At 39.7% G+C, this 288358-nt stretch overlaps 1 protein-coding gene across 1 annotated transcript; it reads left to right on the top strand.

Annotated features, from left to right (window-relative positions):
- Positions 1-140584: 140584 nt before the first annotated feature.
- LOC149164312 (Chaperone DnaJ-domain superfamily protein) lies at positions 140585-287817 on the top strand. Its single transcript, XM_089432039.1, has 5 exons — positions 140585-140998; positions 142964-143040; positions 176908-177045; positions 212675-212812; positions 287244-287817. Exons 1-5 carry the CDS (start codon positions 140752-140754, stop codon positions 287451-287453), a joined length of 810 nt encoding a protein of 269 aa, XP_089288165.1. The 5' UTR covers positions 140585-140751; the 3' UTR covers positions 287454-287817.
- The last annotated feature ends 541 nt before the right edge of the window (positions 287818-288358 follow it).

Below are 288358 nucleotides of genomic sequence, written 5' to 3'. Positions count from 1 at the left end.
ATGCTTCAATTGACGGCAGTCCTGCATAATGGAATACATTTCTTTGCCGTAAGTGGGGTACTTTCGGACTGTGTCTAAAAGTGTCTCACTGTGGTAAGCAACTGGATGCCCATGCTGAGTGAGAACTACACCAATAGCACAATCAGAGGCATCTGTCTCAATCTCAAATGGTTGTTGTAGGTCTGGTAATGTGAGCACTGGTGTAGAACAACGTGATTCTTCAACTCAGAGAATGCTTGCTATTGGGTTTCAGACCAAAAAAACTTTTCTTTTGCTCTGCCCTTGGTGACTTGACATAAAGGCCAAGTGATATGAGAGAACCCCAACACGAACGTATGGTAGAAGTCGGAAAGACCCAAAAAGCTACGGAGCTCTATTAGAGTGGTTGACGCTGACCAATCCGGAATGACTTGTATCTTGGATGGGACCACATGTACACCCTGCTAATCAATTATGTAGCCAGATAATGAGCCCGGGTCAGGACAAAGGTGCATTTCTCCAAGTTATCACACAACTTCTGTTGTCGCAGGGTTTGAAGGACCTGTCGAATATGGTGGACGTGCTCATCCCAACTCTCGCTGAAGCTCAAGATGTCATCTAAATACACCAGCACGAATACTTTGGCGAAGGGTAGAAACATGTCGTCCATCAGTGTCATGAAGGTTGTAGGGGTGTTTGTCAATCCGAATGACATGACCAACCATTCAAAAAGGCCCTCCTTGTATTTGAAAGTAGTCTTCCACACATTAGAGGGTTTGATAGGCATCTGGTGATAACCTGACTTCAAGTCAATATTGCTGAAATATTTGGCCCCCTTGAGCTAGTCAAGAAGGTCATCAATCTGCAGGATTGGGTACCTATTCCAGAAAATGATCTTGTTTAACGCCCGGTAGTCAATATAGAGCCTCTAGGTCCCATTCTTCTTCTGTACCAATACAATCAGTCTCCCACAGGGTGATGAGCTTGGCCTGATGTGCCCTTTCTGCAATAGTTCCTAAATCTGCCTCCTGATCTCATCATTCTTTAGAACAAAGCGGTTATAGATCAGCCCAATGGGCAGCGGCGCGCCCAGGTTCAGATCGATGGAGTGCTTGACCTGACAGTGTAGAGGTACCCTTGTAGGTGAGGCGAAAATATCCTTGTACTCCTCCACAACCTTGTCCATATGTTGCTGCTGTGTAGAGGAGCCCTGCCTAGAAGTGGTGGCAAGAATCTTTTTCTTGCCCTGAGGGCGAATCATAAGGAAAACAATTTTTCTGGTATGGGAAATGATCTTACTGCATTGCTTTGCAGTGATCAAAGAGATGGCAGTAGGTAGGGCTACCTCCGATATCCTGTATAACTTATTAGCCAAGGAAATAATCACAGAGTTAGGTCTAGACTCATATACATCATGTCGCTTCCAAAAGTATGGTTGTTATAATAATACATCACAAACTTCAATAGGGGCAACATCACACAATACCTCATCCGTGAAGGGCTTGATGTTGTAGGAAAGGCAACACTATTGGCTGACGAGAAGATCTCGTCCTTGGTGAAGCCGCCCGGTGATGTACGACTGTGGATGTGTTGTAGTCTTTAGGAACTACCGCTTCACGAACTCTGTTGAAATGAGGTTCTTTTGGCTCCTGCTATCGACAATGAACTGCAACGGAGAACCCTTCACTCACATTTGTGAGTGGAAGAGGCATTCCCCCTCCTCAGGATCATCAGGCTCAATCTTCTGGATCTTGGCGTTCGCCACGGTGGCACTAGGCTCTGCATAAATGATCTCATTCCCTTTGTCAGTTCCCTTATTGGGTTCTGATTCAGACTTGGAACATGTGTCTGATTCAGAAGCCTTGAGCTCGACCACCAGTGACTGCTTGGCCTGACACTCACTTGTATTATGAGTGGAGCTCTTATGGAACTCACACCATTTTCCCGTGTCCTTCTTTGTGTTTGTCGTGTTGTTCTTTGCTTGCGGCTTCGACAAGTTGTCTTGGGTAGCCTGCCTTGTCTTGGTCCTTTGTTATGTGGTTTGGGGGTGCCTTTTCCTTGCTTTGGGTTCATAGATCCAAAGTCCTACTTCTTCTGTTTAAACTTTTTCTCAATCTTGATAGCGTACCGGTACGCTGTGTCTAGCGAGGAAATGTCCAAGAACTCCATCTCATCCTGGATGTACTTATGTAGACAGTCGCGGTACTTGAGCACCAAACATCGCTCAGTATCCTTGATACCCATCTTCGTGCTAAGGGTATGGAAAATATTTGTGAACTCCGACACATCTTGGTCCCTTCCCTGTCGTAGCGTGGTCCACTTTATGTATTTATCTTCATAGCTCCTGACAGGGTAATATTGTTCCTCTATGGCATCTCGGAAAGAATCCCAAGTGGGTGCGGTTAAAAACAATAGGTTTTCCACCAGCCCTTGACATGTGGGGCGACTGAAAACAACGAGGGTTCACTTTCGTCCTTTTGTTCACTATAGGTTTCCCATTAGTCCTTGACGTGTGGGGCGGTTCCCGCTTGGAAAAGTCATGAACTGAAAAATATCCTTTGAATAGATTTAACCATTTATCTACGACGTCTGCATCTATCATGCCTTCAAATATGGGAATATCGAAGTTAACTTGTACCTTGAAAGGAGTGGCGCCTCCAGAGTCGCTGCTGGATGAAGATGCATCTCCTGTGGGTAGCCATTGAAGGATCTGGGAAAAGTTATCCATCATCGCGTCCCTTTGTTGCTCGAGGGATTCCTCGAGCAACATTTTGAAAGGATCTTGTGCCCCCTCGTCTTTGTTTCTTCCACCATGGGAGGTCATCGGGTTTTGCGAGGCTAATCTCAGAACCATTCATTTAGATCGAGCCCTAACTCCTTCTACCCTGACCTCGTTGGGGACATGCAAAGAAAAACAGAGAAAGAGCAGACTGCTCTGATACCACTGATACGAACTTAAACAAGAACACAACAACTTAAAAATATAATCATAAATACAGAGATGCAACAAAAAAGCACTTAATTTCATTAATAGAAAAATATTGAACTATGCTTACAAACAGAGTGGAAATAAGATAGATCTGGTGATGGTAGCTTATCTATGAGAAGAGATGTGGTGGCTACATGCCTCTGAACTGTGTTACAATGAGGCTCAAAGGCCTATTTATTATTGAGAAACAATAGAAAACCCTAAAGATTCAAAAACCTAACCCTAGGAGATGAAGCGCCAAAATTGTGGGCCCCGTTTGGGTAAGTCGGTACATCAACTTCCCAGGGTCTAAATTTGGCGTACATTCTTTGTTTGGATATCATAACACCTTGTTTCGAAGATTTCAAAGAGAAGGCTAAAAACAAATAACATAGCTGATTTGGAATGGTTTCAGTCTCTTCATTTTTCCTAAAAACGTCGTTTAGGGCCTCAAAGGGCTCTGGAAGTAAAAGACTTGAAAAACTGGCAAAAATAGTAAACTGTGCTGCAATTAAGGAAACCGAAAAATTGAAAGAGACAATGTTGGGGCTCCAAGTGGAATTGGCGGGTGGCCACCAATATCCACCCAGATCATTCCTCCCCCCTTAGGAGGCAATGGTCCCCATTGCGTTGAGTGCCTCCATGAGATGGGGAAACTTCTGCTTAACTTGGTCCCCGGTGAGCCACTTGTCTTGGTAAAGGAGTTGGCCATCTTTGACAACCCGATATAGTTGGATCTTCTGTTGACGAGTGTTATTGATTTGTGTGTCCATGCAGTTTGGGTTTAGCTCTGTTGGTGTGAGATGTTCTGCAACCTCGGATGTGTGCAACAATGGTGGAAAGTATGGCTGAAAGCAGTCCACATTGAACACTAGGTGCAGACCAAGGAATGGTGAAATGCTAAGCTCGAAGGCATTGTCTCCTACAACCCTTGTGATGGTGTATGGCCCATATCGGAGTGGGCAAAACTTGCGGTGGGGTCGAGTGAGGTGCTCCTTCTGCAAATGTAGCCAAACTATGTTGCCCACCTGGAACTTGTGCGACATCCGATGCTGATCATGGCAATGCTTGTACTTAGCATTGGCTCTTTGCAATATATCATGGACCTATTGGCAGATGTATTGAATGTACTCAATGAAGTTGTTAGCTTTGTCAGCTTCGGACTAGACATGAGCCAAATCTTCCTGAGTCGCTGCAAATGGTATGGCCTCATCGATGGGACGTAATCGCTGAAATCCCAACCCTACCTAAAAGGGGTTGTGGCATGTTGAGTCATGGAGAGCTCTGTTGTAGTTGTTGGATATAGGGGAGGCTTTCATCCCATGTGTGTGGATGCTTTGAGTTGTAGATGCATAGAATGTGTACAATCATCCTGTTGACAAGCTCTGTTTGGTCATCAGTTTGGGGATGGAAAGCCGTGGACTTAGTAAGTTTTGTATCAATCATCGACCAGAGACCTGACCAAAATGCACTCAGTGTTGGGTGTGGAGCCTGATTATCTTCTTTATTCATAGATATCACTGCATTGGACCCAGTTCGTAATGTGGCGGCATTGCTGCTCCAGGCTCTCTGAAAATCCAGTGTTTCATGATAGGTCCAAGCACATCGATATTTGACACTATCATCTCAGAGACTGTGTAGCGAGGAGGATCATGTTGCCGCAGTATATTTCGACAGAGGATCAAGATGCTGACATTTTGACAAAGGCATTGTCAAAGTGTAAATTCAAGTTCCATAGAGACAGGATTGGGGTGGCAGATAATCCCTTTCTTGTTGAGAGGGAGTGTTGAAATGTGGCAAGAAGAATATTCCAATTTTAATTTGTCCTTGAATTAAAATTCGAATTTAGTCTCACCAGCTGCTTGAAAAATAATTAATTAATTCATTATAGATTAATTAGTTGGAGAAATTCAAGTTAGAAGTCTTTCTGAAGTCATGCAACAATTATCCCTTAAATTAAGAAGATTATCCCTTAATTAAGGAGATAAGGATGAGTTATATTTGAGTTGTAATTAGTTAGCTTAGTTTACTGAGTTAAGTCCAGTTAAATTAGTTCCAAACTGTTTGAGGAACTAATTGTGAGTTCAGTCAATTAATGCATGCATGCATCCAACTAGTGTACTCGAGATAACTGAAGATTCCCTCATCAGTAACTCATGCATGTCTATTCAGAGAAAGACCCAGTTGAGATTAAAGACAGGGACATTGTACTATCAGTTGCATGAATTTTCCTATAAGGAAAACTCATGCATGCAGAAGGAATTCATTCCTTGAGGATTGCACAGTTTTACAGGGTGTGAGATCAGTGTGAGTGATCAGTGTTACACTTGGTAACAGTAGGATCACCCAGGAAAAACTGCACTAGGAAATAGGAGCTTGGAGGGCAGTGTGGAAGACTTATGAGAAGTCTATTTTGCCTGTGAGCATCTGAGAGGATTGTACTGAGAGCTGGCTAGCTGTGAGAGCTAAAGCTTTGTGTAATTCTGAGATATTTCCAACTTGTATGATAATACAAATAGTGGGGTTTTAAGCTAAGGCTTTCCCTTGAGTATTCTTCTATGTTTCATGTGCATTGATTCTTCTTCTGGTTATATGTGTTCCACTTGATCTTGCTCAAATCTATTAAGCTTCTGCAAGTTTGATTGTAGAAGTAGATTAAAGTATTTTTATTTAGTTATATTGCATTATCAAGTTAATCTACAGTCAGAATTTCTACATGGTATCAGAGCAAAGGTTATCGGAGCTGTGAACAATATACTAAGAAGAGAATTCGAAGTTTGAAGTTTGGAGTTGCAGGTACAAATCGAATTCATCTCATAATTCAGGTTGGTCAATGGCGTTCTATGGCTTGAGACTCGAGTATGCCTTGGAAGGCAGCTCGAATTACATAACATGGAGAGATAGAATGGAAGCTGTCTTAGAAGACAATGGTTTGAAATATTTCATTAATCAAGAAATCCCAAAGCCAGCTGTAGCTAATGCACAAGAATTGGCTGAGTGGAAGAAGTGTGTGGCGAAGGCGAGACAGATAATCTTGGAGGGAGTTCGAGACCATATTGTCTCGAGTCTCCATGGGAAGGATACTCCATTTTCAATGTGGAAGACATTGAAGGACCTCTACTAGAACAATAGTGATCAAAGGAAATTGGCGCTGAAGGATAAGCTTCGGAAAATCAAGATGGAGAAGGGCAATATTATTTCCACATATCTTAATAAGCTCACCACTTGCAGATATGAGCTTGGTAGTGTGGGAATAACTACTGCCGATGATGGTATGGTGCGCCTCGCTCTCCTCGGCCTTCCAAAGAGCTGGAATAGCTACCAGGACTCTGTGAATGGAAGGGAGAAACTGCCGGATTGGGAACGACAGTGGTCAGATCTGATGCAGGAGGAGATCAGGAGGAGTACACGAGATGGTTCTTCATCCAAGAATGATGATGAAGAAAATCTTGCCTTAGCAAGTAAGGCAAGGAAAGGGAAGGGGAAGGCTTCCCATTCCAAATCGAATTCTTCTCGTGGAGGGAAGAAGGTTGACAAGTCTAAAGTGAGGTGCTTTAATTGTCACGAGATGGGACATTATGCAACTAATTTCCCATCAAAGAAGTCCAAGAAGGGATGCTCGAAAGGATCTGAAGGTGAGACATTAGCCTCTCAGTTCGAAATGGACTTTACCCTCATTGCATGCATGGTGTCATCGATGGTGAGTTGTGTTTGGTATCTTAATAGTGGAGCCTCATTCCACATGACCGACGATAAAATTTTATTCAGTACCTTGGAGGAGAAAGACCTCAAGATGCGCATAGAGATGGGTGACAATGGAAAGTACATTGTTTCAGGAGTGGGCATAGTTGCTTTTAAGAGGGAGCATGGAGCTCCTCTCACCTTGACAAATGTGAAGTATGTGCTTGGACTGAAGAAGAACTTGGTATCGGTCGCGATGTTGGAGGACAAAGGCTACGATGTTGTCTTCAATAAAGGAAAGGCATTCCTAAGCCACATAGCCACGGGTCAGACCAAGAGGATTGGTATTCGGGTGAAGAATCTCTATAAACTAGAGGTAGATGATTGTGTAGCATTGAGTTCAAAAGCAAAATTGGTGCAAAGCCAAGACATTGGCGACTTGTGGCATAGGCGGTTGGGCCATTTTCATCATGGGGCCTTGAAGATAATGCAACAGATATCTACAGGACTTCCCAAAGGTAAACTTGAGCAAGTTGACACATGCAAAGGTTGTACCTTGGGAAAGTACGCCAAGTCTTCCTTTCATGATCGAGACAGTCGAGCAGAAGCGATCTTAGAGCGAGTTCATACTAATTTGTGTGGACCATTCTTGATGGCATCCACTGTGAAGCAAAGGTATTATGTGATTTTCATTGATGATTTTTCTCGTAAATGCTGGATTTATTTCATGCAAAAGAAGGACCAAACCTTCTCAAAGTTTTGTGAGTTCAAAGCTTTGGTCGAGAAAGAGTCAGGGAAGAAGATCAAGGCCTTAAGAAGTGATAACGGTGGAGAATATGTCTCTCAAGAGTTTAAGGACTTCTGTGCAGCGGAAGGAATTAAACGTTTGTTGACAGCACCTCATAACCCACAACAGAATGGGGTGGTCGAAAGGAAGAACATAACGATTGTAGGGGTAGCTTGGGCAATGCTACATAACCAAGGCCTACCACTTCATTTGTGGGTTGAGGCATGCAACACAGAGGTTTATTTGCAGAATAGAAGCTCGCATCTCATACTTGGGATGAAGACATCAAAGGAAGCTTTCTCCGGTAAGAGACCAGATGTGGGTCACTTCAAGACCTTTGGCTCATCGATATATTGCCATGTGACAAAGGATGCACGGAAGAAGCTTGAGCCGACAACAGAGTTGGGGATACTTGTGCGGTACACTGATACACCCCACAACTAGTGGGTGTATCTGCCTACCATTCGGAGGACAGTGATTCATAGAGATCTCAAGTTTGACGAGCAGAAGGCCATGCGAGTTTCCCTTGAGAGGGAGCTCCAACTAGAGGCTATGGAGGAACTTTTGGTTCCTAAGGAGGAGGAGCCTCAAACTGATGCGGAGCAGCCCTGTTGTAGGGAAAAGTATCCGACTCGGATGACCCTATCCCACTCTAAGGGTGACAGTTCCTTAGCAACAACTGTAAAACAAACTACTTAAGGTTTACTTCTTTATGAAAGCAAAAGAGAATGGAGAAAGCACTAACCGTTGCCTTGCGCTTAATGTCGAATCCAAACTCTTCTCTTTGGCCGCTTGCTCCTAGCTCTTTGTTCTTCTGCTCGCCCAGCTACGATGAGATCCTGCAAAATAACAAAGAAGGAAACTACAAGAGGCATGCAATCATAACTGGTTCATGGATTAGTGTAAACCAAACATGCAATCATCACAATATATAATTGAAACAAGAGCACATAGAAGAACCTCAATAGCTTTTATTAATGAAGAAATAAAGGTTCTGAGAGTATTACAACCATTGAAGGCTCCAACCCAGCAACACCTCCCAGCAGAAAGAATTGCTCTTCTTCACCTCTCTCAAACAATCACCCAATAATTCAATAGTGAAACCAACAGCATATCATTACTTTGCACAAAATTCCAGCCTCCTGAGCTCATAGGAGAGAGCTCAATATATAGATGAATTGAGAAAGGATGAGTCAGCTTGCAACTGATGTGTAGCTGCCTTGTGTCCTCTCTCTCTTCAGTTAATCTTTAGTTGATCTTCAGTTCTTGAGTCCACTTGGAGAACTTTGCTTCCACTTGGAGAAACAGAGCCTCTGACTCATCACAAGGCGAAATACCTGATCCAAGTGTCATTTTTGGAAGATTCCAAAGCAATGACTCACTGTGCCACTTGTCCCTTTTCGCTCAGCGCAGGTGGCGTTTGTCCCACTTGCTTTGCAACGCAGGTACACCATGGAGCGACTGAGTTTCAGCGCAGAAACCTAGTGGAGCACCTGCTTTGATTCCAGGATTGCTTGTTTTTGAGTGTTTTCAGGTGGAGAACTGATCTGAGAGCTGTTGGTTTGCTGACCTTGTTCCTCTAGGGGTAGGAACATCATGTTTAGGGAACTTTGGATCCCTTGGATTATTGACAATTCATGCTTGTTGCTGTAAGGCACAAAATTGTCTATAACAGATGCCCCCTAAAGTATGAGGTCGTTTATCGGGTGAAATGCTTTATTGAGAGGATCCGAAGTTCATTCAATCTGCTGAGAAGTGTCCTGTAATAAGATACAATACAATACATTATTTTTCATACATTTTTCATGATCTAGCTGAGGCGGGCATTCCCATGCTCAGCTTTATAAATACATTTTGGTACATAGAACAGACGATCGTCTGATTGTAGACTGATAATTCTCTGCTGAAATTATCATCCTTTGAGAAGGATGATCATCTGCCGTAATGGTGTACATATCAAATGTCTTTATGTCCTGAATATATATCGCAGCCCGGATGGATGAAACTAGATCCGGGGTCTTCAATCTCTTCCGATCTTCACTCGATGTACAAGTCGATCCATGTGAGAATTTCTTGAAGTCGAACATGGAAAGACATCGCTTGATTACCGGTCAATGATGTAAACCGTTAACAAGCGCGAGAGGAGTCACCGATAAGGATGATGACCCTCAAGGTACGGCAGTACAATCCACATGGTGGGAATAAAAGACTTGGCGTCGACCACCATGCAAAATCTTCTGGTCGAAGGTCATTGATGTATACCTGTCGCCGGAAGTGAGAAACTTGCCATTGAGGCATGCAAGCTTCAAAGTACTGAGGGGGGTGTTCCTAGATCAACTCCTTGGATAATGAGCTGATGTCGACAAGGAGCGATCCGTCAAAAGAGGGCCTTAATGAATCCCACATCAGTGACACGAAACGGAGCTAGTGATTGTGATGAGGTGAAAACAAACTGTGATGTATGATTCAGGGTGGCGGTCATGAAGTGGATGAAGGATAATGTATGGCAGTGGGTGGAACACGGTTGACTCTTTACAGAACCACATCTCTTGAACATATAACGACACTGATGTGATGGATTGGTAGCATTACCCCAATTGTGGATGGTGTGGCGAAGACCATGGTTATGAGACCGGTGAATGAAACAACCCAACCCGATGTGATACGGAGGACAAAGTGTCATGTTCAAGAGCGACTTGCTACCATTAATGCTGTGAGGTTCTCCCAATTTTTCCCCAGTCATTGCTGACCAGTACCTCTTTATTTTTGTCAAGCTTGAGGAGGATAACATATGCTTGTTCTATAACCTGCCCTTCGGGCAAGCCCATCGCTATGTTTTAACGAGCCTAGCGATAGGGAAACTCGTTCTCGTCTAAAGACAAGTTTGTCGCTATTTAATCATTTTAACGAGTCTAACGACAAAGAAAACTCGGTCCTTTTCATTTTTAGAGAGTCTGAAAAGGTACGAAAAGTTAACTCCAAAATTCCTTTTTCGTCTTCTAATCCCTTAAGTCCGAAAAAGTATAAAACAATACAGAAGGGATGAATTTTCGATTGCTTTAACGAGCCGAACAAACAAGCGCTCGATCTTTTTGTGCAATAATCCCTCAGGTCCAAAAAGATTAAAATCTAGAGGAGGGATAGCTCTTCCGGTCGTTTAACGAGCTGGAAGGCCAAAACTCGGCAAACTTTTCATATTTTACGAGTCAGAAGAAAAGAGCTCAAAGAAGACTCGTCTTTTGAGGAACGAGTGATAAACAGGGATAGCAGCAGATTCCAGGTACAGGTTGGAATATTCCAATCACGGCAGTGTCACAAGGATGGCTAAGTGAAATCACTCTTCGCAGCTGTTCCTCAAAATGGGTAAACAAACATATGGAGATGAACGATTGGCCAAATGAACGGATGGAGGTGAGACTGCAAGAACACGACCAAGGGCTTTAATATGGCAGTCAAAGGTTACATTTACCAAGGTTATTTACCGAGATGGGTTCGTTTTTTAACGAGCTTGAACACTGCTCAACCTTATGTTTATTTTTTAACGAGCATGAACTATGCGCTAAAACTGCTCAGTTCTTGCGTTTATTTTTTAACGAGCATGAACATTGCTAAAACTGCTCGATTATACCAGTCTTAATACAAGGAATGCTTTAGGTGAGGTAATCTTATTTAAGGAGCGATACCTCACTAATTACTCCAATTTGGCAGGTTTTAACTTTTGCCCTTCATCCTTTCTTTATGCAAGCTGGAAACGGCTAATCCTACGAGTTTAACAGGTTAGACCTACAGGTTTAAAGGGAGGACCTAAAAATTTAAAAAAATAAATAGTCGTCCCGTGCTTGCACTCCAAAAGGTTTGCATGCCCCCAGGTATAAAGTATAATTTCGAGATTCTGTCCTCTTACTTATTATCCGAAAAATGGTTTTGTTTGCTGCCGCAAACTAAACTCTCTTTTCGGCGATGTCTATCATTAGGTTGCTAAGGATGGTGACTACTTGTTGCAGCAATTTCCTCTCTTTCTTTGAAGACTGCCCCTACTTCTCTTTTTAAAACATATTGTTTTAATGGGTGAGGCTTGACATTCAAAGATGGTGCCTTCTTGCTGCCACAAATAGATCCCCTCCTTAGGAGAGCCCACTTCTTTAGACAAAGGGAGCGATTCTTCCGCTTCAACATAACTTTGACAAAAGAATTTTATCCTAAAACAACCCTCTCTTCCTTTTTTGGACGGGGTACGGACTAGTCCATTCTTCTGCGGAAATTAACTTTATACCTAAGGTTTTCTCTGCCCGAGGCAGGCCAGGGTGCATGCCCCCTGGGTCCCCATTCTTTTCTTCTCGAATTACTCGCATTCATCGGGAAGTAGAACCGGGGGCGGTGGCATTCCTTGAGTGAATAAACCGTTAAGGGATGGTATTTGACTATTTGCAATGCGTGATCCTGGAAATGAAAGTTGGTCTACGAGCTTGACCATTCTTCCTTCGTGCGGAAAACACATGACTCTAAAGAGCGAGGACACTATTGCCTCCATGCAATATATATAGTCTCTTCCAAGGAGTAAGTTATATGCCAAGGGTCCCTGGACGACCATGATGTTCATATGAACTGTCTTCCCTTTCAATGTAACTGGAACATTGGGGAGAATCCCTAACGGGTGACTGGTTCCTTTATCAAAACCTGATAGATTTCTCATCTCAGGTAAAAGCGCCGGGCAACCCAGTGCTTTCCAAGCAACAGAGGAAAGGATACTCACAGATGCCCCTTCATCAATGATAGTTCCAGCCATCACCATTCTGTAGATTTGGACTATGATTCTGAATGGGATACTGGCTGGTAACCGGGGTCTGCCTAGTTGATTCCAATCAAAGGATACAACTAGGTTGCTTGGTGGTGGGACCGAATATACGGCGGATACGACCCTGACGATGTTCCTTCCTGCGATAAAGGAATGGGCGCATTGCCCTGATGCTCATCAGAGTCCGTGTTGATGAAAAGAATATGGACGGTGTCATCCTTATCCTCTTCAGTGAGGGTGTCATTTGAAGATGGGTCTTCAATGACGGGGTCATTGGAGGATGAAACCTCCGAAGGAAGAACGGGGTCGACTGCCGTTTTGACCTTTAGACTTTCGTCTGTTCTGGATTCAGTAGGTTCATTTTCAATGACCGACACTTCAGCTGACCACTTGAGCGGGTCAGCTGGATTTTCAACTACTGAGGGATTAGGCGCGAGTTTTTGGTATCCAGGAGGAAGTCGTAACGGTGAAACCAGACGATCTTCCAAAACTCTCTTTGCTTCATCTAAGAATGGACATTTGTGGATGGCGTGATCGCCTTCACACAATATACAGGGTGATCTTGGTCTCCCTCTTCGTCCTTCACTCTCGCTAGTTGACGGACTGCAATCAACATGACTACCAGAGGTTGATGCTACCGGATTGTGCAACCTTGGGGACCAGTCCCTTAGTATCCGGGGAATACAGGGACAATCACGATGGAAGTGGGCCCCTTTGCAAATGACACATGGCGATTTAGGCCCGGTCGGTGCAGTGTGTGGGTTTTTGTCAGCTGTCTTTTGCTTGCCCCCAGTCGCCTTCGCCATAGGCCCCTTCTGCTTCTTTTCTCTTTTCTTCTTTTCCTTCTTCTCCATGGGAGGCTGACTTTTGCCGGCTCTACCTTGTGAAGATGAAGGATCAGAGGAAGAATTGTAAGAAGTGGAAGGCTGGTGGGTAGCTCTAGACTGTTCTGACTGTTGATTCGACTGCTCAGGATTAGTGGCGATCTGGACTACATTAGTTGAAAAGAGCCATACAGGTAGGCCGATTGTCAAACCTGGAAGTGACAATGTTGCCATATGAGGCGCACCAACATCTCCCCAAGAGGAGAAGGGATTTGGACTTCCACCAAGGTTACTTCCTTGGTTGGTGGGCTCCATACTTTTCAACTGAAAGATCAACGTGGGAATAACAGGTGATTATGTTCCGCTTAAAATAAATTTTATTAACGACGCTTTTAGACACAAACTTGCTTTTTCATGTTTTAAGAGTCGAGAAAAAGCTAAAGATGACTCTAGTCGCCTTCGATGTTTTAACGAGCCCGAAGTGACAAATGCTCGGATGGACTTTTTCAGTTATAGAGTTTGAAAAAGGCCAAAAGAAACTTCTCTGGAGATCTAGGCAGAGGGTGTGCCAAACTTTTCGCGAAACCACAGAATACGTTTTACGGTACGGGTGGTCGATCTTCGTGAATGCTGTGTTCACTGCATCGCGATCAGTAGGGCGGCCGACACGGCTTCCTATGGATAAAGGATAATTGCCTATAGGGGTCTCCCAATATATACGCGACGGTACGTGGGAGCACAAGTCCGTATTAGTGCCACCGACTCTCAGGAGGAATCACCCACCTTCGTAGAGATCGACAGTCACTATGTTTAACGACGCCGGAACACGTCTCTACCTAGACCTCTATGTGTTTGCGTTATGTTACAAAGCGTTGTTATGTAAATTGGATTTATTTTAATGTTGATCTTGCTTATCAGTTTGCCTTTAAGGATCACCACGAGATGTATATAACAAATTCCTGAATGCAGTCTAAGATGAGAAGCAAACTTTTCAATCTTTCAACTTTGAAAACCTTAACTACTGAGGGAAAAGAAAGGCAAATCTTTTCACACAGATCATAGAGCACACACTAAAATGCAAATCTTTCCTAAATCGTCAAGCACACAGTCAAATGCAAAATGCACAATGCATGTATTTTCTTTTCCCTTTCTTAATGTGGATGGATTACAAAAAGAAAGTGGTTATATAACTTTGATTTCGATTTAAAGCGAAAGTAAACAAGTTTGTCCAAAATCAAAAGACACCTTAAGATTCACTTGCTTAATCACTGGAAATACATGAAATCAAACCATACTAACGAAAGTAAAATGACTAATCAGCTATGGACAGCAAACAAGCTAACTCTTTAGACCAGCAAAATGCCTAACACAGGTTCAGATCTAAGAGGCCAAAAGCATGACTAACTTACTTTTCGTTATGGGAAATTGTAAATGAGTAAGAAATACAAAGAACAAGTACAATTTCGTTATATAACAGAGGCAGAATGATGGCAAGTAATAATTGTTTCAAAACAGGGACAAGACTGACACCTAGCAGCAAAACTAAGTGAAAACAGACAAGAGAAAGGAGGAAACCCCAAATGCACTAGGCAAATTTGGGCCAACGCAGGCTCTGCACAGCCAAACTGGCTCTCAGCGCAGGTAGCCCCTTCGGGACCTGCGTTGCAAAGCAGGTAGCCTGTGTACTACCTGCTTTGGAAAACGAGAATTGCGTTTTCACAGTTTCAGGGTCATAATTTTCTCAAAAATGCACGGTTTTTGCTCAAATCAGAAGCAATCAGTCAAGCACACTCAAAGGGATGATTAGGAAGGTGCAAAGCTATCACTAAGAGCTTACAAGGATCCTTGTAGATCAGCTCTTCAAATCATGAATTTGCTCAGAAAATGAGCAAGAGTAGCTGCCCTCTACTTCGCTTTTGATATAGTCAAAAGCTTTTCGATTTGGTACTCTTTTGTTCAGGAAATGAATAGCAAAATACTACAAACACAATCAAACGGATACGATCCCCAGCGGAGTCGCCAGTTTGTTGTAGGGAAAAGTATCCGACTCGGATGACCCTATCCCACTCTAAGGGTGACAGTTCCTTAGCAACAACTGTAAAACAAACTACTTAAGGTTTACTTCTTTATGAAAGCAAAAGAGAATGGAGAAAGCACTAACCGTTGCCTTGCGCTTAATGTCGAATCCAAACTCTTCTCTTTGGCCGCTTGCTCCTAGCTCTTTGTTCTTCTGCTCGCCCAGCTACGATGAGATCCTGCAAAATAACAAAGAAGGAAACTACAAGAGGCATGCAATCATAACTGGTTCATGGATTAGTGTAAACCAAACATGCAATCATCACAATATATAATTGAAACAAGAGCACATAGAAGAACCTCAATAGCTTTTATTAATGAAGAAATAAAGGTTCTGAGAGTATTACAACCATTGAAGGCTCCAACCCAGCGACACCTCCCAGCAGAAAGAATTGCTCTTCTTCACCTCTCTCAAACAATCACCCAATAACTCAATAGTGAAACCAACAGCATATCATTACTTTGCACAAAATTCCAGCCTCCTGAGCTCATAGGAGAGAGCTCAATATATAGATGAATTGAGAAAGGATGAGTCAGCTTGCAACTGATGTGTAGCTGCCTTGTGTCCTCTCTCTCTTCAGTTAATCTTTAGTTGATCTTCAGTTCTTGAGTCCACTTGGAGAACTTTGCTTCCACTTGGAGAAACAGAGCCTCTGACTCATCACAAGGCGAAATACCTGATCCAAGTGTCATTTTTGGAAGATTCCAAAGCAATGACTCACTGTGCCACTTGTCCCTTTTCGCTCAGCGCAGGTGGCCTTTGTCCCACTTGCTTTGCAACGCAGGTACACTATGGAGCAACTGAGTTTCAGCGCAAAAACCTAGTGGAGCACCTGCTTTGATTCCAGGATTGCTTGTTTTTGAGTGTTTTCAGGTGGAGAACTGATCTGAGAGCTGTTGGTTTGCTGACCTTGTTCCTCTAGGGGTAGGAACATCATGTTTAGGGAACTTTGGATCCCTTGGATTATTGACAATTCATGCTTGTTGCTGTAAGGCACAAAATTGTCTATAACAAGCCCCATGCAGAGGATCCAAGAGTGGAGACATCCACTCAAGCAGAATCTTCTAGAGATGGATGGAAGTGCACAAGAGAAGCTGACAGATTGTTGTCAGATGCGAGAGAGAATGTTGGAGAACCATCTTCTCAACGCAGACAGAGGAGGTCACCTGAGAGGTACACTAGATACATGGCCCTTGTTGGGGAATGTGTTGAGACCGAGCCGTCTTCCTTTGAGGAAGTAGTGCAACAACTGATTTGGGTTGATGCTATGGTGGAGGAGTATGACTCCATAGTTCGTAACATTGTTTGGGATGTGGTTCCAAGACCGGAGAACAAGTCAATTGTGAGTTCCCGTTGGCTTTACAAGGTAAAGCAAGCTACTGATGGTAGTGTGGAGAAACATAAGGCAAGATTTGTTACCCGTGGTTTCTCACAGGTCGAGGGGATTGACTATGATGATACTTTTGCTCCTGTCGCAAGGTACTCATCTATCAGATCGATGTTGGCACTATCAGCACAAATGGGTTGGAAGATCCATCAAATGGATGTGAAGACTGCATTCCTCAATGGCAAGATTGAGGAAGAGGTGTACATAGAGCAGCCGAAAGGTTTTGAGACCTTCGATCGTGAGTCGCATGTGTGCCGACTCAAGAGAGCTTTGTATGGGCTGAAGCAAGCACCTCGTGCTTGGTACACCAAGATAGACAACTACTTCACCGGGTTGGGCTTCACAAAGAGTGAAGCGGATGCGAACCTGTACCACATCATGGTGAAAGGTAAGCAGTTGATCATTGTACTTTATGTTGATGATCTCAATTTGACAGGTGATGATTAGTTGATCATGTCTTTCAAGGAGGACCTTGCAAGAGAATTCGAGATGAAAGACATGGGTCTCATGCATTACTTCCTTGGCATGGAAGTGTGGTAGAAGGATGGGGAGTTGTTTGTGTCTCAGGGCAAGTATTTCAACGAGATACTCAGGAGATTCCACATGGAGAAGTGCAAGCCCATGGAAACTCCTCTAGCAGGTAACTGGAGGAAGGAGGATGCTACTTCAGGAGAAGTATTAGAGGCTACTGTGTATAGGCAGCTTGTGGGTTCACTGATGTACTTAGTCAACACACGACTAGATTTGTGCTATCCGGTGAACTAGCTGAGTCAAGCAATGGTTCAGCCTACCAAGATGTTTTGGAAGGCGACAAAGCATGTATTGAGATACCTCAGGGGCACATCTCAGTATGGATTATGGTACAGACGGACAGAGGGAGTGAAGCTACAGGGCTTCACAGATGCAGATTGGGCAAGGAGTCCATCAGATCAGAAGAGCACATCAGGAGGGATTTTCAACCTTGGGTCAGCTGCAGTTTCTTGGTACAACAGGAAACAGAGGTCGGTTGCACTCAGCTCGGCAGAGGCTGAATACATGGCTGCAAGTCAGGCAACATGTGAGGCCATCCAGATGAAGAAAATTCTAGTTGGTTTGTTTGATCAGAGGATGGATCCAACTGTGATCTATTGTGATAATCAGAGTTGTATCAAACTCTCTGAGAATCCAGTATTTCATGATAGGTCTAAGCACATCGATATTCGGTACCATCATCTCAGAGACTGTGTAGAGAGGAGGATCATGTTGTTGCAGTATATTTCGATAGAGGATCAAGATGCTGACATTTTGACAAAGGCATTGTCAAAGTGTAAATTTGAGTTCCATAGAGACAGGGTCGGGGTGGCAAATAATCCCTTTCTTGTTGAGAGGGAGTGTTGAAATGTGGCAACAAGAATATTCCAATTTTAATTTGTCCTTGAATTAAAATTCAAATTTACTCTCACCAGCTGCTTGAAAAATAAATAATTAATTCATTATGGACTAATTAGTTAGAGAAATTCAAGTTAGAAGTCTTTCTGAAGTCATGCAACAGTTATCCCTTAAATTAAGGAGATAAGGATGAGTTGTAATTAGTTAGCTCAGTTTACTGAGTTAAGTCCAGTTAAATTAGTTCCAAACTGTTTGAGGAACTAATTGTGAGTTCAGTCAGTTAATGAATGCATGCATCCAACTGGTGTACTCCAGATAACTGAAGATTCTCTCATCAGTAACTCATGCATGTCTATTCAGAGAAAGACCCAGTTGAGATTATAGACAGGGACATTGTAATATCAGCTGCATGAATTTTCCTATAAGGAAAACTCATGCATGCATAAGGAATTCATTCCTTGAGGATTGCACAGTTTTACAGGGTGTGAGATTAGTGTGAGTGATCAATGTTACACTTGGTAACAATAGGATCACCCAAGAAAAACTGCATTGGGAAATAGGAGCTTGGAGGGCAATGTGGAAGACTTATGAGAAGTCTATTTTGCCTGTGAGCATTAGAGATGATTGTACTAGGGCAGTGTGGAAGAATTATGAGAAGTCTATTTTGCCTGTGAGCATCATAGAGGATTGTATTGAGCACTGGCTAGCTGTGAGAGCTAAAGCTTTGTGTAATTCTGAGATATTTCCAACTTGTATGATAATACAGATAGTGGGCTTTTTAGCTGAGGCTTTCCTCTGAGTATTCTTCTGTGTTTCATGTGCATTGATTCTTCTTCTAGTTATATGTGTTCCGCTTGATCTTGCTCAAATCTATTAAGCTTCCGCAAGTTTGATTGTAGAAGTAGGTTAAAGTGTTTTGCTTAGTTATATTGCATTATTAGGTTAATCTACAGTTAGAATTTCTACAGGAGGTCAAGTGCTTGGGGAATTCAACTTACTTACTGAACGAGGAAAACTAGACAGTTTGGAAAACCATTGAAGGATGGTTGTTGAGCTTTAAATACTCTAGAATGGTGTGTTGCAGAGATGCTTGTTGTAAAGCTATTAATTGTAGGAAAGGGTGAAAAGTCCATGTTGGTTTGGGAAAACACAACTAGGAAACCTGGACGCAAGGCAGGAAAGAAGAGGGGTAAGAGCAACATTAGAGAAGGAATAAGAAAGGGAATAAACTCTCATGCACAAGCGGACCATGCCAAGGAGAAGAGAAGGAAAAAATCCCATGGACAAGAAAACAGAGGGGGAGTAGCAAAAAAAGGGGCAACACAAAGTGTGATGTGTGCACAACAAGAAAAGAGTAGAGGGAGATTGATTAGAAGAAACAATAGCAAATTATAGTGATGTTATTCCTGGTAAACAACAACAAGTTCAAGTGTTAGGATAAGTCTGAATTCTCCCTTTACTCTCAAGGTGCCATCATCCTTTAGTGAAGCAATATGAGCACTATAGGAGTTCTCCTTCAGGTGAGGGTAAATCTCTGGACACCTCAGGGGGCTGGAGGGTGGAGATGGCGTTCTATATATTCCATTAACAACCTGGGGTAGAGGTTTAGCCCTTAGATTCTTGGTAAAGGAAACTTTGGAGGTCTCCATTGCTTGTGATTTAACAGTGGGTTTTGGATTCCCTTAATTGGGTGGAACTATTATGTTGCATGCTGCCAGGGTGGAGGTGAGACCTCTGGACTCCTTGGAGTATGTGGGTGTGTTTCTGGATGGTTAGAGAGAGTGGAGGTTGTAAGTCTAAGGAATCCCTGAACTTGGTCGATTGTTATTAATTAGTATAAGGGTTGAGGTAGAAGATCTTTGAATTTCCTGTTTAATGTTGGTCATCGTTGTTAGACAAAGTGTGGAGGCAACAAGCCTCTGTATTTCTTGAATGCAACTTACTATCGAGTAGTTGGTGGGTGGAGGTAGGAGGACCTCAAGAGTCCTTGTTTCAATTGATAGATGTTGATTATTCCCTTGAGCAAGACCACCTCAGTCCCTTAGGATATAGCTTAGGGTTGACAATTGCAATTAGCTTAGCTACAACCGTTTATGGTTGGGTGGAGAGTTGAAGTCCTGAACTTAGTCGCCCATCAACTGTATTAATTTAAGATAAGTTCTTATGTGTAACCTTGTATGATCTCATGGTTGATTGTTATGATTCTAAGTTGGTTACTTGCTTGTTTAGACAATTTATGTATGTTATGGGTATATTGTTATATGTGATGGGATGTTATAATATTTTGTCAATTGATATGAATGATCTGTAATTCCTTAAGTGAAAATTGTATAATGAAGTCAAACAGGGGCAAGGAGGACTTACCTTTGTAGTGTCAGAATAACACTAGTACAAGAATGACTAAGAAGGTCAATGACCCTTTAGTGGGTAATTTCCTGTTGTATATTCCTTTATGGAATGATGGAGAGCTATGAGAGATGCAAGGTCTCTGGTTTTTGAGCTTATTGGGTCAGTTAAGGGAGTCAAATTCCTTGGTTGACAACTTTGTTAGTTATTTGGGTTTTGGAGAAAAATCCTCTTGTTATTGACCTTTTTTTATTATTATATAGTTTTATGAGTTCTTGTGGGGCCTTTTAAGTTCCTTTAGTTTTAAGGATGATTGGTGTATCCATTTCCTTTAGGAACCCCAAAAAATCCCCATCGAAGTTGCCTCAAAATCTGACCTCTGGAAGTAATTAGAATGTTGTGGAATTCAATGAAAATCGCCTAAGCCATAGTAGGTCAGGAGCTAAGACCCTACTAGGTTGGAGGTAGGGAGGTTGGGATGGTCGTTAGGGAAAGTGGTCCATTGGGGAAGTTGACCCCGACTAGGTTGGAGGTCTTGAGGTCGAGCAATCACTTAAGGAATTGGTCCATCCGGGAAGTTGACCCTGACTAAGTCGTAGGTTGGGAGGTCGGGGTCGGGTTAGCTTAGAAGTTTTTCAATTCGAGTAGAGGCCAACTTGACCCAATGGTGGGCCCTTTAATCTTTGAGGCCAATAGTAGACTACCATGTGGCAACTTGCTAATGTGGCCAAGGGGAGTGGAGCCCAGTTCTCTCGATCTGTAGGTAGGATTGGGGTGAAGTTATATGTCATCGGATTCGTTTCGATGAGACGAACACAATGGTGATGATAGTTTTGGGTTTAGAGGAGTTCTACGAAAGTTGAAAATTTTATACCCCATCATCATAACAATATTTTAAGGGCCAAGTATTGAGAGTGACAACCTGTTGGTCATGGGTTTGAGTAAGAGGTGTTATTACAATGTTGAACTACTTGGTGTTACCAATTTGAGACCAACTCCCACCATTTTAGAATTGACATAGGGTCTAAGATTCAATGTGGAGGAGTATTGGAGGATGTTATTATTTCAATAGATTCTTGGCAGTACCTAGTAGATTTTGTAGTGTTACAACCTAAGATACACCTAGGGGGAAATCCTATGATTTTAGGTATACCATGGTTGGCCACTGTAGATGCCTTTATTGGATGTAGGTCTGGGTGCAGGCCCATCTCTGATGGTAACACTACCAAGGATCTTGTTCTTTACTGTCCAGCTAAACCAAGTTCGGAATTTGCGAATCCTTTATGGTTTGAGTTTGAACCAGAGGAAGTTGAAACACGTCCACTAATCACTGTAGGAAAAGATTTACATTTTAAAAATGATATTGACGACAACATTATTAAAAGCTTCATTAATGACCCTTGTGTTCTTACACCATCAACATATTGTTTGTTAAGTTATGTGATAGAAAAAGCTAGTGAGGAAGAGACCTTTGATAATCCTTCTATAGAATAAATACCTACGGTCCCTAGTCTTTACGGTGTTCAAGTGTAGATAGAGCCTGGGAAGACCTTAAATATTAATCTTGATTTATTCCCTGCACAAAAAGAGAGATTAGTTTAGTTACTAAGAAAGAATAAATAATCCTTTTCATGGGATTATAAGGACATGAAGGGTATCCATCCTACTTTGTGCACTCATAATATCTATCTAAATGAAGGATCTCGATGTACTCGAAAATCTCAACGTAGAATGAATCCAACCTTGAAGAGTGTTGTCAAGGAGGAACTTCAAAACCCTTTTAATGAAAATTTCATCTATCTGATTTTTTATAGTAAATGGGTATCTCCACTTCTTATTGTCCCTAAGAAAAATGGAAAATGGATAAATTGTGTTCACTACAGGGAGCTTAACAAATCCACTCAAAAGGACCATTTCACATTACCTTTTATTGATCAGGTCATAGATGCCTTGTCCTGTAAAAAGTTTTTCTCTTTTCTGGATGGATTTAGTGGCTATAATCAGATTTAGATCATCCCTGAGGATTAGGATAATACTACCTTCACTTGCCCCTAGGGAGAATTTGCCTATAGGGTCCTACCTTTTGGACTTTGTAATGCACTTGTAACCTTCTATAAAGCAGTGCTAGGAATCTTTTCTGATATGATCAACGACTATCTGGAAATATTTATGGATGACTTTACACCTTATGGGGATGAGTTTGATGAAGCCTTGCACAACCTTGAAAATGTACTTGAGAATTGTATACAGACCCACCTCTATCTCAGTACTGAGAAGTGTCACATGATGATGAATGAAGGTATTGTTTTAGGTCACTATCTCTCTACTACATGTATACAAGTTGATCCAACAAAAGTTGAGGTAATTTTAAGAATTCCCACTCCTAAAATGCAGAAGAAGGTAAACATATTTTTAGGGTAGGCATGTTATTACAAACGATTTATAGAAAATTTTACTAAGATTGAATTTCCATTTCTTTCCGTATTAACAAAGGATAAAGATTTTATATTGACTGACAAGTGTAATAGAACTTTTGCAGAATCGAAAAAGTGTGTAACAACTCACATTTTACGAGGACTTAACTAGAGTTTGTCGTTTCCCATCTCCATTGATGATTCTGATGCAACCATTGGGGATCTACTAGGACAACAAGAGGAAAATAAACCTTACGCCATCTATGATATCAACAAGAACTTGACCCTTGCAGAGGTAAATTATACGGTGATAGAAAAATAGTTTCGTGTTGTTATTCATGAAATCAACAAATTTAGGAATTACATTACTGGTTACCAAACTTTTGTGCATAATGACCACTCAACGATCTGATTTCTAATGAACAAACTAGTTACTAATGCCAGGGTTACTAGGTGGCTATTATTACTCCAAGAATTTGATATTACTATTGTAGATAAACTTAGGAAAGATGATGTTGTTGCATATTTTCTTTCTAGATTGACTAATGTTACAAATAATTTACTTGTTGAGGACTCTTTCCCAGATGAGTGTCTTTTTATAGTATCCACTTATTCACCTTGGTATGTAGACATTGCCAATTACCTTGCTATAAGAAATCTTCCCCATCATCTTTCTCCTAGAGAAGTAAAAAAATGGTTCAACAAAATGCCCGGTACTTTTGGTTGGATAAGGTTTGTGAGGGAGGATGATATCCATGATATTCTCAAGGCTTTTCATGATGAACCCCATGGAGGACATTTTGTCTATAGGAGAATAGGTCATAAGGTTCTTCATATGGGATATTTTTGGCCTGTTGTGTTCCAAGATGCAAGGAAGTATGCGCAGGGATGTGATAGTTGCCAGAGAATGGACCACCCTACTCAATCAGATGAAATGTCGTTACAACCTAAATTGGTGATGGAACTTATATTTTGTGGGACCTATTAATTCCCCATCTCAGCAGAATACTTATATTTTGGTATGCAAAAACTACATCACCATGTGGGTGGAGGCAAGAGCACTCATTAGCGAAATTGAGTGTGTTGTTTAAGAATTTTTATTTGAACAAATTTTTGCTTAGTATGGATTGCCAAGGGAGATAGTTAAACATGGAGGAGCACAATTTACTTCTTGGCTAATACATGGCATTGTCATAAAGTATAAGATTCATCACCAAGTCACTTCACCTTACCATCCATAGGAAATGGTCAAGTGGAAAGTACCAATAAGGTGCTTGAAGCTATTCTCACAAAGACTGTGGCAAACCACCAAAGGGACTTGGTTGAAAGACTCCCAGAAGTGTTATGGGTTTATAGAACTACTTGGAGGAACACTACAATATTCTCTCCTTATGAATTTGCATTTGGTAAGAGTCCCATCTTTCCCATTGAATTTGAGATAAAAACATTCATAACTACTTTGGAGGTGAATTTATACTTGATTTCAACTTAGAAATGTTGACTCGATCAATTGAATGAATTATATGAAAAACGTTTGGCTGTTATGCAACAAACAAATATCATCCAACAACAATGTGCCAAGTGGCATGATAAATTTATTAAGAAGAAGGTGTTTCAAAAGGGTGATTGGGCTCTATTATATGATTCTAGATTTAAATATTTCAAAGGGAAGTTTCACATGAGGTGGCTAAGTCCTTATGAGGTAGAAATAATCTTTGACAATGGGATTGTGAAATTGAAAACCATTGATGGATCTCAGATATCTTTATATCATAAGCCTACTTTTAAGGATTCATTTTTCAACATTATCTCAGATGGAGATTCAAAGCTTGAAGTTGTTGGAGCAAGGGAAACTTTTCCTGTGCTGCCAACCACTTAGTCTTTTCATTATTAAAAAAAGAAAAAGAAAAAGGAAAAAAATAAGAAAAAAGGGGAAATAAAAATAAAAATGTCTAATGGTGAAAACCCCTTTGGGGCACCATTGGATGAATGTGGTGGATGAAAACTAGCTTGCTAGCGGTCAACACATCTAATTCTTCTGTAACAACATTACGATATCTTCTCTTCTTTGTTAGTAAATGATTTACTATTTAAATTTGTTGTTGTTATAGACTCAATAATCATCAATTATCACGAGTTTCTACACTTATCACAACCTTGCATTCAACAACTTCTACTGACACAATTCTGTAGAGTTTTTTTATACAACTTTGTACAATGCAAGCCACTCCTACAAATTCACACTATTCTGCTGATACAAATCATGGACATTCTCATTTGTTAACCATCACAAGATGACATATGTGTTTTTGCACTTTCATGGTTGACAACTATAGCCTTGTGTTGATACACCTGATTTTGCTGACGCACAAGTCTCTATTACCACATCATTAAAATGGACGAATTCACTAATGGACATTGTTGATAAGTCATTATCATTTGTACAATTTCCATGTCAGCATAATGGTAAGTCGATGGCAAGTACACTTTTTGTCATTTACTTACATTTCTGGATTTAAGGTTGACATGACCCTCTGTCACATATATTGAGAATGGTTGTTATCATTAAGTTGGGGGGGGGGGGGGGTGGATCATATATATCGTATGATGCACCATACCACTATCCAAAATTACTAACTATCGATTAGAAATTGTATTAATAACTATCAACCATTGTTACTCTTGCAAACTCAATGTGACTACCCTAAACTATTTCCAATAGCTGTTAATTATGGCATAAAGCCAAAAATCATCGAAAGGGTAAACATTTCCAATTCTAGAAGAGCAACATTCTCCAATCTAATGAACATTTGCATGAACTAAGTGTTAACCTTATAACATCCTTCTGAGAAGTCATGGGAGGAGCAGAAGTTTTCCATGAACCCGATTCTATTGATGCTCTGTTCCACCATCAGGAGGCCCTAGAAATATTTTAGAATGCAGGCTGTTTGGACTATTTCGAGAAGTTGCAAGGATTTAAAGAGAAAATTGTTTTAGAATTTGCTCAAGATTTGAATGAGAAGGGCTCTGTAGTTAGAGGAGTTAGGCTTGTTGTTACATAAGAAGTAGTTGTAAGGGTGATGGTTCTGCCTCAGATGGGAACACAATGGTTTTGCCAGAAAATAGCAGTCCCAATAACGAAAGGCACATTCTTGCAACAAGGTGAGGAGGTAAGGCATAAGGGAGGAGGGGTTGACAGGACATCTCTTCCTCATCCTTGGGACGATGTAGCCCGTTTTATTCAGAAATTTATAACCTGTGAAGGCCATTTTGAGATTGTATTTCACTATGATTTTTAGCTGCTACCACATTTGTGCAATGAACTAAAAATCAATTTTCCATTTTAGTTGTTAAAATCATTACAACATATATCATAAGTTGTATGTATGGCGAAGCATCCTGAAACCTGCCTAACCAAACATGGGATGAGCAAATTGATTATAACTGACTTACTGCAATAGTAAGGAAGCACGTGGACCAAACTACTAGTAGAGTTGCATGTACAAACCCCTGAGGAGGAAAGGAGTGAAGACAAGGAACAAGAGGAATGTGTTGAAACTTAACCAAAAGTAAGGGTAGTTACACCTCTTAGGCCTTGACAACAAGGCCTCTGAAGTAGGTGTTTTGTAAGGACCACTTTTAACACACCTGCTAGAGGAAAGAGGGCTTGTATCAAAGGACTAATGGATGTATCTAGTGGAAAATTTGAAAGTGTTGGGGATGCCCTGTTGAAGGAGAGGCACCTGAGAAAGAGACACCTAAAGAAGTACTTGAAAAAGAGAAATAAATTCCTCTACAAATGAAAATAGGGAAGAGGTAGCTGAAAAATACATTGGGGGATAAAAACCCTAAGAAAAGAGTATGAGTGATTGTTACACCATCAACTGCCTCAATGCTTGAAGTCCATGTTGCTACAATAGAATCAAAGGAACTAGACAAACAACCAAGTGAAGGAAAGAAAAAATAAGTGACACAGGAGCAGGAAAACATTCCTTCACGAGGCAAGCTTGAAATTGATCCTCTCACTCAACAAATTAACGAATTAAAGTAAAAAATGAAAATATGAAGAAACAACTTGCCATACTCAAAGATAAATTTCAATTTAACAAATAAATAGGGTTGGAAACCCTAGCAAAGGTCACAGAAATGGTTTCACCCATTGACACAATTGAAAAACTATGCATGGGTTGTAGACAAATTCTTAAGGAGGCAAGTTGTGAGGGGCCAACCACTCTCTTGGTTGGAATCCAAGTGGAAAAATAGGATCTGGAGTTCCAAAACACTAATCCATATGCACCTGCTAATGTTGTTATTTTTACACAAGAAGCAATAGTTGAAGCAGAGCGGGCCCGGGAAAGTCATTTTATTGTGCCACAAAAACTTGTTGATGATGTTGCTTCTCCACAAGAACTAGTAGTTGAAAAGAGAATACCGATATAAACCAAACTGTTGGCCCACAAGAACTTATGAATGATGTTGTTGACACACAATAACTAATAGTTGAGATAACACAACAAAAGGAGAAGGAAAATGAAGAATTATTGTTGGAATTAGAGAAATTTCAAGGTAAAAAATGGGCATCAAAACAAAAATGTACAACATAAATCAACTTTATAAGAACCAATATGATTCAATATGATGATGTCAACCATGGGGGATGATTCATCATTTTTGGAGTAAAAAGGTGAAAAAAAAAAAAAAAAAAAAAAAAAAAAACTTTTTTCAACTCGTATTTTCAACTTATCTCCTTACGATTTTACTCAAATTTTGAGTGGGAGCATCATTGGATGCATAATCTAATTTTTCATCCAAGGAGTACCCAACTTGCATACTTTCATTTGACCCTTCTACATGAAAAATGTGAAATACATGAAAAAACGTTATTGCAATCATGCTTTTTCATGTATTCCACATTTTTTGTGTACTAGGGTCCATCAAAAGTATTCAACATGGGTACTCCTTAGACGAAAAATTAAATTCCGCATCCAATGAGTGCTCTTTCTCGAAATTTGAGTAAAATCATAAGGAGATAAGTTGAAAATACGAGTTGAAAAAGTAGTTTTTTATTTTTTCCCTCCAAAACTTGATGAGGTAATCTAATATTATTTTGTTATTTCCACCATTATTTTATAATATTCCTTAGGAGACCCATTTTAGACTTCGAAATTTCTCTAATGGAGCTGCTGAGTCAGCTACTATAATAACATCCAAAACAACTCAATTAGAATATGAAGAGCCGTTGAAATCAATATTTTTTCTTGAACAACTAGATAAATGGGAGAGGTTGGAAATTTTATTGAAAAGTGAGGTTATCCCTCTCAGTAAACACAAGGAGATTGCCAACAATATTTAAAGGACTTGGGCTAAAAATTTGCTGGTTCAGGATTTGGTAAAGATTAAAGAAGAAAGCAAGCAAGTAATACTATGGGTAGGAGAATTGCAGGAAAAAGTAAGGTTGTTACGGTAAGAGAAGGAGCAAATGTATGACCTTGCAAAAAATGCACCAAGTTGTAGAACCCCTTCTCATTCCTACCTTATGTATTTGTAAGAAAAAAAAAATCCTCTTCCAATTAACACTAATCAAAGAGCAACGACCATAAGTATTAAGGGAAGTTTAAGTTTTTATGGAGACTTTCCAAAAGACCATTTTTTTTCAGAGCAACATCTATTATGTGAGTTGTATCTACATGATCATGTTTGTTTTGGAGTGAGGACTTTTAATAGTACACCCTATGTTGGAGATGTTTAGTTAAGGGCCTTCATGCCATTTATGCAGAATTAGGTCAAATGGAAGGTCACCTGTAATATTGTAACAAAAAATGAGGAAGTTCTGAATTTTTTTTATCTGAGATGAGCTAGGGCCCGCTCAAACAGTTTATGTGTCATATAATAAGATGTGGCAATATCTAGACACTAAAAACATGTTGATGGAATTCAGGAACAAATTCTTAGAATGTTGTTCTAGGAGTATCAAGGTGCTGAAACAAAACAAATTGGAAAGAAGCAGGCTTAGATGGGAAGCCTATAGGGAGGAATTGAGGAATGAGGTGTAGAAATTTTGAATAATTTAACACATATTCAACAAAGATTATCTTGATCATGTACTATTGCGGAATACATACACAATACATAAGCTCCTCTATGTTGATCATCAATTTAGCAGCATCAATAACAATAAAACATCAAGAGCATTCACACATTAACACAATATGTAACCTGGGGAAAGCATCTCGCTAAAAACCCCAACTATCTGTATATTAATGATTGAGACCATGTAACATTACAAAGTACAATGCTTATCACAAGCAATCCAGTACCAGCTCCACCTGTTACACACAATACAGCTTAGATCTGATCTCCAAATCTATTCCACTGCTTGCCTGCCTCCACTGCTCAATACCTGCTCAAGAATGAATGAGAATGGTTTACCAAACTCGTATTTCACCTCCAAAGAATCACTCACACTGTGTAAGACGTGAGCAGAGGCTATAATACTGGGCAAATACATGAGCAAACTCATTGGCATACTCAATCCCTTGATTGTGCAAATCCTCATGCACAACTATAGTCACAACTGATAACAATCTGATCCTCTAACGCCTGTCCCTATTGAACTGAACATGCACTGACATGAAACTGAGTTAACTGGTGTATTCTATAGTTGTATTATGAGTTAATAATTAGTTTAACAACTCATCATTAGTCTATTTGCAGTTAGACTAACTACAACTAGTTTAACCATGTCAAACTGAACACAACTCCATCAACTCCACAATCAACTCCACCAAACTCAACTTATTGAGTTCTAACTGAAGTCATGCATGCAACAACTCAACTGACTCATAAGAAAAGCGTACTTCATTCTGACAGCTGCATGGGCCACATCTGTAGCTCAAACTGAAGTGCTCCAAGAGAATAAGATCAAGTTTATAGTCCAAATATTATTATGAGACAATAATATTTGACTTTTCTATTTTGGACAGCCAGTCTAAAAATAGACTTTGATCACTCCTGCTATGGTCACTCCTACTGTGATCACTCCTGCTGTGGTCACTCCTGCTGTGATCATCCCTGCTGTGGTCACTCCTGCTGTGATCATCCCTGCTGGGATCCAAAAATAGAACTTGCGCCATAATTTGCTTGCGGGCCCACTTAGTGAAGGCGACTCTTTTCATTAAGCTCCATCATCTTGTTGCAATCTCAACACTCCCTCTCGACAAGATATGGATTATTAGCAACCCCTATCCTGCCTCAGTGGTATTTGAATTTTCTCCTGATGAGAGCCTTCGTCAGAATATCAGCATCCTGATCCTCCGTTGGAATGTATGAAAGCAACATGATCCTCCGCTGCACACAATCTCTGATATTATGGTATCTGATGTCCTTGCTGCCATATACTCGGCCTCTTGAGCTCCCTGCCCAATCTGCATCCTCCTGTCTGTACCAAGATCCATATCCCGATGTGCCTCTCAAGTAGCGCAATACATGCTTGCCCGCCTTCCAGAAGAGCTTGGTAGGCTTAACCATAGCTTGTGAAAGCTGGTTAACTGCATAGCATATATCGGGTCGTGTATTGACCAAATACATCAGCGAACCCACCAACTGTCGATAAACAGTGGCATCCACTTCTTCTCCCGAAGTGGCATCCTCCTTCCTCCAACCTCCAGGAAGAGGAGTATCAACAGCCTTGTAGCCATGGATGTTGAACTTCTCCAGTATCTCCCGAGCATACTTGCCCTGAGAAACAAACAATCCACCACTACGCTGCCATATTTCCAATCCTAGGAAATAGTGAAGGAGGCCCAAGTCCTTCATCTCAAACTCTGTAGCAAGATCCTTCTTGCATGACAGTATCAACAACTCATCACCCGTTAGAATCAAATCATCAACATACAATACAATGATAAGCAACTTACCCTCCACCACAATTTGGTATAGGTTAGGATCCGCCTCGCTCTTGGAGAATCCAAGTCCTGTGAAATAGTTGTCTATCCGTGTGTACCAAGCACGTGGTGCTTGCTTCAACCCATACAGCGCTCTCTTGAGCCTGCACACATGCGACTCGCTCCTGAAGACCTCAAAGCCTTCGGGCTGCTCAATGTACACCTCCTCTTCAATGACTCCGTTGAGGAACGCAGTCTTCACATCCATTTGATGAATGTGCCATCCCATCTGCACTGAGAAAGCAAGAATCGTCCGTATGGAAGAATACCTTGTGACAGGTGCAAAGGTCTCCTCATAATCGATCCCCTCTATCTGTGAAAAGCCTCGGGCAACAAATCTTGCCTTGTACTTCTCCACACTCCCGTCAGCTGCCTGCTTAACTTTGTAGATCCATCTTGAACCCACCACTGATTTCCCTTCCGGTCTAGGAACAATCTCCCATGCATTGTTTCTGACAATAGAATCATACTCTTCCACCATGGCGTCTACCCATGCGGGATCCTCCATAGCTTCCTCGAAAGAGGATGGCTCAGTCACAACACACTTGCTCATAAGAGCCATGTATCCAGTGTATTGATCAGGTGACTGTCTCTGCCTGCGTTGGGCTGTAGGTGGTCCTACCACTTTCTCTGCATCTTGAGCCAGTCGCTCAGCTTCTGTCAAGCGCTTTCGCCCTCTGATGGTTGGCGCTGCATGAGTGGTATCTTCCACTCCATGAACCTCGTCCTGTGGCTGATCCACATCCTGAAGCTCATCCTTAGGAACTAATAGCTCCTCATCTTCATGCAAGTGTAGCTCCCTCTCAAGCGAACACTTCATGGCTTTCTCCTCCTGAAATTTTATATCTCGTCGCACAACAGTTTTACCACTGTCTGGAAAATACACATGATAGTTGTGGGGCATATCAGTGTACCCCACAAATATCCCAACCTCTGCGGTCAGCTCCAACTTCTTCCTGGCATCCTTCGTCACATGCATGTAAACGTTAGCACCAAAAATCCTCAAATGAGAAAGATCAGGCTTCTTACCAGAATAAGCCTCCTCGGGTGTACTCATGCCAAGTATCCTATGAGGACAATGGTTCTGCACATAAACTGTTGTATTGCATGCTTCCGCCCACAAGTGAAGGGGTAGGCCCTGATCATGCAACATTGCCCGTGCAACACCCACAATCGTTCTGTTCTTCTGCTCAGCTACCTCGTTCTGCTATGGGTTATGGGGAGCTATGAGCTCTCTACGAATCCCTTCTGCCTTGCAGAAATCCTTGAACTCATCCGAGATGTATTCACCACCATTATCGCTCCTAAGAGCCTTCACCTTCTTCCCCGACTCCTTCTCGACCAGTGCTTTGAATTCACAGAACTTTGAATATGTCTCGCTCTTCTTCTGCATGAAGAAGATCCAACACTTACGAGAGAAATCATCAACAAAAATCACATAATACCTGTGTTTTGTTGTCGAAGCAACTGAGAAAGGTCCACACACGTCTGTGTGAATTCTCTCAAGGATCGTCGTGGCGCGACTATCCTTCTCGTGAAAGGTGGCTTTCACAAACTTCCCCAAAGTACACCCCTTGCACTGATCTGACTGCGCAAGTGTGCCTTTAGGAAGCCCTGTAGTGATCCGCTGCAGTATCTTCAAGGCTCCATGGTGAAGGTGACCCAATCTCCTATGCCACAACTCGCCATCATCCCGGCTCACCAATCCTTCTGCCTTGCCTGCCATTGCTGCGCATCCATCTACATGCAACTGATAAAGGTTCCTCACTCGAACCCCTATCTTCCGGGTCTCACCAGTTGTCTTGCTGCGCAGGAAAGCCTTTCCCTCGCTGAAAACAACATCATACCCCTTGTCTTCCAACATCGCCACTGAGATAAGATTCTTCTTCAATCCTGGAACATGCATGACTTCCTTCAATACGAAGGGTTTACCAGACTCCCTCTCAAAGGAAATGGTACCGATACCGGTCACACTGTATCTAACATCATCGCCCATCTCGATGTGCACTCCAAGATCTTTGTCCTCCAGATCAGAGAACAAATCTCTATCTCCCGTCATGTGAAAAGACGCACCACTGTCCAAGAACCACACCGATCCCATCACACTTGAAACCAAGCATGAGATCAATGAAAAATCAAGCTCAAAATGTGAGGCTAGAGCCTCTCCTGCTGAAGATCCAGCAGCCTGCTTGTTCTTCTTCTTCTGCGAACAATTAGTGGCATAGTGTCCGTGCTGGTGACAGTGAAAACACTTCACCTTGGACATATCCTGCTTCTTGCCTTTCGCACCAGACTGAGAAGCTTTCTTGCTCTTCCCTTTCTTTGCTTTGGCAGCCAAAGCGCAATTATCTTCATCAGCTCCCTTTGACGAAGATCCGTCCCTGGTACTTTGCCTGATCTCCTCCTGCACAAGATCTGACCATAGTCTTTCCCATCCTGGCAATTTCTCCCGACCATTGACAGAGTCCTGATAGGAATGCCAACTCTTCGGAAGACCAAGGAGAGCCAAGCTCACCAAGTCCTCATCATTGACAGTAACCCCCACACTTCCCAGCTCATCTCGACACTGAGTGAACTTCGTGAGATACTTGGGCATACTGTCACCCTTCTCGCATTTGATGTTTCTGAGTTTATCTTTGAGCGCTAGCTTCCTTTGATCGCTCTTGCTTTGGAATAAATATGTTAAAGCCTTCCACATCAGATATGGAGAAGTCTTTCCATGTAGGCTGGACACAATGTGATCCTTCACGCCCTCCAACAGAATCCTTCGACATTTTGCGGTCTTCTTTTGCCAAACTTCTGCTTCAGCAGCATCAGTGGGCTTTGGGACATCCGTCTCTATGAACTCCTTCAGCCCGTTATCATCCAATACTGCCTCCATCCTGTCCTTCCATGCAATGTAGTTTGAGCTGCCCTCAAGAGCATACTCCAATCGCAATCCGTTGAAAGACATTGCTGCGTTGCCACCAAGAAAACACTGCTGCAAATTCGAATTTCCACCAGCTCCAACTCAACCGCCTCGGATCTAAGATTCGTGAGAACACAATATTTCTCGTACAAAGATTGACTGTATGGGCATTCACCAGATATCTCACCTTCCAAAGGAAGGATGAATCCAGAGGCTACCTGGCCCGATTACAGACTTTGCCTGAAGAAATAGAATGTAAACACTTCCTGAATAGTAGATCTGATGATCAACTGCTCCGATACCATGTAGAAATTTTGAATAATTTAACACATATTCAACAGAGATTATCCTGATCATGTACTATTGCGAAATACATACACAATACATAAGCTCCTCTACGTTGATCATCAATTTAGCAGCATTAATAACAATAAAACATCAAGAGCATTCACACATTAACACAGTATGTAACCCAGGGAAAGCATCTCGCTAAAAACCCCAACTATCTGTATATTAAAGATTGAGACCATGTAACATTACAAAGTACAATGCTTATCACAAGCAATCCAGTACCAGCTCCACCTGTTACACACAATACAGCTTAGATCTGATCTCCAAATCTATTCCACTGCTTGCCTGCCTCCACTGCTCAATACCTGCTCAAGAATGAATGAGAATGGTTTACCAAACTCGTATTTCACCTCCAAAGAATCACTCACACTGTGTAAGACGTGAGCAGAGGCTATAATACTGGGTAAATACATGAGCAAACTCATTGGCATACTCAATCCCTTGATTGTGCAAATCCTCATGCACAACTATAGTCACAACTGATAGCAATCTGATCCTCTAACACCTGTCCCTGTTGAACTGAACATGCACTGACATGCAACTGAGTTAACTGATGTATTCTATAGTTGTATTATGAGTTAATAATTAGTTTAACAACTCATCATTAGTCTATTTGCAGTTAGACTAACTACAACTAGTTTAACCAAGTCAAACTGAACACAACTCCATCAACTCCACAATCAACTCCACCAAACTCAACTGATTGAGTTCTAATTGAAGTCATGCATGCAACAACTCAACTGACTCATAAGAAAAGCGTACTTCCTTCTGACAGCTGCATGGGCCACATCTGTAGCTCAAACTAAAGTGCTCCAAGAGAATAAGATCAAGTTTATAGTCCAAATATTATTATGAGACAATAATATTTGACTTTTCTATTTTGGACAGCCAGTCTAAAAATAGACTTTGATCACTCCTGCTGTGATCACTCCTGCTGTGGTCACTCCTACTGTGATCACTCCTGCTGTGTTCACTCCTGCTATGATCATCCATGTTGTGGTCACTCCTGCTGTGATCATCCCTGCTGGGATCCAAAATAAGAACTTGCGCCATAATTTGCCTGTGGGCCCACTTAGTGAAGGTGACTCTTTTCACTAAGCTCCATCATCTTGTTGCAATCTCAACATGAGGACCCTTACTGTTTCTAAAACATTTTACATGCACTTTCTAGGGTACCTCAATATGTAGAGTGTACAAGGAAAAGTGGGCCTAGTTGGTATGAACTCAGGTTCATGTTTCCACTTATTTGGCTTCTAGTTTATTAATATCAACACCCATATAAAATAGATGATGGATTGTGGGAAGTGGAATTGTTTGTCTCCCAAAGATATAGAGCATTAGCTAAAGATACAACATGGGCATATGATTTTTCGAATTTCCATTCACAACATATCGGAAATTAGTTACAAAGATTTGTATGAGGGCATATAGATGCTTAAGTTGGGGGGAGATGTTGGGACGTAGAATTGGCATCCTTTTGTACCCATTTTTTCTATATTTTCCTACCATTTTGACTTTAAAATCCATTCCTTGTCACTACATTAATCATTATTAACCCAAGTATGTTCCATTTTTGCATGTCATCCTTATTATCTAGTTTTGATTGTAATTTAACATAAAAGCTAATTGTTTAGGCTATTTTATTAATGAAATTACGAACGGTTGTTTTAGGTGGCCTAGCTTGTTGAGATGTTTCTATCGAACAATATCTCCCCAGTTCTACCTCACTAAAGATGGAACAAAGACTCTGTTGATGTTGCTATTACAACACTGAGGTTAATCTGGATACCCTTTTTTTCTATAATTAACAACGAAGACTGATTTAGATAGAAACCCAGTCAGATTCAATTTGACTATTGAAAGGATATATTTATGGACAACACAGGCTTAGTTGAAACAATTATGATTTCCAATTGATAGATAATTATAATTTAGAAAATATGTTATAACTTTGTTTCAATTAAGACAATTTGCTATAAGAATTTTTTTGTATAATGTCGATTTGGATCACATGAGAATCGATAGATTCTCATGATGATCCCACTTTTCGAAAATAGGAATGTAATGTGAAATTAGAAAAGAATGCATTGTCTTCCTACAACACATGCATAGAAAAATATCAAAGGACGGAGTACTGACACTATAATCCTATACCGCAACTTTCATTAATGCAAATCCTTAGCATTCGTGGTTCCACATATCTTTCCTGATTAGCTTGTGTGTTGTGTAATTCAACAACTCTTGCTAAGGAGGAAGGGCCCTCCTTCTTAGCAGGGATAACTGGTTACAGAGGCATTGTAGCAATACATTTATTTTCTCCCAATTGTGTTTTATGTGTGATTTATTGTTACTGTTACATATTTTATTCATGCATTGAGTAGTTGCAAAATTGTAGCCTCTATCATTATGTAATAACATAGGTCCTAGACGAATCCCTTCATTAGGTGTGATGGTTATTTGATTACTGTTATAATTTCTTGGTTTGTTTATTTAATTGAATGGGTGTTTCAATAATCATTGAGTGTTAGATCGTTTCTAGGAGTGTTGTTTCCTTTGAATAAGAGTGATCATGTGACAAAGTGTGATTTATTCTGCAATGTGTATTTCTTTTCTTACTGGAGTGTGAGCTAGGTTTGGAGTGTAACAACAAGTGTGTTGGAATGCTGAGAGTGATACTTACAAAGATTGGTTGTGATATTTCATTAGCTCTAGTTTCCATTTGTTCCTCCATATATTTTGCACAATATCCTTGAAACAAAAATCCTACCTAGATTGAGGATTTATGTGTGAGTCAGATTGGATGTTTTGAATTAAAAGGACGATTGATCCGCCCAACACAATATGCTACTGCTACAATAAATTCAGCTTTTGATGTGAATGGAGAGATTGAATATTTCTTCTTAATCAACCATGATACTAGAGAGTTTCCTTTAAAGAATGATCCTCCAAATTACTTTCTTGTCATTAATACTTCCTACCCAATTTGCATCTATATATGTTGTTAGAGTGAAGTTCTTACTTCTTGAATACCACAAGCCAAATTCCAATGTGTCCTTCATATATTTGAATGTTATTTTTTCTATTTGCACATGTGTTTCCTTTGGTACAAACTAAAATCTTGCAACCAATCCTACTGCTTGCATGATGTTTGATCTTGATGCTGTCACATATAGTAGGCTACCAATCATTGACATGTATAGTGTTTGATTTGCTTTTGTGGATTCATCATCATTTCTCATTTACATCCTATGATATTCATGGGTGTATTGATAGGTGCATAATCTTCCATTCTGAATTTGTTAAACATCTCCTTAATGTATCCGGTCTAAGAAATGAATATTCCTTTGTTGAATTGAGAAATATGCAAACCTAGAAAATATGGAAATTCTCCAAGCAAGGACATCTCAAATTCTTTTTGCATTTTTCTGCAAAATTTTGGCTCATTCTGTTACCATTACTTCCAAAAATGATATCAGCCACATAAACCACAATGAGGAACTAATTTTCATTTTCTATTTTGATGAAAATAATGTAGTATGCAACTCCTCTTTTTAAACCTTGTTGTTGGTAGTATTTTTCAAGCCTTGAATACCAAGCTTTGGGAGGTTGCTTTAGTCCATAAAATGCTTTCTTCAATATACATACATAATCTTCATTTTTGTTAGAAAATTATATATTATAGAGCAATGAAACACATAAAATATTGTAGAAACACAAACACAGAAAACACATAAAACAAGAGAGACACATATATACGTGGTTCCCATCCCTTGGGGGGAGGCGGAGTACAATTTTTATTTTATTTTATTTTTTTATTTTTTTATTTTTTAAGTGTCGCTCAAATGCGTATGGGCTACGTCCACGGAGAAACAACCGGTCCTTCCTTTATATTATCTAGCAAAATGAAGAGATACAACCTACAACAAATTTGTCGTAATTTCCTCTTCGCTCTCACACAATCTCCTCTTTCTTTCTCGCTCAGAATACACATACACATACATACAATTCCCTCATATAGTTCATGGGGTTGCCTTCTAGGGAAAAAAACCATAAATTAAACATAGCTTCTACTGTAAGAAGATCTGCCTAATGAACGACTTAGATTGATTATGGAATTACAATATTTTACAAGGCAAATTCACATCTATTTTTAGCTTGGGGGTGCTGCCCCAAACCTCGCCCCCTTGGACCCCCCTAATGGCGATTAAACGGGCAGCGTTGCTGCCCCGTTAGGAATTGGGGTCCAACGCGGTGATACGTCTGAATAAAGAAGATAATAATGCTCCACAACCAACAATTTTATGATAATTAAAATCCTTTTGGCTATTCAATATATATTTCTTCTTCTCGATTTACATTTTGAAAGGCCGACTTGACATCCATATGATAGAGTTTGAAGTTCTGAAACATGCAAATGCCAAATACATTCTAATTGCTTCTAATCTTGCAACTAGAGAAAATGTTTCTTGAAAGTTAATACCCTTAATTTGAGCATACCCTTTACAAACCAATACTTAATTATTTCTTACTATTGATCCATTTGCATTCAATTTTTTTTGAAGACCCATTTCGTTCCAGTGACATTCTTGTCTTTTAGTCTAGGAACAAGTTCCCATGTCTCATTCTTCTCAAACCGATTCATTTTTTCTTCCATAGCATTAACCCAATCCTTATCTTCATTGGTTTGTGTAAAGTTCTTGGGACCTATTTTGGATAACAAATAAAGGCTTTCTTGTCTTGGTGTACTTACCAATCCTCTTCTAATCTAGAATCCTATATCTATATCACCAAAAATATGATGTTTTGGATGATACATTTGGATAAGTCTGGATGGTTTCTTTGGATATTGATGTTCTATTTATTGTTGTTCTTTATTTTCTTCTTCCTCTTCATCTTCCTTTTCTCATTCTCTATAGATTGTCTCCTTTGGATTTTTAATTGTTCGTGGCTTTTCTTTTTGAGGTATTGCCTCATCCTCACTTAAATCAATACTTTCTACCACCTTGTATAATATTTTTTTGTAACATTTGTAGGCCTTGCTTCCATATGCTTAGCCAAGAAAGATACCTTCATTTGTTTTGGAATCAAACTTTCCTCAATTATATTCATTTATCTTTATATAGCACTTGCTCCCAAATACTTTGAAACATTTGACTATATCTAGTCTATCTTTCCATAATTCATAATGTGCCTTGCTAATGTTCAGTCTAATTTTTTCTCTATTCAAAATATACACTACTGTGTTGAATGCTTCTGCGTAAAAGGTGTCTAGTAGTTGCTCCTATTGAAGCAATTGCTATGGTGCTCACCATAAGGTATTTTAAAAAAATTGAGCAAATGGAAGAGGGCAAACGGCCTAAGGTTGTTTTAATAACATATTTTGCAAAAGAAGGAAGACTTGGATGCGGAAAAATAACAAATGGTTTTAAAAATGGGGTTGTTGTTTTTTGAGCATGTGTCCCACAAACAATAAAAATATATAAACTTTTGTTATGGATAAGTTTCACAAACATACTTAGGAGAAGGAGCTAGGGAGAAAGAAGAAGTACTATATTAAAGAGTTTAATCCCACTCATAATCATCAACAAAAAGCATACATATGGGGCCCATATTTCTTGGAGAGCTAAAATTCTTATTGCTCAATTAAGGACTAATTCTCATCAACTCCGATGTAAAACAAGGAGTTGGAAAAGGCCAAAAGAGCTGTGGGAGGAAAGAGTATGTATTTTTTTTCTCTTCCGGAAAAGTGGAAACAGAAAAACATTCCATTTTAGAATGTGAGGCCTTCAAAGACAACAAGGAAAGTTATGCTTATATCTTGGGAGCTAGCTCTTGGGATAATCTACTCAGCGAGAGGTTTGTCTAGAAGTTGGGAGAGTTTATTGTGAGACTTCAAAGGAAAAGGGTCGAATACAAGAACGACATGGAGAAGCAATTTGTCCCATAGTCTATTTTTAGCCTCGTGGACGTTAAAATAATTTCATTCATTCATTCGTTCAATACGATTGGAGTGGTGTTGGATTGTAGAATTGTCGTGGAACCGTAAGCCTTGAATGGGGCCATTTGCAATGAGGGCCAAGGGCATTCGAGTTGGTAACGTCATGGATGAGATCACATGCAGAGCGACTGAGCCATAAGTTTATGGTTTGAGTTGTAAGCCACGAAAGCAAAAGTATCGTTGATGTGGAGATAACTCGACTTGTACGCAGCGTGGAGGTAGACCCGGGGAGGATGTCGTGTCAACGTTTAGCCTAGAACCATGTCGATGAAGCGAGAACCAAGATTGGGTCAAGGGGGGCTCGTTAATTGGCTTGCAAGTTGTGACCTGAAGGCAAGATCAATCGTCATATGGGCATTATTTCAGTTGTTACATCTCTCGGGCAACAAATTCGCACTAATGTTCATGCAAGTTTCAGACATGAACATACCTTCGTTGTAAGAATTTGCATGAAGAGTGTCCTATTTGGGCTCGAAAGACAATGTGGAAAAATAGAAAAGGACTTTGTGACACTGCAACATTTGGCTAACTCTCTATCCTTCTTACTTATCTTGGTTACACCTTTTTGTTGATGATGTTCCGACAGAAAATACTATCCTTGCGTAAGGAAATATTTGTGTCAAACAATTATATTCATTTCTATTCTAGAAACCTTACGTCTTCACTCAGTTTTTTTTATGTTTCGGGGTTTTCCATGCTTATCCAATTAAGTAGAGAAGGAGAATGGGGGAATCTAAACGAGCAAACCAAAATCATAGGTCTTATATGCTTCTCTGAAGAAACAACCTCTTTTTCTCTCAATAAGTCGAGATCCCTCTTCCACCCATGAAATGAATAAGTGTCTATGCACATTCCTCTATAAAACACATAAATAAAGGCGAAAGAAGAGAAAGGCTTCCTACGCACAGAGGTGAAGCAAGCAATTCCACCGGGGTACTATCAACACTCATTGGCAGCGGAGCAATGTTTGTGTTCCTGTAGTGACTTCATCGAGGTATTTTCCAAGCCTACCGACAGTGGAGCAACACCAGATGAAAAAAATACTCTGAAAATCTAAAGCTCGTGAACTATACTACTCTTCTCTGATTCGAAACATTGTGATATCATTGATCTTATGTTTTTGTTTAACCAAGAAGGGACATAGGTGACTACGCTTATTCATGAGGTAAGTGAAGAGACCAGATTGACCTGCATGATGAATCAATACTCCCCAAAGAACTAGACCCTGCATAAAAGAATTAACCTAGATCGAGAAGTTGCAGTTCTACCAGTGTGTCACCAAATGTTATCTTTGCGACAAATACCCTCCAAAATTTTGCCAATACTTGAATTTTGGAGCCTACTATGGTTCTTGCGATCAGTCGTTCTATAGTCACTTCTTGGTCGGTCAATGCTTTGTTCAGTCTTTGAGCTTTCTCTTGGATCGTAAGTGTCGAGAGTCACCTTCTCACACATGCTTAGTCTGTAAAACATTCATGAAATAATTCCTTAATGCAAGCTTGAACAGACATGGTACATTCCATTAAGACAATGCATGTGCAATGTTCAACCCATGTCGGCAACAAGTGCACACGTCATTGACAGTTCCTCACTTTGTTTGTGATCGTACTTATTTTTCGGCGAGTTTTTTCAACTATCGCTTTTTGCGCACTTTCATCTTTGCAAGTGCGATTTCATGCTTATGACTATCATTTTTGCTTGAATTCACTTTAATTAGTTTCATTTTCATGTTATCTTCACTCTGACATGTGTCGCTTTCATTGTCGTTCACATATCGCAAGTATCCTTTGCACTTTTATTTTCATATAGTAAATGTCTTATTTTGGCCTATGGAGTGTCGCACAACACACGAAAGCTAGTTTGGTGTGTTTCAAGGGGTAATATTTGCGTTAATGAGTTGTACTCACCTTGTAAACATGTATCACACCCATTTCCAAAGTTTTAAGCATTGTCGCACAAGTGTCTTCGTGGTTGTCGCAAAATGTATCTTTGGTGTCACACTCGTTGATTATCCACCGCAAACTCCAGTGTTAATACTACGTGACATGGCATTAATCTCCAAGCGATGATTTATTACGTGACATTAATTTCCAAGCTTTAATATTACGCGGCATTTACTTCAAAGAGTTAATATTAAGCGACATGGCATGGTTTGTATTAACGATTATTTATAACTCCAGAGGACAACAAATACATACATACATGTCTTGGCATTAGACACGATGAATGATGTCGACAAAAGCATAGCGATTTGGGAGTGTCTTGCATAAGAAGGCTGGAGCTAACCAGCCATATATTGGGTATTTAATGCCCTCAGAGCAGCACGCCACTTAGCCCGATAACACGGGAGTGGGCAAATATTATTTAATGCTGAATTTGCCCGCTCCCGTGTTATCGCGTTAAGTCGCGTGCTGCTCTGAGGGCATTAAATACCCAATATATGGCTGGTTAGCTCCTTCCGCATAAGAACGGGTTCTGGATACTTTTGTCAGTTGCAGCTTCTCCCTTCTACCGAGATAGGTTATTTTACATTGTAAATCATCTCTACGTTCTGGATATGGAAGAAATCAAAAACCTGATATCTATTGGAAATATATTTGTATGTTGTTCAACACCTGGAAATACGATGTTATTCAACGTTTGGTACCTCTTTTGCAATCTATATATATTCATTAACATTTCTAAGCTAATAATATATGATTGATACCAATAATGACCGATATATAATGGTATATATGTTGGTATATATTAACGCCAATCAAACATAATATTAACTCTCTGATATACTATGTTGTTGGTATATTAACGCCAATCAAACATAATATTAACTCTATGATATATGATGTTGTTGGTATATATTATCGCCAAGCAATTATAATACCACACCACTATAATATTAGCGTTGCATCTCCACGCTCAGTTGGAATTGATGCTTTGACGTTGTTGAGAACTATACCTGTGGTGACTCCCATAACATGGAAACCCAAGAAGAAGACGTGGAAGGTCTTCTCATTGCTCGATTGTTTCCAATGAAATCGTTGGCCTGACCTTTACAACCCTAACAATCTTTGTTGGCGTCCATAAATTGAATAGAAAAAGGCAAAATTTCTTTTTCTGAGCCTGAAAAGATTGGATAGAGTCTGACTATGGAATAAATTGACTTTTTCGATCACCAATTTATATTGTTCTCCATTTCCTGGGGTTTGAAATGCGTTCAGTGAATTTTGATACTTATGCAGTGTTGAGTTAAATATGCAACATTCCGTGAATTTTGATACATATTCAACGTTGAGTTAAATATGCAGAGTTCAGTGATACGTGTTGAGTTAAATATTTTAACATGCATGGAATAGTTTAACATTATATATTTTGACCAACGCCCAGACTCCATTTCATTATTGGGGGAGCTAATGAATTACTTTATTATAAGTAATTACTGAACTGTCTAATGCCTGAAGAAGTGGGTTTTGTTCGATTTCTTTTGTGATACATGCCTAGAGAAGAGCATGTGTTATTATCCTAGGCATTGTCGAGCTATAATAGTGCTACTCACAAGGCCTATAATCCATGGTTATTACACATTGCTTGGTGGTTCTATTTCTAAATTTGTGATGCATATAGCGCTCATGTGGTTCAACATCATATATCATTTACCAGCTTGGCATATAAAGACATTTCAAATACATATTCCCATATAAGGCTTATCTCAGACTTGAAGATTTCTATAGCACTCAGATGGCATTCATGGTGTATATATTCAATTATGGCTAACAACTTACTAATTAGGATTTTATGCCTTATCATGCACAAACACTGAAGAAGGTTTTTTAATGATTTTATAGTAGAAACTCTACAATTACAAAATTATAGATTGTGCAACAACCCTTGTCATTGATTTCAAAGGGGGGCATAGCCAAAGATATGGAGACATAAGAAGAGGTAATCTTCATGATCAGCAATAGAAGAGATTGTAATCAATACTAAAGGGGGAGAATGTTGATAATATTGGCATTAATGTCATTGATCACATTGGTGTTAAACTATGTTGAATGTTGAATTGATGATAATTTATACTTGAATGCAAAAGGTTGGAAGTGATGTGAAGTGAAAATGCTGAAAATTAAATGTGAAGGCTGAAAATGGTTAAAGTGGAACATAAAATATTGAGACAAAAGCTGAAAATATATATTCTTTCATTGTACATAAGAAAGAATGGATTCACAAACATTAAAACAAACATGAATCTAGACAAAAATGCATTTTCTCTTCTCCTTAATATCACAAAATGTTTCTATCGTCACAACTTTGGGCACAAGTCATATGAATGTCAGCTTAAAGACAATATATTAACATCTCAGAATAATTATAGAACAAATGGATGCATGCAATGGAGAAAGAAGGAAGAAGAAAAGAAATTTGACAAGTGTGACCTAGTTCTGTAAGCTCAAGATCAAAACAATAAATGGTACGTGGACAGTGGTTGCTCTAGACTTATGCGGGAGATAAAATCAAGTTTGTTTCCTTGGATGAAAATAAAACTGGAAATGTCACATTCAGCAATGATGAAGCAGGAAGAATTAGAGGAAAGGGTATAGTCAGTATGAATAATGGAAGAGGAAAGGCTTAGGATGTACTATTTGTAGATGGTCTAAAACATAATTTGTTGAGTGTAAGTTAGATGTGTGACAAAGGTTGTGATGTTCTCTTTAGAGCTCAAGACTGTGAAATCATGTCAACATCTACAGGGAAGATTATGGCTAAAGGAATTCGAATGGAGAATAATGTATATATTTTGAAGGAAGAGAGCAAAGAATGCTACATTAGAAAATAAGATGAATCCTGGATATGGCATAGGAGATTGGGGAATCTCAATTTTGATCACATCATTAGACTTAGTAAGAAGAGAGAAGTTAGAGATCTACCAACAATAAAGAAGCCTCAAAACACTATCTGCAAGTCATGTCAAATGGGTAAACAACACGAACATCATTCAAAGTCAAAGATAAACTATCAAGTAGTAAGCCTTTACAGCTACTTCACATGGATTTGTGTAGGCCTTCCAGAACAGAAGCACCAGGAGGAGAAAAATATTTCATGTTGATAATTGATGACTATTCGAGATTGACATGGGTGGCATTCCTTAGAAATAAGTCAGAAGCATTTGAGAAGTTCAAAATATTCAAGGCACTGGCAGAAAACCAAACAAGGTGCAAGATAAAGTGCATAAGGTCAGACAGAGGAGGTGAATTTACATCATATGAGCTTTCAAACCTATGTAATGAATTTCGCATAAAATGACAGTATTTTATTGCAGACACAATGCAACATAATGGATTTGTAGAGAGACAAAAACATAATGGAGTTGTAGAGAGACAAAAACATAATGGAGTTGTAGAGAGACAAAACAGATATGTTTAGAAAATGGCCATAGCCGTGATGCAAGAAAGAAACATTCCTCAAACCTATTGGGAAGAAGTGATGCATACAACAATACATATTCTCAATAAAGCACATCTTAGAACAAACTGTGATAAGACACCTTATGAGTTGTTGCACGAGAAAATAGCATTAATCAAGCATTTTAAAGTATTTAGGAGTAAATCCTATATCAAAACTAATGATCAAAATCTAGGAAAGTTTGATTCTTGATCAGATGAAGGAACATTTTTGGGATATTCATCAAAATTTAAGGGATATAGGTGTTATAATCATCGGTTGCAAGATTGTGGAATGCATAGACGTAAAGTTTGATGAAGAGCTATCTGATAAGAACAAAAGCACGGGTTTTATTAATCCTCCAGATAGTCTCCATCATGACAATAAAGAGAATGAAGTACAAGATGAAGACTTAGAAGATACATAGGCTAATTCAAAAGAACCCTCGAGACACACACAAAATAATCATCCTGAAAATCAAATTATTGGATATAAAAGTGGAGTACAAACAAGGAGGCAACTAGCAGAAAAATATGGGCGAGTTTATATTGCTATGTTGTCATAGATAGAACCAAAGAAATTTTATGAGGCAAGTAAAGACAAAATTTGGATAGATGTTATGAACGAGGAGTTAGACCAAATTGAGAATAACAAGAGTTGGGAACTAACACCAATACCTATCGGAAAGAATGTCATTGGCACAAAATGGGTATTCAAAAATAAGATGAATGAATAGGTTCAAATTGTTAGAAAAAAATCCAAACTATTGTATAAGGGTTACTCACAAGTGGAAGCTCTTGATTATGAAGAGAATTTTGCACCGGTTGCGAGATTGGAGGCAATCAAGATGTCTTTGGCTTTTACGTGCTACAATGATTTCAAAGTATACCAAATGGACATGAAGTCAGATTTCCTAAATGGTGATCTTGAGGAAGAAGTCTAGATGGAACAACTTGAAGGTTTTTCATTATCAAATAAGCCTAACTATGTTTGTAGGTTAAAGAAAGAACTATATGGTCTTAAACAAGCACCACGGAAGTGGTACTCTACACGAGACAAGTACCTTCAAAAACAAGGTTTCAAGTGAGAAGGAGATGATAGTAATATGTACATAAAGGCTGATGGAGATGAATTATTGGTTGTGGTTGCGTATGTGGATGATATTATGTTTGGCAGAAACAAATATCATTTAGAGAAATGGTTTTATGAAGAGATGAAGTCCGAGTTTGAAATGTCAATGATTGGAGAACTTACCTTTTCCCTAGCAATCTAAATCCTACAAAATTCTGGAGGCATATTCATTTCTCAAGAGAAATACGTAAGAGATATGTTGAAAAAGTTCCAAATGGAAGACTGTAAACTTGTCTTAACCCCCATGGAAACTGGATGCAAGCTATATGCAGATGATGAATCGCCTAATGTGGATCGAAAGCTTTAAAGTTCCATGATAGGAATCTTGTTATACTTAACAACCTCTAGACTAGATATAGCGTTAGCAGTTGGATTAATGGCAAGATACTAGTCAACACCTAAAAAAGACATCTATTAGCAACAAAGAGGATATTCAGATATTTGAAAGGGACTACAGACTATGGACTATGGTATCCAAAAGGTAAGGACTTTACATTGACAACATACACAAATACGGATTGGGGTAGTTATGCGGATGACAGAAAAAGTACAAGTGGTGGTGCATTCTACCTAGGAGAGTCTTTGGTTTCATGGTTAAGCAAGAAACAGTCATCAGTTTCTCTATCTGCTGCAGAAGTTGAATACATAAAAGTTGCAGATTGTTATACACAAGTGTTGTGGATGAAATAGACACTACATGATATGAAGGTAAATTTTAGTGAACCTATATCTATCAAATGTGATAATACAAGTGCAATAAGAATTTCTAAAAATACTATGCTTCATTCAAAGACTAAACATATACCTATAAAGTACCACTTTATCAGAGAACAAGTGGCTAAGAAAACAATGAAGATGGAGTACATACCCTCAAAAGAACAAATAGCAGATATATTTACAAATCCTCTTGCTAGAGAACCATTTGAGTATCTGAGAGACAAGCTAGGGATAGTTCCTACAGGTGCTTCTCACTGATGTGACTTCAAAAGGAGAATCTAAAACTTGAAATTGAATGCACCATCTAAGGGGGAGACTACAGGAGCAGGAAGAAGTAAAGAAGAGGAACATGAAGCATATGATTTTGTCAAGAATTTGAAGTAGTTAAGAAGAAACAAGAACAAAGGCATCATCAAATTGTGAGATCAAGTCATCTTCTTCATGAGCAAGCAACATCAATCAGGTGCACCATTCAAAAGTTCAGTGTTTAATGCAATTTTTTATAGAAAAATGTACACATGTATATATCTTGTATATAAGCGTGTAAATAAATGTTTTCAAATGAACATTTACATATCTAGACAAAGCATGTTGGCATCATCATAATTTTCTCAAAATTCTTCATCTTCTGATGAATCTAATTGTTTATATGGAATGCATCGATGTACATTATGATGATTCCTATATTTAACTGACAATTGGTCTATAAAGTAACCAAATATATGAGACCTCTGAAACTATATGAAAGAAAAAGCATTGACATCAAAATCTAAAGAAGCAGATTTATACATCTATATGTTTGGTTACTAGTCGCCCTCATCATGAAGCATCATGAGGTCATCATCTGAACCATATTTCTTGTAAGTTCTATCTGAAAATCCATAATAGATAAACTGGTAATCAAATACAATATTGGCACAAAGGATCGGCGTATGCCTATACTCTCTGATATTGTAAAAGCTGCAACTAGAAAAAACCTATAAGTGATTAAAGCTAGCAGGTGACTAAGCTACATTACTACAGTTCATTGCATCACTAGGATTTCTCTAAATCCTTTAGTGTTATAGTATAAGCACAAAGCTTTGTATACTATATTCTTTACCAAACCTCTCAAACGAAAATCGTGAGTGCTTGAAGAAGTAAAATGGATTTATCATCAAAAGAAGAAATCTCTTAAAGTGCTTTAGCAACGCAGTTGAACAAAATACATCTTGTTTATTAAATGAAGATCCACAATCTCATAAGGATTTGAGCATGGATTCAATTCATCATGAACTTAATATTGTTCTGAAACAAAAATCTCAAAGAGGCATTTTCTGGGTATGAGGATAGCATCAAAAATAATAATAATTTGAACCTATTTTAATACGTAATCTATTTGCAAAAGGAATTACATCCTATGTAGAAGTCACTCCACATATTTTTCGAAGAAAATGGGGATCATTAGTCACATAGCAAGCACCTACAGCCATTTTGAAGAAAATGAGACTTTGCAATATCAAATATTCTGGGAGAAAATTTCTATTAAACGAAAATATTGAAGAATATAATTCATAAGATCGACTTTCAAATCTATTGTGTGCAAACTATAGTCCTTTAGTCAAAAAGGAGATACATATCTATATATATATAGATACATATCTATATATAGATATAGATACATATCTATATATATATAGATACATATCTATATATATATATAGATACATATCTATATATATATATAGATACATATATATATATATAGATACATATCTATATATATATATACATATATATATATATAGATACATATCTATATCTATATATATATACATATCTATATATATATATATATCTATATCTATATATATATACATATCTATATATATATATATATATATATATACATATCTATATATATATATATATACATATCTATATATATATATAGATATAGATGATATGTATATATATATATATATATATATATATATATATATATATATATATATATATATATATAGATATATATCTAAAGTTGATTCAGATCCACTCTGTGTGAATTGTTCACAAGAGAAGACCAAGAGAGAAACCAAACAACTTAAAAAAAAAATGATGTTGAGTTCAAAGAGAATGGTGCGCTCATAGTAACTCTTATCTATAATAACAAGGTATGAATGCCAATAGAGAAAGGAACGGAAGGCAGAATTGTTACGCAGTAATTTGTCACTGTCTCCCTGTAAGTCTCCCTACTATGTCATGAATTCAAATCAATCATGCTCATGCTCTCTAATTTGGCCAAATGACCCACTTTGCCAAAGTTTTTGCTATCAGCGCGCCTTTTGGCAAAATAACCGTGTTGATGGGCGCTCCATAACAGACCGAATGCGCTGTCAGCGCGGAAGCACACGTGTTTTCCGCGCTGATCAAATTTCATGAGCCAGCGCATTTGTTATTCATATCTGATCGCGCTGACATGACCTTCTTTGTTATTCAGCTGCGATGTCAGCGCTCTAGTGCAGTTATGGACCCGCGCTGATCCTGTTTGGGCGAGTTTGTTCTAACAGCCGGCCTTCCAGATGACTCTAGACCTGGTTGTTGGCCTTGTAAATGTCGCCCTACCTTCTATGGCATGTTTGTTTCGTCATTTGAGCCACCTTCCTTGGAGATAAGCTCATCCTCCCACCATTCATGGAGACTCCTTCTCCTATTTAAGCCTCTACCATTGCCATGAGCAGCTAGTTTTTTAGTTTGGAGTTTTGGATAGTGTGGAATTCATAGTGCTTAGACTACTGCTAGTAGGTAGTTGGTGTGACAAGTGTGGATTTGCTAGAGGAAGCTTGTGAGTATTGCTTGTGTGAGAGAGAGCTTTGTTTTGGGAGAATCTACCTCCAAGGGTGAATGCTTATGAGACTTGCTGGCTGGACCCTCTAGAGAAGGACTCAGCGTCAGAACATTGGTTGTACCTTTCTCTGTTATTGATTAATAATAGATGACTACTGTTATGGTTCCATTCTCATTTGTCTTTGTAATGGTTAATGTGAATTACATCCTTTCTGACTGATGTATAATTGCTTTTATTAGATTTCACGCTTGTGTTTGTCTTTCTCTTCGTGTGTGCAGGTATCTATTCACGGAGATTGTGGAGGATCGTGACCGGCCAGAGCGAAGGAGCGAGAGCGGCATCTCTTCATCAAACAATAGCGTTGGAATACAAGTAGGTGTTCATTGCCTCTCCTTTATTTGCAATTAGGAACTTGCACAGTAGCATTGATTGATTGTTGCTAGACCCATTCTGGGCTAGTAGGGATCGCCTTTATCCGTAGAGGGGATTTACCTCTCCAACAATTTGGCGACTCCGCTGGGGAGCTGGCCGTTGCCTCTTTTTGTTCATTCTTGTTTTTGAGTTTGATTGTTACTCTCTTTTCAAAGATTGGGGATTAGTTCTCTGCTTTTAGACTTCCTGGTTCAGTCTGGGAGGTGTCTAAATTGTTTAAAGAGTTATTGCCTTGGTTTGGGAGCTTTTGGCTTGATTCTGCCTGTTTTTTTGGCCTCAGCGCGGTTTATATCAAAACAGTCGCGCTGACAGCGTATAGTTGTTTCTTTGACTTCGTGGTCATCGCGTAATTACGCAACTGTTTCTTTGACTTGGTATGCTTTTTACCCGCGCTGACCTTGGGTTGGTAGCTTAATTCCCGCGACGACTCCTGAAATCGGATCAGCGTGGGTGGTCTGTGTAAAAGTTGCGCTGACATCTCGGGTGGTCTGTGTAAAAATTGCGCTGACATTGTGATCACATTGTGATCATCTCGGGTGGTCTGTGTAAAAATTGCGCTGATTCCTGAAAAGTTGTTTTTATAACTTTATCTCCTGAATTCATCAATCTTTCTTATCCCCTATTGTTTCTTGTCCCTCATTAGCTTGTTTTGATTGCTTTTGGTTAAGGGACGCTCTCTCTTTGATTTCATTCGAGTGAGTCTTGTGTTTTTTAGACCATGTGACCTAGCCCTTTAGAAGTTTCATCAAGAAACCATTTGCTCAGGTTACTTGTCTATTCAAGGTTCATCCACAACCTTCTTATTGATTTGCTTGAGGCTTTTTCACTGCTTATTGCTGGTTGATTTTTAGTGTCGATTATTGAACCACTTTTTATGTTGATTCGATTTCTTCACTGCCAAGCATAGATCACAATTGTTTGGATCGATCAGTTCACACTTGCTTGTTTGTCTTCTTGAATTCACAAAAAAAATTTGCATTCATTTAGCATACGAAAGTGAAAATGCATTTGCATTACGAACTTTCATGTTTGAGAAATTGAAAAGCAAAATTTAAATCTTTCATTAGTAGTATCGATGCATCGTGAGATTAGTGTATTGGTGCATTTTGCCATTGGAAAAGAAATCAAACTAATATCTTTTGCATTCAATAGTTAATGGGAAAAAGAGCATTTTGTTGATTTGTGTTCTCAAAAGAAAAAGTTTCATTTCTTTGCCATTAGCTGCATTAGATTGTTTGATTGATTGAGTTCATTTTGTTTGGTCGAAAACTCTTAACCCTCTCATAGTTAGGATTCATCGAACGAAATGGTATTCTTTGGCATGTAGTTTGCATCTGGAGAATTGCGAAAGTTTTCATATGGTAGGACCTGAAACCGAAACTTAATTCAAGATCAACCATAAAATAAACTGAATAAACCTAAAAACGCATTGGAACTTAACGCAAACATCTAGAGGTCTAGGTTAGAGACGTGTTCCGGCGTCTTTAAACATAGTCACTATTGTTTCACATTACGGTTGGGTGATTCCTCCTTCTGTGACTCGATAGTGGTCTAACACGGACTGTGCTCCCACGTACCGTCGCGTATATAGGGAGACCCCACTAGGCTTTTATCCTTGATCCATAGGAAGCCGAGTCTACCGCCTTGCGAGCCGTAACGCACCGAACACAGCATTCGGGAAGATTGACTGCAGTACGGAAAGTCCTTGGTTCTCATACGATTGCCAAGGTGTATAAGCAGTTTTACGGATTGCTTGGTAAACCCTTTGCCTAGAGTCTCCAGAGTAGTCACTTTTGATCCTTTTCGGACTCCCTAAAAGAAAAGGTGCCAGTGAGCGTCTTGTCACTTCGTGCTCATTAAACATTCGAAGGAGACTAGAGTCATCTTTTCGTCCTTTTCTCGACTCTTGAAACATGAAAAGGTCAAGTTTAGTTCCTGTGTCTTAAAAATTTATTTGGCCACGATTAACGTTACCTGGTTAGATCTTGTGTGCGTTAGCTTGAGTAGGCTTCTTTTTGTTTGCCATGGCAACTTTTCCGAGGTTCACCAACCCAAGTTCCCCTCCTGATGGGAATCCTGGTCATTTCCCTCCTCTCGGGAATGTTGGTGCTCCTTATATGGCGACGTTATCCCTTCCAGGGTTAACTGTCGAGTTGCCTGTTTGGTTGTTTTCAACCTCTTTGGTCCCTACCGTATCGGCTGCTAGTCCATCAGTCCCTCCACCTGAACAACATCATGTTGATCCTAAGGTGGATCTCTCCCCTTCAACGCCTACTTCTACGTCTTCCTCTTGTACTTCGCCTGGTGAAAGTCTCGATTCGAATAACCAGGTGGCTAAGAAGAAGAAGAAGAAGACGAAGAAGAAGAAGGCTCCCAAGGGAGAGGCTAGAAGTACAACTCTTACTCCGAGTACACATGGAGTCGGGCCACCTTCTGCTCCTCCGCGGAAGGTCAAGTTTCCTTGTCGATTATGCAAGGAGGACCATCTTCTTCGCGATTGTCCTGGCATTCCCAGGGTACTAGAAGTATGGTCTCGCGATGCGGCCCGCCCCTCATCGTCCACTGAGGCTCACGGCGATGTTCCCCTATCGGCTCACAAAGGTAAGGGAAAAGGGAAGATTCAGATCCCCTGTAGACTTTGTGAAGGCAATCATCCCCTTCACCTTTGTCCACTCATGGACAAAGCCTCCAGTGTCTTGGAAAGTCTCCCAGCTCCCTCACCCCAACTCCCCGTTGGATATCAACGTCTTTCTGCAACTGCAGATCATCCGCCTTCCGACAATGAGATTGGTTCACATTCTTCTCTTGTCCAGGCCCCTCTTCCTGAACCCGGCTGTGCCCAGCCTGTTCCAGACCAACCATTGGTCGGAAAGAGTGTCGACTCGAGTCCGCCGCTCGCTCACTCTGTTTCGGAAGAGAACCACGCCCATGTTCTTCTCGTCTCTTCAGATTCTCCAGAGTCCCGAAATGACTCTCCTAACCCAGCTGCTCCCGAAGGTTCTCCTTCGGTTCCTTTAGCACATGGGGGCAATCATACGATTCCCCCACCAAGTAGTCTGGTCGCTTCCTTTGATTGGAATCGCCTGATCGCCGGTCGCCTTCCATCCCATATGCCTTTCCAGATCACAGTACATGCCTGTGCTAAGGCAGTACCCGGCACTGTTTTGGATGAAGGGGCGTCTGTCAGTCTTATGACGTACACTACTTGGCAAGCCTTAGGTTCCCCGCAGCTTGGGCCAGTCACTCAGAATCTGTTGGCGTTCGACGGAGGAGCCTGCCCATCTCTAGGAGTTCTCCCGAATTTCCCTATTACTTTGGGAGGAAAAACCGTCTATATAGACGTCTTGGTTACCCAAGGTGTTTTAGACTTTAGTCTTCTCCTTGGTCGCGACAATGTTTACGCCATGGGGGCCCTCGTTTCTTCGCTTTTCCGTGTGGTTTGCTTTCCACACGATGGAAGAATTGTGACTATCGATCAATTGTCGTTCGTTAGTCCCCCAATGCCTCCTGCGCAGTTGTCGTCCCCTCCTAGTTTTTATCCACCAGTTGTATCTACCCCACCGCAGATCAACTACGTGGCCACCTATCCCGTTCCTACATCCGGTGATGACGCCGTCGTGCATAGTGTCCTGGGGGCATTGGGCCCAGACTTCCAAGATGTTTCCCTTCCACCGGGAGTGGCACTCTTGGAAGCCCCGACTTCTTGTTCATTATGATGAAGTTTGGGTGGAGCATAGTTCACTTTCCTATGTCAAGCTCCCTAAAAAATGAAATTGGGTCTGGGTGGAGCATAGTTCCTTTCCGGTGTCAAGCTCCTTAAAAAATGAAACTAGGCTTGGTCGGAGCATAGTTTCTTTCCTGTGTCAAGCTCGTTAAAAAATGAAACTGGATCAGTCCCGAGGATAGTTCTGATCTTGTGTCGACCTCGTTAAAAAACGAAACAAGGAGTCGAGCATAGTTCCTGATCTTGTGTCAAGCTCATTAAAAGATGAAACAAGGGTTACGAGGATAGTTCTTTTACTGTGTCAACCTCATTAAAAAATGAAACAACGCCTTTTCCCAATTGAGTCTTTGATTAAGATCTCGTGAAATCCAAGTCGAGTCTTTCCAAGCTCTCAAAGGCGAATCTTCATTCCATCCACTGTGTTGAATGCAATGAAGCTTGGGGGGCATGTACCTTATTTTGCGTCATTATGCTGGGGGCATGCGAACTCATAACAAGCATAGTTTTTCGTTTCAAGCTTGTGTAAACATGAAACCAAACCCAAGCAAAGTTCTCCATGGTTCAAGCTTGTGTAAAAATGAACCCATACTCGATTTACATCTCGTGATTGCCATTTTTATCCGTTGAATTCTGCTAGATGAGCCTTGGTTGTTTCGTTCCATTGCTACCATCTCTTTGGCCGATCATATGCTCTCACTTGGTTGTTTATCCTTTCCTGAGGAACCGCAGCGATGAGTGGCTTTATTAGCCCGCCTCTTGACCATTACATGTTTTGAGCAGTTCCACCATTGCCGGAACCAGTTGCTACCCTTTATACCACTCGTTCCTCTAGGACGAGTCGCCTTTAAGCTCTTTTCTGACCCGTAAAATATGAAAAGATTGCCGAGTATTTTTCCCTTTTTGACTCGTTAAAGAGAAGAAAAATGGAGGTCTGCTTTCAGCTCTTTTCTGACCGTTTAAAGACGAAAAGAGTGTCGAGTCCCCCTCTCGACTCATTAAAGAAATGAGAGGCGGTCGCCTTTAAAGCTCTTTTTTCGACCGTTTAAAGACGAAAAGATTGCCGAGTTATTCCTCTTGACTCGTTAAACATGAATAAGAGGCGGTCGTCTTTAAACTCTTTTCCGACCCTGTAAAGACGAAAAGATCGTCGGGCCCTTGTCATTTCAGGCCCGTTAACGGTTACGAAATGACGTGGTTTCGATCGCTTTTTTACTTTTTCAGGTCGAAATCACTACTCATGAAAAGTACTCCTCGATCGTAATGGTCGGGCGGTTCTTTCGAGCATTGTTTTATACTTTTTCGGGCTCGAGAGACACAACTTTACGAAAAAGGACCCCCCTGGAGTTTTCTTTTCCGCTGTCTTTTCAGACTCTCTAAACAAGAAAAGACGCCGAGTTCTTCCTTTGTCAGGCTCGTTAAAACTTAATGACATTGGACATCGTCAAAATGACGCCTTCCCAAGCATATGCTATCCCCGTCAAGCTTGTCCTCCAAAAATAATCGGGGTACCTGCCAGAAATGGTGGGGAAAATGAAACTATGATGATGGTCGTGTCGGCAGTATGTTGCTCTTGAACATGGCACTCGTCTGCATTCGTGTCTGGGTGGGGATTTCTCATCTTGTTTTACACTAGCCTCTGTGGGTTTGGGTTATCCTATTTGACCTTTCATCTTCTCATTGCCTTGTCACCATGACCTCTGCTCATTTGATGTCAGATACTGCCAAATCCACTATCGTGCCGCCAATATGTTCAAGAGAAGTTGACCTCTGCAAGAAACCTACAACCTCTTTCTGGTACCTCACACAAAATATCTTATCCTTCTCTGTCTCGTGTCGATGATGTGGGAAGCATTATGGCCCACCTTCGATCAAGGTTACTTCCTGTCGACATCAGCTCATTATCCAGGAAAGTGACCTAGAGACTCCCTTCAGGTGCTTTGGAGCCTGCATGCCCCAATGGCAGGATCTTCGTGTTCGACGCGAGGTTTTCATCATTGGCCTCCGATCGAATGATTCTGCGGGTGTTTGACACCAGCTCATTGATTCACACGCTGCGGATTGTACCTATAAGTACCTTGAGGACCATTGTCATTATTGGTGGTACCTCTCGCGTCTGTTAATAGTTTTCACTATTGGCTGGTAATCAGACGATGTTCACGCATGTTCGACTTCAGCTCATGTATTCACATGCTTGGACTTGTACTTTGTTCGGGTTGGGATGGAGCGCAAGACCCTGGTTTTTGTCTGTTGCGAACCAGGCTGCGATTTTGTGGATTGTTATTACATGACTCATTGATGGATGGCTGCGCCCATACCTGAGTCTTTGGGATGGCTGCGACCATACTTTTTTATCATCATGGTCTCTTCAGCTGGGTGGCTGCGTCCATACCACAGACCTTCTTCGTATGTCTTTTGGATGGCTGCGCCCATGCCTAGACTACATGTAATCGAGATATCAGTTGTACATACGTGCAGGCTGGTGGTGTTCCGGTTCAGCAGTTTTGTAAAGCATTTCACCCCTCCCACTCTCTCGGGCTTCATGATTTAAGGGGCATCTGTTACGCAGTAATTTGTCACTGTCTCCCTGTAAGTCTCCCTACTATGTCATGAATTCAAATCAATCATGCTCATGCTCTCTAATCTGGCCAAATGACCCACTTTGCCAAAGTTTTTGCTATCAGCGCGCCTTTTGGCCAAATAACCGCGTTGATGGGCGCTCCATAACAGACCGAATGCGTTGTCAGCGCGGAAGCACACGTGTTTTCCGCGCTGATCAAATTTCATGAGCCGGCGCATTTGTTATTCATATCTGATCATGCTGACATGACCTTCTTTGTTATTCAGCGGCGATGTCAGCGCTCCAGTGCAGTTATGGACCCGCGCTGATCCTGTTTGGGCGAGTTTGTTCTAACAGCCAGCCTTCCAGATGACTCTAGACCTGGTTGTTGGCCTTGTAAATGTCGCCCTACCTTCTATGGCATGTTTGTTTCGTCATTTGAGCCACCTTCCTTGGAGATAAGCTCCCACCATTCATGGAGACTCCTTCTCCTATTTAAGCCTCTACCATTGCCATGAGCAGCTAGTTTTTTAGTTTGGAGTTTTGGATAGTGTGGAATTCATAGTGCTTAGACTGCTGCTAGTAGGTAGTTGGTGTGACAAGTGTGGATTTGCTAGAGGAAGCTTAAGGAAGGTTGTGAGTATTGCTTGTGTGAGAGAGAGCTTTGTTTTGGGAGAATCTACCTCCAAGGGTGAATGCTTATGAGACTTGTTGGCTGGACCCTCTAGAGAAGGACTCAGCGTCAGAACTTTGGTTGTACCTTTCTCTGTTATTGATTAATAATAGATGACTACTGTTATGGTTCCATTCTCATTTGTCTTTGTAATGGTTAATGTGAATTACATCCTTTCTGACTGATGTATAATTGCTTTTATTAGATTTCACGCTTGTGTTTGTCTTTCTCTTCGTGTGTGCAGGTATCTATTCACGGAGATTGTGGAGGATCGTGACCGGCCAGAGCGAAGGAGCGAGAGCGACATCTCTTCATCAAACAATAGCGTTGGAATCCAAGTAGGTGTTCATTGCCTCTCTTTTATTTGCAATTAGGAACTTGCACAGTAGCATTGATTGATTGTTGCTAGACCCATTCTGGGCTAGTAGGGATCGCCTCTATCCGTAGAGGGGATTTACCTCTCCAACAAGAATATCATCAATGTGGTCAGTAATATAATTATATCTATTCAAAATTTGACTGAAGTATAATTATATCTATTCAAAATTTGACTGAAGTAGGAATGGAAGGCAAGCGATAGAATGTTAGATAAAGAATATTGACAGCCTCAACAACCTTAGCCGTATGTTATTCTGGGAGATAGTCAATTATAATATAATGCATTATCTATATTATGAGCTCTCAATCACCTTAAAGGTCGAAGAGGAAACATAGAGGAAGGAATATTGTTAACATATGATTGTTTGCAGTTCTTACAGCATAGGACTTAGCCGTTGTAGCAAATACATCAATTGGTATTGACGTTCAATTGGTATATATATAATCTTCAAATGTGCGATGATATATATTTAATGCTATGGTATGGGGATATATATATATATATATAACCCCATGTGGTAATGATATGGTATTATGATTGGCTTTATTATATATAGTCGGGTGCTATGACAAGACTCTCACATGGAGTATTATGGCACAGTATGGTCAGCATTTGTTGCATTATGGCACAGCATGGCAGCGTTCGATGTCGACAAAAGCATAACGATTTGGGAGTGCCTTGCATAAGGATACTTTTATCAATAGTAACTTTTCCCTTCTACTTGGTTATTTTACATCGTAAATCATCTCTGCGTTCTGGATATCGAAGAAATCAAAGCCTAATCTCTATTGGTAATTTATTGTACGTTGTTCAACACCTAGAAATATGATGTTATTCAACGTTTGGTAATATATATGATCGTTATCACAGCATGTACCTCTTGTTCAATCTATATATATTCATTAATATTTCTAAGCTGATAATATATGAGTGATACCAATAATGATCGATATAATGGTATATATTAACGCCAAGAAAACGTCATATTAACTCTCTGATATATGATGTTGTTGGTATATGTTAACGCCAAGCAATTATAATACCACACCACAGTAATATTAGCGTTGCATCTCCACAATATTAATGTTGATACCTCATTAACATTGTGTTGGAATTGAGGCTTTGACGTTGTTGGAAACCATGTAACGCTTATCTATAGTGACTCCAATAACATGGAAACCCAAGAAGAAGAAGCCGAAGGTATTCTCGTTGCTTGACTTGTTAGAATATTAATTTTTACTTTTCTCAGTTATAATTTTCTATATAAAGAGTTTGTTCTTATTCTATAGGAGTGGTTTCTTTAGTTTGGTGTGTGGTTGAAATATTCTCTCAACCAACAGATTGTGTATCCAAGATAGTTTCTCTATCTTGAAACAACACTTTTTTTATATATGTAATCTCATATTTGATTAATAAAATACAAATTCTTTTATGGAATTTTAACATGGTATCAGAGCCCCCAAGGGCATGGCCCTCCTAGGCTTGGCTCGTCTTGGGCTGAGGGAAATGTGCAGAGGAAAATAAAAAGTGAAAATATATTTTGTTTTAGTTTTTTTAAGTTTGTCCATCCTCTTTTTTTTTGAAGACACTGCAGCAATGCTCAACAGAGTGTGGAAAAATTATAGGATCTAGTCGTAGGGCGTGGAGAGTAGTTGTGATTTGTTGACAACGGTGGTGTTGGAGCAATCTGTGATTTCTTTTGAGGGATCTGCGTTTTTTTTAGGCAAGAGCTGTGTGGGAGTTTGATCCCCAAATTGCATCTGATCTCAGGTACAGATCTGTGTATCCAGTCGTGGAGACTGTTGTGCTCTATTGTGTGAGTTTCACCTCAGTGGAGAGCCGAGACAATGAATCTTGGTGTGGCTACCGATTTGAGAGCCTGTGACTGATTTTGTGAATTAAATCAATTGACGGTGGAGAGCCAATTGTGGCACACTGAGTATTGCTTGTACGTTGGAGAACCACCTGCGTGGAGCCGGCCAACCAGTTAAATTCCCATGGCTTTACTTTCAGAGTCTCAGTGGCGGTCTATCCTATTACAGTTAACTCGAGAAGCATGGTAAGCAGTCAATTGGTTGTGCTAATTGGTGACGGAGGAGCCACCAGTGTCCTTCTGTGTGGGAGAGAAGGCTTTAGCTCACTAATTCTATGTGCTGGCCTCACATACTTTGGTGTTATCGCTGGAGTTTCTACCTCCTGAATGTTGGGCTCCCGTCAATGCATCTAGTGTCCCCCCATAAAGAAATAGCTGCAAACTTGATAGGCTCTCTTCACCCTCATCGCCTGTTTATATTGAAATAGTTTTATTCCATGTCTTAATCCATCACTTGAATGTATCATAGGAACCAAACTCGAGACCAGCATAAGGAACAATTTCAACCAAGGTCGGTGATAATCCAGCATATAATCCTCGGATGCCTCTAGTTCTTGGAATTTCTAGAAAGGTGGACCGCAATTTTGGATAGATCTTTGGCTCACACTATGATTCATACTCTGATGCTAATACTATGCGTTGAAGGTCAAATGGAAACGATCCAAGATTTGTCGTAGATCGAGGGCCACAAGACAGAAAGGATACCAAGGAGGAGTTGATGATGTTGCAACAACAGATCTGAAAGGTTATATGCTACCAACACTTGTGGAATTTTTTTTAGATGAGTTGTCCACGTGAGATAAGAAGATAGTTGAGGTTGAGGAAAATATGCTGATTGACGGTCACAAGTTGAAAATATTGCATTGGTTGAAATCTATGAAGGCCGTGTGGTGTGCTTTATAATACTGAACTCGTGGATATTGGCTTTTACCTTAATGCATAAAAGCATGGTTATCTTTATATCATCGCTTGTGCTTATAGTATTATTTGGTATGGTATTTTTTTTTTATATGGGTAAAGGTGAATTAGTCTTGGAAATTTGTATACATATTGAGATTCGCGACCTCAATATGAAGTCATTTTGTTAGAATTCACGACTCTAATGGATGACAGCTAAAACATGGAGATCCAAGACCAATATGCCGAAGTTAAAAATGAGGGTGTCAAAGAATCAAAAGTACAAAGCTGATGATATTCATGTGGGAAAGCAGTGGCGTGTTCGAGCATATAAATGGTATGGTGTATCCAAGCTGACTAGAAAATGATTCAAATGGGTTTGAAAGTTTATTTTTGTTTGTAGAATAGACTTAATATTATGTTGTATTATGAGCCACACATTTTATTAGTAAGCAAGTCTAGGATGTTTTGTAGTGGTCTTTATAATGTATGTACCTAGTAACTCCAAAAGTTGGAGTTGTGTTGTAAGCCTTGTAAGGCACGTGTATCCCCATATAGTTAGTGGTAACCTAAAAACCACTTTGTATTTACAGTGCTAGTTTGTGGTAAGCTAGAAACCACATGTAAGAGTGAAGTGGGACAGAGATTCTTGTTGGCATGGTTTAGGGTTAGCCGAGAAAACCCTTTGCCTGGTTGAGTCGGGTCTTTGGTGTGCCCTAGTGGCAGGTTTATGGCCCAGAGTGGTTGGAGTGCCCTAGTGGCAGCTTTGTAGCCCAGAGTCGCTGGAGTGCCCTAGTGGCAAGGTTGTGGCCCAAAGTGGCTGGAGTGCCTTCATGGCTGAGTTGAGCCTTCATGGCTATGTTGAGCCTTGGTGGTATGGTTGAGGGTGATCCGATAAAACCCAGAACATGGTTATGGGTAATCCGATAAAACCCATGATGGTATTGGAGGGGGATTTATAGGCACAGGTACATTTATGCAGTTATAATGGTTGACAGAACCATGTATGCGAAGGACATCCTACAAGACTGGCGGTTGGCACCCATGCATTCCGTTGGATGGTTGCTCCTTTATATGGACATCAACATATTCTTTTATGTTTGACCACAACTACACTTTTCATATTGATATTGAGACAAATACTCACTAAGGGGGTGTGTTGGAATATTAATTCATACTTGTCTCAGTTATAACTTTCTATGTAAATAGATTGTTCCTATTCTATAGGAGTGGTTTCCTTAGTTTGGTATGTGGTTGAGATATTCTCTCAACCAACTGATTGTGTGTCCAAGATAGTTTCCCTATCTTGAGACAACAATTCTTGTAAAATACAGATTCCTTTATGGAATTTTAACATGACTGCTCCAACAAAATCGTTGGCCTGATCTTTACAACCCTAACAAGCTTTGTTGGAATCGATAGAGCTTTGGTTCACATGGTTGCATAAATTGAATAGAGCAATGCATAGTTTCTATTTCCAGGCCTGAAAAGATTGGATAGATTCTGATTAGTGGAATAAGTTGCCTTTTTCGATCACCAATTGAAAGTGTTCTCCATTTCCTGGGGTTTGAAATGTGTTCAATGAATTTTGATACATATGCAGCGTTGAGTTAAATATGCATCGTTCGGTGAATTTTGATACATATGCAGCATTGAGTTAAATATTTTAACATGCATTGAATAGTTTAACATTATATATTTTGACCAACGCCCAGACTCCATTTCATTATTGGGGGAGCTAGTGAATTACTTTATTATAAGTAACTATTAAACAGTCTAATGCCTAAAGAAGTGGGTTATGTTCGATTTCTTTTGTGACCCATGCCTAGAGAAGAGCATGTGTTATTCTCCTAGGCTTTTTCGAGCTAGAATAACACTACTTACAAGGCCTATAATCCATGGTTATTACACATTGCTTGGTGGTTTTATTTCTACACAAATTTGATGCATTTAGCGCTCATATGGTTCATCATCATATATTATTGACCAGCTTGGCGAATATCAAAGACATTTCAAAGACATGTTCCCATATATAAAAGGCATATCAAAGACTTAAATATTGCTCCAACACTCATATGGAATTCATGGTGTATATATTCAATTATGGAGAACAACTTATTAATTAGGGTTTTATGCCCTATCATGCACAAATACTAAAGAAGGTTTTTTAAATGATTTTATAACAGGAACTCTATAACTACAAAATTCTACATTGTGCAACAACCCTTGTCATTGAGGTCAAAGGGGGAGGTAGGCAGAGATATGGAGACATAAGAAGAGGTAATCTTCATGAGAAGCAGTAGAAGAGATTGCCATCAATGCCAAAGGGGGAGAATGTTGGTAATATTGGAATTGATGTCATTGATCAAATTGGTGTTAAACTATGTTGAATTTTGAATTGCTGATAATTTATGCTTGAATGCAAAAGGTTGAAAGTGATATGAAGTGCAAAGGCTGAAAATTAAATGCAAAGGCTGGATATGGTTAAGGTGGAACATAAAATATTGAGACAAAAGTTGAAAAATATATGATTTCATTGTATAGAAGAATGTAGATAATATAATTCTGATTAGTCTCTTTGTAATCATTACTGATTGAGCAGTTTTATTTCAACTCTATTTTATATTACAAATTTTCTTTTAGAGTTCAAAATGAAGAGATAATCTTATGAGTAGTTTTTGGAAGTCCAAGAGATAATGCTTCATTTCATATTCCTGCAAAGAATACAAACATCCAAGATGGCTTGCTTATAAAATATACAAAGTGGAATGGAAATATAACTTTTTGAAGTGAAGAAGTCTGCATAAGAAGATTGATGAGCAGCAGCATAAGAGGCACAAAGTTGAAAAGGAGAAGCAGTTCAATCGTAGACTTGACAGCGAAATTGTATATAAGGTAACCAACATTTGTGACTTGATGTTGTTATTGAGAGATTTATGTCCCTTTCTATATTGTAGCATGATAAAGAACAGGTTGTATCCAGTTGAAGTAGGAGCCTCCTGTGGGTTGTAGCCTGTAGAAAATTTGTGGGAGTAGGAGATTCCTTTGAGGTTGGAGCCTACAAAAAAATGATTTAATAAGGAGTAGTAGCTTTCCTTCACATCACTTTCTGCCTAAAATTCGTGGTTTTCTCCCTTCAGGGTTTTCACTTATATCTGGTGGCTTCATGTGTTGGTTCTTGAATGTTGTGTGAATGTTCTTGAATTCTTCATAAATATATTTGCAAATTTAACTCTCTGACACCTACATAAACCATTAGTTAGATAAAAAGAAAGTTAAGTTGAGAAAAAGTAAAGATTTTAAATTACTGATTCAACCCCCCCCCCCAGTAATTTTCAATCATAAATATCACATGATTGACGAGTCCTACATTGTTTACATTTTAGGAGCTAGTGAAGGGATAATTCGACTTCTTTTTCATTTTAAGAGAGCTTGAAAAATAAATAAAAAGGACCATAAGGTCCTTTTTCATAAATTTATTCTCTTAAGGCCGAAAAAGTATAAAATAATACAAGAGAGAACTCTTTTAGTCATGACTGACTAAACTATTCCTTTTTCATAAATAATTTACTCAGTCCGGAAAAGGGTTAAACTTATAATAGGTAAAATTTTCTTCAAACACTTTTACGAGTGTGAACGAAACAATCTTACTCAGCTACCTTTTCATATTTAGAAAGTTGAAAAAGGGCTTAAAGATAACTCTAGGGGGTTCATTTTTCTTACAGTTTTAATGAGACTGAAAAAAGTGATAAAAGTATACTCATGTCATTATGTTAAATTTCAACATTTCAACCTATTATCTGCACACTGAAGCCAAAAAATCATCATATTTGCTCGAAAAATGGATAAAAGGGTTTAATTTTGATTAATTTGGCAAAAATGATAATTTAAAATAACTTAATTTCCTATAAAAAGCTAAAAAGTCATTTCCTTTTAACCATTTGAATTTTTACCCAGTGCAAAGCTAGAAAATCCATTTTTACCCTCAATCTTTTGGAGCATATTGTGACCAAACCAATGGATGATTACATGCATTGTTTCTTCCAGGTAAGAGATCTCTCTCTTCTCCCCATTTTCACAGTTCCATTTTTTGTTTTTAACAGTTAAATTTATGGATTCGAGCTTGTTAAGAAACCTAGGTCGCGTCATAGAATCATCACGGTTTTTCTCTTTGGACTAGTGGTGGTCGTGGATCTGAAGAGAAATCCCATGATGACAATGTTCTATTTTCAAAAATAGGCACAATGGGAAAAAAACACACAAATTTTTTTAAACTTCTCATGAAATCACTTCAATTTTTCTAAATAATTATGATCTAATATTCCCCCTTTGCTTTCAACATGTTTTTAGTCCATTATGGTGGTTGAATGGAGAGACAGAGAAAATAAAGCTCAAGATTTCATAGCAGTGAATGATCCAAACACCATGCTAGCACTTAGGCGATGTGGATTGGCCAAGTTTTTCTTAACTCTTGGCATGAGAGATCAACCGAAACTCTTATATTTCTTAGTAAGGGCATGGAATGTCAATGAGAAACATTTTAAAATTATTTCTCATACCCTTACAAATGAAATAGAAGACATTTATTTTCTGACTGGGTTGTCAAGAAGAGGAGCTATGATTTTTTTATTTGGCCATCAAGGTAGTGGTGAATCCACAGAGTATTATGTTACTAAGTATTGTGTCAGAGGATCTCATAAAACAAGTAGTGAAAATATAGACATAAAAGATGTTTAGTATCTCCCATTAAAATTTACCATGTCTACCATTATTTGAGTTGTTGGAACTACATCTCCTCATGTGGCCACAAAATCTTAGATGCAATATGCCATCAAATGCATGGATCCAAAAGTGTTTAATTGGTGTGGGGGAATTTTAATAAACATGAAAGAGTAGTTGAAAGGGTGCAAGGTAGGTTTGTTGAAACAGTTTGGATATGGCTCTATTTTGGTATCTTTAATCTTGTAAAGGGTACCACTGTTTCAGTCTCAGAGGGCATATGTGGACCTTCCTACGCTAAGAGATCCACATATGAGGAGATGGGTTGATCTAATGGCACGCCATGGTGGTGGAAAAATGATGGCATTCGCTCCCTCTTTCTTTAGATGGCTTCGTTGGTAGATCATCATGATCAAGGACTATCCTTATGCTAGCACCTATTTCTCAAGAGATCCAGATCTAGTCCTTCCACCAAGAATGCAGTGAGACAAATCAAGTAAAAAGATTTATTTTTGTTATAAAAAAAAACGGTGTATCAAGGCTGAAATTTGATTATTATGCAGATGTTGAACCTGTCAGGCCAGTCGATGCCCCCTACTCAAAGGTGGGGCCAACAACAGGTAGATATTGGCGAACATAACTTAGAGATTGTTGATACACTTGCAGAGATGGAGTGGAACCTAGAGCGACTCATCCATTGTATTCCAAACTCTGGGGTTGATGGCATACCACTTTGCTACCCAAAGCATACAGTGGGTATGCCTTCACAACTAGGCGAGTTACTTAGGAATTTTTTCAGGGCCACAGTTTGCTATCACGAGCATCATGCCTAGGGTTTAGGCATTTAGGTTGTTCTTTTTGTTTTGATGTTATTGACATGATTAAGGCTTGATATCTTTATGTGTCTTGAACACATTTTTATGTATGAACTCTTTTGTGAACTTATCTATGGAGATCTATATATTTTTATCTGGGTTATTTACCTTTTATAGTGTATGCATATTATGGTTATTATAAATTGCGCAAATTTTGATCTAATACATAGTTAGCTAATGAACCTGTTAATGTAATTAGATGTATTGGAATGTTTCAATATTCAATGTAATCAAAATTTATTTCCAAGAGATGAACTCTTAAAAACATTCTTAATGTTGATGGACTTTTGACGAAATCAACCCTACTCAAATGTATAAGTATGAGTTGAGTCTCAATTCTAACAACCAACTAATGAATACCAAAAGTGATGGCATCGGATAATAGTTCAATTACCACACTATACTCCATGATGTTGTTAGTTGTACGACCCAAACATATCCCATGTAGACTCACTAACTCATCATTAGGAGTAAATATTTCCCAAGCAACATATGAAAGGTTTCGAGTATTATGGCTAGCACCATCGACAAATCCAATATAAGGTAAAGAGTAGGTAAACATTTGCAAATCAAGTGCAACACAAGATAAGCAACATAGATGAAAGTTGTTCACAAAAAGAAAATGTAAAACCCCAAAAACTATAGTACAATAATGTACGAAGTGCCCATGAAAAACCTAAGTAGTACTTTTTTAGATAAATCCCATTTCTAGGCTCATACAAAGGAATCCCATCATAATCTACTAGCTCATAGGCACCTTTTGCAAGTGTGTTCTTTACAATGTAAGGGTCATGGCACATAGGCTCGAATTTTTCGTCTCCTATCTTTTCGTGTTTTTGATCATATATCAAGACAAAGTCACCTTCAAAAAGGACTTGATCATTAACGCTTTTGTCAAAATGTACCTTAATACATTTCTTATGAGCCTCATTAGCCATAGTGGCATCTTGATGAGTCAAATATACATGTACTAAGTAAAAAAATCCTCTTCCTCGACAGAAGTAGTAGGGAGTAATTTGATAGCTAGTTTAAGTGACAAAATTTTGGACTCAATAGGTAACACAACTTCCATACCGTATACAAGTTGAAAGGGTGTAAATCTTCTTGTTGTTTTTGTTGAGGTACGGTATGCCCATAAGGTCAAAAAAAAAACATAATGTGCCAAGTCCTTTTATGAATTCCTATCGTTCGTTGAAGCATAATGGTCAAAACTTTGATTACAACTTCTAATTTGCCATTAGAGTGTGGATAATAGGAAGTTGAGCTATCATGGCATAAGCCCAACTTGGCATTTAGCTCTGACATCATAAAGTTTTGAAAGTGGGTTACCTGGTCGGGGACAATGGCTTGCAAGACATTGAATCTAGGGATTATGTGGTTGAATACGAATAGAGCAACAATTTCACTATTACTCTTAAATGTGGGCATCACCTTGATCCATTTTTTAAAATAACCAACTACAATGATAATATACCCATTCTCCGTGGTCGAGTGATCATTACATGTCATGAAATCAATGCCCCATTTTACAAAGGGACTGACAATAACTACAGGATGAAGAGGAGAAGGAGGCATGCACATTTTACGATTGTATATTTGACAAGCATGACATTTTTGGACTGCTAAAATATAGCCTTTAAACAAAGAAGGCCAAAAATATCCAACACGTAATATTTTTGGGCAGTAGCATATCCTAACATATGACCACCACATGCTCTATAGTGACAGACATTCAAAACTTTTTTAGTTGCTTCATGTGTTAATCATTGTCTAAAAAATGAATCAGCACCACGACAATAAAGAGTATCGCTATTAATGGTATATTGTTGGGACTGGTGTCGAATTCAACGTCGTTCAATATGAGATAATTCTAGCCAAAAAGTATGAGTCTAAAGATAAATGATGATCTCTCCATATTATGGATCTAATGAACTGATAAGAAACATATATTCATCTAGAACATATTCCTCTTCCACCGTTTGTGTGTTAGTATAGGGAAGGCCACATATTGGTTCAACAATAACAAGTGATTTTTGGGATTTAATGAATTCCAAATCAAATTCCTACAAAATCACAATCCATTTGGAATACTTTCCCCTAATTAGTTTTTGAGTAAGAATATATATCATGGTGTTACAATCAGAAACCACTTGGTTTTGCATAAAAAAATGTAATGATGAAATATTTGGACAGCTTGAACAACCGCCAAAGCCAATTTCTCCACATGCAAGTACTTGATTTCAGAAGTGGTAAGGTTCCTACTGAGATAGTAAATTACATGTTCATCATTCGAATCATCTTCCCGAACCAATACCATACCAATAGTATTGTCTGAGATTGCTAAATACAAGAAGTAGTTCCGATGATAATCAGGGGGATGCAATAAGGGCGTATTAGTCAACAGATGTTTTAGAGCATCAAAATATTTTTTATTAATATCATCACAGATGAAAGGGATCCCTTTTTTTAACAGTTGGGTAAAACCCTTGGTAAGCTCAGCGCAGTTCAGAATGAAACAATGTAAAAAGTTTGATTTTCCTTGCAAACTTTGGAGTCACGCGAAAGAGTGAAGAAACCACTACAAACATGGTGTAAGTCCAACTTAAACCTAGTAAAAGGTTATAGTCATGTTGCACATCGACAACCTCTACTTCGACAGTAATTGTTTGACCCATGAGTAATGCATTTAAAATGTTGTAGGGTTTGAATCATCTTCCATCAAACACTTTTAAAGTAGTAGGTGATTAATTAATTGAAGGAGAGCCCATGGCTTTCCAATAAGATATATACCTAATGCACATAGAGGGTCCCTCGTCTATAACAGTATGAAAAAAATTATGTTGCGTACAACAACTTGAATTTGAAATGCAAGTTGATGCAGGAGTATAGGTACATGATTCTCAAGAGAAAAGACTATAAGGTTTGAATCATGTGGATCAATTCCACCTATAAACAATACCAATGATTTCCATTGCATTGGAAAAGTATGAATCACTTCGAGGGTTGTAATCGTTGAAGGGGCATGAGCTAAGTCTCCAACAATATTATAATTTGGAGCCGCTCTAGAATGTGGACTATAAGACGACCTACGAATGAAACCTTTAGGAAGGGGTCAAATAATTGCTTCATGAGTTGATCGCTCAATCTGTAGAGGAACACAAAGAGGTGGAACTAATGTGGAAGGTTGATCTGTACCACTTCCATTCAAAGGATTTGGAGAACCATAGTATTTAGCTCTTGTAGTCACCATTACTATCTCTTCACAAATCATCATGATGTCAACAGAGTTATGGGAAGAATAAGTATGATTTTGTTCGACCATTTTTGTCTCCTAATAGGGGAAATGGCATGTTAAAACAATAGGTGTGGAAGAACCTTTAAGAAATTTATTAAGCTCAACACAATGTAGACATTTTTTGGTATAATGATCCTCATTACAAATGAGACAAGGATACCATGATTTTTGTTTCTCATCAAGAGATTAGGTCTTTCTTGGTTTTTCCTGTTGAGAGGCATTTTGTTTTTCTTTTCCTTGGGCCTTATTTTTACCTATAGGTTGCTAATATTTACCAGTAATGATGACTAAATTATGTTAATCTTAGAAGTTTTAACAAGAGCAATAGTAACATGAGTTGAATTTTGAATAGTAACAGTAGGAGTATACTTAAGATTGGAATGACTGGAAGGTTTAATCACAAATTGTTGACTGAAAGAACCAACCACACCATTAGCAATGTGATATTATGTAGAAGCTAATGGAATGATGTTAGATGGTCGAGGAGAAATTGGATTTTTATCATATAACGTGCCATATTGTGAATAAACCAGATTTAAATATTAGGAACAAGCAATAACCTTCTCCTCAATAATAACTCCATCTTTGGAAATATCTTCCATAATAGTAGGAAGTAATGATTTTACAAACGATTCCACTAGTAACTGATTTAGAATATAGCCTTTTACTAAACAACGACAACGTCTCTAGTCATGTATATGATCATAAATATCTGTGGAGTTTTACTATCGTAAGGAAGTTAAAAGTTTGCTTCGAGTTTCATATCAGATTGGTAGTTGAAAATGGTGTTGCCAAAGAGTTGAAGTTACCAAAGGATGCTCATGGTAATTCAATATACCACTTAGCTACATGACTAGTGAGAATCCTCTAGAAAATAATAAGATGAATGAAGTCATCATTTATGGAGTTAGATGAACACCATAAATGATAAGTCATCACATGATTCGATGGGTCTTCCCTAGTTTTACCATTGAACTTTAGTATGCCACTTGGTAACTTTGCAGGAATATGAAGCCATAAAGGATGATGGTAAATTGAATCATTGGTAAACCATGTAAAATCTAGTAAAGTATAAAAGAATGGTAGCGTCCAGATAAAGTCAGGTTGAGGATACTAATAACCTTATGGATAAAGTCAAACTGTTGGAGGAGGATACCTAGGATATCCTAGAATAGGTTGTGCCATAGGAATTTTCATTCTGCCAGGATAAGTCGGAGGAGGAAATCTAAGGTAACCTGGACCAGTTTTTGCCGTAAGTGGAACTCCTTGGAAGGGTTGACCAGTTTTCATTTAAGGATAACCTTGAAATGGAATTTGGGGTACACCTTGGACAGGTTTCCCAATCATTATTTGAGGTGTAGCTTACATAGATCAACTAGTAGGAATCTGGGGTGCAACCTGAATAGGTTGACTAGAAGGGATCTGAGATGTAGGCTGTATAGGTTGACCAGAAGTGATATGTGGTATACCTTGAATAGGTTGACGAGAGGGAATCTGAGGCATACAACCATAAGCAAGATTCCAAGGAGTACTATCCATTTCAGGGAATGGGGCACCAGTAAAATATTGAGTTCTAGTAGGTTGCGGAAAACTTGCCTAAGGTGTTTAACCAGAAGGTGGGTAATATCTAACTAAAGCTTGCCCCCCGAGTGGAGAATATGTCCCAACAAGAGGTTCCCCCTGTGGTAAAATAAGGAGCATAAGAGGATTCCCACCAATAAGATAAGATCCTATGGGGGATTGTTGCAGAAACACTAGACCAGATAATAAATTGAATTTTTAATCTAATCCTGGTTGAACCCCAGGTACAGAAGTTTGGGAAGAAAACTCTATTTGGGCAAGTTTACTAACATTTCTTAAGGATGAACTAGATGGAATTCCTAAAGACAAAGTGGAAACTTCAGGAAAGGAAGGACGAGTACATCTCCTAAAAATACGCCACTAAGTGACTAATACCCAGTACGTACAGAAGATCTAACATAAACATAGGACTCAAGAGGTTCAGTAAACATAGAAGCCACACTTGACTAAATAGGTCCACTAACGAGAGCGGATGAAGTTTGAATTTCTAATGTAGACTCATTCATGGTTGGACTCGATATAAAAGAAGAAGGATTGTGTAAAAAGGGAATTCTTTTATTGAATTGAGGCTTCTGTGATCCATATTAAGTTTATGAGAGATTTTTTGGCGTAAATCATAAGATATTTCATTTGTCGATGTGTTTCGAACCAACTAGTGTGGTTCATCGTCAGGACAAGTTGAATGAGCAAATCAGGCTTTGCATGTTAAATAGATAGAGCATAAACTCTAACGGCTGTATTCCTTGACCAGGTAACGGCTATATTGACAATGGATAGATTTGACTGGTTAGTTAGGACAGGATTAGGGGTATAACCATTATTTAATTAAAAAAGGAACTTTGGTTAGTTAAATTCTTATTAAAACAATATTAAATGGGCCCTTTTTAACCACTTATAATAAATATATATTAAAAACAAATTATAACCTAAATTAATTTACAATAATAGTTAGTTATCAAAGTTATTATATCTAAATATTAGAGTAATTAATAGTTAGTTATAAAAATTATTAAATATATAAATATAAATATCTAGATATATTTTTATTCAAATATAAGTCAAAGGGACTGTTCCATATACTAATAAATATTAAATTAATTATAAACTAAATTAATTTTAAATAATATATATTTATAGAAGTTAAACAAATATATAATAGAGTAATTTAAGGTTATGATAACAGAGTAATTTAATTATAATTATGATAGTATATCTATCTATCTATATATATATATATATATATATATATATATTATAAAATAAATTAATTTAAAATTAATAGTAAGTTATCCAAGTTATTAAATATAAATATTAGAGTTCCCGGATGCGGGTGCACAGGTCAGATGATCGGAGGATGGCGGCGGAAGCAGTCGGCGCGTGGAGTACGCCTCGTGCCACCTGGTTCCACCTGCAGATGGCATTCAATTCTCTGCCAAGTTCATTCAAAGCCGAGCTCTCTTGGTTTGACATTCCCCACAGGTTCTCTGGCATTAAACCGATGGCGCATAGCCATCCCAGATTTGTTCCCTCCTCTCGCATTTTCGGCTTCCACGCAGATGCAGAGCTCTGTCCGGTGGAGGTTTCAGGTATCCAAGGTATTCAGGCTCGTGATACTCCTTCTGTTAAGATTCTACTGGAACGCCTCTGCCCCTTCAGCATTCTCCTCCCCTGTAAGCTCTCCAGCTCTCCTAATTCTCTGATATTCAAGTCAATTCTCCCCCTTCTCGTTGATCCTGTTCAGCCCAGTTCTGTTGTCTGCTCTATTCTCCATCCTCTGGGCATAATGACCATCCTGAGACAGAGAATGGGTTGCCGTAGAGGAGGCATTCGTGGTCGGCCCCTGCACCATGCCTCTACCTCCTCCAAGGATACCACTACTGAAAGTCCGCCTGTTCGTGGTTGTGGTCGTGGTCGTGGCCGTGGCAGGGGACAACGGGCTGCAATTTCGAATCCTCATCATTCTCATGAGCACTCGGCCCGCTTTCAAATCCCTTGCAGGCTTAGCAACCACTCCTTCATCGCTACTGTCATGATTCAGCTCAGTGAAGGCGTCGCAGATGTGGCTGCTGCTACTACGCATGAAACTTCAGAGCAGAAGATGAATGATATGCCAAGCACATCTCAGAATCATCGCCAGCAGTCTCAGGTACCTAAAAATTCTTCTCTCCTGGCTCAGCCGGCTATGGCGCACTCAAATCCTCCGGATGATGGGCATCAGCCATATGATAAGGGCCTTTCCTCTGACGAGGATGACCTCTCCAGTTATGGTTGCCGAATTGTGGAAGAATCGCCCTCCTATGCTCACGATACCTGATCTGGATGTCGTCATCTTTTGGAATCATAGTGTCTGGTCAAAGAACATGCTTACTGGTTTTCTGTCTCTGTTTAATGGTCCACTGTCTATGTAAACAGTTCGCGTCAATAGTTTTACTTATGTTCAGCAGTTTTGGAACCTCAGTCAGTATGCGTTTTGTAATGACAGTTTGGGTTTAGTCTCAGGCAGTCTGGTTTTTAGTTTTTCAAATCCTTCAGGCGAGACAGCCAATATCCTGGCTAGACCTCAAGAGGCTGCCGCCTCTTTGTAAAATTTTTGTATCATTAATAGAAATAGTCTGATTCAAAAAAAAAAAATAATAATAATAATTCTAAATATTAGAGTAGCTAGTTATAAAAGTTATAAATATTAGGGTAATATATAAATAGTAAGTTATAATTTAAGTTAAAGGGATAATTTATACATTTATAATTTCAAAAATATATTAAGATAAATTAATTATAATTCAATGGTTATTTATAAAAGTTAGTTAAATATATAAATATTAGAGTAATTTAAGGGTTAGAAAGAAAATTTTAATATTTAAAATTAAAGGTTAAAATTATCAAAGATTAATTTCAAGCTTATTTTCTTTAAGTTATTAGCATAAATAAGTGCTACACCGGGGGGGAAAATCTAAAAAGACAACAATAAAAAACAAAACAAAGGGAAGGGAAGGCAGGAAGACCACGACTAGGAGGAGAGGATTGGGACCCAGCAACTACTGATCTTCCAGCCATTCTCTCTATTGAGATTGTTTTGCCTTTTTTCAATCTCAAGTGCTTCCCTAAATTTCCGGTGATGGAATTGGGACACTCTAGCAATCACACTAGCCTCCTCGATGCAAACATAATGATTGGTTTTCTCCACATGCTCTGCTAAAGCAGAAGACTTGGCTCTTATATGCTTAAGGACAGCTGCGTGCTCACTAATCCTTTGATTAATGGAGCGACTAGTCTCACCAATATAGGGAGTCCCACAAGAACAAGGAATAATATAAACCCCTTTCATGTCCTTAGGGTCAATAGGATCCTTCACAAATCTGAGGGACTTACGAATGGTATTGAGAGGTCTAAAGGTCGAGGGGACATTATGCTTCTTAAGAATCCTCGCAATCCTATCCGTAGTCCCCTAAACAAACGAAAGATGGACACCGGGAATCCTCTCCCTCTTATCTCTTTTAGCTACCGAATTCTTAACTGCTTTGAGGAAAGCCTTCTGTCCCAAGTGCCTACTATAACCCAAGTGTGTCTTGGAGGGTTAAGTAGAGCTCGGTACCAAGGGCCTTGTTTTAAAGGATATATTGGTAGTTGAATAATATGAGGTTCATTAACTCCCGTGATAGGAGGGTTAACAAGACCAATTTCTTGAGTAATCTCCTCTATATTAAATAGACCAGGTGGAAGGTAATCTACTTTGTCACGTGAAAGCATAGTTTCTTGGGTCATAACCAGTAAAGGGGTATATATCAGACTTAATGAAGGGGAGACATAAATTTCTGAAGTTACTAACTCGGTAATTTCTGGTTCCTTGGATAAAAGTACCTATGCTTCCATAGTTTTGTGTTCAATTACTTTAGGTTCTAGATTTTCAACCATTTCAGTTTCTACTTCTTCGATTTGCAATGTCTCAGATGATTATGTGCTTTCAAGTTTTGTAATTTTTGATGTTCCAGGTTTTTTATATTTTGGTTTTTTTTTTCTTTCTGATTTAACAATTTTTAATTTACTAGGAGTATATTCAAGGGGTAAACCCTACATTCTACGAGAATGATGAGGTAAACGTGCCACAATGAATTTTATTAAGAATTTTAACAATTCAAATTCACACTTCACACCTATGGTCTCGCTAAAAAAGTAAAACAAACAAAGTAACACATGTCAATATATCTGAGTCAAACCATGCAAGCAAACTTTTCACATTGAAATCACTAGTTGGTGATGAAATCCAATGTCGCAGAGATCAATGTGAAAAGTGGCTATAGATAGAGTGGGTGGAATAGTTACCTTGACAACCTGCTTAATGGTAATGACATGGTGCAAGTAACTTCACATAAACCATCTTGAGTGAAGTACCCTCCAAGAAGGCCAAAGTGAGTATAGCCAATGTTTGTTCTGGGTACAACAGGGACTCCCCCCGCCATCACCTTGGGTAAAATCCCTAAGATTATGGTCACTAAGGTTACCATGTACAACAACATAACCTGGGGGTACAATCGTAGTATGAATATACACGCAAGGGTAGAGTAACAAAGCTCAATCCCCTTGAAAGATCCATCAAAATGAGGTAGTCCTTTCAAGTGATCCCAAAGTACCTTTTGGTACCATTTGTAATACATGTAGGTTGTGCTACCGTAACCAATGAAGTAGAGTCGATTACTTCACTAGGTATGATATGACCTCGTGCTTGACTCCCGTGTAAGGGGAGATTCCCGGAGACAAACTATAGAAAATGGATTTCTCTCCCTATCACACGCTTTTATGTTTGTTTGCAGCGTTGGAATGTTAATTTTCAAACCTATTCCAAAACCCTACAACTGATCTAATGTAGGTGTGACACGATAGAAATGTAAAAAGATGTCTAATTGGTTTTATTAGCATCACTTTTAAGTCTTTGTTTATTCAATAGGTAATGGAGGTGAAGTCGATGGTATTATGACTGAACCATAACTTCATGTAGTGAATATGAATATGTAATCTTTTCAATTCAATGAATTCCTATTTAAAGGAAGGAGAAGTTTTCATTCAATTCCCCAAAAGCTCATATTCCAATCAAATCTCTTTGAAACCAAACAATCAATTTAAAAACACACTTCTTTCAAAAGACAATACACATCCTACAATGCAAGAATCAATATTTTATTTTTCGTAAATAAGATAAAACACGCAACAACTTGATGGATTCAATTTATCAAACAAATCAATTCAAGCAACTTTCTTCTTGTGAAAATTAATGTTTTGTAAAAGTAAAGAAAACTTTCAACCAAAATATATTAATAACAAGACTGAAAAATTTCATTGAACTTACAGAAATAACAAGCAAGTCTGAGTATTCAAGTTAGAAAAATCAAATGTTCTTCCCATGGATCAATAAAACCAATCAAAGTAATATAAAAATAATAATCTTCACAAGAAGTTTGTCAAAACAAAGCCAAATCCAAAAATTTTGACTTATAAGACACTATAACAGATCAAAAATCACCCTAATGAACATATTCAAACTCATAGAGAACAAACCCTGAGAAAAATCAAATTTTCAATAGAGCGTCGCAGACATACAGTAGGCACCAAAGCGATATTCACAACTATTAGGCAAAAAATCACAATGTGAACACATTGACTCTCAAAGAGAGATGCGACAAGCGAGGAAACTGAGAAAAAATAATGAAAATTTTCCAAAAACTTAAAGGATATAGGGATTTAAAGTCAAGTAAGGTTCGCGAGAGACTTAGAAACAATTGGTATTAATAAAAGAAGGTAAACTGAAGAGAATCTCACTCCGCAGTGGAGTCACTAATTTGTTTGGCAAAAAAACCTTATCCTACTAAGAAGACAGATCTCCCTAGACTCAGAAACTAAGTCTGGAAACAAATAGACAAGAAAATGAAAACATTCCCTAATTTATCATTAAATCATAAATGTAAGTGGGATGCATAACTCATACCTTTTTCTGAAATTCTCGACGATTATCCTTGTCATTGTCCTTTGTCGCTTTAGTCTCGTCCTCAATGCTCCAAGAAGAGACCTGCATAGACATAAATAAACAAATGATCAACGCATATAATACATCAATGATTCAATCATAAACTATATAAATGATCAAGGAATTTTACAACAAACATAATGACAAATGAGTGTGGGAAAGAAACATATATTTGTATTAAAAATGAAGGAAAGGAGAATTACAACTAGGCCTTGATGTTGAAAGTCTCCTTCCAATGATCTTCAATCTAAACCCTTGCAATCAAAAGGTATCTAATGGATACTTGGACAACATGTAAGTATAGTTCAAAATTCATAAATGGCAACCCATTCCTCTTTGAGTGCACTGCGCTTATAGGGAAAGAGTGGAATTTGAGATCTATTAAGGAAGGGGTGAGATCCATAATGGAAGGAAAGAGATCTAGGATAGGAGGATATTGAGCCCAATATCCACCGCTTTGAAATAGATACCATTCGTGAGGCTTCTAGAATGGAAGCTTCTTTTAACCTTTTTTATTTTTACTCATTTAAGAATATTATCGCACCTTTAACAAAGGCAAACTGTGATGACATTGCTTTGTGTTTACTTTGTAGCATGTGACATTGTAGGTTGTGAACTGAGGATCCGTAATGATCTCCAAGATTAGGGTTTCTAAAGTATTTAATCCAAGATTCTTATACTTCATGGAGAGGTTCTTTTTCCATCCTTCTTGGGGATTCATGACACCTGTTCATCAGATAGTGAAAGATCCATATTTCGCATCATTTGCATGGATGTGACAAATTGATGTAGTCAACATGAGAACATCTAAATAATCATTATGAATACCTCCCTAGTTAAGAGGGAGAGTTGAATTGTATAACTATGGTTGGTCTTCATAATGTATGTTTGATTCATTATGAAGCATATTTTAAATGCTTAAAGTCAAAAGAAAAATCTTTTTGTGTCAAATCCCATTGGACTTTCAAAAGAAAGAAATTCGAATTTTTAAAATTAAAAGTTTTGGCTCCAAATGGTTTCTTCGGCCTTCTCAAATAGTCAAGTTGACTCCATCAAGGTATGCATCCATTTGGCATAAGGAAAAACTCTATAAAGGGCCAATTCATTACTTATTTAACCAAATAAGGAGCTCGCATCTCTAGAGGTATCTTCATAGATCTGGGGCAATGTATGGCATATTTTTTAGGCAACACATGGAATATTTTTTCGCAGCACATGGAATTATTACGAAGCAATGTATGGCATAATTCTTAGTCTAACGAAGTTCCTTTGAGGTCAACAGGACTCATTAGAGGCTAATGAAGATTATTTGAGGTATATCAGGGACAACAAAGAGGTGTGACTGAGGTAATCTTGTGAGAATGGAGAAAACATTTTTGAGGCAGATCTACATGATCATCTTTGTGGGTAGATCATGACTTGACTAGCACGAGGGACTATGGACCAAGTGTGACCTAGTTGTTGACTTAGATGTGTCTTCATTGGATTGAAGAATTATCAATTGAAAGGGTTGTTGGGTTTTCCCCATGAGGGTTTTCCCAGGGTAAACTTCTTGTGTTTTTGTGTGGATATATCTTTATGATCTTATTGTATTCATATTTTATATGGTTGATGTATTCTTGTGTAACATGTAATGTTAATGAGAATGTGAAAATATCAAAAATAATTATCAGTACGAAAAACCATGTAAGAATCAACATATGAATATAGAGAGAGATCCATGCTAATGGGAGGAAGACTAGCTTGTGTGCCTTTTATAGGAGCTAGAAGACGTGGATGAAGTAGGAATTATAGGAAATTTAATGCCTATGGTTTTGGAGATTTGACAAAGCGATGTGTGGATGTGGTTGGTGTAGGCATTGGACTATGCAACTCTTCTCACAGCGCCAGCTCTTGCACTTTACAGGTTTCAAAGATGGCAGGATAATAGGTTTTTGACAAACCATTTCCTATCTCCTACTCTATGATGTTCCTCCATCTCCGGCGTCAACGCTACATCTAATATGCTCTGGGATATCAAGATCAAATAATTATTTGGTATCCCAACCAAGGATTGTTGGGTGGGTTCCCTCTCCCTCAACCTCTTCCACTGTGACAAGAAATACCTCTTTATCTAACCATGGCACCTGTCAAAAGGTCTATGAAGCTTGTAGAAGGAGTTGGGATGACAATGGTTATGGGAGATATGAAAAGCTAGTTTTTGTGCTGGGTAGAATGTAGATTGAAAAGAATGAAGGAAGTGACTCAACAGAAAAGAGGGATGGTGATGTTCATTCATTGAGACAGGTAGGATGACAGAAGGGAGATCATTGGGTATGTGCGAGTGAGTTGAAGGAGATGGGCAATAAATACTCGAGGAAAAAATGTTTGGAGAGAGGCATTTATGCGAAGCTTCCAGATGGAGGAGGGAATCATGACAAGGGTCATTGGTGTCTGACCTGAGTTAAATGAGGCTTATTCAACTTTTTGACACCCAAATTTGGGTATAGTTACTTTATTAGTTATTATAAAGTAAAAAATAATATTAATGTTAGGGTTAATATAAAGTAAATATTAATGAAATACGCTCATGAATAAAATCTTGAAGGCAAGAATTTCCCATGCTCTAGAGTTTAAATCAGCCTTTAATTGCAATAAATTTTGAATCCTCATGACCCTCCTCGAAGCTAGAGCGAGGATTAAATTTCTATAAGAGAACAAACCATCCATATATGGATCTGCATGCATGGAGAAGGAAGGTGCATGTCAAGCACGCGTACAACCAGTCAACTCCACCTTAATGACTATTACATACGCCATTTGATATGAAGTCATCCGTCGTAGAGAGATGGGACATAAATTTTAGCCAAGGGGGTTAACTTAATATTGTATTCTTGTTGCACACAATTATCTAGCTTTTTATTAAGTGAGCAAGAGAATTCACATAGATATAGCTTCATGAAATAATTTTCATTCTTGGAAGCCCATTAATCACTAAATTTGTTGCTTCAAGGAGGCACACTTGATTTTCTTGTGCATCCGTTGTTGAATTATGGCGTCTCAAAATGTGGAAATAAGAATTATATAAGAAAAACAATCCATAAGGTTGGTGATCCTGCTCAGAAGGAGGTTAAGATAGTTGTTTTGAGGAGAGGATCCCTTGAGGAGATGTTGAATAATGAAGAGAGATTCTCAACTTATCATAATTTCTGACACATCCCTCTCCTAGGCTAATTGGAGGCCAATAAAGAGTCCATACATTTTTTCTAGGTTGTTTGTCCTTTGTCCTAATCCCCATGCATATTTGGACTTCTTGTTTTCTGTTGGGACCTAAAATAATCCCTCACCCTCCTATAACCCTATATTACTATTTTTATAGTATTATATAATTATTCATTAATTATTGATATAAAAATATAATTGTAATAAAAACATAGTCAATAATAATTCATAATTATTTTACTTTTATCACTAAATCATTGCACCGAGAGGGGCTCTCCAGTAGATTATGCAAGAGATGTTGTAATGTCTTATCATGTAAACATTTTGACTTGGTCAAATTACATTAAAAAAAATGTGTAACATGAAAACTAAAAAAACAATAAAAATAACCCTACATGAAAACATTTTTACTCGTTTAAAATAAAATAAAAATAATAATAAAAATAACATCAAAATAAAAATAATTTCATATTCACCGATGGTATTGACCCATTATATTCATGTGTAATATAACCTATTTAAAGGGGGGAATTAATCCAACCTAGATTTGATCCCTCTCAGAGCTTGGTAGATCCAGAGTTAAGATGGATCTAGATTGGTAATAGCCAATCCATATTCATGAATCTATGGATCTAGACTAGTACTAGCCAATCCATATTCATGAATCTTCAATCTATATGTTTATTTATATAAACCAACCTAGATCCATCTTAACTCTAGGGATCAAATCTTTTATTTTATTTTATTTGTATGTAATTTGACCCAGTCAAAATGTTTTATTGATAATTATAATGATTGATTATTTTATTATAATTATAATCATTGATTGTTTTATTATAATGGCAATTTTGATTTTACCTTCTTCTTTTTCGATGGTAATAGGAAATATTAGTCCCTCAAAGCGTAGTGTCACCATGAGGAAGAAGCTCGATACCCGCATTCCTGCAGTAGGGGCTGCCTCTGACATATTCTACATTATTGCCTTCTAAAGACCTTCCTACCATACCCCATTGCACAGAAATGTGTGGTGTATACACATCAAATTGTTGTCCCACATGACCTCACATGAACACAGCGCGAAAATGGCTGACATTACACTGTTGGAGTTTCACGATCCTCAACCACGCAGCTTTATCATTTTCAAGAGTGGATCTTAGTCCTCAAGGAGCCGAGAGGTCCGTGTAATATTCCATTTTATCCTGCACTTATTGTTTATCCAATGTTGCGATATGAAATTTCAGCGATAAGAGGTCGAAAATCGGGTGCTGAATTTTCAGATGAAGCTGTAATTTTTACCTCGAGTGTAGAACAGGAAAGCGACGGAAAGTGTCTGAGGTTTGAGAATATTTGGATGGAAAATACATTCAAACATGACAATGGGACAAGAAATTTCAGAACCTATGGAGACAAATGATTTAGGACAAGTGAAATTTTCCTCATCCGCCAAAGCTGGGAAGTGGGTTTGGGTCGATTCCAAACAATATAGGGGAATTTTAAAATGAATAATATCCTATCTAAAATGGGAATAGACAAGGAAAAAATAGTCTCAAAGGGAAAGTACTCGAGCCCTTCGCAATAAGCAATCAAACAAGTCCCCTCTACAAGAATGTGGCAATAAGAAGTCCAAAGGAAATTCATTGATGATTCTACCTTCTATAGTCCCACATCCTCTCGCCTAGTCATCTGATCTTTATGTGAAAGAATTGTTAAATGAAAAACAAAGGGTTGAGTTTTTAGAAGCTAAAGGGCAGTAAATAGATCATAAAATTCATATAATAACAGTTGAGAACAAGGCTTTAGCAGAAAGTAATAAAGTTTTGAAAGAACAACTGGCATTACTACAAGAAGCTCTCCTGATAGGGAAGACAAAATGGCAACACATTAAGGTGGATGTGAAAAACATAAAGAAATATGTATTGGAAAGTACATAGCTGGTGAATGCAAAATCATCCCAGGATAAAGGGAAAACAATTTCCCAAATAGACAACCATGAAGAAAAAGAAAGAGAAGAAAGGAAAGGAGATTCCACCAAAGTTTCCAAAACTTGGGCTCAAGTTATTAGCAATTCTGCTAATAAGGAAGGAGAAACAAACATTTGGGTTGACAACATGCAAGATAGAGAAGGTGGGGAAAGACAAAATAAGTAGCAAACATAATTATTAAAGGGGTGAAAGACTATGGGAAAAACGAATGTACTCTTGACCTTGCAAGATACTTCTTGAAAGACAAGTTGTTATGGCAAGGACAAATATGCCAAGCATGGAGGGTGGGTAAGTTTAACAGTGAGAGATCCAGGCCCATAAAAGTCATCATACCTAGCTTGCATGATAAAGATATCATTCTAAGAAAGAAGCATCTCTTAAGGGGTTCCCGCTTTTTTCTAGAAGAAGATTTAACTGTAAGACAACAGGAGGAAAGGAGGGAGGAACTATTAAAAGTCATGGAAGCAAGAAATGAAGGTAAGCGAGCATGGATTTATAAAGGTAAAGTTGTGATAGCGCGATTTGGACCTCCTTCCAAAACAGAGCAACAAGATGGTAATAAAGAAGAGGCAATGAACTCTTCAACAGGAAATCGGGAAGCAAGGTCAGTATGGGAAAGCAGGGACAAAGAATCAAATGTGAGTCTTGCATGTCAAAATAAATAACAATCAATCCATACCCAGGTTTCCTTAAGATTAGTTTTTTGGAACTACAAAGGTTACCCATGGAGACGAGGACCTCGGTTAGGGCCTATTGCGGAAGATAGAGACATAATTTTCCTCATAGAAACACATGAGCATGAAGGGTGCAAGACACCCCTGCTTGAAGGATACTGGAAGATGGCAGTATGGAATAAGGAAGCAAGGAATGGAAAAGGGCACGGGGGTATCATGGTTTAGGTGAGGGAGAAAGAAGGTCGTCTCATTCAGTTAGAAAAAGAACACTCAAATAAACAATTCATTTGGTTTAAAATATCAGAAAATGGAAATCAAATCAGAATTGCAGCATGTTATTTTGCACTGCAAGTTTCAAAAATCTACAAAGTTAGAGGGCATGACCGAAAAGATCTCTTTGCAGCCTTAAAATCAGATATTGCAACATATTCTCAGCTAGGTGAATTCCTTATAGTGGATGATTTCAATGCTACGACTACAAGTGAGAAAGCTATCATTATTTAATGTAAAGAAGATTGCGGCCCTATTTGGCTTACAAAAGAGAGTAATCATCAATGGGAAATAATTTCAAAGGACAAGGGTTGTAATCTCTTTGGTGAAAAATTGCTTACTCTATGTAGGGCCTTTGATTTAGTCATTTGTAAAGGCTTGACTAGATGGGAAAAATCCAGTAATTTCACTTGCAATACTTACAATGGAGCAAGTGTAGTAGATTATGTAATTTTCTCGCATGGTTTGTGTGAGAAAATGGAGGAAGTTTTGATTGGATATCAGATTTGGGACTTAAAATCAGATTTCAAGCCAATTTATTTAAGTTTCTCTTGGATTGGAAAGAAATAATTAGAGTCAAAGATTCAGCATGTCCAACAAAATCTCCCAAAGGGCAGAATCCTCTTGACTGTGTAAAATTGTAATACCTTCGAAATGATGCTAGAGAGGCTCTTCAAGAAGAAGAAAATCACAATTGATGACCTTCATATTCATGAATTAATACATTTAATTCAATGTGCACTTGTAGAGTGCAAAAGATAAAAAATTAAGAAGTCTGAAACAAATTGCTTTCTGGTTAATGCTTGGTTTGACGAGGAATGCAAAAGGCAAGGAGAATGTGGAAAGAGTTAAACAAGGATAACATAAATCTCAAAGCGTACAAGCAGTTATTAAATAAGGACAAGGCCAATTTCATGGTTTCAAGGAGGGAAGAACTAATCTTCCTTGGGAAAAATAATCCCAAATTATTTTGGAAGGAGCTCCAACCGAGAAAGATACAAATTGGAAATAGTATTACAGCTTCTAAATGGTTTGACTATGCAAGACAACTCTATGAGCAGGATCCAAAGTTTGAACCTCCCCCCTTGTTCAACATTGATACTGAACTCTTCACAATGCAAGAGGTAGAGATGGGTATCAAGAAGTTGGGTGTTGGAAAAGCAAAAAACTTAGTTGAACTCCAAGAAGAATATCTAAAGTGGGGCTCAAATATTCTTGCACCTCACATTACAAAAAATTTCAACAACATCATACAACGGGGGCTCCCCACAAATTGGACAACTAGTCTGGAAATACCTCTTTTCAAGAGCAGTGACGTCAATAATCCCTCAAATTATAGGACCATAATGATAAACCCTTTCTTTGAAAATCTATTTGGAAGCATGCTAGAAAATAAAATTAGCAAGTGGACAAATGAAAGATATAAGCGTGCTAAAGGGCAAGAAGGTTTTGGACGTAAACATTCCACAGTTGATCATTGTATAACTTTAAGGCACATCATTGAAAAAGTTTGGGAGAAAAAGGAAGAAGTCTTTTGTTTCTTTGTTGATTTTAGAAAAGCATTTGACATGGTTCGTAGAGATAAGATTTGGCCCAAAATGGAGGCATTTGGGGTTCCTAAACATTTGAGAGTAGTTGTGCATAGGCTATATCGAGAGGTGAAAGTCAAAATTAGAACTTCAGCAAGAATTTCTAAAAGTTTTAGAAGCGATATCGAGGTCGAGCTAGGTTGCCCATTGTCTCCTACCCTTTTTGGTTTATATATCGACAAGATTGAGGAGTGGCTAAATTCGCAAGGGGATGATGGTATCTATTTGTGCAAGTTTGTGATAAGGCTTATTTTGTATGCAAATGACCTTATTATAATTGCTAAATCAGCTCTTGGTTTGCAAGAGCGCTTACTATCCCTTGAGAATTTTTGTAGAAGTGTGTGGATGCAAGTTAATATCAGTAAAACGAAAGTTGTGGTTTTCTCTAAAAAAAGAAAACGTAACCAGCATAAGTTCTACTTTGAAGGCAACATTCTGGAAGAAGTTGTGGATTACAAATACCTCGTAATTGACTTCAACAAAAATCTAAGTTGGGATGGTTGTAGAAAGAAAAGAACTTTGGGGGGTTGGAAAGCATTTTATGCTTTTCAAAATAGGTGTAGAGAGGCAGAGTTATGGGACTGGAAAATCACTCAAACTCTTTTTGGGCTTCTAGTAATTCTGGTGATTCTCTATGGTTGTGAACTATGGACCAGCAGTACATCCGACATGCAGTGGAAACAAATTGAGAAAATTCATAAGCGTTTGATTACAAACAAATTCAAGATTAAAAGTGCAGTTCCTTATGCTATCTTGTTAAGTGAAACAGGGGTTGCTCCTATTGAAGCAATTGTTATGGTGCAATTCATAAGGTATTTAAAAAAATTTGAGCAAATGGAAGAGGGTAGATGGCCTAAGGTTGTCTTTAATGACATATTGTGGAACAGAAAAAACACTTGGATGCAACAAAATAACAAATGGATTAGTAAATGGGGTATTTGCTTGAACACGTGTCCCATAAACATCGAAGAGATAAAAGATTTTGTTATGGATAAGTTCCACAAGCGTACTTGGGATAAGGGGCTAGGAAGAAAGAAAAAGTACTATATTGAAGTGTTTAATCCCACTCATAGTCATCAACCAAAAGCATACATAGAGGCCAATATCTCTTGGAGATACAAAATTATTATTGCTCAATTAAGGACTAATTCTCATCAACTCCATTGTGAAACAGGGCGCTAGAAAAGGCCAAAAGAAGTGTTGGAGGAAAGAGTATGCATTTTTTGTTCTTCTTAAAAAGTGGAAACAAAAAATCATTTAATTTTAGAATGAGGCCTTCAAAGACAACAGGGAAAGTTATGCAGATATGTTGGCAGCTAGCTCATGGGATAATCTATTTAGTGAGAGGTTTGGCGAGAAGATGGGAGCATTTATTGTGAGGCTTCATAGAAAAAGGGTCGAATACATCAAGTAGATGAAGAAGCAATCTGTCCCATAGGTTATCTTTATCCTCGTGGGCGTTAAAATAATTTTCTTTCTTTTCTTTCTTTATTATTATTATGTTATTTTGACATAATCAAAATGTTTACAAGATATCACATCACATTACAATATCTCTACCATACTTGATTAGAGAGTCTTTCAACATAATAAACACCACCCTAGATCCATCTTAACTTCGGATCTACCAAGCGTCGAGAGGGATCAAATATTTTTGCATCTCAAGGGATTTAATCCCTCTCAGCTCTTGGTAGATCTGGGGTTAAGATGGATTTAGGGTGGTTTAATTCCCCCCTTTTAAATAGGCTATATTCCACATGAATACCATGGGTTCTCATAAAATTGGAGCTTAAAAAGTCAAGTTTACATTAACTACCTAACAAAAATTAATAAAAAAATAACAATAACGTAATTTTTTTAATTTTAACATAGGGTTATTTTTATTTTCATTTCAAATTTATCTTAACTACCCAACAAAAATTGATTAAAAAAATAATAACGTAGAGAATTTTTATTTTAACACAGAGTTATTTTTATTTTATTTTATTTTATTTTATTTTGACCAAGTCAAAACGTTTACATGACATTACAAAATCTCTTGCATACTAGGGTGGAGAGCGCCTCTCAGCGCAATAAACTAGAAAATAATTTTGCAAGAATAAACCGAAAAAAACATAAAGATCATTTTAAATAAACATTTTGACTAAGTCAAATTACATTAAAAAAAGCGCAATAAACTAGAAAATAATTTTGCAAGAATAAACCAAAAAAAACATAAAGATCATTTTAAATAAACATTTTGACTAAGTCAAATTACATTAAAAAAAGTGTAACGTAATTTAATGTAAACATTTTAACTCAGTGAAAATAAAATAAAAATAAAAATAACCTTACATGAAAACATTTTTACTCTATCAAAATAAAATAAAAATAATAAAAAATAGCATTAAAACAAAAATAACTTCATGGTATTCATTGATAGTATTAGCCCATTGTATTCATGTGGAATATAGCTTATTTAAAGGGGGAAATTAAATAAGCCTAGATTTGATCCCTCTTCGTGCTTGGTGATCCGCAGTTAAGATGGATCTAGGCTCGTAATAGTCAATCCATATTCATGAATCTTCAATCTATATGCTTATTTACATAAACTAGCCTAAACCCATCTTAACTCTAGGGATCAAATCTCTTATTTTATTTTATTTTTATGTAATTTGACCCATTCAAAATGTTTATTTAAAATGAAATTTTATGTTTTTTAAGTTTATTCTTGCGAAATTAGATCAAAATTATTATGTTTTTTTTTTTTTTCCGGGGAAAATAGAGTTCGTAATTTCTATTAAAAAGAAGATAATAGAGATTACATGTTGTAGATGCCAAAGCATATGCCGTAGTGTGGTAAATACCACTTACAATACCAATACTTCTGGGAAGTATGCAGATACAGCCCTCAGACAGGGCCTCCAGAAACAAGGCGAGTAAAGCCCACAAGGGGTAACCAGAAACTGGGTATGTATCCCCAAGAGGAGTATACGCCTACCCAAAATGCTAAAATAAACAGTAAATAAACATTAGCTCAGAAACCGGGTATGCAAACCCCAACAGGAGTAAACTCCTACCCTAAACAAGCTAATACAAACAGTAAATAAACGATAGCTCCAGTGGGATGTGCAGAAATGATGCAACCAGAGGGAAGAGGCACGAAATGGGGCCATACCCCCATCCCCTCAACTCTCCACCAAAAACCCGCAAAAATCCACACATCTATCCAGTGAAGCCAGAAAGGAAGCCAATCATAGACAGCCCTAGAAGAGCGGCACGAATCGTTGCAGATCCCTCAACACTCTCCAAAGCTGCAATGGAAGGCAAGCAGAGGACCCAAAAAATGAACCCAGCAACAGCAATGGAGCCCGAACAGGTCCCAATATGCAGAGTCGGGTCGATACGGGGGCAGAGGCGGCTAGGGCAGCCACCTCGCCCCCATGAAGGAGTCAGGCCCGAAGCACAAGACCCCACACAGCACCGCCGCACACTAGAAAAGAGCCAATAACCCCCGCCGGTACCGCCAAAGCAAAGGGCTGTTGATGCGCTGAGCTGCACGAAGAATAGAAGCCGCCGCCGCGCAGATGAAACCGACCGCTGAGAAACACCGCAGGTAGCAGGCCACGAGACCCCCGGAACCGACGAAACCACCCGCAGCTGCAACGAAGGTCAGGTGATGGAAGCCCGGAGGGCGACCAGATCCCCCACCCGCGGAAGGTCCTGCCGCCGCAGGCTCAGGCAGCAACCAGGGCCAAAGGAAGAAACCCTATGGTTCGCCGCGCGCTCCCCACTTCAACATCCTGTTTAAGATCAAAATTATTATGTTATTTTTATCTAATCAAAATTTTTATAGGACAATCCATCATCTTTATCTCTCAACACAATAAACATAAACTAGAAAATAATTTTTCAAGAATAAACTTTAAAAACATAAATATCATTTTAAATAAATATTTTGACTTGGTCAAATTACATTAAAAAGTATGTAAAGTAATGTAATGTAAACATTTTAACTCCAGAAAATAAAATAAAAATAAAAATAACCCTACATGAAAACATTTTTACTTGGTGAAAATAAAATAAAAAATAACATTAAAATAAAAATAACTTTATGGTATTGATATTTATAATGATTCATTATTTTATTATTATTATGATATTTTGACTAGATCAAAATGTTTACAGGACAATACATTACATTACAATACATCTCTAACATACTCGATTGGAGAATGCCTCTCAACACAATAAATATAAACTATGTCGTACCTCCTCTATTTTTCATAAAATTGTTGTACTGCATTGGTTTTTGGTTCATGAGCTCAAAGATGAACATTTTGGTTCATGAGGATCTTGGTTTATCGTATTTGGAGCATTGGATAAAAAGGTGATCAAACATGGGTCTCCCCCACATTAAATTTAAAGTGGTTAAACAGTGATTATTTGTCTGGCGGATCCTCATCAATCCCAGAGCGACCTCAACACAAAAGGATCTCCGGCGGGGTAAGAAGCACGGTTGTTAAGCCAATGCTTTCCCCACGAAATTCAGAGTCAATAAAGTGAATCTTGTAAATCAACAGTTGTGATTAATTCCGAGGGGTTCAAGCCTTGTCTCCAAGCCCCCCCAAGCATCCCGTCTGTTATAGGCCATTTTTTCGCATCTAGTCAATAGGCCTACAAACTGGATCAATCCACATCCATGAACATGTTATCATCATCCCTACATAAATCCCTAAGCGTGACTCTTCCAAATACCTAAGTTTCTAGGTCTGACTACTTCATTTCAATGCTTTTAAGGCCCAGCGCACCCTACCCATTTAAGGACCTGCATTCAGCAGCAAGTTGTCCCTTGCTAGGGGTGCGTTGATTCTAGAAATTCAAGAAAATTAAAAAGAATCCTGAAGCTTCCTCTTCCAAAAGCTTTTGGGAGTTATTTTAACCATTTACCTTGGATAAGAACTTTGAATGCTATATGATCTTACCTTGGAGATTTCACCTCTTATCCCTTGAGCTCATCCTCCCATCATAAGTGGATCTCAAGCCCAGATTGGTAAATGGATAAAAGTTCCTAAACTACCATCCCTCTCCTATAAATTTACAAACATCTACAACATCAAGGTTGGCTTTTGAAGACTAATCATTCCCTCATGTTGTTGCCTTGAATGGAAGAGAGTCGTCATCTTTATGCATTAGGGTGACATTGAGTTGTGCTTTGTGACAAGGAAGGACAAGTAAACTTGGGGATATCTCTATAACATTAGCTAATTTTCTTGTTTGTAAACTTTCTCCAATTCATATTAATACAAAGAGTGTATCATTTTCCTATATGTGTTATGTTATGTTTACATTCATGTATTTCAATGCCTTGTTGATCCATTGAATAGAGTAATAGGATAATGCTACATAGATGTCATAGATTTTTGGCTTGTGTTGATTGTATGTGCATGTTTTAATTATAGCAGTCGAAGCTACAATTGGAGTTTACAATCCAAGAGGAGAGAAAATATTGTGACGAATTCCATGTAAACCTCTTTCCATTCTTCAATTTCTCTAAGGGAAATTTTATATTCTTTGCTTTCAGTTGTTCTAGACCAATCCACTAGGTCTAGGGAAGATAATTCTATCCATAGTCGTAAATTTTGCATAACAAATTGGTGACTCCACTAGGGATCGTTTCATTCCCTTAGTGGTTTCCTTGTCCCTAGTACTTGTTTCACCTCTTAAACAAACCTTCATTACCTCACTTAGTTCTAAATTAACCCTAGGAAGACATTTCATTCAAATTCATTTGATTTTTTGTGTCAGAACTTGGCCTTATCTTGATCAGCGCTCCCCTCGGTCTGGAGATAGAGTGTTCCAGTGCTCCCTAGCCTTCTCTGCACCTACGTTGCAGAGCACAGGTGCCCTTTCAACACCCATGCTAACCCCTGTTTGATGGCAAAAAAATCATTTTTGTGATTTGCTCTTTAATTAGCTTTGTTCCAATTGGCTCTCCTCATGTCCCTAAGTGTGTCTTGGTCTCTCAGAAGCCTTCATCTTGTTTTCTTTTGGTTTTGATCACCTTTGATAAGAATTTGTTTAGATTTTTCTATGTTATTGTCAAATAGGTCATTAGAAAATTGGTTAATTGATCTTTGATTGCTTGAAAGAATTGGTGTTTCAGTCATTGTTCTAAATAGTTTCTTTTATCACTGATTAGGCAAGCATCTTAATTTTCATCTGAAAATTAAGTGGAATTGAAAAGAAGAATCTTATGCATTTTGCATTGCATTTAGGTTTTTTGTGTGAATTGGAATTGGAACAGCTACATTAGGGGAATTGATTTAACAAACTTGTTTGTTGCGTCTTTTTTATTGCATCATTCTTTGTTCTCTTCCCTCCTGTACAAAGATTTTCTTTGAAATAAAGTTTCATTTCATCATGCTAGATTTCATTTTTTAGGATATTCAGGTGAAATTTGTGGTGATCCTTGAAAAATGAAACTTAATTCAATATAAACTTTAAAATTTATTGAATCAATCTTAAGGAGAATTTGAAACATTAACGAAAACATCTACAGATCTAGGCTAGAGATGTGTTCCAGTGTCTATAAACATAGGATCTATCGGTTTTTGCTAGTGTTGCATTCTGGGGGTGATATCATGTTCCATGTACGTAATTGTATCAGATCGTTCTCCACATACCTCTACACCTATTACTTCAAGGCCTTCTTCTTCTCTTCCTTTATCTCAGACCCAACCACAAACTGTATATATTGGCCCTAGCGGTGAACCACTGTCACCTGGTCTTATGGGTATTAAAGAGATTCCATGGGAAGAGCCTCAACCCTCCTCTCCTATTCGAGTAGGGGATCATTTTTATCATGCCCATACTTTTCTTTCTCCTCATACTCCATCACAAGCTCCTTTGTTTGGTTATTTTCCTTTCAACTCACCTTTAAGTTTACATCGACAACCCTCTTTGGGAGAGTTAACCATGATTGAATTTGTTATGGTTTCTTAGCATGTATCTACTACCATGACTAAGGAAACCCATGTTGCAACTTCATCCATGTTTGTAACATCACCAGGGACACATTTATATGGTGGCTCGTCAGTCCCACCTGGTTACCAATCTTTGTTTAGCACCTTTTCTAGCACAGCATTCAGTCCATGAATCTCTCCCATGTCATCTACATCTAGAATTCCATTTGACACTTCTTTGATGAGCACTACACAGTCTACTCCTCCTCCTCCATCTACTCCTACAGTTCAACAGTAGGCTAGTTCTTATGTTAGTGGGTATGGACACCTACAACAACCCAATCCACCTCCTATTAGGAAACCTCCTCTTGGAGGGAAGTTACCTCCATATGGGGCGGGGGGAACCTGTTTTAGGGATATTTCCATCTCCTCAAGTTAGTGCTCAGCCTCATAAGAGTCCTCCACATTCAGAAATGGCTACTAATGTTTGGAAACCTACCCCGCTTGTACAACATGGTTTCGTTGTGGCTTCATCTTTAATCTATTAACTTATTCCACCTACATCTCATATTGATGTTCAACAACCTATATCTCTACCTGTTCAAGCTCAAGTGAATGTAAGCCAACCTTTACAAGTTGCGTCTTTTGCTCAACCTATTCCACTGGTATCTGGTGCTTCACAATCCATGTATACCAAGCCTTTTCAAGGTAACTCACAATCATAACTGATTGGTCAGACCATTCCTCAAATGGGTCAGAATGTATATGGTATGGCGCAGGCACAACCTAACCAACCTTATGTTGGGATGATGCAAAATCCCACAGGGAAACAATATCAACCGTATCAAGGTATACCTCAAATGCCTTATGGTCAACAAATCCAAACCTAGTTGTTTCAACCTTTACAAGGTTATCCTGGAGCTAGGCAGCAAGGTTATGTGTATTCTGGTTATCAAAATCATCCTTATTCTAGAACATATATACGTGTTTCTCAAGCCATCCCATCTTACCCAGGATATCCTCCACTGTACCTCAATTAGAAGTTTCCATTTGTAGCAATTCTCAAATTTTCGGATCTGACCAAGCTGACCAATGATCCCATTTCTCATTCTCCTTGGCGGTTGGTTATTCCCACAAAATTGCCCAGTGATATCCCTAAATTCAATGGAATTCTTGGAGAAGACCCATCCACACATGTGGTGATTTATTACTTTTGGTGTTCTTCGAACTCTCTCAATGATGGCTTTGTTCATTTGCGTCTTTTCTAGTAGACACTCACCAGTACAATAGCAAAATGGTATATTGAACTACCAAGAGATTCGTTCAATAATTTTAGTACCTTGGCTACCACATTCCTAACACATTTCTAGCTACCCATTTGGTATGAGACTGGAACTAGACTTTTAACCAATTCCAAACAAACTGATTCCACTCACATTTCGGATCACATTCATGAGTGGTGATGTCGTCATCGTTTGGTTAAAACTTTTGATACTGACCAAATTTTAGTTGAATGGTTCATTAAGTCTTTGTTGCCATCCATCATAGAAGACATCGCTAAAGGCAGATTTGTGACCGAAAAGCAAGTAATTTCTCATTCCCAATATCTATACCCAATTTGGCATGCTTTATGACAAAATACCAAATGCTCTGCGACCTTCCAATATTGTTCCTCAACCTCCTAGTAAAGAATCACATGTCATTGATGGCGTGATTGGTTCTTCCAGCCAGCAGTCAATGAGTAAACCATCTGGTTTGACTCTTGTTGTGGATGCTCAAAGCCCTTCTTCCACCACTCCTGCGACTTCTACTTCCAAGATCAATTTCGTTCAATCCTCCAAAGGTAAATCTCAGCAACCAAGAACTAAGAAGAAAGGAAAAGGTAAAAAGAAGAAATATAATCCTCCGCAGAATAAACAAAATGATCATTCTTATGAAGAAAAGAGGAAACCTTATTATGCATGTTTGATTTGTAATGAGGATCATTTTACTCACGATATTCCACATCGGGTGGAAGTGAATCATTACCTTAAATCATCTGCTACACTGATCCATTTCCAAAGCAGAAGATGAATATGGTTGCCCAGGATCCCACTTCCTCTAACATAGTTTTGATGCTTTCCTCCGCTATGCCAAAAAATGATGTTATGGTGGCCACCCGATGTAAATACTCTGAAGGATAAACAAAATTATTAGTCTTCTGAATAAAATATGAAACCTTATTACACATGTTTCATTGTAACAAGGAGCATTTTAATCACGATTTTCCACACTGGGCGGAAGTGAATCATTACCTTAAATAATCCACTATACCCGTTGTGTTGACAGATCCATTTCCAAATCAGGAGATGAATATGGTTGCCCTGGATCTCGCTTCCTCTAACATAGTTTTGATGCTTTCCTCTGCTATGCGAAAAAATGATGTTATGGTGGCCACCTGAAGTAAATACTACATAATGTGAATCACTCAAATGGTCAGGCTACTGATCAACCTAACAGTTCAACTGCATCTCCATCGGATCCTACTCCAAATGCCATACCTACTGAGTTAATGATTAAGCCTCCCAAGGGCGTTATCCACAAAACTTCTTTCAACTCTCATGCGAGAACCACTAAGAATTATAACATATTTAAGGATCTGGCTCAATCTCCTTCATCTATGTCACCTCTCGAGGTGTTGCAAAATTGTCCCACCCAAAATAAGGCTTTTCTTTTTGCAATTGGATGTATTGATCCTTCAGATACCAACCTAGTAGTTTTTAACCATGAGAAATACACACCTCGACTTCCAGCTCAATTAGCTTTCATGATCTAAGTTGTCGTTCACGATAATAATATCCATCATTCCATTGTAGATGAGGGAGCCTCAACCTATATTATGCCTTTGTATTACTGGAAGGCCATTGGTTCTCCCCAATTAAGTTACTTATCGACCACTAAAGGCTTTTGATGGAAGAAGCTACAAACCTTGTGGAATTTTGAATTCACTACTAGTATTAGATGGCATGACTATATCCATAGAGGTCGAAGTTATTGACGGACCACTATATTACAATCTTCTATTGGGTCGTACGTGGATTTATGCCATGGTTGCAATTGTTTCGACATATTTCAGAATGATTGTTTTTCCTCACAAAGGTGGTATAGTAGTCATTGATCAACTCACTTTCTTTTCCATTGATTCTTAGGTTACTAGAAGTGTCCCTCTCGTGGGGCAAAACCCCTCAACCATATCAGCATGTCAGGGTTGGACTGCTTAAAGATTCCTCTCTCATGGGAACATTTTCGCCTACTCCTCCTTCACTTCCCAACAACTCTCCTTCAGTTCCCCATATCAATATGATATCTTATTGTACTACCCTAGCTGATCCTTGGATAGTACCAGATGAATCTAATATCGACAGATTTGGTGACCATATGTTGCTCAGTCCCATTGAGCTCGACTATGAAGCCATTTATTCATTCTATTCAGATCATTCTGATCCCTCCTCTTTGAACAATTGGGTTGATCATTCCTTAGATTATTGTGCATCCTTTGATCCTTTCTCTTATACATTTTCTACTAATGAGAGCATCATGGAGATCATGATATCGAATGATGCGCCCTAGGATGATCATCACCATTGTTCCTACTTGTCAGATTCCTACAAGGATAATCTTAGAGAACTCTATCAACCCAATATCGTCGAGATGTCTAAAAATTTCGTATCCATTCATGATGTCGATTCTGAGAAGAAATTGTTGAATATTGAAGAGAGTATCCCTCTCGATATTTTAATCAAACCCGACATTGTCGAGAATCTACATTGTTATCACTAGGCTAGACAGGCTGGGTTGTGACAACCTCCAACCAAGCATAACTATTTCAAACCAACTTTTAACTGGAAGTTAGCCCTTCCAGTCTGAGAGGGCTCTCTCAAAATACCTATAATATTTTCAGTATAAAACTCAAAATTTCATAAGGCTAACTCTGTACTTTTCATGTGATTTTGTAGGTGAAAGAGTGTGATGACAACCACCATTGGGCATGGAGTCAATTAAAGAAAATCAATTACAAACAACATTGTTTTCATGGAATTTGAGGCAATTTTGGCTTTAAAATGGTGTGAAATAAAACTTTTACAGTAAAACACAACAAATGAAGGAAGTTGGAGCATGTAACATGAATTCCAAGTAATCAAATTGCTATGAAACTGATAACAACATACAAAACATGGAAAAAAATATATGAGCCAAAACAGAATCTTAGGTGAAAAAGACAGTCTGCTGCAAATGTATATTAACTGAAGAAAAAGGTTTATAAAGATGGTCCTCTCACATCATCCATCATCCCCTTCAAAGTGAAAAAGTTACACATACATAGAGTGAGATCTCCATTACAATAATCTGCCACCTGTGCTAGACTCGATACATAGCTAAGAGACCATATTTTAATTGAATTACAAAACATAGAGCCTTTATAGGGATATTTCTATTTTAACATAATTTGAATACAAATAGGGGTCTCCTATCATTTATGAGATCAACAAATTATGTTAGTGACCCTCATCAAATTCAAACAACTATTGATATGTTGGAGTGCTGAGCTTTTGCCACATGGATGCTGACCTGTTTGACCTGTTAACCTGTCTTCCTAAAAAATAGGAATCCATTGCATGATGATGTGGACACTCAAATGACATGTATTCTATCTAATGCCTTGTTGTTTAATTCCTAATCAAAACTTATAATTCAGAAAAAAAAAAAAAAAAAAAAAAAAAAAAAAAAAAAAAAAAAAAAAAAAAACAAACAAACAAACAAACAAACAAACAAACAAACAAAACAAAACAAAACAAAAACAAAACAAAACAAAACAGAGTTGGACAGTTCTGTAGCAAACTTTTGTAGCAAATTTCAAAAAACATCTTTCTGCTAGCTATTTGACCTTTCTAACAGTGTTGAAGTCTTAATTGATGTTTATTAGCTAAACACATGCCATTTACACTCCCTTAGCTGAGGTTTAAACTTGCTTTTTCCTCCATGAAAAGCTACAGCAATTTCGTAGCAAATATTCACCTTCAATATGGGGAGTTGCTACGAAACTGTCAACTTTCTGAGATTTTGCCTTTTCATGATTTCTTCCACCTCCATGTCATTTCTAATAGCCTGTACAAGCCTGTATACTACTAAAATTATTGGTTAAACATATCATAGGAAAAAATTAAGGATGTTACCATTTTCAAGGGGTGGCATCTATTTCAGCAAAAATCTTGAGACCTTTCTTTAAAAGCTCAGCTTTGATCATTTCAATTTGAGTCTCTAAGGCTTTGACTTGTCCCTACAATCTTTTCCTGTCTGCTTGCAACCAGTTGTTCCTTTTGTACATATGTTTCAACATTCTGTGCAAAGGTAGAGTCCCCTTTAGCATCTTTTTTATTTTTCTTGCAGAGTCACTGTAGAACTTTATATGCTTTAACATTTCCCTTTGCTTCTCCTTAAACTCAAGTTTAGCATTAATGACTTCTTGTCTAGCCTCTCTTAATTGTTCTTGCAGAACCTCTATTTCACTTTTTTCTTGTATAGGCTCCTTGCCTTTCCTTTTCTTTGATGGCTTTGTCTTTTTTAAGGACAACTCAAGCATCTTTTCAATTGGTTTTTGTGGTCTTGTGACAGACTTCCTAGGTTTGAACCAGATTCTTCTTGTGTAAAATTTAATTTCTTGGCCCTCTTTCTCTTCTTTTTAGTTTCAATCTTGGTCACTTCTATAAGCTGCTCAATTGGGCTTTCTTCAATCTCAATGGCCTCTAGGATATCAATCAGCTTACCCTTCCCTTTCCTCTGCCTTCTAGTCATCCTCCTCTCAGTGCTTGAAGAAGTTTTTACTGCTGCCACAGGTTCTATCACAGGTTCTGTTTCAGGCTCAACTACAGGCTCTGCCTCAGGTTGCTTCTCCTCCCTAGGGGTTATGGATTGGGACTTTGGAGTTTTCCTAGGGGTGGCAGTATCTAACTCATATCCACTTAAAAATAGAAAGGTGAGCCAATCTATGTTCAACCTATTTAACTCTTCTACAACCAGCAATTTAATAAGACCATGATGGAAAATAGAGGTATTACTGGCATCAGGCTTGGCTTGGACCTTGTCAGCCATTTTTCCCAAACTTCTATATAGATAAAAAGGAATATCTAAGGGTTGTTTACCTGTGAAGTGCAGTAGCAATTTGAAATGGTATTGGTAGACCATGTTGAACCTGCCTTCACATGTGAAGTACTTCTGAATGACCATCAGGAGTTTAGAATAATGTTCTTTGAGGCAAGTTCTGGAGATGCCTGTAGTCATATCAATCCATTTGTTCTCTTCCTTAAGAAACTCATCACAATTCAGCAGCTGAAACTTCTGCACCTTAAACCATATTTCTCCAGGCCTATGGATTTCTCTAGCACAAGCAATGGTGTAAGGGGACATGTTGGGATGAGGTCCCCTGGGTTAGTTTGGGGTTAAGATAACTAAAGTTTTGGTACAGTTTTGTAAATAATGTAAAGTTTCAGCGATTTGTGGATGAGGAGCGTGTAGATGAATAAGAGTCAAAGGGGCTTAGCCCCTTGTTTTATGTAAATTTTTGAGTCAGTTTTGAGATTCACCCATGGTCCGCTGACCATGGCATTGTATGAAAAATCTATAAATAGTGAGCCTTAGCAAAGGGGGGATAGACATAGACAGTGAAGAAAAGAAGACAAAGGAAGATAGAGAATTGGGTCTAGGACAGGAGCTAACGAAGGAAGGCTCTACTTCTTGCACTTAGATGGGTAAAGAAAGGCTCCTCAGCTAAGTCTACAGAGGCCTAGGTAGAGTTTGCAGCTGAGTGCGCAGACCCCTGCAGCTGTGTGTGCAGGGCAGTTTGAGTCTGTAACCTTGAATTGAAGATCAATAAAGACAGTTTTCTGAAGAATTCTTGAGTATTATGTTTATCTTTGTTAATGTTATATATTGTTGATGAATGATTTGTTTATGAAATATTGATTGAATGTTACACGATTCTCTTGAATAACTCTTAATAATGTACACAATGAATGTTTAAATACTTTCGCAGAGACTTTGGTGATTTCTCTTATGTTTACTAATGACTTAAGTAAATCTGTGTGAACACTAATTTAGAACTGCTCTTTGATGCGTGTAAGTAGGTGAATTGATTGTTAGAGGCCTGCAAGGACTAATCGTAGACCTTTGCGAAGGTCTGTAGGCTATTTTAACTAAGTTGCAGCAATTTGCCCTAAGAGTGTATCGATCTGCACGAAGGCAAATCTAATGTGTTGGGAGACATCACACTAGTCTCTCGATGTAGAAACTTGGTTCTTGCATCCCCCCATACTGCTTCTGGTGAGACTACATCCTTCACTACGCGAGTTGTTGCTGAAAGGGCCAGTACTGTAGGGTTTTGTTGGTTGGTGTAGCTAACTCTGAACCTGGGTCTGGACCCCCTTAAGCCAACAAATAGTTCCATTTCTACAATCGGGATCTTCTTGAAAGAGATGTGTGATGTCGCATCATTGGAATCCGACCAAAAAAGAAATTGAAAAATGGGTGGATCGGAAGATTCACGAGTTCGCAGCACAGGAAAACAGGAATCTGCTCCTGTTGAAGGAAGAGTGTTTGAACAGGTATCTATATACAGAGATACATGAGATCTTATTCTGCACTTTCCCCATTGAACTGTATGAATGGTTAGCTAAATTGACAGATAATCAAGGAAGGTGGAAGCTCGATAGTCCTATAGTGTGGAATCCAGAATTACTGCAACGATTAGAAGCTTCTAAAGATGAAATCGCGCGGGTTGTCAGTCATTGGCTCGATTGAATTCTGGGAGGATTTGTTATAGAATTTGCAGTTGATACCTCCGTTAGCTATAACGAAGCGGAGCAACAATTTTTCAAAGGATCACAAGGTAAGCATTTAAGATCATTGAATACTTGGATTAAAATGTTGTTATGTGAAAAACGGGTGATGCCATTAACTTGATGTTCAGAGCTACACAAAGCGGACGGTTCTTTAGAATTCGTGAAGGATCAAGACCAGAATATAGTCCATTTATTGGACCTCCTCCAATGACGAAAAAGGGGCGGGGTAGAGTACGCCTCGAAGAGTTGTTCAGCTAATCACTTAGGGGATTCCTCGAGCCAATCATCCTTCCACTCCACCTCCACCTTCACCTCCACCGCATACACCTTCACCCACACCTCCACCTCCACCACCACCATTCAACATGGTGAACACAATGAAGATGTCGATATTCAAGGGTATAGGGAGTGAAGATGTAGAGAAGTTCTTGTTTGTTTCGAACGTTGTACAGATAGCACAACATATTACTAATGACAATATAAAGAAGGCACAATTGGTTACCACTTTGCAGGATCGCGCACTAACCTGGTACATTAAGTATTATTATGATAATCCTCTTGCAACGCTAGCAGAGACTAAGGCAGCTTTAAACAAAGAGTTTAGTAAGCCTAAGTCTGACTCACAGTCAGTAATTGGATTTAAAGAAATCATGATGAGGGTCGATGAGATGCCCTGGGAATTTGATCAGAGGTTGAAGTGTCAGATCAGAGAAGCTAACATGCAGATCATAGATAGCCAGCATCGTGAATGGTTTATCACATCGCTTTTGCCCCACTTGAGAATTTCTCTGTCACAACAGAAGATAGAAACACAAGTAGAAGCCCTGTAAATCACAATGAGGCTGCATGCATCACCTATTCAAGATTGAACCTAGGAGTACAACAGTTCCACTCACAATTAGCTAGCTTACACCTAGAATTACAGAGTTTGAAAAAAGACAAGGAGACTAAACTAGAAGTGCACACAGAAGTCTAGTGTTTGAAGTGCAAGAGCCATGGGCATGATAAATACCATTGTCTAGTGTACGCGAATTATATTACAAGAGGGGGGTCAATTCCCTTGAAGCCAGAAGCTCCAGCAGGGCCGAGCGTGGGCGTTGTGCTATGGTGTAGTATTTTTCAAGTTGTGGGACAACATGCGACAGATAATTTCTATTTACTTCAAAAGTTCATCTAGACACCCGAACAGTTGTTCTATAACTTTTTCAAATTTGTGTGCCACGATGAGCGCCATTGTCGAAGCTATGATGTGATGATGGAAAGGACACCTACATACCGAATGCAAGCAGAAACTCAACCTCCAGAGCAGGGCGTCGAAGGAGCGCGCAGAGGTTATCAGGGTCGAGGATGGGGCCAAGGAGGAGGAGGACCTGGTAGAGGCCACAGTTAGATTATCTGCTACAACTGCGGACATCCAGGACACTACGTGCTAGAGTGCCAGAACCCTACACACCCATCATGTCAATATTGCAGACAATTTTACCATACTATAGAAGAATGCCCAGTACTAATAGCTAAAATACAAGAGAATAAAACACAGCCTCAGCAGCCTATGCAGAATCTATAAATGATGAGGGTTCAGCCTCGCGAAGAAGATCAAAGCATTAACATTGTGCTAAGAAGTGGAATAAAAACTGGCGCTGATAAGGGTAAACAACCTGAAGAAGAAGGATGGGTCTGCAAAGCACTGGAGAAAGAAGTCGGCTTTGATCTAGATCATGCTAAGGAAACATTTATGGAAGCCAAGAAGAGCTTTGCTGAGGCCTCCACCTCAGGGAGCCAGGACAAGACACAAGATATTAGTGTGCCTGCAGAAGTTTATCCCTTTGTACTCACTACGTTTTTGGAGACCTGCATGAAACTGTTGTGTGATAGCAAGGTCATGGAATTCCTACAATAAATGTGCCAGCAAAGAGAAGGTCCCTGATGGACACCGAGTGGTTAGAAAAATTGGTAAACATAAGGCACAAACAGGGGGCGAGATGAGGCTCACCGTGCAGATAGGTGATTATGAGATGGACCGGGTCATTTTGGATCTGGGGTCCGATGCGAATGTATTACCAAAATAAACATGGGAAAGGATGGGGAGACCTGCGCTGCAGTGGTCTCCGACTCATCTTAGAATGGTGAACCAATAGAAAATCATCCCCATGGGACAGTTATATGGAGTAATAGTCGATATAGAAGGTTTGAGCGTGATGGCCGACCTTAAGGTTATAGAAATCGTTGACGACAGTAACCCCTAACCCGTGCTCTTGGGGATTGATTGGGATATTGACATGAATGAGGTCATTAATTTGAAGAAAAGAACAATGTCGTTTCAAACGAAGTCGTTGCAAGTTATAGTGCCACTATATCTTGTAGAAGGGGCACGCTATACTGAACTAGTCTGCGATTATGAAAAAGTGACGATGAACAGGATCAGATTTACAAGATAATGACATGGGATGATGACTGGATCAATCTGACGTTAGATGGACGGATTGCATGGGACCGGGAGAGTTCCTGCACCTCTGATTCAGACGAAGAGTTGGAGCGTTGACAAAATCAATTGCATGAAGTGTCTACATTGTGATGCAATATGATGATGAAGTCGTTGTGTTGTGTTTCGTCAGAGGTAACGAAATTACCCTATTACGATGGTTTAACTGATGTAGATCTGTTTTTGGATGAATTTGAATGTGAAGTCCCTAAGTATCACTGCTTCAAAGCATTAGAGTTGGCATTACGCGCTATGCCTGCATGATGGTGGGGTATGCATAAGGATAGTTTTGCTTGATGGCGAGATTGTCGAAGAATGGTGAAGTTATGGTTTGGGCGTGTTAACACGAGAATGACTGAAAAGTATAATGGAAGGGATGATTCGCGCAATCACCTAGTGAAATGGAATAAATCATGGGAAACAGAGCCGCCGCCAGAGTGGGTACACATATTTTTCCATGCTTTGGATACAATTCCCATGAACTGGTATCTCGAACGAAGCTCCGCCATGGCACCGCGGAATGGGATGTATTGAAGGAAGGGTTCTTATTGACCTTCAACTTTGAAGACGGATTCACAAATTTCATCTATCCAATATCAGACAATCAGTGGATTTCACCCCTAGTAATCGTTCCAAAGAAAAATGGGAAATGGAGAGTATGTATTGATTATAGGGAATTAAATAAAACAACATTAAAAGACCATTTTCCACTCCCTTTCATTGATCAAGTCTTGGACACGTTAGTAGGGAAAAAGTATTTTTCATTTTTGGACGGTCTTAGTGGATATAATCATATTCAACTAGCACCTGAAGATCAAGTTAAAACCAAATTTACCTATCCATGGGGAACTTATGCTTACCGGGTACTCCCCTTTGGACTATGCAATGCTCTAGCAACATTCCAAAGAGCAGTCCTCGGAATTTTCTCTAATCTTATTCATGATTATGTGGAAGTGTATATGTATGATTTCAAAGTTTATGGAGATTCTTTTAAGGAAGCACTTGAACATTTAGAAAAACTTCTAATAAGATGTAAAGAAACAAATATTTCATTAAGTCATGAAAAATGTTGTATGATGTTTAATGAAGGAATTGTTTTAGGTCACCATATTTCAGGAGATGGAATTAAGGTAGACTCATCTAAATTTGAGGTCATTTCTAAATTATCAGTGCCAAACTATCAACAAGATGTTAGGAGTTTTCTTGGTTTTACTGGATATTATAGAAGATTTATAGAAAACTTCACAAAAATTTCATCTCCACTCTTTAAACTACTTACCAAAGACTGTGAATTCAGTGGGGATTATGATTATCAAGCTGCCTTTGAAACTTTGAAAAAGAAAATTTCTGAAGCACCTATCTTAAAAGGACCTAATTGGAAATTGTCTTTCCATATATCAACTGATGCTTCAGATACAACCTTAGGAGTTGTGTTAGGGAAAAAATACCTTACTCCTTATGCAATTTATTACACCAATAAAAATTTAAATCCAACAGAGTTAAATTATATTGTAACTGAGAAGGAGTTTTTAGTTGTAGTTCATGCCATTAACAAATTCAGAGATTATATAACTGGCTATGAAACTTTCATTTCACACAGACCATTTTGTTGTTAGATACCTAATGAATAAACTAATCACTAATGGAAGAATAACAAGATGGCTCTAACTGTTACAAGAATTCAACATCACCATTCTAGATAGGCCCGAAAAATAGAATACAATTGCTGACTTTTTATCTAGAATTCATAATGGTAATAATGATCACCCTATGGAGGACAAATTTCCTGATGAATATCTTTTTGCAGTATCGACTAAATCACCTTGGTATGCAGATATTGCTAACTATTTAGCTACAGGGAAAATACTGTTTCATTTCTCTCCTAGAGAAAAGAGGAGGATAGTTCACAACAACACATCTTATTCATCGATAAACGAAGAATTATACAAAATAGGACCAGATCTCATCATCAGAAGATGTGTTCGAGAGGATGAGATACTGGAAATACTTAAAGCATTCCATGATGAACCATGTGGAAGACATTTTTCTCATAAAAGAAATGCTTATAAGGTCCTACTTTTAGGATATTATTGGCCTTCCATTTTCAAGGATACCAAGGAATATGTTAAAAGATGTGACAATTGTCAGAGAATGGGAAAACCTACTCTTTCAAATGAAATGCCATTGCAGCCTCAGGTACTCATTGAACCATTTGAAAAATGGGCACTAGATTTTTTTGGTCCAATCAATCCACCTTCAAAGCAAAAAAGGTATGTTCTGGTATGTACTCATTCTGTCACTAAATAGGTAGAAGCTAAAGCACTTCCTTTTGCTACTGAAAATGTTGTAGTTTCATTTCTTTTTGAAGATATTTTCACTCGTTTTGGTGTTCCAAGAGAAATTGTAACAGATCAAGGAACACAATTTACATCCAGATTAGTGCGGAAGCTTGTGGAGCAGTACAAAATCAAGCATCGGAAGTCCACTCCATACCATCCACAAGCTAATTGACAAGTTGAGTCTACAAACAAGTGATTGAAGCAATTCTTACTAAGATTGTACACTTACATAGGAAGGACTAGGCAGAAAAGCTTCTAGAATCTTTATGGGCTTATAGAACTACATGGAGAAGTACTACAGTACATACTCCCCATGAACTTGTTTATGGGAAGAAGGTCTTACTTTCAATAGAGTTCCATATCCATACCTATAAAACAGCAGTCCAGTTGGATCTTGACTTATTAGAAGCACAAAATCAAAGGATGGGACAACTCAATGAGCTTGATGAAATAAGACAAGAAGCCTTCCAGAAAACCAGCCTAGTTCAGCAATAGAGATCCAGATGGCATGACAAGTACATTAAAGAAAGGAAATTTCATCCAGGAGATTGGGCATTACTCTTTGATTCAAAGTTCAAAAACTTCCAAGGGAAATTCCAAACTCACTGGCTTAGACCTTATGAAGTTGAAAATTTCTTTGACAATGGTGCAGTTAGAATCAGGACTATTGATGAAGAGAAGATTCCTCTTTTAGTAAATGGACATCGACTTAGACTTTATTAGAAGTGATTGACAGAAGAAGAATTTGTCAAAAATTTCCAAGACAATTCAGAATTGAAGATGCCTGAGAAGAATTCTTCTTCTTTTCCACCTTAGAAATTTTATTTTTCTCTATCATATATATATATATAAATTATATTAAAAAAAAAATGTATAAACATGAAAACCAACTTTTGTTGGCACCTTAAATTTTCTCTCTTTACCATTTCTTCAAAAAGAAAATTAATTTTTCCTAAGCATCCCTTTCTTTTAAAAGAAAAAACTCTCAGCTACAAAATTAGTGACTTTTGCCTTCAATTCATCGAGGCTTCTTCCAATAGCTTCCTTGATTGAAAAGATTTTCAATCCCTTGATCTTCTTTATGTCATCACATCATCATCTCATGGATTCCATGAGTTGGAGTTCCTATTGAAACACTTGCTTCATCTCTGGATTAGTGAACCCTATGATGAGGATTCCATTAGAGAATTTTGAGGATCTTGTATATCCCCAAATGGTTGATGTTTCCTTTTTGACTCGATGTATGATGAGCCTTAGACGACTCCTTTCTTTCCTTCAATGTCCACTGAGGTTCCCGAGAGCTATATATCCTACATGTTCCCTGCCATGGATTTTTTTCCTTCATGGTCCCTATGGAGATGTTGTTTGCTCTTGTTTCTAATGCTTCCATAATGCCATGATGTATCTTATTATCATTGTCATATCTTATAACACAAGATCTAGGAGCTTATGATAGGACCTTTTTGTGAGGGATACTATCTTACTCATAGGAGATATGTGTTACTCCCTCTTTCCTTGGCCCTTTTCTTTAGCTTCCTCCATATTTCAGTGATATGAGCTTCCAAAATCTTTCTATAGCATTGAATCTTAAATATACTTATTTTGTCTTGCTTGAGGGCCAGCCTTGCCTTCCTTTTCTGCACATGGTTGAGTTATTTTAACCTTCAATATTTTTTGCCATCAACTTGTCCTTCTCTATCTGGCATAGAGACCACAAGTTGTTGAATGAGGTAACCTTCTTGTTCATGGACATTTTTTACCTTGATTGTTAGTGCATTATGGTTATCTTTCTTTCTAGGTCTTATAGATGGAAGATATCCTACATCCTTTCATACCCTTTACTTTCATGTAGATCAAGTTTCATGTGACCTTCTTCATTGCACCTTAAGAGAATGAGTTTATCATCTACATCAGTTTGATGTCTTCAATTTTGCTATGTGAGGGAATCTTTCATAAATATCCCTTTTCATAAATTCAGAGGACACCTTTTGATGACTTCAACTACTTAGATGACTATGTGTATTCTCCTTCTTCATGCAAGGAATCTTGATAACCCATCCAGTTCATATATGTCCTTGCAATCATGACCTCATTTAACCAAACTTGAATATAGAATAAAAAGATACTTACTTGTCATGTGAAGATGAAATCTTCACCTTGATGCTTTCTTGAGTGATCTCCTTCAATGAGAGTCTTGCTTGAGTTTCCTGGTATAATAGAGTTCGAGAACCTTTCTTGAAACTTCCTTGTATTGTTCAACACTAAGCACTACTGCCTTTTATGATATGTTGATATTATTTGATTCCTTGACTGTGAGGGTATGGAATTGAAATCAAGAATTTTGAGAGCACTGTCATGATGTCCACCTGAGATGTGGCATTGTGTTCTCCTTATGAAGTGATATTGTTGTAATGTATGTTGTGACTGCATATCTTTGTAACCTTGTTGCAATGCTCCTTGCTGGAGTAGAACCTTTCTTGAGTTGAATAACATGAGCAAATATCTTTGTGGCCTCCAAGCATTGTTCAATACTAATCATAGAAACTGCTTAAGTCATTAGGATTGTTGTGGTATGACATGGGTTGTAATGACACCCAAATTTTGAGGCTAGCACCGAGACTGTGAAAGGCATTGTATTTTCCTTTTGTTGTAGTGTAGACTAGGACTGCTCCTTGGATTTTCGACCTTCTCTAAGATGATAATCTTTGATTTTGAGTTATTTTGCTTTATACTCATATTGATAAGGTTCTTGGTGACCTTTTTGATGATGAATGTGGAGAAAAGGTTCTTTGTTGATGTAGACTGCTTGTTGTAGACTTGGTCCTTTATTCTTGACAAAACGCTCAACCTTACTTTGATGCCCTTCTTGAGGATTTATCCTTGTATGTCTCTTTTGCTGCCCTTCCTTTGACTTTTGCACCTTAGCTCTGATACCGCGTTGAAGAATATAGGGAAATCAATATTAGTAGGATTCTTCTAGACTTGATAATAATTTTTGAAGTGCTTTTACAATTTTTCTTAGCTTGATCTTCTTCTTATTATTAGCGTGTGTATTTGCTTCATAAAACTTCTACCAAAACAAAGAGACAATAACACAAGACGTTTGGCTTTTTGCCAGGGCCAAAACCTCTCCCTCTTGGAGAGGAAAACCCACACAATATTTATTCTTATAGAGATTCCAATTGATGAACACCAAGACCTTGACTCTTGACCTATTATGCCACTCCAAGACCAAGACACCAATCCTCTTCTTTGTTACTGTTGATTTCTTCATCATCATTGTTGCTTCACCGAGGTAACCATTGCTGCAACACAGATGTTATTACAGTTGCACCATTCCTGCCTCTTCACGTATATCCTTGTTGCTCCTTTACTGAGATCGAGATCATGATCGTGTTAAGTATGCCGAGAGTGCATTATTGTGTGATCACCGAGCTTCTTCTTGTCACAAATATGTAGAGACAAAATGTATCATAGTGGGATCACTGTGATCCTTCTTATTACTATGTCAAGACTGTGACTCCATTCAGTATGCCGAGACAATGATATCATCACTATGAAATCATTTCACCATAATTATGTTGAGGTTGTGTGTACTACTGTGTGATCCTGAGATCATCTCCATCACTGAGATCATGATTGTGTCTTCTTCTTGTACTAATACCTTGTGACTATGTTCTCCTTGCATCGAGAGATTTATTATCATATTTATACGGAGACTGATACCACCGAGAAGGTTACATTGTCCACCAAAATATTCATTGATATCCGAGATCCTATACTCATTGTTCCACCCGAAAATTGCAGAGGTATGTCTGAAAATCTCAGACAAGTCTGAGTTTTTGCACTGTTGTTTTGCGGATACCCTAGTTGGGTATTTATAGTGGTTCATCCTCCATAATTAGCCGACATGATAGTGTGAAGAGGTGTTCCCGTTGATGCAAGCCGACATGACTGTGTTTGTACATCATTTATCTTGCGGACTTCTTTGATGAAGAATGGTGCTTGTCTTGTAGGGATTCTTGACACTAGGTTGACCTATGTACATTACATAAATGCTCATAAAGAGCTCTTTAACATAATATTGACTCTTTGAATTTCCTAGAATATGGAATGAGCAAGAAACTCATTCATATAATTTTATAAAAATAATATTTATTTTTCTTGACAAGTACAAAGATCTAAATTACATTGAAAAATACGGAACCTAGTTACACTGTTCTTCAACAGGATGCCCCCTTTGCAACTATTGCAAAGAGAAAGAAAAGACCAGCAAGACCAAATAAAACCTCCCTTGTATTTGGAAGATGATCCTGGTGAAGTTATTGAAGAGGCTCTTGAAGCTCAGGAGAATCAATACTCAAATCTATTAGAAGAAGAGAATGAGACAGAAGCACAGGGAGGAGAGGAGGATGATCAGAGTGTGAATTTGGGTGAAGAAGAGATAAATGCTTACTGTAAGTAGTTTGTTGATTTCATGCAAGTAGGATTTCATAGGAGGTATGATTTGAGGTCCAGAAAAAATATCTCAGATACAAGTCCAAAATGAAGAAACCGTCCAACCTGTCCCCTCCAAACAAAATGATATGGGGAAAAACCTGTCAGCCCTAATCTACCAACCAAAGGAGAAACCTCCCACCCCATTCATTCTGAGCCTGCATATGAAAATATAGAGCCAATGCCAATACAAACCAAACCAGTGCATCAAGAAATTAAGGAGATAGTAGACCAAGTAAAATTGGAGAAGAATCCTTATGATTTTAGTTTGCAAAAAGAACTAGAAAAAGTGAAGATATTTGTACTTTTAGTTGAGTTGTTGAACAACCTACCTATAAGAGGAAAATCTCTTAATTCATGGATGTATCTCATGTCACCTCATCACAACATAGTTTAAAATTGTAGGAAGAGAGACATGTACTCATGTTTGGCCCACATGTGGAGGAGCAGGACCTTTCCACCTCTCGATTTTATGTCACATTAACGATTCATGATTTGTTGCTACATAATTGTATGCTTCATTCAAGAGCTTCCCGTAATTTAGTGCCTTTGTCTATCATGGAAAAATTAGGCTTGCAAATAATAAATTCATATAAGGACTTGTACTCCTTTGATTCCAAAAGAGTGAAATGACTTTGGATGATCAAGGATTTGGTGATAAATTTGCCTCAAATTCATGTGAAGAGTCTAGTAATGGATATTGTGGTTGCAAACATTCCTGCAAGATTTGAAACACTCCTTTACAAATCATGAGGAATGAAACTTGGAGGGTACATCAAACTTACAGATTCAACTATTTCAGTGTTTGGTGGAGAGGAGCATAGGTTATACTGGGAATCCAAATTTGTAAAAATTGTCACTAAGGCAGATAATTCCAATAATTCTTCAGTTCATGGCCAAGAAAAAATAAATTCATGTATATTGTTAGAAGTGGATAATGAATTTATGGAAGATACCCAAGTGGAGATTTCCTCACAAGTGAATAAGAAAATGAAAGTTGGTTGTGTTTGGAAGTTATATTTTGATGGAGCCTACTCCAAGGAAGGAAATGGAGCAGGAGTGTTGTTGATATCCCCTGAAGGTAACCTCATTCCTCTCTCATATAAGTTGGAATTTGACACTACAAATAACATTGTTGAACATGAAGCATTGTTGATGGGCCTACGAGCAGTGATAGATATGAAAATTCAATGTTCGATAGCTTTCGGAGATTTTGAACTTATTATAAAACAAATTAGAAATCAATTCCAAACTAAGCACCCAAGGTTAAAATATTACAGAAATGAAGTATGGGACTTGATTGGAAATTTCTTCTTGGATTTTAATATTCAGTTTTTGCCTAAAGAGCAAAACGCAATGGACGATTCCTTAGCGACAACAACCAACACCTTCAAGCCACCACAAAATCCATTGCTCAGGTATGAAGTAAAAGTTAGGCATAAACCTTCAATACTAGATAATGTAAAATATCGGCAAGTATTTGAGGATGCTTATAAGATTAAAAAGTTTATGGAGGTGATAAGAGAATTTTCCAATTATGCGATTGACTAGGAAGATGAAGATATGGATGAAATTGAAGCAACTGAACAACAAGTGCCTTGGGAAGAAACTATAGCTGGGATAAAATTTTGCCATTAAAGGGAAATATAATCCCAAAGGGACTGGTTCCATTGGAAAAATTGTTTGATACTAATAATGCGGCAGTGAAACCAGCCAAGAATGAGTATGAGGAAGATACAAAAGATTACAACATTGGCATGGAGCAACAACCTAAATTGGTTAAGCTAGCCAAAGGGATCCAAAAAGCATACAAATTGAGGTATGTGGACTTGTTCAAGGAGCATGTTGATGTTTTTTCGTGGTCCTACGATGATTTGAAAATCTATGATTCTAGTATTATTCTGCATAAAATTTCTCTGAATCTAAGAATCAAACCTTATGTTGAAGCCCCGAAAATCACGTCTACAACAAGGGGGATACCCACCCGGTCCGGACCTTGGTTAGCAGCTTCTTTTCCATTTGGGATGGTGGGTCCGACTTGGGATAATGGGACCAGTTTCCCAATTTGTGTGTGTGTCTAGAAAATTGATATTTCCTTTCTAATAATTTCCAAGTAAAATGCTTTTATTCTAAATCTAATTTAACAACATGCAATTGTATTCTAATGAATAGAAATATCTAATTCTAAAACTAACCTAGGATTTAATCTTTCAATTATGCGATCTAAAATAGTTTCTAATAGTAATTGGTAATAAATATCATTCAATTGCTATGAGAAAAGAATTCAATAAAGATGAACCGCTTCATATAAAAAGTTAGCCAAAACAATTGTGAAAAGCATATCGCATAATAAGTCATTCATATATTAAGCATAAATAGAATAGCCATCACCATACAAAAGTGCCAAATGATAACTCAAACATTCAAGCATTCATACATAAATAACTGAACATAAATATCACTTAAACACATAAGCAGAACCATTAAAAGATAAAAGTACCATTAATAACAAGTTCTACTCATGAGCTTTAGCAATAATGATTTATCTCTTCTTAATTCAACATCTACTAAGAGTACAAAAGTGCAATTTCAATAGCAGATATTAAACACAGATATCAATAAATCTTGTTCCATTCATTCATCAAAACCTCCTCTGAGGGTGCAGAAGTGCATGTTCTCAGGAAACGTTTTTGATAAATTTCAGGACCCTTCTCTAAATCCATGAGAAGGGTTGAAACACTACTAGCTAAATTCTAAAAATAGTTTATTACAAAAAAATAAGAGGAGGTTTAAATGACCGTCCTCATCTAAGGAAAAAATAAAACTAAAACTAAAACTGAATCTGTAAATTACTATCTATGTATATGCTCTCTGTGGTCGTAAGCATTCAGCATCGGCTTGAGGAGAGTTGGTTGGCTGACCTTTGACTTTAGTTGCCCTACAAAAACAGAATCGGCAAGTGCTGGCGCTATCTTCTCGGCAAAATTAGTGAGGCATTTGAGAGTCATTCATTGACTGTGTGGTTTAACCAAGTACTACCAGTAAGAATCCCAATTCAACTTGGTTAACCTCTTGATGGACTCTGCTCTTTCTTCAGCCTTTTGCCTCCAGCTGGTCTATAGATATTGTTCATTTGGGAGAAATTTACATAGCACTTAAGGATATCCCTGATAAATACCATTGTTTTTAGAGCTCGAGTTTTGATTTTAGCCTTTAGCACTTTTTCCTACAATTTTCCGGGCTTTCAGACAACTGAACGCGCTAATCGCGCATTAAAAACTGCCTCCGTTTCTCGATTCGGGCTTCCCTGGTGCCAATTTTTGCCTCTTGCACGTTTTTGTTAGATGACTTCAGAAATCAGAGCTTCTCCTTCTTTTCCCATTATACTCTGAACATTGCTACATATATCTTTCTGCTTTTCGCTCCTGCAATTTTACGAACAAGGAAAGGGTAATGATAAGAAATAAGGTGACGGGAAAGCTTTAAATGTCGAAATCATATAAAATATACCACCCTACGTGAACTGACCTCTTGATCAGATTGAAACCTTATCTCATTAATGATCATCAACTAACTTATTAAATTAACATTAATGCGCATAACTTGACATCGGATTACGAAAAAATTCTTGAACGATGTGCCTTGCAGATCTACGATAAAGTGATTTTGTGATTTGCTTCGCAATATTGCAGATCGCAATATTGTAGATCGCAATATTGTAGATCGCAATATCGCAAATAGCAATATCACTAATCCGTTGTGTTTTGACAATCATCCATTACCATGTGTTTCTGCGAAATGCGATTTGCGAGACGCGTTATCGCATATCGCCGGTTTTGAAGTATTTCACCTTAAGTGATATTTGAGGCATATGAAAACTGCGACGCGCGATGAGTTTCTTCGGTGTGCGATCTCGCATCGCGATTTCGCAATCTTAGGAGTTTGCTTATATGGTGTCATCCATTACCTTTTTGCGATGCGATGCTTTATCATTGAGAGAAAGATTTTGTTCGAACTCATCATAAAACTTAAGTCCTTTTGGATTTTTGCGGGTATTCTCCTAAGTTTATGATAGTAAGATTTATTCAAAAAGGGAATACAAGTTCTAATTTATTTTTATTTTCTAGATGAAGGGTCCCCACTTATTTAGTATTGGTAATAAAACTAAAATAAGAAGGGGGGTTGTTGGCCACAACACCTTACAAACAAAAACTCAGGTTGTAGAAATTATGGTGTAGATTTGCAACCGTTCATGAAATTTTAATCAAAATCACAAGACACAAACCTACTCTACTGCTCTGCGAAATTCAATTCACAATTTATAACATCAATCACAAACATGCAATGAGAAATAACACACATGCACACAATATTTTTTCCAGGGGAAACTAATTTGCTAAAAACCCCTTTGCCTACTTACATTAATATGATGAATATAGATGTATTACAATTGATAGCTCAATCTTAGCTCAACCTGCAATTGAATAACCTATCTCTCCGCTCACTAAGAAGCTCTCACCCAGACTTAGTAAATTTCTACCTCTGTTTTTGCCAGTTTGAGTGCCACGGATCTTTGCTTCCTATTATACCAGGAAACAGTTGCAGACCCAATGTTGAAAATTCCACCTGATGTACTCTTTCAGTTAGATGGACTTCCTACCCAATCTACATTTATGAAGCTACACAGCTTCACTCCCTCTATCCATCTGTACCATAGTCCAAATTGGGTAGTGCCTCTGAGGTACCGTAAAACATGCTTAGCTCCCTTCCAAAACAATTTGGTCGGCCTAACCATAGCTTGGCTCAGTGGGTTGACTGTATAGCACATATATGGTCATGTGTTCACAAGATACATGAGTGAACCCACTAGTTGTCGATAAATGGTAGCATCCACTTCCTCACCTAAAGTGGAATCCTCCTTCCTCCAATTGGTCGCAAGAGGTGTCTCCATGGGTTTACAACTCTCCATGCAAAACCTTTGTAGTATCTCATTTTCATACTTGCCTTGAGACACAAACAGTTCCCCACCGCCTTGCCATACTTCCGACCTGAGCAAGTAGTGCATGAAACCCATGTCCTTCATTTCAAATTCCCTTCTAAGGTCTTCCTTGCAAGATCTGATCAGCTACTCATCACCAATTAAATCAAATCATCAACATATAAGACAATAATAAGCAAATTATCTTCTACCAGGATATGATAGATATTTTCATCTGCTTCATTTTTGGTGAAGCCAAACGAGTGAGATAGTTATTGATCCTGGTGTACCAAGCATGGGGTGCTTGTTTGAGGTCGTACAATGCTCGCTTGAGTCTGAACACATGAGAATCCAAATCAAATGTCTAAAAAACTTCTGGTTCCTCGATGTACATCTCCTCCTAAATAACTCCATTGAGAAATGTTATTTTCACATCCATCTGGTGGATCTTCCACCTCATTTGCGAACTAGTGCAAGAATTGATCTAATTTACAATGGATTCATATTCCTCCACCATTGTATCAACCCATACATGTTTTTCTATTTCTTCCTCGAAAGAGGATGGATCAGTCTCTATAAGCTCAGTCATTAGAGCCATGTAGCCAATGTACCGATTAGGTGACCTCCTCTACCTGCACAAATTTGAAGGAGCTCCCACTTTATCCCTCACATCCTGCAGAAGTGTTATGAAACCAGCTCACAAAAAGATAGAAAAGAGAGATACACGCCTTAGAATTCAGCCTCTTCGAGGGGGCAACCTCCTTTACATTACATAAATGAACAATTCTTGGATGATACAAATGACAAAACCTCCTTTCTATATATAGGAGTCTAAGGAGTCACAATATAATCCAGCCGACCTAACAATAATAATATAAAGCCACAAAAATAACAATAGAGGGATTCTATGGGGCACAGAAATAACAATATGGGGGTAATAGGGGCACAACAATATAAATAGGGGGTATAACTACAATAGTAATGGGGTAATCACTAGTATTATAGGGACCCAACATGCCCCTCTCCTTCAAAAAAGTGTTGTCCTCAACGCTTGAGCAGTTCTGGATACTTCTGCATAAAATTCTCATCCTCCCATGTGGAATCTTCCGCGGATAAGTTCTTCCACTTGATAAGATACTCTGAAATTGATCGATTTCGTAGCTGTCGAGTTCTTGTTTCTGTGATTGCTTCCGGTTCCAATATAATTTTTCCTTCCTCGTCAAGTTCTGGCAATATTGTTTGAATTGGGAGCTTGTCACCTATAACCTTCTTTAAACATGAAACATGGAAAACTGGGTGCAATCGAGAAGCTGCAGGAAGCTCCAATTTGTATGCCATAGTACCAATCTTTTCCAACACCTTGTACGGACCATAATACTTTGGTGATAATTTATTATCGTTCTTAGCTTGCTTTAGGGACATTTGCTTATATGGTTGTAGCCGTAGGAATACCCAATCACCTACATCAAAACTTCTTTCACTGCGATGTTGATCTGCCTGTTGTTTCATTCTATTTTGTGCCAACACGAGGTTATCCTTTAAGAGTTGGAGGACTTGTTGTTGATGTTCGATGTGATGTTCCACTGCCTGAACCTTAGAATTTTCTCTTAAATATGATGTGATGGATGGTGGTTGATACCCATAAAGTGCCATAAATGGGGTCATTTTTGTTGCTGTATGGAAGGAAGTGTTATACCACCATTCAGCTAGAGGCAACCATTTGACCCATTGTGTCTGTTTATCAGATACAAAGCAACGAAGATATCCTTCCAAACATTTGTTTACTATCTCAGTTTGCCCATCAGATTGAGGATGATAAGATGAGCTATGAGCTAACTGAGTACCAAGACAAGAAAATAATTCTGTCCAAAAATTTCCAGTGAAAATGGGATCTCTGTCACTTACAATAATCTTTGGGTTTCCATGTAGCTTTTGAACTGTTTCCATAAATGCAGTAGAAACTGTACTGGCTTTAAATGGATGTGATAATGCACAAAAGTGTGCATACTTGGTAAGTCTGTCAACTACCACCATGATGACACTCTTTCCCTCAGACTTGGGTAAACCTGTGATAAAATCCATTGAAACCTCCTCCCAACGTTGGCTTGGAATGGATAAAGGTTGTAATAGACCTGGTGTCTTAATTGTTTCAACTTTATTTTGCTGGCAAACCAAACATTCCGCCACAAACTTTTGAATATCTGATTTAAGGCCATCCCAAAAAAATTCCTTCTTAACCCTGTGGTAAGTTTTTAAAAATCCTGAGTGCCCTCCTAAGGGAGAAGTGTGCAATTCCATAAGAATCTTTTGTTTTAGCTGGGAATTCTTACAGAGGTATAAGCGATCTTTGTACCATAACGAATCATTTTGCCAGCTAAATGTATCAGAAGTACTGGAATCTTGTTGTAGCTTTTGAATAAGTGCCCACACTTCTTCGTCGTTCTTCCATTCCTCCCTTGCTTCGTTTATCCAATCTGGTTGGATAATAGAAATGGCACACAACAATGCTTCCACATCCTCATCCTTTCTTGAGAGTGCATCTGCCACCACATTTTGCTTCCCTTTTTTGTAGATGATTTCAAAGTCATAACCCAACATCTTTGTGACCCACTTTTGTTGCTCTTCAGAGGATAATCTTTGTTCTAAAAAGTATTTAAGGCTATCATGATCCGTTTTTACCTTGAAGTGTCTTCCCATTAGGTAGGGTCGCCATTTCTTAAGTGCATGGAGTATTGCCAACATTTCCTTCTCATAAATAGCTTTGTTTAAAAACTTTCCCTTGATTGGACGACTTTCAAAAGCAATGGGTCTTTCATCTTGCATTAGAACAGCACCAATTCCATTTCCTGAAGCATCACATTCCACAATAAAGGTTTTTGTGAAGTCCGGCGTAGCTAAGACCGGTGCTTGGCACATTGCCTCTTTAAGATGTTCAAAGGCCTTTGTTGCTTCCGAAGTCCATGAAAATGAATCTTTCTTCAATAATGTTGTTAGAGGTGCTGCTATTCTCCCATAATTCTTAACAAACTTGCGATAATACCCTGTCAACCCAAGAAATCCTCGCAGATGCTTTATGGATGTGGGGATTTTCCATTCCTTAATGGCTTTAATTTTGCTAGGGTCTACCTTAACTCCTTCATGAGATACAATATGACCCAAATATTCCACCTCCTGGACTCCAAAGAAACATTTGGATCTTTTTGCATATAATTGTTTCTCCTCCAATAGTTGTAACACCCTGTCAACATGTTCAACATGATCCTTCCAAGACTTGCTGTAGATTAGTATATCATCAAAAAATACTAACACAAATTTTCTAAGGAATGGTTTGAAAATTGAATTCATCAAACCTTGAAATGTTGAAGGTGCATTGGTAAGGCCAAAAGGCATGACCAAAAATTCATAATGACCCTCATGAGTTCTAAATGCTGTTTTCGGAATGTCTTCAATCTTCATTCTAATTTGATGATATCCCGAACGAAGATCCAACTTGGTGAAGTAAATTGATCCATGCAATTCATCCAGTAATTCATCAATAACAGGAATGGGGAACTTATCTTTAATAGTGAGCTTGTTGAGCTCCCTATAATCTGGACACATGCGCCATGATCCATCCTTCTTGTGCACCAATACTACTGGAGCTGAGAAAGAACTTTGACTCGGTTGAATTATACCAGCCTCTAGCATTTCTGCAACCATACGTTCAATTTCACTTTTTTGGACATATGGATATCTGTACGGCCTGATGTTTGGAGGAACACTTCCTGGAATCAGATGAATAGCATGATCATGATCACGCATAGGTGGGAGACCTTTGGGAGTCTCAAATACCTTGGAATGATTGTCCAGGACTTTTTGGAGATCTGGAGAAATAGATGATTCCAATGTGGAAACATCTAGCGAACATAATTGTGCAATTACACCTCTTTGCTCCTTTTTTAGAAGCTTTGTCATGCCATTAGAGCTGATTATCTTTCCTGGTTTCCCTGCAATACCCCTTAATTCAACTTCCTTTCCTTCCACAGAAAATTTCATGAAAAGTTCTTGAAAATTAAAAGCTATTGTACCCAAGGATTGTAGCCATTGGACTCCTAGTACAACATCAGCACCTCCCATTGGAATGGAAAGCATTGGGCTAGTCAATACATATTCTCCCATGGATAGCTTGATATTATGGCACTTTCCAGAACAATTTATTGTTCCTCCATTTGCAATCATCACTTGACACTCTGGTGCTGGATATAGGAAGCAATTCAATTCTTTTGCTACCCTACAATGAATAAAATTGTGGGTGCTTCCTGAATCAATCAACACTATTACCTTTTTCTTCTTGATTTGTCCTTCTATCTTGATGGTTTGAGGAGTGGTAATTCCTGCCAATGCATTACAAGATATGGTCGGATTTATTTGTTCTTCATCTAGGCTTTGTTCCTGGAATATATCCTCTTCTTTTGACCTTTCTTGCTCCTTTTCTTCTTCCTCTTCACAATCTATGTAGAATAATTTCTTCTCAGCACACTTATGACCTTTTGTGTATTTGCTATCACAATTGTAACAAAGCCCTTTTGCTCTTTTTTCTTCCAATTGTTGTGGTGTCAACCTTGTAGGTTGTGGAAGACTATGGGCAACAAAACTTCCGTCTTTATAGTTGTGAACGGTATGCTTCCTAGTTGCCATAATTTTGCTTTCCATTTTTCTTGCTAACCTGAATGCCTTCTCTAATGAATCAGGTTCCCAAAGGCGCACATCATGTTGGATATTATCCTTTAAAGACCCTATGAACAAATCAATCCTATGCTCCTCTGGAATATCTTTTACCCTTATGTTCAATTTTTGGAACTCCTCAATGTGCTCCATTATTGAACCCTTTTGTTTGAGACTTATCAATTGGCTAAAAAAAGTGTTGCTTTTTGTATCCTCATAATGTGCTATCAATTCTTCCGTAAAAATTGCCCAAGTGATAAATTGTTTACGAGAACAAAGCCATTGATACCATACAAACTGATTTGGTTCCAAATATAAAGTTGCCATACGTACCTTTTGTGTGTTTTGCACATTATTGAGATCGAAGAATTGCTCCATCTGTAATATCCATGTGGCGGGATCCTTGCCATCAAACTTCCTCACATCGATTTTTGGAACATGGTGAGTCTTCGATCCAACATTAGAGTCTATGGAATCATGATTAACATTTCTTTTATTCTCATCATGAGTTTCATTTAGTACCCTTTCACCCTTAGGGACGATTTCTTGTAGCAACTTATTCATATTTATCTTCAATTCGTCCATGTCTGTCTTCAAATCTATCTTCAAGTCATCCATCTTAGCTTCTACATCTTTCTTTAGACCATCCATCTTAGATTCTGTTCCCTTTTGTGCAAGGGACAGTTGTTTCACTTGGTCTTGTAATTTTGATATATCATGTTGCATTTCTTCCTCTTCTTCATGAGTCATGCTAGAGCTTTCAGGTCCCTTACTAGGTGTTTGCATTTTCTTTCCTCGGGGCATCAGTTACCGATAATAATGCTTTACTATGCCCTTTGAATTCCTTCAAACCAAGCTTATGCAAAAATAAAAAATAAAAACTACACACCTTTTTTTTACTTTGTAGAAGCCTGATATTGAATCTGATGTATCTCTGTAATTTTGGATCATCCAATTCTGAAATTGCTACATGCAGTAGCCTTCTGCGTCCTCTTTCCAATGCCACAAGTCTGAGCCAAATTGGATTCTCCAAGGAAGAGTTATGTGAAATCTCCCACAGTGACTTGCTTTTAGACTGGTTCAGTAGAGCGAATTTGTACGACGTGCCACGAGTCACTGTTTCCACTTTGGAATCTAAAACACATATACAAGAAACTACAGTCCGTCCTCTTTCTGTACCTTTTTACGAAATTTCAATCCGATCCTCAGAGAGAGAGTTATGACGATTTTCCCCAGGTCACCTGTTTTGAATGTAATTCAGGAGTCTGCAAAAAAGGCCAACTTCCTCAGATCATATCTCCGAAAATATCGCATGAAAAGCTCTGAAATTCGGACACAAGGTTCAACGCCAATTCTTCTCAAATGGGTTTTTTTTTGCGACTTCTGAAACGTCACAGAAAAAAAGTTATAGCGAAAATGCCACGATGACCTGTTTGGAGCAGCGAAACCCTAGAATCCAAAGCTCTGATACCAAATGTTATGAAACCAGCTCACAAAAAGATAGAAAAGAGAGATACACGCCTTAGAATTCAGCCTCTTCGAGGGGGCAACCTCCTTTACATTACATAAATGAACAATTCTTGGATGATACAAATGACAAAACCTCCTTTCTATATATAGGAGTCTAAGGAGTCACAATATAATCCAGCCGACCTAACAATAATAATATAAAGCCACAAAAATAACAATAGAGGGATTCTATGGGGCACAGAAATAACAATATGGGGGTAATAGGGGCACAACAATATAAATAGGGGGTATAACTACAATAGTAATGGGGTAATCACTAGTATTATAAGGACCCAACAAGAAGTATGTCATCTTCCCTTGCTCTTTTTCTGCCTTCTCTAGATGTTTATGCATGAGTGGACGTCTCCACTCTCTTCTCCTCTACTTGTGGCCACTCCAAAACTTCCTGAGGCTCCTCCTTTGGAGCTAAAAGCTCCTCTTCCGGTGGGATCTGAAGCTCCCTCTCAAGAGAGCACTGCATCACTTTCTCCTCATCAAACTTTACATCCCTTCACACAACTATCATTTTGAGGGAAGGTAAGTACACACGATAGTTGTGAGGAGTCTCTATGTAACCTTCAAATACCCCCAACTCTGTTGTCATCTCAAGCTTCTTCCACGGTTCTTTGGAGACATGGCAGTAAATAGCGGCTCCAAAAATCCTGAAGTGAGACACATATGGATTTCTCCCCAAGAAAGCCTCCTCTAATGTAATCATACCAAGAATTCGATTAGGACTCTTGTTCTGCAAATAGATTTTTGTATTGCATGCCTTAGCCCACAAATCCAGAGGTAGACCTTGGTCATGCAACATAGCCCTCACAACTCCCACAATGCTACAATTCTTTCTCTTAGCCACCCCATTTTGTTGTGGGTTGTGGGGTGTTTTCAGCTCTCTTTGAATGCCTTCTTTCGCACATAAATTTTGGAATTCATTTGAAACATACTCACCTCCATTATCACTCCAGAGAGCCTTCACCTTCTTGTTAGCTTCTTTCTCAACTAGTGCCTTGAATTCTACGAACTTGGAGAATGTCTCATCTTTCTTCCACATGAAGAAGATCTAGCGTTTTCTTGAGAAGTCATAAATAAAAATGATAAAATATTTGTGTGTGGTAGTGGAGGCTGTCGAGAAAGGTCCACATACATAAGAGTCGACCCTTTCCAATACTGCATGTGCTTTGCTATCCCAATCAGGGAATGTGGATTTTGCATACTTCCCCGAGGTACATCCTTTGCATACATCCTGCTGCTCAAGTGCTCCTTTGGGGAGGCTAGTGGTTATTTGCGACATAATCTTCAAGGTGCCATGATGCAAATGGTCAAGTCTTATGTGGCAAAGTTCACCGACATCGTGGCTCTACAATTTCTCCACCTTACTACTTAATGCAACACAATCTTCGACATCTAGGTTATACAGGTTCTTCACATGAACCCCGATTTTCTTCACCTATCCCATGGCTATGTGTCTCATGAATTCTTTCCCTTTGTTGAAGATCAAATCATAATCGCGGTCTTCTAAAACTAAAACAAAGATGAGATTTTTCTTTAGGCCTAGAATGGACATGACATCCTTGAGTCTGAGAGGGGAGCTTGACTCCCTCTAAAAGGTGATTATACCAATCCCGATCACATTGTACCTTCCTTCGTCCCCCAAATCAATGTGCATATGGATATATTTCTCCTCCAGGTCACTGAAAAAGACTCTACTCCTTGTCATGTGGAACAATGCACCTAAGTCAAAGTACCACACACTCCCCATTACTGTATTGGCCATGCATGCGATAAGGGTGAAGTCAAGCTTGAACTGTGAAGCCAAAGCTTCACCTGCTGCTCCTCCCGAGGTCTTCTTACTCAAATTTTTGCGTGGACACTTAGTGGCATAATGCCCAAATTCATGACAATTTAAGCATTTAATTTTGGACAAATCTTTCTTCTTGCCCCCTTGGTTGGATTCTGGTTTGGTTTGAGATTTCTTCCCTTTTCCCTTCTTTCCCTTCCAAATAATGCAAAGTTTTTTTATCCTTGCCCTTGGATGAAGTCCCGTCTTTGGTATTCCACCTTATTTCCTCCTATACCAAATCAGACCATAAGCATTCCTAATTCGGTAGTTTCTACCTCCCGTTCACCGAATATTGGTAGTTATGCTAGCTCTTGGGAAGGAATGGAAGGGCTAGGATTACCAAGTCATCTTCTGCAACATTAACACCAACCCCACCAAGTTCATCATGAACTTGTGTAAATCTGCTTAGATACTCCAGGATAGTGTCATTCTTCTACATCTTGATATTTCAAAGTTTATCCTTGAGCGTCAGCTTCCTATAGTCACTACTATTCTCGAACAATTATGTCAGTTTTTTCCACATCGTGAATGGAGTTTCTTTCCCGTGGAGATTTGAGACAATGCAATCCTGTACTCCCTCCAAGATCATTCTCCTCGCCTTGGCTACATCTTTCTTTCATTGGGCTAGTTCTTGTACATCAGATGCCTGTGGTTTTGGAACATTTATCTTGATGTATTCTAGCAATTTGTTGTCATCCAACACTGCCTCCAGGCGATCCTTCCATGCAATGAAATTAGAGCTTCCTTCCAAGGCATATTCTAGTCTCAGCCTGTTGAAGGTCGTCTTCCCAAATCTGAAGAGATATTGCTACATTGAATTGCAAATTTGAACCTCCTCAGAAATAAATTTGAAATTCTTGTTCTAATGTGAATCTTGCTCTGATACCATGTAGAAATTATGGTGTAGATTTGCAACTACTCATGAAATTTTAATCAAAATCACAAGACACAAACCTACTCTACCGCTTTGCGAAATTCAATTCACAATTTATAACATCAATCACAAACATGCAATGAGAAATAACACACATGCACACAATATATTTTCCTAGGGGAAAAAAATCTACTAAAACCCCCTTTTCCTACTTGCATTAATCTTATGAATAGAGATGTATTACAATTGCTAGCTCAATTTGAGATCAACCTGCAAGTGAATAACCTATCTCTTTTCTCAATGAGAAGCTCTGACCTAAACTTAGTCAATTTCTGCCTATGCTTGAGCCCCTATTTCCTTGCACAATTCCTAAGGAAGTTAAGCCCTTATTATTTAGGAATTTCCTCCAAAATGATTGCACAATTCCCAAGGCTGATCATCTGATTGCATGCAACACCTGTACACTCAAGGTTAGTTTACAACTGATGTTACACTACCTTGGAATCTCAACCATAGTTGGGGAACTCGAATTCTCTACATGCACTAGCTATTTTGGGATGGTTGATGAGTTAACTGGATGATTGATGAGTTAATTGGATGATCACTGAGTTAGACTGAAATCCCACTACACAATTTAACTTTCACTAGTTCCTCCTACAGTTAGAACTATTTTAACTTAAAACATCTTCAAATAACTCACCTTGATTGCTACAAATTAGAAATCACACATGCTTAATTGAACTCTAACTCCTCTAACTCGAATTTACTGAGTAAACTGAGTGACACAAGCCATGTCACATAAGTTGACTACATCCAAATTGTCTGTTGATGTGGAAATTTAAATTTTCTTAATTTGACTAAGGTAAAATCAAATTGAGACTTTCTTGCTACATTTTTCAACACAGGCAGATAAATCCCCTTCTTCTTCCCCTGATAGAGAAAGAAGTGAAGAATATACTTCAGGCCAAGATTATTGTGCCTCTGGGATATTCAGATTGGGTGGCTAATCCGGTCCCTGTCAGGAAGAAAAATGGAGAGATCTGATTGTGCGTGGATTTCAGAAACTTAAACAAGGATTCTCTAAAAGACAGTTACCCCTTGACCAAGATGGATTATGTTTTGCAGAAGGTAGTAGGGTCATCAATAATTTTCATGATCAATGGGTTCTCTGGGTACAACCAAATTGTTGTGCACCCTGAGGATCAGAAAAATACAATCTTCACCACACCTTGGGGAACATTCATGTATGCCATAATGCCTTTTGGCCTCATGAATGTTGGTGCCACCTTTCAGAGGGCAATGGATATAGCTTTTTTTGGGGAGAAAGATCAGTTTGTGGTCATTTACCTAGATGATGTAATAGTCTTCTCAAAGTCTGATGAGGAACACTTGCAACATTTAAAGCAAACATTTCAAAAATGAAGGAAATTTGGGTTGTCATTGAATCCAAAGAAGTCCAATTTGCCCTAAGAGAAGGCAAACTGTTAGGACATATAGTCTCAATAGAAGGAGTGAAAATTGACTTGAGGAGGGTAGACGCAATTAATACCATTCCTTTACCAATAAACAAAACATAGATACATGTCTTCTTAGGGAGGATAAAATTCTTGAGGAGATTTATGCCAAATTATGTTGAGATTGTGAGGGAGATTCTAGACATGCTGAAAAAGGACAGAGAGGTCAACTGGACTACAGAGGCAAGATAATCATTTACTAGAATTAAAAGGGCCTTTGGAGAGGCTTCGATCTTAGCTAACCCCAATTATCAAAAGTAAATTTTTATCTTTTATTTTGCGTCCCCTAACACTGTTGCAACTGTCTTATTGCAGAAAAATGAAGAAGAGAAAGAACAACCAGTTGTGTTTTTCAACCAAGTGTTGAGGGATGCAAAATTAAAATACGACATTTTAGAAAAACAAGCCTATGTTCTAGTCAAGATCTTGAAGGCTTTCCGAACTTATATTTTGCAATCTAATATAATTTCCTATGTCCCTACAACAACTAAGGACATTCTCATACAAGGAGATAGTAAGGGTAGGAGAGGTAAATAGATAGCCAAAATCCAAGAATATGACATGGGCATCAAGCCTACAAAATTGATAAAAGGTCAAGGATTGGCTAAAATTTTGTCAGAGGCAAAATTCCGAACCAGAGATGATGGAAAAGCAAGAGGGTGCAAGGAGAGAAGTACAAAAAATTGCAATGAAATATTTTATTTATGATTGGTACAAGTCTATTGTCCATTATTTGTTATTTCTGGAATGCCCAGTTAATTTTGACAAGACTAAGTACAAAATTTGAGGCTGCAAGCACAAAAGTTTGTCATCTGTAATGGTCAGTTGTACTGGAAGGACCTTAGTGCTTAGTTGAAGAAAAAGTTCCCAGGTTAATAGATGAATTTCATGGTTGTTCTTGTGGGAGACACTATAGCTAGAAAGTAACAACAAATAAGATTTTGAAGGTTGACTTCTATTGGCTGAAATTGTTTGGTGATGTGCATAATCAAGTGAAGGCTTGTAGAGAATGCCAGATCTTTGTTGAAAAACAAAAGCTAGCACCCATCCCTATAATCCTTGTTTTTGTGGAGGAACCATTCAAACAATTTGGGATAGATTTCATTGGGGAAATCCATCCACCATCTAGTGGACAATATAAGTGGATTCTTGCAACAACATACTACTTCACCAAATGGGTAGAGGTTGTCCCAGCCAGGAACGCAATTGATACAGTGGTCATCAATTTCATGGAGAAAAATATCTTAGCCAGGTTTGGTTGTCCACGAAAGATAGTTACTGATAATGCTCAAGTGTTTAAGTCTGCTAAATTTATTAGCTTTTGTCAGGGCTATAATATAATCTTAGGACATTCCACTACTTATTATCCACAGGAGAATGGATTGGCAAAGTCATCCAAAAAGACTCTAGTCAAAATTCTTAACAATACCATAACAAAAAGTCAGAAGAATTGGGACTCTCAACTAAAGTTTGCATCATGGGCTAATAGAGTAATGACTAAGCAGTCAATTGGAAAGTTTCCATTTGAATTGGTGTATGGAGCTTCAACACTTTTTCCTTCCCATTTGGCCATGCATGTAGCAAAACTCATCAAAGATGCAGAAGAGAAGCCTAATCCATTGACCAAGAGGATAAACCAGTTAGTTGAATTGCATGAAAACATGGAGCAAGTGACTCAAAATGTGATCAAGTACTAGGAAAGATGAAGGTTTTGTTTGACAAAAAGGCCAAGGATATAATTTTCTAGCTAGGTAACCTTTTGCTTAGATGGGATCTCAGGAAGGAAGACAAAAGAAAACATGGAAAAATTTATCCTTTGTGGTTTGGACCCTTCAAAATTGTTGAAGTCAAAGGTAGCAACACATTCTTGCTAGAAAATTTGGATGGTGAAGTGCTTGAGATGCCTGTAAATGGGCAATACCTCAAGCACTAATTTCAACACTTAAGACATTTGTCCCCTCCATTGCAAATATCAATGAGCCATTGTAAATACTAGTGTGATTTGTTTGATTTTCAGTTTTGAGTATATGTACATACATGCCCATGTTGAAGGCACTAATTCGCAGATTCTCAATGCCTATTGACAAGTGCTGGAAATCCGTCAACCAAGGGCGTCTCCCCAATGTGAAGTCCCAATTAAACCTCACATTGTTTGGAATAGGAGCCCCATCTGAGGTATCGACCCGATTGCCATTTATTCTTATATATTTTCCTTAGCTACAAAGTTCAGCACAAGAGGGTAATGCATAGGTAATCTCAGATCAACAAGTGAGTATGCCTTGTGAAACGTTCAATTGTGTATCATATCAAGGTCCTTCTATTGAAGGGAAGATAAAAGTGGGTCCTTTAAAGAAAAGTAATAGTACTAATCTAGAAAAGGCACACAATCATATACATATGAATGAATCATTGATCAACCAATGAAATAGTTCACAAGAAAGCAATGATTGTTAAAGAAAATATGACACACCTTCAACAAGATGAGTACCAAAGCCACTGAAATAGTTCAATTTCCTTAGTACATATGAAAAAACATACATCACAAACATTCAAAGAATAGTTTTACAATATTCATGACATATGCATGAAAGTGTGTTGGCTCAATGAGCTTCTAAATTAAGTAAAAGTTCCAAGATACATCAAGACAGTGAACACCACTAGCCCCAATAGTGGAGCATTAGAGTAGTCACTTGCTCCTCCAAAACAACTATCTTCCTCTCCAATGCCTGGTAGGAGGAGCCAAGGTGAAAAGTCCTTTGCATGTGCTATGAAGGTGTATATATAACAAATGGGGTGAGCATTCACCTCCCTTGTGACTCTTGGACTACCCTCATGACTGTTTAACTTCTCTATGACCTTTCGACTTCCTACATGACTTTTCACATTACATGGATGACTCTTAGACTTCCACTTTACATTACATTCCTCCAATATTGAATTTACATAATCCAAAAATGATGTGGCACATGATGACGCATGGGATGACATGACATGACACTAATGACATAGGCTTCAAGATGACATGGCCATGTCAAGCCACTCTTTGTTGTTGCTTTCTTTTTGTCATCAATAAGAGATGTATCCAATACTTTATCTTCATGAGAGATATGATTTGTTCTTCATATTCACCCTCCAAAGGGTTGTGAATCAGATGGAGTCTTCATGCGGTTCGATCTTTGGTCTCTAGTTGTAATATGGTATCCCTTCGTCTTCTCGCTTGATGATAATCTTATCTCTTCATCTCCATAGGTGTCCTCTAGCATGGTATCCTTCTCCTTTCCCTCCATCATCATCCTATCATGATAAGAAAAAATACATGCAACTGCAATCCACCCATGACAAGATGACATCAATCTGATAAACCCCTAACCTAAGAGGCTTCATGAAATCACTTGTTAAGGTTGGAACTGGTGACTGGTTGAGTGACAGACTCAGGGATTTCACAGTTCCAGAGGCCAAGGTATAGGACTGAGGCTTGAGACTGCCAATGCACAGTTCAGGATGGCTAGGGTCAAAGGATTGTTCAGTTGAGCGACTCAAGGACTTAAGCTGGAGGCTTGAAACTTAAGACTGCACAATGCACAATTCTGGAGGCTTAGGCAGAGGGACTGCGTAGTTGTGGCAATCAAGGGCTCAATATGGATGCTTGAGACTGCGTAGTGTGCAATTCTGAAGGACTAGGCCGAGTGACTGCACAATTGAGGAACTCAAGAGGTCAAGCTTGAGGCTTGAAGTTGCCCAATGCGCAATTCAGGTAGGAGAAGAGGCTAGAATATTGTGCAGTTGAGGGGTTCAAGGCCTCAAGTTTGAGGCTTAAAGTTTCCCAATGCGCAATTTTGGAGGGAAAGAGGCCAAGTGATTGTGTAGTTGCGTAATTCAAGAGACCAAGGCTGGGGATTGATGCTTGAGACTACGCAGTGCACAGAGAAGGCTGGATGGAGGTAAGGATTGCGTAGTTCTAGAGCTCAAGGACTAAGACTGAGCACTAAGACTACATAGTGCACATTTCCAAGAGGCAAGGTTAGGGCTTGAGGGTTGAGATTGCACAATGCACATTTAAGGAAGGCTGAGTGAAGTCAATTTGACCAAGAACGAAATTTTTGTGGATAGGGCAGGGCTACGTGTGGGATCAATGAGGCTCAAGTGAGTAGAGACAAAACTAGAGCATGATCACACACTCGGAACAATCGACGACACAACTTTGATCACTCAGAAAACAAGAACACCATGTTTCCCTCAATGTGACAACAATGCAACATACATCTCCAAGCATGACACAAAAGACACACTTTGCTATGAAAGTGATGACACTTGTGCGACAGTGCATAAATATTTAGGGATGAGTTTAAAACATGTCTACATGACTAAAAGGACTCATCAACCACAAAGTTACCCTTTGAAGCAAGCCAAAAATCCACTTTGCATGATAAGTGACACTTCCCATGCTAAAAGACAACACTTGCAATATGAAAAGAAAAGTGCGAACGTCACTTGCAATATGTGAACAACGATGAAAGCAACACATGGCAGAGCAAGAATAACATGAAAACGACACTCGTTAAAGTGAAAGAAAGCGAGAGAGACAATTATAAACATGAAAACGACACTTGCTATGGTGAAAGCACGCAAAAAGAGACAGCTGGAGAAACTCCCCGAAATATAAATACGATCGCAAACAAAAGTGAGAGACTGTTAATTGAAAGTGCACACTAACTGTCGACATAGGTTGAACATTGCACAAACACTATATTTATGGATTGTGTTGGTCATGTTCAAGCTTGCATAAGAGAATGTGCTCATGAACTTGTTGTAGATTGAGCATGTGTGAGCAGGTGACTTTTACACTTACAATTCAAGAGGGAGCCTGAAGACTTAACTAAGCATTAACCAACCAAGAAGTGACTATGGAATGACCGATCACAAGATCCACAGTAGGCTCCAAAATTCAAGTGTAGGAAAAAATTTGGAGGGTGTTTGTTGTAGCGACAACAGTGCCTTATCAGCGAGGCACTATCCCCAGTAGGAGTCAATGTTGTACTCCCCTTGTTTTTCCTAAAATTATTGTACTGTAGATGGTTTTTGGTTCATGAGCTCAAAGATGAGAATTTTGGTTCATGAGGATCTTGGTTCAGGTGGGGGCTGTCGTATTTGGAGAATTGGATAAAGAAAAATGAAGGAGAAAGGAAAGGAAGAAAAAGCACAAGAGGTGATGGAACATGGGCCTGCCCCACTTTAAATTTAAAGTGGTTAAACAATGATTATTTGTTGGGCAGATCCTTGTCCATCTTGGAGCAACCTCACCTAGGAAGGATCTTCGGCAGGGTAATAAGCGTGGTTGTTAATCCAACACTTGCCCCTGGAAAGTTAAAGTCAATAAAGTGAATCTTTTATATCAACGATTGTGATGAATTCTGGGGGGGGGTTCGAACCTTCTCTCCAAGCCCGCATAAGCACCCCGCCGGAGGAATGTGAATGGGCCCACCACATATTAGGCCAACGTGGTAATTACGTCAGCAACTGATACTATTGTTAGGCGAGCGAGAAAATACTTAAGACATCACCCTCCTCCCTTTCTCTCCACCCAATCTAACTACACCACATGTCCCCTTCATGTCATCTCTTTCTTTTCCCATCTATAAACCCTTGCCAACCAACCTTTCCATTCAAATTAGTTTATTTCAAATTGTTTTAGGTCTTGTTGCTTCGCCTATACACAACTACCTCCACCTGACTATCAATCAATGTAAGGACCTTCGTATACCCACAACCTCTAATTCCCTTCACTTACTAGGTAATCCACATTCTCCCTGTCCTTGCACAGATTGTCACATTACTTAAATTAAAGAAGGGCTCGCCAAAAACCTCGAAAAAATAACAACCAAAACCCTAGGCCACACCGAACCCTTCATGGACACAAAGGGGGAAATTCATGATTCCTTTTGCCCTCTGAACCTATCAGACCTTCGTTTTGACTTCTATGGCTGCTACCTGGACAAGGAAGACCCCTTTCAAGTCGTTGAATCAGGATTGTATCACCTAGTTACCCCAGTGATATACCCTTTTGCAAAGTTCATATCCTGGCTTATGGCCACTTACGTCAAAGAGAAAAATTGTTGTATTTCCTCCACTGGGGAGAAAATTCTGGAGGTCACCCCAGAATTAATACACAACACCTTCATTTACCCAAAATCCCCAAATTTGGAGAAGTTTATAGAGACCAAACTCTTATATGATTACATTGGGCTCTCGGCTGGAGAGAAACAAGTCTTTCTCAAACTAATTCTGGCCCCAAATGCACAATTTCTTACCAACTCAAAAACCCTTCCCATCTCCTTTTTTCAGAGTCTGTAGCCCATTTTGTTTGTTATCCTATTTCTATTTGGTGAGGACGAGACAACAAATGTCTCCAAAGTAGCCTTATGCATATTACACAAGATGATCCTCGACATTCCTTCTTTTCTAGCTGAAGCTATCAAATTCTAGAGTAACCAATTCTAGCTAGCATACTACTTCAGGTACTACTCCATAGTGATTTATTTGTTCCTTTACACTGATGTGGAGGAATTTGTTTACCTAGGCCTGAACATTGTAGACTCCCATAAACAAAGAAAATTTGTGGTTAACTGGGATAGTTCTCTAAAGAAGAAGCCCTCACCTTTACCATGTATCCCTCCATTATCGGTCAAGGGATTCCTAGGCCTACGAGATCTCCACCCTTTGGGCTTTACTGCGTATCCTGCCATTATTGGTCAATGGATTCCTAGGCCCAATCAAGGGTATTCACTACTGATATTTACCGTGTATCCTACCATTCACTGGTTAAGGGATTCCTAGGATCAATCAAAGTGTTCACATTTAGGATTTACCGTGTATCCCACCCCGGGATTCCTAGGCCTTGTGAATAATCTTGAGACCACCCCACTCAACTTCGAATCCATCTAACATTCCAGCTCAACCAATTACAAGAGAACCCACCACACCATGGCTATCCAAAAATGGAAATGCAAGGCTAAAGAACACTGTCACACTTGGAAAAACCATGCCAATGGCAACAAGAAAACCAAGAACACACAGGCATGTACCATGCATGCTAAATATAGCAAGGAAATCACACACGCAAATTGATACCTGCAAGTAAACCTGTTGTAGTTGCTTGATCCTGCTATTCCTTTCTTGATCTTTGCTTCCTTTTTGCCTTCTTTGTCCTTCCTTTGCTTTCCTTCATCCAATGCCAGAGTGCTCCAAGAATGATCTAAGTGTCCAAGAGTTTGAGAGAGAGTGAGTAGAAAGAGAGAGCTCTAAAACTGAACTGACAAAAAAGGTACCAGTTGATCCTCATAAGCCTTTTTATTAATGATGCCTCTATTTTCTTCACTTTCCATTATTTTCCTTCATTTTCCTCCTCACATGCAACCTCTGACCTTTCACCTTCCTTTTCTCCTAATTTCAATTTCTTAAATAAAATGCCAGTGAATGCCACATGCCTTTCCAAAGCCTTTTCCATTGCATTTGTGAATTTCCTTAGCCATAATAAACCAAATGAACACCCACACTAGGATGTTTTGCCCAACATTGAGCTTGGAATACGTGTCCCATGACCTTATTATTTTGCCTTTATTAACTTTATTACATGGAATTTTGATGAAGGTTGTTATAGTAACCAATTATACCTAGCCTCCTACTTCAAGTACTACTTGATAGTGGTTTATTTGTTCATTTACATTCATGTGGAGGAATTTCATTACCTATGCCTCAACATTGTAGACTCCCATAAACAAAGGAAATATGTGGTTGAATGGGACAGTTCTTTGAAGAAGAATCCCAATAATGAAGGGTTTTTACACGTTATCTCTACTTTCATGGGCACTGCTTATAAAATTATCAACAAAGGTCCCCCTCCAAGAGTCTTGCCCCAACATAGACGAATTCTTCAACTTAGCAAGGATGTTAGGGTGGGCGACTTGTACTTGTATGAAAACTACTCCAAAATTAGGGTATATGGGTCTGAATTGCCTCCTTACCAGCTACCTATATTCATGCCCATGATAATTTTTGCCTTGAAGTTCATCAGGCATAGCTTGAACAGAAACCAAATCAATTTTGTCCTTGTCAAAGAGGGGTATATGTTCAAGCTTCCCATGACTGTAGGTCCCTTTGTTGTGAACTCCAGACAAGCTTTCCAATAGGTGGAAATTATGTTAAAGGAATTGAATTTTGAAATAGGAGAGGTGTGGCATTATGATCCTCATGGTATTATTTCTAATAGAAGGAAAGAGATTAATGTCTTTGCCTATGAACATGAATATAAACCAAAATTAGAATGGAAGGCTAATCTTGATTCATGGCCCATTAATACAAAGATGGAAGTCGAGAGAAAAAGCACAAAGGAAAATCTCAGAAGAGGGGTATTTATGAGGCAGGCGATGCCGAGATGGAGGAAGCATCCTCGACCAAAAAAGAAAAGCTCTAGGAGCATACAGAGGAGGAGGTTGAGGTCAAATTGATCGAGAAGAACCTAGACTAACCAGGTTTCCACGTGCAATTAGAGGATCCCCAATAAGTTACCACCTCCAGTTCAACTGAGGTGGCAATCCTAGGTTCAATTGGAAGCAGATCACTAGCAGGCCCTAAGTGGGAGGAAGGGAAGTTAACTGATGGAGAGGAACAAGAAATTTAGGGATGAAATGTTGTCACAATTGGCCTCTCATTTAGTGCCATATCATACCAGATTCTTGGCTTCCATGGAATTGGAAAGAAATTAGAAAAAGTTTTCCTTGTATCACCCTTTAGTTCAGTCCCTCCCCTCTGGGCCACAACCCAACACAGTGGACTTGTCTCTGGACATGACTAGTGTCCCATTGTAAGATAAAATCAATTACATAGGAAGGCAAGGGAGATATCTATAATGAGTTAAGCAAATGAGCCTTGACCATCAACACGGTCGAGAAGCTGTTGGAGAAGGATGCTACCAAGATAAAGCAGGAAAAGGCCAACTCAAGAGTCCTCCATCTCCAAAATGAAGGCTACAAGGAGCTGATTATCAAGCTGGGGGTGGATCCAAGTGATAAGGCCGCCATAGATGTTATCATCAAAGGATCACAGTAAAAAATACAGTCATTGAGGCAACAACTTAAAATGCCCGTTGTTGAACATGTATAAGCCAAAGAGTTGGCTGACATTGAAAATGAGAAGGAAATCCTAGCCAAGGAATTGATATAAAGGAATAACGAGGTGGTAGTCCTCAAATTCAAGGTAACAGAGCTGCAACACAAAAATGATTCCCGTATTTGTGCTATGGTTGTGCCAAAAAACCCAGAAACCCCACTGAGCAATTAACCAAGGCTCTCATAGATTTGCAACTGTTAGAGAGCGAGCTTAAGAAGATCCAAATTGTTTTGGACAACACCATTTACATGATGGAAACTAAGGAGAAACAACTCAAGTCCACCCAGGCAAGTGTGGATCAAGTTAATAACAAGTATCACGTATCACAGGATGAGATCAAAGCACTTGAGAACAGTTGAAGGGCAACACGTCCCTTGTTGAAGCGAGGCAACTAATATGGGATGATATCATCTCTGAAATAAATAAGACATGGGAACACCTGAAATTAATTGCCGAGCATAAAGCTGTAGTAAAGACCATTGAATTCTCTATCTTATCAACCAAGGAGGAGGATGCTAAGAATGCCAACATTTCTCAGAATTTTATCAAGCTCTTTAATGAGAAGTCAGTTAATGAGTTGAGGACAATAGACATCATTGACAGGACAAGTGTGATAATGGAAGTTGCCAAAATGATCTAGAAGAAGGAGTAAGGGATAAGGTTGGAGAAAGTGTCCATGAGATGGTAAGGTTGGTTGCAACATTCAACTCTAATTTTGACCAGAGAACTAGAGCAAGATTTCCTAATTGTTGGGATTTCCAAGGACATCTGCTACCCGAGGAGCAGTATGAAAAATTATCTGTTGAGGCCAAGAGCAAGGTGGACTCATCACATGAAAATAATGCCACTCTCAAGGTGTTGATGCCTCAAAATTCGTTGCATCAATATGGGGGAAAACCACCCGGTTCGGACCTTAAAGCAACTCCTTTTCCGTTTGGGGTAGTGGCTCCGACTGGTTAAATTAGGTCCAATTACCTTTTCCCAATCAATATCAACTTTAAATATGTCTTTAATTGCTAATAGCTAGGGACATCATATCAATTCTTCTAGTTGATCAGGCAAGAAGAATGACCCTTAAGATCCTGAATTTTATGAAGAAAGCTGAGTGGAGATTACATTTCTGTATTTTCAGAAACCCATCTTAATAAAATGATTGGATCGAGGTTCTTATTTTTTTGTTTAAAGAGGCTTCAAAGAGTCACATTTCTGTACTTTTGGGAAGCTTTGGAATAAAGGAAAAGGACTGGGACTGTGTATTTTACAAAAGGAGCGTGATACATCAGGTATTTTTATCAATGTTTTAATGTTCTATTTTGTATAATTTGCAGTCATTCCATCTTTCAATTTGTCTGTTATATGTATATTATTAACACAATTCAACATCATCTCATTTCTGAATATGCCAGTGCTGTAATTTTTTAATACATCTAGCAACAAATTGTTATTTTATTTGGATGGTGATATATGCTTTAACAATTCTTTTAATTAATTATTTAATTAAAAGAATTAACTTAAAAGTTTTCATTTCTTTTAATATATGATTAATTTTTATTACCATGTACTAAAGACAACTATTTTAGATCGCATTCAAATAATAAGTAAACCTGAGAAATAAATAGTTTTTATATGCATATACCTTAGGGATTGAATATACTTCTATCAAACACTTATGTAACTATTTACTAAGTGCTTGATTGTTAGTATTTAGATTAACAAGGAGTCAGATCTCGAGAGCTATCTCCTTGATCTAATTCCTTCATTTTTACTTCAATTCCTTAATATTTTCTTTTAGTAAATCAACTCTTGATTGGGAGAATGATTTTTCTTTCCTTCAATCAAGATAGGATAGATTAATTGCATACTAGTTAAATCATGCATGTGTTATCTTAGAAGTCCTCTCTTTGAGGCAAAGCTTTAGATTGGTTTGGTTGTTCCACAAAAACAACTTAAGGCTCATTCTTCTTGCCTGACCAATTAGAAGAATTGATCTGATGTCTCTAGCTATTAGCAATTAAAGACATATCTAAAGCTGATAGTGATGGGGAAAAGGTATCTAGACCTAATTTAACCAGTCGGAGCCACTACCCCAAATGAAAAATGAGCTACTTTAAGGTCTGGACCGGGTGGTTTTCCCCCATGTTGGTGCAATGAATTTCAAGGCATCAACACAAGGGTAGAACCATAATAAACTATCTACAGAGAGATTTCTAGCTGTTGTGGCTTGTGAAGACCTTGTTCATGGCTAGGCCAAATTACACTGAGTTAAAAAATTTAAGGATGGCCTACAATGATCTTATTCATACGCCCACACCAGATCCAGTGCTATGGCAAAAATATGATCAACTTGTCAATCCACCACAAGTCTGAGTAGTGGAGCATGGGTCCATTTCAAGAGATCAAGCGAGCCAACATTGAAGATTTTTTTTTTGTTTCAGACATCATGACAATTTTATCTTCTCCAATTTGTAAATATTTTATTTTCAAGAAATAATCAAGTCTGTTACGTAATAATTAGGGCAACTAGGCCATTAACACACTCACTCAACTAAACATCTTAGACAGCTGTAGCACTTTAGGAGATTTTGTAACTGTTTTTGTTTGGACTCTCCCTATAAAAGGGAAGAGGAACTTAGTAGTAAGGGTTCAATTTTCTATTCAAGATGCTGTAATTTTCTGCAAGTTTGGCAAGTTCTGAAGCTTTATGAGATGTATATTATTCTTGAAGATCAATGGAGAAGTTTTGGTGATTCCTAGCACTGATATGTGGAGTACGTGATTCTATCTTAGTTTATCATTTTCATATGTGTTTCTTTCCTCTTAGAAATTATGTAATTGTAGCTGTTGGATCTCAGTCTTGTATATCAGGTTTATATACGTCATGTCATGGCAAATGGTACCTGTATTATGTGAGACAGAAGGCCTTGAAATGCACTCCATAGTTTCTGATCTTATTCCTTTTGTCTTTTTGTAATTCTACTGGAATTCAGTGCACAAGATTATTTTATTGGCCCTCTACACTAGGTTTCTTTCTTTCATTTCCTTTTTCACCTATACTGCAACAATTAAAGAAACTCCACTCTCTCTGTGTAGGCCACCAAGACTAAACATTAAGTCTTTGGAATAAAACACTGTCGATGTATAAAATGTGATCTGCCTCCAAGTAATTGAACCAGATTTAAAACATTTTACATTTAACTCTTAGCAAAATTGATTTATCTTCAAGAGACACTAAGATGTCCTAGGCATTAACCTTTTTCTCAATTGGAAGGTTGTCTCCATGAGCAACAATAAACTAGAAAACAATTTTGCAAAAATAATCCTAAAAAACATAAACATCATTTTAAATAAAATTGTGATTATTCTTCCATTTAATATTTAAAAAAAATATTGAGAGTCGTATATGTTAATCAACCTTAAAACTAGTATAGTTGTGAGTACAGTTCCGAATAAGGTTGGTGTTGGGTATCATATGTTTTTCATATTAAAACTATTAAAAAAAATATTTACAAAAACTAGTATAGTTGTGAGTACAATTTCGAGTTAAGTTGATGGTGCAGGGATGAGATGTTGTAATTATTTTCATATTAAAAATTACTAAAATAAATGTTTACATGAATCATTTCGTTTGGTGACTACCAAAAGAATATTTTCACATATATTATGACATGAATTTAGATTTATTATTATTATTATTATTATATATATAAAAGGTTTATATTATATATATTAGGCAAAAATTATATATTTATATTTATTTATTTATTTACATATAACCTAAAAATAAAAATAATTATTTTTATTTTTATAATATTGAATTAAAATTATTTAATTTATGATAATTTTTAATATAGTATTTATTTATTTTTATTAATTTTTGAAAGTATTTGAAATGGTAACTTTTTTTACAATTTTTTTTTAATAATATATTTATTAGATATCATTTTTGGGATTCAACTGCGTTAAGTAAGTCATTTATCTATGACCATTTCTAATATAATGCACTGCAAAAAACCCCAATACTTAATTCAAGAGAGTGAAGGGAGCTCTACTTGAATAGTACAGGAGGCACAATACTTGCTAAGGTTTTGCAAATGAGGTAGCAAGCTAAGTGGGCTTGATTGTGGGAAAACTCCACAGTTAAGCGCGCTTGAGCCAGAGGCGATTTAGGATGGGTGACCTCCCGGGAAGTCTTGGTTTCCAGGTGCAAGCCTCGGAAGTTATGTGATTTATTTCATTAGTTTCAATCCCACTTCTTCACCTTTGTGAGCATCACCCGATGCAATGAATGCTAAGTGGACTATTAAAAAAATCATGAGAAATTAGTCAGTTACGACTACCTCTCATGGAAATGGTTATAGATGAATGACTTACTTAACGTAGTTGAATCCCAAAAAATGATATCTAATATAATGCACTATGAAAAACCCCTAATACTTAATTCAAAAGAGTGAAGGGAACTCTACTTAAATGGTTCATGAGGCATAATACTTGCTAAGGTTTTGCAAATGGGGTAGCAAGCTAAGTGGGCTTGATTGTGGGGAAAACTCCACAGTTAAGCGCGCTTAAGCCAGAGGCAATCTGGGATGGGTGACCTTCCAGGAAGTCTTGGTTACCGGGTGCAAGCCCCGGAAGAGATGGGTGACCTCCCAGGAAGTCCTGGTTACTGGATGCAAGCCCCGGAAGTGATGATTGCCGCTATGTGATTTATTTCACTAGTTTCAATCCCTCTTCTTCACCCTTGTGAGCATCACCCGATGCAATGAGTGCTAAGTGGGCTATTAAAAAAATCATGAGAAATTAGTCACTTATGACTACCTCTCATGGAAATGGTCATAGATGAATGACTTACTTAACACAATTGAATCCCAAAAATTGATATCTAATATAATGCACTGCGAAAAACCCCCAATACTTAATATATTTATTTACTATGGATTTAGGCTAGTTCAATTGTCCCTTTTAAATAGATTATATTCCACATGAATACCATGGGTCAATACCATGAACCATTTCTTTTTCTTTTTTAATAGTAGGTTCTTCGCCCAAAATTCCTACACTTTCTCTTTTTAATACATAAAATAATTCAAGATGGATCTAGGCTGGGTTAATTCCCCCCTTTAAATAGACTATATTCCACATGAATACCATGAGTCAATACTATGGGCCATTTTTATTTATTATTCTTATTCTTATTTTATTTTGTTATTTTTATTTTATTTTGACAAAGTTAAAATGTTTTTTGTGTGTTAAACATTACATTACAACATCTCTTCCAAATTGGGTTGGAGAGCGCCTGATCCATTTTTATTTTATTATTACATTAATGTTTTTATTTTATTTATGTAATGTGACTTAGTCAAAATGTTGAACACTACATTACAACATGTCTACCATATTGGACTTAGTGCAAAAATCCTACACTTCATTTTTTTTATACATAAAATAATTTTTTTTTTAAATACATATATATATTTTTAGTTATAAAAATATTTTTTGAATTTTAAAGTTTTTTATATTTAAAAACTTTTCCTTAAAACTATAATTTTTTTTTTATTAATAAATTTTAAATTATTTAAAAAAAATAGAAGATTAGATTAAAAAACATAGTAAATAAATATGCTTATGTGATTCATGATATGATGCTTAGATTTTCCGGAGAAATCACACAAAGAACAAAGGGTCCACGCGTTTCGAACCTAGATCTAGGTTCATCATTAGGACACACTTTTTTTTTGGGTAGGTAAACACCCACGGGGGATTTGAACCAATGACCTATCATAGGGAGTGCCTTAACAGTGCATCCATTCACCTCAATTCAAAGCCCCATGGACTAGGACACATAAATTATTTAAATAATATAATTTAGATTAATTAAATTAAAAAAAAACTCTCCTATAATTAAGAATTAAATTATAATAATTTTTATCATATTAAAAAAAAACTTTTAAATCATATATTTACTTTAATGATTTTTAGTGAATTTTATAAATTTGATCATCGTTTAGAGAGGATATCTCTTGTGTAGAGATGTTTTAATATTTAATATTTTGACTCAATAAAAAAATAAAACAAAATAAAAATAAAATAAATACAATAATAAATAAAATAAAGACAATTGTGTAGTAAAAATTTTAGATCTAAGAATTTTGTGATCTATAATGTAGATATATGTCTTTAGGATTAATCACATTATTATGATTTGGTCAACTTTTTGAACCAACTAATGTGGTTCATCCTCAAGACAAGGTGAGAAATCAATTGATGTGTATGAATAAGCATGGATGCATGAGTTACAACTAATTTTTAACGACTAACTCTAGGCAATGATGCATCCATGCTATATCAATTGATTTCTCACCTTGACCTGAGAATGAACCACATTAGTTGGTTCGAAATCTTAATAATGTGATTAATTCGAAAAACATATATCTATAGTAAAGATGCTGTAAGTTTTTATTTAATATTTTCGCAATCTATTTCATTCACCTTGTTCTGAGGATGAACCACATTAGTGCACATTAGTTGGTTCAAAACCTCGACCAAATCCTAATAATGTGATTAATCCGAAAAACATATATCTATAATATAGATGTTGTAAAGTTTTATTTAATATTTTTGTAATCTAATTCATTCACCTTGTCCTAAGAATGAACCACATTAGTCCACATTAATTGGTTTGAAACCTCCACCAAATCCTAAAAATGTGATTAATCCGAAAAACATACATCTATAATAAAGATGTTGTAAAGTTTTATTTAATATTTTAGTAGCCTAATTTTTTTTTATAATATTCTTTTTAATGTGATTTATTTATAAATTAATGATTTCACCCACCTAAATCCATGATATGATTTATTTATAAGTTAATGATTTCACCAATCGAATCCATGATATGATATATTTCTCAACTTTAAAAAATCCATGATATGATTTATTTATAAGTTAATGATTTCACCAATCAGAATCCATGATATGATATATTTCTCAACTTTAAAAAAATGAAATTTAAATAAATATAAAGTTAAAATTAAACGTTAAGAAAGAGAAAATCTAAATGATATGGAGTTAAAATAAATTGATATGTGAAAAGCAAAAAACCCAAAACCTCTTAACCGTCCATCTCATTTAATAATTTTAATTTAAAATCCAAGAAAGTTATAAGCAGCCCAAACCATCTGTGCACTTGTTTTCATAAAAGCCACCACCAAACTGAAATCCGGTTTTGAGAAGAGAAGAATGGGATTAAGGTCAAATGAGCCTAAACATGATATGTAAATCAAACCGTCACATTGCCCTCTGTAGGCTATTTTTCTTTAATCCGGGAAGTGTGGTGCTCTTGTTTTAGAGGCCACCAATGGCTGCTTTAAGGGCAGTTTGTCGTCCCTTCTTGGTTTCCTCATTCATTTGTTGCAGCTGGCGAACGTCTTTCAATTATGGGCGTACTACCAATTTCAGGTCTAATTATGTGTTTCCCAGGGGGTATCTGAACAGTACAGGGATTGATTTGGGTCCTCGTTCAAATGGTAGGAGAGTGTATGGTAGGAAAATGTTTACTAGGGCCTCCGCCTGGAAGTCTGGGCGATCTCCCTATGAATCTCTGGGTAAGTTCTCGTCACAGGATATGGATTCAATTCAGACATTGTCCAAAGTTAATTTCAATGCCCACCAGTTCAGTTTAGGCATTGTTCCTGTTAATTGTATTGAGCATGAATTCAATTTGGGCATTTCCCCTGTTAATTGTATGGCCCATGAATTCATCTTCGACTTTGAGCATTTCCCACAGCTTTGCTTTAGTTCTAAAGCCTATGAATTTAATCTGGGCACTGGTTATGAGTCATGACAATTAACAGAAGAATGAACAGTTGTAATTGAGGTCCCTATATGATGTGAAGCCTCAGTTTCCTTTGTTGTATATTCGCATCTTGTACGTTGAAGTTAGGATTCCTCAATATTGAGCTTGTCACTCTAGGTTGGAAATACCCAGTATTTTGATTTGAGTTGGTAAAACACATCTTTCAAACTTAACTCCATGTTTACTAGGCATCCATGTCTTGATTATGGTTCCTTTGGGAGGCCGACACCAATCACTTAGAGATTTTTGATATTTATAGTTCTATTTATGATTTTGCTCATAGTGGTTCTGGTGACTCCAAGCTCTCTCCGAATCATGCTCTCCAAAAAAATCAAACAAAACTGCATGATGGACACGGACTGTTGAACATAAAAAAGTTAAAATCCATTAGTCTGGCTCTGCGTCACTATCCGAATTATGCTATCCAAAAGGATCAAACAAAACTGCATGAGGGGAGAGGGAGGGTTAAACATAAAACCCAATTGGTTTGCCTCTGTGTGCTTTGAAGAGAGAGCAGGGTCTCCTCATATGTGCGTTAACTCATGAGTCATTGGTTGGAAAAAGTCATTCCAGCTGTAAACTGTCACAGACTTTTGAAAAAAAATAAAATGCGGTGGGGGTGTTTGGTTAAGTAATTTCATGCTCATTAGGTATCCATGTTCAGACTATGGTTTGGGAAGCCCACACCTATCACTCACATATTTTTGATTATTTTGGTTTTCTCCATTTATGATGATTTCGCTTATAGTGGTTTTGGTGACCCCAAACACTCTCTGAATCATTCTCCCCAAAAGTATCCAACAAAACTGCATGAGGGGAGATGGGTGTTGAATGTAAACCCCATTAGTTTGTCTCTGTGTGCTTTGAAGGGAGCGTTGGCTCATTGGTTGGCAAAAGCAAGTCCAACTTTTAACCCTCACAGACATCCAAAAAAGGAAAAGGAAAAAAAAACACAAAGAAATATGTGGTTTGTGGCATTGGGCTATAGCTCATATGTGCACCAAATGTCTCCTCAGTTTTGAAATAGTGAGGACTCGTGCCTAGTTTTTGTAGAGGAGAAAGTGGGGCACATTAATTGGTGTGTATAAACAAATGGGAAGGCAGTACAATGGCAAGAGTAGGGTGCAAGAATCCATGCCCACGCAGCTCCCACATTCCACATCTATGCTTGGGAATGGAAAAATTACTTTCTTTTGGCCAGGTAGATGAGTGTTATGGCTTTCGACTGGCCTTGACACAATGCCACAGTGATTTTGTTTTGGTCACTTGCAAGTATTTTGAAATTCTATTTCTCTAAATGCTCATCTTTCCATATGATTCATAAGTAGAGTGTAGGGTTTGTAATTTTGTACCTTCTTCAATAAGATTTGAAAATTTGTCTACTTGGTGAAGTTGGGGACATAAGAGAACCCTTCGAATATCTCCTTTGTTTATTTTTTTTTTTTTTTAATCCTGACTGATTCTCATGCCATGCAGGGACTGACAGAGAGAAGGGAATATTTGTTTTTCCTTGATGAAGACCAAACGTTTAACACTATTAAATGCAGTCTCTACTAATCTATTTATTTTTTCTGTTTTAATTGTGCCAATGTGCTGAGCAATGTATGTGTTTGTGTTGTGTGTAGGAAAGACAGAGAGAGGGAAGGCCGAGGGAGAGGGAGAGGGAGAGAGAGGTCTTTAATCTAAAATTATGATATCTTTGTGGCATTGGCAGAACTGGATAGAGATGTCGGTGAAGAGGAAATTAAATCTGCTCATAGACGTTTAGCCAAACGGTATCATCCCGATGTTATGCATTTTTTTTTCAGTTGTCAACTACTGAGGAGCTCAATAATATGCATTTAAGTTGGTCAGTCTATCTATTATTTGTTCTTTGATGTTTGAATCTACAAGTTCATCTTCCAAATTTCTATGTAGTGATAAATTGACATAATATCACCAGAGTGAAGTAGTAAGCAGCTGCAGGTATTTGGTGATTACTTATGCTCTAAAAGAACTGAAATTTGTTGTGTTGCATTGCATATCTCTTTAAATAACCAATGCTCTTGGATTCTTAGTAAAGGCACCCACCACAAATTTTATGATTGCCAAGAAAGGCACAGTAAATTCCTTATTTTAACAAGTTTTGCCTAAAGCACTCTTAGAACAATAAAAGATAGTCCTTCATGTGGTCACTAGTCAGTGAATCTGCTTTGTAATCCCAAACTATAATCTCTGGAATTTCCCTCAGAAAACAGTGGCAAGCTGGCTTGGGCTGTCATGCACTGATCTATTTCATGGACCATAGAAGTGAAATTTCATGTTGTAGGCCCTGCACCCTGTGTGCCCTACTTATATACTGAAAATTCACAAATAATTTTTGGTTCTTCAATTCGTTTCACCCACTAAATTTTATCTACTTGGTTTGCTTACAAATCCATGTTGTTTGCTGCTGAACGATTCGGTATGGCTTGCTGAGAAGCCAACCCAGAGAATGCATACATCAGGCTGAAACCTATCTGGTAATGATGCGGCCAAGCTCATTCCCAGCACATGATTCCCAAGGCACTTCCGGATTCTTCCTTGTAAGAGTTCAGTTATGCGTTATTGTCACAAGCATACAGCGTCCTCTCAAAGAGTGTAGGAAAGAAAGCTTGTGCTGTTTTGTTTTACACACGCTGAAATGCTGAAAAACTAATAAGTATGCTGAATTTATAATCTAGATTTTATTATGGTCTGTTTTGTAAACACTATATATTAGTTGAAGTTTGAACTGGTGATTACCTATTACAACTCTCTGGTCACGGTGCCCTATTTCATTTCATTGTTGATGTTATCTCTTAGAGTTTGGTGATGACAAATGTTAGCTGTTGAAGCTTGAAACTTGGCTTATGTTGTGGTTGATCACTTGATGACAGTGCTGTAAGTTATAACTACTAGATCTGTGATGTTATTTGTGTACTAAACCATTGATACTTTAATGGTTATCATTAATCTACTACAGCGATCTATTTTTTCATAGTCTATGCAACTTATTCACCATTCTGCATTCCTTTTTGAATATATATGCATTAAAATATATGAAAGTATATATTATATGAAAAATACTTTTGGAATGCTTCTCTCTTGGAGTCTTTTGGAAATTGGTGCTTTGCACTCCCGCTTCCTCTTTGCTCTCGCTTCCAACAACCATGATCCTAATACACTGCTCCAGAAAATCCTAACACCCCAATTAAACAGATTTAGTGTCAAATCTTTCATCAAATCTAGTTTTTGGTGTGTTGACTTTGTTCTAATTTCCCTATGTACTCCCATGTCAATTTCTGTAGGTTGCATACGGTTTATAAGTTTGCTTAAGGATTCCAACGGATTTTCTACATTGCTTAAATTCCAATAATGGTCAAGGCATTTTAACCCGAAGACTCAATAAGTATACTCGTACTTCCTAGGGTAAGTTTTATAAGTGTATTATTCATGAAGGTGCATTTAAACAAGCTTGAATTTGTTGCATGGTTTTCTTTAGCTTTTCATTTTCCTTTAGTCCCACTGACCTACTTTTGTGGCCATTCGTTGGACATTAATAAAATTATCTTATTTTATCTTATCAGTTCTTAATTCCCATCCAAAGTGGGGCTGTTTGCCTCAGGGATATACTCAGTTCCTAACTTCTTTTATTCACCAACTTTGTTTCAGGTTTTTATAATGGTTGGTCAAGTGACTTGGTATTTTGTCAAAATCGACAAAGCTCAAAATATAATGAACAATCTCAGGTTCTTGTAAGATATTAACAGCTAAATATAAACTCATTTCCTTGGGTGAAACACTATATTGTACAATAATATAAACAGCTCATGGACTAACAAAACACTGAAACATAATTTTACATATCAGCCCAAGCCAAATGGCTCCCTCCATAACAGTCCTTGGGGAGTTCATTCATGCATCTATGCCCTTCCAAATGATGTCCTTGTTCAGTTGTTTGCTATCTCCATTGCTTGTTGGGATTGTAAGGGTATGTTCTGTGATGTGCTTGGGTCTCAAGACCTCCTTTTTCTTATTGAGGCTCCCACAAGCCTCATGCAAGAGCCACCTACTATCAGATGTTATCTTTGGGCTTGGGTTTGGGCTTGCAGACACGGGACTGGTGATTTTGACAGCGTTAGGGGTTTTTATGGGGTAGCATGTCTTGTTCATGGCTCCCTTTAGGACATAGTCTCTATGATCATTCAAATGAGCATGCTAAATCCTTATGGGTTCAGAGAAAATTCCCCCCAGCTCAGAATATTTTCATTATGGTATGCTATTGTCCCTTAACCTCCTGGGATTTTGCACTCCACAATGAGCTAGATGGGGACCCTTTCCTTGATTTGTACTCAAATATTTCTCATTACTCCACTCATGGTGATGTCCTTCTCATGGATGATTTCAAGTTTCAATGGCCATAGCAACTCTTGTAAAAATATTGCTTTGTGATGGATCTAAGGATGCCCTTTGCCTTTAGGAGATTGATTTGGACACCATGGGCCTTCACATGATTTTAGATGATGGTATAGGGCCTCTTACAATGTATGGGAGGCACTTTCTATGGCTCGGGAAATCCTAGGACCTATTGCCCTTGAATGGTCTTCCATGCTACTTAGAGTTAGGGAGCTTTAGGTGCCTCCCCATAGTAGTGGAACAAGTGTGGTCAATTGTGTCTCGGACAACTAGGAGTTGCTCTCTCACATATGGAACTTCTTTTGTTCCCCGTTCCCCTTTGCAAACTATGCCCTCCTCCCCTCCCCATCCTCCCACTGTGTCCCTCCCCTCCCTATCCTCCCACTGTGTCCCTCCCTAGCACCCCATGCTTCACTATCCACATTGATGGGAATTATGACGACTTCGATACTTAGTTGCCTCTGTCATTTGATTTCTTCCCTTCCCTTTTTCTCAAAGCTCAAGACAACCTTAACCAAGTACAAGCTTCTCTCAAAGGCAACATGGGTGGCTGCCCTTGAATCTTACCCTTATACCACTTGCCATCACCTCCATGCACCATGAATTGTTGGTTCAATGAAGAAAGCAAACACCTTTGTAAGCATCTCTGATTTTCCTTTTGACACGACCCGCTTTTTCCCCACCCTAGGAAAACATAGCATGTCTCCTCTGTCACAAAAAAACATAAATCCTTTCTTTAACGAGGCACAAACTCCTTGCATTTCTCCGTTACTCACCAAAATGGTTAGTGCATCCTTTTCCCTTGACAAGCTACTCTCCCCCTTTATTTAGATCCTTAGTCCTTGTTCTCCATGTGACATCCCTTTATGATGTTCCTGGATAGTTTGGAGTGTTGAGAAATTAATATGCTTGTAGATTAGGGTTGGTTCCTCTTACTTGATAATTACTTGTGAGTATTTGTTGGCTTTTATTACTTTATTATGTCTTTTTCATCAAGCAATTACCAAAACATAAAATGCACGAAGATGACAAGAAAGAAGGAACACAAGATGTAGGCTCCAAGCCAGGGCAAAACCCCATAAGGGGAAACCCAAACAACTTCTTCTTATAGAATTAGGTCAAAGTGAGACATCCAAGACCCAAGACCAATACCTCCACAAGAAACCAAGTCAACCCTCTAGCTAAACCAAGTCAACAAGAATCACAATTGATCAAACCTCTTTAGGACAAAAATTTCGGACCTGCAACTTCGCAGAACAGAGTTGCCCCAACGCCTTTGCATAACAGAGTTACCCCACCACCTTCGCAGAAACAAAATTTCGGCCTGTAATTCACAGAGTAACCCCAACAACTTCACACGTATAGACAAAGACAAGCAAAAATTTGAATTCTTCTTCTTTCCTTGGATTTCTCTCTCTTCCTTGGCCTTCACACTTCTTCTTTTTTCTTGTTAAGAGATTGAACTTGTGAGTGAGTGAGCAAATGAGGTCGAAGTCTCTTCCTTTTATAGCCATCTAGGAGGTCGAATAGGGCCTCTTCAAGGCCGACTTGACAAGGCAGGGCCGACTTGGTCTTGTGGGACAAAATGACTCTTTTTGACTCAAAATAATATTTTTCCTTTTGTTACAAAATGTCCAAATGGGACTTTGACACATGATAAAATTTCTTCTTGACTCAATAAACCCTAGAAGCATGAAGAACATGCTTTGACTAGAAAAATAATAATAATAATAAAATTCTTTTTCTTCTTTTTGCTTTTTACAAGAAATACATATTGATACAAGTACAAAGATAATTATGAAGACCGAACCTAGTTACAATTTTCAACACTCCCTCTTAACTAGGGAGGTATTCATAATTACACAACGAGATACAAGGATACTCAAATTGAAATATTCTCATAAGAAGAGTTTGGATTGATAAGCCATCATCAAGCATCAACATCATAACCAACATTGTCAATTTGCAATATAGCAAGGCCTTGACTAACAAGCTCTAACTCTCCACTAGATTAGAGCACAATGTTGGGAGGCATGCACTTAGACACCAACACCACAACCTCTCAAGGAACATACCCCATCCAGATGTTCACCAGGTATGTCCTTATATGACTATTCTTATCTTGGATTCCCAATCCTTAAAGAATATCAACCCTCTTCAACTACTCTTATCTTGGATGACCTACCTCATCTTCAAAGGGTCTCGGTCCTCGGGACTACTTCTATCATGGATTCCCAATCCTCAAGAAGTATTGGTCCCTGATGCTTATCCAATCCTCCATTCTCCCTCCCAATGCCTTCACTAGATTTACAACTATTAGTCCTGGCCTAGTGCATGACACATGGAGAATATGATGTCCCTCATCACTCTCTCTCAACCAGGGAGAAGATATCTACAAGTCCAAGCTTGTCTCTCAAGCACTCAAGCTTCTTATTAGAAAGAAACTTCGTTAATATATTAGCTGCCTGTTCGTCTGTGGAGATGTACTATAGCTTCATGATCCCATCCTGCACCAAGCTTCGAATATAATGATACTTATTATTGATATGCTTTGTCCTAGCATATAAAACTGGGTCTTCTGTCAACCTTATACAACTCTGGCTGTCACAATGTATAATGGTAGGGTCCAATGGTCCTTCAAACAAATTTGATAACAACTTTCTAAGCTAAACAACTTCTCTACCAACTTCACTTGTTGCAATATATTTGACTTCAACACTACTTAATGCAACTAAATCTTGTTTCCTGCTCATCCATGAGATCATAGAAGATCCCAAGCTAAAACATCCACCAGTAGTGCTCTTTCCATCTGCATCACTGCAACTCCAATTTGAATCTGTATAGCCCAATAACTGTATCTCATTACCAACTAATCAATGAATGTATTGAATTGATTTACAATGAGCAGTAAAGCTCAATAAATAATACAACTGTATTTACAGAAACAACAAGTTTCTACTAAGAAAGTAGAAACAACAAGTTTCTACTAAGAATATAGAAACATCAAGTTTCTAACAAGAAATTGCTAATTACAGTCATAGATGAGCAATAAACCCTAAAATAGCATTATTCTAATACCCTCCCTTAATGCTCAATCCATTTACAACACCTATAGACCCTCTGAAATTTACAAACTTATCAGGACCAAGAGGCTTGGTGAAGATGTTTGCTGGCTGCTCCGTTGTGGGAACATATAGCAACTGAATGGATCCGTCTTCAACAAGCTGTCGAATGTAGTGACAATGAGTTTCCACATGCTTTGTTCGTTCATGGAAGACTGGATTCTTGGTGAGTTTGAGCACTTCCTGATTATCATAGAACAAGGGAGTAGGACCTGCTTGGGAAACATGCGTATCCGCAAGCATACGTCGAAGCCAAACTGGCTCGCAAGATGCCTTAACTGCTCCCCGATATTCTGCTTCTGTCGAGGAGAGTGCCACTGCCTGCTGCTTCTTACTAGCCCATGTGACAGCGCCGGATCCAGACTAAACACATACCCAGCTGTAGATTTACGGTCATCAACCAAACCAGCCCACTCTGAATCTGTGTAACCACTGAGTGTAGGATCTGAACTCCGAGTGTACAGAAGTCCATAATTAGGAGTGCCTCTTACATAACGCAGCACACGCTTTGCAACTATCCAATGATCAACCTTAGGAGCTGACATGAAGCGTGAAATGTAGCTCACTGCAAAACTGATATCAGGTCGAGTGGCAGTAAGGTAGATGACGCTGCCCACTAACTACCTGAATAAAGTTTCATCCACAAGTGGTGAGGATGACTGAGCTGAAAGTTTCAGCCCTGGTTCCATAGGAGTCGTGGTAGGTTTGCAATCCTGCATTCTGAACCTGTCCACAAGATTTCTAGCATACTTGGACTGAGAGAGAAAGATGTTGTTCTCAGTTTGCAGACTTCCACCCCTAAACAGTAATGAAGAAGTCCCAAATTTGTCATGTCAAAAGTGCTGCACAAATCCTGTTTGATCCCATGGATAAATGTGCTGAACTGCCAGTGATGATAAGATCATCCACATAGACAACCACAAACAGAATATCATCACCAGTATGTTTGATATACAGGTTTGCATCAGATGGACTTCGCTGAAAACCATGATCTATTAGATACTTATCAATTTTCGTGTACCAATCCCGAGGGGCTTGTTTCAGACCATAGAGTGCTTTGACTAATCTACAAACTTTCTGTTCTTGACCGGCAACCTTGAAACCTGAAGGCTGCGTCATATAGACTTCTTCCTGTAAGTCACCATTCAGAAAAGCACTCTTTACATCCATCTGATGAACTTTCCAGCTGAACTGGGCTGCTAAGGCAAGGACAAGTCGTATGGTACTCATCTTGGTTGTAGGAGCAAAGGTCTCCTCATAGTCTATGCCTTCCTTCTGTGAGAATCCTCGAGCAACAAGGCGAGCCTTATACTTGTCGAGGGTCCCGTCAGCTTTGTATTTTACTTTATACACCCATTTGCAGCTAATGGGCTTCTTCCCTGTAGGAAGATTAGAAAGGGTCCAAGTGTGATTCTTCTGAAGACTCTGGAATTCTGCTTCCATAGCCTGTTCCCACTCAGGTATACCCTTAGCCTCTGAATAGGTTTGAGGCTCAAAAACACTGTGTAAGTTAGCCATAAGAGCAAAATTTACTGTAGGCTGGTGTTTGCTCTTATTTCGGGAAGTTCTACCTTCAAGGAGCTCATTATCCCGAAGATCACCAATAGTTTTAGCCCACCATTTAGGCCGGAGAGTAGAAGAACCAATATCAGGAGTGGGTGGAGGAGGCTCAGGAACAACAGGAGCAACAAGAGGAGGATTATTTTCCGGAGGAAGCTCAGGTAGTGCATCATCAAATATTGATGCTGCATCATCCCTCCCATCAGGTGGACCTAACAAAAGAAGAACACTGTGAGGCTGATCCTCAGAACACTGCTCAGAAGTAGGAGACTGAAAGAATCCTCTGTCTTCATCAAACACTACATCCCGACTGAAGCTAAGACGACCAATGTTTATATCTATCAGCCTATAGGCCTTGTGGTGGTCACTGTACCCTGTCATCATGAGTTTCTGGCTTTTGGAATCCAGCTTAGAGCGCTTAGCAGCTGGAATCCAAACATATGCAACCGAGCCAAACACTTTGAGGTGACTTATTTGAGGCTTACGGCCAGACCAAACCTCTTTTGGAGTCTTCCCCTTAACAGCCTGAGTAGGTGATCGGTTAAGAAGATAGACAACAGTAAACACTGCTTCAGTCCAAAATTTGTTCGGAACACTCCTGTGTTGTAACATGGAACGAGCCATTTCAACAACTGTACGGTTGCAACGTTCGACAACACTGTTCTGCTGAGAAGTGTAGGGTGTGGTTAACTGGCGTTTGATGCCATGGGTATCACAGAAGTTGGAGAAAGCAGAAGAACAAAATTCCCCCTCGTTATCTGTCCTAAGAGTTATGATATTAAGTATGGGGGTTTACGCAGTGCATTATATTAGATATCATTTTTGGGATTCAACTGCGTTAAGTAAGTCATTCACGTATGACCATTTCCATGAGAGGTAGTCGTAACTGACTAATTTCTCATGATTTTTGAATAGTTCACTTAGCACTCATTGCATCGGGTGATGCTCACAGGGGTGAAGAAGTGGGATTGAAACTAGTGAAATGAATCACATAGCATCAATCATCACTTCCGGGGCTTGCACCCGGTAACCAGGACTTCCCAGGAGGTCACCCATCCCAGAACTCCTCTGGCTCAAGCGCGCTTAACTGTGGAGTTTTTCCCACAATCAAGCCCACTTAGCTTGCTACCCCATTTGCAAAACCTTAGCAAGTATTGTGCCTCACGAACCATTCAAGTAGAGATCCCTTGACTCTTTTTGAATTTAAGTATGGGGGTTTACGCAGTGCATTATATTAGATATCATTTTTGGGATTCAACTGCGTTAAGTAAGTCATTCACGTATGACCATTTCCATGAGAGGTAGTCGTAACTGACTAATTTCTCATGATTTTTGAATAGTTCACTTAGCACTCATTGCATCGGGTGATGCTCACAGGGGTGAAGAAGTGGGATTGAAACTAGTGAAATGAATCACATAGCATCAATCATCACTTCCGGGGCTTGCACCCGGTAACCAAGACTTCCCAGGAGGTCACCCATCCCAGAACTCCTCTGGCTCAAGCGCGCTTAACTGTGGAGTTTTTCCCACAATCAAGCCCACTTAGCTTGCTACCCCATTTGCAAAACCTTAGCAAGTATTGTGCCTCATGAACCATTCAAGTAGAAATCCCTTGACTCTTTTTGAATTTAAGTATGGGGGTTTAGTAAAGCTCGGTGTTTTTCAGTTTTAGGGAGTCAGGAGAAAAACATAAGTAAACTCCACAGTGTTCTTTTTCGTAAATTTAGTCCCTCGAGCCTGAAAAAGGATAAAATAATGCAGGATAGAATTCTATTGACCATGATTAGTCAACGTATACATTTTTCATAAATAGTCTGGTTTAGTCCGTAAAAGCGGTAAACTTATATTGAATAGACGGTTGTTCATTTACGTTTACAAGTTCGAGCAATCAAGTGCTCGACAATCTTTTCATGTTTTGAGAGTCTGAAAAGGGCATAAAAGAGGACTTTATGGTTCCACTTTTTCATAAGTTTTAATGAGTTCGAAAAAGTGTTAAAAATATACTCATCTTACTAACTTTCAATTTAATTCATGAGAAGGAAAAGGCAGAAAGAACTCGACATTTTCATGTACGTTTTACGAGCATGAAAAGATAGCAAAAGATACTCGGGATTTTCATGAATTTAACGAGTCTTGAAAATAATAACCAAAATGGACTCGAGATAGGTTTCATTTTTGCACAAGCTTGAAACAAAGAAAACTGTGTTTGAGAGTGGTTTCATTTTTACACAAGCTTGAAACAGAGAAGACTGTGCTTGAAAGTGGTTTTCATGCCTACGTCATTCTAACATAGGCACATGCCCCCCAAATTTTCGTTTCATTCACCTGAGTAGACTATTGGTTACTAATAGGTGGATGAAATGAAGGTTCATTTACGAGATAAGATGAAAAACTTGACTCAATTAGGGGAAATTTTGTTTCATTTTTTAATGAGGCCAATGACGAGAACCTGTCGTCGTAGGTAAGAAACCTGCCATTAAGGCATGCAGGCCCCAAGGTATTGAAGGTTTCTATATCAACTTCCTAGATAATGAGGTGAAGTCGATAGGAAGCGACCCGTTGTAGGAAAGCCTACAACATGAAACACAATGTCAAGTTTTGGAAAATAGTTTGCAAGGACTGACTTGGGGATGGCTGACACGATTGAAGGCTACAAATTGCAAGGTAATTTGAACTGAGGTTTATACTTCTCTTGAACATATTGGTGACATGACAAAATGACTTGGCAGCATTTGACTCAATGATAATACCCAAAACCAACTGAAGACTTTCAATAAGGTTTGATTAACTGTGAGACAAATGGATTCCCCAACCCGAACATATATGTGATAGAGTGTCATGTTCAAGAGCGACATACTGCCTGAAATACAAGAAACGAACTTTTCTTCTCAATTTCCCCCCACCATTACTGGCAAGTACCTCTTTATTTTTTACAAGCTTGAGGAGGATAACATATGCTTGTCTTGTAAGCTCATCCTTTGGATGAGTCCATCAAAGTATTTTTAACGAACCCTAAGAAGGAGTGGTTCAGTCTCATTATGCTTAACGAGTCCTGTACTGTTTAATTTTTATGAGTCCAGTAAAGTAACTCGATGTGGTTTTCATGTTTAAAGAGTTTGAAAAGACACAAAAAGAAAACTCATTCAGTTCTTTTACCGTAAAATTTTAACAAGCCCGAAGAAAGTAAAGCTCATTTTTTTTGAGTTTTAGGGAGTCGGGAGAAAAACATATGGAAAATCCATAGTGTTCTTTTTCGTAAATTTAGTCCCTCAAGCCCAAAAAAAGATAAAATAATGCAGGAGAAAAATCTATTGACCATGATTAGTCAACGTATACCTTTTCGTAAATACTCTGGTTCAGTTTGTAAAAGGGGAAACTTATACTGAATAGATGGTTGTTCATTTACTTTTACGAGTTCAAAAAATCAAGTCTTCAACAATCTTTTCATATTTCGCGAGTTTGAAAAGGGCTTAAAAGAGGACTCTATGGTTTCACTTTTTCGTAAGTTTTAACGAGTTCGAAAAAGTGATAAAAATATACTCATCTTACTAAATTTCAATTTAATTCACAAGAAGGAAAAGACGGAAAGAACTCGACATTTTCATGTACATTTTACGAGCATGAAAAGATAGTAAAAGACGCTCGGGATTTTCATGAGTTTAACGAGTCTTGAAAATAATAACCAAAATGGACTTGAAATAGGTTTCATTTTTACACAAGCTTGAAACAAAGTAAAACTGTGCTTGAGAGTGGTTTCATTTTTACACAAGCTTGAAACAGAGAAAACTGTGCTTGAAAGTGGTTTTCATGCCTCCATCATACTGACATAGGCACGTGCCCCAAACTTCGTTTCATTCACCTGAGTAGACTACTGGTTACTGATAGGTGGATGAAATGAAGGTTGATTCACAAGATCAGATGAAAAACTTGACTCAATTAGGGGAGGATTTGTTTCATTTTTTAACAAGGTTGACATAGTAAAGGACTATCCTAAATGATACCTATTTCATTTTTTAATGAGGTTGACATAGGAAAAGAACCATCCTCATGAGGACCTGTTTCATTTTTTAACGAGGTTGACACAACAAAAGAACTATCCTCCTCAAGCTTGTTTCACTTTTTAATGAGGTCGACACAGGGAAATAACTATCCTCATGAGACCTATTTCATTTTTTAATGAGGTTGACATAGGAAAAGAACTATCCTCATATAACCTGTTTCATTTTGTAATGAGGTCGACACAAGAAAAAACTATCCGCATGAGGACCTGTTTCATTTTTTAACGAGGTTGACACAGTAAAAGAACTATCCTCATCAGGCCTGTTTCATTTTTTAATGAGGTCGACACAGGAAAAGAACTATCCTCATGAGACCTATTTCATTTTTTAATGAGGTTGACATAGGAAAAGTGTTGGACACCTAATCCTCAATGGGTTAGTGTGGAAGCTGAATAGACAAAGTAGTCCAAGAGACCTTGGGATGTGAAACCCAACGGTCACAACAGTGTACTATAAATGTATATCATTTGTCAATAAAAAATTGTATTTGCATGTTTCATCCTTCATATTCCTTTGCTGTCCATGTGTGTTTAACATGGTATCAGAGCAGGCGAATTCTGGCCCTGCTCATATTTGAGTCACTGTTTGCTTGTGGCCTTTTGTTGTGTTTCTCTCATCAGACCTATGCGTTGACCATTAATGTTATGTAAGTCGTGAACTCTCGGTGATATTGCTGGTTGATTAATTCATGTGATGCTGTTGAATTCGTTGTATATATTTGTGCTGGCATATGTATAAATTTTGGTCCGTTGAATGAATACCACATGTGTGAGTTAAAAGTCCTGGCGCGTTGGCTCTGCCATCCCCGATATTCCTGACCTCTGAAATCTGCAGGTCTCTATTTTTGGTCTCTGGCTGACCCGTCTGTCCATAAACGTTTGCTGTTCATAAACGTCTGCCAGAAGGCGACTGTTTGCTGCTCCTCTCTGCCATATGGTATTTTTAATCATTGTCTGCACTCTGCGCTCACTGAGCTGAACATAATTGCCTGACTGCATTTTCTCTTGGCTTTATGTAACTCCTTCTGTGGCAGTGTCATATATACGTTTCTCTGACAAGTCTGCACCTCTGTCTAGACTGCGCCCTCTATCAGATGCATTTTTTAAGTGAACGCTGTGGTATGAATGCTGAACGTTATGAACGCTGTGGTGGAGTAGCTACAGGAGTAGCGTAGCAAAAGGAACAGCTTGGACAGCGCTGGCATAAACAGACTTTGGAAATGATAACGGGTGATTGAATCATGTAGATTCGGCTTCCATTGCATTGAGAGCCAGAGTTGAAGGCAGCGGGAGGCTGACCAAATACAAGTTCCAGCTTCTTATTGGATTCCTCGATGGCAACATCTACTTGGTTAACATGGCTCACGGATCTACTCCATAGCTGAACAGGCAATTGGAAGCTGCTCAAGCATCTTTTCATGTTGCCCGCAGGTCGGTTGGAATGGCCATGATGGAAGCCAGGAGGAAAACGAAGTGATAGGCGTGAGTGGGAATGAAATGGTTTCTCTCAACGCACGAATTTGTCAAGTAGTCATTCTTACGGAGAGGGGCAACATAATACCTCTATTTACACCATATAAGCAATAAATCATAGATGGTCTAGTTTTCTATAACTCATTGGTTTTAATCCAATAAACTATTAACGTTTCCGTTTTCTTACCTCGTTAAAAAAACTGCGTAAGGTTGCTGGTAGCAGGAACATCAATTGATTGTAGGAGACACCTGGGGCGAGGCAGAAGTTTTGCTGCTGAAGATTACCAATTATTGATTGGGGTTGCGTTCGACTTAGCTGACAAGGAGCTATTTTGTGTGGAGGAGCAAAGTGTATTTGATCAGATTTATTCTCTTGTCAAGGGCTTCTCGTGCCTTGAACCTGCAGCGAAAGGAAATCTCATCGAAATTCTTAGACCAAATTTTAGTGTTCTCCTCCCGAACATCACATCGCTGTCGAGATCATCTCCCTCTCCTTCCGATGGGCAATCTCTGCAAGAGCGTATCAATTCCCACCGAATCTACATAAGAAGCGAAATGCTCGAAGAGATTTCTGTACTTCCATGGAGTACCACTGTTAACACCAAGTTTCCACCTGCTTCATTTTTCACAATAGTCACTCTAACACCACCAATTTCATCCACTGAAACCGAGTCATATAAACGTTGCTCCTCAGCGCTTTATCCCTGAACATTGTATCCATATCCTCGCTGATCAGACTCCACAATCCACTCCTCTCGTTTTAATATTAATTCAACCGTCGCCTTTTTAATCCGCAATAGAAGGGACTGCAAGCACGACGCGAAAAAGATTACGATATTAACGAAATGGATGGCATGGCACGAATTGGCGCAGCGAATAGAAGATAATTCATTAAAAAAAAAATTCTGAGTGCTTTCCAGGAAATTGCGGAGACACTTCTCTGGCGTTTTTAATTTGAGGGGATAAATTAGCCTTGGCCTGCAGGTTAATGAAAAAAAAAAACCAGGAGCAAAGTATCATAGCAGGAGAAGTGTGGAAGCCATTGCTACCAAGAGGCCTGAAATGATAAAATTATATATATACACACACAACGAAATGCCCCTTGCTTTGTAGGTAGATTTGGATTGAGTGTAGTAGAGATTGTTGTGAGAGCGAGGGTGGTAGATATCATATGGAGAGATTCGAACTGTTGTACAACATATTCTTGGACCCACACATGTAAATCGACAGGATCTTTAAATCGTAGGGATCACTGCTGACCAGGGAAAGAATCAAGAGCTTCAACTCGGTCAATTTTTCCTAAGGGTCCTCAAGTCCAGCCTTCGTGGGTGTTCTGCTGCTGAAGACATTAAGCTGCCACCGTCATTTCCAGATTTGATGTTGGGCATACTGTAAACTCTTATTTGTTTCTTTATCAATACAACACTTCTTTGCCTTGCTTCCTTGATTCATTTGCTGCACATTTATAAAGGATATTGCTGTGTACTGTGAGTGGGTATTACTTTTTTGCATTGAGTTCATAGTTGTGATCAGTATAATTTTGACAATGAATAAAATAGACAGAATTGGTGAAGTATTGGAGTTCTTAAAAACTCTGATACATTCCTCTGATCATGGTACAGTAAGAATGAGCAAAGCTTCTCTTGTTGACATTAGAACCTGTTTGCATAATGTACAAGAGAATATTGAGTTTTTGCAGCTTGAGACAAAGCTACAACATGAAGAATTACAGCAGTGGAGTCATCATTCTGAACCTGTTTCTGTTCAGAACAATGAAGCAGACTCCCATAAACAACAAGACAATATTGTTGAAGTTCATTCAGATCCAATACCCAATAAAGCAGCAGTTGTACATGCAGATGCAGAAACTCATCCCATCATCAGACCTTGGGAACAGCTTGTCCACAACAAGCACAGAACTGGTCTTGGATATGACAAGGACTTGTCCTTTCATATTCCAGACTACGCCAAGCCCATTCAGTTTCAGAGTGCTGGATTCATTCATGACAGTTCACCTGCTTCTCATGACAGTTCACCTCCAGTTGTTCCAGACTCTGCCTCTCTTCCACAGCAACAACAACAACAGATTGTAAAATGCCAACACTGTGACCGAGTTGGCCATCTGAAAGATCACTGTTTTGATCTTCATCCATGTAAGCACTGTCATAAAACCAGTCATTCTTCACACAGATGCTTCAGAAACAAACGTCCTGCAAGAACAAAGATTCATCTTGGATGGATCGCTTCTTGGCAATGGGCATCAACAACCAAGAAGATATTCCAAACACATGTCAGAACTTGTTCTAGAGTATTGAACAGTCTTGCAGTTGAGTTTTCTCCATCATCTCACCTTGTATCTGACAGGGGGGGAAATGATGGTCATCTACAAGCTTCAGAGTCACATCAAGCGAGCTTGAGCCACAACCTGCCACACCAGTTTCAGAGTTGTAGCCAGAAACAAAGATGCTCGTGAACATGCCTTCAGTTGGCAATCTGGGACACTTCCTCTAGCAGAAGACTTGAGCTTCTTGCCAGTTTTGGAAGAATTCCAGGAACAAAATTGAGAACACTTCCTCTAGCAGAAGACTCTAGCTTCTTGCCAGTTTTGGAAGAGTTCCAAGAATTGCATTAAGCATTCCAGAGTTGTTGGTCATCCTTAAACCATCACAGGTTGAGACTTCCCTTTTCAAGTTGAAGTTCTCCCTTTTATGTGCGGTGAGACCTCCCTTTATTGGTTGAAGGTTTCCCTCTTTAAAACAATAGGAGCACTTCCTCTAGCAGAAGACTTCAGCTTCTTGCCAGTTTTGGAAGAGTTCCGGGAACTGCACTAAGCGTTCCAGTGTTGGTGGTCATCCTTAAACCACCGCCTTTTATACCAACATTTCATAGAGCACATTCAACCTAGTGCTCCATGCATTTTTGCACATTTTGTATTACAGCTCTCTTCTTGGACTCATACATAACCCTTCGGATTAAGGGGGGAATGTTGGACACCTAATCCTCAATGGGTTAGTGTGGAAGCTGAATAGACAAAGTAGTCCAAGAGACCTTGGGATGTGAAACCCAACGGTCACAACAGTGTACTATAAATGTATATCATCTGTCAATAAAAAACTGTACTTGCATGTTTCATCCTTCATATTCCTTTGCTGTCCATGTGTGTTTAACAAAAAGAACTATCCTTATGGAACCTATGGATCATGGCTTCCATATGGAAGAAACACATGTCAAGGGACACCCCTTGATCATGGCTTCCAAAAGGTCTTCATCAGATGGAAGAACAGTTCTCTGGAAGGAACACATGTCAAGGGGATCAATAGGGATAAGAAAATCGTATTCAAATGCCCCCACTGAAGTTTTGACCACGTGAGTTAATGGATCTAAGTCAAAAGAAGTTGAGCATACATCGAGAGGCTCACTTGCATCGGTAACTGAAAACATTGGACTGGTTGCCACATAATTAACCCGTGACAGGGTAGGTACCACTCCCATATAAGGAACATTCAGGGGTGTCAGATGACTAGTAGTCGAAACAAGATCAATGTATGAAAGCTGATCAACCGTCACAATGTTTCCATTGTGAGGGAAGGACATCATGCGAAAGAGTGTCGATACGACAACTTTCATGGCATAGACATAGTCTTTCCCAAGGAGCAAATTGAAATCTAAGGGACCTTGGACTACCATAATATCGATACAAGCAATCTTATCTTCCAAGGTAATAGGTAACTTAGGAAGGATCCCTAAAGGTTCACTAACATTTCTGTTAAAAGATAACAAATTTTGAGTAATGGGCACAAGTTGAGGGAAGCCCAAAGCTTGCCAAGCGGTTGAGGATAAAATACTGACAGAAGCACCTTCATCTACATTTGTGCATCACACATTATTACCATAAGCCTTCACAATGATTTGGAAAGGGGTGGAAGAAGGAAGATGAAGTTCTGTCAGTGTACTCCAATCAAAAGAAATAGCCTCATTACTTGGATGGGATTCAAAAACAACAGATGAAGTGCCCCATGTGTAGAAGAATCTGAGTTAACATGAAGAACCTGAGTGGTATGAAGTTCACTCTCTAAAGGGAGAGTGGGATCGACCGAAAATGGAATCGATTCGACCACTTGATCAACAAATGGTCCATCAACCTGAGTGACACATGTTTCACCCTCCAATGGAAGAGTGAGATTGATTGTATTTGGATTTAGATCAATCACTTCGTCAACTGACAGTAGGGGGGAGAAAGTTTATGGGAATTAGTTGGAAGTTGTTGTTGTGAAATAGTAAGTTTTTCCAACAATTTTGAGGCTTCATCCATGTGAGGGCAAAGGTGACTATGTTGAGTCCCTATGCATAGCCTACAAGGAAACCTAACTTTAAGCTTTTTCCTTGGAATCTGAGAATCACAGGTTGATGGATCAACAATAAGTTGATGAGAATTATTTGACCATACCTCCAAAACCTTAGGAATACCAGGACAATTAATAAGAAAGTGGTCACCCTTACAAATCTTGCAAGGGTGTTTTGGCTTGCTATGCATTGTAGAAGTTCCCTCAACATTACTAATACTTACGACCATGGTTGGTTGGTTGACTACTTTCTTATCTCGCTTCTCCTTCTTCCCTTTCCTCTTCTTCTTAGTCCCTTGGTTACTAGCATCAAGGCTTTTACCAAGCAAAGAAGAAGAAAGGGAGGAGGACATGTTGGATGAAGAAGGTAAAGGGTCAATAGTAGGTTGGTGATGTTGAGATGGAGAACTCGGTTGAGGTGAAAAACTCGGTTGAGCTGGTACAATTGGAGTATTTGGAATTAAAGAAGTTGAGAACAACCATACAGGTAAACCTATCGTGAATCCAGGAAGTGACAATGTAGCCATATAAGGAGGACCGACATTTGCAAAATTAGGGAAAGGATTAGGGTTCCCGTTAAAAGGGAGGTCTTTATCGGTAACTTCCGACATTGTTTCCATTAGATTCAATCCAAATAAGTTTTTATTATTAAAATTAAATAATATTCACAATCCACACCTAAGGTCTTGTAAAAAGTAAAAACAAACAAGGTAACACATGCTAAAAAATCTAGGGATTCAAACCATACAAACTGACTTGTCACAGAGATCAATAATTACTAGTTGGTGATGAAATCCAACGTCGCAGAGATCAAAGTGAAAAGTTTTATAGATATGAGCATTTGGAACTAGTTACACTGACAACTTGCTTAATGAAACGATCTGGTGCAAGTAACTTCACTTATGCCATCTTGAGCGAAGATTACCCTCCAAAAAGTCCAAGTGAGTCTAGCCAATGTCTGTTCCAGGTACAGCAGGACCTTCCCTCTGCCATCACCTTAGGTAGAGCCCTAGGATTATGGTCACTAAGTTTACCAACTACAACGTTTTCACCTAGGGGGACAGTCATAAATCGGACGTACACACAAGGGTAGAATTACAAAGCTCAATCCCCTTGAAAGCTCCTCAACGTGGTTAATTGGAGATTTACTTTCAAGTGACCCCTTCGACACCGTTGTAATACGTGCAAATCGCTCTATCATAGCCAATGAACTGGGTACGATCACTTCACCAGATTCGACATGATCTCGTGATTAAATCATGTATAAGAAAAGCTTCCCAGAGCAAAACTGAAATAATTGGATTTCTCTCCCTAACTCAAGATTCTATTGTTTATCTATAGCCTTGGAAAGTTTACTCACTTTCCTATTCCAATGACCTACACTTAAGCTACTGTAGGTGGTAAGAGCCCTAAAAATATAAAATTCTAGATTGATTTTAATTTATGCTGTGTTATTAAGCTGTTATTTACTCAAAGGGTAAATGGACGTGAAACTGATGGTATTATGACTTGACTCAAAACTCTAATGCATCAAATATGAAATTTGTAATCTCTTCATTTCGATGAATTCTAGCTAGAGTAAGTAAAGAGGTTCTTCTTTAAAATATTAACTCCAAAATGTACCACTTCTAATTTTTCAATGCAATTCAAAGCTCTAAGTTGCAAACCACGCAATGTAATCTATGCACAATTTGCTTGAAAACTATGCAAATGTAATCTATGCACAATTTCCGTGAACACTATGCAAATGTAATCTATGCACAATTTCCGTTCATGAAATGAGAATTCTAACCATGCAAATGTAATCTATGCAAGAGAATTCTTCAAAACAAACACAAGATGATTCCAAAGCAGCAAAAGAACAACAAGACTATTTCCCTTCACTAATACAACTAAAGAACCAATCAAGTGTAAGTAAAGGAAATTGGGTGAAAATTCCAAAGATAAAAAATAATGACACTCAAAGGCGATTAACACTCGGACACTATTCAGATCCCCATGCTTTTGCAAAAATGAAAGCAAAAACATGCAAAAATTGTTAAGAAACTGAGACAAATGCTTGAGCAATGACTAAAGGAATTCAAATTTAAAACACCCAATGAAATCCTTAAAATGAAGATGCTTGAATTGTTAAATTATGGTATGTTTTATGCTTAGAGCAGTTTACTTATCTTTCTTCTTATTAGCCACAAATTAGCAATCACATATACATTAAGTAAAGTGCAGATAGACCATTAAATGATCAACAGAAAACAAGCCAAGACAAGAGACACAAGATGTGGCGGCTAGCCAGGGACAAACCCCAATGCGGGGAAACCCTTTGATCAAATCTTCTTTTATCTTCAATAGTTCAGCAGAGAGAAAGAGTACAAAATCTGAATTCTGTAATTTTATATCAGCAACAACAAACCCTAGATCAGCAAAGTCAAACTTGGTCAAATTAGCTGAAATTGACCTCTAAAATACTTGGTCAATTTATGGTCAACTTGTCCTCGAACATCTTGAAGAAACAACCCTTGAACAGCCCCAAAAGTTCAGTGAATTTGCAAATTTCTGAAGTCAACTTGCAGCCCTAAACTAGGGCAGTGAACACCGGTCAAACCAGAGGTCAGATCACGTCGATTTTTGTGCCAAAAATTGTGTCTTGCCTAGGAGAGGCAACCACAACCAATCCGCACTTCTGGACGGTCAACGATGGTTAAAGAGATGACCTGCTGCCTTAGCATCCTTCTTTTTGCGTCTTCCTTGCCCTAGGACGTCTTCCTTTCAGCCACACGTGTGAGAGAGAGAGGGGCTCCTTTTATGCGTAGGAGAGAGAGAGAGAAGATGAGTGAATTGAATTGTCCAAATGAGGAGAATGCTCCTTGTATTTATATGCAAACGTTGAGGTTGAATAGACATGACTGTTGGGCTTCTGAGCCTACATAAGTTTGCTGGCCGACCTTGACAATTTGTCCATAATCAAAATAAATTCATATCTCCATAAATACTTATCGGAATTGGATGATCTTTAGATCAATCCTACACCTCTCGATGAGAGGAATCTAGGAAAAATATTAGAAGCCATAAATAAGGTGATCTACATGGAGTTTGGCCTTGGTTGCCAATTTTAACACTCCCTCTCATCTAGGGATAACTTCATCTGCAATCCGTCAGACCGTCACTGCTATCCATCCATCAAATGCATTGTCCTGTACAACTTGACCCCACTGTGCTTTGCTCTGCTTTGTTCGAACTATGAAGAAGAAGAAATGATCAAGGATGTATCATACCATCCTCTACTGACCCAAAGTTTGTCTCAGATTGTGAATCACTCTCACTGATCCCAGATCAGTATCATTGATCCCAAATCAGTGGAGGTCATCCTAACATAGGGAGTATGGTAGACACAACGATGCGTCCATCGATAGTACTACTATGGTCCCTATCCTCATTTCCCTGCTCATTGATCAGATGAGAGGTACTTCCCATGAGTCCCAGACTGCATGGGTAGGATGCTTCGACAAGAGAACTAATCATCCTGTCCACAGGAGAACAAATCATCTTGTCCAGTGGATGCCACGGAGAACTAATCATCCTGGCCTACAGGAGAACTAATCACCCTGCTCCATAATCGCCACGGAGAACAAATCATCTTGGCCCATAGGAGAACTAATCATCCTATTCCACAGTCGCCACGGGGTGTCAAAGGGGAAGGTTGAACCTTTACCCTGTACATAGTGCACCACCAGGGGATGGTGAGTCGCCCTGTGGTCACATGTTGCTCCAAGAAGTACCCCGCGCCCCCCTGGAGCTCTCAGAGCTCAATACATCATACTCGACCCTCATAAGAGGGTCTCTGAACGACACCAAGTCGTTCTAGGAAAGTCAGGAATTTGACATTTCCTAGGGGTTTTGTCAAAACGTCGGCGACCTATTCATCTGTACCGATATGTTGGAGCCTTATTGCTCCTCGCTGCACCATATCTCGAATATGGTGGTACCTGATATCGATATGCTTGGAGCGATCATTAAATACGAGATTCTCTGATAAACGGATCCCGCTCTGGTTGTCACACAGAATCACGATGGTATCCAATGTAAATCCAAACAGCTCACTGAAGAGCTTTTGCAACCAGACTGCCTCACCGGAGGCCATGCTAGCAGCAATGTACTCTGCCTTGGCGGTGCTCAAAGCCACCGACTTCTGCTTCCTACTCATCCAGGATATCGAGGCAGATCCCAAAGAGAAACAGTACCCAGAAGTGCTCTTTCGGTCCACCATGCTGCCTGCCTAATAAGCATCAGTATACCCAAGTAGTCTCACATCTCCAACAGTGTATCTCAACCCATGAGTGATTGTGCCACAAAGATATCTCAACAGATTCTTGGCACCAATCCAATGTGAGTGGTGAGGCTCAACCATATGTTGACTGCATAGCATATATCCGGATGGGAGTTCACCAAGAACATTAATGCTCCGACGAGTTGACGATACTCGGTAGAATTTCGTAAAACAGGTCCGGCAGCACTACCGCTTAACTTCTTGAAGTCAAGCTCCATCGGGGTAGTTACAGGCTTGCAGTCCACCATGCCGAATCTCTCCAATATTTTCACCACATATTTTCCTTGAGATAGGAAATTCTCCCTGGTTTCTGCCAGACTTCCAATGCTAGGAAATAGTGCATAAGTCCTAGGTCTTTCATCTCGAACTCAGAAGCCAACTCCCTCTTACATTCGTGAATGAGAGGGTCTGCACCTATTAGAAAGAGGTCGTCAACAGAGAGCACCAGTATGAGAGGCTTGTCATCTATAACCTTAAAGTAAAGGTTAGGGGCGGCTTCACTCCTAGTGAATCCCAGCGTCATCAAGTAGCTATTGATCCTCTCATACCATGCTCGGGGTGTTTGCTTTAGCCCATAGAGGGCCTTCTTCAACGTGCACACATGAGATTCTCGATCATAAATCTCAAATCCTTCGGGTTGCTCCACATAGACCTCCTCTTTGATCGAACCATGTAAGAACGTAGTCTTGACATCCATCTGATGTAGGTTCCATCTTTGCGAAGCAGCAAGGGCTATGATCGAGTGGATGGTGGTATATCGGGCAACAGGTGCAAATATCTCATCATAGTCTATACCTTCCTTCTGGGAGAAGCCACGAGCGACAAAACGCGCCTTATACTTTTCTGCACTTCCATCAACTGCATGCTTTATCTTGTAAAGCCATTTTGAAGTGACAACTGCTTTGTCCTGGGGTCTGGGGATCACATCCCAAACATCGTTTTTCATAATGGACTCATATTCCTTGGTCATAGCATCCTTCCATACTTGATGCTTGACGACATCTATGAATGACGAAGGCTCATTTTGGATGATCGTGCTCATGATGGACAAGTATCCTTGATACCTGTTCGTCTTCTTACTTTCAAGGAAGGTTCCTCGGGGTGCAATGTGTCCTTCAGCATCATCAAGTGTCCCCTTAAGCCATGAAGGCCTCTTCTTAGAAGAGGAAGGCTCTTGCGGAGGAGGATCAATAGGATCCATAGGTTCTTCCACATCGGGCATCGTCTCACCTTCTTTTTCCTTCGGTTCCCCGGTGTCAATGTCTTTAGATCCCCTTAAAGTAGGAAGATTGTCTACCTTACTAAGAGCCATATCTTCGTCAAAGGGGACATCATGACTAATCTCGACTTCCCTTTGACCAACTACATAGATTCTATAGACCTTAGAATTTTCACTATAGCCCACGAAGATTCCTTTCTTTCTAGATGCACCCAATTTATTCCTTTTTTCTTTAGGCACACGAAAATATACAGGGCTTCCAAAAATTCTAAAATGAGATATATCAGGTTTCTTACCGGTGAACATTTCTTCGGGAGTCTTGGAACCCAATGCTTGATGAGGGCATCGGTTTTGTACATATACGGTGGTATTGGCAGCTTCGGCCCATAGAAACTTCGGAAGTTTTTGATCATGGAGCATAGCATGGACAACGTCCACAATTGTATGATTCTTCCTTTCCACCACACCATTCTGTTCAGGAGTGTATGGTGTAGTAGTCTCCCTCTTAATGCCAACCTCTTTGCAAAAGTCGTGAAACTCATTGGATTCATATTCAGTCCCATTATCAATCCTTAAGATCTTGATCTTCTTTTCAGTTTGATTCTCGATCAAGGCTTTGAAGTGTCGAAACCAGGAGAACACTTCATCCTTCTTTTTCAAGAAGTATATCCAAGTCTTGCGAGAATAATCATCTGTAAAAGTGAGGTAATATAAATATCCTCCTAAGGAGTTCACAGACATCATACCGGATATGTCTGAGTGAACCAACTGTAATATATCGGAGGTTTTGCTTTGGCTTGAGGGGAATGGTCCCCTTTTGAGCTTCCCTTCGGCACATCCTGGACATACACCTTCTTGCTCTAATCTGAACTCGGACATCCCGGTCACCATTTTTCTTACATTGGGTAGAACTTTATAATGAAGGTGAGCAAAACTCCGATGCCATAGTTCGAACTGAAGAGATGTGTCACAAGACATGACACCTAGAGGACTTCCACCGACCTGATATAATGAATCAACTCGAAACCCAAGAGTAAAAGCATCTTTAAAGTTCTTTTTCCATACACGTACCTTGCCATCGCTAAAGGCCACCTTGAGCCTTTGTCTTCCATTGCCGAAATGGACACTAGGTTCTTTTTGAGATCAGGTAGATCAAGTACATATAATACATCTTGTAAGTGGATGGTATTACCTTGATTCAATTGAAGAGTGACATTTCCTACGCCTTGCACGGGATATTTTGAATTATCTCCAAGAACAATTTCTAGATTGGTTTCCTTCTCTATCAGATTATAGAGAGCTTCTTTGTAACCAGTGATGTGCCTTGAGGCACCACTATCAATAAGCCAATTTCCCAGCAAGTTCGGGGGAGCGGTAGTAGATAGAGCTGCTGGTAGATAATATTCATCTTGCTTATTGTTAACAGTGTTAGATTCATACCTGGAATTTCTTGCCTTCTTGAATGGTTGTCCTCTTCCTTGATTTCCTGCACTTCTTTTACCTTTGCCATTTGACCTGCCATTCCGTTGATTGCCTTGAGAGGGATTTTGATCATCGTCCCAGTGTGAGTCCCTTTTATCAGGGCACTCCCTTGCATAGTGACTTGTTTTATTGCAATTGTAACACCGTCCTTTTCTTCGACCCTTTGGTCCAACCTTTCCTTTGAATTTAGCCCCGGAATTGTTTCTTCTTTTAGTATGAGAAGAAAAGGCAGAGGGATGAACTTTAAATATGGCCATTTCTTGCTCTTCCATCCTCGTTTCTTCTTGAATGCATCTGGCCATTAATTCCTCAAATCCAGGAATCACGTTATTGTTGAGAAGAGTAGTCCTGAATATATACCATTCAGATGGTAGTCCTCCAAGAGTTTTGAGTGTCATTTCCCTGTCAGGAATTACTTCCCCAATAGGTAGGAGATCGTTCTTGATCTCGGTGATCCTCAAGAAATATGCTTGCATACTCTCATCTTTGCCCTTCTTAATTTCCTTCAGCTTATTTCTAAGAAACAAGACTTGATTTGCATCATTAACTTTAAATAAACTTACCAGTCTATTGTAGATTTCCTTGGAGGTGTTCAGCTCGGAAACATAGGCCACCAAGCGTTTGTCGATAGAGTCTCGGATGATCTTCCTTGCTTTGACTTCTCCCTTGGTCCATTTGTTCCTAGCAACAGCGAATGCATTTGATGGAGGCTCAACAATCCCGCCTCTCACATGGTCCAACACTTCCTGCTCTTCTAATGTTAGATCGAGAGACATCTTCCATCCGTGATAGTCAGACTTCTCACGGAGTTTGTCTTCAGCAGGGAAGTGTGTTGAGGACCCCATGACTTCTTTTTAAGATAGCCTTGCCAACCTTCTCTTTGGTGATTGCTCTTGCTCTTGCTCTTGCTTGGGCTTTGTCTTCACCTTAGCTCTGATACCATGTTAAATTATGGTATGTTCTATGCTTAGAGCAGTTTACTTATTTTTCTTCTTATTAGCCACAGATTAGCAATCACATATACATTAAGTAAAGTGCAGATAGAACATTAAATGATCAACAGAAAACAAGCCAAGACGAGACACAAGATGTGGCGGCTAGCCAGGGACAAACCCCAATGCGGGGAAACCCTTTGATCAAATCTTCTTTTATCTTCAATAGTTCAGCAGAGAGAAATAGTACAAAATATGAATCCTGTAATTTTATATCAGCAACAGAAAACCCTAGATCAGCAAAGTCAAACTTGGTCAAACTAGTTGAGATTGGCTTCTAAAATACTTGGTCAATTTCTGATCAACTTGTCCTCGAATAGGCTGAAGAAACAGCCCTTGAACAGCCCCAAAAGTTCAGTCAATTTGCAAATTTCTGAAGTCAACTTGCAGCGCTAAACTAGGGCAGTGAACACCGGTCAAACCAGAGGTCAGATCATGTCGATTTTTGTGCCAAAAATTGCGGCCTGCCTAGGAGAGGCAACCACATCCAATCTGCACTTCTAGAAGGTCAACGCTTGGTCAACGATGGTCAAAGAGATGACCTGCTGCCCTAGTGTCCTTCTTTCTGTGTCTTCCTTGCCCTATGACGTCTTCCTTTCAGCCACACGTGTGAGAGAGAGAGAGGCTCCTTTTATGCGTAGGAGAGAGAGAGAGAAGATGAGTGAATTGAATTGTCCAAATGAGGAGAATGCTCCTTTTATTTATATGCAAACGTTGAGGTTGAATAGACATGACTATTGGGCTTCTGAGCCTACATAAGTTTGCTGGCCGACCTTGACAATTTGTCCATAATCAAAATAAATTCATATCTCCATAAATATTTATCGGAATCAGATGATCTTTAGATCAATCCTACACCTCTCGATGAGAGGAATCTAGGAAAAATATCAGAAGCCATAAATGAGGTGATCCACATGGAGTTTGGCTCTAGTTGCCAATTTTAACATGAATGAATGTTATGAAATCAATGCTTAAAGAATAATTCTGATTATACTTCAGTAATGGAATAAAAATGACTTCAGTTTTCAATGCAGCACAAGAAGCACATCTCATCAAAACTCTAATTCTTTAGAAACCCTACCTTTCAATCCTTGAAAACAGACAAATCTCAAGAAAACTCCTTCCTAACACCCAATCAAACACATGAACACTGACTGGAGGCATAGACAAGTGTAATGAAACCTTAAAAAGCAAAAAAATTCAGATTTTAATGAGAGGAAAAGCTATTTTTTCAAAAATTCTCAGAGTATGCGCAGGTAGACAATATAGTACAGTGCGCATGCGCACTGCTGCTAAAGGTAATCTGCACAGATCTGTGCTCTGTTTCTGAACATAAACCATGCAGGTCGAGAATCTTAAAGAAAAAATAAAAAAAGTATCCAAACAAATCACAGAATTTGAAAGATCATTAACTTGTCAAGACTCGGATAAAGCTATTAAAAAAGGTTTGAGAATAAAAAACAAGGAGATGGAAGAGAACAAGACGTTCCCCAGTGGAGTTGCCAAAAATCCCTTTTGCTGACAAGAGCGATCTCCCTAGACTTCAAGGAACCCTAGAAACAAACAGACAATCAAGCTAATTCCTTTCCTGAATCTATCTTTTCTTGAATCATAAGTTAACAAGGTGGGAAAAGAAAATTCATACCTTATTATGACATGCTTGATGAAGATCCCCCTTTGTGCTTCAATGCAACTCCTCCATGCTTGAATCTAGACCTGCACACATGGAAACAACAAAGGATCAAATGCATATGCAACATAAATGATTCAATAATTCAAACTAGTGATCAAAGAGACTAGTAAAAAACATCATTCCAATGGACAAATATAAATAACATCATTCCAATGGACAAATGTAAATAACATAAACCATCCATGAAATTCATCAATTAATCCATTAAACAATGCAGTGAGAAGAAACACTTGTTTGTATTAATTTCAGAAACATAAAGGAGCTACAAAACCTGTGCCTTGATGTTGTGAAGCTCCTCCCATTGATCTCAATCCTCTCCAAGAATGATAAGCTCTCCAACCTGTTTTTCCCAGCATAAACTTACTCTCAGCAGCCTCCCCCAATTCCCCCACCTATGGCTTGATTAATAGGCCAAAAGGAAGTAGTTTGAGATCCTTAGTCCAAGGATGAGATCCACTAAAATAGGGATGAAGGCTCCTTGAAGAATGGGAATTAGTTCGATCAAAAATGTGGTTAGGCTCGAATAAACGTGAGTTCGAGGCTTTCTGTTGGGAATGATTCACCCAACAATGCTTCTAGATCTCATTTTTTATTTTTACTTTTTATTGATTTACCTGCGCAGTTTATAGCGGAAAACAGAGCGCAGATATGCGCAGTTTATAGCGGAAGAAACTGCACATGTGCGGATTCTGTTCAGAAAAACTGCGCAGATGCTAAAAAACAATGTTTTGTACCATGAGATCCATAAATTCCACTTTATTCAAGGTATATATGTTGTTGACTTGCAAGGGAGTGCTTCGTGACACTTGGATGTCCGATGGATGGTGAGAGATCCAATTTTGATGATCATTTTCCTAATGTGACAAAATGACGTGTAACACCAGTATAGAGAATATCACTGACAGAGAGATAAGTGAGATTACCTCACACTATCACTAGAGATCTTGGCTGATCCAACCACTGAATGGACTGCCCCTGGTTGCCTCTGTGCTGCCTCTGCACAGTCACTGCATCAGCCCAACGTCACAGCCTCTAAGGATAGCATCACCCCTTCTGCTAATCGATGTGCTCTTTAGGAACTTCGATTTTCACCTCTCGGTCTCACACCTCGGTTTCCGGCTTCTGATATCGATTCCCCCAGCAAATTTTCGGACCTCCTCAAGGCTCTGCGTTGCTGTGTTAGCCTACGCTGGCTAGATTAGCCACAACGCTGCCTCTCCCGGATCTCTCTCTGCCTTCTCTGTTGAGTATTCCGGGATTAGGAGAAATCTCTAACCAGAACTATCCCTGCCCCTCATTGCGCAAGATCACTTCGAATTCTCTTCCCGACAACTGCTGTGCTTTAGAAATTCGATCTTTTGATCTCAACTCGATGTCATTTCCAAATGCCCCTTAAGCCTCCTATTATAATCCTTCAGTTGAGAACCAACGACCTAGATTAGATCCTAATCAATGGCTCAGATTATTTTGGCTTTATCCTCTTCTTCTAGAATTTTCACCCACAGTTAGATTAATACCCTTTAATTATTTTAATTTCCTAGGTTTAGACTTAGGCAACCACTAAAAATACATAATTATTTTAATAATACTGTTTCCGAGTGGAATTTCCCAAAACGATTTCTGGGTATTGTGAAATGCATGTGTCCAAGCCTCCTTGCAAATGTTGAGGCTTAGAGCACATCCGATGCTACTAGAAATCAATGTATCACTGCCTAGTCTACCATTGGGGCCCACAAATAGCTTAAACATAAAGCCATATGAATCATTATAATCTAAGTCCACAAAGATATTATTGTGAACCACCAAGATGTGAGCGAGCCACTGAACATATGTATGACTGTTAACACTGACAAAATAAAAGTTATGATTATCAAATCCAAGAAGGACACTTACGCTAATTTTACGTATGACAATAGTAACTTGGAGGAAGTGTCTTCTTACAAGTACTTAGGAATTGATATTCATCACAAGCTCAACTAGAACTATAGCATTGAGAAAAGGATTAATGGGGGGTGGAAAGCTTATTTTGGTCTTGAAAATAATTGTAAAACGACAAACCTCGTAATGTGGGATAGAAAGAAGTTCCTCTTTGAAACTTTAGTCACTCCTATTATCTTACATGGATGTGAGGTTTGGGTTTGCAACATCTCTAGAGAATCTTGTAGAAAGATTGAGCAAATCCAGAAGCGTTTTATAATGTATAACCTCAAAATTAAAAGCAATACACCCTATCCTATTCTCCTTATAGAAGTGGGTCTTTTCCCTATCGGGAGCCTAGCCATGACTAGGCTTTTGCTGTACAAGCACAAGCTCAATAACATAGGAGACCATAGAGTTCTTAAGCTAGCTTTAAATTCCAGCCAAAACCACCTAAGGCTCAAACGAGGTTGGTATAAAGACACCAGGGCCTGGTTAAACCATTGGGAGATCAACGAGAATGTTGCATTGCAAAACATTAATAACATTAAAATATTGTTACTGCTAAGTACAAAGAAAAAATGTGGTGTGAGAAAGATTTAGCAGCTAAAAGAAAATTAAGATATTATAAGGAGGTCATCAACCTCACCCTAGAAGATCAAAAGTATCTCTCTGTTTTAACTAGCTCAAAGAAGAAAATCAATATAGGTTAGAACGAACTCTCATGAGCTCCATAGTGAAATGTGTCGTTGGGCAGTGCCTAAAACACCATGGATGGAAAGGATCTGCCATCTCCGTGAGAATATGAACATCGAGGATGAAAATCACTTCCTCTTAGAGTGCCCCACGTACAACCACATTAGATCTCAGTTTCATAATCTTTGTTGCAATACTAACCTTCCTAGCCTTTTACGTTGTCAAAATTATAGTGAGCTCGGGAGGCTTTTCTCCAAGATTTTTGAGCATAGGAATAAAATCTTAAATCAAACTAAATAATTCGTTTCTTTAGGTCCAATAGACCAAAGTTTGGTCTCAGTTGATGTTAACCATCATCATCATCATCATATATACTAAATACAAGCCACAAAGATTAGGTACAAAGAATTAAGATGCATAGTAGGGCCATTAAAATAATTCACAGTCAAGAGGGGTTTCTGAATATAATATGATAACTCTGATTTATATGGAATGCCATCGACAGAGATACTTATGCGATCACAAAAATTGAACTGCACTTCATCGATGCCACTGAGTTAATTGCCACGCCTCTGTTTTGCGATGCATCTAGTCAACTTCCAAGCCTTTGTTCTATGATGCCTCTAGTGTGAGTGAGCCAAGTGATGTGATGTTGTAGAATTTAAACGAGCCATACAAAAGCGATTGCTGTGTATAGAACAATCTTCTCTGTGCGAGCTACAAAGTATGTAATGCTACTGTTAATGTATTGCATGCTAGAGAAAGCGATGTCTTAGTTAATGATTCGAGCCATTCAAGAGCCTTCAAAGAAATGCGAGTGTACTGTGCTTAATGCGGGCCACTGTAAATTGAGTCATATATATATATATATATATAGATATACAAGCCAAAAATCGAGCCACAAAACCATCCAAAAAAATAGCGAGTCATTACAAAATCGAACCACGGTAAAGAGTTGGAGGTAATGTAGATAGTAAGAGACAACGTTCATTATGATGCCATAAGAATCATATGTGATCCATGTCAACGAACCCTCATTAATCTTAGATATAATGATTCGAGCCTCAAACATATAATTATGATGCCTCTGTGCCACTGAGCCATAGAGAAAAGGGATCTGATCCACAGGCAATATGCGTACCTTAGTGAATACCCATTCGATGCCCATAATGATGGAGGATAGACATATATTTATAGTTGTCTATATGAGTGAGTAGTCGTGACCTTTGGGGTAGGCCGACTTAAATGTGTTAAGGTGGACTTGCCAATATTGGAGGGAAATTCTTAAATTTGAATTTCAAAATCCTTTCACCGAAATATTTAAATATATTGCCTTTTTAATAATTGCTTTCCCATGTATTAATAATTTCCTTTATACATTTTGAAATCCTCTTTGGGGTGAGATGGGCTCCTATTGGGGTCTTAGGGTTTCCCTTTGGGGAAATTCATCCTGAAGCTGCCCAAATTTCAACACAAAATGGCTTTCAAACATTAAAATGCATTCCAAAAATCTCCAATAGCCACAAAGAAGCAAGTGCAAGTTCTCTTATGAGGTTCGTATTCTCCAAGTGATGATGATGAGAGAGACAAATGTGTACTCTCTTATTTATACATGTCTAATGATCTCTAATTTAGCCTAAAATCTCCTCCAAGTTATAAAATGATGGGAAAAACTAAGTGAGGTTACAAGCCAAACTCATAGCCATTGTAAAACATAAGAAATAACCCACAAAAGAGGCCGAAATGTTGATGTCATGTGTGCGTAGGCCCTTCTAGGGCAAGCGTTAGGCTCCTCTAGTGCCAAGTCGAGTGTAGAGGGCTCCAAAAATCTGGATCTAGGGGCTGGCCCCGCAATCTCCATGCAAATCATCTTGTGGACCCCAGTTTTGTGTTTGGCGCACAAGATGGGTCTAATGGGTCTCCTAGTGATAGAATAGGTTGGTTATGCTCCAACTTTGAGGGCTCAATGGATGGTGCTAGATCTCCCATGTCTCAAGGGGTGAGACATACCTCACCTGAGCGTCAGATCAGCTGCCACACCTTGTATACACTGCTAGGGTGATTGGGGGCCTGCTGGTCCAAGTGCATCATCTCATGAATAATGTGGGGAAAAGCGCAGACTGTTGGGTGTTGTAGGTGCTCGTGGAATGGAATGATGCTCTGCAAGTGATAGGAGTCCTATGGCTCTCAATGCTTCACTTGAAGGGTGTCATATGCTCCTTATTGGACTTTAGGCCCCAGTTAAGTTACCCAGCCCATGATGAAAATCGCTTGCCAATCACACATAATGTCCAGCGTTGCATCTTCATCATTATGTACAATTAATTATTAGTGCATCTAAGTGAGCCAAGCTTGTTAATCAAGGGAAAATTGACACTTCATACAGAGCATCTCTTCCAAATTTGGAGCATTGATCATGTAATAGTGTTACCTCCCTAGCTAGGAGTGGCTAATAGACGACCCTATTAGGTGTTCTCAACCCCTAAGGGGAAAGACATGTCCCTGGTACATCTTTCAATCAATAGGTAGCATGTGAATAACGATGGAATCGAATGGGGATAAAGGGGACTCAAGGCCAAATGCCTTGGGAAAAGGGGTAGCAATAATTAGGAAGTTCACATATTGGGTGTACAGATGTAAGGAGGGAGCAATCGTGGATGCATGAGTTACCCCAACCTTTGTTTTTCCGCCCCTCTTTATTTTCCTTTTGTTTTTTCTTGATTTTTCTTTGTATTATTGCTTGAAGCTCCAGGAAATGAGATGTTGTGAATGATGTAAAGCAGTTAGTACCCCCTTAAAGGTGGGGCAGTTCATCGTCCACCAGGGTTTGGGACATGCATGGGTTCCTTTTGTGATGTGATAGGGAATCATTGGCCCTAGGAACGAGGGTGATGGCCATAATGATAAGGGGTAGAGCCCATTCTTGGCTTTTGCCCACTTGCTATATTTAATGTCCCAACCATCTTTTGCATTTTGTGATTTTCTTTTTCTTTTGTTTCATGCTTGTGGCCATGATATGCTTTTCACTTTCTTTTAGTTGCATTGACCTTTGGGGCAATGTTTCCAGGTCCGAACTAGACATGTGGACAAGGGGAGGGGGTATGCCAACGCCTTGTGGAACCAAAGAGGGGAGGTGGTGAATAGGGCTTGTAATGTGCAGAGGAAAGTGATAAATATGGAACGGGAAAACGAGACCACAATATCAAAATCAGGGTTTCCTGAGTATTGCCCTTCTTAAAGCCATGTGCCAATAGGGGAGGTCCCAGTGGACTAGGATTGGAGATTAACCCCCCATTTAAGGTGAGGGAACAAAACCATGGTCAAAACCGTTCCTTCTTCCAAGTCACCCAATAATCCATGCCAAAATGCCCAAATGAAAAACAAGCATAAGCACCTGATTGTACAATGAAAAACATACCCTTTGGGTCGGATTGCCCACCTTCTAACATGTGTTCTTGACAAGTGGGCGAGGAAACATGCAACTGATGCAGGTGGCTGAGATAAAGTGGCACATCACACCAGCTCCAAGGTGGCTATCAGGGGCTGCTGGCTGCCGGTTGGAAGAATATGATTAAGAGAAAAGCTCTCCTAGGGGTACCCACTTTTGGTGGGTAACATATTGTGTATTTCAAATCAGCAGCTTGCAGTTTGATTAATGTATCTATGCATAGAGGTGGTACCTAGAATTAAACTAGTTTTCTGTTGACTTCCATCACAAATGGATCAATTCTCACATGGATTGGATTGGAACTGATCTTTAAGCAATAAATTGCATGTCTTTGGGAATCTGGGATAATTGTGGATGTTATAAGAGTTGGCCAATGTCCATCATGAATTGATTTTCTGGATGACAGCAATCCACCAATTTGATTTTTGTATTGCCTCTCGAGTCTCAATGCCTTCAGAAAACTTGAAATATGGCATGCTATCAATTGGAGCAAAAGTAGTCTATTGTTATTCTTGCAGTGAGATGTTGGAAAACTACTGGCCACCCACAAAGTATTGCAGGATGGGTATCCATTATTGGCAAGCAAAAACATAAACTCTTTAACAGCTTGTGACAAAGACAAAGATTGACTGATTTGATTTCTGCCTATAATTATTATTGCTTGCAAATATCTGTTATCTACGGTATCTGCAGAATTTTAAGTGATTATTAAATTATTTCAATGTTTAGTGCCAGGCTTTAGGCCAAATATGCTTTTTGTAGCTGAATGTTGTTCTAAAGTATGATGTCCTCAACAGTCCCATTTTTTACTTTTGGCCATTTATGAATATTAATGTAATATCTTCCTTTATTTTCTTGTCTATCATTCAAACATTTTATATTGAAAGTCATTAAATTTTTTCTATTACTCCTAGTTTATGATGGCAGCGGGGATTTAGAGGAAGGAGAAACAGCAGAAGCACGGTTCATTGAAATTCAAGCTGCTTATGAGTTGCTTATGGATAAGGAGGAGCGTAAGCAGTATGATATGGACAACCGTGTAAATCCTATGAAGGTAGGATCCTTTTCTTTCTTCTACAGAGCAGAAGTCTGAAAATTTAAATTTAGGCAATGCCAGCTCTTGTATAAAACGTTCTTCCATTTTTGTCGTTAAAGCATTAGGGCATGTCAAAATCCATTATATAAGAACGTTTGTCAATCCCAGCTCTTCCACAGTAGGCAGTTCCAGCTATTGGACTCTATGTTGCCTGTCCTATTATTTTTTTCCTTTTTTCAGTGCATGCAGATCTTGTCTACAGTTGACATTTGCCTTAGCCTAGATATGTCTGTTTCTAAATTGATTCCTAATCTGAATTCTCATTTTCAGAAATTGAATTTTTACTTCTCCTAAGACATTCTACAGGTTGCTATTTTATCATACCTTTATTCAGGTTCCTCATTCTAGGTTTTCTATCTTATACACGTTCATTAAATTGTTCATCTGCAATTGCTCCTTTTGTAAATGCATTTGATCAGGTGAAATGCCTTTTGTGTGGCTCTGGAAATTGTATTGAAGCAGAGTGATATTTAAAGATGGTTGAAGAGATCACCTAGGGCTTCCCTCATTCCATCGACATGTGAAAATTTGGAAGCCCAAATTTCTACTGCAGCAATTGATTAAGTTCCTTCTATTTGTTAATTATTGAACAAATTATTTACTACTTCCTACAACAAATACCAAAACTAATACATTGCAGCCTTCACCAATTAAAATTATATGTAGAAATAGAAACTGAGCAAGAAAGAAATACACAACACATTACACTGTTATTTTTGGACAAATGTCCCCGGAAAAACCCAATGTGGGAAAACCCAATGCGGGAAAACCAATGCAACCACTGAGGGTTTGTATTATTAAGCAATAGTTTTCTGAATACAATCTTTGGATGCCTTGCTGGCTATCCAATACAAAGAATATGACTGATAGAGAGATTAGTGAGAGATACCTCACACTATCGCTGGTGATCCAATACTGATCCAACCATTGAATGGCTAGCCCCTAGCAGCCTCTACGCAGTGTCTGCGCAATCACTGCACTGTTATGCGTCACTGCTTCTGGGGCCTGTGTCATTGCTTCTGGGGTTTGCATCACTCCTTCTAGTTGATCGTTTTGCTTCTGGAGCTTCGACTTCTTGCCCTCCCGTCTCACACCTTGGCTTCTGGCTTCAGAACTCGACTTCAACAAAATACAGATCTCCTCTCACGCTTTGCGCTGCTTTTGTGTCAGCCTATGTTGCGCAACTTGGCCTCTACGCTGCCTCTTCTGGATCTCTCTCTGCCTCCTCTACGATGTATTCCAGGATTAAGAAACTCTCCAACTGGAACTATCTCTGCCCCTCACTGCAAGAAATTAGTTCGATCTACTCTCTAGCAACTGCTGCACTGCCTTCTCTAAGAAATTCGATCTCTTGATCGCTCACTAATGTGTTTTCCAAATGCCCATCAAGCTTCCTCTTATAATTCTCGAGTTGAGAACCAATGACCCAGATTAGATTCTAATTTCTAATCAATGGCTCAGATCATTTTGGCTTGATCCTCGTCTTCTTTTAGAAGTTTCACCCACAGTTTGATTAATACCCTTTAATTATTTTAATTTCCTAAGTTGAGACTTAGGCAACCATTATAAATAATCAATTATTTTAATAAAACTGTCTCTGGGTGGAATTTCCCAAAACGATTTCTGGGTATTGTGGAATACATGTGTCCAAGCCGCCCTACAAATTTTGAAGCTTAGAGCACATCCGATGCTACCAAAAATCAACACTCCCTCTTAGTGAGAAATGTGCTCTAGTAATGCAACTTGCTGAAGCATCACCCTTCTCTGTAAACATCTCCCTCTGCGCTGCTGATGTCTGACATCACTGCCCACCAACTACTGTGCAAACGTTGCATCTGTACTTCTACTGACAATGCCAATGGAAACACTACATCTGTATTGCAACCCTCATAAGTTCTTCATTTGTGCTGCTGCTGGCACTGCCACTGCCAACACTACAACCTTCTCTAACTGTTGCTGCTACTGCATCAACAACGAAAAACATCCAAAATTACTGAACAGGTGTTTAGCATGATGCATCTGTAGTTGGAGTTCTGACAACTGCTAGTCTCTGCGCTGACCCTCTGAAGCCTCTGCATTGCTGCTGACCTTGCACTGTGCCAACTGCACTGCTGCCAAATCTGCTCTACGCTGCTCAGTCTCTGGTGCTCCTAGCCACTGCAACTGTCACTCCGACAATCCTCTACACCAACTGACACTAGTCCATCCTGCTACTTGTGATCTGGGCTCCCGTAGCAAGGTATTGATCCAAGAGGTGGAATCCTCAAGGATCCTGCCCATCTGTAGTTCAAAAGAACTACAGTTCTAGATCACCCCAACACTCCCCTGGAGGTATCTGGGCAATCATGGCAAACTACTCCTCGATCTTTGCGGATGCAACCTTCGGATCATGCTTCTCGTCCTTGGCCTTCTTCTTGAGAGGACACTGTGTAGTGTAGTGACCAAGTTCACCACACCGGAAGCACTTGATCTTCGAGACGTCCTTCTTCTTTCTCTGCTGCTCCTGCTGCCCCTTTGATGCAAGGGCTGCATTTTCTTCCTCCTCCTTGGGCTTCGTCCCACTGCTGCTGCTGCTATCAAGTTTTCACTTGACTAAGTCTCTCCTCATCTCTTCCTGCTGAAGAACGGCCCACATTCCTTCCCAATCCGACAATATTTCTCCACCCAGGATGCCCTTTACAAACACTTGCCACTCTTCTGAGACTGAATTCAGAGGCAGCCTCATCATCTTGGTAGGTTGAGGTGTTGACCCCACAACGGCCAACGAGTCTCGAATTTCCTGAAGCTTTGTTAGGAACGGATCAATGTGTTCCCCCTTTTGCATCTGCTTGGATCTCATCTTCTGCTCCAAGTACATCTTCCATTGCTCGGAAGAACCTTTGTATAGCGTGGCCAATGCTTCCCACATTTTTCGGGCAATATCCTTGCTGAGAGTGTGACACACTACATGATACCTCACTCCATCGATGATCAACCTCTTGGGCTTCGCCATCTCAGCCTTGTACTTCTTGAGCCGGTCTAGATCCGCGGGTACAACTACCACACTATTGACATAGGTTTTGAGATCGTGCTCATCCAAAAGGCATGAGATCCTTACCTTCCAGATCACGTAGTTGGATGCACCCTCCAACCGATCCTGATCTCGCAGCTCGTGAGCTACCATCTCTGCCAGTGAAATGTCGAATTGTCTTCTCTCTCCTCTGCACTGCTGCTGGGCTAGCCTACGCATTCCCTGCTGGAGTTAGTAGATCTGCAGCTCCCTGTTGCTGCTCAACAAATGAGAATTTAGACTTCTTGGTTGGAAGTCCTTTGAGGAAGAATTCCCTCAACAGTGTCTCTCTTCTTCCTTTTGACGTTTTTCTGCCCCAACAACTGCTGCAGAAAATTGTGTCACACCAAAAACCTCCTCTTCACTGAAGCTTCTGTGCTGCTCCCTCTGACACTGGCAAACTTCGATTTGGAAGTCTTGTCTCTCTGTCGACTCACTCGGAGAGATCTTTCTCATTTTTCCCTCTTGGCCTGGACTGCGCAATCCCTTTTGGGATTCAATTTGCTGCCTATGCAGCACTTCGACCCTCCTTCTCTTCAGCGTTGGGCTTTGGCGGCTCTGCTCTCTTACATCACCTGCACCTCTGATACCATGTGAAAATTTGGAGACCCAAACTTCTACTGCAACAACTGATCAAGTTCCTTCTATTTGATAATTACTGAACAAATTATTTACTGCTTCCTACAACAAATATCGAAACTAATACACTGCACCTTCACCAATTAAAATTATATGCGGAAACAAGAAACTGACCAAGAAAGAAATACACAACACGTACACCGTTATTTTTGGACAAATGTCTCCTGAAAAACCCAATGAGGGAAAATTGGTGCAACAACTGAGGGTTTGTATTATTAAACAATAGTTTTCTGAATACAATTTTTGGATGCCTTGCTAGTTATCCAATACAGAGAATATGACTTGCAAAGAGATTAGTGAGAGATATCTCACACTATCACTGGGAATCCAAGATTGATCTAGCCACTGAATGGCTAGCCCCTAGAGCCTCTGCGCAGTGTCTGTGCAATCACTGCGCTGTTTTGCGTCATTGCTTCTCGGGTCTGCATCACTCCTTCTGGTTGATCGTTTTGCTTCTGGAACTTCGACTTCTGCCCTCCCGGTCTCACACTCCAACTTCTGGCTTCAGAACTTGACTTTAGCAAAATACGAATCTCCTCTCCGGCTCTGCGCTGCTTCTGCGTCAGCCTACGCTGCCTAGCGGGGCCTCTACGCTGTCTCTTCTAGATCTCTCTCTGCCTCCTCTGCGATGTATTCCCGGATCAGGAAACTCTCCAACTGGAACTTTTCCTGCCCCTCATTGCAAGAAATCACTTTGATCTTCTCTCTAGCAACTGTTGTGCTGCCCTCTCTAAGATATTCGATCTCTTGATTTCTCACTGATTTATTTACGAATGCCCATCAAGCCTCCTCTTATAATCCTCTAGTTGAGAATCAACGACCCAGATTAGATTCTAATCAATGGCTCAGATCATTTTGGCTTGATCCTCGTCTTCTTCTAGAAGTTTCACCCATAGTTTGATTAATACCCTTAAATTATTGTAATTTCCTAAGTTTAGACTTAGGCACCCATTAAAAATAACTATTTTTTTAATAAAACTATCTCCGTGTGGAATTTCCCAAAACTGGGTATTGTGGAATACATGTGTCCAAGCCTCCCTGCAAATTTTGAGGCTTAGAGCATATCCGATGCTACCAGAAATCAACACGACACACTCTGATGCCTATGACAAGGCCTCAACACTAAATGCAGAAGCCTAGAGTGTTATGTGAACATATGGCAACAAATCTAATCTGTATGAATTTTGGAGTCTAACCTAAAGCTAATTGCACTTTCTCTAGCTTTAACCTACCTTCTCCCTAAACATGTTTGTGTTGCTTTAGTCACCTAGACTTGTGCTCATAGGATTGACACATTGCAATGCCTGTGATAAGGGCTTGTTACCAAAGGAACAAGTCTAAGGGGATGAATTTAATGTGAACTATATGGCAATGTGGAGCCTAATGAGTTAGCTTAACCTACATTTGAAAGGTTAAATGAACAATAATGATGCCTAAGCTCGGACCACTAGGCCAACCTATAACAATAAAACATAACGTGGATGGCAGTGTGGGACCTAATGGGTTAGCTTGACGCACATTAGGAAGGTTAAATGAATAATAATGCCTAAATTAGGACCACTATGCTGACCTATAACAATATAACTTATTAAAGATTAAAAAATTAATACCTCATATTTAGACCTATACAACATGGTTTCTACTCAAAATCTGTACTAGTCCTTTGTATTTAGATATCTAATAGACAAAGAAATCTTGAAATTTCTAGGGTTAATTTCTTGCCTCTTTGAATGGCTAAAAGCCTAAAACTTTCTGATACTGAGTTGAATGCACTTTGTGTAAACCATGATTCTATGGGCCCACCAAAAAAATCTGTGCATTCGAAAATCCAATTCTAGTCATCTTTGTTAGAAGTTAGAACATTAGACTCTCAAAGTCCTTTGAAAGATGTCTTGTCTAAGTTACCTACTTTCTTGTTGTAGATTTTTATAATTATTAGTGTCACCTATGAGGAAGTCCCATTTTCATATAATTGATTTCTTTACGTAATATCATCTTATTTCTCATCACAAGCCTTAGCTCTTGTCCACAAGGTGGTGATTAAATGGTACACCTGCATATCCTTGTTGGGTTGGCATCCCTAAGGGTTTCATCACCTTCTGCATTCAAGGCTTTGTACCATTAACTTTTATTTAAAATGCTATAAAGAGTGATGATGGGGGGGTTGTTATGTTTTTTCATCTCCTTTTATTTTCTATTTCATTCCAGGGAGTTTGTCGTCGAAGTTTCCTCTTTTTCTACTTTATTTATATATTTTGTGAGTGATACACTATGTTGGTTGAACCACAAATTATTGAGCCCTATTCTCAAGAGTGGGTAACAGTGAATATCACTAAGTGTTGAGCTTGTTAATTGTGTATACATGGGGGATTGGTTGTGTTGGAGTGGTTAATGGCTACCCATTAATGTTGCATTACCACTTGATATATGTCTTAATCTAGCCAATGGTTTAAGCCTATGGTATTGAGTCAACCATGGATTTAGTTGAGTGGTTTCTTGTGTTTGCATGCCTATACAAAAGTACCATGTGCTTTGAAATGCATTGAGTCATTTTGTGTGAATGTGTCTACTTCTGTATATTTGCTATGTGTTTGTTGTTCATAATTAACTCGCTTATTTTATCACATTTTATATGAGTGTTATTTAGGAGCTTGAGGTTGTGAAGTCTCGACTGCGAAGACCTTGGGGTAGCATCGGATGTGCTCTGGCCACGAAATTCGGTGGAGAGGTTAGGGTACATGAGATCTCCAATACCCAAAAAGGGTTTGGGCAGATTCTAAACAGTTTGGGAGATATTAAAATAATTAATATTTTTAATGGAGTCAAATTAAAATATTAATGTGAATTAATATAACACTGTTAGAATGGTCCAAAAGACATGGATCAAGCTAGATCTAATCTTAGCCGTCGATTAGGGACTTAATCTCGGCTGTTGATTTGTCAACGAGGAAAGTATAAGAGGAGGCTTGAGGGCTAGTTGGAGAACACACCAGAGTGATTCTCTAGAGCGGGGTTTGCTAAGAGAGATAAAATTAGTGATCAGTTGTAGCGAGGGGCAGTGAGTACAAGGCAGAGAGACAAGGACAGTGCCGAGAGACCAGCGCAGAAGCAGAGAGAGGTAGACATAGAGCCAGAGGGAGCCACACAAAGGCAACAGAGACTGCGCAGAGCCAGAAGGACCTGCGTCATCCACGCAGAGGCTGCAGGAGTGACACAGAGAGCCAGAGAGGCTGTGCAGAGCCTCAGTAGGTTGACGCAGAGGGTTTCAGGCTGATGCAGAGGCCAGCAGGGCTGACGCTGAGCTTTAGATTGTGCTGGAGAGGGATTTCATGGAGCAGGCTTTCCGAATACCTGTTTCCGAAGAGAGGTATTGCTGCCAGATTTTTTTATCTCTGTCAGGTTAGCTAGTTTGGCACCTAGTGTACTCAGAAAAGAACTTCTTAATAATAAAACCCTCAGATAGTTGCACCGGTTTTCGCATTGGGTTTTTTCGGGGACATTAGTCCAAAAATAACGGTGTCATTTGTGTGCTTGTTTCTGTTTCCTTCAATTGATGATCTGTAATGTGTTGAGCATGCACTTGTATTTATTTTCAGTATTTACATGGTAAATAACTTGTTAATTAATAGAACAGGTAGGTAGGAATAAATCAGTAAAGTACATGGATGGTTTCTAACAGGTTAGACTTAGAAATTCCAACATGGTATCACAGGGTGGTTGCAGATCACGGGAGAATTGAGGACATCAGCAGAGCAGAGCAGCAGCAAAAAACAGCTGTCCCGAGTGACATATGCTGTTCCTAGCAGCAAGCAAGGGGTGACGTAGTGCCTACGTCATCAAGTTTGAGCCAAGAAGAGGTTGGGCAGAGGCTGAAGGAGGCAAAGACAGGTTCACGTAGAGCCCTGTAGAGGCTAGGAGGGCTGACGCAATTGGCGGAGGGAGCTAGTTTGCCGGTGTCGGGACTGTGCAGAGCCTAGGAGCTCTCACCTTCGGGTTGCTGGGGTTTAGGAGGCTGTCATTAAGTTGCAGAGTGGCGCTGGTGGGCTAATGTAGTCAGAACAATACCTAACAAGGCAATGCCAAGGAGGAGGGAGCTACTTCTGAGGGTTTCTAGCGGAGAAATCCAGATCAGTGGTGCAGTTGCACAAACGATCAGAGTAGGGGGCATCTCGACATTGGCAGAAGGGTTTCCAGGAGGGAAATCAAGGCTCAGAGGGAGTCACATCGAGAACTTCCAGGAGGGAAGTAGAAGAGCAGCATGGCACTACACGGAGTAAGAGACCAGGACAGATTGGACGAAGCCTCAAACTTTGCAATCTGGAAGGCCATAATCTTATTCGTACTTGACAAAAATCATGTCAAACACTTCTCCTTGAAGACGATAACGATCCCAGTTGACCCCGCTGATAACAACAAGTACGAGGAGGCAATGGTGAGGGCCAAGAGCATCATCCTTGATGGGGCAAGGACCATGTAGTACCACACATTGTCGAGAAGGAAATGGCAAATGAGACGTGGGAGACCCTAAAGAAATTTTACCAACATACTTCTGTACAGAGAAAGATGTTACTAGAAAATTAGTTGCGGTCATACCAGATGAAGAAGGGAGAACCGATCGACACCTTCCTCGGTCCACTGAATGAGATCCAGGATCAATTGACTTCCATAGGGGCCACACTGGATCAGGAATTGATGGTGATAACAACCCTGAACGCAGTCTCAGAAGATTGGGAGGTATTTGTCCAGAGTATACTGAACACAGCGACCCTTCCACATTGGGAGGAAATGTGGGTGGCTCTTCGCCAAGAAGAGATAAGAAGGCTAAGCAAGATGGGAAGCAATGGCAAGGGGATCAGAGTCAAGGAGGAGGAGGAGGATGTTGCCCTAGCATCTGAGGGAAAGCAAGAGAAACGGAAGAAGAAGGACCTCTCCAAGATCAAATGCTTCCATTGTGGGGAGTTGGGTCATTATGTGACCCAGTGTCCAAGGAAGAAGAACAAGGGAGAGGCTTCCGAGACCAAGGCAGTGCCAGCAAGGGCAAAGAAGGAAGTGGAGAAAAATGATGACTGTGCCATGAGTGCACACACGCCACTTGAGCAAAAGTGGGGAGACATCGAGCCTTAGTCAGATGGACTACAGGCAATGAGGGGCAGGACCCTCGAGGTACCTAACCTCTTGGATTAAACCATGCTACGAGAGCCCCGAAGAGGAGTAGCAGGACTGGCGGATGTGGGTAGAGACGGATGCGGATGAAGCAGCAAAGAAAGATACAATGCAGAATTCCCAGCACAGCGTGAGGCTAGCAGGTTGCAATAGTGCGAGAGGCACGGGAGTGTTTCACCAGTGCAGGGTGGCACAGAGAGGTGTGCAACGGTACGAGATGCAGGGAGTTGTTGCAGCAACGCAGAGGTCAGAGTGGGAGCACTTGTCAGCAGCAGAGGGAGCTTCAGCATCAGGAGTACTCTAGCCTGACAGAGAGGTCAGAGTTGGGAGATCAGTTACTTACTTCTCAGTAACTGAGTTGCAATGCAACAGTTAGCAGTGGTAGTGCTATGGGCAGCACGATGCAACATGATGAGAGGAGATGCAGTGCAGACGCAACAGTGGCAGTGGCAGGGTCATGGGCAGCAGCACAGATGCAGAGGGAGCTGTCGTACAGATGCAACAATGGCAGTGGCAGAGCTATGGGTAGCAGTACAAGATGCAGCAGTGCAGAGGATGTTGGGTAGCAAGCCTAGCATCAACACAGGGACCGATGCCAGATGATCAGGGTAATAGTCAGTGAGGAGTATTGCTAGAGTACATTTCTCAGTAAGAGGGAGTGTGGATTTGGGTAGCATCGGATGTGCTCTAGCCACGAAATTTGGTGGAGAGGTTAGGGCACATGAGATCTCCAATACCTAGAAAGGGTTTGGGCAGATTCTAAACAGTTTGGGAGATATTAAATAATTAATATTTTTAATGGAGTCCCTAAGTTTAGACTTAGGGAAATTAAAATATTAATGTGAATTAATATAAAACTATGTTAGAATGGTCCAAAAGACGTGGATCAAGCCAGATCTAATCTTCATTGTCGATTAGAGACTTAATCTCGGCCGTTGATTTGTCAAAGATGAAAGTATAAGAAGGAGGCTTGAGGGCCAGTTGGAGAACACACCGGAGTGATCAGTCATTCTATTCTCTAGAGCGGGGTTTGCTAAGAGAGATAGAATTAATGATCAGTTGCAGTGAGGGGCAGTGAGTATGAGGCAGAGAGGTAGGGACAGTGCCGAGAGACCAACGCAGAAGCAGAGAGAGGCAGACAGAGCCAGCGGGAGGCACGCAAAGGCAGCAGAGACTGCGCAGAGCTAAAACGATCTGCGTCATCCACGCAGAGGCTGCAGGAGTGACGCAGAGAGCCAGAGAGGTTATGCAAAGCCTCAGTGGGTTGACGTAGAGGGTTTCAGGCTGACGCAGAGGCCAGCAGGGCTAACGCTGAGCTTCAGATTGTACTGGAGAGGGATTTCGTGAAGTAGGTTTTTCGAATACCTGTTTTCAAAGAGCGGTATTGTTGCCAAATTTTTTCTCTATCGGTTTAGCTAGTTTGGCACCCAGTGTACTCAAAAAAGAACTACTTAATAATAAAACCCTTAGATAGCTGCACCAGTTTTCCCGCATTGGGTTTTTTCGGGGACATTAGTCCAAAAATAACGGTGTCATTTGTGTGCTTGTTTCTGTTTCCTTCAGTTGATGATCTGTAATGTGTTGAGCATGCAATTGTATTTATTTTCAGTATTTAAATGGTAAATAACTTGTTAATTAACAGAACAAGTAGGTAGGAATAAATCAGTAAAGTGCATGGAGGGTTTCTTACAGGTTAGACTTAGAAATTCCAACATGAAGACCTTGAGAAAGACCAAGCCTATGAAAGATCAAGCCTATGAATTCAAGAGAGCCATTTTAAGAGAATATGCTATATGTGTTCAAAGGAAGTATAATTGCTAAATGATATATTGTAATAATTTAAAAGAAGATCAACATTAAAAGTAATTATCGAATTTTCAGAAATATTGTGCTAGTCTCTATTGCACTTAGAAAATCAACATCTCTATGCACACTCAGTTACTCTGCTCTAATGTGTAACAAAATTCAAGCAAATAGAATGGAACCCCTTTTCCTACTAGTGGCCCAATTACAAGTTATAACATAGTTAGATAACCAACTAGGGTTGGATTTGACCCATTCAACCCTCAAATGAGTTACAACTCGATCCTCCTAGAGTCTAGAATTTAAGGATGATGATCACATGGTTTTTACATCCAAAATCAAAGCCATCATGCATGGCATGTTGTTGTTGGTGTGAAGATAAACATTGTTCTCATGGCCTTCACTAGGGCCATCTATCCCATATATTCTCGCTATGTTGAATCACTTCAAGCTAGTGGCCAATTGAAGCTCCTCAAGTTTGACTCTCTGGTGGATAAAATTGCAAAATGTGAGAAAGATTTTGGGAAGAAGATTGTTTATCCCACTGGAGAGACTATTTACCTTTTTGAAAAAGGGAAGAATCAATCATGATTTTTCTAGAGGAGAAGGTAGTAAGAGTGGACATGAAAAGAATAGTTCCAAAGGCACGGGGTAGACATAATCAAGGTGGGAGACATGATATTCATTGTGGCAAGAATTGACATGAAGCATGTTACCCACCACCTGTGGGTAGTGTATATAGGAGAAAACTGTTAGAAAATTATATATTACAGAGCAACAGAACACATAAAATATATTGCAGAAATACAAACATAGAGAACACATAAAACAAGAGAGACACAAATATACGTGGTTCACCCAATTTGGGCTATACGTCCACGGAGAAACAACTAGTCATTCCTTTTATATTATCCAACAAACTAAAGAGATACAACCTACAGTAGTTCTGCTGTAATTCCCTCTTCTTTCTCGCTCAATCTCCTCTCTCTTCTCGTTGGGAATACAGATCTACATAGACGCAATACAATTTCCTCATATATAGCGAGGGGTTGCCTTCTAGGGCAAAAAACTCTAAATTAAACATAACTTCTATTGTCACATCTCTGCCTAATGAACGGCCCAGATTGACTATGAAATTACAACATTTTACAAGGCAATTTTACATCTATTTTTAGCTTCGGGGGCGCTGCCCCCGCCAGCGGGGGCGCAGCCGCCCCCCGCTGGACCCCCCCTGCAGCTATATTTTACGGGCGGCGTTGTGGCCACATTACGAACTAGGGTCCAATTGTGGCGATACCTCTAAATAATGAAGATATTCAGGCTCCACACCCAACAAAAACTCTTCTCCTAGATGGTCCTCAGCTGGTAGCCAACAACCCCTTGCAATCACCAAATAACTCAATGTGCCATTGTCTCTTCCACCTGAGCCAGCCATGTGGTCCCTTGACACTTGTCATGAATGTATGTTTGAAGGTGGGCCTCCTGACGCCAAAGGTATGGCTTTTCATTGGTATAATTGAGTAATTTACCTTACTTGTCATGGATACTTTTGGGCATGGATTGGTGGGGGGATTCGACGGAAAGAGTGGGTTAGGTTTGTATTCTTGTCTCCACTACCTGATTTCGTGGTTAGCCTTCTATCCTAGTCCTGCGGGATCTCCTTTACTGACCATTGGATTTAGGGTTGGAACTACATGGTAAATCCTGATTTTGGTTGTGTGGTCCCGCTTCCCGATACCACCTACATCACTCTCCTTCCACTCATTTTAGCCCCATTTGTGTAATTTCCCATCCGGGTCCACATGTGTCCACTAGGTCCACATAGGGTTAGCCTCCCCCTCCCCTTGTCCATGCCTTGGGTCGGGCTTGGAATGATGCCCTAAAGGTTGATGCGGCTAAAAAGAAAAGAAAAAGCATAATTTGGCCACTCTCAACAGGAAATGTACCACAAAATGCAAAAGATGGTAGGGACTTACAAATTTAGCACGTGAGCAAAAGCTAAACATGAGCTCTACCTTTTATCCATGGCCATCACCCTGGTTCCTATGGGCCTTAGATGAGTCCTCTTTATCATTAAGGAACCCATGATTGTCCCAACCCCTGGTGAGCGATGAAACGCCCCACCTTAAGGGGGTATCCACTGCTACATATTACACATCATGCTCTCATCCCCTAGAGCCTCGAGAAGTTGTGAAGAAAAATCAATAATAGGCAAAAGACATATGAAGAAGGGTGGAAAAACAAAGGCCGGGGTAAATCATGTACCACGATTTGCTCCCTCTTACACTCACATATCCATCTGTGGGCTTCCCTTATTGTAGCTACCCATGAACCATGACATGTGGTCTGGATGTTTTCCCTTGATCCCCACTCCGCTCCATTATTATACCATTGCCACCCACCATTTGAGGGATGTACCATGAACATGTCACCACCTTTAGAGGTTGAAACCACCTAATAGGGTCCTTGGTTAACCCCCTATTGAGCTTGTAGACACTTGTACACGCCAAAGCCCACTATGGAAGGGCATGCCACCATGAAATGCCCCATTGATTCCATGACTTGTAAGCTCTATTACTTGATTATTCTATTGATTTGTTGTATTGCAAGGGGACGCATTGGATCTTATGAAAGATTGCAGGTGGATCTACATTTGAGGCTTGGTCTCCCTATACGTTATCCTAGTCCTCCAGAGGGTCACATTGGCACTTGTAGGGTGAGTGTTGAGAGCCATGGGCCTCCAACATAGTAGAGATTACTTAATGGACCCCCAAGAACGCTCATGGATTGCTCGTATTCCACCTTTTGGATGAGGATGATGCACTTGATTCACCATGCTCAATCGGCTCCACACTTGTACCATACACTTGGCAGATGTTCTAGGGTCTAGAGGATCTCTCTTGTTGCAGAGGGAGGGCTTATGTCATCATTCTAGCCCTAGCAGATGGTTTATAGACATCTTCGATCTATTTGGAGACCCATGAGTATGCCCTTGCTTGGGAGCACTACAGGGTCTTGCTTGGAAAACAAGGGACCAAACCCAACCCTTGTCCACTATGTTTGGAGTCCATTTCAATTTTCTACATCATGGCATCCCTTGGACTTCATTAAACCTCATCAAAAGCCGAACTACTCACTTTGTTCATCATTCGATCCTCTTGAGAGGCTTCTTATTATGTTATTGATCTATTTGGTAGGCTTGTCATCAAAGTGTTGTTTTTATGCACATTATTTTATTTTAGGTTGTCAATTAGGCCAATTTAGCTAAATCGAATTCATTAGAGAGTGTATAAATAGAAGTGAGATGATTCATTTCATCATCATCAGTTGGATTGGGTTATTAGCTCTTGTGAGATTTTTGCTATCCTTTTGAAGGATGAGTTTGGATGATATGGATGAATTTTGATGTTTGGATCTCTCTCTCTTGTCTTGGAGCTTCATTATTGGCATAATTTGATATTGGATATATTCTTTTGTACATATAAGTGTTTTTTCATGCTTATTCTTGTCATTTACTTTTGTCACATGAATGTTGCTGGGATTTTCGCTATACAAGTCTGAAATTTACTTCTTCAATGGATCAATGGTACTTGATACAATTAGCAACTTCAAGATTATAATCAATGAAAACCAATATGCAAATAAACGCAAGCCCAATAAATGCAAGCAACAGTACAATGATGGAATATGATTGCCAACGAGTCATTATGTCACTGTTATGAAGTTTAATTACTGTTGTAGGCTAAATGTAGATGGCTGTGGCATATGAATCAGATCTGAAATTAATCAAATAGTTCACAAAATCCACTTGTATGCAAATCAATATGACCTCAAAATTGATATTTAGTGTCTTGAGGTTATTTTTCAATGTGTTATGTGACTAATTAATGGATATAAGCTTAAATTCAGTGTTTTAGCACTGAATATACTGCTGTAACAAAATGATTCAGAACTGAACAAAACATCAAAGAAAATGTGAGGGAAGAGAGCAAACCCTTAGGCCTAATGGCCTAGTTTGGTGACTAGCTGTCCTTCAAATGACTTGAGACCTAGGCCAATGACCTGCAACATAAATTGTCAGCTGAAAATAAATAGATCAACCCTCTTAGGACTGCAACTAGGGCACTAATGGCTGGTTGAGGCCTTGCTTGGCAACTTTGGCCTTTGAAGCCCTAGCCCAGTGGACTAATTAATTTGCAAAACCAAGTGTTAGCCAAATAAACTCAATTTTTTTTGATTCAAATTACCATGAACCAATGCCAAATAATTTTTAATGATGTTCCAAGCCTTCAACCACAAAAAATTAGCTCAAGAAATGCTGCAAAACTCCACAACTTGGCTGAGATGATAGTAAAACCCCACAAAAAACCCCAACGATGGAGAGAAAATGTTGAATAGGACTAGCGGCTAGGGCTAAATTGCCTCCTAAGCCTTCGATCTAGGGCTGCAAGGCCCCTAAGGCCTGCCACTGCCTGGGAAAAGGCCAAAAAACCCTGAGGCTTGAGGTAGGAGGCCCCTAAAGGCCACCCACAAGCCCTCTAAGGGTTGCGGGTCAAGGGAAATGACCTTTAGGGCTTGTAGCCTGGCCCTAAAGGGTTGCTGCTAAGGGGAAAACCCCTAAAGGGTTGCAGTAGGGGGAAAAGAGGGGAGTTGAGGCCTCCAAGAGGCTGAGCCCTCAAAATCCTGCGGATATGGTAAACAAAGGGGCTGAGGGCCTATGAAGTCCTTTCGGGCTCACGACCAAGAGAAAAAAAGGCTGGACGGCTAGGCCTTACAGCCAAAAAAATTTCGAAACCCTGACAAATTAAAATTTCTCCACAAAATCACTGCAAAATTGTTCGATGGCTTCCTCTCTAGGTTGGACATTTAGGTTGGAGGCTGGATCTTGCCTTCGTAGGCCTAGATCAACCTCAAAACCCTAGAAAAGTTCTCTTGAAGCTCACCTGCACAAATGAATTAAAAAAATGCCAAAACACCTAATATAAAACCCCAAAAATAAAACCCCAAGTGCTACAAAACAAATGAGTTAGAAATAATTTACAAATTATTTACAAATGTATAATGTTTGCAAATTAAAAATTTTGGAGAAATATTTTTTGAGTAATAGCAGTGGATGAATATATTTTTCGAAAAATTTAATATTGGCCAAAACCCTCCTACAAAATTAAAATACCATACAAAAACCTTAGAGCCCAATATAGTCAGCTCTTCTCCACAGTCTGTGAACATGGAGCCCAAGGGCTAGTGTATTTGCAAATCTCTATAATTTTTCTCAAGTAGAACTATTAGATCATATGGTGAATTAGATCACCTAAGATAAAATTTTTACCAATAGAATATTCTTATCATCGACAAATGAAATAACAAGTTCATAAAAAGCTAGCACAATATAGGATAGCACATAACTAGCATGGACCACAGACCAATGGAAGAAAAACACCATGTATTGAACCCCAAAGTCTTTTTATTATGATATAGAAATGTTCCCAACAGAGCAATAGCTCAATACCAGCTTTACAAAATTTTACATCATCCAAAGGTATCACATAGAAGCAAAATGACTTCTATTTATAGAGAAATCCCTCCAAGTGGAAAATAACAGCTAGTTGGTTTGATTTCCGTCAAAATAGTCTCGATCGTTGAAAATAACTTGATAATCTTTTAATCTCCATAGTCGATTTTTTTTGTGAATAAGATATATGTTAAAATTGGCAACTAGGGCCAAACTCCATGTGGGTCTTCTTATTTATGGCAACTGATATTTTTCTTGGATTCCTCTCATCGAGAGATGTAGGATTGATCTAAAGATCATTCGATTCGGACATGTATGCATGGAAATATGAATTTATTTGTGTTATGTGACAATTCGTCAAAGCCGGCCAACAACCAAATTACCCCCACTTGTCCTCAACATTTTACTATAAATAGAGGTGGCCTTCAACTCATTTGGTCACTCATCTCTTGTGATCTCTCTCTCCACTTGTTTGGGTTTTAGTGGAAAGAGAGGCCTAGAAGAGAAGGTCTATACGCTGCCCTAGAGGAGATGCCCTAGCCGTAAATGCAGTCATGGAAGAGAGACTTTAAAGAGGCTTCTATAACACAGCAAGGCTTAACGCAGTCATGAAGGTGAAGACCTTAACGCTGTCATGGAGAAGAGACCTTAATGCTGTCTTGAAGGAGTCATATAGCCGCAGAGGAAGAAGACACCTAGGCCGCAGTTAATGAGGGTTTCTATGCAGCAAGAGGAGGATCCTTATATGCTGTATAGAGGGGGCCTTAACAAGCCCTAGCCGCAGTACAAACAAGTGTCCTATGCCGCTGTTCTAAAACCCTAAACGCAGGTCTAGTAGTGACACAAATCTGCTCTCCTAGGAGGCTCTCAATCGCAGGTCTAAAGGAAGTTTTAGACGCAGTTGTGAAGGCACTTTAGAAGTCCTATACGCAGTAATAAGGAGGCCCTGATCTACCGTTCAAGAGATGCTCCTATCTACAGCTAGCCGCAGTCAAATAGATGCTGTCATACATAGTTAAAGGTGGCTTCATTTCGGTGTTACTACTCACTGTCAAGTGGAGAGTAAATTCACTGTTCAAAGTGGTCCAAATCCGTAGCCTAAAAGGGAACTCTAATATGCTGTTTAGAGATGCCCTAATGTGCCCTAATCGCAGCTGGTTGTCAGCGTGAAAGTGGCATGGTTTGGGACAGTATAAGGCTGGTTTCTTCTTGCAAGAGGACTGAGTTAAAGGAGCATAGCATCAGACCTGTTGGGGTGTTATTGAAGGGACATGCCATAATGAATAAGCTGTCTGAAGACTCTGTGTTAGGCTGCAGGCCATAACACCACAGTCAAGCATCTCGTATGAATGTATGAGGGCCTATATATGCCCAGATCTTCAGCTTAATCTAGGAGCTGTCTTGTGAGACAATTCCGCTGAGACCTAAGGCCATCTTGATGACTATTAGAAGGCTGTATGGTGGTGCTGCAATATGAGATGGACAAAGCTATAATCATGGGTTCATATCACAACATTGAGGATTAGTCAGCTAGCTAGGTGCAACATGGTGATGGAATCACCTTGGAGAATCAGTTGAAGAATGTTGTCATCAGATATGCAACCTCATTGGGTCATTTTCATGGTGAATATCTCTGATGTCTGATATCTTAGCTTGACAAGTCAAAGTGTTGACCTCAAATGTATATGTACATGTCTCTCTGCTGAACTATTGAAGATCATAAGAAGATTTGATCAAGGGTTTCCCCACATTGGGGTTTGTCCCTGGTTGGTGCCACATCTTGTGTCCTCTTGTCTTGGCTCGTTTTCTGCGATTTATGTTTATGTTCTATCTGGATTTTACTATCATGCTAAATGTGATTGCTAATCTGGAATTGATATTGAGCTAAAATGGAAAAATTGAAGTAAATTGCTCTTAGCATAGAACATATCTAAAATTAACAATATAATATATTACTGAAAGAAGTGAGTAATTACATTGGTTGGTTTGTGTGGGGGAGAGAGCCCATCATAAGGACCAACATAGTAGTCTGTTCTGGCTTCAGTATTTCTCCTTTTACATTGAAACTTTGACAAAATTGGGTTCTGTAGCCTATGGTAGATACAATGGAGAATGTCAAGGATCCATATAGGAACCCTTTTTACAACAGACTCAAAAAAGAGAATATAGGACATAGCCATTGCTATACAGATTGGGTTTGGGATGTTTATTTCCGAGACTGAGTAGTCTGCTTCATTTAGGCCTCAGCGGGGGAAAAGAGACAAAAAAGAGCTTGTCGTATTCATTCTTGGTTGGTGGTAACCGGGTCTTCGTCTAGGCTGATGGGAGTCTCCTGAGTACTCCCCTCCTGTGGCGCAGAGGTGTTCAGTCGATTGGAGGAGGCTCCAATGATCTCTTTCTTGATACTTGGTGAGCCGTCAGCAGTTGAGTGGACTTTTGCCGACGATTTCTTCCTAATGACGGTGTACTGCGGAGAGTCCCGGGTGATGAATTGGCAATGTTGGACCGCTTCAACAAAGATAACAAACCTTTCAGTAAGACTGTCAATATTGGTTTCAAGCGCCTTAGTGCGCTCCTGCATTGCAAGACCCATGATTGTTTTCATCTGCCATGATGTTTCTATGGTGCGTGTATAAAGGTTCTCGCACGCTCTGGTGAGGGCAGGATCAGGGATCTAGGCGAAGTCCGCATCCATTTCTTCAGACGTGACCGCTCTGTGAAGAACATTAGCTTGGGCTTCAAGATTGGCGAGGCACTCTTGAGTTTTTGGGTTGACGGCCGCTGCGAAGTTCAAAGCTGCGCACCTCACGGAGGTCTTAGCGCGAGTAGTGGGGGGAAAACCCAGAGAATGCCATTGGAAGGCAGCGCAACCACACCTGTCCCTCTGACTGGATGCATGGCTAGAACTGCGCTTCGGGGCCATGAGTGAAACAGAGGGGCTGGGGAGCGAGAGGACCCAGAGAGCAGAGGAAGAGCAAGGGGGTTTGAGAGCAAAGGGAATGATGGGAGGGAGAAGGGTGAGGGGGGAATAAATAGAAGCCTAGGGATCAGGGGAGGCATGGAGCGGAGAGGGGTGGCGTGAAGGGGAAGCGTGTGAAGTACGAAGATGAGGAAGTGGAGAAGGAGCCTTACAGAGAAGATGGGATGGGATGGCAGCGACCGCGCAGGGGAGGAGGGAGGTGGCAGGAAAGGCCAGCACATCTGGTGAGCCAAGGATGGGTTTGGGTGTATGCGCCGCAATATCATCCTTCTTCCGGTACTTAGAATCATCCTTGATTTGTCGGAGGGTACGCGAATAGTATTGTTCGGTAATCTGGTTGTCTTTGTCATTAATGGCTGCACAATGCTGATGAAGGTCACTATCATCCAGGTCATTTCATGACCTGGAGTTTAGCCGAAGGGTCCCCGTTGTGCCCTCGTTTGCTAATCTGTCCGTGAGCTTAGCCATTCCTTTTGATGGCCTGGGAGTGTAGGCCTGCCATGCTATTTATTTTGTTTTTGATTCTCGTATAATTTTGTTTAGGCGCCAGTTGTCCGAGACTTTAACCACCTCGATACCCTGCTGAATTTTTTTACCAATCTGAGTGGCCAGAGTGGAGTCCCCTTCCACGATCAAAGGGCTGAGCTTTAGTTTGTGCGCGATGGTAATGCCATTTTCCAGAGCATGTAGTTCAACGACATTGTTTGTTGTTGAACCTATGTTACCCTCATAAATCCATATTATTTCGCCTTTTGAGTTCCTAAAGACACCTCCAAAATTGGCCAAGCCCAGGTTACCTTTAGCTGCGCCATCGTAGTTAAGCTTAATGGTGCCCAGCTTCGATGACCTCCATATGTCCTTCTGTTTATCATTCCTGGAGGGGGAAGAGACTTCGAGAACTCTAATCTGGAGGAGGTCCAACATAGACAAAATTCTCGTTTTTGAATTGGTGGGAGGGGCATTGGAAGATTGAATGGGGGAAGAAGCCACTATTTCTTGAATTGCGTTTTTGATCTTAGATAATATAATTTCCTCCTGAGTGGAGATGCCTTGGAAAGTTTTGGCATTGCATTCCTTCCATAGGGCCCAGCAGACCAAACTAGGGATTAAGTTCCATGCCCGATTAACCAAAGGATGAGAGGAGAAGGAAGGTCTCCAGTTCGCGATGGTGTTCTGTATGGAGGAGGGATCCCGATCCGAACTATTGAAGACCAAGAGTACCTAGTTCCAAATATTGGACGCGTATGGACATTCATTTAGGAGATGATTGGGGGTTACTTCCTGTAGCTGATATAGTTGGCATCTGGAGGGACCAATGAAGCCTTTTCTCCTTAGATTGTCCCAAGTTAGGATCTTCCTGTGCAGAACAAGCCATAGGAAAATAGAAATTTTAGGCCAAAGTTTTTTGTCCCAGATAGAATTCCATTTTGGGTGTGGTTGAAGTTGATCGAGCTTGGCAATGTATCTGTAGGCTTCTCTTAAATTGAAGTGACTGACCAAATTTTTGCCCCATCGGATTTTATCCTCTGAGGAGTCATGAAGGATTTGTCTTTTTCGAAGTTCTGATGAGAGATCAGTCCAAGCCCGAGGATTAATGTGGGGAGCCCAGTCCACTTGATCCAACCAGATTCTCCATCTGTCCCCAACCTCCCTTGGTTTCCAATACTGGCTGACTCTGGTCCTACCTCTATTTTGCATTTCGATCTTGATTTGTTGGTATTGATCTTGATCGATTTCAGACCTTTGTTGCCAAGCATCCTCCCAGAAGAGAGCCTTGTCTCCATTTCCAATCTCCTAGAAACTGTGTTTTTGAATGATAACCCTGTTCTCCCACGCTTGATTCCAGATTACTGATCCTTTGATGCTGCCATTAAGCCTGATAATTTGTTCCTGCGAGAGGGAAGGGGTATACTTAGCTTTCCAAAGGATTCCCCAAGGGGAGATAGGGTTTGCAATCCATCTCCATAGAGTTTTGGCTCCCAGGGCCTTCCCCAAGAGGTCGATGTCTCTGAGTCCAAGGCCACCGTCTTTTTTGGGCTTGCAATTTCCTTCCCAAGTAACAAGTGCCCATTTCTGCTTTTTCTCTGCTCCTCTCCATAAGAAATTCCTTTGCAAGTTTCTGATTTTGTTGGAGATCACTTTTGGGGCAGCTAGAGTTGAGTACAGATAGAGTGGGATCCCCTGTAAAACATATTTTACAAGGATGAGATGGCCGACCAGATTGAGAGATCTGAAGGTCCAATTGGCAATTCTTTTTTCTAGCTTGTTGATCAGGCCTTCCCAAGTTGCCCAGGCAAGTGGCCTGTCTGTCAAGGGGACCCCAAGGTAGATGGAGGGGAGGGTGCTAATGGGGAAGTCAAGGAGTTTGGCAATGTTCCTGCAGATAGGTGAAGGGGTATTAAAGAAGAATAACTTGGATTTCTCTGGGTTGATGGAGGTGCCAGAGGCCGCAGAAAAATCAGACAGAATGGTCTTGAAAGAGGAAGTTTCTCTGATAGTCGGGAGCCCCATGAGCAGGGTGTCATCCACGAATTACTGGTGCATGGAGGGAGGAGCAGATGCATGAGGCTGGAGGCTTGAGAGCTTGTTAGCATGCAGTGCAACAATAATTGAGCAACTTAGCCCTTCAACCATGATAACAAAGAGAAAGGGAGAGATAGAATCCCCCTGCGTGATACCCCTGGAAGGATGGAAGGGTGGCGAAGGGGAACCATTCACGAGGATGGAGAAAAACGTGCCTGACACCATTTTCATTATCCATTTGATGCTATCTTTGAGGAACCCAAATGCAGCCAGAACTTGTCTCATGTAATCCAAATTATCTTGTCAAAGGCTTTGGACATGTTTAATTGAATCATCATACTAGGTTTCTTTTGGATTTTGAGAGAGTGGATGAGCTCATGAGAAAGGATGATACTATCCATGTTTTGCCTGCCTTCCACGTAACCAGATTGATGATGAGAGATAAGGAGAGGCAGGACGGATTTCAACCGATTGGCTAGGACTTTGGAGATAATTTTGTAAATGACATTGCAGAGGGCTATAGGTCGAAATTTGTCCGAGGAGTCAGCTGATTTGCCCTTGGGAATCAAAGTGAGGAATGTGGAGTTGAGGGCTCTTAGGACAAACTTCTGAATGCGGGATTCTTCCACAAGGGCATGGACCTCAGATTTAAGGATGGGCCAACAAGATTTGTAGAGATCTATGGTAAAACCATCTGGGCCAGGGGATTTTCCGTTGGGCATCCCCATAACCACTTCCTGGAGGGACACTTTTCTTAGGAGCATTTTATTATACACTTTAGTGAGGATCTTGGGAATGTGGTCGGTGATTTTTTTAATATCCTGATCCTGGTCATTCCTAGGCTCCTTGAGAAGAGAGCTGAAGTAATGAGTGAGCTCTGCTTCCATCTCCTCTTGAGAGTGAATGATATGTCCCTCTCGGTTCTTCAGAGCCAAAATTCTGTTGTTTCTCCTATGCTGTATCATTGATTTATGGAAAACGCAGTGTTCTTTTCCCCACATTTCAGCCAGTTGATTCTGGTTTTTTGTTGCCACAATTTATCTTCTTGGATGGCTCTTTCGTCCCAACTTTGTTGTAATCTTTGTTCCTCTTGCTTGCTGCTATCTATGAGCCATTCTTCAATAATGTTTCGCTGGAGAAGCTCCAGTTTGAGCTCCATTTTTTTTGTGACGAGATTGCCGAAAGATTCTCTGTTCCACTTTGATATGTTTTAGCTTTTGTTGGAAAGTGTACATTTATTGCTGGATCTGGTGGGAGGGTTGGTCCACCATTGTTTCATTTTGTCTAGGGATTCCGGGTGATCCAACCAGAAGGCTTCGAATCTAAAAGGCTTATTTTTTGGACCATTGGATATTTGGATCTTGAGAGAGATGGGCCAGTGATCTGAACCTGCTTGCAGGAGAATACGCGCCTCCGTTTCCCAAGAGGTAAGATAAGTTTCCTCTGATAGGAGGAAACGGTCTAGCCGAGAGGCAATTTGTCGGTCTCCTCCTCTTTGGTTGTTCCAGGTGAAAATGCCATTGCTGGTGGGTATGTCGATGAGGTTGAGGCTTTCTATGGTTGTAAGGAAAGCCTCTAAGTCCTTATCTAACTTCCTGATTCCACCTCTCTTCTCTGCCAGATTAGTTATCATGTTAAAATCGCCTGCTATGATTTTGAAAGGGAGATGTATGGGATCGAGCAGATTGGAGATGCATTGAAGCATCTTAATTCTGTCTGTCACCTTGTGAGGGACGTAGACATTGGTTATGCAGATACTTTCATTGGTACCAATAATTCTCAGGACCGCGGTTATGGAATGATGGGTAGCCAAAGAGGAGATGAGGTCAAATTTCGAGTTTTTCCATAGAGTCATAATTCCTCCCGCCGAACCTGTGGCCGAGTTAGCTAAGAAGCTGTAAGGCTTAACGCAAGAGTTGAGAAGGAGAGATGGGTGAACCAACCCAAGTTTGGTTTCTTGAATTAGGAGGATATCAAGATTGTCAGACAGGATTCTGTTTTTCAAGATTCGTTTCTTCTCGGGACTATTTAGTCCTCTAATGTTCCAAGAAATGCAATTCATAAGTATGGAGAGGGGTTTAGGGCTAGAGCTTTTACCTTCCCTTCATTGATTAGCTTGGCTCCCAGTTCTTGGAGGAGCTGACTGGTGGTCTTTCGGCCTCTTTTTCGACTTGGACCTTTAAGGTTGAATCCTCCTACTAGAATGTTTGCTAAGATGCCCTTTGATGCGATGCTTTCCTGTGCGGGGTGGAGTGCCTTGAGTTTTAAATCTTCTTGGAGGAGGTAAGTACCTTCAATTTTTTGTAGTTGGTGTTCTGGTATGGCTTTTATTCCATTTAACTTCCATTCCTATGCAATGGTTGCTAGGTCTACCCCCTCCAGTGCTTCTTCTATGGCACTCTCCTTTGGTGTTTCCTCTAACACTATTTGCTCCATTTCAGTGTCCTCTTGTGAGTGCTCATTTTCTCTGTTACTGTTGACTGTATCCCTGTCATTGTGTTCTCTGTCTGCTTGGGTCTGCTCCTCTTCTCCTGCTTCATCTCCTGTCAGATAGTTTGGATCCAATTGTTCTTGAGTGATGTTCAAGGCGTCGAAAGGGTTTTGACTTGCCTCCTTATGTTGATTCTTTTTAGGGATAGTCTTTTTCTTGTTGTTCTTGTTCCTGGAGTTGACTTTAGTGTATCCTTCACTGTCTTTTTTTTTGCTTGCCTACTCGGGATATTGAGGGGCTTTGTTTAGAGGACAGTCTCGAAAGAGATGACCGTGCTCATGGCACTTCCTACATCTGAAGGGGATGTGTTCATAGTCTATACTTTGTAGCCAGACTTCATCCCTAAAAATTAATTTTATTGCGTCTGGAAGGGCTCTAGAGACATCTATGTATACGCATATTCGGGCATAGGAAACGTAATGTCCATTTCTAGTTCCTTCAAACATTTTGATGTACTCCCCTAGCTGGTCTCATGTGCCTTTTAAAACTGAAGGAGCCCAGTAATCAGTCAGCAATGAGTAGAGGCGTACCTAGACTGGAACTCTTGTGAAATCCTCCTTTTCTGGTGTGAAGTTGTCCTTCCAAAATCTCATGTATAATTCAGCTGAGTTAAAGAAATAGGGACCTCCTTCAAATATTCTATCTCTGTCTTCTAGGAGGTCAAAGATTACTGTGAAAAATCCTTTGGAGCCCAGCTGAAGTCTTATCTCCCCCTTGGGTGTCCATTTGCTTTGTATCCACCAATTTAGGGCTTTTTCGGTTGGCCATATGCCCATAAATTTGCATATTACTGTATGTTCTTGCATGTATTCTCTATAGATTGCAACTCCCGGGTCCTGGATTTCCAGTGCTGGTATTTTCGTGGCTATGGGGTTGCAGTTATTCTTTGTCTTTTTCCTCTGTTCTTGCAGCTGCTCCTGAATCTTTGTTGAGTTTGTGTCTGTGGAGGAGGGGATGTCTGAGGCCTTTCCATTTGCTGAGAGAGTTTCTTTCTTTTTCCCTTTCTCTGTCTCTCTGTTTCTCTGAGGCGGTTCCTTTTGCTGAGAGTGTCTAGTTTCTCCATTATCAGAGTTTCCTCCCGGGGGGCGGAAGGCCGAGTTGGAGGCAAACTTTGTGAAGAAAGATTCCTGGTCTAGAGGTCAACCAGTGACCATATCTTTGAATGAGTGGGCACCAAGGTTCAAGTGCGGTTCCTCCATGACGGTTGGGGCGCAGCGTGGCCTTGACCAGACGCGCCAGAGGAGGCCGCGAAGTGTGCGACGCTTGGATTAGGATACGAGCGCCATTGATCGCAGAGCTCTCCATAGTTGAATTTTTAATTTTGAGGAAGAATTCAAATTTTTCTTACAACCCACTTTTAATTAATCCAAACCTAAAAATTTGACTTTGACTTAACCATCAAGGCCCAAGGGCTCAAATTTTCTTAAAATATCCATTTTACTTTGGTGGGGGACTTCCAAAAATTGACTTTCCTTTGACACACGAATTTTTTTATTATTTTCCACTTGAAGAGAAATTAATCTCTATAATTATTTTTTTGACTCAAAATTAATTAATTTTGTAGCTTAGGATTTAATTTATTTTTGTCAGAAAAATTATTTAATTGAGACTAGAGGAGATTAATAATTTTTCCACCTTCAAATATTTTAGCCATGGTGTCTAAGTATGACGGACAATGCACTAAATATTTTTTTTAGATCAAGATATTACAATTAATTCAACTTTAAAATGGGGAATACAACTTTACACACAGACCCTCATGAAATTACCCAATTTTGCAACACAATATGATCTAGTATAGACCAAGTGGTTTGTAATAAAATAATCTAGCCAAATGTGCTTAAATTATTCCCAAACACACTTTTACAAAGACTCGATATAACACTAGGACTCGCCTAAGACCTTGTCAAAAGATTCCATCCTAGCTTTGGGATTTAAGTTGGAAGAAAAACTCTGTCGATTATTTATGTTTAGAAACACACATATTTCAGTGAGGCTAAAAAAATTCTTAGGATGAAATTCGTTGCCAAAATTAGAGGCTTACCTAGGTGTTGTTACATAATTAAATGGTCATACTAGCATCATTTACAATATAACTTGCAAAAATTGGGTTTACGATGATAAAACTGTGTTGGATGATGACTTTGAACTTTCAAAATTTTTCTTCACATCTTTGTACTCTGCTTCCTTGGACTGTTGACAAAGTGTGGTCAATAGGTTCATCGCTCCCCGTGTGTTTCACGACATGGAATAATTGCCTCTCGTGGGTCCTAACTTTGGCGATTGTAGCAAAGACTAATGCTTGTGGCTTTTGGTCTAACAACAATCGTGATTCCTGTTGTCACTTGGAATGTATAGGCACCGTGACAACGACTCAGGGCGGGCGCTGTCACTCTGATCCCCGCCCACTATGTTCTAGCTGTTTCCCAACAACAGACTATGGGGGATAGTCCCTATGGAAATGAGATGATGGAAAACAAATTGGGAACCAACTTGCCCGGGAGACACAGTTGAGTGGCCTAGCTACTTGGTGAAAATTTAGGAAGAATAAAGATTTGACTAGATTTAGAGTTTGAGACCAGTGCCTTATGGAGTCAATAATTCTTGCTTATTATAAATGATGACCAAATAACCGAATGGACAACTGCTGCTTATATGATTGACTAACCTATATGCAATGCAACTCCTAAGATCTAGGTGAAATGCAAGGATCTTGGTTAGTTTTAGATTATATGCAAAATTTAGATGGAACCTTTCCTTTAACTATTTTGAGAAACAATCTTTAGAGTAGGTTGTGGGAGAGAAGCCAACGGGAAGAAGACAATGGCCTATTTAATGATACCTTCCCCTGTGTTCCAACTGCCCAGTGCCTCCAGCGCTGTAGAGACTGTGGCTCTGACCACTGCAAGGTCACTGTGTTAACCACTAAAAAGCGCTGAAACCCTCAAGCTAATTGGAAAGGGATTTCCCTAGGAGTCTATTAACCAAGCTTATGCTTGAAGGTAAGTTATTAATGCAACTAACCTTAGGATGCGTATGTAATGATTATGAGTAAAATTCTTAGTTTGAGATTACCTTAATGTTTAAGTATTTTAAATTATGATGAATCTTTAACGACAATAGTACTTATCAATGAGTTATATGCAATCTCACAACCAAGAAAAGTGCCAATCAACTTGGTGCCAATAATAAATGAACCCACAAGATGCTTAACCAATGATATAAGTAAACGAATTTAGAGCAGTTATCCAGCAGATGCCAACAATTATTCAAGATGTTCTTATGCTAATATCACAATGCCAATCAGATGCTGAATGCCCAAATTAACTCAATATCAAGGAAAGCTATGATTAGAGTGCTCTTAGTGAGTGAGCTTATTAGATGTGAATATTGAACTCTGTAACATATAAATTCACAATGAAAACACGATGTTAGCCACTTCCACAATATCGATGCTAGGAACAAGGAACAATAGAATGTACAACTATGAAAACACTTATGCAATTTATGTTCCAATGACCTCTTAATAAGCAACAAGTGAATGAAATGACAACATTATTAAACTTATGACTACAGTGAGCTATTAGTGCCACAATATACCCCAAAACTTAAAATTTGCTTGCCAAAAAGAAAAGTTAGATTTTCAGATCTCTTATGATGCAAATTTCAAAATTATATTAGATCTGACGTGACTTGTTACAATAGTAAGTAAATCAGCAAATTAGTGAGTTATTGATGCTGCAAGTGCCAAATATGCCCAAAACTAAGAAAATTTGCCAAAACTGATTTTTTTTTTTTGAGTTGTTTTAGTTAGACTATTCAAAAAATTACAGATCTGATTTAGTGATTTATGTAGAAAATTCCAGCAAGCAAAGTTTTAGACCTAGGCTAGATCTTTGATGTCCAAGTAGCCAAAATTTAAGAAATTTCAAATTTTGCAATTTTAGAGTATTTTGACCAATTTAATGTGTTTTGGGGCACTTATATCACTGTTATAAAATAAAAATTTACAGAAGTAACAAAACAGTGAGAAACTAGGGTTTAGAGAACAAACCCTATGCCCAAGGCCTTGAAGATCACTTTGCCCAAACTTGCCAAAATTTTGTGATGAAATTGCCACTTGCAAATCAAACTTTTTGAGCCAAATTTCTGCAAAACCACCAAGTATTTAGTCCCAAAATTTCAGAAATATGTAGAGGTCAAAATAGGGCAAACTAGGGCCAAAAAGGGCCAATGCTAGGCCTGGTATAGTTAGCGTTGATGGAAAGAGGGGCTAGGAGGCCAAAGGAAAGTGTAGAGGAAGAAGGAGAGGGCCGATAAAGGCTAATGTTGGAGGGAGAAGGCCCAAGAGGGCTTGACGGATAGGGTTTGAGGGCGAATTAGGGCCCTAAAGGCTACAACTAGCCTTTGAGGCAGGCGTTTGGGGCAATTGAGGGGGGTGAGGCCTCCTAGGCAAATGACCAGGCCTAAAAAGGCCTTAAAACCCCAACGCAGGGCCTGCAAGGGGATGCTGAGGCCCCTAAAGTGTTGACGCTGGCCCTTTGGAGGCCCTAAAGGAAGACATAAAGGGCTGGAAGGCTGATGCAGGCCAAGAGGAGGAGGATGTTGGCCTTAGGAGGGTTGGATCCGGGCCCAGGAGGCCTAAAACTTGAAACCCCAGGTTTTGAAAATTTTATTTGCTTCAGGTTTGAATTTTGCTGCAAGTTTTCCAATGGTTGGCCCTACAAAAATTTTAGAGATTAGATCTTACCCACAAGGGCCTAGATCTATCTCTGTTCTAGCTTTTTCTCTCGACTTCACTTGCAAAATGCATATAAAATACCCAAAACCCCAATTAGCTAAAATAATTTACAAATTTAAATTACAAATCTATTTACAAAAAATTTACAAATATACAAGGGTTTTGAAATAAATTTAGAGAAATAATTTTTATGGAACCTTTTTTTTGATAAATGGCTAAAAATACTTTCGAAACCTAATGCACACTATAGCCTTAGTGATGTTTAAATAAGCCACATAAATATTTGGGATCCAAACAAAGTCGTTTCATGCCTACAGTTTGTGAACTTGGAGATCAAGGAATGGGGTACTTGCAAACACTATGTATATATCTCAATAAAATTTGTTAATCAAATGACGAATCAAATCATCTAAGATTAGCCCAAAACTATCAATAGAATGAATTTATCCCCATCTAATGAAAAAACAAATTTTATCATTTATCGGCACAACATAGAAAAGCCCGTAGCCAACACATATCACTAATCAACTAACACTGAACACCTTGAATTTCACCCTAAAGTCTTTATTATGATAGAAATAAAAGTTCCCAATGGGACAATAATGTTACATCAATACTTCAGTAGCAATTTCTTAGCTAGAAATCAAATGGCTAGAGACTCAAATGACTCTAATTTATAGATAAATCTTCCAAGTGGAAAAATAACGGCTAGTTTGCTTGATCCTTGTCAAAATAATCTCGACTATCGAAAAATACTTGATCATCTTTTAATCTTAGCCGTTGAATTTTTATTTTTGAGGAATTTTCGAATTTATCATTTAATTCCATTTTTATTAGCTCAAAATTAATTATTTTGAGCTAATTTCCTCAAAAAAATGACTTTGATTTAACCACCAACGTCCAAGGGTCCAATTTTTCTTGAAATATCCTATATTTCCTTTGTGGAGGACCTCCAAAAATTAATTCTTTTAAGACCCACGAATTTTTCCACTTGGAGAATTTAATTTTCCTAAGACATTTTAATTTGACTCTAATTAATTAATTTTCTGGCTTGGGATTTAATTATTTTTGCCAAAAATTAATTAATTGACATTTGAGGGGATTTCATGTTTTTTCCACCCTCTAATATTTTAACCATGGTGTCTAAGTATGAAGGACCATGCATTAAAATATTTTTTACATAAGTTTTTTTTACAATTCAACCTTCAAAGAGGGAATATCCGTTCAACCTAGACCCTCAAATTATATACCCAATTCTGCGACACAATATGATCTAGTAGACCAATTGATTTGTAATAAAATAATTTAGCCAACTAGCTTAAATTATTCCCAAATCACTTTTATATAAGATTCGACTAGAACGCTAAGACTCACCTAAGACTTTGATGAAGAATTCCACCCTAGATTTGGGGTGAGTTTGGAAGGAAAAACTCTGCCGACCATCTGTGTTTAGAAACACAAATGAGTCAGTGAGACGAAAAACCTCCTACGATAAATCTCTTGTGAAAATAATAGGCTTACCTAGGTTGTTACATATATTCATGGTTTTACTAGCATCATTTACATTACTGTTGACGGTGCTGGACCTTGTAAGGGGATCTCCTTGGTAAGAAGTCTCAATTAGACCTCAGACCGTTTGGTGTAGGAGTCCTAGCAGTGGGTTGTATGGTAATGCCTTGACCACGATTTCGCACAGAGGCAAGTAAGATAACTCTGTTGGTAGCAAGGGTGTGACAACTACAGTGAGTTAAGGAAGGTGCATGAGAGGTTCTAACACAAGTGGGTTGAGATGAGTGCGCCCCTTGGCAACCTGTAATAGTACTCAGATGGGAAGGGAACACATGAGCGAAGATACATCACAAGCTGGAAATCAAGTTAGCTGGCAATCCAAAGTGATGGTTAAACCAACAACACATTTCAGAAAGATTCATACATACTCATACAGAATAGTCCATACATGCATGCGTAAGAAAGCAAATACATATGCCATTTAGAGTAAACAAGATAGCTGGAATACAATACAACATATGCATGAAACGTGCTGGCTCTTATTATATAAAGAAGTGTAAGTTTCAGTCATACAATACATCCATGTTTAACCACTAGCTCCAATAGTGGAACGTTACACCCACATCCGCCTGCTCCTCCAAAGAGATGTACTAGCTCTGTGCAGTGGAGAAGCGAAGGCGCATTACAATACTGCCCAAGCTCTCTCCAAGATAGTCTTATTAGAAGCTTGGCTTACCTAAAGGCTATACAATGAGTTATGAGGGATTATTTATAGCAAAGGGTAGGGTGACCCTTGACATTCCCCTTTGTGACAGTTCAACTACCCTCATGGCTCTTCATCTACTCTATGACTGTTACATCCAACTATCGACACTTGACAAGACATACATTACAATGACGTACTCATGTGAGACAACATGGCTTGAACAAGCCAAGCAAGACATCATTGACACTCGGTCCGTTGTGATGAGACCAACTCTTTGACATGCCTGTGATGGTGAAGGTGGTGAGCTGATGCCAAGCTTGGTCATCCGTGATGGTGTGCATGCACTCCATTGTGACTTCTTGCTGAAGCGAACTCTTGCCTTCGTTGCATTTGGGTGCATTGGTATGGTTCCTCCATCCGACTCGTCCGCTAGCATGCTCATGGTCTTTGGGTGCGGGTGAACCGACAACACACTGATGCATAGTGTCCGTGCTGATCTTCCAATGTGTAATGGTGGTCATGCGCATCCACTGTCAATGACATGTTCAACTACAGTCAGACTTGCTTCTCATCTTCGCCTTGGTGAGTTTGGTAAATGTGTTGGATCGCATGCATGCGCACAATGACATGCATGTCGCTGAATCCCTTGCATGCGATCAACAACATTGCTCACCACGTTTGCTCCGTGCCAGCTGTTGGGATAGATCTATAACTTGTACGGGCGCAGTTTCATTCGTGAGTGCATGTTGCGCCCCCTGCTACTCCTATTACTGCTGCAACTCATTCATCTGTCTGTGCAGCTTCGTGTTCTTCCTTGAGTTGCTGCTTTAGCACATGCAACTCTTTCTTTGTTCCATTCTTTGTCTTCGTGCGATCTTCATGTCGCGCCATCACCTCATAGCCCGAGTCTCCAAAGTTGTTTTCATCATAAGTGGATCTGCTTGAGCTCACAACTTTGGTCCGCCTCTGTGTTGTCAACAACCTTCCTCTTGCATTCGTTGCATTTAGTATGCTGCCTTCAACTGCTATTCACGATGCTGTTCGCTGTGATGATGCTGCTGTTATATCTTGATGTCCTTGTCTACAAACAACTTGATGTCTCTGTGGGTAGGCAAGTTCATAGACACTTGATCGACTGCATCCCCAAGTGTGCTCTAAACGGTGTCTTCGTCTCTGCTCTCCTGGAAACCATTGTACCTGTACTGTTGAGAGGCAGATGAACACCTGCAATACTTGGAGACATGGCAACACTCATGGCAAGCAATTTGTCAGTCGAAAACCAAAATGAACTTGAGAACTGACTTGCAACATACCTGTGTGACTGATCATGAAGGTTGCGCAATTTCCTTCGAAGGTCGAGAGATTGACTGCCAAGACTGCGCAAGGCACAGTCTGGGCTGCTGGGAGACTGACTGACTGCTGGAACTGCGCAATGCACAGTCCAGTCTGGCTACTGACTGTTGGAATTGCACAATGCGCAATATTAGATGGCAATGGCTGCAGGTTCAGTGACTGCATTGAGCAATTTTCTGGGCCAACAGTCACTGTCCCTCAAAATTGCGCAAAATAGTCCTGGAGGACAGTGCCTGGGCAAAAATGCGCATTTCTGGAGAGGAAGACAGAGCCTTCCTTCCCCGGATTGCGCAATGCTATCTTAGTGAAGGCAGAGTCCGGGCCAAGGTTGCCTAGACTTGCCGACGAGCAACTGAATGCTAATGTGAGTGCGAATGCATGGTGATACTGAGTGTAAGCATAAGTGAATGATCATGCATGCAAACGGTGAATGACAGATTCAAAAAACGGAACAACATGCATGTGGGTGAGGCGAGTCGCCAAATCAGCGACCGTTCGTGAAAAACAATTTCATGCATGTAACAACAGTGAGATAGCAACGAAAACTAAAACGGTGCTAGTACAAGCTAATATGTATCAAAACGACAACAAGCGCTCACTGAAATCAAGCAGACAATGTTCATACAAAGTGAAACACAAGAAGTGCCAGAAATGCAACACAAGACATGGGAAGCGGGCTTACCTCAAAACAGCTGAGCTGAATGTGTCGACAGCTCCTAGATGTGATGTGGGATGTCAGAACTGCAAGGTGGATGCGAGGAATGATCTCTGCAACGTCTGGTTGGTGAGTTTTGATAACATCGAGGTTGTGAAGCGCATGCCACAAATCTAGGAAAGCGACACTCGGTGGGAGGTTTCTGAAATGATCCTTGCATGTAACCTCCAACTGCCAAAAATAGATCCCTGAAACAAGGGATGCTTTTGCATGCTGCCTTAGGAGAAGCAGCCCATGCATGCAAGTCTGTTTTGCTCGGTCCCGGAGGGAACCGGTCAACTCAACTGCACATGCAAGAGGCTGCTCAACTGCTGGGAGAAAATGCGCATTTCTGGCTGGGAGCTGGGCTGGCTGCCCAGGAGATTTGCGCAATTTCTGGGCAGAGCAGTTGACTGCTGCCCAGATTTGCGCAAATTCTGGGCTGAGCAGCCCTGCTGGGGAAAATTGCGCAATTTTCATTGTGAGGGTTGACTGCTAGAATTGCGCAATTCTGGAGCCCAGTAGGCTTCCAATCAAGATTGCACAATTTCTGGAGGGAAGGCTGGTTGCCCTCCAAAATTGCGCAATTTCTTGGGGGAGCTGCTCAGCCTGCAGCTGGACCAAGTCCGGGTGATCAGCCTGTGAGGGGAATGCATCGAGCTGTGATCGACAGGCTGCCTTTGTGTAAGGAAAACATTGAAGCTTGTGTACTTGACAAAGAAAGACAAGGTGTTGTGAAAAGTTGGTAGGGAGGCTCCAAAAGGAAGCTTAGGCAAAATTTTGGAGGGTGGTTGTAGCCGCTACAACCATTACATAACTTGCAAAATGGGTTCACAATGACACATAAACTGCTGATAGATGATCTGATCCTTTAAAGAAAAATATGGTACAATCGCTTCCTCAGAACTTTGAAAAATTGAGTGCAACAATTCTTACACCATCCAGGTCGGCTTCACCAAAATTACATCATGGTTATTTTTATCCCAGTTCAAAAATACAAAATTTACCCAGGCATATTTTTATCAAGTTGAATTCCCTAAAATTGTGTTCAAAGATATTTTTATCTCACGACAACTCATGACTGCTGCACTGGAATTCAAGCATCTCCCACTGCACTCAGTTTTTTCATCTTGTTCAGTTTAGTTAGATGGCGAGTTGACTCTAAGTCAGTGACTGAGTGTTCATTGGTTTCCCTTTGTGAGAAGTTTGACCTCTTATTTGTCCTAGTGTGCATTGGAGGAAATAGAGGAGGGGGAGGTTATAAATAATGGTGGAAGCTATGGTTTCAAATCGAATTGTCATGAGCAACAACAACATTACTCTCTCTCTCTCTCTCTCTCTCTCTCTCTTGTCTCCATTATTCATTCTCTCTTACAACTTTTAATTTATTATGTCTGAATATCATTGTCGTCAGTTCTATAATAGTCATCTTAGTGCAACCAGCTTCTTGGACTTTGCAGAATAAAGGTTGGTTTTGATTTATTCTCACTTTGGGTTGTTCGATGTCTTAATGTTTATTTTATGTAATATTGTAAAGGTTTTTGAGCCATTTTCATTGATTAAATCTGCCATTTAAATAGACTTTCTGTCTACTTTATTTTCCGTTTAAAAAAGCTGATGCCAGAGATTTTTCCACCATGTAAAACACAGAAATTTACAACTCATTTGGCCACTAACTTGATCGTCAAACAACAATTGCATTGTTGTTTTTTCTATGTTATTTTGTAGATTTTTAGGGGAAATAGTGGATGCCAGACTATGGACACCCTCTGTGGTTGGAAAACACCAGTCCAAACGGAGAGGGAAATTTGCATGTGACACTAAGGGGAAATTTTCCTATATGTTGCACAGAAATTTCTTATTCCAGACTCATTAGATAATTTAATTATCTGAAGTGGTAAAAGTCTATGCTAACATTGAGTTGCCACATTTGCATTCTAACTGACAATTGTTTTTGAGGGACAGGGAGATAGATATGTAACACCTATTATTTCGTTATTCATATCACTCTAGAGACATCACGTGTTATTTCCTATATATATATATATATATATATGCCAAGTTCCTTGTACTATTTGTAGAATAGAAAAATTTAGTTTCTTACAATTTAAGAATATTTTGCACCTTGATGGGTCGCTATTGCTCGAGTTTTTCTATATGGAGAATAAATGCCTTTGTCTCTAATGTCCTTTTGAGTGTGTCTGTATGTAAACAAATAGCAGAATAAATGAAAGTTCAAGTCGAGGAACATGTAAGCTTTGTATTATGTAGTAATATGTGCCTTCTCTCCATTCTGTTGCCAGTACATCTCTGCATATGTGCATTTGAAATTGGGATCTCTGGTAGATTTCTGGATACATGGTTCTGCAAGCATGTTTGCATATTTTGTATAGAATTTTTTCTAACTCTGATTTGTGCTGTCAGGCATCTAACGCATGGATGGAGTGGTTGATGAAGAAAAGAAAGGCATTTGAACAACGGGGGGATATGGCAGTAACAGCATGGGCAGAGAAACAACAACTAGAACTAAATCGAAAAGTTCGTCAACTTTCCCGTTCAAAGGTATGTTGCATTTCATTGTCTTTCTCATTTGAATTTAAGTTCTTATTTAGTTCGCCTTTTCAGCTGTACATGAATTCATTCATTCCTTCTATTCATTGCATAATATTATAAGTTAAATGACATAAAATGATTTCCTTCTAATTCAAGTGTTAAAAGGTGCCATGCAAAATGTTTAAATTTATCAGTTATCGTAAGTTATAATTGACAGGAAAAGACAGCTACTTTTGGTACAGTAAATGCTTGTGAATTAAATTAGCTTGCAGATATTGCAGGATGGTGGTGTTAGATGTATGATGAAATATATACAACTTCAAAAATTGAAATCCTGTCCATCTGGCAGGCAATTATTACGAAATTTTGCAAACTAAATAATCTAAAACACGTCCCAGCAGTAACTTTGAAGACATGCACATGCCACACGGATCTAAATATACACATAAGGTGTTGACATGGTCAAACAATTTTGACTATTTTATTAGAACATCATTTGTAAAATAGGGACTAAATCGATCTTTGAATTTGTTAATGTCTTTGCAAAGTATGCAAGCAACTTAATTGGTGATTCAAATACCAAAGTTTTGTATAAGCAATTTCACTTCAGCCCCATAAGAAAATGTCTGGAAAATAATTGCAAAATGCCATAGGTCATTTTGAACTATAAAATTTTCACTTGGAAAATAGAAATCACCAAAAGTTGCAGTGAGAATTGTTACAGCAAAATCTTGCACTTCTTGAGATAAAGTCCAGATGCTCAGGTGCGAAACCCACTGCACCTCAGAGGGGGCTATTAAATTTTCCAATGCCAGATGTGATTTAAAACCCCTAGCAATTTATTTTATGCCCAGAAAATTGATGCACCCCTGTAAATTATTTTCTGAAAAAACGCTGAATAAAAAGACATTAGTAAACCTATAAAATATTTTCAGCAGAAACATGAGTGAAAACCAATCACAAACACGACATAAATTTTCTCCCTGCAATTAATCCTTCATTAAATTTCTCAGGAAAAATAAGGGTTCGCATAACAGGGGAAATGGACCTTAGAGAAATACATAAATTATATAGCAAAATGGAACCTAGAAATCTCGGCCCTTATATAGCAAAAATGGAATCTAGAAATCTTGGCCCCTAGAAGTTTTGGCCATCTGAAGAACTCAGCCCCTGGGAATTTTTGCCCCCTTCAAGCTGAGCTTTGGCTTCCTTGCAATTCAGCTGTCTCTCTCCTATATCTTGTCCTCTTCACGTTTTTCTCATGGGAGTTTCCTTGCTGCAACCTTTTCTTCTCTTTAGCCTTGAGTCTCTCAGTCCACTTGAAAAAATCTCTATCTCAATGATTCGATGCGTCTTTCTCCTCCCTTAGGCTTTTTTTTATAATTATCATTGAGCCAAAACTCTAGCCCTTAATCTCTATAATGACAGATGGCTAGGATTAATTCCTAACCCACTCAGATCAACGGTAGAGATTTGATCTAATTCACTAAAATGATTAAATCCATTTTCCTTAGAAAGCTTTAGCCCATTTGCCAACATTAATTTATTAATTAATCAATGTGATTTTTCCTGGGTTAGACTTAGGAAAGAAATCATTAAAGTCACTTACCCAACATGAGCAAGTACCTAGACAATCTTGGACTACTCTTAAATGCTTGACACCTAGGCTATGCATAAGCACTTGTCCATTGCTATATCATCAACACTCCTCCTAGTGAGGAGGTATTCTATACCACCCCCAACTTATCCTTGTTATAGTTTTAAAACTCTGACTCCGACTCCGACTCGGCCGAGGATCGACTCCGACTTCGACTCCGAAATGGTAATGACTCGGCCGGCTCGATTTCAATGACTCGGTCGTTGTAAAAAATACCAGTGTTGTTAAAAGCGCGATTAAATCGCGCTTTTTTCAAAAAATCGCGCTTTTTTCCCTAAGCCGATTTAATCGCGCGTTTTATGGGAAAAAAGCGGCTAAAAATTTTTTTGCCGATTTTTTTGAAAAAAGTGCGCTTTTTTCTGAAAAAAGCGCTGGGTTGCCAGGACAGCACGATTTTATAAAAAAAAAATTGGTTTTTCATTTGGTCATTTGGGTTTTTTCATGCAATTTTTTTGGAAAGAAACAAATAATTTTTGAGTGGGGCAGCTTAATGATCAATTCTAGGCCCTAGTATGGATATGCTATTCATGGTAATGTTAAATTCTTAAAGTAAAAGTGACATTCTCCTTAATCTTCATTTTCATCCTTTTACTTAAATTTTTAACATTACCATGAAATGACTCAGGATGTTTGAGAGTGGTTCCAGCCTCATTGGATTTCATATGGAGAAAGTAGAATTTTAGATTTCATTTAAAATCCAGCAGACTTATCAGTTTTTCAGGATTTCAGGATTGGGAGATTGTAATGTTTCCAGGTGACACCACCTGCTCGGGCTACCCCTGCCACCAGTAGAGGACGTGGTCTACCTCCTATAGCTCCTACTTCTAGTTCTTCAGCTTCTAGAGCACATCAGACTCCACTGCCATCTCCACCAGCACAGGCACCAGCATCTATATCTAGAGGGAAAGGGAAAGCTGTGGCATTTTCTCGCAAGAGGGGCAGAGGAAATCAATAGGATTAAACCTCATTTTATTGTATATGACATTATGACATGACGAGATACATTATCATATTTTTTGTTGATATTTTGAGGCTGAGTTGGGACTCAGGAGTCAGGACTTACTATTCAGGACATGATTCAATGTTATGTGTGATTTTAGCGCTAGAAATGATATTAAACATCTTATATATTAGTTTTTTTATCATATTTATGTGTCAATGTATTTATTTTATGTTGTAGATGGTTTAGATATTAAAAAAATTGAAAAAAAATGAAAAAAAATGAATATTTTTGTACCAAACGCTTTTTTCCTGCTTTTTTCCCGCTTTTTCCGATTTTTTCCGCTTTATTCCCGGCGCCGATTTAATCCCGCTCGCGCTTTTAACAACATTGAAAAATACATTAAATATTTATTTTTTTTATAAAAAAACATAATTTTAAAGATTTTCATTCATGTTTCCAAACACACAGCATTATAATATAGATGGAAGACAACATATGATCAAAGTAGGCTCATGAACCAATCCATTATATCAAAATGGTACCCAATGGCAATACATAGTCAACTGTCATACATGATCAAAGACTCAAAACAAAAAACACATAACCGAGGAGGCTAGAAATGGCCTCTACAACAAAAGTAAACTGTGACGGTGACCAGACTCCAGTACTAGTACTATAGTACTACTGGCTAGTAGCTACTGCCAGAGGAGCCAAGATCATGTCGATCAATCTCTGGATCATCATCATCAGAGTCAGACAAGGGGCCCCATGGCTCCTCCTCATCATCATCATCTCCAACTGCAACTGTAGAAGTGGTACCACTAGTAGGCTGTGCAACTGCAGCAGATGCAAGCTGAGATATAGTAGATATGCGGCTGCGCTTCTGTCGTGGCTGAGCAGAGGAAGCACCTACAACTGGAGTCCTTGCTGGCTGTGAGACCGACGCTGGTGGATTGGGATCTGCATTCAACTGAACAGGCTGAAGTTGAAAAACATGTTCAAGTTCAACTGATGTCTCCATATCTAAATCTAAATCAAGATCCTCATTAGGATCAAACTCTGCTGGACGACTCTCCACTACCCAATCTGATGTTGGATCAATGTCTTCCAACACAATGGGATCTGAATCAGGTCTTTTGTTCAGCAAATGGTTTCGTCTGAGCCGAAGGTTGTATTGGACATAAACTAGATCATTTAACCATTTTTGATCCAAACGGTTTCTCTTATTTATGTGAATCCTCTCAAAGACATACCAATTGCGCTCACACCCAGATGCACTGCAAGTTTGACTCAAAATACGAATTGCAAACCTTTGCAATTCAGGACAATGGCCACCAAAGGCCTCCCACCATTGTGCTGCAAAAAACATAGGAGTGTAATGAGTTAGCTCAACAAAATTACAAATTATATCTAACTTTCAAATTATAAACGATTTAACAAACTTAAAAAAAAAGTTAAACTATTAAGAATTTGAAAATTGAAATTTTTGTTTACCTGGCTCATCTGCTTCTCTTGCAATCTTTGCTAGGTTCTTCCCAAAGGTACCTGATGCATTGCTGAAGATATTGGCCTGTCGGTGTATCTCCAGCTGATCAGACTCCAATGGGATCATGCGATCAATGCAATCAATCAGTCCATCTCTGACCTCCCCCATCAAATCTCCTGACTCCTTAGCTTTATAATGATACCATGGGTTCAAAAAATACCCAGATGCATGTATAGGGCGATGGAGTTGATTGTTCCATCTTTCAACAATGATTGCCCAAATGGGCCCATACTTTGCCACTCTATCCTTGTATACCGTCTTTATTTGCTCCTTTGTTTGATTCATAGCCTCATAAATGAAGCCCATAGCCAACCTTTCCCCATCCACCAACTGCAACGCCTTAACTGGTGGCTCAGCAAGCTTCACAATCTCTGCTGCCTTTCTCCAAAAAGTTTCTTCATGGACTTTCCTTTTCAATTCTTTGCCTTCCGGTTTGTTAGACCAATTGCTTTGATTCCATTCATCACTGGAAAACATCTTTTGCAAGTTTCTATGTTGGGAAAGCATAGATTGCAATGTCAAAAAATGTGTAGCAAATCTAGTGATGGCAGGCCTAATAATATCCTTGCCCTCAGTGTGTTTCCTCATGAGGCTCAAAATCAATGTATGATTGTAGATAAATTTTGTTATGCTTTTGGCATGATCTATAGTTTTTTTGACCCAATCTAATTTTCCAATATCCTCAAGCATGAGGTCTATGCAATGTGCAGCGCATGGGGTCCAAAAGACGGTCTTGTGTTTTTCCTCTAACAGTTTACCAGCAAGAACATAGTTAGAGGCATTATCTGTGATGATTTGAACAACATTAGCCACCCCCACCTCCTCAACGACCTGATCCAATAGCTGAAACAACAAGTGGCCATCTTTTACCTTATCAGATGCATCAACTGATTTTAAAAACACGGTTCCTTGTGGGCAGAAGACAAGAAAGTTTATGATGGTACGGTTTCTTTGATCAGTCCATCCATCTGACATGATGGTACACCCTGTTCTTGCCCATGAGTCCCTGAACTCTTGCAAATACTCATTAATGGATTGAATTTCTTTCTGCAAACGAAACCCCCTTAGCTCATGCATAGTAGGGCCTTTGAAGCCTTTTCTAGCAGCATGTATGGCATCAAACATAGGCTCATAATATGGTGAACGAGCAGCATTAAAGGGGATATCAGCATCATACCACCATCTAGCTATGTACTCACAAGCAGTCTCCCTCAATTCTTTCTTCCAATGGTCATCTAAAGTGGGCTGCATTTGAGTTTTACTAACTTCAGGACCATGTGCATCTGATGGAGAGGAGGGAGTGAAATAACTTTTGATAGTCACATCACCCTTTTTCATTCTACCCTTTCCCTTATCTTGAACAGAACCAAAAGAGGGAGGAACATATCGGAAAGGGTTGGATGTATCAGTTTGAGGGATAGAGGAAGAACCCTCAAAATCATAATGGGGGTTGGCAGCCATCATTTTTTGTATCTCCCTCTTCCTCCCAATTTCAGCCTGTATGTCTCTTTGCCTAGCCTTATCTTCTTTAAATTTCTCAAAGCTGGCCAACAAATTCTTCCTAATCTCCCCAATTTTTGGTGAGGTACATGGGGTAATTTGGCCTCTAATCCCTGCCAAGTGTTGTTTCAGCCTATTAATGCCCCCAGGACCTTCCTTAATTTTCCTATGGCAAAATTTGCATTGCATTTGACTATCAACCATTTCAACATATGCCCAAGCAGGATCTCTTGCTCTAGGTGCCATTTTTTGACTAGGAAATGAAAGCAAACAATTTGAAAATGAAAAAAAAAAAAACCTTGATTCAATGTTCATTTATTTGACAAAAAAAACTCTCTAAGCTTTCTAGATATGCACCTAAAATTTACTAAGCAAAAATAGATTTATAGAGGTGAAAAAAAATACCTCCAGGCACAAACTGCCTCCTCAAGCTTGCTCCAAGAATCAGCTCCTCAATGCTGCTCCAAATGGCTGCCCAAGAAGCTCCTCACTCCAGCTACAATGCTCCTCCAAGACTCCTCACTGCTGCTCCAAAACAAGCTCAAGAACTGCTCACTAACTTTCAAAGAAGACTCTCACTCAAATGCATAAGATTGCTGTGGGTGAATGAGAGCACTTGGGTGTGTTAAATAGGGTTTGGGAGGGGGAAATGGACCCCAAAAATCATTTAGCAAATTCATATAACTGCTTGGAGTCCAAACCAACCAAAAAACACTTTAAAAATCCATTAAAATTTTATTAAATTGCAGTTTGACGTGACGCTGGGCGTTTTTTTGTGACTCGGCCGAGTCATAACGGAAACGACCGAGTTGGCCGAGTCATGGCTGACTTGGCCAGTGGAGCCGTTCCAAAGGCCGGGTCATAGAAAATGGTATTGGCTCGGATCAACCCGGCCGTTTCGGTTTCGAAACGGCCGTTTCTTGAAACAATGATCCTTGTAGAAGACAAACTTCCCCTTTACTAGAGGCTTGTTGAGAATGTCTGCAACTTGCTTATTTGTGGAGATATATTGGAGCTAAAACTCCCCTCTAGACATTGTCTTTGATGAAGTGATACTTCATCTCTATATGGTTGTACTTGTCATGAAACACTGGGTTGTTTGAGAGTTTTATGCAACTTTGATTATCACAGTGAATCACTGTGGGATCCAACTTGAAACCAAATAAGTTCGTGAGCACATTGTGAAGCCAAATGGCCTCAAAACTCACCAAACTCGCTCTACTAAACCAAGTGCCACAAAAGAGTGCTTCTTGCTAAACCATGAGACCATTGTTGATCCCAAGTTGAAGCAACACCTTAAGGTGCTCTTTGTGTCCATTGCACTCCTAGAAAAATTTGTGTCTGTAATATGTATAGACCTGCATCAACATTCTCCTGCCATACCTCAGCCCATACTCTATTGTACCTTGTAGATACATTAGCACATGCTTCATTGCATCCCAATGCACCCTCCTCGGCTCCACCACAAACTGACTTCGGATATTTACAACAAAGCATATATCTGGCCTAGTGTTGACCAGATGTATCAAAGAACCGATCAACTTCCTATACAATATGGGATCCATCAACTTGGACTCAAAGCATTCAACTTCTTCAAGTTGGTATTCATGGGGGGTAGACACATGCTTGTAATCCACCATTTTGAATCTTCTCAAGATATCAACTACATACTTTCCCTGTCTCAAGAAAATCTCACCTGTCTATTGTTACACCTCCAATCCCAAAAAATAGTGAATCATGCTTATGTGTTTCATCTTGAACTTCGAAGAAAGATCTCATTTGCACATCTATATGAGCTTCTTTGACCTTATAAGAAATATGTCATCCACATAAAGAACCAAGATGGTGGATCATCACAAACTAGTACATAGTACAGGTTTGCATCAACCTCACCCTTAATGAAGTCCATGCCTTGCAAATACCCATCAATCCTTGAGTACTGTTATCTTACTAGTTGACTGCATGTATGTTGTTATCTTTATTCTTGTATGGGTTAAACGTAATGAGAAATTCTTCTGGGACCTTGAATAAGTGATTAAATGCATGCGTTGACCTTTGAGGGATTGGGTGAATGTTCCTAGAGGCACCTCTTAGGTTAAAGACCTCGAAACTTTGTCTCCTTCACAAATTGGAAGTATAAATCTCTATTGATCTAGTCACTGCCCTTGGAGAGGCTAGCAAAGACCAATTAGGGCTCCTTAGCTCACAAAATTCCTTGATCTATGTGTATCTTGACTCTGTTAAGCCCAAGCAATAAGGCATTGATCCTCGTATCCCTTTGGTGGCAAAATGACATTTATTTTCTACATTCCTTCCAATTCTAGGCTTGACCCAGAAGGTTTCCTAGGGCATTGCACAAAATCATTTGTAACCATCCAAAATCCTTGAAAATTGGTCCACTATTGCGTTATAGTTTGCCCAAGAGGCCCTCCAAATTTCGAGCAATTCCAACAGTGGAATCTTGAGATATAGCAAGCCCTAGCCACAGGACCATTTCTTGCCCTAGGTTGATTTTGGGTTAGTGACCTCATCCGGATCATTGCATCCAAATTTGAAGAAAATTTGTCCTTTCATCCTCTTCTCTTCCCTAATTAGGTCAAGCCCCTCCTTGGTTGATCAACTCCATACCCTTGACCTAATTTTGGTCCACTTGGTCCTGTGTGGTTCCGCAACTTTACAATTCCAATTCCACAAAGATCATGTAAAGGCCAATTCTCCATAAGGATTTTCGGGGCTAGGAAACCTCTTGACAAGATATATTCCCAAACCTTAGCCTCAAGAATCCTCTTAGCCCTTCCTAGAGAGCATATCACCTTGCTTTTCAAGCAAGAAAGCCATATAATTGAGTCTCTCTTGTGAATAAGCCTTTGGAATCATTCCTTATCCTCCTATTTGATCAGTTCATCTAGTGATTCCCCTTATACCGGGTCTTCTCCCATCGGTGAAAGTCCATAAATAGCAGGGAGCCTTAACTGAGGTGACAGTGGGAAATCGCTCCATTGTTGCCTTTGACTTAGTAGTTGCTCTATAGGATCCCCTCCTAGGACCCCTGCTTCTTTAATCAGTAACATTTTGGCGCCGTTGCTAGGGACACGAGACGTGTGTTTTGTTGCTCGTACGACACATTGACATATCATTATTGGCGACTCCATTGGAAGAACAAAGCCCTAGTTTTTCGTTGAACTTCAAAGTTAGTGCTTGTAGGGTGAGACAAGCATCTATCACGGCATTTTAACTCACCTTGGTGGCTCCATTTTAATCCTAATACGAAAGTCATGAAAAATGGACTATTGTCAAAAAGAGATTACTCTCGGTCCTACATTTGCAAAAATCAATGATCAAGACCCTCTGTTAGACCAGGAGTAACTCCAGATTAGGCAAAAATCTGATTCGTTTATTTCATTAGGTAGCTATTGTTTATATACATGAATGTGACTGATCAGTTCATCTTCTTGATGACTGTTCACATTCCGGGTTCACCCAACCGCTGAGGATTAGGTGTCAACATTCCCCCCCTTAATCTGAAGGGATGTTAATGAGTCCAAGCATCGTTCTGAATCTTTCAAGCTTTTCTCTTCCAAGTGCTTTGGTGAAGATGTCTGCAATTTGCTCATTTGTGGAACAATGACGGAGATGGATTGTTTTGGCCTCAACATGATGTCGGATCAGATGATATTTAGTATTGATGTGCTTAGTACGATCATGGAACTTTGGGTTCTTGGCCAACTTTATTGCAGAGGTGTTATCAATCATGAGTGGAGTTGATTGTACTTGTTTTACCTGCAAATCTTCAAGAATTTTCCTGAGCCACACAATTTCTTTCGTTGCTTCAGCTGCTGCCACGTATTCTGCTTCTGTTGTGGAATCTGCTGGAACTGATTGTTTGCGTGATCTCCAGGAGACAGCTCCTGATCCAAGACTCATAGCATATCCTGAAGTAGATACCCCAGTTTCTTTGTCTCCATCAAAGTCTGAATCAGAGTATCCAATCAAGCTGAAGTCGTCCACCTGTGTATACTTGATTCCAAGGTCTTGAGTTCCCTTCAAGTACCTTAGAACTCTTTTTGCAGCAGACCAATGTCCCTCACAAGGTTTTTGCATAAACCTGGAGAGGATTCCAACATCAAATGAAATGTCTGGTCTGGTAGTAGTGAGGTAGATGAGACTTCCTACAAGCTGTCTATACTTTGTTGCATCCTCAAATTCCTTTCCTTCAATAGATGTGAGCTTTAAGTTTTGTTCCATTGGAGTAGAAAGAGGATTGCACGCTGTCATGCCAAATCTGTTTAACAAATCTCCAATGTATTTCTTTTGAGAAAGAAATATGGATTTTGGATGTTGGGTTACTTCAATGCCAAGATAGTAATGAACATAGCCCAAATCAGTCATTTCAAAACTTTTTCCTAATTCTTTCTTTATGGATGCAATATAGCTTTCATTGTTCCCTGTCATTAAAGATCATCTACATATACCACAAGATATACAACTGTTTTGCCAACTTTCTTGACAAATAAAGTTGCATCATCAAGATCAAAATGATTGAAGTTGAGTTTCAGAAGATGCTCAGTTAGTTTTTCATACCAGGCTCGTGGTGCTTGTTTGAGGCCATACAAGGACTTCACAAGTTTGCATACTTTATGTTCATGTCCTTTCACAGCAAATCCTTCAGGCTGGGACATAAAAACATTCTCTTTTAGATCTCCATTCAAGAATGCAGTTTTTACATCCATTTGATGGACTTTCCAACTGTTCTGAGCAGCTAGTGCAAAGAGTGTCCGGATGGTGGCCCATTTTACTGTGGGGGCAAAAGTTTCCTCATAATCGACCCCTTCCTTCTGTGCAAAACCTTTTGCCACAAGCCTAGCTTTGTGCTTGTCAAATGAGCCATCAGCTTTGTATTTGTTCTTGTAGACCCACTTGCAGCCAATTGGTTTGGTTCCAAATGGAGGGTCAACCAGCTTCCAAGTGCCATTCTTTATGAGGGCATCATACTCCTTTTTCATTGCTTCTTTCCATTCATCATGAGAAGCAACTTCTTTGAAGGAAGTTGGTTCAAAATCTGTAGACAAGTTCAATTCACAATCATAAGTAACATCCATATCAACAGGTGAATTAGAGTCATCTACATCACCTCCATTTTGTCGGTTTGAATTTCTAGTTCCTGTTTTTCCAATTTCATCAGGATGAACACTTTCAAGTGTCTTTGTCAGCCACTTTGGGGGACCTTTCTGAGATGGTCCAGGCTGCTCTGTTGATTGAGTTGGGACTGAATCAAGATTGAGTCTCCCAATTCTATCAATTACATCACTTAAAGCATCATCCGTTGTTGGAGTTTCATGCAGGGGAGATTGTTCTTCAAAAGAAGATTCCACATGTTGTTCTAGTATAGGAATCCCCCCTTCAAGATGTGGAATCTGATTATCAAATTCTTGAAATGATTTCGTTTTTGCGAATCTATCCAAGCGATCAAGTTGTCGCTCAACAACATTGTCAGATTTGGATGATTCAAGAAAAATGACATCTCTAGATACAACAAACTTTTTATTTACTTCATCATAGAGGCGGTATGCTTTAGATGTGTTTGAATACCCCAGGAAGATACACTTACGACTTCTAGCACCAAGTTTGTTTCTATGTACCTTTGGTATCAAAGCATAACAGGTGGAACCAAAGATCCTGAGATGTTTTACCGAAGGAACATGTCCATACCACAATTCATAAGGAGTCTTGTTTCTTATAGCATTAGATGGACATCTATTCTTTATATATGCAACACATAGAACAGCATCAGCCCAAAACATTATCTTTACATTTTTGAAGAAAAGCATGGATCGTACCATATTCAAAATTGTTCTATTCATTCTTTCTGCTACACCATTCTGTTGGGGATTATAAGGTACAGTTGTTTGATGTTTAATCCCATGTTGGCAAAGATAGTGTTCAAATTCATTTGATGTATATTCTTTTCCATTATCAGTGCGAATAGACCCAATATGAGATTGTGCATCATGTTCAATCCATTTATGAAAATTCTTGAATGTTTGAAAAGCATCAGATTTGTTCTTCAATAAATAAATCCAACACATTCTGGTGTAATCATCAATAAATGTCATGATATATTTATTTCCATTTGCAGAAGGAACAGGCATTGGACCACATAAATCTGAATGAATGAGTTCAAGCTTCCTATGTGCTCTTGAATGTGAATCATGAAAAGACTGTTTGCTATGCTTTCCTAGAATGCAAGCATCACATTGCTTATGTTTCCTAGGAATTGTAGGCAAACCAGCGACACCATTTTTCTTCAATAAGCGGAGACTGTCATAGTTTAAATGTCCAAATCTAGCATGCCATAATAAACTTGATGGAACTGTACCTGCTTCATGATGAGAAATATATGAGAAATGTTGTGCATGAGCAGAGGTTCCTTGCAGTTTGAGAAGCCTTTCTTCTTCTATTCCCCTCATGACAAGTGAGTGGTCAGATGCTTTTCTTACCTCAAGCTTGCCATCAAACATATGAATGGAGTGACCTTGCTGGCGGATGTGGACCAGGGATAGCAAGTTTCTCTTGAGCTGTGGGAGATATAGAACATGGTCCAGAAGAAAGTCTGGAAGACCAGGCAGTTTAAGCCTGATTGTGCCAAGCCCTGATGGCTTGATTTTTGACTGATTTGCAAAGTATACTGCTCCATCAACATTGTCAGTGAAATCTTCAAAAAAATCTTTCATATGAGTCATATGACAGGTTGCTCCTGAATCAAGCAACCAATCATTTTTCAAAGAAGCAAGTGAACCATTAAACAAATCTTCATTTACTCCAATGTTACATTGTGCCTCAATATAGTGAGCGGATTCAGGTGCTTTACCTTTGTCTGTATCATCAGTTTTACCTTTCTGTTGGTTTCTTTTCTGCTCAATTTTGTCCCATGGTAGCTTGCATGTAGAAGCATCATGTGATCCATTTCGTTTGCAGCGAATGCAATGCAGATCTGCTTTTTCTCCTTGAGAATGTCTGCCCCCCCTGCCTCTGAAGTATCTTCCTTTTCCTCTTCGTCCACCTCTTCCTCTTGTAGAATCTTGAGCAGGATGCTTTTCTTTATGAGCAAGGCAAACAGTCTCTTCAGAAGATTCAGGGATTGTGTTATTTCCAAAGGCTTTCTCTCTTTCAGCAAACTTTTTCACAAGAGAGTCAAAGGTTATATCTTTAAGATTTCCATTTGCTTGTAAAGTCTCAAGATAATTGGAGTAAGTAGGATAGAGTGCCTTGAGAAAAGCAATAAGAGGGATATCCAGCTCAACTTTAGTGGATTTGATATCATGCATTATGGATTTAACTTTAGATGCAAGAGCAAGAGGATCATTATTTTTCAGTTCAAGAGTGAAGAGTTTAATCATGAGCTGAACAACTTCAAGTGCAGAATGTGAGTCATAGAGTTCTTTGAGCTTTTGTAAAGCTTCAAAGGCAGTTGAATATGATGAAATATGGCGACTTACTTCTTCATTTACAGATGCTGCGATTAATGCATATGCTTTGCTGTTCTTGTTATCCCAAATGACGAGCTCTTTGTCTAATGTAGCCTGTACTGGGTCATTGTCTCCTTCTCCGACACACACTCCCTTCCACAACTCATTGAAGAGGAGGTTGTGTTTTATCATCCGGGACCATTCAGGATAGTTCTCCTTGCCAGTGAGAACTATCCCTACCATAGAGATGATTGAATGCATTTTGTAAAAATTCTTCTGCTAAAAAAAAATCCTTATGTCACAACCTTATGCACTTTTTTTTCCTCTAACGTTTGATAGAAGCATCAGCATCACTTCAATATATCATGCAATACTATTATGTTGAAAAAACGCATAAGGGATCACTTCAATATATATCAATGCAATACTATTTTGAAAGCAGCGCAATATATAAAAATTTTGAATGATACTGCACGTTTTAAACTCTCAGTCTTCACTGTTTCAGCAGATTGAGTCTCTTGCAAGCGCAGAGACAGTATACTCTGGCTGGGGATCGCATCAAATCAGGTAAGTGAATCATATTCTGGACATAGTCCCTTCAAATTCTAACCACGGAAGCTTATAAAAAGACCATAGATTCGTTATATTAGGCACTAAAACACTTACTACTGACACTTATCCACACAGATAGGCCTTCAAATCACAACTGCATTATCATTCACCACGTGCTATTCATCAATGCCAAAATGCTACTCAATACCAAACAGAACAGCAACACCCAAGATTGCATAGCCATGAATATGTAGCTATAGATCTCACGGGCTTTGTCTGATGAGGAGGCTGATCGTAATAGAGGTTTGGAGACTACAAACGCCGGCTCTCCAGCAATGTAAGTGGAGCTACAAACGCCGTGGTCTTCACCATTTGCCCTTCATCCTCAATAGCCAGCGTCGGGCTTCTCTCCTACACATTTGCAGCGCAAACCGACCAGAAAAACACCATTGTTTCTATTCTCAATTACAGAACCACGAAAGCGACGGTCGGGAAGTTGACTCTGCTACGGATGCTGAACGATAGCAATAAAGGTCACTGGAATAATCTTTAAAAGATCATTCTTGAATGGTCGCCCTATTCAATAGAACAAGAATTGCTGGCCGTGCTCAATCGGAAACCGAGCCACCATGAAACTAGCTGGCGGACAGGCCAACAGTGCAAGCGGACCTAGGGGTAAAAGCCCACGAGGTTTGGAGACTAGCCAGTGAGGAAAATACAGTCCAGCCTCGGCCTCAGGAAAAATGACAGAGCTTTTTTTTTCTGGTAGCGGGTTTCTTCGGACAGCAAGAAAGACTTGCTTGAAAACGTTTACCACGCAGATGCGCAGGGTATGATGAGGCCGACGGGAAAATGACAGAGCTTTCATACACTGATGAGGTAGCGAAACCACGCTGGGATCTGAGCCTTTGTCAGCGGTGGAGAGGCAGCGAAACCGATGCTGGGATCTGAGCCTTTGTCAGGGGAGGAGAGGCAGCGAAACCGATGCGCAGAGAATCAATGAGACTCAATGAGATGCAGGACAGAGGCAACGCTCAGGTATTCATGCGCAAAGAATCAATGAGAGGAGTTACGACTATTCTTAGGACTGGCTCTGGTACCATGTCAGACCAGGAGTAACTCCAGATTAGGCAAAAATCTGATTCGTTTATTTCATTAGGTAGCTATTGTTTATATACATGAATGTGACTGATCAGTTCATCTTCTTGATGACTGTTCACATTCCGGGTTCACCCAACCGCTGAGGATTAGGTGTCAACACCTTCAAGAACTACAAAAGAATGTGGACAAATATGTTGAGTTTTATGAAGATTTATTGGAGAAAATGGACAAGGAATTCATGCTCAGGTTTCATGGGTCAACACAAAAGCAACTCTACATAATGATGTGTGCCTATAGTCGTCTCTTTGACTTTGCTAGTGTTAATTTTAGGTATGTTCTATGCTTAGAGCAATTTATTTCAATTTTCACAGTTAGCTCAATATCTTTTCTAGATTAGCAATCACATCAACATTAAAGTAAACTACAGATAGAACGCAAACATAAATCGCAGAAGACAAGCCAAGACAGGACACAAGATGTGGCGCTAGCCAGGGACAAACCCCAATGTGGGGAAACCCTTGATCAATTCTTCTTATATGTTCTTCAATAGTTCAGCAGAGAGAGAGAGAGAGAGAGAGAGAGAGATAGTACATTTACAACAAAAGTCAACACTTTGACTTATCTAGTTAAGAGCATAGATCTTCTCTAAAAAGATGATACATGTGATTAGTGGAAGACATGCTGCTTCAATTGATTCTCCAAGGTGACTCCCTCACCTATCATCGTGCTGCATCTCGTCATCATGCTGCACCTCACTGTGTTGCACCATGTTGCACCCATCATCACAATGCTGGACCTCATGACTGGTGCACCTAATGCTGCGCCACTGTTCCATGTTGTCATACAACATGTCTCATGTGCTTGCCACAGTTATGCATGTTGTCCATGCTTTCCGTACTGCACCATGCTTGCCATGCTGTCCAAGCTTGCCATGTTGCACCATGCTGTCCATGCTTGCTGTCCCATTGTGCCACTGCTGCACAATGACATGGCAGTCCCATCATTGTGCTATCTGATCATGCTGTTGTCCCATTGAACATTGTGGCACAAGATCATTGTTGCTAGTATTGCTGTCTGTTGAAGTTTCTAAGTTTACTTACTTAGAAACCCTCCATGCACTTTCTCTGATTTATTCCTACCTACTTGTTATTTTCCTTAACAAGTTATTTACAATGTAAATACTGAAAATAAACACTAGTGCATGCTCAACATATTACAGATCAGCAACTAAAAGAAACAAGAACAAACACACCACATGACACCATTATTTTTGGACTAATGTCCCCGGAAAAACCCAATGCGGGAAAACTGGTGCAGCTATCTGAGGGTTTTCTTATTAAGCAATATCAGAGTACAATCTGGGTGCCGAAACTGGCCTACCCAACAGAGAATTTCCTTAGCAGTAATACCTCTCTGTTTCAGACAAACCTACTGGTTGAAACCCAGGATAATCCTTCCGACATCTACTCAGCACCACTCTGCCCCTGAAACCCCAGCGTCTGCCTAATTTGGATAGTGTCAACCTCTCCTAGCCCAGCGCTGGCCCTGCGTCAGCCTATCTTGGCCTGCATTAGCCCCAGGAGGCCCCGCGTCATCTCTCTGAGCCTCTGCGTTAGCTACACTGGCCCCTCTAGTGCTCTGCGCAACACTTAGTTGCCTCTGTGTGGCCCTGCGTGAGCACTGGCTGCTCCTGTGGCTCTCTCTCTGGCTACTCTGTTACTATCCTGACACTATCTCTGCCTCTCTGTCTCTCTGTACTCAATGCCCCTCAACTGCTCTCCTGATCACTTATTCTATCTCTCTTAGCAAACCCCACTCTAGAGAATAGAATGACTGATCACTCTGGTGTGTTCTCCAAGTGACCCTTAAGCCTCCTCTTATACATTTCCTGTTGACATCTCAACGGCCGAGATTAAGTCCCTAATCAACAACTAAGATTAGATCTAGCTTGATCCATGTCTTTTGGACCACTCTAACACATATTCATATTAATACACATTAATATAGCTTGATCCATGTCTTTTGGACCATTCTAACACAGATTCATATTAATACACATTAATATTTTATTTTCTCTAAGTTTAGACTTAGGGACTCCATTAAAAATATTAATTATTTTAGTATCTCCTGATCTGTTTAGGATATGCCCAAACCTTTTCTGGGTATTGGAGATCTCATGTGCCCCAACCTTTCCACCAAATTTCGTGGCTAGAGCACATCCGATGCTACCCAAATCAACACTTCCTCTTAGCGAGGACTGTGCTCTAGCAATACTCCTCACTGAGTATTACTCTGATCATCTGGCATCGGTACCTATGCTGATGCTAGGCCTTCCTGCCCAACATCCTCTGCACTGCTACATCCTGTACTGCTGCCCATGGTTCTGCCACTGCCACTGCTGCATCTGTACGACAACTCTCTCTGCATCTGTGTTGCTGCTGGTCCTTTCTCATAGCACTGCATCTGCACTGCACCTCCTCTCATCATGTTGCATCGTGCTGCCCACTGCTCCATCGCAACTCAGTTACTGAGAAGTAAGTAACTGATCCTCCATCTGACCTCTCTGTTGGGCTAGAGACATCCACTAATGCTGAAGCTCCCTCTGCCGTGGACAAGTGCTCCCTCTTTGACCCCCGCACTGCTGCAACAACTCCCTGCATTTCACACTGTTGCACACCTCTCTGTGTCGTCCTGCACTGGCGCAACACTCCTGTGCCTCTTGCACTACTGCAGCCTGCTAGCTTCGCGCAGTCTCGGGGCTCCTGCACTGTAGCTCTCTCTGTCGCTCCATCTGCATCCGTCTCTACACACCCAGCTAGTCTTGCTACTCCTTGTCGGGGCTCCCGTAGCAAGGTCTAATCCAAGAGGCTATGTACCTCTAGGATCCTGCCCCTCATCGCCTGTAGTCCGCCTGACTACAACTCGATGTCTCCCCACTTCCGCTCAAGTGGTGCGTGTGCACTCATGGCAGAGTCATCGTCTGTCAAAACTTCCTTCTCTGCTCGTGCTGGCGCTGCCTTAGTCTCGGAAGACTCTCCCTTACTCTTTTTCCTTGGACACTGAGTCGCATAATGACTTAGCACCCCACAGTGGAAGCACTTGATCTTGGAGAGATCTTTCTTCTTCCGCTTCTCCTACTTTCCCGCAGATGCTAGGGCCACATCCTCTTCCTCCTGCTTGACCTTGATCCCTTTGCTGCTGCTACCTGTCTTCGACTGTCGTCAGATCTCTTCCGGGCGAAGAGCTGCCCACATCTCGTCCCAAGGTGGGAGAGTCTCTCTGCCCAGGATACTCTGGGCAAAGACTTCCCAATCTTTTGAGACGACATTCAGGGTTGTCCTCACCATAAGCTCCTGATCCGATGTCTCTCCTATAGCAGTCAACTGGTCTCGGATCTCATTCTGTCCTCCGAGGAAGGTGTCAATCGATTGACCCTTCTTCATCTGATACAACCTCATCTGGTTCTCGAGCAACATTCTTCTCTGCACAGAAGTATGCTGGTACAGGTTCTTGAGAGCCTCCCACATCTCAACTTCTGTTTCCTTCTTGGCTATATGTGGTGGTACCACATGATCCTTGACCCCGTCAAGGATAATGCACTTGACCCTCGCCATTGCCTCTTCGTACCTGTCATTATCATTGGGGTCGACTGGGACAGCTATTACCTTCAAGGCGAAGTTCTTGACATGATTCTTGTCAAGCACTGATAAGATTCTGGTCTTCTAGACTGCGAAGTTCGATGCTCCATCCAGTCTATCCTGGTCTCTTACCCCTTGTAGTGCCATGATGCTCCTCTACTTCCCTCCTGGAAGTTCTCTGTTTGACTCCTCTGAGTCTCTACTTCCCGTCTGGAAGTTCTCTTTTGGACTCCCTCTAAGTCCTGATTTCCCTCCTGGAAATCCTTCTGCCGCTTGTCGAGATGCCCCCTACTCTGATCGACTTGTGCAGCTGCACTTCTGATCCGGGTTCCTCGGCTAGAGACCCTTGGTAACAACTCCTCTGGCTTTGCTCTGTCAGGTACTGTTCTGACTACAACACCTCACCAGCTCCACTCTGCAATATTCCTGTAGCCTTCTAGACCCTAGCAACAGCCTCTCTATGAACTGCGTCAGCCCCTCTCTGCCTCATGCTAGCTCTGCGTCACCCTGGATGGGTCTGCATCAACCCTGGGTTGCCCTGCGTTAGCCGTCTAGCCCTCTACGTTAGCAATGCTGGTCTCTCTGAGGCTCTGCGCAGTTCCCGACTTCTTCTGTGTGGCTCTCGCTGGCTTTGCGTCACACTTCCTTGGCTTCTGCGCTGTTAGAAACAACTTCCTTCACCTCGGGATAATTGTTTTCTGCTGCTATTGCTTCGCTTGGCTGATGTCCTTTAGTCGTCATGTGATTTGCAATAACCCTGTGATACCATGTTGAAGTTTCTAAGTTTACTTAGTTAGAAACCCTCCATGCACTTTATCTGATTTATTCCTACCTACTTGTTATTTTCCTTAACAAGTTATTTACAATGTAAATACTGAAAATAAACACTAGTGCATGCTCAACATATTACAGGTCAACAACTAAAAGAAACAAGAACAAACACACCACATGACACCATTATTTTTGGACTAATGTCCCCGTAAAAGCCAATGCGGGAAAATCGACGCAGCTATCTGAGGGTTTTCTTATTAAGCAATATCAAAGTACAATCTGGCTGTCGAAACTGGCCTAACCAACAGAGAATTTCCTTAGCAGTAATACCTCTCTGTTTCAAACAAATCTACTGGTTGAAACCCTGGATAATCCTTTCGGCAGCTACTCAGCACCAGTCTGCCCCTGAAACCCCGGATAATCCTTCCGGCAGCTACTCAACACCAATCTGCGCCTGAAACCTCAGCGTCTGCCCAATCTGGACTACGTCAGCCTCTCCTAGCCCAGTGCTGGCCTTGCGTCAGCCTATCTTGGCCTACGTCAGCCCCAGGAGGCCTTGCGTCAGCTCTCTGAGCCTTTGCGTTAGCTACGTTGGCCACTCTGGTGCTCTGCGCAATACTTAGCTGCCTCTGCGTGGCCCTGCGTGAGCACTGGCTGCTCCTGCATCTCTCTCTTTGGCTACTCTGCTGCTATCCCGACACTATCTCTACCTCTCTGTCTCTCTGTACTCAATGCCCCTCACCTGCTCTCCCGATCATTGATTCTATCTCTCTTAGCAAACCCCGCTCTAGAGAATAGAATCACTGATCATTCTGGTGTGTTCTCCAAGTGACCCTCAAGCCTCCTCTTATACTTTTCCTGTTGACATCTCAACGACCGAGATTAAGTCCCTAACAACGGCTAAGATTAGATCTAGCTTGATCCATGTCTTTTGGACCAGTCTAACACAGATTCATAGTAATACACATTAATATTTTATTTTCCCAAAGTTTAGACTTAGAGACTCCATTAAAAATATTAATTATTTTAATATCTCTTGATTTGTTTAGAATCTGCCCAAACCATTTCTGGGTATGGGTGATCTCATGTGCCCCAACCTCTCCACCAAATTTCGTGGCTAGAGCACATCCGATGCTACCCCAAATCAACACTGTCCCATCACGACTTGTTATCTCAATATACTTACAGCAACCCAACATTGCTATTGTCCCTACAACGACATAACATACTTACGCTGCTCCAAATATGTATGTACCATTGCCTAGCTGTCCTAGTTGTACTGCTGCACTGCTGTACATAACAGTCATGCCCAAAACACTGTTGTTCTTGGCATATGGCAACCTTGCTGTCTTGTTGTCCATGCATCATGGTTCCACCATGCTCCATTGCCTAGTTGTCGACAACACTGCTGTTCCAATGCTGCCTTCACTGCTGCTTATGTGGTGACTGGTTAGGGCATCTGGCAGCGCTTACACACCCAGCCAAACAACCCCTAAAATCTGCCCAAATTTTCCCTTAATTAATGCGGTTGTCCTCCAAGGGAAGGTTGTCCCCTTCGCTATAATTTTGGGCAGCCTTCTAGCCCTTGATAATGGCTTCACCCTCCTCTCATTACAGTGGCATCCTGCAACCCTTAGAACAGGCCTGTGGCAGCCTTTCTAGAGGATTGTTCCACCCTCTACGAGCCCTCAAACAACTCCCTTTCTCCTCGGCCTCCTTTCATCCCTTCAGTCTTCCTGAAATGGCTTCAGAACAACCCTATTTCACCCACGCTGAATTGCCTCTTCTTGCTGCAGCCCTAAGCTTCAAACTTCGACCTTTTCCCTACAAGAGCACCCAAACAATCTCTCTTTCTCACACTGTCTAGGGCAGCCTCTTTCTTGGCTGCGTAGAGGCCAGCGTATAGGCTAGGGCTTCTTCTTGATAGCGTAGATACTAGGGCTATCCTCCTTGTAGCATTAGGGCTTCTCACTTGATTGCGTCCTCTAGATTAGGGTAACGTTCTTCTTCTAGACTGAGGCTAGCGCAGCCTCAATCTTCCAACGTCTAGGGCTTCCACTCCTAGATTTCTCTGCCACTAAAACCCAAGACTAGTGGAGAGAAATCAAGATAGAAGTGTGTGTAGAAATGACTATCAAGTCATCTCCTTTTATACTAAAATGTTGAGCACATGTGGGGTATATTTGGTTGCTGGCCGACCTTGACGAATTGTCTTATAACACAAATAAATTCATAACTCCATGAATACTTATCGGAATCGGATGATTTTTAGATCAATCCTACACCTCTCAATGAGAGGGATCCAAGAAAAATATCAGCGGGCATAGATAAGATGACCCACATGGAGTTTGGCCCTAGTTGCCAATTTTAACAGCTAGCCTAACCTGTGCTTTTAATATTTTGAGTAACCCAATCAATGAAAAATATTATAATAAGTCGCAAAGCCCCACAAAAGGTAACCAATTAGATGATCAAGGTGATATTGAAGAAAGTTCAAATGTGAAGGATCATCATAAAAGTGAGGAATATATGGAAGAATGGAATCAATCTAAAGAAGATAGTGATGAGGACCTTCAAGATGCATGCTTAAGGATTGGGAATGTGCAGGGCATGAGTGAAAGCCATATTGAAGCTCGTGAAGATGAACATAATGAAGCATAAACTTTCATTCAAGAAAGGGTGCTTGAGGGTATGAATATTGTAGCTCCTTGTGAAGATGACATTTTTGATTTCTAGTGCGTTAGTGAGGGAAAATGGGATATGGGAAACCATCATTTTAATAGTGACCCTATTTATGATACTGACATGGAAAATGAGGTTGAAATTGATTCTCCTTTTCTCTAGGATGTTACTCATAATGATATCCCCACTCACACCATCGAAAGGGAGGATGTGGTTTTCCCTCACATGAAGGTTTATTGGAAATGACAAGCCCTGTTTATGACACTGACGAAGGCCTTATCTTCCCATACCTTCCCCAGAACGCTCGACTAAAAGGCCGCCATCGCCCTTTTTTTTACTTATTTGAGAGGGGCCACCCAATAAGTAAATTGAAACTTTAGTTGCTCTTTAGTTACTTATTTGAGAGGGGCCACCCAATAAGTAAAATGAAGGCGATTCCGATAGCATAGCTACATTAGTCCTGAGCTCGCACCTTGCCCTTTGTCACATTAGCACCATCATTGATGATCCTTTTTCCCCTCCTAGGTATGATGTTGAGGAAGAACCATCCATTAGTTGTATCCCCCCCCCTCATACCCTCAGGATTTTGAATATGATCATCATGAGCAACCTGCTTGTTGTGTCTCCCCTTGTCATTAGTCTCCCTTTCCTCCTAGTCATGACCCTATGGTGGTCATAAAGCATGACATTAATGATCGGGACCATAATGGGGATGATATGCCTGAGGTTGCTATCCACCAGAGGTTTATGAGCTTAATTGTTGATATCTCTATATTTTGGTTGGAAGAAAGGATCCTGTGGAAAAGATTGCATCCCTTGGCTCCCTCTTTCCCCGTGATACTCCATGCATGCTCACTTCATTTTCCCGCCTCCCGCCCTTGTGACCTTCCATGTTGTCATTCCTACCCTTGCCTTTGGATCTATTGCATGAGTGAGCATAAGGGTAGTTGCTTTCATATTGACTAGATGATATGTTGGTTACATTGGGTCTATGATTACACTTAGTATTTGGGTGATATAACATGCATGTTAGGGTAGGATGCATTGCATGCTCATTTTCCCCATTAGAACTAACATCATATGATATTATCATGCTAGATTAGCTGCACTTAGATTAAGATTGCATTTGAAAATTTACTTAAAATTTATTTACTAGTATTACTAGTGGCCTAATACTAAGCATGGGTGATCATAAGACGCCATAAAAACATGCTACCTCGTGCGCTTGGTCCTTGATATGTGCAGGTAACAGGTTTATGGTACCAAGAGATTGTTGGTGTTCTCATGAACTCCCGTTCGAGTAGCTTCATGTACCTCTCCGAGAGTTTATGTCCTAGTTGGAGCTAGATGTTACCCACCACCTATGGGTAGTGTATATAGGAGAAATTTTTCTCCTAGAGGGTCCTTAGCCGACAACACCTTGCAACCACCAGATAGCTCGATGTCTCACTATCTCCACCACCTGAGCCAACCATGTGGTCCCTCGCCCACTTGTTATGATTGTATGTTTGAAGGTGGGCCTCCCGACCCCGAAGGTATGCCAACTTTTCATTGGTGTAGTTGAGTAATTTTCCTTACTTGTCATGGGCACTTTTGGGCATGGATTGGTGGGGGGATTTGACGGAAAGAGTGGGCTAGGTCTGTACTCTTGTCTCCACTGCTTGATTCCGTGGTTAGCCTTGTATCCTAGTCCCGTGGGATCTCCTTTACTGGCCACTAGCTTTAGGGTTGGCACTACTTGGAAAATCCCGACTTTGGTTGCATGGTCCTGCTTCTCGACACCACATACATCACCCCCTTCCACTCATTTTAGCCCTATTCATCTCTTTTCCCATTTGGGTCCACATGTGTCCACTAGGTCCACATAGGGTTAGCCTCCCCCTCCCCTTGTACACACCTTGGGTCGAGTCTGGAACGATGCCCGAAAATTGATGCAACTAAAAAGAAAAGAAAAAGCGTAATTTGGCCACTCTCAACCGGAAATGTAACATAAAATGCAAAAGATGGTCGGGACATATGAATTTAGCATGTGGGCAAAGGCCAAAAATGAGCTCTACCCCTTATCCATGGCCATCACCCTGGTTCCTATGGGCCCTAGATGAGTCCCTTCCATCATTAAGGAACCATGATTGTCCCAACCCCTGGTGGGCAATGAACCACCCCACCTTAAGGGGGTATCTACTGCCATATACTACACATTATGCTTTCATCCCCTGGAGCCCCGAGCAATAATGAAGAGAAATCAATCAGAGGCAAAAGGCATATGAAGAAGGGTGGAAAAACAAAGGTTGGGGTAACTCATGTTCCACGATTTGTTCCCTCCTACACTCACATACCTAGGTGTGGGCTTCCTTTTTTATCAATGTTGCATTAATCATTATTGGGATTAAATCGACGCGGGAAAAAATCGGAAAAAATCCTAAAAATCGGGAAAAAATCATAACATACAAAAATATTCATTTTTTTTCAATTTTTTTAATATCTAAAGCATCTACAACATAAAATAAATATATTGATGCATAAATATGATAAAAGAACTAATATATAAGATATTTAATATCATTTCTAGTGCTACATCACACATAACAGTGAATCATGTCCCGAATAGTAAGTCCTAACTCATGATATCAACAAAAAATATAATAATCTATCTCATGAGTCATATCATGAGTCATAATGTCATATACAATGAAATGAACCAAATAACTAAAGTCTAATACTATTGATTTCCTCTACCCCTCTTGTGAGAAAATGCAATAGCTTTCCTGTTCCCTCTAGATGTAGATGCCGGTGGAGTTGGCAGTGGACTCTGCTGTGCTCTAGAAGCTGAAGAACTAGGAGTTAGGAGCTATAGGAGGTAGACCACGTCCTCCACTGGTGGCAGGGGTAGCCCGGGTAGGTGGTGTCACCTCCTCCTATTGCTCCGCCTCCTCCTCCTCCTGCCCCTCCACTACCTCCTGCACTAACCAATCATCAGCAAACTCCATGAGAGGCCTCTCGGCCTCAACCCTCCATGCAGCGATGGTGTCAATCCCATCCAATGAGATGGCCTCCATATCAGGTGTCCTCTCAAGTTGCCTCACCCACAATCGAAGATTGTAGTAGACATAGACCATGTCATTAAGTCACTGGGAGTCCAACCTGTACAAAGATCATGAATTAATAATTAAAAAAAAAATATTGTTTAATGAATTCAAATTTTTTTTGGAAATTTGCAATATTTTAAGTGTTAACCTGTTGCGCTTCTTGTTGTGTATTTTTTCAAATACACTCAAGTTGCGCTCACATTCTGAGGAACTACATGTTTGGCTGAGGATTCGAATGGCAAGCTTTTGCAGAAGGGGTACCCTGACACCATACATTTTCCACCATGCATTTACAACAAAATTACAAATAAAATTTTAAATAAACATAAGAAAAAAAATGAAATTTGAAAGTTGAATCAAAGTATGAAGTTATGAACTTGAAGAGACAATGAAATTTGAAACAAACTAAAAAATACCTGGCATTTTAGTCGTCCTATCAGTCACAGCCATGTCAAATCCAAATGTGCCACCTGCCATCCTGTATGTCTCAATTTCTTTGGAGATTTCAGAACGTTTCGCTGGAGATCGCACCAGCCTCTAAACACAGGTTAAGAATCCATCCATGATCTCAACATCAAATACGAACCCACATGCGTAAGAAAATGTGGGGTTTAGGTAGATCCTTGCAGCATGAATGGGACAATGGAGTGTGTTGTTCCATCGTTCATCAATCACTCCCCATAGGAGGAGTTGTCTCTGAAACCCCTCATCTCCCTTATCATCATAGTAGGCTCGAATGGATTCTTTCGCCCTGTCCATGGCCTCATACAAATAACCCATTGCGAGCTTCTCTCATCAACTAATCGAAGAACCTTTACCAAAGGTTCAGCGACGGTGCACATCTTCTGCACCCAGAAGTCTTCCTGGTATGAAACTAGTCTGCATATGGTCTCTCCCTCTGGTTTGCGGCTCATTGTCAAAGCATGCCACTTTGAAAGAAACATTCTCTTCACATCCCACATAGAATTCAAGAGGGATTGAAGAGATATGAAACTGGTGGTAAATCGTGTAATGGCAGGGTGCACCAACTCTTTATTGTTGGTGAATTTTCTCATGAAGCTAAGCACAGATGTATGATTATATATAAATTTTGGAATGCTTTTTGATGAGTCAACAATATCTTTGACAAAGGAAATTTTTCCTATGTGCTCCAACATCAAATCAATACAATGTGCAGCACAAGGTGTCCAAAATAAAGTAGGATGCCTCTCCATAAGCATCCTGCCAGTAGCAACATAATTTGCAGCATTGTCCGTTATGACTTGGACAACATGTTCTGCACCCACCTCCAAAATAAACACATCTAGCAAATCACATAAAGTTTTTGCATCTTTGATATGTGCAGATGCATCAACAGATTTCATAAACATAGTCCCCTTGGGACAACTAACCAAGAAGTTTATAAGGTTTCTCCCTTTTTGGTCAGTCCAACCATTTGACATCACAGTGCATCTTGTTTGTGCCCATGATGCCCTAAACTCCTCCAATCTTTTGGTGCAGCCAACCTTTTCATTTTGAAGAATTTGGCCTCTAAAGTCGTGATAAGAAGGGATTTTGTACCCTGGGCCAACAATTGCAATAGCATCAACAACAGGCTGAAAAAATGGATTATTCCTTACAATGCTGAAAGGAATATCACTCCAAAGGAGAAATTTGGCCAACAACTTGTCAGCTTGTTCTTTCTCAGTTTTTTTAATCATTGAAGTGATAGATGGCTGTGAACCAGGTGTGGTTCTAGGAACAAAAAATGATGAGGCAGCTACCGGGTTGGTTGATGCTGAAGTAGAACCAGTGCCACTTCCTTGTTCACCTGACTTTGTTAGTTGCTTCCTCATTTCTGCTTTGGCCTCTTTAGTGTGCTCTAAATTTTCCAATGATCTCATGGCTCTTCGGATGATTTCCGGATTTGTATGAGCAAGGCCCTACATCAAATCCAAGGATTTGTGCAAGGTGATACTTCAATCTGTACACCCCCCCTGACATATGCTGCCCACACAATTTGCAAGACAAGTTCATTCTATCAATCCTTCCATCAGGGTCACCAAATTCCCACAGAGGGTCCAATTTCCTTGGTATGTTTGACTTTGAATTTTGAACTTTGAACTTGAAGTTGAATGGTGATTCGGTGAACCTATGGCAAAATAAGGATTACAATTTACAAGTTACAAACTTACAATTTACATTGTACAAAAACTAAAAAAAAATTACATACATGAGTAACATATGTCATAAGTTATAACAAAAGTAAAACACATGGAATTTTTGACAATTTAAGAAATTTTAATTTTTAACAAACAAAATGAAAAATCAAATGACAAAAACCCCATCAAGATTCAAATCAATTAAAAAATATTTGTAACCCATTGAATTATTTTGATAAACAATGGGTTATCCAGATTCCAAACCCAACCAAAAACATAGAAAAAAAACCAAAACAAAGCTACAAAACACAAAATGTTGGTGCCCATACCGGTTTGATGGAGAAAATTTGTCTCCTCCTTAGCTCTCACTCCGTTTTTCTCCTCCAATCAGCGGATTCAGCTTCGTTTTTCTCCTCCAAGTCTCCAAAACCCTGTCGCTGCCGGTGTGCCTCTTTTTGCTGTGCAAATGAATTAAACAAATCGACTTTTTTTGTTATATAACGCGCTGTTGGCTAGGCCAATGATTTTTTCAGGTCGAATCGCAATTTTTATGAAAAAATCGCCGAATAAAAAAATTTGCAATTTAATCGGCCGATAATATCGCTGATTTAAAAAAAATCTCGATTTTATGATTTAATCGCGATTAGTGCAACACTGCTTTTTATAACTACCCTTGTACCATGACATGTAGTCTGGATGATCCCTTGATCCCCACTTTGTTCCATTACTATATCATTTACCACTTACCACTTGAGGGATGTGCCATGGACACGTCACCCCCTTTAAAGGTTGAAATCACCTAATAGGCTCCTTGACTAGCCCCTTATTGAGCTTGTAGACACCTGTGCATGCCAAAGCCCACTATGGAAGGGCATGGCACCATTAAGTGCCCCATTATTCCATGACTTGTAAGCTCTTTTACTTGATTATTCTAATTATTTGTTGTATTGGAGGGCAAGGGGACAGATTAGATCTTATGCATGATTGCAAGTGGGTCTCCATATTGGGCTTCGTCACCCTATACGGGGTCCTAGCCCTCTAGAGAGCCACATTGGCACTTGTAGGGTGAGCGTTGAGAGCCATGGGCCTCCTCCATAGCAGAGAGTACTTCATGGATCCCCAACACCACTTGTTGATTGCTTGTGTTCCACCTTTTGGATGATGATGATGCACCTAGTTCACCATGCCCAGCTGGCTCCACACATGCACCATACACTTGGCAGATGTAGAGGGAGGGCTTTAATCATCATCCTAGCCCTTACAGATGGTCTACAGGGATTTCCGATTCACTTGGAGACCCATGAGGATGTCCTTGTGCCCCCACACTCACTTGGGAGCACCACATGTTCTTGCTTGGAAAACAAGGGGCTAACCCCTTGTTCAGTAAGTTTGGAGACCAGTTTTACATCATGGCACCCCTAGGACTTCATTAGGCCTCCTGAAAGGCCCAATGACTCACTATATTGATCATTCTGCCCTCTTGAGAGGCTTATTCTTGTTTTATTGAGCTATTTTGGTGGGCTTGTCACCAAAAGTATTGTTATTATGCACAGTATTTTATTTTAGGGGCATTATTAGTCCAAATTAGGCCATTCAAATCCCTTAGAGGATTGTATAAATTGTTAGGTCCCTCATGTTAGGTCCCTATAATAGTAGTGTATTATAGGGACCTAACATAAATAGAAGTGAGGTGATTCATTTTCATCATCATCACTTGGATTGGATTAGTATCTCTTATGAGATTTTCGCACTTTTTGCTGGGATGAATTTTTGGAGCTTTTCTTGATGCATAATGTTTGGATTTTGCTGGTCTTTGGAGCTTCTCTAATGTGAAGTTGATAAATGGATATACTCTCTCTTTCATGTAAGTCGCAATTTTGATGCTATTCTTGTTATCTTACTGGTTCACTGTGTGTATGTTGTTATCTTTAATCTTGTATGGGTTAAATGTAATGCGAAATTCTTTTGGGTCCTTGAATAAGTGATTAAATGCATGCGTTGACCTTTGAGGGATTAGGCGAATGTTCCTAGAGGCACCTCTTAGGTTAAAGACCTCGAAACTTTGTCTCCTTCGAAAATTTGAAGTATAAATCTCTATTGATCTAGTTGCTGCCCTTGGAGAGGCTGGCAAAGATCATTTAGGGCTCCTTAGCTCACGAAATTCCTTGATCTATGTGTATCTTGACTCCTTTAAGCCCAAGCAATAAGACACTGATCCTTGTATCCCTTTGGTGGTCAAAATAACATTTCTTTTCTTCATCTCTTCGAATTCTAGGGCTAACCTAGAAGGTCTCCTAGAGCATCACACGAAATCATTTGTAGCCATCTAAAACCCTTGAAAATTGGTCCACTACTACGTTATAGTTTGCGCAAGAGGTCCTCCAAATTTCAAGCAATTTGAACGATGGAATCTCGAGATATAGCAAGCCCTAGCCATAAGACCATTTCTTGGCCTAGGTTGATTTTGGGTTAGTTACCTCATCAGGATCATTGCATCCAAATCTCAAAAGAAAAGTTGTCCTTTCATCCTCTTCTCTTTCCTAATTAGGTCAAGCCCCTCTTTGGTTGATCAACTCCATACCCTTGACCTAATTTTGGTCCACTTGGTCCTGTGTGATCCCACAACTTTACAATCCCAATTCCACAAAAATCACGTAAAGGCCAATTCTCCATAAGGATTTTCGGGTCCAGGAAACCTCTTGACCAGATATATTCCCAAACCCTAGCCTCAAGAATCCTCTTAGCCCTTCCTAGAGAGCATATCACCTTGCTTTTCAAGCAAGAAAGCCATATAATTGAGTCTCTCTTGTGAATAGGCCTTTGGAATCACTCCTTATCCTCCTATTTGATCCATTCATCTAGTGATTCCCCTTATACCGGGTGTTCTCCATAGATGAAAGTCTGTAAAGAGCAGGGAGCCCTAGCTGAGGTGACAATGGGTTATTGCTCCATTGTTTCCCTTGACCTAGTAGTTGCTCTATAGGATCCCCTCCTAGAACCCCTACTAGCTTGAGTGGTAACAAGTACCATGCCATCGATGTTTGCTTGAGTCTATATAGTGCCTTCTTCAACTTGCATGCATGAAAATCTCTCCTATGCACATCAAAGCCCTGGCGTTGCTCAATGTACACTTTCTCCTCAATCACTCCATTGAGGAAGGTTATCTTCACATCCATCTAATGTATCTTTCACCCCATCTCTGTAGCATTAGATATAACAAACCTGATAGAAGTATAGCTTAATATCAATTCCAGATTAGCAATCACATTTAGCATGATAGTAAAATGCAGATAGAACATAAACATAAATCGCAGAAGACAAGCCGAGACAAGAGGACACAAGATGTGGCGCTAGCTAGGGACAAACCCCAATGTGGGGAAACCCTTGATCAATTCTTTTTATGTGTTTGTCAATAGTTCAACAAAGAGAGAGATAGTACATATACTTCAGAAGTCAACATTTTGACTTATAAAAAATAAGAGCAGATATCTTCTTTAAGATGTCACATGAGGTAGCTGATCTGGACTCAGGGGATTCCATCACCTTGCTGTACCTATCACTGTGCTGCACCATCATACCATGTCCATCATCACTGTGCTGCACCATGTTGCACTATGCATCACTGTGTTGCACCACCGTCACTGTGCACTATGCCGCACCATCACCATGTCCATCATCACTGTGCTGCACCATCACCATGTCCATCATCATTGTGCTGCACCAGGCTGCACTATGCATCACTGTGTTGCACCACCGTCACTGCGCACTACGCTGCACCATCACCACCATCATCATTGTGCTGCACCATGCTGCACTATGCATCACTGTGCACTACGCTGCACCATCACCATGTCCATCATCACTGTGTTGCACCATGCTGCACTGTGCATCACTGTGTTGCACCATGCTGCACTGTGCATCACTGCGCTGCACCATGATGCACTGTGCATCACTGCGCTACAGCATGCTGCACCATCACCATGTCCATCATCACTGTGTTGCACCATGCTGCACTGTGCATCACTGCGCTGCACCGTGATGCACTGTGCATCACTGTGCTGCACCACTGTCACTGTGCACCACGCTGCACTATGCATCACTATGCTGCACCACTGATGTAACCTTCATTGAGATCATGATCTTCAACTCCAAGATCATATCTTGTGCTTGTGCCTTACTGTAGAGTGAGACGATGTATTGTATCAAGGCTAAGGTTGTTACTATTCTTGGAAGTACATGAAGACTGCATCATACTAGATCCGAATGATACCTCTTGAGACTGTTTGTCTCCATTCATAGGTCTCCATTCATAGGTGTGCCTAAGATCTCTTGTACATCTCCGAGACCTATTACACCTTTAGAGTTATGGCAAGGCTGTAATACATATACAAATACATAGTCTGCTATTCACTGTCTATTCTTCATCATGATCAACGTATGTCATGACTGCTGTTAGATCATTGTTATACTAAGATAGATATGTTGAGAATATCAACTTGTTGCTGCGTCCTTACACATGGTCATGACTGCACCTAAACCCAAGACATTGGTGCTGTCAATATCCTTCTGCGGCTCTCTGTTTTTAGGACAGCGTATAGACTTTTTTTGGACAGCGTTTAAGGCTTGCTAGAACACCATCTCATGATAGCGTATAAATCCTTATTGACTGTGGCTTGGAGATTGTGTTTAGGACAACGTATAGTTTAGGCATTCCTTCCATGACAGCGTATAGGATTAAGGCTTAGGCTTCCTTAACATGACAACATATAGGATTAGGCTTCTATAACATGACAATGTATGGGATTAGGCTTCCATAACAACTTATATTCTTAGTGACTTTTCCTTCCACCAAAACCCAAACGAGTGGAGAGGAAAAGATCACGAGTTGAGTGACAAATGACTTGCAAGCCACCTCCTTTTATGGTAAAACGTTGAGCACATGAGGGGTTTATTTGGTTGTTGACCGACCTTGACGAATTGTCTTATAACACAAATAAATTCATAACTCCATGAATACTTATCAGAATCAAATGATCTTTAGATTAATCCTACACCTCTCGATGAGAGGGATCCAAGAAAAATATCAACTGCCATAGATAAGATGGCCCACATGGAGTTTGGTCCTAGTTGCCAATTTTAACAGGAAGGTTATCTTCACATCCATCTAATGTATCCTTCACCTCATCTCTGTAGCAATAGAAATAACAACCCTGATAGAAGTATACTTGGAGACTAGGGCTAATGTGTCCTCGTAATCCACTCCCTCATTTTGGGAAAACCTTCTCATCACAAACCTCACCCTGTATCTTTTAATACTGCCATTCAGAACATGCTTGATTTGGTAGATCAGCCACTGGTTTCCCTTTTGGATTGGGTATAATGACCCACACATCGTTCTCCATGATGGATGCATACTCCTCCGCCATGGCATCCCTCCAAGCTTGCTGGTTTGTATCCTCCTCAAATCTGGAAGGCTTGAAATCACAGATGTCACTCACAAGCACCATATAACTAGAAAACTTTTGTAGTGGTCTAATCTCCCTGAAAATCCTCCTAGGACCCTCCACATGCCCTTGAGCATCTCTTAGTGTCTGCACAAGCCATCTCGACCTTCTCCTAACATAACTAGAAGGAACCTCTGAATCCTCCCCCTGATTTGAGGACCGAGTCATAAATGCTGGCAGTGCTCGTCTCTCCTCAATCTTCAGAGCTTCTTTCTCTTTATCATCTGCCACTAGTGGAAGGGGTTCACGTGACTTCCTAAAGACTTGGATCTCCTCGAACCTGAAATCCTTGCTCACCGCAGTGTTCCTTTGCGATGGAATGTACACTATGTACGCCGAATGTCACGTGGTTCAAGTTCGAGTTCAAGAACCATTAAGTTCAATTCAAATTTGAATTTTCTGATAAGGTTCAGATGAGGTTCACGATTAAATTCGAATATATATATATATATATATATAATATTTTCTCAAATTTAAGATATAACCCAATATAATATTCATATTTTTTAATGTATATAATACAAATGAAATTTGCCCCTCTTTATATATATCACATAACATAACATAAATTTAATTAAATTTAATATATAACTTATTATAATATTAATATATTATTTTTTAATATATATGAAATAAATAACTTATTAGACTTTTTTAATGAGACAAGATATTCAAATTAAAAGAGAGAAAATTTAATATATAATTTATTATAATATTAATATATTATTTTTTTAATATATATAAAAAATATGTATCTGAAGCAATGGCGAGGGCAGAGTGCATAATCCTTGACGAGGTCAAGGATCATGTCGTACCACATATTGATGAAAAGAACGCAACGAAGGAGATGTGGGATGCTTTGACGACCTTGTATCAGGGCACTTCTGTGCAACGGAAGATGCTATTGGAGAATCAACTGTGGTCGTATCAGATGCAGAAGGGGGAGCAGATAGATCTATTCCTCCTCAGATTGCAAGAGATTCATGACCAACTTACTTCCATAGGGTCTACACCGGATCCGGAGTTCATGGTGAGGACCGCCCTGAATGTAGTCTCCGAGGAGTGGGAGACATTTGTCCAAGGCATTTTGGGCAGAGCTATTTTTCCAGGATGGGAAGAGATGTGGGCAGCTCTTCGCCAAGAAGAGATCAGGCAGTTGACCAAGGCGGGGAGTAGTGGCAAAGGAGGTCAAATCAAGAAAGAGGAGGAGGAGGATGCGGCTCTAGCATATGCGGGACAACAAGGTAAGAGGAAGAAGAAGGATATTTCCAAGGTGAATTGCTTCCGTTGTGGGGAGCTGGGACATTATGCATCCCGGTGTCCTAGGAAGCAAAACAAGGGAGAGGCTTCCAACTCCAAGGCAGCTCTGGCTAAGGTGAAAAAAGAAGTTGAGACTGATGACAACTGTGCCATGAGTGCTCATGCACCTCTAGAGAAGAGGTGGGGAGACGTTGAGTTGCAGTCAGGAGGACTACATACTAGGGGCGGGATCCTTGAGGTGCCCAAACTCTTGGATCACATCTAGTTACGGGTGTCCTTAATTGTTGATTAGAGACTTAATCTCGGTCATTGAATTGTCAACAGGAAAAATATAAGAGGAGGCTTGAGTGTCAGTTGGAGACACACCAAGATTGATCAGTCAGTTCGATTTTCTGGAGTGGGGCTTGCTGAGAAAATTTGCACAAGTGATCTATTGCAGCGAGGGGCAGTGAGTACATAGCAGAGAGGCAGGGATAGTGCCATAGGGTCAGCGCAGTGGCAAAAGAGGCTGACATAGAGGCAACTAGAGCTACGTAGAGGCAGCAGGAGCTACGCAGAGGCAACCGGGGATTGCGGAGAGGCTGAGGGGCCTGCGTGGGTGACGCAGAGGGCCAGAGAGTTGATGCAGAGGGTTTGAAGGCTGACACAGAGGCTTCAGGAGTTGAGCTGAAGCTAGCAGGTGATCCAAATCGGATCCTTAAACATTTTCAAAATCTTATGAATAACAAGCTTATCAGAAATGACCTCTGGACAATGACAATTTGTGACCAGCACAGAACAACGAGGACCCTTGGTCAAAGCGCGCTAATCGTTGGCCCATGGAGACTGCACATTGACCCAAATTGGCAATTGGAAGCCCAAATCCAGAAACAGAGGTAGTATCTGATACGCGATTAGCGGTATCCCAGGGAAAAACCCTCAGGAAGGAAAACCCCGAGCGCTCGGTCACGAGGAAAATAGGGAAACGTGCGGAAACCGTCAGAAGGCGGGTCTCGTGCCCAAAACCGACAGGATATCGTGTGCACTTTGAGCGGTAAGCGGGTTTGGCCGAGTTCAGTGCAATGCCACACACTGGGTGACATGTGTCTAGCGGATGAGAGAGAAAACCGCTTACATCGCGTGAGTAACGGTCAAGCAACTTACCCGTGCGATATAGATGGAGACCGTAGGATCTGGAGGCTCCAGATCAACAACGGAGAATCAACCCGATGGATGACCGGATTCGACGGGGAAATAGACTGAGGCACATAAAGAGTTGAGGTCCGGCATGACCGATGAGCTGGCAGAAGAATTAGTTTCGCGGGCAAATCCTGGAGTAACGGAAATAACGACCGTTCAAAGAAAACTGACACTCAGTTCGTAAGGCGACAAGTGGCCACCTCTCTGTGCAGTGTTACACAACGATGATGACGCAGAGCAGGGGAATTCCAGCGGATAGAGGCAAGCGATCCAGAGAGCCGGGAAGAGGAAACGAACAGTCAGGGAGCAGATTGGCTTTAAGCCACGAACAGACAAAGAGCAGAGGGAGCAGAAGAAGAGAAAGAAGCGAATTGCAGAGAACAGAGAAGCCGAGCTGACCTGCAGAGCAAAGGCAGCATCGAGCAGACAAAGACAGAGAGAGTCCGAGAGTCTGTGAACTCCAGAGAAGGCTTGAGAGGTTCAAGCAACTCCTCTGTGTATACCTGTCCAGTATTGAGTACCAAATTGGGCTCATACCATCGAGACCAGTTGAGGTCAGGATTCGGTAAGGGGGATTCTGTGTACTCTAGAGGCTTGGGGGATCCAAGTACCACCCTATTGATCATCATCTGTTAAGTGAGACTCAAATTGAGCTCCTTATTGTAAAAACTTTGTTTTAAGATACAATAGAGAAGGCCACCACTGAAGGCTGGACCAGGAGACGTAACCCAGGAGGATTGGGTGAACTCCTTATTAAATTTGTTATGTTTTTGTATTTGCTTACTGTGTTTCTCTTACTGTGTCAAGTGTCTGTGTATTTCACAATCTTATTGATCCGTTGCTTAGAATAACATAAACACACCCCAGCACATGAGTCTGTAATACCTTCATTAATTAACTGAGATCATTCACGAGTGATTTTCAGATCAAGTGGTATCAGAGCATTAGGTTGTTAAGGTTAGACAAGCTTGTGCTGGATTTTGCTGTTGAATGCTAACTAGATCAAAGCTTAAATTAGGAGAAGGAGAGTTGGTTGAGACTAATCCGGAAATTGGAAGAGCCTATCCTCAGAAGAAAATGTTAGAGGAAAGTCCCTTGGGGCCAGACCCTCAATTTGTAGATAGTTTCCTGGCCATGAGGTCCATGGTAGAGGAAATGTATAAGGACGTTAGGAAACATAAAGATGAAGATTCATCAGGCTCCAAACAAGATAAAGGAGAAGAAGAATCTCTCCTCCATGACCACTCGAAAGGCAAAGGGAAAGAAGAAAGCTTTTTCACACCTTCTAATAGCCCTGAACATAAAAAGAAGACATCTTTGATTAAATTAGATGTTAAATTTGATTTACCAATATATGATGGAGAGCTAAATGCAGAGAAGCTAGATAATTGGATCAGACAAATTGATGTTTATTGCAGAGTGCAGAGTATCGACTCAGACAAGAGTAAGATTCAGCTGGCCAGCCTACGCCTCGGAGGCACTGCCTTGGTATGGTGGGAAGGCAGGACACAAGCTGACATGAAGAAACATGGTAAGATTCTTTCTGTCTGGAGTGAATTTGTTTCTGCAATCAAAAAGCAGTTCTATCCACTAGCTTACATGCAGCAAGCCATGATGAGCTGACAAACTCTTCGCCAATTGAAAGGGCAAAGTGTACAGGGTTATACCCAAGAATTTAGGAAGAGAGCTTTGATTCTAGGAATTTCATTAGACTCACTTGAGACTCTATTGAAGTACATAGGGGGTCTACACAACTATATGAGGCACACTATCCTCATGTTTAATCCCACTAGTATAGATGAGGTATTTGTTCAAGCTACGCATCTAGAAGCTAAAGGAAAGAATGGGAACCCAGAAGTTGGAGGATCAACCAAGCCCATTGCAAGCAAGAATAAGGAGAAAAGAAAACAAAAATGGAAAGAAAGGAAGGCCAATACTGCACGGAAGACAAAGTCTTCATGCACTCACTGTAAAAAGGATGGGCATGATGATGAGCACTGTTGGATTTTGCATCCAAAGCTGAGACCTAAGAAGTTCGAGGGCAAGAAGAAGAAGACTGCTGCAGCTATTCAGAAAGATTTGGGGTCGGACTCAGGAGATGAAACAACCATTGCAGCCACAGGTATAAAAGGTAAGAATTCTGAAGCATCTACTAGTAATTTTGCACAATCTACTATTGATGAAGAAAATGAGAGAAAAAGACATGAGCTTTTCCATATTTGAGTTATTTCCAAACATCAAAAGATTGATACTTTGTTTGATAGTGGCTCACAGGTAAATTTAATTTCTGAAGCAATTGTAAAGAAGTTGGGATTACTGACTACACCTCACAAAAAACCATACCCATTAGGTTGGTTAAGTGATAAAACACAACTACAAGTGACTAGACAATGTAAACTAAGTTTTCTTTTGGGTCAACATTTGTAGATGAGGTTGAGTTAGATATAATTCCTCTAGATATATGTGGAATTGTTTTAGGAAGTCCTTACTTGTACGATAGAAAAGCTATCTTCTATAGAGCTGAGAACAAGTATCTACTCGTTAAAGATGGAATCGAATACTTTGTAAGAGCTCATAAGCTCAAGAATAATTATACTCTCATAAACTCAGGGCAGATGAAACGAATTGTAAATTTATGCAAACAATTTTCACTGATGGTTGTAAAGGAAAAGAAACCTGATAAAACCAATGTATTTGAGGGCTGTGATGCTAAACAACAAGCTGATTTAGAATAAGTTGTTTCAGAAGATGATATCTTGTTTCAGAACCTGAAGGTCTGCCACCCAAAAAGGAAATAGTGCATGATATTAATTTGCAACAAGATGCTCCATTACCTAACATCGGAATGTACAGGTTGTCTGCTTTAGAGAATGCAGAGATCAAGAAGCAGGTGCAGGGGTTGCTCGAGAAGGGGTTCATCAGACCTAGCACATCACCATGTGGGTCACCAATCGTTTTGGTGAAAAAGAAAGACGGCTCGTGGAGAATGTGCATTGATTACCGGGCACTGAATAAGATAACGATAAAAAATCGTTATCCTCTTCCTCGCATAGATGATCTATTCGATCAGTTAAAGGAAGTTGTTTATTTTTCCCAGTTAGACTTGCATAGTGGATATCACTAGGTCAGAGTTGCAGAACAAGATGCATGGAAGACTGCATTCAAAACAAAGCAGGGATTGTATGAGTGGCTAGTTATGCCTTTTGGCTTAACTAATGCTCCCGCTACTTTCATGAGAATAATGAATGATGTACTCAGAGCTTTTATTGATGATTTTGTTATTGTATATTTGGATGACATTCTTATATTTAGCAAAACATGGGAAGAACATTTAAAGCATGTTAAGCAGACACTAGATGTTTTGAAAAGAGAAAAATTTCATGTTAAACTCTCAAAATGTGAATTTGGCAAAACATCTTTGAATTATTTGGGACATATAGTAGGCGGTGGTGAATTGAAGATAGATCCCTCTAAGGTGGCAGTCATTGTAAATTGGCCTAAACCCAAATCTGCTATAGAAGTTAGAAGCTTCTTAGGAGCAGCACAATATTGGAGAAAGTTCATTTCTAACTTTTCTTCAATTGTAGCTCTACATGCTTTAACAGGATTGAACAAGGTGTTTCAGTGTGGAGGCAAACAACAGAAAGCCTTCGACACCTTGAAAAAAAAGATTAGTACAGCACCAGTACTAGCACTGCTAGATCTTCAAAGACCATTTGAGATCCAAACAGATGCCAGTGACTATGCCATGGGAACAGTGTTGATACAACACAGTAAACCCATATGTTATCATTCTGAGACATTTAATTCTGCAGTAGTTAACTATCCAACATATGATAAAGAATTGTATGCATTAGTACAAAGTGTGAAAAAGTGGAAACATTACTTAATGGGCAAAGAGACAGTCATACATATTGATCATCAACCACTTCAATATCTACACTCCCAAACTAAGTTGCAACAATCAAGACACTATAGGTGGATGGGTTTTCTACAACAGTTTCATTTAGTCATCAGATATAAAAAGGGCATACACAATAAACTTGCAGATATGTTATCTAGACCTATTATAAATGCATCTACTATACTTGAGCATAATTCAGTATTGCATGAGAGCTACATTGAACAATATGCTCAAGATATAGATTTTAAAGATGTGCATTTTCCAAGGGCACTGATGAAGTACCACTACCAAACTGCTGTTTCCACCTATCTTGCTGCAGAAGTTTGGTACATAAATCTGAAAACTTCAGATCAACATTTGTGGTTGTAATGTTGAGTGTTTCAATGAAGTGTTCATAAGATTTTGGTAGACTCTTCAGGGTAATGACTACCATATCTTCTTCCTCCATGGTCCGACCAATGGCGTCGAGCTGATCTCGAATGTCTTTAATTTTGTTGAGATGTTCCTGTAAAGACATATGTTCATCCATCATGATGGAAAACAACTGATTTTTTAGAAAACAAGCTCTGCTTTTATCAGATGTCTCATGCAATTCTTTCAACTGTTCCCAGATTTCAGCAGCTGTCTTGCCAGAAGGGATCTGTGGTAACTGATCATCAGCTACAGAGAGCTTGAGAAGCATAACAGCGTCTCGATTTCGATCATCAAATTTATCTTGATCGGTCCCGGCTGTACCTGGACGAAGCTCTTTGCCCAAAATGAGTTGATCAAGACGCCTGTACTCAAAAATGGTCAGCAGTCTTTGTTTCCAAATGTTATAGTTGCTGCCATTAAACCGTTGATTTCCTTCTAACATCAGATTGGTAAGTGTGGCCATTTTCACCAGGAAACTACAGAAGTATGACACACAAGAACAATGTAGCTGACTGTTTATCTGATGTAAATTAGAGAACATAATTTGTCCTTAAAAAAAAATTTACTCAACAGAGGTATCTCTCCAGTCTAAATCAATGATAATCCCGCTAGCACAAAAAATATAAATTTCTGAGAATTTATTTTCCCACAGGAGCATGCAAATTTTCCACAGGATACCAAACAAAATCCGCTGATAAAATTCTAACAACCAGAACTGCTGATGGAAATGACGGCAACCAAAACACGGAAAACAATTTCCGGCAGACACCACGGATTGGTGACGTTGATAAATTAAATCCCACTATCTAACCACTATGGCCCACGGCTTTACGTCTCAACTGGAAACGTCTCAGCGTGTTTCGACTGCCACGGGCTGCAACAGAATATATAAATGGACCACGGATTTTTCAAAAGACACCTGCCACGGGTTATCACATACGGGCTGGACCACGGATTTTCAAACTTCAAACTGCCACGGGTTATCAAATATGGGCCGGAAATATAATCACGGTTTTCAGATCTATATAATCACCACGGATACGTGAACTACACAGATTACGTGAAATACCAATCGAAAAATAATGAACCACGGGCGTATGACAGAGCTGTAATGAACCACGGGGTTTACATAACAATATTTGCAAGATACAGCGATTGCAAAAGAAACAGGTTACGTGAAATATAATGAACCACTGGTTATAAATATACTTCCACGGGTTTGACTTATAAATCCACGGGCTTCAAAAAACTGTATACACGCGGATTCACAAACTGTATATCCTTGGGTTATCCATGGGTTATCAGCATACGGGCAGGTTTCAGAACGACTGCAAAAAATTATAATCACAGGATGTGGAATTATATAATCACCACGGATTTTGACTGAAAAAATTATACTCACGGGTTTCGGAAATATAAATAACCACGGGGTTTCAGAAATATATATCCACTCCAATATATATCTTCTCAGATTTCAAATGAGTATCCACAGACTTCAAATATAGATCCTCGGGCTTCAGAAAGAATATCCACGAGTTTTATATAAAAAAAAATGCGTATCCACGGGTTTGACAGTCTTGAAACTAATAATCACGAATTTGCCCGCAGATATAATTTTCAAACCACGATTCTGTCTTTCAAAAAACACAAGTGAGTTTTGAGAGAAAACACCTGGATCATGAATGCTGAGAAATTCCTCGATGTGGTCGAGTAGCTGCCAGGTGAAGAATCCCGCTCCCACGAAGATAGTCACCGCCACAAAGTTATTTCTTTAATAAACTGATCATGCAAGAGAAGAATCCATTTCTGTATCGAGATGGACGACTGTAAGCTTTTATCACAGCGAGCAAAGCCGAGGCTAAGACTCAGTGAAGGCTGCCTGGCTTACAGAAGGCTCGACCTTAGAAAGGACTCAAGAGATTTTGATGCAAAGAGAAATACTGTTCAAGAAAAAATCTCTTAACCTGGCTCCGATACCATAAAAGAATGTTGAATGAATTAATTCACATGGAGCAAACAGCTCAATGATAATACAAAGATATTTACAAGAATAGAAACATCAGGTTTCTATGTAGAATATCGAACAAACAGTTTCATCTAAGAAACTGCTAAAAGAATAAGAATAGAAACATCTAAAAGACTGAGCATTACTAAATAGAGATATAGAGATATATTCTAATAACTTTAAGTCAAGGCAAACGAGTAGAAGAATTGGATTATCACATTAAGGACCAACTCTTGTATCATTGTGGGAAGCTATGCATTCCACAAACTGAAAGAGTAAAGATAATTCGAGAAGCACACACTTCTCTAATATCAGGTCACTTTGGGGTAAGTAAAATGGTTACACAGCTGCAAAGATTTTGTTCTTGGCCAAAAATGAATGAGACAGTTTCTAGATATGTAAGAGGATGTACCATGTGTGCTAAAAGCAAACCCAACAATAGAAAACTAGGCTTGTACACTCCACTGCCAATTCCTTCTCATCCTTGGGAAAGTATTTCCATGGACTTTGTTGGAGGACTGCCGAAATCTAGGAAAGGTCATGACTATTTATATGTTGTTGTGGATAGGTTCAGCAAAATGTGTATTTTGATACATCGTAATAAATAGATTACCGCTGAACAAACTGCAAAGTTGTTCTTCCAGCATGTATGGGTTCATTTTGGATTACCCACTTCCATTATATCTGATCGAGACACCCGATTTGTTGGGAATTTTTGGTCGAGTTTGTGGGAACTGATGGACACCAGACTAAAGAAAAGCACGACTTTTCATCCACAAACAGATGGTCAGACAGAAGTAGTCAACAAAACAGTGATCTAGTTGCTCAGAGGCTATTGCAGCAAGCATCCCAAGATTTGGGATGAACATTTGTGTTATGTGCAACATGCTTACAACCGAGCAAAACATTCTTCTACACAAAGATCTCCTTTTGAGACCTGTTTTGGTTTCACACCAAGGTCTCCCTTGGATATTGTCTTTGGTAAAGACATAGCAGTTGATGGACACAGTGATGTGGACAAGGAAACCAGGTTCATTGAACAAATCCAAGAGAGTCACCAGGCAGTACAGGAACAACTGAAAAAGAGCCAAGCCAAGTACAAGGCAAGGCATGACAAGCATCGGATGGAGCATAGTTTCCAAGTTGGTGATCAAGTCTGGCTGTATATCAGCAAAGACAGAATGCAAGGTGAAGGTAAAAAGCTAAAGCCAATAAGGTATGGACCTTTCAAGATACTTGAGAAAATTGGTGAGAATGATTTTCGCCTTGATTTACCAGCTTACATGCACATCTACTCAGTCGTTAATGCAGACAGCTTGAGACTATTTGAACCTTCATTAATTGAAGATCCCGAAGAGCAGAGTCAATTGCCTTCTATTGATGATCTGTTACCTGAATATCTCAATGAATTGCAGGAAGACACAGTTCTGGACAGGAAGGTGAGGACGACACGCAGGGGAGATGTTGAGTACCTCAGGATTGGACTCAAGGGTTCAAAGCCAAGCAGTGCAAAATGGATAGAGATTGGACAAGTGAGACAGTTATATCCTCACTTAGTCGATGCTTGAAATCCAACTTTTGGTGGTCCAAAAGCTTTTTCAGTGGGAAGGCCGTGATCCGAATTGGATCCTTAAACATTTCCATGACTGTTTCAAATTATGTCAGGCTTCAAAATCTTATGAATAACGAGCTTATCAGAAATGACCTCTGGACAATGGCAATTTGTGGCCAACACGGAACAACGAGGACCCTCGGTCAAAGCGCGCTGACCGTTGGCCCATGGAGACCGCGCATGGACGCAAATTGGCAATCGGAATCCCAGATCCAGAAACAGAGGCAGAGCCTGATACGCAATTATCACAGGGCAAAACCCTCAGGAAGGAAAGCCCTGAGTGCTTGGTCACGAGGAAAACAGGAAACCGTGCGGAAACCGTCAGAAGGCGGGTCCTGCGCCCAAAACCGGCAGGATATCGTGTGCACTTCGAGCGGTAAGCGGGTTTGGTTGAGTTCAGCGCGATGCCACACACCAGGCGACGCGTGTCCAGCGGATGAGAGAGAAAACCGCTTACATCGCGTGAGTAACGGTCGAGCAACTTACCCGCGCGATATAGACAGAGACCGTAGGATTTGGAGGCTCTAGATCAACGATGGAGAATCAATCCGATGGATGACCGGATTTGACGGGGAAATAGACTGAGGCACATAAAAAGCTAAGGTCCGGCATGACGGATGAGCTGGCAGAAGAATTAGTTTCGCGGGCAAATCTTGGAGTAACGGAAATAACCACTGTTCAAAGAAAACTGACACTCAGTTCGTAAGGCGACAAGTGGCCACCTCTCTATGCAGCGTTACACAGCGATGATGATGCAGAGCAGGGGAATTCTAGTGGACAGAGGCAGGTGATCCAGAGAGCCAGGAAGAGGAAACGAACAGTCAGGGAGCAGATTGGCTTTAAGCCACGAATAGACAAAGAGCAAAGGGAGCAGAAGAAGAGAAAGAAGCGAATTGCAAAGAACAGAGAAGCCGATTTAACCTGCAGAGCAAAGGCAGCATCGAGCAGACAGAGACAGAGAGAGTCCGAGAGTCTGTGAACTCCAGAGAAGGCTTGAGAGGTTCAAGCAACTCCTCTGTGTATACCTGTCCGGTATTGAGTACCAAATTGGGCTCATACCATCGAGACCAGTTGAGGTCGGGATTCAGTAAGGGGGAGTCTGTGTACTCTAGAGGCTTGGGGGATCCAAGTACCACCCTACTGATCATCATCTGTTAAGTGAGACTCAAATTGAGCTCCTTATTGTAAAAACTTTGCTTTAAGACACAATAGAAAAAGCCACCATTGAAGGTTGGACCAGGAGACGTAGCCCAGGAGGATTGGGTGAACTCCTTATTAAATTTGTTGTGTTTTTGTATTTGCTTACTGTGTTTCTCTTACGGTTTTAAGTGTCTGTGTATTTCGCAATCTTATCGATTCGTTGCTTAAAATAACATAGACACACCCTAGCACATGAGTCTGTAATACCTTCATTAATTAACTGAGATCATTCACAAGTGATTTTTAGATCAGCAGGGCTGACGCAGGGCTAAGAGGAAGCACCAGAAGGATTTTCGTGGGTAGACTAGAGCTGAGACGCTGAATATCTGTCTCTAAGAAGAGGTATTACTGTCGTGTAACAATCTCTGTTGGGTGAGCCAATTCTGGCACCCTAGTTGTACTCAAGAATATGCATAATAATAAAACCCTCAGAACCGCTGCATCGATTTTCTCACATTGGGTTTTTCCGGGGATGGTTGTTCAAAAATAACGGTGTCCCTTGTGTGTTTGTCGCAATATTTGAATTGCTGATCTGTATATGAGTTAACACTGCATTTGTGTTTATTTTCAATATTTATATCTATAAATAACTTGTTAATGAAAAGAACAAGTAGGAGAAAATAAACCAGATAATGCAGTAGGGATTTCTAATGTGTCAGACTTAGAAATCAGTGTTGTGAAAATCGAAATAATATCGTGATATTATCGTTTTATCGCGATTTTTTCTCGAAGCCGATATTATTGCGAGTAATAATCGCAGATTTTTTTTTTATACTCTATAATTTCGAAAAAATCGCGATTTTTTCCCAATTTATCGCCGAGGGTTGGGGCAGCGCGGTTTTATAAGGAATGCTAAATGTTCGAAATGCAATTGTTTTTGAAAGAAACAAATAATTTTTGAGTGGGGTAGCTTAATGATCAAGTTTAGGCCCTAGTATTGATATGCTATTCATGGTAATGTTAAATTATTAAAGTAAAAGTGACATTCTCCTTAATCTTCATTTACATCCTTTTACTTAAATTTTTAACATTACCATGAAATGACTCAGGATGTTTGAGAGTGGTTCTGGCCTCATTGGATTTCATATGGAGAAAGTAGAATTTTAGATTTCATTCAAAATCCAACAGACTTATCATTTTTTCAGGATTTCAAGATTGGGAGATTGTAATGTTTCCAGGTGACACCACTTGCTCTGGCTACCCCTGCCACCAGTAGAGGACGTAGTCTACCTCCTATAGCTCCTACTTCTAGTTCTTCAGCTTCTAGAGCATAGCAGACTCCACTGCCAACTCCACCAACACCAACATCTACATCTAGAGGGAAAGGGAAAGTTGTGGCATTTTCTCGCAAGAGGGGCAGAGGAAATCAATAGGATTAGACTTTAGTTATTTTCTTCATTTTATTGTATATGACATTATGACATGATGAGATACATTATTATATTTTTTGTTGATATTTTGAGGCTGAGTTGGGACTCGGGAGTTAGGACTTACTATTCAGGACATGATTCAATGTTATGTGTTATTTTAGCACTAGAAATGATATTAAACATCTTATATATTAATTCTTTTATCATATTTATGTGTCAATGTATTTATTTTATGTTGTAGATGTTTTAGATATTAAAAAAATTGAAAAAAATGAATATTTTTGTACCAAACGATTTTTTCCCGATTATTTCCGATTATTTCCCAATAATTACGATTTTTTCCGATTTTTTCCTCACGCCGATATTATCCTGATAACGATTAATGCAACATTGTTAGAAGTTTCATCACCATTGTGTACCCTCACTCATCTGTCATGATTGTATGTTTGAACGTGGACCATCCAATCCCAAAGGTATGATTTTTCATTATGTAATTGGGTGTTTATGCTTGCTTTTCTTGGGCACACTTGGGCATGGATTATTGGGCAACTTGGAAGAATGAAGGGTCTGGGTTGTACTCTTGTTCCTTTACCTTAGCTTGGGGGGTTAATTTTGTATCCTAGTCCCGTGGGATCTCCTCTATTGGCTACTAAGCTTTATGAGTGACACTACATGGGAAACCCTGATTTTGGTTGCGTGGTCCTGCTTCTCGACACCATATATTTGAATCCCTTCTACTCATGACAAGCCCATTTTCACATTTCCCCATCTGGGTCCACATTTGTTTATTAGGTCCACAAGGTGGTAGCCTTCTCCCTCCCCTTGTCCACACCTTGGGTCGGGTTTGAAATGATGCCCTGAAGGTTGATGCAGCTAAAAAGAATGATAAAAGCATAATCTGGCCACATACAATAGGAAATGTACCATAAAATGCGAAAGTTGGCTGAGAAAATAAAATTTCGCACGTGGGCAAAAGCCAAACATGAGCTCTACCCCCTATCATTATGGCCATCACCTTGGTTCCTAGGGCCCCTATGAGTGTCCCTTGCATCATTGAGGAACCCATGGATGTCCCAACCGCTGGTGGGTGATGAATTTCCCCACCTTAAGTGGGTAATCACTGCTATATCTTACACATCATGCTCTCATTCCCTTGAGTACCGAGCAGTAAAATGAAGAAAACTCAATAAAAGCCAAAAGGCAAATGAAGAAGGGTGAAAAACAAAGGTTGGGTAACTCATGTACCATGATTGCTCCCTCTTTACATTCATACACCCAAGGTGTGGGCCTCCTTCATCATGGCTACCCTTATACCATGGCATGTGGCTTGGAGCCTTCTCTTTGCTCCCACTCCGTTCCATCATCATTTCACATGACAACTACCACATGACGCGTGCACCTTGGACTTGTCATTCCCTTAAAGGTTGAAACCACCTAATAGGTTCCTTCATTAACCCCTCTTGCCAAGGGAGGTAAAACCAGGAATGTCTAAAGCCTCAAATTTGGAAGGGAAACCCACGATGAAGTGTCCAGTTCTGCCCTTGATTAACACGCTGATTTATGCAATTGCACTAATGAGTCATTGTCTGGAAGGTGAGGAGATGCATTGGATCTTATACAGGATTGCAGGTGGGTTTTCATCTTGGACTTGGCCTCTCTATACGGGATTCAAGCCCTCCAGAGGATCACAATGACACTTGTAGAGTGAGCATTGAGAGCCATGTGCCTCCATTCATGCAGAACATCGATTGCCACACCATGGGCTTCTTTAGCACCATCACTTGCTTGCTCGTGCCCCAGTTATATAGAGATGATGATGCACTTGGACCATGTTGCCTAGCTGGTTATACATTGCACCCGACACTTGGCAGCTGATCCGAGGCCCAGAGGAGGTTATCTCTTTCCTAGGGAGACATGGGAGGGCATGTGTCATCTTCTAGCCCTCATTGATGGAGCATATACTTGATTATGAGCCACTTGGAGACCCATGAGACCTGTTGTTGCCCGAATAGTACAGGCATCGCGACAATTACTCATGGTGGGGACTGTCACTTTGATCCCTGCCTACTCCGTTCTCGCTGTCTCCCAACAACAGGCTATGGGGGGTAGTCCCTATGGAAATGAGGTGAAGGAAAACAAGTCGGGAACCAACTTATTTGGGAGACATGGATGAGTGGCCTAACTATTCGGTAAAATTTAGCAAGATTAATGATTAGATTAGATTTTTAGTATGAGACCAGTGCCTTACGGAGTGACAATTCTTGCTTATTATTGATTTAGACCAAGTAATCGGATGGACACTTACTACTTAATATGATAGACTAACCTATATGATATGCAATTCCTAAGCGCTGTGTGTGATGCAAGGGTGTTGGTTATTTTTAGCTTAAATGCCTATTCTAAGTTGAACATCTCCCTTAACTGTTTTGAGAAACAGTTTTCAGAGTAGCTTGTGAAATGGAAGCCAACGAGAAGTAGACAATGGTTTAATTAACGATATCTCCCCCTGTATACCACCCACCTAGTGCCTCCGGCACTGCAGACTGTGGCTTTGACAACTGCAAGGTCACTTTGTTAACCACTAAGAGGAGTTGAATCCCTCAAGCTAATTGGAAAAGGGTTGCCCTAGGAGTCTATCAACCAAGCTTATGCTTGGAGGTAAATTATTAATGCAAACTAAATCCTAGGATGCTTATGCAAGATAGATTGAGTGAAATCTTCTCAATTTAAGATTGTTTATGTTATTTAAGTACTTAATGTGAATTATCTTATAGCCAGAGTACTTAACAATGATTAGATAACAATCTTAAGACAATACATGTGCTTAAAGATATAAGTACCGATATTCAACAATATTCCACAAGATGTTTAGAAAATGCCAAATAACCAATGTTGAGATGCTTACTTAGAATGATCACCAATAAAAACTTAAGATGCCAAGTGTTTAAGATAAACAACCAAGATATAAAAGCCTCTTAAGATTATGATCTCTAAGTTAGAGCAGTTATCCAACAATTTCTTGACAATGCCTCAATTAGATGTCAAACACAATGATGCCGATCAAATCTCGAGTGTTAAAAGCAACTTATACCAATCACAAGATCAAAGATTTAGAGCTTAAGTGTAGGAGTGCTTTTAGTGCAAAATTCAGATTTTTTTTGTAAACTTAGGATGAAACAAGCAAGTGTTAGATCTCAAAAATCAAATTAGCAGTAATACTTCAGAAAATTTCAGCACTTTATTTGACTTATGATAACAACAATGAAGTCACTTTAGATCATAACATTTACCCAACATATAAAGCATAAAAAATTCCAATGGCTAGCAAATGTAAATTTATGTACTTAGCCCACTTTATGATGATGTATTCAGTAATATATCAGATCTGAAACAACTTATTGCAACAATAAATAAACCAACAGATCAACGAGCTAATGATGCTAAAACCGCTGTCCAATATGCCCAAAAATAGAAAAAAATTACTAAAATTGAAAAAATAAAATTTTGATCCCTCTTTAGATGTGTGATTCAGAAAATTGCAGATTTGATTCAGTAATTTACACGGTAAATTCCACCAAACAAATTTTTAGATCTAAGATGCCCAAGTGGCCAAAATTTAAGAAAATTTAAAATTTAAAATTTAAAGTTATTTTGACCAATTCAAATGTGATTTTAGGGTTATTATATCACTGTTATTACTGCTGTAGAAAAACAGAGGCAAAATGAGGGTTTAGAGATCAAACCCTAGGCTCAAGGCCTTGAAGATCAACTTGCCCAGGTAGCCCAAAATTTCTCCAATGATCTTGCACATGAAAACTCAAGTTTTTGAGCAAATTTCTCATGCAAAACCACCAAAGAATCAGTTTTGAAAATTTCAGAGATGGAACTAGGGGAAACTAGTGCAAAATAGGCCAAGGAGAGCCAACGCTAGGCCTAAAAGGACTAGCGTTGAGGAAAGAGGAGGCAAGGAGGACAGATCAGGGGTCAAAGAGGCAAGAGGAGACCGAAAAAGGGCTAACATTGGAGGAGGAGCGCCTCAAACACTGGACACAAGGGTTTTTAGGGCAATTTAGGGCCCTTAAGGGCCACGACCAGCTGAAAGGGCAGCCAATAGGGTCAAGAAAGGGCAGCTATGTGGCCTAGGGCCCACGACTAGGCCTTTTAAGGCCTTAAGGCTACAATGCTAGGCCTAGAAGGGGAGGTCGAGGCCTCTAAACGCTACAACCCACCCTAAAAGGGCTGAAAAGATGTGTAAGGGGCATAAGAAGCTGACACTGGCAAAAAGAAGGACGGTGGCCCTCTAGGCACTGGATCTAGGCTTGGGAGGCTTGAAAAGTGAAACCTCTTCTTCAATTTTTTTCTCTTCCAGATCTAAATTTTGCTGCAAAATTTTCAGTGGGTAGCCTTGCAAAATTTTCTAGAAACTAGATCTTACCCCCAAGGGCCTAGATCTAGCTCTACTTCAGCTTGATCTCTTGATTCAACCTGCAAAAATGAAAATAAAACACCCAAACCCCAAATATATACAAAAATTCTTAAAACCCCAAAACCCCAAATATATACAAAAATTTTTAAAACCCCAAAACCCAAGTTAGCAAAAATAATTTACAAATTTAATCACAAAATTACAAAATATACAAGGGTTTTAAAAAATTAAAATTGTTGAGAAAACTATGTTTAATGGCTATTTTCTTTGATAAATGGCTAAAAATGCTTCAGAAATCCCATGCATACTATAGCCTTTGCGAAGATTTAATCCACCACATAAATATTCAGGATCCAAGTAAAATGAATCCTTGCCGATAGTTTGTGAACTTGGAGACCAAGCATTGAAGTACCTGCAAACACTATGTATTCATCTCAAAATAATTGTATATTAGCACAACATAGGAAAACCCGTAGTCAATACATACCACAAGTCAATGAACATGGACACCTAGAGTTGCACCTCAAAGTCTTTATTATGATAGAAAAAAAAGTTCCCAACGAGACAATAGTTTACACAAATGCTTCAACAACAATTTCTTAGCTGAAAATCAGATGGCTAGAGACTCAAATGACTTTTTAATTTATAGATAAATCTTTCAAGTGAAAAATAATGGCTAGTTTCCTTGATCCTTATCAAAATAATCTTGTTCGTCAAAAAATACTTTATCATCTTTTAATTTTAGCCATTGAATTTTTATTTTTGAGGAATTTTGGAATTTATCATTTGATTCCATTTTAATTAGCTCAAAATAATTAATTTTGAGCTAATTTCCTCAAAAATTTGATTTTGACTCTGAAATATCCAATATTCCCTTGGTGGAGGCCCTCCAACATTTAATTCTTTTAAGACCCACGAATTTTTCACTTAGAGAATTTAATTTTCTTAAGACATTTTAATTTGACTCTAATTAATTAAATATTTGGCTTAGGATTTTAATTTAATTTTGCCAAAAAAGTTAATTAATTGACACCCGAGGGGATCAATTATTTTTTCCACCCTCTAATATTTTAACCATGGTGTCTAAGTATGAGGGACTATGAATTAAAATACTTTTTACATAAATTTTCGATTTCAAGCCCCAAAGGGGGAATACCTGTTCGACTTAGACCCTCAAAAAACATACCCAATCCGCGACACATTATGAGCTAGTAGACCAAGTGATTTGTAATAAAACAATTTAGCCAATTAGCTTAAGTTATTTACAAATCACTTTTACATAGGACTCGACTAAAACACTAGGACTTACCTAAGATTTCGACGAAAGAATTCCACTTTAGCTTTGGTGTGAGGTTGGAGGGAAAAACTCTTCCGACTATTCGTGTTTAGAAACACGAATGAATCAGTGAGACAAAAAACCTCCTAGGATGAAACTCTCTCCAAAATAATAGGCTTACCTAGGTTGTTACATACATTCACGACTTTACTAGCATCATTTACATTACATATCTTGCAGAATGGGTTAACAATAACATGTGAATCGCTGATAGATGATCTGATCCTGTTGAAAAAATTTGATACTTCTGCTTCCTTGGAACTTTGACAAAATGTGTGCAACAAGACCCATTTGGAGCCCACAGAGCCCAAATAGGGGTTTGAGATGTTTTGCAACATATGGAGGACATCCTCCTCTTTTTCATTATTTTTGAGGCCCTCACTCTCATCCTTAGTACATGAGGTCTCAACACTGCCCCTCTAGGCCTCCATGTCAGCCTTGCGTGGGCTTAAGAGGGCTAATTCGACTTTATTATTGAGCCATCATGGTTGGCTTGTAACCATGGGTGGGTTACTACACATTTTAGGCATTGGAGGGGCTTTGTCTTTTCATTTTTGAACTCATAACTCGTATAAATATATTAAACCTAGTCTCATTCTATTGATGACACTTCGGATTTTTGGCTAGCTCATTAGAGATTTTTGTCCTGCTATTTGTGGAGTAATTTGGATGATTTGGATGCATTTTGATGTTTGGAAATTTTTGCTCTCTCTTGGAGCTTCTCTTTCGCATTATGATGGATGGATATATTCTTCGTTGTCTTGTAATTGCTATTTAAATGTTATATTTCTGATTTTTTTTAATGTCTAATGCATGGAATATTGTCCCATGGTTTTAATGCGCTCTAATTACTAAAATTTTGTTTAAACACTGAAGTTATTGAGAATTTTGCATGTGTTATTCATGGATAATGAATGAATGTTCCTAGGGGATTCATTACACATGCATCCTTGAAACTCCATTAATAATTGCCAACGAAGTGTAAATATCTAGAAGTTGTTTTGTTGTTGCTTCCATTTAGGGTAGCGAAATTCCTTCTAGGTCTCCTCGAAGAGCGAGTTGCCGATCAAGATTGCCTTTGACTCTAGTTCTCACAATCGCTAGGCACTGGTCTTAAATCCTTGGTGATCACTCTTTAATTGATAAATCATACTTCTTTTGCCTTCCTTTTCATCTCTTTTCCTCGTCCCTTTAAGGATAACGAGGCCTCCCTAAGGCTTGTTGTGATTGGCATTAGAGAAGATCTCTTGCTAAACCGTTTGAACAACCCCATGTTGCTTGGGAGCAGGAGCGACCATTTTCAGAAGTTCCCGGTTTGGGAGCGAATCCGGTAGCGATTTTTAAAAAATATATATATTTTTTATATTTTTTATTTTTTGATACATATATGTTAACAAAAACATGTAGAATGATGAATTAGACATAAAAAACATAAAAAAACATAGATTGATCATTGAACCATATCACATCAATCATCTAGAAATTATAATCGTCATCAACCATGTCCACAAGTTAGTAAAATACATATTACAACTGCAACATATTGAGTCTCATGAATCATGATTCATCAAATTCAATCTTAAAGTTTCAACTTCAAGCTTTCAAAATTGAAAATTCAATAACATTTATCATCATTGATCACCAAAGTTGTACTTGTAAGCTAAGTTTAATCAATACAAGAAGTAATATCTAAGATATTTCCAAGTCCTAACTTCTAACTGTTAACATGATATGAAATGTTATAAATTTATAAAATGAAACATGAATAATGAAATGAAATGAAACAACTTTAGTCTTTCACGAAGCATCATATTCATAATTCACAATCATTACCAATGAGTTATAATTTCCAAGGCCCAACTTCAAACTTCAAATTTTCATTGTCACAGTGATATATTGTTTACAAAAAATATCATTATGATATGAAAGAGTCAAGAGTCAAGAGTCAAGGACTCAAAACTCAACAGTTATGAAAACTAAAGTCTAATAGAAACTAAAAAAGACAAGTAAACTGTAAATCTACATGTGGCCCTTGCCACGAGAGTCTCCAGGAGTATAAGCAGGTCGTGGTGGTCTTCTAGGAGTCCCCCGCACAGACCGACGACCAAAACTAGAACCTCCACGTGAGGGTGTAGATGGAGGTGGCGACAGCAAAAGAACAAGACTCAGACCTCGAGCACTGCTACTGGATGGTGGAGGTGGAGGTGGCATGGCTGCTGCAGTTGCTTCATCTTCATCCCTTACAAGTTCCTCTTCCAGTTCTTCAATATGTACAATGCCATCCTCCATATTGTCATCCTCTGGGTGATTGTCCCAAATTTTATATGTGGGATCCTCATAAGCCCGATCACAGTAATGACTCAACAATCTCAAGTTGTATTATATGTGGGATCCTCATAAGCCCAATCACAGTAATGACTCAACAACCTCAAGTTGTAGTGCACATAAACCAATCTTTCTGCTCGGTTTTCATTGAGTCTGTTTCTTTTCACATTATGTATGTAGCTGTAGGTGCTCCAACACCTCTCTGCAGAAGAAGTATTTACAACCTGTGAAAGAACTTTTTTTGCCAATTTTGGCAAAATTCCATGGCCGCCATATGTTTCCCACCATGTGAGAGTATCAAATCTATCTCTGTTGTCCATTGCATGGAAGTTACCATACAAACCAGTGCCACTGAAGTATCTGCCTATTTCAAAGCGCACAGCTGCACATTCCTCCCTGTCAGGTACCAACTTTTCTAATGCTTCCAAATATCCTCTAGTTACCTCTGGATCTAAATGGGGTTTGGTCCTAACCCCACCCCCTGCTGCAGGTTGGCCCAACCAAGATGTAGAGTAGTATTTTGGCGTAAGGATATATGCCAAGCAATGTAGTGGAAGATTAAGTCTATTCCACCGTTCACACACACAATCGTGAATCAGTTTGTACAAGTCGGGATCTCTGTTATGAACAATATCTTTTATTTCCCCCAACATGGTATCCATCTGCTCATACACCTCGCCAATCATTGGTTTGTCTGTATCTGCAAACCGAATCATGTGATAAATGGGCTTGGTGAAATCCAATACTTGCCTCACACTTGTCCAAAACTGACCATCAAGAGCGGCCTCCTCCACCATTTCAAAACCTCCCCTGTCAGCTGCATTTGTAGCCCTTTCCTTTAATACCTGCCAATGTGGACTTGATACCATGCTAGCCAATGCCTCTCTTACCTTCAAAAGGCGCCTGAAGGTGAGGTAATAACTACCAAATCTAGTCTTCGCAATCTTCAACAACTCCAATCTCGAGTGACTGTGGAAAAGGCCATGGGTATTGCTATGATTTGTAATAAATTTTATCATTTGTTTGCCTTTCTTGTGCAAATCACCAATCCATTGGTATTGTTCATTTTTGTTCTTGACAATATCATGCAACAGAAGGTTCAATGTGTGAACCAAACATCCAGACCAAAATATTTTGGGGTATTTATCCTCAATAATTGCTCCCACTGCCTTACAATTAGGAGCATTATCAGTGATGACTTGGATGACATTGTATGGCCCAATACGCTCAATTGTTTCAAGTAATGCTTCTGCAATGTTGATGGCGGTCTTGAACTTGTCTGAGTAATCATGTGCAGTTAGAAAGATGGGACCGCTAACAGACACAACAAGAACACTTATCAGTGGCTTGCCTTTTACATTTGTCCATCCATCAGATACAATGGACACCCAATGGTCAGTCCAAGAACTTGTCATTCTATTCAAAGAATGTGATATTTTTGCTTTTTCATGATCAAGGCCAACGGTTCTTGCCTTGTCATATCCAGGGCTCTTGTATCCTTTAGGGGCATCATTTATGGCAGAAACCATTTCGTGCCAATAAGGTGAGCGAAGAACATTGAATGGTATCCCACATGCATAGAGAAACCTGTAAACCTTTGAATCCACATCATTCCTACACCCTTCATCAAGGAAATTTGATATGGTTCTATGCCTTAAAGATGATGACCCTGTGCCTTCATATCCATTGCCTTGGGAGGATACTGAAGGAGTTCTTTGTGACTGTGAGCTTGGTTCAAAGAAACCCCTTGATTTTTTTGATTTGTATTGGGCTTCCTCCTCTTCCCTTATGTATTTGGCTCTATCCGCTGCTGACACCGCTGTACAAGTTTTGATTCCTATTTGTTTGTCTCCATCCCATGGCCTTTTCCCGCAGAGGTTTCTTCTAGCACGGGTGTATGAACCTGTGTAATCAGTGTTGCAATGGGGGCAATGAAATTTAGTGGTTCCACCCCCTCTCCCTGTTTCAGCGCTATTAACATATTTCCACAATGGGGTTTGGTCTTGTTTAGTTTTTTGAGGGTCATGTTCACCCCCCTCCAGCTCCTCACCGGGGTTTTCACCAATTCGACTTTCTCCAGCTTCTTCATCCCCCTCTTCAGTTTGGCCCCTCCGTTTCCTACTCTCTAGCACCATAATAACCATAAAAGGGACCAAGAAGAGGAAAATGCCAAGAAATATAGCCAAGTACATTGTGTTTGATGTTTGTAGGGTTTTGATTCTTGAATCTGCAAATTAATTTAATTTATTGGGATTAATTAATTTAATTTAAATTCATGATTTTTAAACTCAATAAACTAAATTAAATTAACTAAATCACTACCTAATTAAATTAAACTAACTAAATTACTAAGTTACTTACCTCTGCAGGCTTGCTCCTTGCTCCTCGGCACTTGCTCCTCGCTTCTCCTTGCTCCTTTGCTCTTGCTCTCCAACAAACTCAGCTCAATGAAGTGATAATGAAGTTTTTTTAGGCCCATTGGGCTTTTAAAACAATTTTTTTTTTTTTTTTTCTAAATTTAATTTTTTTTTGAGGTCTGCGGATTTTTTTTTTTTTTTTTTTCGCCGGATCGCTCCCGGCGCCGCTCGAAACGCTCTCGGAGCGATTTTTTAATGCCCGGGAGTGATCGGGAGCGATTGCTCCTTGATCGCTCCCGGGCTTAAAAATTCGCTCCGGGAGCGACCGCTCCCTACAACGCTCCCGAAAATGGCAGGGAGCGCAAATTTTTTTCAAGAGCGCGCTCCCGAAAATCGCTCCCGTCCGAGAGCGATTTGGGAGCGCGCTCCCGCTCGGAGCGCGATTCGGGAGCGGGTTCGGGGGGGGGGGGGGCGCTCCCCCGCAACTATGGAACGACCTACTATGTTGATGTTTCCTCTAGCTCTCCTCCAAATTTGAGGCAATCCATGTCCGGGAGCGATTTTGGGAGCGCGATTCGGGAGCGGGTTCGCGGGGGGGGGGGGCGCTCCCCTGCAACTATGGAACAACCTACTACGCTGATGTTTCCTCTAGCTCTCCTCCAAATTTGAGGCAATTCTCACGGTGGATTCTCCACAAAATTTGACGCCCTAGCTATCACATCAAGAGGGAACCCTAGGTGCTAATCCTTCAAGTTGGAGATTTCTTTGAAGGCATTTGCTTTAGTACTCATTGGAGTATATCATTAATCCCCTGTTCTCCTATCTACCTTGACCTTGGATGAACTCATATCTCACTAACTATTTCAACCCTAGCTCTTGTGTAGCCTTCTTTCAAGGGGATTTTTGTGGAAAGTCTTACTAGCTTCTCCCAAAGCTTGAGCTTTTGTTGAACCTTTCCATTTTAATGAGCCACCTTCCCTCACTTCAAACCTACCATAAATATTCACCTATCAAAACTGAGTGCTACTGGGATTCCTCCGGTCAGTGAAAATCCAAGAAGAGTAGGGGATTTAATCTGTGGTGATAGTGGGCCTCTGTCCTAGCCTTCAGGTATTGTTGTGCCCTCTAGCTTTTGCCTATTTACAAGGCCTGCTAGTTTGTGTAGCAACAGGCGCAAAGGTGGAGATGAAGAGATCCTTGCTCTTGCTGGGAAAGCAAAGAAGGGCAAGGGTGAATCCAAGAAAAACTACAGTTGGGGAGCATCTTCACAAGGGAAGAAAGATATGAGTAAAGTCAAGTGCTTTGCATGTCATAAATTCGGTCTTTATGTTGGACAATGTCCAAACAAGAAGAAAAGCAAGGGGGAAACAACAATAGATTCATTTGCATAAATGGATGAGTTGGTTGAAAAATTCAAGGAGTTTTCTCTCTCTGGCACCATTACAAGATGGGTGTGATTTGTGGACAGTGGGGCATCTCTTCACAAGAAAAGATCTTGCGATATCTTCACCAATTTGGTCAAGGAGCACAAAGATCTACTTGTGGAGTTTGGTGACAACACCAGGCATTCAGTAAACAACATCTGACAACGTACAATTCCAGGTAGACTTATGGAATCTTATGGAGGTAAAGGAGGTGATGTATGTACTTAGGTTGGAGAAGAATTTACTCTCAGTTTTGGCCTTGGAGGATAGAGGATTTGAGGTCCATTTCATGAGATGTGAGCTATCTGTTTGGCCAAAAGGAGCTGATCATAGCGTGGGGCGAGTGATAGGTAGTGGAGAGAGAAACCTGTATTTGTTGATAGGACAACCAGTGAAAGCCCTAGTACATAGTAGTGACAACCAGAGTGAGATTTGGCACAAGAGGATGGGACATCTACACAATAGGGCTCTACCACTTTCATGGGAGATGATCACTAGTTTTTTGGAGTTTAGTATAGAACATGATGGTGTGTGTAAGGGATGTGTGCTTGGAAACTAGGCCAAGGAAACATTTCCTAGTAGTGGAACCTTGTCCAAGGGTGCGTTGGATTCAGTGCATTATGACATTTATGGTACTGTGTCAGTGGAATCTATCCTGAAGGCCAAGAGAATGAGGTCTTCAGTTGGTTTCAAGAGTTCAAAGCTCTTGTGGAGAACCATACTGGGAAGAATGTCAAGGTTCTGAGATCAAACAATGGGGGTAAGTATACCTCCAACGAGTTTAAGGAGTTTTGTAAGGAAGCAGGAATAAAGAAAGAGATGACATTGCCCTACAATCTGCACCAAGAAAGAGATGACAATGCCCAAGAGGATAGACAGGAGATAGTCAGAGCAACCAAGGCCATGATCATGATCTTCCTATGTTCTTGTGAGCGAAGGCATGTAATACATATTATGATGTATACTTGTAGAACATGAGTCCTCATAGGGAAGTGGATGACATGATTCATGAGGAGGCTTTTACAGGAGTGAAACTGGAGGTAAGTCATCTTCACATCTTTGGTAATCTAGTGTATGCCCACATTCTTCCAAAGAAGAGGACTAAGCTGAAGCCCTCATTAGAGAGAGACAATTTTGTTAGATACAATGAGACTTTAAAGGCCTTTAGGGTCTACATTCCAGGATAGAGGCAGATAGTGGTCAGGAGGGATGTCATATTCAAGTAGGGTAGGACCTTTAGGAGATCACATGGGATAAATCCATCAATAATAGAGGATCAGGAGCGAGAGGCTCCGAAGGTTGAGCAAGGACCAAGAACACTAGCAGCAGGATCATAGACTTCAGATCGAAAGGAGTGAGATGTTTCTTCGAGCTCTGTCAAGAGGAGGCCGAGTGATGAGTAGACATTGAGAGATGTTGAGGAGCATGTGGAGGCTCCTAACAACAGTTTTAGGGAGAGTAGACCACCAACTAGATTTTCCAATTATTTGACCTTGACGAGCAACATCAGTGAGTTCAAGCATTTTAACTTTGAGGAGGTAGCAGACCAATAGGTTTGGAGAGATGTCATGGTGGAAGAGTATAGTTCCATCATGAGGAATGATGTTTTGGAGATTGTATTGAGGCCTGAAGGGAAGTTAGTGGTCACTTCTTGATGGATCTTCAGGATCAAGCATGTTGCAGATGGCAGTGTCGAGAAGTACAAAGCGAGGTTTGTGGCGAGAGGATTCTCCCAAAAAGAGGGAGTAGACTAGGAGGAGACATTTTCTACTATCGCTAGATATGCATCTGTCAGGGAAATCATTTCTATTACTTGAGAGATTGAGAAGTACAAAGCGAGGTTTGTGGTGAGAGGGTTCTCCCAAAAGGAGGGGGTAGACTAGGAGGAGATAGTTGCTCTTGTTGCCAGATATGCAGCTATTAAGGAAATTATTTCTATTTCTTGAGAGATTGAGAATTACAAAGTGAGGTTTGTGGCAAGAGGGTTCTCCCAAAAGGAGGGAGTAGACTAGGAGGAGACATTTGCTCCTGTCGCAAGATATGCATCTATCAGGGCAATCATTTCTATTGCTTGAGAGATTGAGTGGAGGATTCATCATTGATGTGAAGATTGCCTTCCTTAATGGGGTGATTGAGGAAGCGATGTATATGTATCCTCAAGGCTTTGAAGTTCATGGGAGGGAACCTCATGTATGTAGATTGAAGAAGGGCTTATACGAACTTAGGCAGGCACCTTGCGCATGGTGCTCCAGGATTGGGTTGGGCTTCACCAAGAGTGAGGCAGACTCCAACTTGTGCTTTGTACTCGTTAATAATAAATTGCTCAACTTGGTCCTCTATGTTGATGATCTCTTCTTGACGAGATTGAAGAGGCTTATTGGGATGTGCAAGGAGGACCTTGCTTCAGAGTTCGAGATGAAGGAAATTGGTTTGATGCATTACTTCTTGGGATTGGAGGTGTGATAGGTGTTGAAGAATCTAGGGCAAAGTAGTGTAATGTGATTCTTCATTACTTGATAACAATTTGTGGAGTGTTTTTACTTTTCCTTGTTAGCTTATTCTTCTTCTTCTTCTTATTAGTGCATATGTGTGTACTTCATCAAACTACTACCAAACATAAAAACAAGAACACAAGATATTGGCTCTCTGCTAGGGCCGAAACCTCTCTTCTCTTGAGAGGAAAACCCTTTAGTGAATTTCTCTTATTGAAGCTTGTATTGATCAATGCCAAACCCTAGACCCCTGACAAGAAGATCCTCCAAGCACAAGTCAAGTCCTCTAGGCTTCCTTCTTATGACACTTTGTCCTCCTTTGATTCTATGACTGTACTGCTGTTCTGCTGCCCCAATTTTCTTATGTGTGGAAGGTACCCTTAGTGAATTAGGGTCCTTCTACCTTCACTAGAGGGATAGGCTACTTCATTAGGCTTGGGAGTCCTTGTAGGCTTGATTTCTCACCCAAACAATGATGTGTCATGGACTGTTTACCAACTGCAGATTTGTCCTCTTCTTTTCCGCACATGTGACTGTTTCTAGCCCTAGAAACAATCCTTTTCTTCCTCGGCCTTATTCCTTCTTCCTTCGTTTGTGAGGGTCTCTCCTTCGCTTTTAGAGGGAGGCCTTGTAGACCTTAATTTCTAGCCCAAATAGTGATAAGACTTGAACTGAAGTATTGCTGCATTTAGGGCCGCAGAGAGGCCTCCTTCCTTCGCACGTGTGGCTGTGTTTGATCCTAAGAACAACCTTCTAACCTTCGGCCTTGTCTTCCCCTTCCTTGCTACACTAGAGGCTCCCTTTCTTGTCACTTGATCACCCTTTTCCTTCCTTGTTTTCTGCGCTAATTTCAGAGATGAATTGCGTTATCTTGGAGAGGTGAAATGACTCTTATATATAGGAGTCTACTCCTTCTTTTAGGCTGACTTGAGGCCGACTTGACTTTTATGCTTCAGATTTCTTCCTTTGAGGATGTCGTTGCTTGGAGGAGGCTTGTGACTTTGCTTGGAGGACTTCTTATGATCCTAATACATATTCATACAAGGTGTAACATGCCCTTAAGGTCTTCAATCTTTTCTTTTGACTATTTGATTCACCTATAGCACTTTGACATGTTCTAGACTTACTTCAATGAGCAAGAAACTCATTGACATATATTATAAAAATAATATTTCTTTTATTGAATAAGTACACATATCAAAAGTACATTTATGAAGATTGAACCTTGTTACCTTTCCTTCAACAATAGGAGCCAAGAGAGATTTTCCTTGGGCACAAAGAGTATGGAGTTGAGATTCTGAGGATGGAGGATAGCAGGCATATGTCTACATCTATGATCACCAACTTGAGGAAGCTAAGTGCTTTTGAGGGTGAGTTGGTGGATCCTGTTGATTTCTGGTAGCATCAGATGTGCTCCAAGTCTCAAAATTTGCAGGCAGGCTTAGACACATGCATTCTCCAATGTCCAGAAATCGTTTTGGGAAATTCCACTCGGAGACAGTTTTATTAAAAGAATTAATTATTTTTAATGGGACCCTAAGTCTAAACTTAGGAAATTAAAATAATTAATGGGTATTAATCTAAACTGTGGGTGATCAAGCCAAAATGATCCAAGCCATTGGTTAGAAGTTAATCTGGGCCGTTGGTTGTCCAACAGGACGATATAAGAAGAGGCTTGAGGGGCACTTGGTGGACACATCGAGTAGAGTTCAGAAGATCGAATTTCTGAAGCAGAGCAATCGCTGGTGAGAAATTCGAAGTGAGCTTTTGCAGTGAGGGGCAGGGATAGTTCCGGTTGAAGATTTCTCCTGATTCGAGAATACTCAGCAGAGGAGACAAAGAGAGATCTGGGAGAGGCAATGCAGAGACAGAAGAGGTTGACGTAGGGCCACGCAGAGGCAGCACAGAGCCTTGAGGAGGTTCGAAAATTTGCTGGAGGAATCGATTTCAGAGGCCAGAAGCCGAGGTGTGAGACCGGGAGGTGAAAATCAAAGTTCCTGGGCAGCAAATCGATCAACAAAAGGGGTGACGCAGTCCCTAGAGGCTGTGACGCTGGGCTGATGCAGTGACTGCGCAGAGGCAACACAGAGGCAGCCAGGGGCCGTTCATTCAGTGGCTGGATCAGTCAGATCTCTAGTGATAGTGTGAGGTAATCTCACTTATCTCTCTGTCAGTGATATTCTCTGTACTGGATAGCCAGGAGGGCATCCAGAGATTGTATTCAGAAATTACTATTGCATAATAATAAAACCCTTAGCTGCTGCACCGGTTTTCCCACACTGGGTTTTTCCGGGGACATTTGTCCAAAAATAACTGTGTAGATGTGTTGTGTATTTCTTTCTTGTTCAGTTTCTTGTTTCCACATTTTATTTAAATGGTGAAGGTTGCAATGTATTAGTTTCGGTGTTTACTGTAGGAAACAGTAAATAATTTTGTTCAATAATTAACAAATAGAAGAAACATAATCAGTTGCTGCAGTAGAAATTTGGGCATCCAAATTTTCACATGGTATCAGAGCTGTAGGTGAAACAAGAGAGCAGTGCCGGAAGAGCCCAGCGCTGAAGGAAGAAGGGAAGTCGAAGTGCTGCATAGGCAACAAATCGAATCCCCAGAGGGATTGCGCAGTTCAGGCCAGGAGGGCAAGATTTTCGTGGTAAATCTCTCTCTGAGTGAGTCGACAGAGAGGTAGGATTTCCAAATCGAGATTTGTTAGCGGCAGAGGGAGCAGCGCAGTAAAAGCTTCAACGAAGAGGGGTTCTGGTGGGACGTAGTTTTCTGCAGGCAGTTGCTGGGCAGAAAGATGTCAAAAGGAAGAAGAGAGACACTTGAGGGAATTTCTTCCTCAGAGAATTCCTAGCCAGGGAATTTGAATTCTCATTTGCTGAGCAGCAGCAGGAGAGAGGAGGTCATTCGACTTTTTCGATTGGCAGAGATGGCAACTAGTGGATTGAGAGATCAGGATCGGTTGGATGGTGCATCCAACTATGTGATCTGGAAGGCAAGGATGTTGTGCCTTCTAGATGAGCATTTTCTCAAGATCTACATCGACAACGTGGTAGCTGAGCCCACGGATCCAGATCCGCTCAAGAAGTACAAGGTTGAAATGGTGAAGACCAAGAGAGTGATCCTCGATGGAGTGAAGGATCATATAGTCTGTCACATCGTTGACAGAGACACTGCCAACGAGATGTGGGATGCTTTGTCGATGCTATATCAGGTATCTTCTGAGCAACGAAAGATGTACTTGGAGCAAAAGGTGAGATCTATGCAGATGCAGAAAGGGGAACACATTGATCTGTTCCTTATTAAGCTTCAGGAGACCTGAGACGAGCTGGCAGCAGTGGTGTCAACACTTCAAGGTTCCGAGATGGTAAGACTGGCCCTGAATTCAGTTTTTGAGGACTGGCAAGTTTTTGTCCAGAGCATTCTAGGCAGGGTGACTTTGCCAGACTGGGATGGAATGTGGGTAGATCTGAAGCAAGCTGAGCTGAGGAGAGACTTGGTCAAGTGTAAACTTGATGGAAGCAACAATAGTGGGTCGAAGCCCAAGGAGGAGGAAGAGAATGCAGCCTTTGCATCCAAGGGGCAACAGGAGCAACAGAAGAAGAAAGAAAGATGTTTCGAAGATCAAATGCTTAAGGTGTGGTGAATTCAGTCACTACGCAACACAATGTCCTCTCAGGAGGAAGGACAAAGATGAGAAGTATGATCCAAAGGTTGCATCCGCAAAGATCGAGGAGCAGTTCGCCATGACAGCCCAATCATCTCTAGGAGGGAGGTGGGGTGATCTAGAGTTGTAGTTCGAAAGAATTGCAGTTGGGCAGGATCCTTGAGGAGCCCACCTCTCGGATCAATTCCTTGCTACGGGAGCCGAGATCAGAAGTAGCAGGATGGACCGGGTCAGTTGATGCAGAGGAGTGTCGGAGTGACAGTTGCAGTGTCTAGGAGTGCCAGAGATTGAGCAGTGCAGAGCTAGAGTCGGCGGCAGTGTAGTTGTTATAGAGCAGAGTCAACAACAACGCAGAGGCTTCAGAGGGTTAGCGTAGAGACTAGCAATAGTCAGAACTCCAACAACGAGATGCATCACACTGAACACTTGTTCAGTAATTTGGGATGCTTTTCCGTTGCTGATGCAGTAGCAACAACAGTTGGAGAAGGTTGTAGTGCAAATGCAGTTTTGGCATTGGCAGTACCGGCAACAACACGGATGCAAAATTGAGAGGGAGTTGTAGTATGGATGCAGTGTTTACAATGGCAAGGTCAGCAGCAGTACAAATGCAACATTTACGCAGTAGTTGGTGGACAGGATGTCAGACATCAATAGCGTAGAAGGAGATGTTACAGAACAGAGTGATGCTTCAACAGGTTGCATTGCTAGAGCACATTCCTCGCTAAGAGGGAGTGTTGATTTCTGGTAGCATCGAATGTGCTCTAAGTCTCAAAATTTGCAGGGAGGCTTAGACACATGCATTCTCCAATATCCAAAATTGTTTTGGGAAATTCCACTCGGAGACAGTTTTATTAATATAATTAATTGTTTTTAATGGGACCCTAAGTCTAAACTTAGGAAATTAAAATAATTAATGGGTATTAATCTAAATTGTGGGCGAAACTTCTAGAAGAAGACGAGGATCAAGCTGAAATGATCTAAGCAATTGATTAGAAGTTAATTTGGGCTGTTGGTTGTCCAACAGAAAGATATAAGAAGAGGCTTGAGGGGCACTTGGAGAACACATCGAGTAGAGTTCAGAAGATCGAATTTCTGAAGCAGAGCAACTGCTGGTGAGAAATTCGAAGTGAGCTTTTGCAGTGAGGGGCAGGGATAGTTCCAGTTGGAGATTTCTCTTGATCTTGGAATACTCTGCAGAGGAGACATAGAGAGATTTGGGAGAGGCAGCGTAGAGCCAGAAGAGGCTGATGCAGGGCCACACAGAGGCAGTGTAGGCTGACGCAGAGGCAACGCAGAGCCTTGAGGAGGTCTGGAAATTTGCTGGAGGAATCGATTTCAGAGGCCAGAAGTTGGGGTGTGACAGCGGGAGGTGAAAATTGAAGTTCCTGGGTAGCAAATCGATCAACCGAAGGTGTGACACGTTCCATAGAGGCTGAGACGCTAGGTCGACGCAATGACTGCACAGAGGCAACGCAGAGACAGCCAGGGGCTGTTCATTCAGTGGCTGGATCAGTCAGATCTCTAGTGATAGTGTGAGGTAATATCAATTATCTCTCTGTCAGTGATATTCTCTGTACTGGATAGCTAGGAGGGCATCCAGAGATTGTATTCAGAATTACTACTGCATAATAATAAAACCCTCAGCTGTTGCACCGGTTTTCCCACACTAGGTTTTTTCGAGGACATTTGTCCAAAAATAACTGTGTAGATGTGTTGTGTATTTCTTTCTTGTTCAGTTTCTTGTTTTCGCATTTTATTTAAATGGTGAAGACTGCAGTGTATTAGTTTCAGTGTTTACTGTATGAAACAGTAAATAATTTTGTTCAGTAATTAACAAATAGAAGAAACATAATCAGTTGCTGCAGTAGAAATTTGGGCATCCAAATATTCACAGATCCCACCTTATACAAATAGTTGATTGGGTCCTGAATGTATTTGGTCAACACTAGGTTGGATATTTGTTTTGCAATGAACACACCCATCCAGTTCACAGTGGAGCCGATGAGGGTGCATTGGGTGGCAACAAAGCATGTGTTTAGGTATCTTTGTGGTACAATGGAGCATGGATTGAGGCATGTCAAAGTTGTGGGAGTGGATTTGTAGGGTTACACAGATTCAGACTGGGCAAGGAGTACAGTGGACAGGAAGAGTACTTCAGCTTGTTTTGGCTTGGGATCAATGATGATCTTGTGGTATAGTAGGATGCAACACAGTGGCACTTAGTTTAGCAAAGGTTGAGTACATCGCTATGAGTTTGGCAAGTTGGGAGGCCATATGGCTTCGCAAGATGCTCGCATGATTATTTTGGTCTTGAGATGGGGCCCACTATGATTCACTGTGACAATCAGCATTGCATTTGGCTCTTTGAGAATCCAGTGTTTCATGATAGGTCCAAGCACATAGAAATCAAATACCACTTCATCAAAGACAAGGTCCAGAGAGGTGTTGTGAGATTGCAGTACATCTTCGCAAAGGAGCAGGTAGTAGATATTCTCACCAAGCCTCTAGTGAAGAAAAATAGTGTTTTACAAAGACAAATTGCAAGTGGTGGAGAATCCATTCCTTGCTAGGAGGGAGTGTTGATTTTGTAGTCTTGAAAGGTCTTTTACATTGGATTGGTGTCTTAGCATGTAGAAGATATTTGATTGCTTTCCTAAGGTTAACTTAGGAAATGTACAATAATTAATTTGATTAATTATTGTGGGCTATTAGGCTAAATTTCTAAAGATATATAATGAAATTATTTAAGCGACTTAGATATAATCTCAATCATTGATCTCAAGTGAAGCCTAGGATTTAATCCTTGCCATTGATCAATTAGGAGATTAGGGTTAGGGATTTTGGCTTAATGAAATTATAAAATAAGTCTTAAGGGAGAGGTGAAGACACACATTTGTGGACGAAGATATTTTCTCTAGAGTGAGAGGCTTGACTAAACTATGAGAAGTGAGGATAAGTGCAACAGGGAATTTCAGGAGAAATTCAGAGAGGCCGAGTTCAAGAAAGAGGAGGGTTGAATTGTGGAGGAGGCCAAAATATCTATAGAGGTTGATTTTCTCAAAGTGCGTAGGGGCAGTATGAGGTGAGAAGAAAAGGGGCTGATTTACTGGTGAGATAGGTCTAATTCTCTAGGGATGAGTTTCTTCAAGAGGGTTGATTTCTATCAGCCGATTTCCTTCAGGTTGATTTTCCCAGCAAGGTCGAGTTTCTAGGTTCCTAACAATTGTATTTTGCTATGTATTCTCCATGGGTCTAGGACTAGATATTCCCGAGAGATTTAATATGAAGGAAGATTGTATTGGGCACAAATTTGTTGTTGTAGTGTGATTGATCACTCCATTTTTATTTCTGCTGCATTTATTTTTTGAGTTAATATGCCAATGTGTTTATTTTATCAACAATTTCAGAAATATTTGAGAAATATTGTATGGGTTTGATAAATTTTTGAGGTAAATCAAATCTAGTATAGAAGATAATTAACAATAGTCTTATCCTAGTTTATGTAAAACCATTATCCATGAGTGACTTTATAGAGCAAGCACTTAGCTGCTTGAGTTACGTTCCCTCTCCTTTGTTTTTCCAAGCCCCCATATTTGCCTTTTTTCTTTCTTGATATGACTTTTTTAACAAACTTGATTGATTTATTGTGTAATAATGATGATATAATACCCCTTTAATGATGGGCAGTTTATTGTTTCATTAAGGCTGGGATGTTCTTTGAGAGTTCCTTATACTTTTATAGGTGTGATATGCATGGATACTCTCGGGGACAAGTGGCTATATAAAAAGGGGTAGAGCTCAAGCTATAGCTGGATTTTGATTACTTTACATCACTTGCCATTTTTTTGCATTTTGATATTTGCCTTATGCTTTTTCATTTCTTACAATTGGGTCAACTTCAGGTATTTCCAACCCCTTATTTTCATAGGACAAGGCCAATAAGGAACGAGTATGAGCGACTAACAACAATCAATCAAAATATGGGATAACGAAATGAGGGGAATGATGAGAAGTGTTAAAATACGAATAACTTGGAACACTACCATCACCAAAGTCTCCTATTTGTGGCCCTTCTACATAGTGAAAGAATGAACCTAAGGAATGTTACATTGTACTAGGGGTAAATGGTAACCACCAAGGTGAAACAAGGAAACAAGTGCACAACTGACACCGGTCTATAATCCAATTTAAGCCTGTGATCCATAGTAGAATGCCTTAAACATTAAATGAAAGCACTTGAATGTAAAAATGGTCAAGGTACCTCACAATAGATGATCCACCTTCATTGGATGAGTAGGCGAGAGTCTAGACCAATAAATGTATTGACTAGAGAATGGGAGAGAGGCATTTGAGGCTGGTTATCTGTGGATCATAGTAGGGGCTGCTGCCTAGCAAGCTGCATCATAGGAGAAATTTTTTCTTTTAGGGTTACCCATGTATGTAGATGGATAACAATGGAAAATAGTGAAAGGTTATTAAGTATTGATTTATAATGTATATTTTTGTTCCATAATGTGCCTCTTTAGTGTTAAAATTGGAAACTAGGGCTAAACTCCATGTGGGTCATCTTATTTATGGCAGCGGATATTTTTCTTGGACTCCTCTCATCGAGAGGTGTAGGATTGATCTAAAGATCATCCGATTCCGATAAGTATTCATGGAGATATGAATTTATTTGTGTTATGGGACAATTCATCAAGGTCGGCCAACAACCAAACTGCCCCCACTTGTGCTCCACGTTTTAGTACAAATACAAGTGCCTTGCAAGTCATTTGGACACACAACTCTCTTGAGATTTCTTCTTTTCCACTTGTTTTGGGTTTTAGAAAAGAAGAATCTCTAAGGGAAAAACGCAGTCCTAGAGGATGGTGCCCTAAACGCCGTCCTAGAGGATGATGCCCTAGCCGCATAGGGTGGTCTAGCCGCAATCCAAGAGAGGAGATCTAGCCGCAATAAAGAGGTTCCTTCATAGCCTAAACCTGCTCCTATATGCTGCCCTAAGCTGCCCTAATACGCTGCCTAAAGGATGCCCTAATCCACTGTCATGAGGAGGCTTTAAATGTGCCCTAGCTGCAGGTATCATCACAGCTCGCTGTTAGGCCGAGCTTGAGGGCTAAACGCATGATGATTGTGACATGTTTTAAGGACCAAATGTTGTTGTGCTAGGCCGCATGCCATAGCACCACAGTTGGGCTTGCGTAGGGCAGCAAAGCGCTGTCATATGCCCTAAGGCAGCAACGCAGCTAGGGAGGGGTTCTATTAAGGTATGCCGCAGTCCTTCAAAGGTTGTTTGGAAGTCTGTTGGAGAATCGAAGGCTACAACCATATGCCCTAAACTGACAGCCACTAATAGTGATAGGCAAACAAAGTTTGAGCAACAAGTTTGATGTTGCTATGTGAGGATAGGTAGGACTATCTTAACATGAAGGTTGCCCACCTAGTATTAGAATGACTTCCAGTGCAACATATAGAGAATCCTCCTAATAGTGAACTATGTAGCAAATGATAAGATATGACAGTGTTGGAGTAGCATGATGTGGAACGCTGCTACAGCACGATAGGCATCATAAAGAAGTGTAGTGCAACATGTTTGTGTGCTTGGTATCAAAGTGCAACACTATGATAGGTGGCAGCATGATGAAGGCAACTTGGTACAGTATGGAGCAGCAATAGTACAACATGGTGATGATGGACATATGGCAGCAGCAGGATGATGAGGTATTGCATCATGCATTTGGATGCCGCATAGTGCAATGAAGAGCTCAACATAGTGCAACGTGAGGAGATGCAGTACAGTGATGGGTACAATCATGATTAGTGAACCATGATGAGATACAACATAGTGATGATGGGTGCAGCACAGTGAGGTGCAGCATGATGATGAGGTGCAACACAATGATAGGTGCAACATGGTGATGGAGTCACTTCGGAGAATCAGTTGAAGCAACATATCTTCAACTGAGTTCAACTACCTCAAGTATCATCTTCTTAGAGATGATCTATGCTCTTATTTAGATAAGTCAAAGTGTTGAATTCTGTTGTATATGTACTATCTCTCTCTCTCTCTCCACATTGAACTATTGAAGAACATATAAGAAGATTTGATCAAGGGTTTCCCCACATTGGGGTTTGTCCTTGGCTAGCGCCACATCTTGTGTCCTCTTGTCTTGGCTTGTCTTCTGCGATTTATGTTTATGTTCTATCTGCAATTTACTATTACGCTGATGTGATTGCTAATCTGGAAAATATATTGAGCTAACTGTGAAAATTGAAATAAATTGCTCTAAGCATAGAACATACCTAAAATTAACATGGTATCAGAGCTGAGGTGAAGACAAAGCCCAAGCAAGAGCGAAAGAGCAATCACTGAAGATAGTTGGAAAGGACAAAAAGGCTCAATGGGTTCTTCATCCCTCTTCAAATTCACTAAGGGTGAAGTCAAAGCAAAGAATAATATCTGAATGGCACAACGAAAGCTTCTGATGGCCTACCTAGAAGGAAAGGCAGATGCCTTGCTTGCAATAAGTTCAGCCATTATGCAAAGGAGGGTCCGAATGGTTGGGACACATCACTCGCTGATAACAATCATTCCAGGGACATCTTCAATGATCAGAGGAATGACAGGTAATGCAGGACATCAAGGAAATGGCCGACTCTTCAAAGAAAGCAAGGAACCCCAGGTATGAAGAATCAAATGTTGTTATATTGGCCCTCTCCTCCAGACTCTTTGGGAATCTGTAGTGCTTCAAGGCACTCCATCGAATAGAAGGGTGCTCTCTCAAATTTGGTAGAGATGGAAACAATCATGGGATTATACTTGGAGTCAATGCCACCTATCTCGAAAAGGGTGTAGGGAATGTTACCCCTCAATTGAATGAGGGTAACTCGATTATTTACAAGAATATATTTATATACCTGATCGCAAGAAGAACTTGGTGTCGATTTCGGCAATGGAAGTCAAAGGTTTCAAGGTAGCATTCATGGATAGAAAGGTACGTGTTTGAAAATGGAATATTCAAAGATGCTTTTACTCATGGGTTCAGGGTTGGCAATTTATATCAAGTTGCAGGAAGTCCATTGGGGACCATGTCAGTTGACACATCTCATCTATAGCACTGGAGGTCTTCTTATTATGGGGCCCTACCCGATATGAGTCAGATGGTGACAAAGATGCCTGAATTCAAGAAGAGCATGAAGGTACATGTCCGAGATGTACCGAAGGAGAATCTTACAAGGGGATCATTCCCCTCATGTAGCAGGTCCATAGGTTTGGAACAACCCGAGGGGTTTGAGATTCATGATCGGGAATCTCATGTATGCAGGTGGAAGAAATCCCTCTATGGCTTGAAGCAAAACACCCCGGGTTTGATATGAGAGGATTGATAACTATCTGATGAAGCTGAGATTCACTAGGAATGAAGTCGATCCAAACCTTTGCTTGAAGGTTGTGGATGATAGACCTCTCATACTAGCACCTTATGAGGACGACCTCTTCCTGACAAGTGCATACCCTCTCATTTGCAAAAGTAAGAGGGAGTTGGATTTCAGATTTGGAATGGTGAACTGCAAGCTTGTGACTACCTCGATGGAGCTTAACTTTCAGAAGTATGTGGTAGGGATCCCAGATCTGAATTGGGAAATTCCTCTGAGTTTCATAAACTCATTCTAGCATTGATGTTCTTGGAGAACTCCTGTTTGGATATATGTTTTGCAGTTAGCATGTTGAGCTTATATATGGTTGAGCCTCACTGGATTGGTGCCTCGAATCTTCTGAGATATCTTCGAGTCATAATCTCTCATGGATTGAGATACACTGACGAAAATGTGAAGCTACATGATTATTCGAATGCTGACTAGGTAGGCAGTGTGGAGGATCGCAAGAGCACTTCTGAGTGTTGGTTCTCTTTGGGTTCTGCTATGATATCCTAGATGAGCGGGAAGCAAAAGGCGGTTGCTTTGAGCACCTTTGAAACCCAATACATAGCTACAAGTATGACCTCGTGTGAAGCTGCCTGGTTGGGGAAGCTCTTCAGTGAGCTGTTTGTACACATGATGATACCACCGTGATCCTCTGTGTCAACCATAGGGGCATTCGATTATTATCCCGTATTCTATGATCGCTCCAACATATAGACATCAAGTACCACTTTATCTGGGATATGGTACAACGATGAGCAAGAAGGCTCCATTGCATTGAGACTGATGTGCAGGTCACCGACATTCTGTCGAAGCCCTTGGGAAAGGTCAAATTTGTGATTTTCCGAGAACGACTAGGAGTTGTGGAGAGACTCTCTCCTAGGGGTCCTATATGATATGGACATTGAGCTTAGGGAGCTCAAGGGGGCGTGGCGGTACATCGTGGAGCGATGAGAAACCATAGGGTGAGTGGTCCAACCTTCCCCTAATGGCTTGCTATGTAGGCAAGATGAGTGGTTCATCCTTCTCTTGTTGAGACACAATCATAGGGTGAGTGGTTCAGCCTTCCCCTAGTGATTTGTTGTGTACAAGGTGAGTGATTCAGCCTTCCCTTGGGATACCCCTTGCGACATGTAGGCAGAATGAGTGGTTCATCCTTCTCCTGCTGAGACATCCTACCCATGCAGTCTGGGACTCATGGGAAGTACCTCTCATCTGGCCAATGAGTAGGGAAATGAGGATAGGGACCATAGTAGTGCCGATAGACACATCGTGTTACTATCATACTCCCAATGCTAGGATGATATCGATCTGGGATCAATGAAACTGACTTCGGGTCAGTGTGAGTGGTTTGAGACACTCTCTTGATATTGATCTGGGATCAATGAAACTGACTTTGGGTCAGTATGAGTGGTTTGAGACACTCTCTTATGATATTGTGATAGAGGAGATGCAGTACAGTGATGGGTACAGTCATGATTAGTGAAGCATGATGAGATACAACATAGTGATGATGGGTGCAGAATGGTGCAGCACAGTGAGGTGCAGCATGATGATGAGGTGCAACACAATGATAGGTGCAACATGGTGATGGAGTCACCTTGGAAAATCAGTTGAAGCAACATGTCTTCAACTGAGTTCAACGACCTCAAGTATCATCTTCTTAGAGATGATCTATGCTCTTATTTAGATAAGTCAAATTGTTGACTTTTGTTGTATATGTATTATCTCTCTCTCTCTACTGAACTATTGAAGAACATATAAGAAGAATTGATCAAGGGTTTCCCCACATTGTGGTTTGTCCCTGGCTAGCGCCACATCTTGTGTCCTCTTGTCTTGGCTTGTCTTCTGCGATTTATGTTTATGTTCTATCTTCAATTTACTATTATGCTGATGTGATTGCTAATCTGGAAAATATATTGAGCTAATTGTGAATATTGAAATAAATTGCTCTAAGCATAAAACATATCTAAAATTAACATTTAGAAACAATTTTTTCCCTTGGGAAAGTGAGGGAATGAGCATTCCAACATCATATTCATCTAAGATTAGACTTCCTGAAAATATATTTCTCAAGTATGAATGCCTACTTTATGTTACACTTTCTTGGTAAAAGTCAAAAGATGCCATGGCTTGATGCTTTTGTGTGGGATGTTGTGACCTGGATACATCGCGAGTTGATGCACTTCATCATTGCCCATACGAACATATCAACCGAAATAGGGAATGCTTTTGTTTAGGGAAGATGAAACCCCTATCGTCTCAACTTCCAGTGACAAGACACTTTCAGTTCATGATATTGACTATCACAGGGTCTATAGCTTGTTTGCAAATAGCTTTTTCTCCCTACTCTTTCTTATCTTCCCTTGCGAAGCAAAATGTAAAACAACTCCATGGTATTTGTGGCAAGTACTTGATAAATGGAGAATTGCATCGTTAATTCTTCATCTAGTGGCATATGGGAAGTTGACTTTCTTAATGGGTATGAAAGTTGCACAAGTCATAGTGAACTTCATGCTATCTCAAGTAGGAACCCTATGTTTTTTCATGGAGTTTCATCATCGACTGAAACACATAATCCTCAACTTTATGGATTGTTGTTGATTTAATTGAACTATTGGAAAAACTGAGAAATAACTTTGAATGATAGCTTGTTTCTTATGCTACAGTTGGAACCACAATCACAAGTGGACTAAAAAGTGTGTATGAATCTGAAAATACGATAGACAAATACATTTAAAAGAGGTACATGTCCATAAAAAGTCAAGAAAAAGTTTGCGAAGGCCGAAATAATCTAATAAAATAAATAGACAAGGGGAAAGGAATAATTGAGGTTAGGGACCATTGTGGTGACGAAAAACTTAATCGATTCAAATACTTGGAGTAACAGTATGTTAGTTAAACACCATTGTTGCATAAATCAGATTTTGGTGATAGCTCGGCAACTGTCTAAAAAACAAAGTTGTGAAAATAAATTGGCAAAATTGCCAAATAGCTCTCGAAAAAAAAATCAGGAAATTTAGCAAAAAATAATAATTCTGGAAAATAACTGGCAATTAATCGATTGCTGAATGATCCATCGTTTACTCTTCATCTTACTGATTAATCAGTGAGTTTTGCAATGCTGATAAATACAACGAAAACGAAAATATACTGTGTTTTTTGCTCTTAATCTAACATTAGGAGTATTTTGTGGCTATGGTTTAAATGCAATTCATCCAGATATAGAAATGCCAACTGATGTTTGATATAATAAGGTTTGTGTGGGAACCTAATTGATGTGAGTCCCATTCTCTAGGAGACAAAATATAGAGCATTCTCATACTCTAATGTCATTGCATTATTATGACATAATTTAATATATCTAGCTAATTAAATATATTCTTGATATCGAGGCTCTTTGGTCTTGTATCTGATTTCATGTATTCAGTGTGTTTACTGATCTTATTTTGCTCGTCTCCAGAGTGATCCAGATGAAGAGAGGAGAATTCTGGCTCGGGAAAGAAAGGCTTCCTTGGAGAATTTTTCCAGTACCAGGAAGCGACACACTCTTATTTTGAAGAAAAGAGACCTAATGAGAAAGAAAGCAGAGGAAGAGAAGAAAAGAATTCTTCGACAACTTTTGGCATCTGAGGGGCTTGAGCTTGACAGTGATGAAGAAAAAAAAGACTAAGCCTAGAGCTCATAAACTTGCACCGTCAGGTTAGAACTGGATTATTTATATATCCATTTTAGTCAATATGTATATGACAGTTGTAAATGTACATCGGCGTAATATTATATAAACTTTCTTGTACGATAAGATAAGACAAAGAAGAGCAGTTGGGTTGTTTCAGCAAGTCTCATTATTTGAGGTTTTTATATGAAAGGATGACCATTTAACAATGTCATTCAATACAATGTATTGGATTTCATAGCAAGGCATGAGGATTGGTCTTTATTACACTCTTCATCAGATGACCCTAGAATTGTATAAATGAAGATTTGTATCCAGTTATATACCTTGATGAAAGGATGGCCTTTTAACAATATGTCAATCAATGCTAATGCCATGTATCTTTATCTCAACTATAAGGATTAGTATTTATTACACTTATTACAAGACAAATTTAACATTCTATTGAATTTGTCTAGTAAACATTCTATTGAATTTGTCTAGTAAAGGATAAATATTTAACAATATGCTATTCAATACTCTTGTCACGTGATTTTATTGCAAGGCACAAGATTGGCTTTTGTTACACTCGCTACTATTGTACTAAGAAAGATTCTATTAAATGAAAATTTCTATACCATTTTTTGTATTTAGGAAAATCCAATTGCATGTAATAAATGTTTCATGACTATTATTAACATCTGGAAATGACGATTACAAGGAGGAATTGTGTTTGGATATCTTAAATAGAAGTTTAATATTATTTAACAGTTCGATCTTAATTTTTAAAACATTCATCTCAAACCAACAATCTTGGCATGAAACTAATTATATCACCCTTAAAATGAAATGCATATAATGTTAGTTTTGTGAGCATATTGTTAAATATATTCTTATTTCATTATTTATTATTTTTTCTTAAT

The sequence above is a fragment of the Pinus tabuliformis genome, chromosome 5_1 (genome assembly GCF_031772625.1).
Source record: "Pinus tabuliformis cultivar Carrire ecotype Pingquan chromosome 5_1, CPIR1, whole genome shotgun sequence".
NCBI lineage: Eukaryota > Viridiplantae > Streptophyta > Pinopsida > Pinales > Pinaceae > Pinus > Pinus tabuliformis.
The sequence above is the reverse complement of the archived record's forward strand: the minus strand, read 5'-3'. Positions and strand labels throughout refer to the sequence as shown.

What these genes read in the sequence shown, in the direction of transcription:
- LOC149164312 (XM_089432039.1), top strand. Translation starts at nt 140,752, where the DNA reads ATGGCTGCTTTAAGGGCAGTTTGTCGTCCCTTCTTGGTTTCCTCATTC. An exon ending in AACGGTATCATCCCGATGTT is followed by an intron (nt 143,041 to 176,907) that starts ATGCATTTTTTT and finishes TTACTCCTAGTT; the next exon opens with TATGATGGCAGCGGGGATTT. An exon ending in GTCAACTTTCCCGTTCAAAG is followed by an intron (nt 212,813 to 287,243) that starts GTATGTTGCATT and finishes GCTCGTCTCCAG; the next exon opens with AGTGATCCAGATGAAGAGAG.